The sequence below is a fragment of the Dasypus novemcinctus genome, chromosome 19 (assembly GCF_030445035.2).
Source record: "Dasypus novemcinctus isolate mDasNov1 chromosome 19, mDasNov1.1.hap2, whole genome shotgun sequence".
In the NCBI taxonomy this organism is placed as follows: domain Eukaryota; kingdom Metazoa; phylum Chordata; class Mammalia; order Cingulata; family Dasypodidae; genus Dasypus; species Dasypus novemcinctus.
In genome coordinates this window covers 76,631,941-76,920,298 of record NC_080691.1, presented here as the reverse complement: position 1 = coordinate 76,920,298, position 288,358 = coordinate 76,631,941, and the positions used below count along the sequence as shown (strand labels likewise).

The 288,358-nt window shown below is 39.3% G+C and overlaps 1 protein-coding gene and 1 pseudogene across 26 annotated transcripts; both read right to left on the bottom strand.

Annotated features, from left to right (window-relative positions):
- Positions 1-126,121: 126,121 nt before the first annotated feature.
- LOC101442497 (zinc finger protein 596-like) lies at positions 126,122-259,259 on the bottom strand. Of its 26 annotated transcripts, XM_058281954.2 has the most exons (12): positions 258,654-259,259; positions 250,490-250,534; positions 230,637-230,725; positions 225,302-225,441; positions 208,817-208,950; positions 197,584-197,784; positions 195,822-195,897; positions 134,536-134,621; positions 132,778-132,904; positions 131,634-131,723; positions 131,061-131,152; positions 126,122-130,598 (listed from the first exon to the last, which is right to left on the bottom strand). In XM_058281954.2, exons 8-12 carry the CDS (start codon positions 134,545-134,547, stop codon positions 129,396-129,398), a joined length of 1,524 nt encoding a protein of 507 aa, XP_058137937.1. In that variant the 5' UTR covers positions 134,548-134,621; positions 195,822-195,897; positions 197,584-197,784; positions 208,817-208,950; positions 225,302-225,441; positions 230,637-230,725; positions 250,490-250,534; positions 258,654-259,259; the 3' UTR covers positions 126,122-129,395. The 26 variants fall into 26 exon arrangements, with proteins under 26 accessions (XP_058137937.1, XP_058137940.1, XP_058137936.1 ...); XM_058281957.2 differs by lacking the exon at positions 208,817-208,950; XM_058281953.2 differs by lacking the exon at positions 225,302-225,441.
- Positions 259,260-276,488: 17,229 nt separating this feature from the next.
- On the bottom strand, positions 276,489-279,341 carry LOC101443836 (myotubularin-related protein 10 pseudogene; annotated as a pseudogene).
- Between the last annotated feature and the right edge of the window lie 9,017 nt (positions 279,342-288,358).

Below are 288,358 nucleotides of genomic sequence, written 5' to 3'. Positions count from 1 at the left end.
GACTTCCAGGGATAAGCCTACCTGGCATCATGGTATTACTACCAAGTACTGACTAGTAATGCAATTGGAAAAAGACCTTGAAAAAAGGGAGAAAAGGTAAAAATAAATGAATTTATGTGGCTAAGAGACTTCAAAGTAAGTTGAGAGGTCATCTCAGAGGCAATGCTCATGCATTATGTCTCAGCAGGATCTTATAGACTGCCAAAGAAGATAATGCACCAAATAGTGGGACTCCCAAGGGATCTGGAGACAACAGATGCTATGGTAAGAGCAGATATCTCTGGAGTTAGGTGCCATGCCAGAGGACCCTACTTTGAAGATTATGCTCCTGAGTGTGACATAGGATTCAATTGTGGCTTCCCTACACATGGCTCTTCTGTGCCTTCTATTTGAACCTGTAGTTTATGCTGGAGTTTGTAGGTGTATGTCAAAGAAACTTGAATCTTTGGGCTGTCCATATGCCAGCTGAGCCCGAGCTTCAGCAGAGTTGTACCACCTACTGTCCAGTTCACTGGACACACCCAGGACAACATAATTAGGAGGAGAGGATAAGCAACCACCATATCAACTGTATTAATCAGCCAAAAGGGTGGTGATGCAAAATACCAGAAATTTGTTGGTATTTATAAATGTTATTTATTTCATGTAGGATCTTACAGATACCAGGCCATAAAGCATAAGTTACTTCCCTCACTAAAGTCTATTTTCACTTGTTGGAGGAAGATGGCTGCCGATGTCTCCAAGGGTTCAGGTTTCCTGTGCTCCTCCTTCCAAGGTCTTGCTTCTCTGTAGTTTCAGGGCTCCTCTCTTGCTGGGGTTTGCTTCTCTTTCCTCTGTGAGCTTAATTCCCAGGGCTCCAGCTTAAGTCTTTAGCCTCAAACTCCAACATCCAAACTCCCAATATCACAATCCCTCAAACACTGTCATTTACCATTTCTTTTATCTGTGACTCCCCTTCCACCAATGGATGGGGACTCAATGCCCTAATGACCCTAATGACATGCCCAATGAAAGCCCTAAACATAAATTAATCACACACGGGTAGAGACCAGATTACAAACATAATCCAATATCTATTTTTGAAATTCATAACCATATCAAATGGCTATACTCCACCCTTTGAATTCTAAAATAAATAAAAGATATTACAATATTAAAAAAACTTAAAACATTGTAGATCCCCCCAGGGCCCACTGGATGGAACGTGAGAGAGTCTGGGCTATGATGTGGACCATTGACTATGGGGTGCAGTGATGCTCAGAGATGAACTTACCAGGTGCAATGGATGTGTCATGATGATGGGAGAGAGTGTTGCTGTGGGGGGAGTGGGGGGCGGGGGCGGTGGGGTTGAATGGGACCTCATTTTTTTTTAATGTAATTTAAAAAAAAATAATAAATAAATAATTTTTTTAAAAAAACTTAAAAGAGTAAAAATGCAAGTACTAAATCATATCACAATCAATTTAAAGAAATACAATTTATGTTCAAGCAAAGTCCTGTCTGCTATAGACCTCTGAAACTTACAAAACAGTTTACCTGTTTTCAGTACACAGACAGACAAAGGATAAACATTTTCATTATAATAACAAGAAACTGGGAGGGAAACATGAGTCATGGGTCCTCTACAATTCAGTAAAACTGCAGGACATCCTCCATTCAATTTCAGTCTCAGAGTCGTTCTTAAGATGATGGTTTCTTCTCCTTGATGCCTTATGGGAACCCACCCTTCCCACACACATGCCCAATGGCCATTTTCTTGGTTCCATCCTCATCAATCATCTGGATGTTGAACAAGCTCCAGACCTCACCCTCCAAGAGTGTTGGGGTGATTGACACACCTTACTCAAACATTGGGTTTAGAATCTTAACCCCCCTAGTACAGTGATGTGAAGACAAAATTCCCCCTAACTTTTGGCATAGAGGCTCAACCCACTAAGAGCAAGGAGTTGACTATATGGCTTTCCCTAACCTTTGGCATAAAGGCTCAACCCTCAGAGCAATGAGTTGAACATCTTGCCTTCCCTAATCTTTTGCAAGCAGGCTTAACCCTCTCAGATCAATGACTTGACCACCTGACCTTCCCTGATCCATGGCGAACAGGCCCACCTCTCTCAGTCCTGTGGGGTACTGACCTTAAACACCATAATCCTTGGGGAAAGTGCTCCACCCTCTCTGTATACCATGGGGTGGTAAAACTCACCCTGAACATTGGGTAGGAACATCCATTCTCTTCAACTGCTGGGGCAAACTCACACTCTCTGGACACATGGATGGTGTTCCACACTTGGCCCAAGGTGATGTCTTAAATCCAGATTTCAGCTTACATGGTTTTCCTCTTAAAGTTGTTTTTTCCTTCAATCTTTCCTTTTCATGTCCCTTTTAGTCCAAGCTGACAGTGATTTTGTTCATACAGCTCTCTCAAAAACCATGTTGGTATAGAATGCAAGAAGCAGGGGTCCAAGCCATCAGACAATAAGACATTCCACAAGTCTTTCCATGATAACTGCATCTTGAATCCTGATTTACAAGTTCCAAGTTTATTTAAGACCTCCAATGGGGCACTTTCATCTGGGTGCTTGATTTCCAGAGGCTTGGAATTTCCAGAATCAGTTTCTGTTTTCTTTTTGCACGACAGTTCAGTCCTCAGTATATCTCTCTCATTTAGCATTTTGTTATAAGCTGCAAGGGGAAGCCAAGCTGCATGTTCTGGAAATTTCTTCAGCTAAATTCCCAGGCTCACCATTTTCAAATTCTGTCTTCCATAAAACACCAGGAGTTAATCTTGCCAGCATCAAAAAAAGTCTTTTTAGCATCCATATTGCTATCAAAAGCCTCTTCAAAGCACTGCAGGTCTTTTTTTCCAAGTGTCTCCCAATTCCTCCAAAAAATACCTCTTATCTGTTTATAAAACAGTTCCAGTATTTTGGTAATTGCAAAAGCACTCCCGCACCCATGGCACCAAATTCTGTATTAGTCAGCCAAAGAGGTTGTGATGTAAAATACCAGAAATTGGTTGGATTTTATAGTGTATTTATTTGGGGTAGAGGTTTATAGATACCAGGCCATAAGAAATACCCCCACCAAAGTCTGTTTTCACTGGTTGGAGCAAGTTGATTGCTGATGTCTGCAAGTGTTCATTCTTCCTAGGTTCCTCCCTTTCAGGATCTTGCTTCTCTCTGGGTTCAGGTTTCCTCTCTTCCCAGGGCTTGCTTCTTCCTGGACTCAGGTTTGCACTCTTTCTGGGTCTTGCTTCTCTTTCCTCTGTGAGCTTAATTCACAGGGTTCCAGCTTAAGACTTCAGCATCAAACTAATACATCCCAACTTCAAAATCAAAAACCCTCAAACTCTGTCCTTTGACATATCTTTTATCTGTGAGTCCCCACCCACCAAGGGGTGGGGACACAATGCCCTAATTATGTGGTCCAATCAAAGTCCTAATCATAACTTATTCATGCCCCAGTACAAACCAGATTACAAACATAATCCAGTATCTATTTCTGGAATTCATAACCATATCAAACTCCTACACCAAGGAACCAAAAGAGTCCACAACTGCAAGAGAGTCACATCCATCTGACTTTTGGGATCAAAGCCCTCTCTCAATTAGAGGTGGAGTGGGTATCACCAACCCAGAATCTTAAGGATTGGGGAGAATATATGGACTAGAGTGGACTTACTGATATTGTACATTAAACTTGGTGATTCTAGCAATGAAAGAAACTCTATCATAGATGTGGAAGTAGTGGTGACTGGAGGTGCTGAGGGCAAGGAGAGGGAAAACAGAATTAATATAGGTATTTTCAAGAGTTGGAGTTGTCCTGAATGACATTGCAATATCAGATAAAGGCTATTAGATATTTTACCATAACCTATAGAATAGTGTGTGAGAGAGTATAAAGTAAAATGTAAGCTATAATCCATGCTTACTGGCTATGCTTCAAAATGTGTTCAATTGCAATGGATGTACCATAAAAATGAAAGAAATTTTTAATGTGGGGAAAAGTGGGAGGTATGGGGAGTGGTGCACATGGGAAACCCTTATATTTTTATATAATATTTTCTTAAATCTAAGCATATTTTTTAAAATAAAAAATGTTTTTTAAAAAGTGAAAAAAGAAAATTCAAAAAATTAAAAGAAATGAAAATATTTAAAATGAAATAAAAATAATAAAAAATATTTAATTTTTTTGACAATTTCCCTTTCAGCGATGTAAAAGCTGTTGTCCTGATTGTACAGTGTCATTTTCTTCCATTTATTCCCCCAGTGTCTTACTGTTTTCATTTTGTCTTCAAAGGAGCTTTATGTTATGGAAAAGTCATGTACTGAATACAGGGGACCCCATAAACACAACACCCTCTCCCTTTTCCTCCTTCCCCTATTAATAATATTTTATATGTGGGTGGTGTATTTGTTACTGCTGATGTACAAATATTGAAACATAACTACTAGCCATGGTCAATAGTTTAAATTAAGTTGTACCTTTTGGACCATATACTTTTACTAATTTTGATGAAATTTAACATGGCCTGGATTCATCATAGCAAGATGATATAGAATGCTTCTATTGCCCCTAAAATTGTCCCTGTTCCCTCTATTTAATTCCTCACTCCCTTTCCCCTTGGGACCAATGGCGTCCACCAGACTTCTTTCATTACAGGTCAAGATTCATAGTTACATGCAACAACACTGAGTGCTTGACACATTGGTCTATCTTCCCCTGTTAGGTGAAGCCCATGCTCTTGAGTGAACCCATCCCTCTATTTGAGAAGATAACAGGCCTTCCCATGATGGAGGTCCACCAAATTCCCACTTCTTATATGACTTTCCACCCAATGATATAACACACTATGACAAAATGAACACTCACCCCTCCCAGAAGACTGCCCCAGGTGTTCCCTGTTCCAAATGCCCCCCACATCCAACACCCTGAAAAAGTAACCCACACTTGCCATATTGCCAAAAGAGGATTCCCAACATTGTACATTCAACCAAGTACCTGCCAATCCCCAATGATTGTCTCCCTCTCCCAGTCAACTGCTCCCTCTCCCAACCTTAACCCAGTTCCACGGACTGTCCTATCCACCCTTCCCACACTACCCCCCATGACAAACCAGCACCACCCAACCCTATAATATCACTGCACCACTCTCATGCCCTTCCACTATGCAACTACACCCTTCTATCTTATAATATATTTTGTTCATATTGGCATTGGCTCACAACTTTCTTCTCCCTTTCTATTTCCTGAAAACCTATCTTCCAGACTCTAGATCTGTGTGTCTTCTCAGTTTGCTTAATTCATATCATTGAGGCCATGTAATAATTGTCCTTCAGTATCTGCCTTGCTGCAATCAACATGAAGTCCTCAAGATTCATCCATGATATCCCTTGTGTTAGTACTGTATTTCTTCTGATAGTTGAGTAATATTCTGTTGTATGTATACACCAAAATATATTTATCCATTCATCTATGGAAGTACATTTCCATTGATTTCAACTTTGGGCAATAGTGAATAATGACACTATGAACATCAGTATAAATATATATCTGTTCATGTCCTTGCTTTCAGTTCCCCTGTGTTTATACCTGGCAGTGGAATTGCTAGATCATGTGGCAGTTCTATAGATAGTTTTCTGAGGAACTACCAACCAGTCCTCCATAATGGCTGGCTCATTCTACATTCCCACCAGCATTGGTTGAGTGTCCCCATTCGCCCACACACTCTCCAGCTGTTGTAAACCTTAGGTTTTTTAAAAGCCACCAGTCTAATGGGTATAAGATGATACCTTACTATAGTCTTGATTTGCATTTTCCTAATAACAAGTGATGTTGAGAATCTTTTCATGTGCTTTTTAGCCATTTGTATTTCTACTTTGGAGAAGTGTCTATTCAAATTCCATACCCATGTTTTAAGTGTTTTTTTTGTGTGCTGTTGTTTTTTTTGTTTTGTTTTGTTTTTGGTCTTGTTATGTTCCAGGTGTGGGATTTCTTTGTATATAGGATATTAGGCCCTTATCAGATATACGGCTACCAAATATTTTCTTCCAAATTGCTGAATGCTTTTTCACTCTCTTGACACACTCGTTTGAGGTGCAAATCTTTTTAATTTTGAGGAGATTGCATTTAACTAATTTTTCTTTAGTTGTCCATGCTTTGGTTGTGAAGTTCATGAAACCATTTCCCTACACAAGATCCTGTAGATGCTTCTCTAAATCATTTTTCAAGGTCTTTATTGTCTTTGCTCTTATATTTAGATCTTTAATCCATCTTGAGTTAATTTTTGTATAAGGTGTGAGATGGTGTTCCTCTCTCATTCTTTTGGATATGAATATCCAGTTCTCTAAACACCATTTGTTGAAGAGGCCATTTCTCCCAGTTGAGTGGGCTTGGTGGCCTTGTCAAATATCAGATGACTGTATATGCAAGTATCTACATCAGAACTCTCAATTCAGTTCCATTCAATATGTCTATCCTTCTGCCCATAACATGGAGGTTTGGTTGGTTGTTTTTTTTTTATTTGTCACAAATTTTTAATTATTTAATGGTTACAAAAGGAAGGGGAAAGAATTCAACATGGTTTCCTTAGGCTAAACATGCAGCAGCAAGGTATTATCTATTTATTTAATATAATTATTATTTATTTTAAAAAATATTCAGATTAGTAAAATGTTACATAAAAAATATGAGATTTCCATATGCCCCACTCCCACAATTCCCATTTTCCCCAACATTAATACCTTCTTTCTTTACTGAGGTACATTCATTGCAATTGATGAACACATTTTGGAGCATTGACATTAAGCATGGATTATAGTTCACATTACAGTTTACACTCGTGCCCACTCAAAATCATTGGTTATGGCAGGATATATAATGACCTGTATCTCTCATTGCAATGTCATTCAGGTCAATTCCAAGTCCTGAAAATGCCCCCATATTACACCTATTTTTTAATTGACTTTGTAATAATATTACATTAAAAATATATATATATGAGGTCCCATTCAACCCCACCACCCCCACCCCACCTCTCCCCCCCCCCCCAGCAACACTCATTCCCATCATCATGACACATCCATTGCATTTGGTAAGTACATCTTTGGGCACCTCTGCACCTCATGGTCAATGGTCCACATCATGGCCCATACTCTCCCCCATTCCACCCAGTGGGCCCTGTCAGGATTTACAATGTCCGGTGATTGCCCCTGGAGCACCATCCAGGGCAGCTCCATGTCCCAAAGATGCCTCCACCTCTCATCTCTTCCTGCCTTTCCCCATACCCATCAGCCACATGTCCACTTTTCCCAATCCAATGCCACCTTTTCTATGTGGACATTGGATTGGTTGTGTCCATTGCACCTCTATGTCAAGAGGAGGCTCGGATTCCACATGGATGCTGGATGCAATCCTCTCACTTTCAGTTGTAAGCACTCTAGGCTCCATGGTGTGGTGGTTGTCCTTCTTCAACTCCATCTTAGCTGAGTGTGGTGAGTCCAATAAATCAGATTGTAGGTGCTGGAGTCTGTTGAGGCTCAGGACCTGGCTATCACATTGTCAGTCCAGAGATTCAAATCCCCTAAATATATCTTAAACCCCAACACTAACTGCAACTCCAGCACATTAGCATGAAAGTCTTATGAAGAGAGATCCCATCTGAGTCCAGATTCATAACACATAAACACCATTTCCAAAGAGGGGCCATCTGACCTGGTAGTTAACCCCATCGGCCATGACCATAACTCCCATGGGTCTCTTTAGCCCTCAAAGGAACCAGTACCTGTGGGTTGTATATGCTTTATCTGTCTCTCAGACTCTGCTCAGTTGTGCATAAGGGCAATCCTTCTGCCAGCCTCCAGACTCTTTTTTAGAGACTCATAGCGATATAAACTCATTTCTCCTTTCCATTTCCCCCTTACATTAGGTCAAACAGCATTTTAAAGTCATGTTATTTTATGTAGACAGAGATATTCTGCTGATCCGCATTGAACCTTCCGTATAAGGTCATTTTCCAGTTGCATCATCAGTTGGTAGTTGATAGTGGTCCCTCGGTGCCAGGGAGGCTCATCCCCGGGTGTCATGTCCCACGCTGGGGGGAAGGCATTGCATTTGCATGCTGAGTTTGGCTTTGAGACTGGCCACATTTGAGTAACATGAAGGCTGACAGGAGGAAATTCCCGGGCACAATGCTGCTCTAGGCCTTGTTCTTATTTTAGGCTTATCAGCTCACAAGCATAGTCATTAGCGTCAGGGGCTCACTGTTGAACCCTCCCTCCCTCCCAGTCCCCGCCGCTGCACCTGGGAGACTGTCGCTGCTCCCCTAGGGACCACGACAGAGCACCACTGGCCAGGAACCCAGTACCTCCCCTGCTGTGGTTTTTAATTGTTGCCACTATGAGTATATCCAAATATTACCATGCACCCTGGACATATGTTCTGTACAGCTCCCTGTCAGCCATATATCACCTGTCAATGGTATCCTATACCAGTATTCCTCCATTGCCATTGTTGAACCACTCTGTGATCCAGAACTCCCTGAAATTTGAAGCCCAATATAATGTCAGGGTCCCTTACTAGGAAATGGCATATAGTGATGGGTTTAAAGGTTAGATAAAGAATACGTGTTGACTTGGAAAAAATTCTACATCCTATCTTTTTCTTTTTTTCTTTTTTCTTTTCCCCTAATTATTGAGCTTCTCTTCACAGGAGCCCTAGACCACAGCAATGCATATGTATAATATACAGCACTCCCATACATCCACCACAAAACCTTTTCCCTGGTGGTAAGTATGAACACAAAGAAGAGATAAAAGGGGGGCAAGGGGTTGCCTTTGGTTGGGGCTTTGTGGGTTTGAGGGTGGCTGGGGAGGGACGGATGGGTAACATTGCCCAAAAGTGGGGGGAGGGAGGGGTAGCATACGAACACAGGAGAGGGTCAGGTGTTGGTGGAGAGTAAAATGCTGAGAAAATCATATCAAAATATAATAAAGAGGGTTACCTGTTTAGAATGCTCGGAGGGGAGGATCTGATGCAGGACGGGCTCCTGGGGAATGTCTAAATGCTCATTCTGCCAGAGTGGGTGACACCATGGGGTAGAAACCCAAGTAGTGAGAGTGGGGGTGGACCCACATCCTGGGGAGGACTAATGCGATCAAATAGAGGGAACTGTATCCCTCGAGAGAAAGGGTGGCTCCCAGGGCATTGGGGCAGTTGAGCAAGTTAGGCCCTGAACACTATTCCATCTATATCTGGAAGTGGCTCCTCAGGAAACGGAGGTTGGCTGTCACTGTGGGCACCAAGGTGGAAGGGAAAATGGACGTTAAATGTGTGGAACCAAGGTAAATGGGGGGTAAGAGAGGAGTTTCGTGAGAGTACACGAGGATGGATATAAAACATGTAATATTACACCATAACATATAGGAGATGACACACTGATAATGTAAACCATAATGTAAAACATAGGATAACTAAGAATTTTAAAAACTGTGTATCCTAAAGTATGCACCACAATGTAAGCACAGATGTCACCTTGTTTGAAAGCTATTGTCTCAGACTCTGTACATCACTTTAAGTAAATATGATGTGAATAGGGTGTAAGAGTATTACACCTCTTTTTACCTATCACTGATTTCAGCACCTTCAATGGCTACTGTCTCCACATCAATGATATAATTTCTTCCATTGCTAGAATCACAGTAAGTCTATAGTAGAATACAAATATGTCCACTCTAGTCCATATTTTATTTCTCAACCTGAGGATTCTGAGATGGTGATACTCCACCTCTAATTGAGATGGGGCTTTGATCCCATATGGTTGATGGGTGGGAATCTCTTACTTGCACTAGAAGACACTCTTGGTTCCTTGTGTTGGTTGTCCATCCTAACCTCATTGTTTGTTGTCCTGGATGAGTCTAATGAACTGGAGAGTAGATATTGCAACTCTTTTGAGGCTCAGGTTCCAGCTGGCACATGGACAGACCAGAGATTCAAGTCTCTTGGACATACACCTGCCAAATCCAGCTCCAACTAATAGGTTCAAATAAAAAGGACAGAGGAGACATATGTAGAAAAGTCACATCTGAGTCCAAATATATTACACTCAGGTGCACAAACTCCAAAGTATGGCCCACTGGCAAGACACCCAACTCCAGAGCTATATGCCATGACTATAGGACCCAGGTATCTCTAGAGTCATCAGGAGCCCTGTCACCTGGGACAGCATCTACCTTGACTGTCTATGATATCCTGCTGATATTTGCATTAGTTTTACTTCTCTGATGACCTCTCAAATCACCCTGAAGTCTTCTAGCAATTTAAAATCATTCATCTTTACTCTTTCTCCCTTCTACTCAAGGTCTCTCTCCAGGTGCATCATGAGTCAGTGCTTTGTAGTAATCCCTCAGTGCCAGGGAGGCTCATACCCAGGAGTCAAGTCCCATGCTTGCAGTGCATTTACGTATTGAGTTTGGCTTAGAGAGAGGCCACACATGAGCAAAACGGAATAGAATAAATGGAAGAGGTGTTATTTAGGGGTCAATGGAATTGTTTTACATGATCATGCAATGATGGATACAGGTCATGTGAAATTTCATCAGAAATTTATGAGTGTATGGACTAAAATGTAAACCATGCAGGTTTGACCACTGTAGCTTTATTGTGTTTTAAAGACAGGTTATTTGATTCCTCCAATTTCTTTTTTTTTTTTTCAATAGGTATTTGGCTATTTGGGGCCTCTTGCCCTTCCAAATAAATTTTGTAGTTAGTTTTTCTAATACAGTAAAAAAATGCTCTGTTGGTTTTTATAAGAATTGCATTAAATATGTAGATCATTTTGGGTAGGATAGATATCTTAAGGATGTTTAGTCTTCCTATCCATAAACAGGTGTATTATTCTATTTGTTTTAGTCTTGATTTCCTTGAACAGTGTTGTGTAGTTTTCTGCATATGTCATTTTATCTTTTTAAAATATGTTTTTATTTATTTTTAAAAGATTTTACATTAAAGAATATAGGAGATTCCCATTAGCCCCACTCCCCACACACCCTTCAATGACTTGTTTTCTTCACTAAACATAAAGTCCTCAAGATTCATTCATTTTATCCCATGTGTTTGCACTGTATTCCTTCTTATAGCTGAGTAGTATTCCATTATATGTATATACCACATTTTCTTTATCCATTCAACTGTTAATGGGCATTTAGGTTGATCCCAACTTTTGGCCTTAGTGAATAATGCCACTATGAACATTGGTGTGCATATATCAGTTTGCATTCCTTGTTTTCAGTAATTCTGGATGTATACCAAGCAGTGGAATTGCTGGGTCATATTGCAAATCTATAGCTAGTTTTTGAGGAACCACCAAACTTTCCTCCAGAACGGCTGGATCCTTCTGCATGCTCAGCAACAGTGGACGAGTGTTCCCATTCTTCCACTTCCTCTCCAACACTTGTAGTCACTGTTTTTTTCTTAATACTGCCAGTCTTATGGGAGTAAGATGGTATCCCATTGTAGTTTTGATTTGCATTTCCCTAATAACTACTGTTTTGAGCATCTTTTCATGTCTTCTTAGGCTATTTGTATTTCTCCTTTGGAGAAGGATCTGTTCAAGTCTCTTGCCTATTTTTTAAATGTGTTGTTTGTCTTTTTATTTTTGAGATATAAGATTTCTTTATATATGCAGGATATTAGTCTCCTACCAGATATATGGTTACCAAATATTTTCTCCTGTTGTACAGGCTTTCTTTTCACTTTCTTTTCATACTCTTTTGAGGTGCAAAAGGCTTTAATTTTGAGGAGGTCCCATTTATCTAATTGTGGTTTTGCTGCTCATGCTTTGAGTGTGAAGGTCATGAATCCATTTCCTATTAAAAGATAGTGTAGATGCTTCCCTACATTGTTTTCCAAAGTCTTGGTTCTTAAATTAAGGTCTTTGATCTATCTTGAGATGATTTTTGTATAAGATGTGACCTTGCAATCTGCTTTCATTCTTTTGTATATGGATATCCAGTTCTCCAAGCACCATTTGTTGAAGAGGTCTATCTCGCCCAGTTCAGCCAGGTTTGTTGGCCTTGCCAAATATCAGATGATGGTATATATGAGAATCTATATCAGAACTGTTGATTCAATTCCATTCATCAGTATGTCTATCCTTGTGCCAATACCATGCTGTTTTCACCACTGTAGCTTTGTGGTATGTTTTGAAATCAGATAGAGTTTTTCACCCAATTTCGTTTTTCTTTTTCAATATGTCTGGCTATTAGAGGTCTCTTTCCTTTCCAAATAAGTTTCAGAGTTTATTTTTCTAGTTCATTACAAAATGCTGTGTTGATTTTTATTGGGATTGCACTGATTCTGTAGATTAGTTTGTGTAGGATAGACATCTTAATGATATTTAGTCTTCCTATCGATGAACTGGAAGTATTTTTGCATTTATTTAGGTCTTCTTTGATTACCATGAACAGTGTTGTGTAGTTTTCTGTGCAAAAGTCTTTACATCTTTAGTTAAATTTATTCCTAGGTATTTGATTTACTATTGTAAATGGTAATTCTTTCTTGATTTCCTCCTCAGATTGCTCATTATTGGTGTACAGAAATACTGATTTTTGCACATTGACCTTATAACCAGATAGTTTACTGAACTCATTTGTAAGTTTAGAAGCTTTCTTGTAGAATTCTTGGGCATTCTATGTATAGGATCATGTCTTCTGCAAATAGTGAAATTTTTACTTCTTTCTTTCCAATTTGGATGCCTTTTATAGCTGGTTCCTGCCTCAATGGTCAAGTAGATACTTCTAAAACACTGTTAAATAGAAGGAATGTTAGCGGGCATCCTCGTCTTGCTCTTGATCTTAGAGGGAAAGATTTTAGGATTTCACCTTTGTAAATGATGTTAACTGCAGGTTTTTCATATATACCCTTTATCATGTTCAGAAAGTTTCCTTCTATTCTGATCTTTTGCAGTTTTTATCAAGAAAGGGTGCTGTATTTTGTCAAATGCTTTTTCTGCATCTATAGATATGATAGTGTGATTTTCTTCCTTCAAGCTGTTCATGTGGTGTATTACATTAACTGATTTTCTTATGTTGAACCTTCCTTGCATACAAGGAATGAAACCCACTTGGTCATATTGTATAATTCATTTAATGTGTTGTTGAATATGATTAGCAAGTATTTCTCTGAAAATTTTCACATCTAGTTTCATTAGAGATTGGTCTGTAATTTTCCTCTTGTGGTGTCTTTGTTTGGTTTTGGTATTAGGGTAATATTGGCATCATAGAATGAGTTAGGCAATGTTCCTTCTATTTCCATTTTTTGGAATAGTTTAAGCAAGACTTGTGTTAGTTCTTTCCAGAATGTTTGGTAGAATTCTCCTGTTAAGCAATCTGGCCCAGGGCTCTTCTTAGTTGGGAGATATTCAGTGACTGATTCTTTCTCTTTGTGATTTGTTTGCTGAGGTCATCAATTTCTTCTTTCATCAATGTAGGCTGCTTATGTGTTTCTAGAAATTTGTCCCTTTCCTCTAAATTGTCCTAGTTTTTGGAATACGGTTTTTCAAAGTATCCTTTTATGGTAGTCTTTATTTCTGTAGGGTCAGTGGTGATATCCCCCTTCTCATTTCTTATTTTTTGCATTTGCATCTTCTCTTGTTTTTCTTTGTTAGTCTAGCTAAGGATTTGTCAATTTTATTGATCTTCTCAAAGAACCAGCTTTTTGTTTTGTTTATTTTTTCTAGTGCTTTCTTATTTTCTATTTCATTTAGTTCTGCTCTGATCTTTGTTATTTCTTTCATTCTTCTTCCTTTGGATTAATTTGTTGGTTTTTTTTTTTTACTAATTCCTCCAAGTTTGCAGTTAGCTCTTCAATTTTAGCAATTTCTTCTTTTTTGATGAATGAATTCTTGTCTATTAATTTTCCTCTCAGTACAACTTTTGCTGCAACCCATAAGTTTTGATATGTTGTATTTTTATTTTCATTAGTTTCAATGTAGTTATTGATTTCTTTTAAGATTTCCTCCTTGACCCACTGTTTGTCTAAGAGTGTTTTGTTTAACTTCCATATCTTGGTGCCTAATCTGTGTCTCTGTTCCTTGCAGTTTTCCAGCTTCATTCCACCAAGATCAGAGAAATTATTTTGTATGATTTCAATCTTTCCAATTCATTGAGAGTTTCTCTGTGGCCTAGCATGTGGTCTATATTGGAGAGTGTTCCATGTGCACTTGAGAAGAATGTATATCCTGATGTATTTGGGTTTAATGTACTGTATATTTCTATTATACAGCTCCTCTAAAATATTTTTCAAAGTCTGTGTTTCTTTATCAATTCTCCATCGAGATGTCCTGTCCAATGGTGATAGGGGTGTATTAAAGTCCCCCACTATAACTGTAGAGTAGTCTATTCCTTCGCTTATTTTTTCCAGTGTTTGCCTCACATATTTGGAGGCACCCCAGTTAGGAGCATAAATGTTTATGGTTGTTATTTCTTTTTGAAAGATTAGTCCTTTTACTAATATGTAGTGTCCATCTTCGTCTCTCACAATAGTGTTGCATTCAAAGTCTATTTTGTCCAATATTAGTATAGCTACTCCTGGCCTTTTTGGTTATTGTTTGCCTAAAAAATTGTTTTCCAGCCATTCACTTTCAAACTCCTTGAATCCCTGGGTCTAAGATGTGTTTCTTGTAGACAGCATATAGGTGGGTTGTATTTCCTTATCCATTCTGCCAATCTGTGTATCTTTACAGGTGAGTTCAATCCATTGCCTTTCAGCGTTATTACTTTCAATGAATTACTTAAATTAACCATATTTTCCTTGGATTTGTGTATGTCATATGTTGTGTTTCTTCTATTTTTGTCTTTTTAGTTGTTCTTACCCTCTTCTCCAACTCAGTCTCTCACGTTTTTTTTTTCTTTCCTCCTGCAAACTCTCTTTAGTATATCTGGAAGGGTAGCCTTCTTGTTGGCCTACATTCTTAGTTTCTGTTTATCTGTGAATTTTTACAACTTTCCATTATTTTTGAATGCCAGTTTTGCTGAATAGAGTATTTTTGGCTGGATTTATTTTCTTTTTGTACCTTGACTATGTCATATCACTGCCTTCTTACCTCCATGATTTCAGATGATAAATCAGCCTTTAATCTTATTGAACTTCCCTTGTATGTGATCGTTGTCTTTTATCTTGCTGCTTGCAGTATCTTCTCTTTGTCTCGAGTGTTGGAAATTTGACAAGTATATGTCTGGGGGTAGGCCTCTTGGGATTTATGCTGATTAGGGTTCATTGTGCTTCCATGACATGTACATCCATCTCCCTCAATAATTTTGGGAAGTTTTCAGCTGTTATTTCTTCCAACACACCTTCTGTCCCCTTGCCCTTCTCTCCTCCTTTTGGGATGCCTATAATGCTTATGTTGGTGTATTCTGTCTTGTCATTCAGGTCCTTATTTCCTTGCTGGATTTTTTTCTATCTTTTATTAATCAGTTCTATCTGTTAGATTTCAGTTGTTCTGTCTTTCACATCACTAATTCTTTCCTCTGCCTCTTCAAATCTGCCATTATTTACTGAAAGGATATTTTTGTTTTCTTAGATTGTGCCATTCATACTATCATATACATTTGCATATGTTTAGATTTTTTCTGTATGCTTTCCATGTTTTTTCTTAATATCCTTAATCTCTTCACTGCATTATATTGGTCCATGATATATTTTTGGAGAGCTTTGATTTGATGTTCAATGTTCTGCTCCTCTTCCTGGTTTTAAATTGTTCATTGGATTGGGCCATATTTTCCTGATTATTGGTATGGTTTGTAGTTTTTTGCTGCTGTCTGTTCATCATTTATCTTTATGGGTTTGTTCAAGGGATTAGCTTCTCCATCTAGTCTCGGGGTTTATTTAGGTGCTGTTTTTATGTGTGAGTTAGTTATTCTCTTTGACCATTAGTTCTTCTATTCTGTTTACTTGTTGACTAAGGAAAGTCTTAGGGCTTGGGAAAGTAAAAGAGGTAATAAAAGAAAGTGTAATAGTAGTATTGATAGTAAATTTTAGAAGAACCATGTGAGACCTAGGAGAATGGATATTAAACTCATGTAAGCTGTGTAGAGTTATAACAGTAAAAAAGTGGAGTATTTACAATGAGATGATAGACAATATGGAGTCGAAAATAGTACAAATTAAAAGGTCAGTGTGGTCAAGAGAGAAGGAAAGAGGAAAGAATGGACAATAACATAAAAAATGAATAAAAGATAGAAAACAGAATAGAGGTTTTAGAAATAAAAATCATAAAATTTGGGGGATAAAAAATAATGATGGGGACCTGGGGGCAAGATGGTGGCTGAGTAAGCTTACCTGATGGTCTCCCCTGCAAAGAAGTGGCTGGGCAGCATTGGAGGTTCTCCAGGACCAGGCTGTTTCAGGACTTTTGCAGGGCAGGAAGTGTCTGGACATCGATTTGATGGGAAGGTAACAGAGAGGATTAGTCTATAAGATATAAGATATAATTGAAACTCTGTTGCACAGAGGTGAGAGCTGCATGGGGGATGCTCCCTCCTGGGGGGGGGGGTGGAGCTGTGGTACCGGCACTGCAGTCTTGCTTTTTGGAGGCTCTGTGGTACTGGGGAATTCGCAAGCCCTGGGCAGGCTGTTAGGGGGTTGACAGGATGGGATGCCTTTGTTGACCGATTTGGGGAGATAAACGGGGGTTTTGTTGTGAAGCATGGAATTTTTGATTGCGGACACAAGTAATAGCGCTTCTGCCTGGAGCCCCACCCCCACAAGCCCGGCTGCTGATCTGCAGTGGACTTAGATTGCTGGCAATAAAGGGACATAATCGGGAGGCTGTTACAGGGTGTGGCGGGGGGGGACACGTCTGGAAGGCAGTTGGGGAATATTTTGTGAAGCTTTGGAATTCCAGTGTTGGACTCTGTTGTCGGTGTTTCCAGCTGGAGCCCCACCCCCGGGCCTGGCTCCTGATCTGCGTCATTAAATTGGCTGCAGTGTAGAGGGGCCCTCAGGTGGCAGTTCTGGGGGCTTACAGGGTGGGAGATGTCCTGAAGCCAAATTGATGATACATCCACAGAATAGACCCCAGTGAGTGAGTGAATTGCAGGGTTCAGACATAAGATAGAGTTTGCAGATCTGACTTCCCCCATAGGGCTGGCACCCAGCTGTGGGGATCCCTGAAGGCTGTGTTACACTGTGGTGCTCCCAGGCTCCCTGTTGACCAGATTTGAGGTTGCCAGATCTGAGTCCCCTAAACCCTGGTGGCCCACAACCCAGAGACTCACACCTCTTGAGTCTTCAATATCTCAGACTTTCCATCCCTGAATCCATCATGCCCTAAGGTCCATCTGAGGTCCTTGAACGCCCTAGCCCTCAACGTTTGTGTTGTTTCTTTTTTGTTTCATTTTGTTTTGTTTTTATTTTCATTTTATCTTATTTTTTTAATGTCCTGATAGCTAACATTGCATTATCCCCTAGTCTTTTCTCCCAGTGTATCCCCCAAAGTCTTTTTTCTTTTCTTCAGTTATTTAGGGTTTTTTGTTGTTGTTGCTGTTGTTGCTGTTGTGGTTGGTGTATATTTTTTTTTCTTTCCCCTACCTTTTCCCCACCCCCTTTTTCTTTCTTCCTTTCATCTCTTTTTTTATTTTTTTTCTGTTTTTTTCCTCCCTCTTGTCCCTCATTTTCTTCTTATTTTATTTTATCTTAATTATACAATAGGTGCTGCAGGGAACACCTCACATTTGCAGGGTTTTCTCATCCTCCACTGCCTCATTTCTGTGCGAATTGATTTTGGCTACCTACACTATCCACTTTCCCCCACATCTTGATATCCTCCATCATCTACTGTCTCTCCTATATTCCACCTCCCTTTCTTTGATCCCCAAATTGTCTAACTCTTCATTTCTAATACCTTTGTTTTGTTTTCTGTCTTTTATCCACTCTCGAAACTATTACCTTTCTTTTCTCTTTCCCTCTCTCACGAAAACACTAGCTTTTTAATTCATACAATATTCCTCCCATATTCAGTTGACTGCCTCATTATAGGTACTCTACCTACTGCTATAATTCTACACAACTAACATGAATCTAATATCCATCCTCCCAGATCTCATATTGTTGCTCTGTTAACATTTTATCACCAATACTACTTTACACTTTTTCCTTGCTTACACAATTGCCTTTCCCTGGCCCTAATACTGTCCTTTAAAATGAACTCAACCAGCAATAAGAAATTAGAATAAGAAGAAAAAAGTGACAAATAGAAGATATAACACTTACACAAAAACAACAGCTAATTAATTCCCAAGACTAGACAAAGAAGCTAAGGAACTGATTAAACCCATCAAGATAAAATGATACCAGACAGCAACAAAAATCTACAAATCAAACCAGTAATTAGGAAAACATGGCTGAATCCAATCAACAAACTAAAAATCAGGAAGGGGAGCAGAACTTCGCACAAGAAATGAAAGATCTCAGAAGATTTATCACCGACAAATTTAATGAAGTAAAGGAAGAGGCTAACAACATGAAGACAACACTTGGAGGGGAAATTGCAGACATACCCAAAAAGGTAACAGATATGATGGGAATGAACACCACAGTTCAAGAAATCAAAAATACACTTGCAGCAAATATCAGCAGACTAGAAGAGGCAGAGCAGAGAATTAGTGATGTGGAAGACAGTACATCAGAAATCAAACAGACAGTAAAATTGGTCGATAAAAAGATAGAAAAAATCCAGTGAGGACTTAGGGACCTGAATGATAATGCAAAATGCTCAAACATACATATTATAGTCATTCCAGAAGGAGAAGAGAAGAGAAAGGGGTCAGAAGGAGTGTTGCAGGAAATAATGGCTGAAAACTTCCCAAATCTACTGAAAGAGACAGAAGTACATATCCAAGAAGCACAGCACACTCCAATAGTCATAAAGCCCAACAAGCCCAACCCAAGACATATACTTGTCAAATTATCCAATGCTCAAGACAAAGAGAAAATTCTAAAACTAGCAAGAGAAAAGAAAACCATCACATACAAGGGAAGCTCCATAAGACTAAGTGCTGATTTCTCATCTGAAACCATGGAGGCAAGAAGGCAGTGGTATGATATAGTCAAGGTACTAAAGGAAAAAAATTTCCAACCAAGAATACTCTATCCAGCTAAACTAGCATTCAAAAATGATGGAGAGTTCAAAATATACACAGATAAACAGAAACTGAAAGAGTATGCCAACAAGAAACCTCCCCTTCAAGAAATTCTCAAGGGAGTTCTGCAGAAAGAAAGGAAAAAACAAGACAGGCAAAGCTGGAGGAGAGTGAAAGAGCAACAAAAAAGACAAATATAGAAGGAAAAAAAATGCAAACAAAATATGACAAACACAAATACAATAAAATATGGCTAACACAAATAATTCCTTGAAAGTAATAACGCTGAATGTCAACAGATTAAACTCACCTATCAAAAGATTCAGACTGGGACATTGGATAAGGAAATATGACCCATCTATTTGCTGTCTACAAGAGACACATCTTAGACCCAGAGACTCATGGAGGTTGAAAGTGAATGGCTGGAAAACAATCATACAAGCAAACAATAACCAAAAAAAGGCAGAAGTAGCTATATTAATATCAGACAAAATAGACTTTAAATGAGAAACAATTGTGAGAAGCAAAGAAGGATACTACATTTTAGTGAAAGGGACAATCTGTCAAGAAGACCGATCATAAATATTTATGCTCTTAACAAGGGTGCCTCTAAATACATGAGGCAAACGCTGGAAAAACTAAGGAAAGAATAGATGCATTTACAATTATAGTGGGGGATTTTAATTCACCACTATCAACTCTGGACAGAACATCTCAGAAGAGAATCACTAAAGAAACAAAACATTTGAACTGTATATTAGAGGAGCTGGATCTAATAGACATATACAGATCATTACACCCAAACACATCAGGATACACATTTTTCTCAAGTGCACATAGATAATTCTCCAAGATAGACCATATGCTAGGCCGCAAAGACAGGCTTAATGAATTCAGAATGATCAAAATCATACAAAATAATATCTCTGACCACAGTGGAGTGAAGCTGGGAATTTGCAAGGGACAGAGGCCCAGATTTCACACCATGATTTGGAAATTAAACAGCACACTCTTAGAAAAACAGTGGGTCAAAGAGGAAATCTCAAAAGAAATCAACGACTACCTTGAAACAAATGATAATGAAAACACAACATACCAAAATTTATGGGATGCAGCAAAAGCAGTACTGAGAGGGAAGTTTATAGCCATAAATTCATATATCAAAAAAGAAGAAAGAGCAAAAATTGAAGAACTAACTGCACATTTGGAGGAATTAGGAAAAAAACATCAAAGTAAACCAACAGGAAAAAGAAGGAAGGAAATAACAAAGATAAGAGCAGAACTAAATGAAATAGAAAATAAGAAAGCACTCAAAAAGATAAACAAGACCAAGAGCTGGTTTTTTTGAGAAGATCAACAAGATTGACAAACCTTTAGTGAGACTAACAAAGAAAAAAAGAGAGAAGATGCAAATACACAAAATAAGAAATGAGAAAGGAGATATCACCACTGACCCCACAGAAATAAAGACAATCATAAGAGGATACTTTGAAAAACTCTATTCCAACAAAAATGACAATTCAGAGGAAATGGACAAATTCCTAGAAACACATAAGCAGCCCATATTGATGAAAGAAGAAATCGATGATCTCAACAAACCAATCACAAGTAAAGAGATAGAATCCATCATTAAAAACCTCCCAACTAAGAAGAGCCCAGGGCCAGAAGGTTTCACAGGTGAATTCTACAAAACATTCCGGAAAGAACGAACACCAATCCTGCTGAAACTATTCCAAAAATTGAAACAGAAGGAACATTGCCTAACTCCTTCTATGAGGCCAACATTACCCTAGTACCAGGCAAACAAAGACACCACAAGAAAGGAAAATTACAGACCAATTTCTCTAATGAACCTAGACGCAAAAAATACTTAACAAAATACTTGCTAATTGTATTCAACAACACATTAAACGATTTATACACCACGACCAAGTGGGATTCATTCTAGTTATGCAAGGATGGTTCAACATAAGAAAATCAATCAATGTAATACACCATATAAACAGATTGAAGGAAAAAAATCATATGATTTTGTCTATAGATGCAGAAAAAGCATTTGACAAAATACAGCACATTTTCTTGATAAAAACACTCCAAAAGATTGGAAATTTTTTGAACATGATAAAAAGTATATATGAAAAATCTACAGCCAACATTGTCCACAATGGAGAAATCCTAAAATCCTTCCCTCTAAAGTCAGGAACAACACAAGGATGCCCATTGTCTCCACTCCTATTTAACATTGTCTTAGAAGTACTTGCTCGAGCACTGAGGCAATAACCAGATATAAAAGGCATTCAAATTGGAAAGGAAGAAGTCAAAATTTCATTATTTGCAGATGACATGATCCTATACATAGAAAACACTGAGAGATCTACAACAAATCTTCTAGAAATCATAAATGAGTTCAGTAATGTCGCAGGTTATAAGATCAATGTGCAAAATGAGTAGCATTTCTGTACACCAGTAATGAGCAAGATCAGGAGGAAAGCAAGAAACAAATACCATTTACAATAGTAAATTAAAAAAATCAAACACTTAGGAATAAATTTAACTAAAGATGTAAAAAACTTATACACTGAGAATTATACAAGACTGTTCAAGTAAATTAAAGAAGACCTAAATAAATGGAAGAATATTCCTTGTTCATGGATAGGAAGACTAAATATTATTAAGATGTCTATCCTACCAAAACTGATCTACACATTCAATGCAATCCCAATAAAAATCAACACAGCCTTCTTTAAGGAACTAGAAAAAGTAACTATGAAATTTATTTGGAAAGGAAAGAGACCCCGAATAGCCAAAGACATATTGAAAAAGAAAAATGAAATTGGAGGAATCACACTACCTGACTTCAAAACATACTACAAAGGTACAGTAGTGAAAACAGCATGGTGTTAGCATAAGGAGAGACACACAGACCAATGGAATCGAATTGAAAGTTCTGATATAGAACCTCATATATATAGCCTTATAATATTTGATAAAGCCACCAAACCCTCTGAACTGGGAGAGAATGGCCTATTCAACAAATGGTGCCAAGAGAACTGGATATCTGTATGTAGAAGAATGAAAGAGGATTACCATCTCACAGCTTATACAAAGATCTACTCAAGATGGATCAAAGACCTAAATATAAGAGCCAAGACCATAAAGACCTTGGAAAGCAGTGTAGGGAAACATCTACGGGACCTTATAATGAGAAATGGCTTCATGAATGTGACACCAAAAGCATGAGCAGCAAAAGAACTAATAGATAAATGGGACTTCTTCAAGATTAAAGCCTTCTGCACCTCAAAGGAGTTTGTCAAGAAAGTAAAAAAGAACCCACACAGTGGGAGAAAATATTTGGCAACCATATATCTGATAAGACACTTATAACTTGCATATATAAAGAACTCCTATATCTTGAAAATAAAAAGGTAAACAACCCATTTAAAAAATGGGAAAAAGATTTAAACAGACACTTCTCCAAAGAAGAAATACAAATGGCTAAAAAGCATATGAAAAAATGCTCCAAATCTTTAGCTATCAGGGAAATGCAAATCAAAACTACAATGAGATACCATCTTGCTCCCATAAGCTTGGCAGCTATGAAAAAAACAGGAGAATACAAATGCTGGAGAAGTTGTGAAGAAATGGGAACACTCATCCACTGCTGGTGGGAAGGATCCAACCATTCTGGAGGACAGTTTGGTGGTTTCTCAAAAAACTAACCATGGATTTGTCATATGACCCAGCAATACCACTGCTGGGTATATACTCAGTAGAACTGAAAACAAGGACACAAACCGATATATACACACCAATGTTCATAGCAGCATTGTTCACTATCGCCAAAAGTTGGAATCAACCCAAATGCCCATCAACAGATGAGTGGATCAATAAAATGTGGTATATACATACAATGGAATGTATATACCTCTGTATATACCACTCGGCTGTAAGAACAAATACACTACAAACACACGTGATAACATGGATAAATCTTAAGAACCTTATGCTGAGTGAAGCAACCCAGGCATTGAAGGACAAATACTACATGACCTCAATGATATGAAATAAGCAAGCTGCCTCAGAGAGCTAGAGACTGGAAGATAGGCTTACAGGAAATCGGGGGGTGGAGGAAGGATGTGAGCTGACATCTGCAGGGGTGGAATCTATGATGAACTGGCAGTAAGTATGAGCACAAAGAAGAGATAAAATGGGGGCAAGGGGTTGCTTTTGGGTGGGGCTTTGCGGGTTTGAGGGGGGCTGGGGAAGGGCGGATGGGTAATAGTGCCCAAAAATGGGAGGGAGGGAGGGGCAAAATACGAACTTAAGAGAGTGTCAGGTGTTGGTTGAGAGTAGAAAAAAATATCAAAATATAAGTAAGAGGGTTACCTGTTTAGGATGCTCAGAGGGGATGGTCTGACATGGGACTGACTCCAGGGGAATGTCTGAATGTGCATTTTGCCAGGGTGGGTTGTACCATTGGATAGAGACCCAAGTAGTGAGAGTGGGGGTGGACCCACATCATGGGGAGGACTAATGCCATCAAAAAAGAGGGAACTGTATCTCTCGAGAGAAAGGATGGCTCCCAGGGCATTAGGGCAGTTGAGCAAGTCAGGCCCTGAACACTGTTGCAAGTATCTCTGGACATGGCTCCTCGGGAAATGGAGATTGGCTGTTGCTGTGGGCCCCAAGGGGAAGGGATGGAACCAAGGTAAATGTGGGGGTAAGAGAGGAGTTTCATGAGAGTACACAAGGATGAATACAAAACATGTAATATTACACCATAAACATATAGGGGATGACAGACTAATAATGTAAACCATAATGTAAAACATAGGATAACTAAAAATTTAGAAAACTGTATATCTTAAAGTATGGACCACAATGTAAGCACAGATGTCACCTTGTTTGGAAGTTATTGTCTCAGAGTCTGTACATCAGTTTAAGTAAATATGATATGAATAAGTTATAAGAATATCACTGTGGAAGGGAAAAGGTTTTATTGTGGATGTGTGGGAGTACTGTATATTGTATATAAGAATTACTGTGATCTAGGGCTCTTGTGAAGAGAAGCTCAATAATTAGGGAAAAAAGAAAAGAAAAGATAGGATGTAGAATTTTTCCAAATCAATACGTATTCTATATCTCACCTTTAAACCCATCGCTATATTCCATTTTACTAGTAAGGGTTCCTGTCATTATATTGGGCTTCACTTTTCAGGAAGTTTTAGTTCACAGAGTGGTTCAACAATGGCGGCAGAGGAATACTGGTATGGGATGTTATTGACAGGTGATATATGGTTGAAAGGGAGTTATACAGGGCATATGTCCAGGGTGCATGGTAATGTTTGGATATACTCATAGTGGCAACAATTAAAAACAGCTGGGGGGATACTGGGTTCCTGGCCAGTGGTGCTCTGTTGTGGTCCCTAGGGGAGCAGCGGCAGTCCCCAAGGTGCAAAGGTAAGGGCCAGGAAGGAATGAGGGTCCAACAGTGAGCCCCTGATACTAATGACTATGCTTGTGAGCCTATATGCCCGAAATAAGAACAAGGCCTAGACCAGCACTATGCCTAGGAGTTTCCTCCTGACAGCCATCATGTTACTCAAATGTGGCCAGTCTCGAAACCAAACTTAGCATGTAAATGCAATGGCTTCCCCCCAGCGTGGGACATGACACCCGTGGATGAGCCTCCCTGGCACCCAGAGGTCACTACCAAGTACCAGCTGATGATGCAACTAGAAAATGACCTTGAATTAAAGGTTCAACGTGTACCAAGAGAATATCCCTGTCTACATATAATAACAGGAGTTTAAAATGCTGTTTGACCTAATGTAAGGGGGAAAGGAATGGGAGGAAGAGATGAGATGTGGAGGCGTTTTCGGGACTTGGAGTTGTCCTGGGTGGTGCTTCAGGGACAATTACCAGACATTGTAGATCCTCCCAGAGCCCACTGGATGGAACGTGGGAGAGTATGGGCTATGATGTGGACCATTGACCATGAGGTGCAGCGATGCCCAGAGATATACTTACCAAATGAAATGGATATGTCATGATGATGGGAAAGAGTGTTGCTGTGGGGGGGAGTGGGGGGGTGTGGGCGGTGGGGTTGAATGAGACCTCATATTTTTTGAATGTAATATTTTTTAAAAATGAATAAAAAATTACTTAAAAAAATAATGATGGAAGATAGAAAGATGTAAAGGAATGGGGAGAGCATTTGTAGCCAAAATCAGTGCAGACAGGAAAAAGGAAATGAAGGATGAGGAAGTACAACAAATAAGCAACACTACCTGCAGCACTTAACAGAAAGAAAAGAAAAAAGGGGGAAGATAAAAAGGAAAAAGAGAGAAAAAAATGGTTCTGAGGGGATAAATAGGAAGGAAAGACAAGAAAACAAACCAAATAAACCAGACAAGGCCTTAAGCAAGGAATCCTCTTTGCAAATGAATAAACTGCTTAGGGGTCTATTCTTCCTCCTTTCTCCCTTCCTCCCTTCCCTCTCTCCCAGGGCACCAGGAAAGTCATGTGAGAGATCCTCTCTGAGAATTTAATGTGACCCTGATGAACCAACTCATCACACAAAATAATGACTCTCAGATTCTTTGAGACAGAGCACCCACACCTTGCCAAGAACCCTAAACAGCTATGTGGAGCTTGCTCATTTTCTGACTCCATCTTCTCCCAGACCAAGATTTCCTACCCCAGAGCATTTAGGTAAATTGGGTTCTTTCAGCAGATTCACCTCTCCTCTCTTCCTAGCCTCTCCCTAGCCAGAAGGTATGCTCCTACAAGGTAGGAAAAAGGGGGGATCAAAAAATTGAACCTGGACTTCTCAGGCCCCTCTGTACCCCACACCAAAACCCTCCCCCTCTCAGACTTTGTCTGGGACCAGAGGGATATGGGAATGTTGCAGTTTGGGGAGGACTGGGTTAGGGGAATGTGGGTTTGGGGGAATGTAGGCTCAGGGGAATGCAGGTTTGGGGAATGTGGGTTATGGGGAATATGGGGTTCAGGGAACATGAGATTCAGGGAACACAGCTTTTGGGATCACATGTTTGGGGAACACGGAAATCAGGAATGCTGTCATGAGACCCATGGTGTTCAGGGAATGCTGAGGCTATCAGCCCTAGTGGAAGGGTTTTGCCTTATCAGAGCTTCCAGCTCTAGTGTCAGAAATCCATGGTTTTACCTTGAGCAAACACTCCTTTTGTCAACCTCTCTCCAGATTGATGTCCAGAAACATCCTGCTTTCTGGTTTCCCAAAACTGCTCACCTGGGCAAAATTCTGTCCCCACTCAGCTGGTTTTTTGCAGGAGAGGTGACGAGGATGCACTCACTTGGATGCCATCTTGCCTTTTCTTCCATTCATTTTTTTAAAAATTTATTTATTTTTTTATTGACTTTGTAATAATATTACATTAAAAATATATATGTGAGGTCCCATTCAACCCCACCCCCCCACCCCACCTCTCCCCCCCCCCCCCCAGCAACACTCATTCCCATCATCATGACACATCCATTGGATTTGGTAAGTACATCTTTGGGCACCTCTGCACCTCATAGTCAATGGTCCACATCATGGCCCATACTCTCCTCCATTCCATCCAGTAGGCCCTGTGAGGATTCATTTTAAGAATACATTTTGGAGCATTGCTACACAACATGAATTATCATTTACATTGTAGTTTACACTCTCTCCTAGTCCATTCAGTGGGTTATGGCAGGATATATAATGTCCTACTTCTGTCCCTACAATATCATTCAGGATAGCCACAAGTCCCAAAAATTCCCCCATATCACACCTCCTTTCCCTCTCCCTGCATTCAGTAACTCTTTTGGCCACTCTCTCCACATGCGTGATATAATTTCTTCCATTGATGGAGTCCCATTAATTCTATAGTAGACTACCAATAAATCCACCCTAGTAAATATTTTATTCCCTAATCCTAAGAATGCTGGGATTGTGAAGCCCACTCCACATCTCAATAGAGAGGGAGTTTTGATTATACTTGGCTGATGGATGGGACTCTCCTGACTGTATCTGTAGACTCTCTTGGTTCCTTGGTGTGGTGATTGTCCATTCCCACCTCCCTGTTAGCTGACCTGGGTAAGTCCAACAAACTGGAGAGTGGGTGCTGCAACACCACTAAGGCTCAGGGCACAGGTAGCACATGGACGGAGCAGAGATTGAAGTCTCCTGGGCATACACCTATGCCAGCACCAACCATAGGTTCAATAAAAGGTATAGAAAAGGCACGTGTAGAGAAGTCACATCTAAGTCCATCTCCATCACACTAATGAGAAAAAATTCTGAAGTAGGGCAATGGACCAAACTCCAGAGCCATCTGTCATGATCATAGGACTTGGGTGTCTCCACAGCCCTCAGAAGCACCACTATCTGAGGTAATATCTACTTTCGCTGTCTATGAGATCCTGCTGAGTCATGCATAAACGCAACACCTCTGATGACCTCCCAAATCATTTTGAAGTCTCTTAGCCATATTAAGTCAATTGTCTTTAGTATTTCCTCATTTTATTCAAGGTCTTTTCCAGTTTCATCATCAGCCAATGCTTGGTAGTAATCCCTCAGTGCCAAGGAGGTTCATCCTCAGGAGTCATGCCCCATGATGAGGAAAAGGTAATGCATTTATATGCTGAGTTTGGCTTTCAGAGTGGCCACGTTTGAGCAACATGTAGGCTCTCAGGAGGTAACTCTTAGGCAACCTGCAACATTAAGCCATTTGAAATTTCAAGTACAACAGGCTCATAAGCATAGTCATAAGTGTCAAGGGCCCAATATTGGACCACCCTTCTTCACTGGTCATTTCCCCTGCAATTAGGGGATTGCTGCTGTTCCATTGGAGAATGCAGCTGAGCTCTCCAGGATGGGAACCCAGGACTCCCTCAGTTATGTGAATCTCTATGCACTTTGTCAATTCCCAACGTATATCTGAACATATCTATATACCCTATATGTATGCCCAGGTGAACTCTCTCCCATGTAACTCCCATCAATGATGCCCCATGCCAAAACTACTCCCCTGCCTTAGTCGAATCCCTTTGTGGTCCAAAACTTCTTCAAAAATGAAGCTTAGTATATTATCAAATTCAATTAAAAGGAAAATGAAATAGAAATGATAGGTTTAAACATCAGAAATAAAATACATACTAATTTAGAAAAACTAAAATAAAGTTTAAAAACTGGTATATTAAAAATAAAAAATATTATTAATTTTTTTGATGTTTTGCCTTTCATCACTGTAATAGTTGTTGTCCTGTATATACAGTGAAAATCTCTTCAATTTCTTCCTCAGGGTCTTACTTTTTTTAAAAAAAATTATGTCTTCAAGGAAGTTTTTGGTCTCAGTAAAATCACATATAGAATTTAGGGGACTCCCATATACCCAATATCTTCCCCTTTTTTCCCCTTCCCCACCAATGATTTTTTACATGTGCATGTTACAGTTGCTACAACTGTTGTACAAATATTGAAACATAGCTACTAATCATGGTCAGTATTTTACATTTTAGACCATACACTTTTATAAATTTTTGGTGGAATTTAACATGGCCTGTATTCATCATTACACGATCATGCAGAGCACTTCCATTGCCCCACAATTACCCCCTCTTCTTTCTATTCTATTCTTCCCTTCCCCTTACCTCAGGTCCCACAGTGACAACCAAGTTTCACTGCTTGAAGATAAAGATCCATAGATACTTGCAAAAATGTTGAGGGCTTGACACACTAGTCTGTCCTGCCCCATTAGGAGACACCCATGCACTCAAGAAAACCCTTCCCTCTGTTTGAGAACACTGGGCCTCCCCAGGATGGGAATGAAAAATACTTCTCATTCATTGTATGGTTCTTCACTCACTGGTATAACAAACTATTACAAGATGAGCCCTCATACACTCCCTAGAAGCCTGCCCAGGTGCACCCTGTGCCAAATGCACCCCATTCAACACCCTAAACAAGTAATCCTTTCTTATACTGTCAAGAGTTTTCTCAACATTATAGTTTCAACCACACACCTGCAAAACCTCCGTGTTCACCTGCTTCCTCCCCAAACCTCCTCCCACTTCCATGGGCCATCCAATCCATGCTCCCAACCCAAGGCCCATCAAGCCTGCACCACCAACCCAGTAGTATCCTTCTACCCCATCACATCCCTTCGCTGCTCTATTTACCTCCAACTTATCATAGACTTTTCCCATGTGGGCATTGGCTCACAACCTTCCTCTCCCCCCTATTTCCTGTAAGCCTATCTTCCAGACTCTAGTTCTCTGAGATGGCTCAAGTTGCTTAATTCATATCAGAGATGTGATGTAGTATTTGTCCTTCAATGCCTGGCTTGCTTTACTCAACATAAGGTCCTCAAGATTATAAGTGTTATCCTTTGTGTTAGTACTGTATTCGTTCTTACAGCTGAGTAATACTCCATTGTATGTATATACTCCATTTTGTTTATCCATTCATCTGTTGATGGGCATTTGGGTTGATTCCAACATTTAGCAATGGTAAAAAATGCTGCTATGAACATTGGTGTGCATATATCGGTTCATGTCTTTTTTTTTTTCTTTTTTTTCCAGCTTTTCTGGGTAAATGCCCAGCAGCAGATTTGCTGGGTCATATGGGAAATCTATAGTTAGTTTTTTGAGAAATGACCAAACTGTCCTCCACAATGACTGTATCCTTCTACATTTCCACCAGCAGATGATGAGGGTTCCCATTCCTCCACATCCTCTCCAACACTTGTGGTCCTCTTTTTTAAATAACTGCCCGTCCACTCGGTGTAAGATTGTTATCTCATAGTTTTGATTTTCATTTCCCTAATAGCTAGTGGTGTGGAGCATCTTTTCATGTATCTTTGGCATTTGTATTTCTTCTTTGGAGGAGTGTCTGTTCAAATCTCTTGCCCATTTTTTAAGCGGGTTGTTTTTCCATTTTCAAGATATGGGATTTCTGCATATATGCTGGATATTAAGCTCCTATCAAATATATGGTTAGCAAATATTTTCTTCCATTGGGTAGGCTGTCTTTACACTCTCTTGACAAACTCCTTTGAGGTTCAAAAGGTTTAATTTTGTGGCAGTCTCATTTATGTATGTTTTCCTTCACTGCTCGTGCTTTGTGTGTGAAACTCATGAAGCCATTTCCCATTACAAGGTCCTGTAGATGCTTTCCTACATTGTCTTCCAAGGTCTTTATAATCTTGGCTCTCATATTTAGATCTTTGCTCCATCTTGAGTTGATTTTTGTATATGGTTCTTCTCATTCTTTTGCATATGAATATCCAGTTTTCTAAGCACCGTTTGTTTAAGGGGACATTCTCTCCCAGTTGAGTGGGCTTGGTGGCTTTGTTGAATATCATATGACTGTATATGCAAGGATCTATATCAGAACTCTCAATTCAGTTCCATTGGTCAGTATGTCTATCCATGTGCCAATACAATAACGTTTTTTTCTTCTTCCCATCTCTCTGCCCCTCCCCCACTCTACTGTTTTTGCTCTCTGTGTCCATTTGCTGTGTGATCTTCTGTATCCATTTCTTTTTGTTTCTCTTTTTCACTTTTTCTCCTCTAGGATTCACCAGGATTTGATCCTGAGCACTTCTGATTGGAGAGAAGTTCTCTGTCAGCTGTACACCTCAGTTCCCAGTTTCTACTGCACTTACCTTGACTCTCCCCTACATCTCTCTTTTGTTTTATCATCATCTTGCTGCATGGCTCACTTGTATGGGCACAGGTTCACCATGCAGGCACTGGTTCACTGCACAGGCACACTTTCTCTTCTTTTTCATCAGGAGGCCTCAGAGATCAAACCCAGGCCCTCCCATACAGTAGGCAGAAGCCCTGTCACTTAAGCCACATCCACTTCCCACCATAATGTTTTGACCATTGTAGATTTGTAGTGTGGTTAAAAGTCAGGTAGTGTGATTCCTCCAAATTAATTTTTCTTTTTCAATATGTCTTTGACTATTTTAAACCTCTATCCCTTCCAAATACATTTCATAGTTACTTTTTCCAGTTCAGTAAAAAATGCTGTCTTGATCTTTATTGGGATTGCATTAAATCTGTACATTAGTTTGGGTAGGATAGAAATTATAATGATATTTAGTCTTCCAATCCATGAACAGGAAATATTATTTCATTTATTTAAGTCTTCTTTGATTTCCTTTAGCAGTGTTGTGTAGTTTTCTGTGAATAAGTCATTTACATCTTTACTTATATTTATTCCTAGGAATTTGATCCTTATATTTGCTTTTGTAAATTGGATTTTTAAAATTTCCTCCTCGTAGTACTCATTACTGGTGTACAGAAATTCTGCTGATTTTTGCACATTGTTATAAAGTGTGATTTTAGTTAACTCATTTATAAGCTCTAGAAACTTTGTTGTAGATTTCTCAGGGCTTTCTATGTATAGGATCAAGTTGTCTGAAAATAGTGAACCTCTCTTCCAATTTGGATGCCTTTTATATCTTTTTCTTGCCTCAGTCCTCAAGCAAGTACTTCTAACACAATATTAAATAGAAGTGGTGAAAGTGGGTATCCTTGTCTTCTTCAAGATATTAGAGGAAAAGATTTAAGAATTTCTCCATTGAATATGATGTTAGCCATGGCTTTTTCATATATACCCTTTATTGTGTTAAGGGAATTTGCTTCTATTGCTATTTTTGTATTTTTATCAGGAAACTCTACTGCATTTTGTTGAATGCCTGTTTTGATTCTATAGAGAAGGTCACGTGTTTTATTCCTTTATTTCTGTTTATGAGGTGTCTAATAGTCATTGATTTTCTTGTGTTGACTCATCCCTGCATACCAGAGATTAAACCTACTTTGTCATGTGTATAACACATATGATGTATTTTTTAATACAATTAGCAAGTATTTTGTTGAGGATTATAGCCTCTAGATTCACTAGAGTGATTGGTATATAGTTTTATTTCTTTGTGGTATATTTGTTTGGTTTTGGCTATTAGGGTGATGTTGGCATCATAGAATGAATTAGGTAATGTTCCCTCCACCTCTACTTTTTAGAAGAGTTTAAGCAGGATTGGTTTAGTTCTTCCAGAATGTTTGGTAGAATTCACCTGTGAAACTGGCTAGTACTGGGCTTTCCTTAGTTTGTATGTTTTTAATGTCTAATTCTACCTAATTACTTGTAATTGGTCTATTTAGTTCATCAATTTCTTCTTTTGACAATGTAGGCTGCTTGTGTGTTCCTAGGAATTTGTCCATTTCTTCTATATTATCCTTTTAGTAGGCATATTAATTTTTCAAAGTATCCTCATATGATAATCTTTATCTCTGTGGTGTCAGTGATGATATCCCCATCCCCTGTTCTGATTTTATGTATTTGCCTGTGCATTAGTCAGTGAAAGGGGTGCTGATGCATAATGCCAGAAATGTATTGGCTTTTAAAAAGGGTATTTATTTGAGGTAGAAGCTTACTGTTACCTGGCCATAAAGCATGTTACTTCCCTCACCAAAATCTATTGGCACATGTTGGGGCAAGATGACTGCCAATGTCTGCCAGGGTTCAGGCTTCCTGGATTCCTCTTTTCCCAGGGCCTGCTCCTCTCTGGGCTCAGCTTTTCTGTATCTCCACAAAGGCAGCTGTAGACTGTCAAGTGAATGGATTGTTTCTCTTCCCAGGGCCTTTTATTTTTCCTCATGACCAAGCTCCTCTGTGTGCTAACTTCCCAGGGCTTCAGCTTAACATTCCAGCATCAAATCTCCAACTCTGTCCTCTGCCATGTCTTTTATCTGTGAGTCTTCACCCACCAAGGTGAGGGAACTCATCATCCTACTGACAAGGCCCATTCAAAGCCCAAATTTTAATTTAATCATGCCCAGGTACAGACCAGTTTGCAAACATAATCCAGTATCTCTTTTTGGAATTCATGAACCATATCAAACTGCTACAGTGTATTTTCTCTTTTTTTGTTAGTCTAAGTGTTTGTCAGTTATGTTAATCTTCTCAAAGAACCAGCTTTTGAATTTATTTTTTGTAGTGCTTTTTCATTTTCAATTTCATTTAGCTCTGTTCTAATCCTTGTTCTTTTATTCTTTCTACTTCCTTTGTGGTTAGTTTGTTGTTCTTTTTCTAATTCCTCCAGGTGTGCACTTAGGTCCTTGATGTTAGCTCTTTCTTCTTTTTTAATATAGGCATTTATGGCTATGAATTTCCCTCTCAGTACAACTTTTGCTGCATCCAATAGATTTTGATATGTTGTGTTGTCATTTTCATTTGTTTCAAGGTAGTTTCTGGTTTCTTTTGAGATTCCCTCCAAGACTCACAGTCTAAGTGTGTGTTTTTTAACTTCTATATATTTGTGCCTAATCTGGTTCTCTGGACTTCACTGATTTCCAGCATCATTCCATTATGGTTAGAGAAATTACTATGAATAATTTGAATCTTTCTGAATTCACTGAGTTGTTCTGTGGCCTTGTATGTGGTCTATCCTGGAGTATGATCATGTGCAACCAAAAAGAATGTATATCCACTGTATTTGGATGTAATGTTCTGTGTATGTATTTTAAGCTCCTCTAATGTATTTCTCAGTGTCTTTGTTTCTTTATTGATTCTGTAAAGATGTTCTTCTAATGGTGATCATGGTGTATTAACCTCCCCCCCCCCCAACAATTGCAGAGGCATCTACTTTTCCACTTATCTTTTCCAGTGTTTGCCTAAAATACATTGAAGTGGCATGGTTAGGTGTATAAATGTTTATGATAGTTCTTTCTTCTCAATGGATTATTCTGTTTATTAATGTATAGTGTCCTTCTTTCTCTCTTACAATAGTTTTGCATTTAAAGTCTATTGTTTCCAATATTAGTAGTATAGCTACTCCCACTCTATTGGTTATTGTTTTCTTGTAAAATTGTTTTTCAACCACTCATTTTTCAGTCTCCTTGCATCTCTGGGTCTAAAGTGAGTTTCTTGTAGACAGCATATAAGTGAATCTTATTTCCTTATCCATTCTGCTTGTCTGTGTCTCTTGACTGGTGAGTTTAATCCATTAACAGTGAGTGTTTTTACTCTCAAGGAATTACTTACATTTGTCATATTTTCTTTGGGTTTTTATATGTCATATGTTGTTTTTATTTCTTTTTTTCCATTTTTAGTTTTTCTTACACACTCTCTTGTGTTTCCCTTCAACCTGCCAAACTACCTTTAGTATTTCTTAAATGGCATGTTTCTTATTGTCATCCTCTCTTCATTACTGTTTATCTTTGGATATTTTGAACTCTTCCTAATTTTTGAATGCCAGCTCTGTTGGACAGAGAATTCTTGGCTGTAAGTCTTTTTTCTTTTATCATCTTAACTATATCATACCACTGCCTTCTTGCCTCCATGGTTTCAGATGAGAAGTTAGAACATAATCATATTGAGATTTTCTTGTGTGTAATGGTTCTCTTTTCTCTTGCAGCTTTCAGTATTTTATATTTATCTTGAGTGTTGGACAATTTGATGAGTATATGTCTTGGAGTAGGTCTGTTAGGATTTATACTCTTTGGGTTGTACTGTGCTTTCTGGACATGTTCATCCATCTCCCTCAATAGGGTTGATAAGTTTTCAGCCATTATTTCCTCCAACACTCCTTCTGTCCCCTTTCCCTTCTCTAATCCCTCTGGGATGATTATAATGCATATTTCTGTGCATTTCATATTGTCATTCAAATCCCTAAGTCCCTGCTGGATTTTTCCTATCTTTTTTCTATATGTTCTACTATCTATTTAACTTCAGATGTGGTGTCTCCACCTTGTTGATTATTTCCTCTGATTGTTCAAATCTGCTGTTAGGTGCTGACAGTGTATGTTTTATTTCCTCAAATGTGCCATTCATTAACTTGATATCTGTTATCTTTTTATGTATATTTACAGTTTCTCCAGTATGCTGTCCTAGTGTCTTCTTAATATCCTTAATATCTTCCTTCATTAAGTTGATTCAGGATATTTGTTTGGATATCTCTGATTAGTTGCTCCATGTTCTGCATTTTCTCCTGATCTTTAGTTTGTTCTTTGGACTGGAACATGTCTTCCTGCTTCTAAATATGGCTTGTAATTTTTTGTCACTGTCTAGGCATCTGTTTATCTTGATGGGTTTATTCAGTTGATTAGTTTCACTCCCTATTCGGTTTTATTTTGTTTTTGTTCTGTGTGGTGTGGTTTCACTTTGACACTTTGTTCCTCTTATTCTCTTCCCTTGAAAAAATATTAGGACCAGATAAAAAGAAAGAGATAGAAAGATAAAAAGGATAATAGTAGTAATTATAGTAAATATTAGGAGAGGAATTGTACAAGAAATAGAAAATTGAAAAATTAACATGAGTGCAAAGTACAGAGGAATAACGTTAGAAAAGTGGAATAAACACCATGAAACAAGTAATAGAATAGTCATACATATATATATGTATTAAAAGGCTGGAGGAATAAGAAGAGGTGATAAGAAAAAACAAAAGAGAATTAAAAATGTAAAAAAGAAAGAAAGTAGAAAAAAAAAGAAGATAGAGAGAAATAAAAATAAGAAAAATTAAGACCAAACAAAAATATGTGGAATGAGAGAACAACAGAAAAAAGAAGATATAAAGATGAAGGAGAAAAAAGAAATAATAAAGGTAGAGAAAACCAGTACACACACAAAATAAACAATCAGAGAAAGAAAGGAGGGGGAAACACAACAAACAAGTAACAAGGCAGCAGTTACATGTTTTTAAAGTAGAGGAAAAAAATTTAAAAATAAAAATTTAACACTGAAAACACTCTTCTCACTTAGACCCCTAAGGTTCTTCTCAGGTTGCTGGTGTTCATCAATCAATCACCCTGCAGCCTGCCCTCTGCAGGTTTTCAACCGGGGTTTTGTGAGTAGGGAACATAAACTAGGTTTTAGTGAGTAAGGAAAATAAAAAATGAAACTTTTTTTAAAAAATAAGAGATCTAAGAAAAGCTAATATGAAGAGAATGTCTATATGCTCCCTGTGATAAAATTTCAGCTGGTTACATGGTAACCTGGTGGATCACTTCTCAAAGAACTGGGAATCAAACCAAAGACCTCATATATGCTAGCCAGGAATTCTTCCATTGAACTAATCTGTGTCCTTAGGTTAGTGAGACTTTCAGAATGCTGTCACTTTTCCCTCAGGCAGGTAAAATTATCTGCAGTCTGCTGGAGTCCTGCTGATCAGTTGCCTGGCTCTGCCTCCTCTCTGATATAATTCCTCTTTTTGCCTGGGTGGCTGGGCAGGACAGCCTGCCAGAGGTGATCCCCGTCCCCTCTTCCTGTTGAGTCTGGGTCATTTCTGATATCCGATGGGGCCCAGGTGGCTACACTCACCTCAAAGAAACCACTCTCCACCTTCCCAGACCCCTCCAGTGGCTCCACTTAAGCTATTAACCCTGAGGGCAGTGTGTATGTGCCACTTCCAACCACAGGAGTGAGTAACCCATGATTTTCCTCTGACTTCCCTATCTGTCCAGGATCTTCCTAGGTGACTCAGAGTACCATCCCATTCTATATATATCCAAAGGAGCTGGCCAAGAGGAAGACATCTGCTCTCCTCTCAGTTAGATACACTTCATCAGGTATTTTACCCTCACTACATATCTTGGGGATGGAGAGGGGCCTCTTCCCAGCAGCCGGGAGATTTAATAACTCACAGCTTGTTGTTTCAGCTTCTTCTCTCTGTCCCTCATTCTCCTGGGAAGTGTCCTGGTCTGCTGTACCCCAAAGCAGGTTCCCAAGACAGCCTCTCTCTCTTTCTCCATTGTTTTATTGAGAGCTGAGCTTATATGTCTAACTCATTGGACATGTTTTGACAATCCTCTGAGAGTTATTATTTCTGCACATTTTCTCTGAACTTATTTTCTGTTTTAATTTCTTAACAGCAAATATTCCAGTGGATGTGAAAGTGTATCTCATTGTGGTATTGATTTCCATTTCCCTGATGGCTAATTTGTTTGATCATCTTTTCACATGCTTCCTGGCCATTTCTCTTTCCCCCCATTTTTAAACTTTATTTTTAATGCAGTTTTAGATTACAGAAAACATACATCAAAAATCTAAAACTTATGTGAAAACAAGGTTAATAGAAAAAAAAGAAAGGAGGTAGACCCTGAGGAAAAATGGAAGAAATCACCTTGCCACTGTACATACAGGGCAACACCTATAGCAGTGATGAAAGGCAAAATGTCAGAAACAAAGCTTTTTCATTTTTTCATTTTTTTGATACCCCAATTTATTTTTCCTTTAATTTGTCTAAATTACTATGTATTCTATATCTAACCTTTAAACCCACCACTATATTCCATTTTACTATTAATGGATCCTGGCAATACATTGGGCTTCCTTTTTGAAGAAGTTTTGGACTACAGAGAGGTTCAACTATGGCAGAGGAGGAACACTGGTGTGGGGTGTTATTGATAGGGGCACACAGTTGGGAGGGAGTTCTCCAGGGTATGTATACAGGATACATAGAAATGTCTGGATATTTTCATAGTGGTTTAAGTTGGAAACTACAAATGAGAGGGTGCTGAGTTTCTGGCCAGGGGAGCTCTAGCACATTCCCCAATGGAACAGCAACAATTCCCCAAGTGCAATGGTAAAGACCAACAAAGATGGATGGTCCAAGGATGAGTCCTTGATACTGATGACTCTGATTATGAGCCTGTGTGCCTGAAATATGAACTAGGCCTAGAGCTGCAGGGTGCCTAAGAGTTACCTCCTGAGAGCCTCCATGTTGCTCAAATGTGGCCACTGTCTAAGCTAAACTCAGCATGTAGATGCATTGCCTTCCCCCCAGCATGAGACATGACTCCTGGGAAAGAGCCTCCCTAGCTCCAAGGGATTACTACCAAGCACCAGCTGTTAATGTAACTAGAAAAAGACCTTGAATAAAGAGGTCAACTCAGACCAGTAGAATATCTCAGCCTACATGTAATATCAGGTGTTAAAAACTGCTTTTTGACTTTGGATAAAAGGGGAAATGAAAAGGACAAGTGAGTTTATATAGCTATAAGTCTCCAAAAAGGAGTCAGCATGTCATCAAAGGGGTGATGCTTATGCACGCCTCGGTAGGGTACGAGACACAGCCAAGGTAGATAGCTCTGGAGTTCAGGGCCATGTCAGTTGGCCATATTCTGGAGTTTGAGTTCCTAAGTGTGATGGAGTTGGACTCAGATATGACCTTTCTACACATGCCTCTTCTGTTACTTTTACTGGACCTGTGGTTGGCATTTGGGTTGGTGTATACTCAGGAGATTCAGGAGACCTGAATCTCTAAACTGTCCATGTGGCAGCCAGGCCCTGGGACTCAGCAGACTTGCAACACCTACCCTCTAGTTTCTTGGACTTACCCTGGCCAGCTGACAGAGAGGTGAAGAGGGTCAACCACTGTACCAAGGAGCCAAGAGTGCCTACAGCTGCAAGCAGGAGAATTGCATCTATCATCCATGTGTAATCTGAGCCTCCTCTTGATGTAGAGGGGGACTGGACATAACCATCCCAGGGTCCACAGGATGGAGGAATAGAGTATGGATTACGTGGACTTACTGGTGTTCTGCTGGGGAGCTATTGTGATTAGTAAGGGAATAAATTGTAGTAGTGATCTGGAGAGGGTGGCCATGGCGGCTGCAGATGGTAGGGAGATGGAAGAAGAGATATGGTGTGGGGGCATTTTCAGGATTTGGAGTTGTCCTAGGTGGTGCTGCAAGGATGGATGCTGGATGTTCTGTGTCCTGTCGTGGCCCACTGTGTGGACTGGGGGAGAATGTGGACTACAATATGGACCACTGTCCATGTGGTGCAGCAGTGCTCCAGAATGTATTCACCAGGTGCAGTGGATGTGCTGCAATGATGGAAGAGGTTGTTCATGTGGAAGGGGTGGTGTGGGTGGGCTGGGGGGTATATGGGGACCTTATATTTTTTATTGTAATATTTAAAAGAAAATAAAGAAGAAAAAATATCTAAGGGATTCCTATACACTTCACCTTCTCTCCCTCTCACAGTTTACTCCATTAATAACATCTCACATTAGTGTGGTACATTTGTTACAATTGACAAATATTGAAGCATTGCTACTAATCATGGTGTGGCAGTTTGAGATTATTTATAAATTCCAAAAAGATAAAAAGATTATGTTTGTAAACTAATCTATTCTTCTGGGTGTGATACCCTTTTAATTTTATTAGATTCAGCTGAGATGTCTTTGATTAAAGATTAGGGCTTTGATTTAATCATATCAGTAAGTTTTGAGTCAGGTTGTGTCCCTTTCCCCTATATAAACACATAAATGGGCACACTCTCAAGAATACACACTAGAAGAGAGAGCGCTTTATCATGCTTTATTCTGGGTCCCTGAAGAGAGATGAGCCATTTGCCTTATAGTTTATAGTTGATATAGAAAGCCTGGAAAAACACAAGCCCTAACCAGGAGAGAGAAAGGACTGGAAGCCATAGGGCAAGGACAGTTCAGGCAGATATCTGTGACCATCTTGCTTCTACATGTGGCAACTGACTTTAGTGAGAGAGCAGCCTTGAGTTGGACTCTTTATGGCCATGTAAGTGTGAACTTTTAACCCAAATAAATACTCTTCATGAAAGTCAACAGATTTCTGATACTTTGCATCAGCACCCCTTTGGCAGACTGATACACATGGCTTAAAGTTTACATTATGGTTTACACTTCACATCATACAATTTTATGAGATTTGAAAAATGTATAATAACCTCTATCCATCATTGCAATATGAGGCAGAGCAATTCCAATACCCTAAAAATGCCCTGTGTTCCACATATGCATCCATTCCCCAACCCCCATAACCTCTCATAATCACTATCATTTTATCAATATTATAAATTTCTTATTACTGCAATAGTAATAAGTCTAATTTATTCCATGTTTGTATTCCTCACCTGTGTTTATTCATTCCTCTATACTGAGGATTTGGGGATGGTGATATTTGCTCTGCTTCAGATTGAGGGAGATCTTAGATCAAATGAGGCACATGAAAGGAATTATTTTGCTTGCAGTTGTAAATATTTGCTGTTTGCGATGAGGGTGGTCCATCATCCTCATTTTGATGATTGTTCTGGGCATGTCTGATGAACTGGAGGGTAGTGCTGGCTGCAACTCTGGTGGGATTTAGGGCACAACCAAAATATGAACAGAATGAAGATTTGTCTCTGGGACATACATATTTAATTGGTATAGAGCTAATTATTAGTTTAAATAAAAGTGGTAGAATAATCATGTGCAAGGAAAATATAAATTAGTCTAACTCTGTTACCTTGGGAAAAGGAGTTGATTTCATTTGGTTGTGTGCCTTGCCCTGGCCATTTCTATATCTTCTTTGGAGAAAAGTCTGTTCAAATCTTTTGACTATATTTAATGATTTTTTTTGGTCTTTTTGTTGTCAAATTGAAGGATTTCTTTTAAATATTTTATATTTATTTTGTATGGGATGTTTAGTTTGTAAATATTTTCTCTCATGTGTAGATTGGTTATCATTCATAAAGTCCTTTAATTGGCATGACTTTTTAAATTTTGATGATATTCTATTTATCTAATTTTTCTTTTGTTTCTTGTGCTTTGGGTGGAAATCTTGACTAAGACAAGGTCCTAAACATGCTTCCCTACATTTCCTTCTAGGAGTTTCATAGTTCTAGGTATTATATGAAGGTATTTGATCCATTTTGAGTTGCTACACCATGAGGCAGGGGTCCTCTTTGAATTTTCCTATGGAGATATAGTTTTTCAAGAACAATTTGTTGAAGAGACTGTATTAGTCAGCCAAAGGGGTGCTGATGCAAAGTACTAAAATCTGTTGACTTTTATAAAGGGTATTTATTTGGGGGTAGAACCATACAGTCACAAAGCCATAAAGAGTAAATTACTTCCTACACCAAAGTCTTTGTCACATGTTGGAGGAAGATGGTTGCTGGTCTCTTTGAGGGTTCAGACTTCCTCTTCATCTTAAGGCTCTGTATTCTCAGGCTTTTCCAATCTCAGTTGTAGGTTAGCATAAGTCTCATCTCTCTCTCCAGGGCTCATTTATTTCTGGGATTTCTCATATGTTCAGGGCTCTGGTCTCTTCAGCTACAAACTCTCAAATGAACAGCTCAGCTTTCTCCCTAGGGCTCCAGCGTCCAAAATTAAACCCTCTGTGTTCTCTTTCTCCAGGTATATTCTTCCTTGTCTTTGATTGAGCATATGATTTTATAGCCCACAAAAATGGGGCAAGGACTCCAACTGAGTCACCCTAATGATGATAAAAGCCCTAACCTTGAGTTCACAGAACAAAAGTGAAAACTATGAATATAATACAACGTTATATACCCAGAGGAACAGACCAGTTTACAAACACAATCCAATATCTATTTTTGGACTACATAAGGAATACCAAACGTTCCTTTCCAATTGAGAGGTATTTTCTACCTTGTCAAAATTTAGTTAGTTTCCATCTTTTGGCAATTGTGAATAATGCCACTATGAACCTGGGTGTGCAAATATGTTTGTGTCCCCACTTTCAATTTTACTTCATTACATTCTTAGAAGAGGGATTGCTAGGTCATTTATCAGTTCTATACTTATCTTCCTGAGGAACTTCTAAACTGCACAATTCTACATTCCCACCAACAGCAAAGGAGTATTAATATTTCTTCATGTCCTCTACAGCATTTGTCATTTTTCTGTTATTAAATAATGGCCATTCTATAATCTGACATGACATGTCATTATAATTTTGATTTGTGTTTTCTTACTTGTAGTGATATTGATTTTTTTTCATGTGCTTTTTGACCATATGTATTTCCTCTTTGGAAAACATGTCTTCAAGTCTTTTGGCCATTTTTTAAATTAGTTGACTTGCTTTGTTATTGTGGCTTTGTATGATCTCATTATATAACATGGAAATCAAACCTTATGGGGTATGTGGTTTCCAAATATTTTGTCCCTTTGAGTAAGCCACATTTTCATCCCTTTAACAAAGTATTTTGAAGTACAAAAGTGTTTAATTTTGAGGAAATCCCATTTATCTTTTTTCCTTTTATTATTCATGCTCTAAGTGTAAGGTTTAAGAAATCCTCACCTAACAACAGATCATGAAGATGTTTCCCTAAATTTTCTTCTAGGATCTTTAACATTCTAGCTTTGGTCTTTAGTTCTTCAATCCATTGTGGGATAATTTTTATATAGGGCATGAGATATGGGCCCCCTTTCTTTCTTTTGTATATGGATATTCAGTACAATTTGTTGACTAGATCAGTCTGACCCAGATGGGTGTGTTTGATAGTCTTGTCCAAAATTACCTGAATATAGATATGAGGGTCTATTTCTGAACACTCAATTTGGCTCCATTGGTCTGTATGCTTACCTTTACACCATTTCCATGATGATTTATCACTGTAAATAGGTAATATGATTTAATGTCAGGAAGTTACAATTCTCCAACTTCATTCTTTTTAAAACTGTTTCTAGAATTTTAAGGTCCTTTAAGTTTCAGAATAAATTTGATAATTAGATTTCCATTTTAAAAAATGCTGTTGGAATATTTATTAGGATTGCATTGAATCTCTAAATCAATTTGGGAAGAATTGGCATATATTTAGTCTTCCAGTCCATGAACATGGAATTTCCTTCTGTTTTACTTCATCTTTAATTTCTTTTAAGAGTGTATTGTAGTTTGTTAAATAAAGGTCTATTACCATCTTGGTTAAGTTTATTTCTAAATATTGGATCCTGTTAGTCACTATTGTAAATGAATTTTTTTTCTGAACTTCCCTTGAGATTGCCTATTAGTAGTGTATAGAAGCAATACTGATTTTTGAATATTAATCATGTATTCTGCCACTGTGCTGAACTCATTTATTAGCTCTAATTCTTTGTTGTGGATTTTTCAGGACTTTCTAGGTATAAGAACATATAATTTGTGAGTAGTGGAAGCTTTACTTCTTCCTTTCTAATTTGGATGATTTTGGGTTTTTTTCTTCCCTAATTGCTGTAGCTAGAACCTCTAACACTATATTGAATAGCAGTGATGGCAGTGGGTATCCTTGTCTTTCTTCAAATCTCAACAGGAATTCTTTCATTCTTTCACCATGGAGTACAATGTTAGCTGTGGGTTATTAATGTTTAGCCTTTATCACACTGAAAAAGTTTCCTTCTATCCCTGTTTTTAAAGTTTTTAACAAGAAAGGAGGCTGTATTTTGTCAAATGGCTTTTCTGCATCAATCAATATGATCATGTGATTTTTCGTCTTTGTTTATTAATGTGGTGTTTTACACTAATTTTCTTCTGTTGAAGAAAATCTATGTATGCCTGGGAGAAAACCAACTCAATATTGATGAATAATTATATTAATGTGCTGTTGGATTTGATTAGCAAATATTTTGCTGAAGATTTTTGCATTCATTTTCATTAAGGATATGCATCTGTAATTTTCTTTTTTTAACTAATCAGTTCAGTTTATACATATTAATGCCAAATACCATTGATTGTATGCCTTTAGTGATTGTATGCTTTATTAATTCTCTTTTTTTGTAATATCTTTATCTGGCTTTGGCATTAGGTTGATATAGTCTTCATATAATGAGTTTGGGAATATTTTATGAATCCCAAAAGAGAAAGATAATGTTTGTAAACTAATCTGTTCCTCTGGGTGTGATACCGTTTGGTTGCATTGAATTCAGCTGAGGGACCTTTGATTAAATTACTTGATAAAATCACTTTAGGGCTTTTGATTGGACTACATGAGTGAGGCATGACTCAAGTATCTGTCCCCTTGCTTGGTCTGACTCACTGAGACAGAATAAACAGACCTCTGTGAATTTTGATCCTAACATTTGACAAAAAGGAGAGGCTCAAACAGATGAAGCTCTGGGGAGAGATGAGCAATTTGCCTGATAGCTTGGAGCTGAATTCAGGAAAAAAGCAGAGCAGCCATACCTAAGATGCCCAATAAGAGAAAATTCTTATGCTTGGGTGCTCTCAGGTGAACTTTGGAGATGGTACAGACTGGAGGGGAATGCAAAGAGCAGGCAGAGATCACCTGCCATTTTGTTTCAACACTTGAAAGCCTACTTGGATGAGAAAGCACCTCTTATGGAGCCTTGAGTTGAACTTTTCACAGCTTTGGAACAGTGAGGTTTTAAATACCACATAAATACCATATAAAATCCAACTCATTTCTGATACTTTGCATCAGGAGCCCTTTGGTAAACTAAAACAGTAGCATTCCATCTTGTTCAAGTTTTTGGAAGACTTGGAGTATGATTTTTATTGTCTTCTTTGAATGATTGGTAGAATTCACCTCTGAAGCTATCTGGTAGCATCTTATATTTTTATTAGTTTTTTTAATGACTGCTTCAATCTCTTTACTTGTCTTTGTTTATTGAGAGCTTCTATATTTTCTGAGGTCAGTGTAGTTTTTAAATGTATTTCTTGGAATTTGTCCATTTCACCTATGTTGCCTGATTTGTTGGGGTACAGTTGGTCATAGTATCCTTTTGAGATTCCATTTATTTTGGCAGAGTCAGCAGTAAGGTCCCACATATTTTTTTTAGACAATGGCAATTTGCATATAATTTATTTTCTCTTTCTGCCTATTGTTTAATATATTGAAATATATCACTCATACATAAACATACATAACAATAAATGTATAATAGTTGTGAACTTACAAAGCAAACATATATGACATCAAACATCTCACCTTACTATCAATAATTTGCATTGTTTTTAAACTTTTTAAAATAAAGATTACAGAGCATTGTCAAAATATTACTACTAAACAAAGCATTTCCCCTAACCAATCTGATTATTATTTTTATATCATTTATATATGAACATACATAAATAATTAAATGTATAGTAAAAGTTGTGAAATTACAAAGCAAACATGCATAACAACATACATGGGTCCCATACATCAACCCTCCACCAACACCTTGCATTGTCATGAAATATTTGTTACAAACTATGAAAAAACACTGTCAAAATCTTGCTAATAATCACAGTTCTTTTCTTACATTTGGTGTATTTTTCCCCCAACCCACCCTATTATTAGTTTTAAATATATTTTTATTACAGAAGTTGTAAACTTATAAAACAATCATGCACATGTGCAGAATTCCCAAACAACACCCCTCCATCAACACAACACAATGTAGTGTGTCATTTGCTACAGATAAAATAATATCATCTGATTGTTACCAGGAACATAGTGTATATTTGGCTCACATTTTCCATATTGCCTCAGTATCAACAGAGTACATCTTTTGCATAGATGCAAGAATATTATTACTACTAACCACAGACCATAGGTCACTCCAGCTGTATTTTTCCCATGATTCTCCACATTCCCAATGCCGGGAAGTAGTGATATACATTTGTTCTAGCTAACAAAGGACACTCTTGCATCTGTACCATCAACCACAATACTCATCCCACTCTTTTTTTTTTATTGACTTTGTAATAATATTACATTAAAAATATATATGTGAGGTCCCATTCAACCCCACCCCCCTACCCCCCCTACCCCCCCCAACAACACTCGTTCCCATCATCATGACACATCCATTGCATTTGGTAAGTACATCTTTGGGCACCTCTGCACCTCATAGACAATGGTTCACATCATGGCCCATACTCTCCTCCATTCCATCCAGTGGGCCCTGTGAGGATTTACAATGTCCGGTGATTACCTCTGAAGCACCATCCAGGGCAGCTCCATGTCCCAAAGATGCCCCCACCTCTCATCTCTTCCTGCCTTTCCCCATACCCATCGTCCACCATGTCCACTTTTCCCAATCCAATGCCACCTCTTCCATGTGGACATTGTCATCCCACTCTTGGTTTACTGTGCTATCCAGTACCTAGATTATCCTCAAGCATTCTGTCAATTGGCATTTATATAACTAGACTACCATTTTCAGTCACATGCCCATTTATAAACTAGCTGTTACTCACTGTGTGTTACCATCCTCTCTATAAATTTCCACAATTTTATATTAAAGCTAATTACAACTTTTACATACATTAAACATCAGTAGTCCACTCAGTCCTTCTCTTATCTCCTTTAAGAATCCACCACCTACCACCTGGTCTTAGAGATACTTTCAATAATTTCTTCTAGAACTTTTATGGTTCTTGCTTTTATTTTTAGTTTTTTGATCCATTTTGAGTTAATTTTTGGACAAGGTGTGAGATGGGGTCCTCTTTCCTTTTTTCAACCATGGATATCCAATTCTTTCAGCACCATTTGTTGAATGGATTGTTCTGCCTGAGCTGTGTGAGTTTGACAGGCTAGTGAAAAATCACTTGATCATACCTGTGAGGGTCTGTTTCTGAACCATAAATTTGGTTCCATTGGTCTATTGTATCTTTCTTTAGGCCAGTACCATGTTGTTTTTACCACTATAGGTAGGTATTATGATTTAAAGTCTGGTGATGAGGGTTCACTTTTCCTTTTTAATGATGTTTCTGGCTATTCAGGACTCCTTACCCTTCCAAATAAATTTAATGATCATGCTTTCAATTTTTTCTTTAATGCTGATGGAATTTTTATTGGGATTGTATTAAATCTGTATATCAATTTGAGCAGAATTGACATTTTTTTTTTCAGAATTGACATCTTAATGATATTTAGTCTTCCAATCCATGAGCATGGAATGTTCTTCCAGTTATTTAGGGCTTTTTGATTTGTTTTAGCATTTAGTTGCAGTTTTCTGAATACAAGTGCTTTACATCATGGGTTAAGTTTATACCTGACTATTTGAGTTTTATCTGTCATATTTTATTTTCACCACTCTTTTTACACTGTTACTTTCATTGATATAATCTTCATTTCTAGGCTCTCTTCCAGGCCCCTCTCTCCTGTCTTTTGTTTTCAGACTCTAGCACACACTTTAGTATTTCCTGAAAATCTGGTCTTTTGGTTAGAAATCCTCTCAGTCTCTGTTTATCTGTGAATATTCTAATTTCACCCTCATTTTTGAAGGACAGTATTACTGGACATAAGATTCTTGGCTGGAAGTTTTTCAATTGTAGTATCTTAAATATATCAGACTACTCTCTTCTTGCCTCCATGGTTTCTGGTGAGAAATCAGCACTTAATCTTACTGGATACTTCTTATATGTTATGCATTGCTTTTCTCTTGCTGCTCTCAGAAATCTCTCCTTGTCTTTGGCTTTTGACATTCTGACGAGTATGTGTCTTGGAGTTGGTGATTTGGATTTTTTTCAGATGGGAGTCGGTTGTGCTTCTTGGACAGGGATATCTATGTCCTTTAATAGGGTTGGGATATTTTCTATCATTATTTCCTTAAATATTCCTTCTGCCCCTTTTTCCTTCTCTTCTTCTTTTGGGACACCCATGGCATGTATGTTTGCATGCTCTTTGCTGTCATTTAGTTCCCTGAAACCTTGTCAATTTTTTCCATTCTTTTCTTCATCTCTCCTTTTGTATATTCACTTTTAGAGGCCATTTCTTCAAGCTCACCATTTCTTTTTTCTGCCTCCTCAAATCTGCTATTATATGATTCCAATGCTTTTTTAAAATTTAATTGATTGCACCTTTCATTCCCATAAGATCTGCTATTTTTCTATGTATGCTTTCAATTCTTCTTTGTGTTCATCCAATGCCTTCTTAATATGCTTAATCATTTTAGCCATCTCATGGAATTTATTAAGGAGATTTGTTTGAACATCTGTAATTATTTGTCTCAACTCCTTTATGTCATCTGGAGGCTTATCTTTTTCCTTTAACTGGGCCATAGTTTCCTGTTTCTTGGTGTGGTTTTTAATTTTTTTGTTGGTGTCTTGGCATTTGGTTTACTAGAGTATTTTTTCTGGTACAGTTTTTCTCTCTAGTTTAAGGCTTCCTATTATTTTTCCCTTGCTGGTTATGCAGTAGTAGCCAAGCATGTAGTTGGTGATGTAAGCTGTGGAGACTCGAGTTGCCTTTATTTCACCAGGGACCAATGAAGCTTCTTCTAACTTTCCCTTTTGCCAGGGGTAGGGTCAGAGTCACAGCTATGTAGAATAACCCATATGCAGGCCTAGACTGTAGGTACTGAGAGACTGGTGGAGCATAACATCCCTTTCTCCCCTACCTGGGACAGGGATGGAGCTGCAGGTTGGGCAGCAATCTATGCAGTGTGGGTCCTAAAATAACTGCAGTTGTCCTGGTAGATTTCTGATTTTCAGTCTATACCAGCCAAAGTTCCCTGCAGTTATCTGTACAGGCTGGTGCAGGGCTCCTCAGCCTCCTCCCTGCCAGAGGTGGGGCTGAAGCCTAGACAGGCTGCAGGCTGATCTGCATGAAAGAAACTGTCAGCCCGGCTTCCCCTCAGGCTGGGGTCAGAGTCGGAATGGTGGCTACAGGCCTCTTTCTGACTTGGGCTGGTTCTCATCCCAGCTGTTCCCAGGTTTATCTCTTGGACAGCCAAGTCTCCCAATCAGTAGCTGAAATGAGCAGCCAACCATCTCCTCCTCCCATTTCTGGGAAAAGGAGCTTCCAATTCCCATCACAGAGTTGCTCCTGAGATTCCTTGTGCTGCCAGAATACGACAATCACTGGCCTCCGTGGCTTTGCTTGTAATTTCCTGTAGAGACTGGTGTAGGCCCCCACAGCTTCCTCCCTGCTGGAGGTGGCACTGGGGCCTAGGCAGGACCTGCAATATGATCTGGATGGGAAGAAACTGGTCCCCACCAGCACCAGGATTTTCAGTCCACCCTGCTTCCCCTCTGCCAGGCGTGGAGTTAAGATGGCAGCTCCCAGCCTCTTTCTGATCTGGACAGGCTCAAACCTTAGCTCTTCTCAGTATAATACTGTAGCCCCCTGAATTTCCTCATCATAGCGAAATTGGTGCCCAACTGTCTCTTCCTCCCCTATTTTGGGGAAGTGGAGCTTTCAATTTCAGCCACAGAACAGCTCCTCAGGTGGCTTGTGCTTCCAGTGGAGGATGGGCTCTGGCTTCCGTGGTGTGGCGCGCCCTACTTATGAGTCTTCTCTGCAGATGGGCAGTCTCCTCCTTCCATTCCCCCAAGGACATTGCAGGATGCTCTTCTGGCCTCCTGGAGTCCCCAAACAGGTGCTTCAGCTAGCTCCAGAGAGCTCTAGTGTTTGCTAACTGCCCTGTAGCAGGAGCTGACTCTAGGAGCTCCTTACTCTGCTGCCATCTTGCTGGTTTCCCTATCATTTTTTATTTTATTTATTTGTATATTCTCTTCTTTTCTTTCTCAGTCTAACTAAAGGACTGCCAATTTTTCTTTTATCTTATCAAAAAAATCAAATTTTGATTTTGCTGATTCTACTTTTTCCAAGCACTAGAAATGTTATGCAGAAATAGAAACACTCCATCACTGTCAGTGGGAATGTAAAATGGTACAGCCTCTTTGGAAAACAGTTCTGTAGTTCCTCAGGAAGTTTAATATTGAATGGTCATATGATCAGAAATCCTCCCATTACAAATATATTCAAAATACTTAAAGCATGCACATAGCCATGCTTCCAGATGTTCATAGCAGCATTATTCACAATTGCTAAAAATGGAAACAACCCAGGTGTCCATCAAATGATGAATGGATAAACAAAATGTAGTTTATCCATATAGTGAAATAATACACTTTTGTAAAAGGAAATGAATTTGGTAAGTATATGACCACATGGATGAAGCTTGAGGAAATTATGTTGAGTGAAATAAGTCCAGGCACAAAAGAACAGATATTGTATGTCTCACTAATATGAACTAAATATGAAGAATAAATGCAAGGAGTTAAAATCTAGAGTATAGGTTACTAGGAGTTAGGGAGTGAGATGGGAAGGGTTACTGATACTTAATGTATGTAGATTTTTAATTAGGATGATTTTAAATGTGTGGAAATGGGTAGAGTTGATGGTAAGACATTATAGTAAGTATATTAACAATGCTTCTTTATAATTGTGACTGTGGCTGAAAGGGGTAGTCTAGGAACACAAATGTCAATAGAAAGAAAGCTAGAAGATGATCCAAGGACAGTCAGTTCATGGTGGGTGAGGATTGTGGTTAATAGTACAAATAAAAGAATATTCTTCCATGAATTAGAACAAATATATATCACTATTACAAGGTTTTAAGAATATGGTGATAGATGGAAAAATATGATTAATGTAATGTACAGACTACAGTTAACAGTAATACTGTAACATTCTTACATCAGTGTCAAAGATATTACTATATCAGTGTTACAGGTCAATAATAGGGGTATATGATAATTTGAGATTATTTTTGAATCCCCAAAAAAGAAAGTTTGTGTTCTTAAAATAATCCAACCCTCTGGATGTAATGACCTTTTATTATGTCAAACTCAGCTGAGAGGACTTTAATTTGATTACATGTTAAGGTTAGAAAATATTTTATTTGACCACATCAGTAAAGCATGACTAAGGTTGAGTCCCTGATCCCTTGGTGTGTCTGCAATAAATGAACATACACAGAAAGACAGACACATTGTCACTTTTTTCTTTCATGTAAAAAAATTATTGAAGTATATCACTTACACATGAACATACATAAGTGTATAGTATATTTGTGAACTCACAAAACAAACATATATAGCATCATACAGGACTCTCATAACTCACCCTACCACCAATATCTTGCATTGTTGTTAAACATTTTAAACTAGTGATTAAAAAGCATTGTCAACATATTACTACTAACCAAAGTATTTTATTCAACCCAGCCTATTATTATTATCTTTATATCATTTATATATGAATATATATAAACAGTAAGTGTGTAGTAAAAGTTGTGGACTTACAAAGCAAGCATGAATAACGTTATACAGGGGTCCCATACATCAACTTTCCACCAACACTTTGCATTGTTATGAGACATTTGTTACAGATTATGAAAGAATATTGTCAAAATCTTACTACTAATTATAGTCCTTATCTTACATTTGGTGTATTTTCCCTCAACCCACCCTATTATTTCTTTTAAAGATTTATTTTATTTATTTTTTCCCCTTTCCCCCCCTTTGTCTGCTCCCTGTGTCCATTCACCATTTGTTCTTCTGTATCCACTCACATTCTTGTCAGTGGCATCGGGAATCTATGTCTCTATTTGTTGCATCATCTTGTTTCATCAGCTCTCCTAGTGAGCGATGCCACTCTTGGACAGGCTGTACTTTTTTTGCATGGGGTGGCTCTCCTACACTAGTTCACCCCTATGTACTCCTTGTGTGTGGGGTTCCCCTACATGGGGGACACCCCTGTGTGGCAGGGCACTCCTTGTGCACATCAGCACTGTGCATGTGCCAGCTCACCACATGGAACAGGAGGCCCTGGGTGTGAACCCTACTCTATCAGTTGAGCCACATCCGCTTCCCTTAAATATATTTTTTATGACAGAAATTGTAAACTTATAAAACAATCAGGCACATGGGCAAAATTCCCAAACAACATCCATCCAGCAAAACAACACACGGTGGTAGAATATTTGTTACAGATAAAATAATGTCATCTGATTTTTACTGAATCCATAGTGTACATTTGGCACACATTCTCCATACTTTCCCATTATCAACACAGTACATCCTTGGCATAGATGCAAGCATATTACATTATTACTGCTAACCACAGTCCATAGGTCACTCCAGTTGTATTTTCCCCATGCTTCTCCACATACCCACCACACTGAAGTAGTGGTGTACATTTGCTTTAGCTCAGATAGGGCACTCTTGCATCTATATAATCAACCACAATTCTCCTCCACCTCTTGGCTATTAAATTCCTAGGTTATTCTTTAGCATTCTGTCAATTGGCCTTTACATTCCTAGATTACCATTTTCAGCCACATCTCCATTTATAAACTAGCTGTTACCCACTATTTGTTACCATTCACTCTATGTATTTCCACACTTTTACATTAAAGCTATTTAAAATTTCTACATATATTAAATTTTAGTAGTCCATCTCAGACCTACTCTTATCTCCTTTAAGAATCCACCACTTACGGGGGGAGGAGACAAGATGGTCGCTGAGTGAACTTGCCTTTGTGGTCTGTCCCGGGAAGAGACGGCTGGGCGCGGCGGCAGGTTCTCCAAGGCGAGGCTTTTTTGGGATTTTTGCAGGGCAGAAGTGTCGGGACATCGATTGGGTGGAAAGGTAACGGAGCGGATTGGTCTAGTAGATATAATTTGGGTTCTATTGCCTGCAGGTGAGACCCGTGCACGGGCTCCTCCCTGTTGGGGGTGGGGGGAACCGCGGTCCTGTCCTGGGGTTCCGCTTTTGGATGGCTCTGAAGGGCTAAGGAGTTCGGGAGCTCTGGGTGAGCTGTTGACAGGTTGATGTGACAGATCGCCTTTGTGGATCGATTTCGGAAGATAGATGGTGTTTTGTTGTGAAGTGGGAGAAACTTTTGAGTGCGAATATAAACAATAACACTTCCGCCTGAAGCCCCGCACCCAAAAGCCCGGCCACCGTTCTCCAACCCAAATAGGCTGTAGGCAATAAAGAGAAGTAATTGGAAAATTGTTCTAGGCTGCGGCAAGGGGGGGGGGACACATCTGGAAGCCGATTAGGGAATATTCTGCGAAGCTTGAGAATTCTGGTATTGGAATCTGTTTTCCGCGTCACTGGCCGGGCTTCGGATCTGTACTAGCAAAGTGGCTGCGGTGTAGAGGCGCCCTCTAGTGGCAGAGGTTTGGAATAACAGGACGGGAGCTGTCCAAAAGCTGAACTGAAGGATAACATACTAATGAGCCCAGCAAAGTGAATTGCAGGGTTCAGTCACAATATAGAGTTTGCGGATCTGACTTCCCCCATAGGGTTGGCACCCAGCTGTGGGGATCCCTGAGGGCTGTGTTACACTGCGGGGCTCCCAGGCTTCCTGTTGACCAGACTGGAGGCTGCCAGGTCTGAATTCCCTAAATTCTGGTGGCCCACACTACAGAGACTCACACCTCTTGAGTCCTCAATATCTCAGACTTTCCATCCCTGAATCCATCATGCACTGAGGTCCATCTGAGGTCCTTAAATGCCCTAGCCGTCAACGTTGGCGTTTTTTCTTTATCGTTTCATTTTGTTTTGTTTTTATTTTCATTTTGACTTATTCTTTACTTTTTTCAATTTCCTGATTGCTAACACTGCATTATCCCCTAGTCTTCTCTCACAGCGTATCCCCCAAAGTCTTTTTTTTACTCAGTTATTTAAGGGTTTTTTTCTGTGGTAGGTGCTGTGCAGTGGGTGTTTTAATTCTGGTTCGTGTATATCTGTTTTTTTTTTTCTCTTTCCGCTACCTGTTCCCCACCCCTTGCCCACCCTCTTTTCCTTTCTTCCTCTCGTCCCTTCCTCCCCGCCCTTTTTTTCCCCCTTTTTTTTCTGTTGTCTCTCTCCCTCTTGTCCCTCATATTCTACTTAGTTTATTTTAACTCAATTATACAATAGGTGCGGCAGGAAACACCTCACATTCGCTGGGTTTTCTCATCCTTCACTGCCTCAATTCTGTGTGAACTGATTTAGGCTACCTACACTATCCTCTTTGCCCTACATCTTGATATCTGCCACCATCTACTGGCTCTCCTATATTCCACCTCCCACCTCCCTTTCTTCGATCCACGAAGGGTCTAAGTCTTAATTTCTAATACCTATGTTTTGTTTTCTGTCTGTTATCCACTCTTGAAACTATTACCTTTCTTTTCTCTTTCCCTCTCTCATGAAATCAATAGCTTTTTAGCTCATACCATATTCCTCCCATATTCAATCATCTACCTCATAATAGGGACTCTACCTACTGCTATAACTCTACACAATTTACATGAATCTAACCTCCATCCTCCCAGATCTCATATTCTTGCTTTGTTAACATATATCACCAATACTACTTTACACTTTTCCCTTGCTTACACAATTGCCTTTCCCCAACACTAATACTTTCCTTAAAAGTGAACTTAACCAACAACAAGTAACTAGAATAAGAAGAAAAAAGTGACAAAGAGAAGATATAACACCTATGCAAAAATAACAGCTAATTAACCTCCAAGAGCAGACAAAGAAGCTAAGGAACTGATTAAATCCGTCAAAATAAAGAGATGACCAGAAAGCAACAAAAATCTACAAACCAAACCAGTAATCAGGAAAACATGGCTGAATCCAATCAACAAACCAATAATCACGAAGGGGAGCAAAACTTGACACAAGCAAAGAAAGATCTCAGAAATTTATCACCGACAAATTTGACGAAGTAATGAAAGAGGTTAACAACATGAAGACATCACTTGGAGGGGAAATTGCAGACATACGCAAAAACATAACAGATATGATGGGAATGAACACCACAGTTCAAGAAATCAAAAATACACTTGCAGCAAATATCAGCAGACTAGAAGAGACAGAGCAGAGAATTAGTGATGTGGAAGACAGTACATCAGAAATCAAACAGATAGTAGAAGGGGTCAATAAGAAGATAGAAAAAATCCAATTAGGATTTAGGGACCTGAATGACAATGCAAAACGCTCAAACATACGTATTATAGGCATTCCAGAAGGTGAAGAGAAGGGAAAGGGGTCAGAAGGAGTGTTGCAGGAAATAATGGCTGAAAACTTCCCAAATCTACTGAAAGAGACAGACGTACATATCCAAGAAGCACAGCGCACTCCACAAGTCATAAACCCCAACAGGCCCACCCCAAGACATATACTTGTCAAATTATCCAATGCTCAAGACAAAGAGAAAATCCTAAAAGCAGCAAGAGAAAAGAAAACCATCACATACAAGGGAAACTCAATTAGATTAAGTGCTGATTTCTCTTCTGAAACCATGGAGGCAAGAAGCCAGTGGTATGATATAGTCAAGGTACTAAAGGAAAAAAATTTCCAACCAAGAATACTCTATCCAGCTAAACTAGCATTCAAACATGATGGAGAGTTCAAAATATTCGCAGACAAACAGAAACTGAAAGAGTATTCCAACAAGAAACCTCCCCTTCAAGAAATTCTAAAGGGAGTTCTGCAGGAAGAAAGGAAAAAACAGGAAAGGCAGAGTTGGAGGAGAGTATAAGACCAACAACAACAACAAAAAAGACAAAAAAAATATACAAAAAAATATGACAAACACAAATCCAATCAAAATATGGCTAACACAATTCCTTGATAGTAATAACACTGAATGTCAACGGATTAAACTCACCTATCAAAAGATTCAGACTGGGACATTGGATAAGGAAATATGACCCATCCATATGCTGTCTACAAGAGACACATCTTAGACACAGAGACACATGGAGATTGAAAGTGAATGGCTGGAAAACAATCATACAAGCTAACAATAACCAAAAAAAGGCAGGAGTAGCTATATTAATATCAGACAAAATAGACTTTAAATGTGAAACAATTGTGAGAGACAAAGAAGGATACTACATTTTAGTGAAAGGGAAAATCTGTCAAGAAGATCGAACAATCATAAATATCTATGCCCCTAACAAGGGTGCCTCTAAATACGTCAGGCAAACACTGGAAAAACTAAGTGAAAGAATAGATACATCTACAATTATAGTGGGGGATTTTAATACACCACTATCAACTCTGGACAGAACATCTCAAAGGAGAATCACCAAAGAAACAAAACATCTGAATAGTATATTAGAGGAGCTGGATCTAATAGACATATATAGATCGCTACACCCAAACACAGCAGGATATACATTTTTCTCAAGCACACATGGATCATTCTCCAAGATAGATCATATGCTAGGCCACAAAGAAAGCCTGAACGAATTCAGAAAGATTGAAATCATACAAAACATTATCTCTGACCACAGTGGAGTCAAGCTGGAGATTTGCAAGGGACAGAAGCCCAGATTTCACACCACGATTTGGAAATTAAACAGCACACTCTTAGAAAAACAGTGGGTCAAAGAGGACATCTCAAAAGAAATCAATGACTATCTTGAAACAAATGATAATGATAACTCAACATACCAAAATTTATGGGATGCAGCAAAAGCAGTACTGAGAGGGAAGTTTATAGCCATAAATTCATATATCAAAAAAGAAGAAAGAGCAAAAATTGAAGAACTAACTGCACATTTGAAGGAATTAGAAAAACAACAACAAAGTAACCCAACAGGAAGAAGAAGGAAGGAAATAACAAAGATAAGAGCAGAACTAAATGAAATAGAAAATAAGAAAGCACTTGAACAGATAAACAAGACCAAGAGCTGGTTTTTTGAGAAGATTAACAAAATTGACAAACCTTTAGCAACACTAACAAAGAAAAAAAGAGAGAAGATGCAAATACACAAAATAAGAAATGAGAAAGGCGATATCACCACTGACCCCACAGAAATAAAGACTATCATAAGAGGATATTTTGAAAAACTATATTCCAACAAAAATGACAATCTAGAGGAAATGGACAAATTCCTAGAAACACATAAGCAGCCCATATTGACAAAAGAAGAAATTGATGATCTTAACAAACCAATCACAAGCAGAGAGATAGAATCAGTTATTAAAAATCTCCCAACTAAGAAGAGCCCAGGGCCAGATGGCTTCACAGGTGAATTCTACAAAACATTCCGGAAAGAACTGACACCCAATCCTGCTGAAACTATTCCAAAAAATTGAAACAGAAAGAACACTACCCAACTCCTTCTATGATGCCAACATTACCCTAGTACCAAAGCCAAACAAAGACATCACAAGAAAGGAAAATTACAGACCAATTTCTCTAATGAACCTAGACGCAAAAATACTTAACAAAATACTTGCTAATCGTATTCAACAACACATTAAACGTATTATACACCACGACCAAGTGGGATTCATCCCAGGTATGAAAGGATGGTTCAACATAAGAAAATCAATCAACGTAATACACCATATAAACAGATTGAAGGAAAAAAATCACATGATTATATCTATTGATGCAGAAAAAGCATTTGACAAAATACAGCACCCTTTCTTGATAAAAACACTCCAAAAGATTGGAATACAAGGAAATTTTTTGAACATGATAAAGAGTATATATGAAAAACCTAAAGCCAACATTGTTTACAATGGAGAAATCCTAGACTCCTTCCCTCTAAACTCAGGAACAAGACAAGGATGCCCACTGTCTCTGCTCCTATTTAACATTGACTTAGAAGTACTTGCTCGAGCACTGAGGCAAGAACCAGAAATAAAAGGCATTCACATTGGAAAGGAAGAAGTCAAAATTTCATTATTTGCAGATGACATGATCCTATACATAGAAAACCCTGAGAGATCTACAACGAAGATTCTAGAACTCATAAATGAGTTTAGTAAAGTTGCAGGTTATAAGATCAATGCGCAAAAATCAGTAGCATTTCTGTACACCAATAATGAGCAAGATCAGGAGGAAATCAAGAAACAAATACCATTCACAATAGTAAATAAAAAAATCAAATACTTAGGAATAAATTTAACTAAAGAGGTAAAGAACTTATACACTGAGAACTATACAAGATTGTTCAAGGAAATCAAAGAAGACCTGAATAAATGGAAGACTATTCCTTGTTCATGGATAGGAAGACTGAACATTATTAAGATGTCTATCCTACCAAAACTGATCTACACATTCAATGCAATCCCAATAAAAATCAAGGCAGCCTTCTTTAAGGAACTAGAAAAACTAACTATGAAATTTATTTGGAAAGTAAAGAGACCCCGAATAGCCAAAGACATACTGAAAAAGAAAAACAAAATTGGAGGAATCACACTACCTGACTTCAAAATATACTACAAAGCTACGGTGGTGAAAACAGCATGGTATTGGCATAAGGAGAGACACATAGACCAATGGAATCGAATTGAAAGCTCTGATATAGAACCTCACATATACAGCCACATAATATTCGATAAAGCCACCAAACCCTCTCAACTGGGAGAGAGTGGCCTATTCAACAAATGGTGTCTGGAGAACTGGATAGCCATATGTAGAAGAATGAAAGAGGATTACCATCTCACACCTTATACAAAGATCAACTCAAGATGGATCAAAGACCTAAACATAAGAGCCAAGGCCATAAAAACCTTAGAAAGCAGTGTAGGGAAACATCTACAGGACCTTGTAATAGGAAATGGATTTATGAATATCTCACCAAAAGCACGAGCAGCAAAAGAACTAATAGATAAATGGGACTTCCTCAAAATTAAAGCCTTTTGCACCTCAAAGGAGTTTGTCAAGAAAGTAAAAAGGGAGCCCACACAGTGGGAGAAAATATTTGGCAATCATATATCTGATAAGAAACTTATAACTTGCATATATAAAGAACTCCTATATCTTGAAAATAAAAAGATAAACAACCCATTTAAAAAATGGGAAAAAGACTTAAACAGACACTTCTCTAAAGAAGAAATACAAATGGCAAAAAAGCACATGAAAAAATGTTCCAAATCTCTAGCTATCAGGGAAATGCAAATCAAAACTACAATGAGATACCATCTTACACCCATAAGATTGGCAGCTATGAAAAAAACAGAAGAATACAAGTGCTGGAGAGGATGTGAAGGAAGGGGAACACTCATCCACTGCTGGTGGGAATGCAGAAGGATCCAACCATTCTGGAGGACAGTATGGCGGTTTCTCAAAAAACTAGCCATAGATTTGCCATATGACCCAGCAATACCACTGCTGGGTATATACCCAGCAGAACTGAAAACAAGGACGCAAACCGATATATGTACACCAATGTTCATAGCAGCATTGTTCACTATTGCCAAAAGTTGGAATCAACCCAAATGCCCATCAACAGATGAGTGGATCAATAAAATGTGGTATATACACACAATGGAATACTACTCGGCTGTAAGAACAAACACACTACAAACACATGTGATAACATGGATGAATCTTGAGAACCTTATGTTGAGTGAAGCAACCCAGACATTGAAGGACAAATACTACATGACCTCAATGATATGAAATAAACAAGCTGCCCTAGATAGCAAGAGACTGAACGATAGGCCTACAGGAAATCGGAGGGTGGAGGAAGGATATGAGCTGATGTCTGCAGGGGTGGAATTTAAGACGAGATGGTGGTAAGTATGAACACAAAGAAGAGATAAAAGGGGGGCAAGGGGTTGCCTTTGGTTGGGGCTTTGCGGGTTTGAGGGTGGCTGGGGAGGGACGGATGGGTAACATTGCCCAAAAGTGGGGGGAGGGAGGGGTAGCATACGAACACAGGAGAGGGTCAGGTGTTGGTGGAGAGTAAAATGCCGAGAAAATCATATCAAAATATAATAAAGAGGGTTACCTGTTTAGAATGCTCGGAGGGGAGGGTCTGATGCAGGACGGGCTCCTGGGGAATGTCTAAATGCTCATTCTGCCAGAGTGGGTGACACCATGGGGTAGAAACCCAAGTAGTGAGAGTGGGGGTGGACCCACATCCTGGGGAGGACTAATGCGATCAAATAGAGGGAACTGTATCCCTCGAGAGAAAGTGTGGCTCCCAGGGCATTGGGGCAGTTGAGCAAGTTAGGCCCTGAACACTATTCCATCTATCTCTGGAGGTGGCTCCTCAGGAAACGGAGGTTGGCTGTCACTGTGGGCACCAAGGTGGAAGGGAAAATGGACGTTAAATGTGTGGAACCAAGGTAAATGGGGGGTAAGAGAGGAGTTTCTTGAGAGTACACAAGGATGGATATAAAACATGTAATATTACACCATAACATATAGGAGATGACAGACTGATAATGTAAACCATAATGTAAAACATAGGATAACTAAGAATGTAAAGAACTGTGTATTCTAATGTATGCACCATAATGTAAGCACAGATGTCACCTTGTTAGAAAGCTAATGTCTCAGACTCTGTACATCACGTTAAGTAAATATGATGTTAATAGGGTGTAAGAGTATCGCTGTGGAAGGAAAAAGGTTTTGTGGTGGATGTATGGGAGTGCTGTATATTATATATATGCATTGCTGTGGTCTAGGACTCCTGTGAAGAGAAGCTGAATAATTAGGGGGGAAAAAAAGAAAAAGAAAAAGATAGGATGTAGAATTTTTTCAAGTCAACATTCTTTATCTAAGTTCTTTATCTAACTTTATCCAAGTTCTTTATTGAACCTTTAAACCCATCGCTATATGCCATTCCCTAGTAAGGGACCATGACATTATATTGGGCTTCAAATTTTGGGGAGTTCTGTTTCACAGAGTGTTTCAACAATGGCAATGGAGGGATACTGGTATGGGATACCAATGACAGGTGATATATGGCTGACAGGGAGCTGTACAGAACATATGTCCAGGGTGCATGGTAATGTTTGGATATACTCATAGTGGCAACAATGAAAAACCACAGCAGGGGGGGTACTGGGTTCCTGGCCAGTGGTGCTCTGTCGTGGTCCCTAGGGGAGCAGCGACAGCCTCCCAGGTACAGCAGCAGGGACCGGGAGGGAGTGAGGGTTCAACAGTGAGCCCCTGATGCTAATGACTATGCTTGTGAGCTGATAAGCCTAAAATAAGAACAAGGCCTAGAGCAACATTGTGCCTGGGAATTTCCTCCTGTCAGCCTTCATGTTACTCAAATGTGGCCAGTCTCGAAGCCAAACTCAGCATGTAAATGCAATGCCTTCCCCCCAGCGTGGGACATGACACCCGGTGATGAGCCTCCCTGGCACCAAGGGACGACTATCAACTACCAACTGATGATGCAACTGGAAAATGACCTTATATGGAAGGTTCAATGCGGATCAGCAGAATATCCCTGTCTACATAAAATAACATGACTTTAAAATGCTGTTTGACCTAAAGTAAGGGGGAAATGGAAAGGAGAAATGAGTTTATATGGCTACAAGTTTCTAAAAAAGAGTCTGGAGGCTGGCAGAAGGATTGCCCTCATGCACAACTGAGCAGAGTCAGAGAGACAGATAAAGCAGATACAACCCCCAGATATTGGTTCCTTTGAGGCCTAAAGAGACCCATGGGAGTTATGGTCATGGCCGATGGGGTTAACTACCAGGTCAGATGGCCCCTCTTTGGAAATGGTGTTTATGTGTGATGAATCTAGACTCAGATGGGATCTTCCTTCATAAGACTTTCATGCTAATGTGCTGGAGGTGCAGTTAATGTTGGGGTTTAAGATATATTTAGGGGATTTGAATCTCTGGACTGACAATGTGATAGCCAGGTCCTGAGCCTCAACAGACTCCAGCACCTACAATCTGATTTATTGGACTTACCACACTCAGCTAAGATGGAGTTGAAGAAGGACAACCACCACACCATGGAGCCTAGAGTGATTACAACTGAAAGTGGGAGGATTGCATCCAGCATCCATGTGGAATCTGAGCCTCCTCTTGACATAGAGGTGCAATGGACACAACCAATCCAATGTCCACATAGAAGAGGTGGCATTGGATTGGGAAAAGTGGACATGGTGGCTGATGGGTATGGGGTAAGGCAGGAAGAGATGAGAGGTGGAGGCGTCTTTGGGACATGGAGCTGCCCTGGATGGTGCTTCAGATGCAATCACCGGACATTGTAAATCCTCACAGGGCCCACTGGATGGAGTGGAGGAGAATATGGGCCATGATGTGGACCATTGACTATGAGGTGCAGAGGTGCCCAAAGATGTACTTACCAAATCCAATGGATGTGTCATGATGATGGGAACGAGTGTTGCTGGGGGGGGGGGAGAGGTGGGGTGGGGGTGGTGGGGTTGAATGGGACCTCACATATATATTTTTAATGTAATATTATTACAAAGTCAATAAAAAAAAAAAAGAATCCACCACTTACCACCAAGGCTTGAAGATATTTTCCTACAATTTCTTCTAGGAGCTTTATTGTTCTTACTTTTTATATATAGGTTTTTTGTCCATTTTTGAGTTAATTTTTGGATAAAGTGTGAGATAAGGGTTTTCTTTCCTTCTTTTGACTATGGACATCTAGTCCTTTCTGCATCATATGTTGAATGGACTGTTAAGCCTGAGCTGTGTGAGTTTTACAGGTTAGTCAGAAAACAATCATACATGTAAGGGTCTGTTTCTGAAATGAAAATTCGGTTCCTTTGGTCTATGTGTCTGTCTTTATGCCAGTACCTTGTTGTTTTTACCACTATAGCTATGTAATATAAGTTAAAGTCTGGAGATGAGAATTCACTCTTCCTTTTTAAGATATTTCTGGCTATTCAGGATGACTTACCCTTTCAAATAAATTTGATGATCATGTTTTCACTTTTTGAAGAAAATGTTGATGGAATTTCTATCGGGATTGCACTTTGTATGTTCACTGAATGTCTATATCAATTTAAGGAGAATTGATGTTTTATGATATTTAGTCTTCCAACCCATGAACATGGAATGCTCCTCCAGTTATTTAGAACTTTTTAAAATTTCTTCTAACATTGAGTTGCAGTTTTCTGAATACAAATGTTTTGTGTCATTGGTTAAGTTTATTCCTATTTGAGTTTTATCTGTCATATTTTATTTTCTCCACTCTTTTGACACTTTTGATTACTTCTATTGATATAATCTTCATTTCTAGACTGTCTTCCAGGACTTTCTCACCTGTCTTTTCTTTTCAGCCTCTGGCACATCCTTTAGCCTCTCGTGAAATTGTGGTCTTTTTCTCAGAAATTCTCTCGGTTCCTGTTTATCTGTGAATATTCTAATTTCGCCTTCATTTTTGGAAGACAATCTTGCCAGATATGATTCTCAGCTGGAAGTTTTTCTGTTGTAGTATCTTAAATATATCATACCACTGTCTTCTTGCCTCCATGGTTTCTGGTGAGAAATCAGCACTTAATCTTATTGGGCATACCTTATATGTTATGCATTGCTTTTCTCTTGCTGTTCTCAGAATTCTTTGTCTTTGGCCTTTGACATTCTGATGAGTATGTGTCTTGGAGTTGGTCTGTTTGGATTTTTTTCAGATGGGAATATGATGTGCTTCTTGGACATGGATATCTATGTCTTTCAATACGGTTGGGACATTTTCGACCATTATTTCTTCAAATATTCGTTCTTCCCCTTTCCCCTTCCTTTCTCCCAAGACACCCATGACACATATGTCTGCACATCTTTTGCTATCTTTAAGTCCCCTGAAACCTTGTTCAGTATTCTCCATTCTTTACCTCATCTGTTCTTTTGTATGTTCACTTTCAGAGACCATTTCTTCAAGCCCACCAATCCTTTCTTCTGCCTCCTCAAATCTGCTCTTATATGATTCCTTTTTTAAAATTCCATTTATTGTGCCTTACATTTCCATAAGTATCTGCTATTTTCTATGTATGCTTTCAAATTCTTCTTTGTGCTCATCCATTATCTTCTTAATATCCCTAATCTCTTTAGCCATCTCATTGAATTTATTAAGGAGGTTTGTTTGAATAACTATGATTAGTTGTCACAACTCCTTTATGTCATCTAGAGGCTTATTGTGTTCCTTTAATTTGGCCATATCTTCCTTTTTCTTGGTGTGGATTGTAATGTCTTGTTGGTGTCTTGGCATTTGGCTTAGTAGAGTATTTATTCTGGATGCAGTTCTTCTCTTTAGTTTAAGAATTCCTTACTTTTCTCTCTTGCTGTTTGTGCAGTTGGTGCTATAAGATGTGGAGGATCAAGCTGTCCTCATTGTCCCAGGGACCAATGAAGCTACTACCACCTTTCTCCTTTGCCAGTGGTAGGACAGAGTGACAGCTGTGTGGAATAATTCAAGTTGTGCAGGCCTAGACTGCATTTGCCCAGAGAGACTGATGAGACTTCATGCCCCTTTCTCCCCTGACAGGGCAAGGATGGAGCTGTAGGTGTGGGCAGCAATTTATGCAGTGTGGGTCCCAAGATGACTGCAGTTGCCCCCGTAAACTTTTGATTATTCAGTCTGTGCCAGCCAAAGGTAACTATGGTTACCTTGATAGGCTGTTGCAGGGCCCACCAGCCTCATTCATGCCAGAGGCAGGGCTGAAACCTAGGGCAAAGTTGCAGGCCAATCTAGGTGAAAGAAACCAGTTCCTAATGTCACTGATGTTTGTTCCTGGCTCCCCCTCAGTCTGGGGGTGGGGTCAAAATGATGGCCACTGACCTCTTTCCAACTTGGACAGACTCACACCCTAGCTGTTCCTATGGTTATACCTTAGCCAATTGAGTATACTAATCAGTAGCCAAAATCAGAATCCAACCATCTCCTCCTCCCCTGTTTTTGGGAAATGCAGCCTCCAATTCCAGCCACAGAATAGTTCCTGGGGTAGCTTGCACTGCCAAAGTATGACAATCACTGAACTCTGCATCTTGACTGGTAATTTCCCAGAGAGACTTGTGCAGGTCTCCCAGGTGCCTCTCTGCCAGAGGTGGGGCTGGGGCTAATGCTAAACTTGCAATCTCATCCAAATGGAAAGAAGCTGGTCCCCACCAGCACTGTGACTGTCACTCCACTCTACTTCCCCTCATGCCAGGTGCAGACTTAAGATGGTGGCTACTGCACTCTTTCTGACTTGTACAGCCTCAAATTTTAGCTGTTCTCAGGATTATTCTTTAGCCCACTGAATTTACTCATCGGAAACTGAACTTGGTGCCCAACTGTTTCTTCCTCCCCTGTTTTTGGAAAGTGGATCTTTCAATGCCAGCTGCGGAACAGCTTCTGAGTAGGTTTGTGCCTCCATATAGAATGGGCACTAGTCTCTTGGTCATGGGACACTCTACTTATGAATCTTCTCTACAGATGGGCATTCTTCTCCTTCCATTCCTTCAAGATTGTGCCAGGATGCTCTTCTGATATTCTGGAGTCCCCTAACAAGTGCTTCAGCTAGCTCTGGCTGTTCACTAGCTGCCCTGTAGCATGAACTGACACTTGGAGTTTCTTTACTCAGCTGCCATCTTGCTAGTTGTTCTCACACTGTCACTTTTGATCCAGCCATATGAAAGAAAGAAGAAGGTTCAAATAGATAATGCCCCAGGGAGCAATTAACCATTTTACCTGACAGCTTACAGCTGACAGTAGGAAGAGAGCCCAGACAGATATGGGAAGTCCTGAGAGATAAGCCCTAAACCAGGAGAGAGAGGGCTTTACTTAATCATGAAGCCTCAAGAGGCTGGGCCCACAGAGCCTCAAAAAGGAAGAGAAGCCCAGAATGATAGGCAGAAATGAGCCAGAGATCAGCGACCTTCTTGCTTCAACACACGGCAACTGACTTTGACAAGAAAGCAACCTTGTTTTGGACTTTTTATGCCCTTGTAACTGTAAACTTTTCCCCCAAATAAATACCTTTTAAAAAGTCAACAGATTTCAGATACTTTGCATCTATTGGAAATCAGTAAGTCATGCCAGCTAATGGGCTAAACTCACCTGAGAAGGTTAAATCTGAGAGCAGAGTGAGAAAACCATATTTAGAGTGGTGGAAGCCATCAGCATAGCTGTGATCTCAGTTTTTAGATTAGATAAAAAGAGAGGGGAGAGCATGCTTATGTGCCAAGGGGAAGCCAGAGAGAGGGAGAGGAGATACCTGAGGGGACTGAGTAAGTTTATTGAGGTAAGATAAGCAACATAGTCAAGGCCAACTGAAATAGACCTAATATTTTCTCATTATAGTTTCTTGCCCATCACTTGGTATATTTCTCTAAGACACAATATTTAAGATAGATTCAGTAAGGTAGATGGAAACATCTTCCTACCCATTTCAGTATTCCCTAACACAGTAGGTTAGAACAAAGAAGGGTTAATGTGCCCAGAAACATGCCTTGCACATCCTGCTGCTTCTATCCTCCCTTCACGCCTTTCCACATAGAGATTTTGAAAAGAAAATCCCAACTTATGATATCCTACCAAAGCCCCATGTCATCTGCCTTCTTCCCAGCTCTCCAATTGCATCCCAAACAAACTTTTCCACTCTTTCTTCTGTTCCTTTAACTGAAGACCTGCTTTCCATATTTTAGGCATTTCTCCTTCCTGTGACTGCTACCATGAAAGTTCTTCTCTTAACTCTTTGCATGTCTGCCTCCTTCTTATTCTTCAGGGCTAAGCCGAAGGTCACATCGCCTCTTCTCTTGAAAGATCTTTCTAAACACCCCAAGCTCAATTTGTGATCATAATAGTCTTTTTAAGATTTATATCTTTCTTCTTTAGTGTGGTTATGTTTTTTAACTATTTTTAGAGACGTTCTGATTTACATTTACTGAAAAATTTACACCAAAATATAGAGAATTCCCATTTAACAACCCCTGTAGCCACTCATGTTTTGTACTCCTTTGTTTCATACTGTACCTGTTAATATTTACAATGCTAACTCTATGATTTCTACCCTGAAGATGTCTTTTCAGCTGGATTTGAACCAGCTATTGATAAGACAGACTTTCTTGATCTTCAGTGCTCCTATCAGTAAGTTTTTCCCAAGGCAAATGCACTGTGCAGGGTTTTCCCTGTCTTTCTGGGCCTCTGTTTTGTGCTGTGCTTTTTTACGACAAAAAAACAGTTTTATTTTTATATGTTTAGGTTTGACATACTGAAAATTCTTTCGTTGTTAGAAGGTGAAAATATACCACTTAAGACTTTGTGCTGTGCTTTTCTTGACAGTTGTTTGGAGGTTCCACTGTCTACAGGAGATTGGTTCTCCTCTCTTTTCCCAGGATATAGACCTCTTTTGCCTGGGTACTTGAAGAAGGGTGGCCTTTTTTCAAGACTGTCCACCACTATAGTTTTTACACTCCTTCCATTGTCTCATGCTGCTTTTGCCTGGAGTATAAATTCTGGTAGGAATGTCATCCCATGAATGTTTCCCAATTTGAACTTTCCCAGCCAAAACAGGGCCTGGGACCCACAAAGGAGTTGCCAACTGGCTCAAGTGTACCCTGTGGAACATGACAAGAAGGGTACCAAAAGGTTATTCAAAAGTTCTACAAAGCTGAGTTTCCTGGTCTGCCCTTCAGCTATCTGTCTTCTGCAACCCTTAGGAAGCACTGCATCTTTAAATCAATACTGTCTCTGCTCCTTCCCAGTGAGGGCTGAAATTTTGACTGCCACCACCTATGTCAAGAGAAGGTTGAAACAATAGCTGCCCTCCAAGCCAGTATTCAGTGACCTGAATTTAATGATCACTGATCAGCTTTGCCCACACCTGTTCTTGGGGAATAAAATTTTTAAAAAAACTTTGAAGCATACCATTCATATATGAACATACATAAAAAATAAGTGTATAGTAAAAGTTTTGAACTTACAAAACAAACATGCTCAATATCATACAGAGATCACAGACATCACCCCACCACCAACACCTTGCATTTTTGTAAAAAATGTGGTACAAATTATTAAAGAATGTCATCAAAATCTTACTACTGTAGTCCACAACTTAAACTTGGTGTATTTTGGGAATAGGATTTTTATGTCCTTTTCTGTCAGTGACAGCAAGCTAGGGATATGACCTAATTGGAGCATGCCATGAAATGGAAAGGTAGGTGCCAGTAGCCACCATGTGAAAACAGCAATTACATTTGTATACCATTGTTTATCTGACTGTCTCTCTCACTCTTCTCTGGATACTTTACCATGTTCTTCTGACCTCTGGGCTTTCAGATTAGTTGTTTCAGACATTTCCTACCTGTTTTATAGTTGTTGTGGAAGGACTGAGTACTGGAGCTCCCAACTCTGACACCATACCCAATGTCTTATTTTGTTTTCACTTCTGTGTACCCATCTTCAGTTCTAATAGTCTCCTGAATGACTAGCCTCATATTAATCACAAGATCAATCTTGGTGGCCTGATTTTGGGTAAACTTCATTCTAGAGTGAGAACAGATAGAAGAAACCATGAACCAGGGGAGTGTGTCATGGGCAATGGAAGCCCAACCTCATTGATCTCAGGATGAAACAAGCTAGCCAACTCTCTGTAACTCACGTGGGATTCCTAAAGTCCCATCAATTGCCACTCTTCCTTCAGATGACATAGACAGCAAGCCATATGTACCCCAAATGTGGTTCATTTATTCTAACCAAGATGATAGTGTAAGGGCAAACCTCCATGTTATCCCCCAAAGCCATTAGTCCTGTTTTTCTCATGAACCCCTTGTAAAAAAAAGTATGCAAGAACAATGAAAATATTGGCCAAAAATCAACCCACTCCATTCCATTCTTCACAAGTCACCATGGTAGCAGACCCAAATCAGTGTAACAAGCTCAGGCCCAACAAAACTTTGTAATAAATGAAAATTTTATTACTTACCTCAATGGGTCCAAAGAGCAAAAGAAAAGAATCCATTATAACCTGTCTTCCAGAATGGTCAATTGCTCAAGCCATGGGTATAGTTGGCTGCTCTGCATGATCCACTTATCAGAGAGAAGAGGCTTTGTACTATTTCAGTATACATATGTCCCAGTAAGAAGGGACCTATCAATCTTATCACCTCTCCTCTTACTTCACAATCTGGAAATAACACTGAAAAAAATGTCCAATTTGCTTTAATAACAGTAAGCCTCATTAAAAGAGTAATGGAACCCTCAAGGATTTGAAGGAATTAAGAGTATTATTATCCCTAATAAAGGATGGGATGCTTGCATAGGTCTCCTTTCACATGAGGGGATGAAGCAAACTTTCAGATCAGACTTGAAGAATGAGAAGGAGGCAGCCATGCAAAGTGATAAGGAAAGAATATTCTTCAAAGTAGTCACAGGATGGGCAAATCCCTACAAGGTGGAAAGCAGTTCCCCATTTCAAGGAATAGAAAGGCATGAAGGAAAGTGGTTGTGGATGCAATTGGATGTTAGGTGGAAAGTAGATCATATGGGACATTGATAGAACACCAAATATTTGGTTATTTTCAGAATCTCTATATGGAGAAGGGTTCAGTGGAATATTATGATGGGGTGGGAAAAGCATAAAGCAGCAGGATGAGCAAAGCATGTTTGTGGGCAAGGGAACCACTATTATGGTATAATCTACTATGGTAAGGTATACACAAATGGGTAAGAAGATGTTTCTACTCAACTTACTGAAACTATCTTAAATATTGTTTCTTAGGGAAATTTATAATTAATGGACAAGAGACTAGAAAAAGGAATTATTGTTAACCTATTGTGGTTGGCCTTAACTATGTCACTTCTCACCCTGCCCCTACAACCTTGATCAATTTCCTCAGATGTCTTCCTCTGCCCCTCTCTGGATTCCTGTTGGCACATAAGCATGCTCTCCCCTTTCTTTATGTACCATCCGACACTAAGATGAGAGCTTCCCTGAAGGTCCCTGCCACTCTAAGTACTGCCCTTTCACTCTCCTCTCACAGCTAAGCTTCTTAGATGAGTCTTTGGTCATTATCTGGCACCATTTACTGATTTCCAATTCACCAACTGTGATCTTGTCACACCTCAGGCATCTGTTCCACTAAAACTGTTCTTCTAAGGTTTCCATTTACATTCAAGTTCTCCAATGCAATGGACACATTCCTTTCTTGTCTTTTTTATATTTTCTTACTGATTTCTCATCATTGTTTATAGCTTTGATTATATTATACCCTACCACCCCTTTGGCTTACTAATATCAACTTTAAGGGTTTCCTTCCTACCCTTCTGTTTCTTCCTTTTTTAGTGTAGTCTTTCCCTATTAGTCCTTTTCATGTTGATGTTCCCTAAGGTTCAATTTCTTGCCCATATACCCCTTACTCTACATACTCTCTCAGTGACCACATACAAACTACGGCTTCGATTGAATCAATATGCAAGTGACCCCCAGCTGTTCACATCTAGCCAAGAATTCTCTCCTAACCCACATATCTAAATTTCCAATTGAACTTTCATGGGTATCTTAAGATAAATCTTCCCCCAAAGTTCTATTCATTCTTCCCTGTCAAGATGAAAGCCACTCCAATTCTCTCAGCCAGAGGTAGAATGATTCCTTAATGTGTCCTGTTCTCTCAATCTTTGACATGATTAGGGATGAAGGTTTGTCAACTTTAATTCTAAGTATGTTTTCTTAATTTCACTCCTCCTTCCTGTTCCTCTTGTCACACACTTAGCTCATCTTCATTACATATAGCCTGTATCCTTGACACAATTTAAGCATGAGTTCTCTTGCCTCCTGCCTAGCCTTTCTCCAATTTATCTTCATTACTCTTGCTTGGATATTCATAAAGAGCAAACTAGATAGTATAATGCCCTTATCTAAAATCTTTCAATGGTTTGTGTAGTTTGCAGTATATTGTTCAAGTTTTTCAACATTTTATGTAAGAAATATCATGGCCTGGCCACATCCCAACCAGGCTCACAACCCCACCAACTTATACAGAACTATATTACAATAGAGGTCAGCATATTTGAAACAGACTTCTGAGGGAAACTTTTCAAGTTTTTAATAAAATTTTAGTAGAATAAATTTGTGTTTTCAAAAAGGAGGAAATGGGCAGAGCAAGATGGTGTCTGTGTGAGTGTACTATGGTCATCTCTCCTGCAAAGGACCAACTGAGTGGGAATGGAATCCTGCCAGAGCTGGCAGTGTTGGAAGCTTACAAAGCAGGGTGTGTCTGGACATCGATCTGGAGAGATTGCAACAAAATAGTAATTGTTCAAGGTAAAACTGTGGGTTTCTAACACTGAAGCCAGAAAGCTGTGAGAAGGCAAAACCCTTCCTCTAGGGCTGAGAGCTGCTGCATCCAGGAAAACTAGAGGTCACATGGCGGTTTTCCCAAGCTCCGTGTTCCACAAACACATGACCCCCAAGCCCATGTTCCCTGAAACTCATGTTCCCCAAATGCCACATTTCCCATAACTCACATTCCCCAGACCCACATATCCCGAGCCTGCATTCTCCTGGGCCTGTGTTCCCCAAGTCCAGCACCCCCAAAACTCTGGCATTCCCTATCCCTCTGATCTCAGACTAACTCCAGGAATGGGAGGGTTTTGGTGGGGGATTCAGAGGGGTGCAAGGAGTGCAAGTTCAATGTAATGGCCCTTTCTTTTTTGAGCTTGGAGGACCATACTGGCTGGCCTGGGAAGAAGCCTAGGAAAAGAGGAGAGGTGAATCTGCTGAAAGACCACAATTTACCTAAATGCCCTGGGATAGGAAACTTGGTCTGGGAGAAGGTGGAGTCAGAAAATTAACTAGTGCCCCCAAAGCACACTCAAGGGAGAAGGACAGTAAGATGAGCTTTGCAGGCTTCCAAAAGCATATTTAGGGTTCCTGGCAAAGTGGGGGTGCTCTCTCTCAAGAAACTAATAGCCATTATTTTCTGTGGTGTGTTTCACAAGGGTCCCATTTGTATCTCTGAGGGGAGACCTCACACAGCATTTCTGCTGCCCTGGGAGAGAGAGAAGTGAGGAAGGGAGAAAGGGGGAAAGTCAGACTCCTAAGCAGTTTATTTAATTGCAAAGAGGATTCCTTGCTTGAGGCCTTGTCTGGTCTATTTTGTTCATTTGTTTTCTTGTTTTCTTTCCTCTTTATCCCTCCATGGCCCTTTTTTCTTTTTCTTCTTCTTCTTCTTTCTTTCTTTTCTTTTTTTTTTTTTTTGCTTTCTTCCCCTCGCCTTTTCTTCTTTTTTTATATTTTATGCTGCAGGCAGTGTTTCTTATTTGCTGTGATTCCTCATCCTCAATTTCCTCTTTTCTGTGTCTACTGATTTTGGCTACCAATGCTATCCCCTTTCCTATACATCTTTCTATCCTCCAGCATCTACTGTTTCCCTTAGATGTCACCACACTTTTCTTAACCCCCAATTTTTCTGACTTTTTATTTCTAAAACTGCTGTTTTCTACCTTATTCACTCTTTATATTATAGTCTTATCTTTTCTCTTTCCCTCTCATCTGACCACACTGGCCTTTCAATTCATACTACATTCTTCCCCATAGTTAGTATACCACCTCACTGTAGGTACTCCATTTTCTCAATGTTATAACTCTACACAGCTTACATGAGTTTAATATACATTCTTCTAGATCTCACAAGGCTTTTCTGGTAACATATACTATCAATATTGCTATTATGCCTTTTCTTTTCTTACTCTTTTTCCTTTCACTGTCCCTAATGTTTTTCTTCAAGGGAACTTAGACAACAAGGAAATAGAATAAGAAGAACAAAGTGTCAAAGAGAAGACTTAACATGCACACAAAGCAACACATAAATAAGCCCCAGACTAGACAGAGAAGCTAATCAACTAAATAAACCCATCAAGACAAAATGTTGACCAGAGAGCAACCAAAAATTACAAACCATACCAATAAACAGGAAAACATGGCCCAATCTAATGAACAAACTAAAAATCAGGAAGATGAGCAGAACATCAAACAATTAATCAAAACTTTCAAAAAATATATATCACAGAACAAATTAATGAAGTGAAGGAAAAGATTAAGAATATTAAGAAAATATTTGGAGAACATACAGACGAAATTTTAATCATACACAAAAAGATAATGGATATGATGGTGATGAATAGCACAATCCCATAAATAAAAAAATATACTCTCAGCAAATAACAGCACATTTGAAGAGGCAGAGGAAAGAATCAGTGATGTGGAAGACTGTACACTTGAAATCAAACACTTAGTAGAATTTATCAATAAAAAGATTTTTTAAAAATCCAACAGTGACTTAGGGACCTGAATGACAACACGAAATGCACAAACATATGCATTTTAGGTATCCCAAAAGGAAAAGAGAAGGGTAAGGGGACAGAAGTGGTGTTGAAAGAAATAATGGCTGAAAATTTCCCAAATCTGTTGAGGAATATGGATGTACATGCCCAGGAAGCACAATGCACCCAAAACAGCATAACTCCCAAAAGGCCTACCTCAAGATATATACTTGTCAAATTATCCAAAGCTCAAGAAAAAGAGAAAATTCTAAAGAAGCAAGAGAAAAGAGAACAATCACATACAAGGGAGATTCCATAAAATTAAGTGCTGATTTCTCATCTGAAACCATGGAGGCAAGAAGGCAGTGGTATGGCATAGTCAAGGTGTACAAAAAGAAAAGAATTTCCAACTAAGAATATTCTACCCAGCAAAGGTAGCATTCAAAAATGATGGAAATTTCAAAATACTCACAGATAAACAAAAACTAAGAGAGTATGCCAACAAGAAACCTGCCCTTCAAGAAATTCTAAAGGTAGTTCTGCAGGAGGAAAAAAAAAACAAGCAGGAGAGACAGAGTTGGAGAAGAGTGGAAGAACAACTAAAAAGATGAAAAGAGAAAAAAATCAAATAAAGTATGACAAATATAAATTCAAGAAAATATGACTAATATATATAATTCCTGAAAGTAATAACACTGAATGAATGTCAGTGGAATAAACTCACCTGTTAAGAGACACAGACTGGAAGAATGGATAAGAAAGTATGACCCATCTATATGCTGTCTACAAGAAACCCATCTGAGATGCAGGAATTCAAGGAGGTTTAAAATGAATGGCTGGAAAACAATCTTACAGGCAAACAATACCCAAAAAAAGGCAGGAGTAGCTATATTAATATCAGACAAAATGGATTTCATGTAAAACTGTTGTTTGTTTCACTACATATTAGTGAAAGGGGTAAACTTTCAAGAAGAAAGAACAAGAATAAACATTTATGCCCCTAACAAGGGAGCCTCCAAATATGTGAGGCAAACACTGGAAAAACTAAGTGAAGGAATAGATACCTATAGAGTTATTGTGGGGGGCTTTAATACACCACTATCACCACTGGACAGAACATCTCAACACAGAATCAATAAAGAAACAAAGATTTTGAGCAGTATATTAGAGGATCTGGAGATAATAGACAAATACAGAACATCACACCCAAATATATCAGGATATACATTCTTCTCAAGCACACATAGATCTTTCTCCAAGATAGATCACATGCTAGACCACAAAGAAATTCTCAAAGAATTCAGAAAAATTGAAACCACACAAAATAATTTCTCGAATGAAAGTGGAATGAAACTGGAAATCTGCAAGGGCCAGAAATGCAGATTTGGTACCAAGATGTGGAAGGGAAACAACACACTATTAGGAAAACAGAAGGTCAAGAAGGGAATCTGAAAAGAAATCAATAATTACCTTGAAAGTAATGAAAATGATAACAGAAAATATCAAAACTCATGGGATGCAGCAAAAGCTGCACTGAGAGGGAAATTCATAGCCATAAATTCATACATCAAAAAAAGAAGAAAGTGCTACCATTGAAGAACTAACTGCACACTTGGAGGAATTATTTACAAAGCAACACACTAACCTAAAGGAAAAAGAAAGAAATAATAAAGATCAGATGAGAACTAAATGACATAGAAAATAAGAAAACTCTAGAAAAAATAAACAAAACAAAGAGCTGATTCACAGAGAAGATCAATAAAAATGGACAAACCCTTAGGTAGAATAACAAAGAAAAAAGAGAGAAAATGCAAATACACAAAATAAGAATTGAGAAAGGGAATATCACCACTGACCTCAAAGAACTAAAGACTCTCATAAGAGGATACATTGAAAAACTATATTCCAACAAGGACAATTCAAAGGAAATGGACAAATCCCTAGAAAAACATAAGCAACCTACAATTACAAAAGAAGAAATTGATGATGTCAACAAAATAATCACAAGTAAACAGATGGAATCAGTCATTGAAAATCTCCCAACTAAGAAGAGCCCCGGGCCAGAAGCCTTCATGGGTGAATTCTACCAAACATTCTGAAAAGAACACCAATCTTGTTTAAGTCTTCCAAAAAATAAAAATGGAGCATTGCCTAACTCATTCTATGATGCCAACATTACCCTTATAACAAAGCCATACAGAGACACCACAAGAAAAGAAAATTGCAGGCCTATCTCTCTAATGAAACTAGATGTGAAAATCCTCAATAAAATACTTGCTATGTATATTCAACAACACATTAAATGAATTATACAACATGACCAAGTGGGCTTAATTCCTGATCATATCTATAGATAAAGAAAAAGCATTTGTCAAAATAAAGCACTGTTTCTTCATAAAAACACTGCAAAAGATAGGAATAGAAGGAAACTTTCTGAACATGAAAAAAAGGATATATATGAAAAGCCCACAGCTAACATCATTTAAAATGGTGAAATCTTAACATCTTTCCCTTTAACATCAGGAACACTATCCCCCCTTCTATTTAACATTGTGTAGAAGTGCTTGCTCAACCACTGAGGCAAGAACCAGATATAAAAGACATACAATTTGGAAAGGAAGAGGTAAAAATTTCACTATTTGCAGATGACAGGAACCTATACATAGCCCTGAGAAGTCTACAACAAGACTTTTAGAACTTATAATAAGTTCAGTATAGTCCCTGCTTACAAGACCAAAGTGCAAAAATCAAGAGTATTTCTCTACACCAATAATGAGCAATCTGAGTAGGAAATCAAGAAACAAATACCATTTAGAATAGTAAATAAAAAATCAATTATCAAGGATTAAATTTAACTAAAGAGGAAAAAGACTTATACACAGAAAACTACAAAACACTATTCAAGGAAATCAAAGAAGACCTAAATAAATGGAAGAATATTCCCTGTTCATGGATAGGAAGACTTAAATTTATTAAGATGTGTATCCTGGGAAGCAGATTTGTCCCAACAGATAGGGTGTCTGCCTACCACATGGGAGGTCCAAGGTTCAAGCCCATGGCCTCCTGACCCATGTGATGAGCTGGCACATGTGCAGTGCTGATGCATGCAAGGAGTGCCGTGCCATGTGAGGAACACTACATGCAAAGAGTGCACCCCATAAGGAGAGCCATCCAGTGTGAAACAGTACAGCCTGCCCAGGAATGGCACAACACACATGGAGAGCTGACACATCAAGATGATGTAACAAAACAGTACACAGATTCTGGGTGCTGCTGACAAGAATACAAGCAGACACAGAAGAACACTTAGTGAATGGACACAGAGAACAGACAACTGTGGGGACAGGGAAGGGGAGAGAAATAAATAAAAAAAACAATTCTTTAAAAAAAAAAAAAAAAACCTGTTCCCAGGTTCATATCAAATTGGAAAAAAAAAAGACGTCTATCCCATGAAAACTGATCTACAGATTCAATCCAATCCTGATAAAAATCAACAAAGAATTTTAAAAAAAACTAGAAAACTATCTATGGAAATTATTTGGAAAGGAAAGAGGCCCTAAATAGCCAAAGACATATTGAAAAAGAAAAATGAAATTGGAAGAATCTCACTACCTGACTTCAAAACATACTACAAATCTACAGTAGTGAAAACAGCATGGTATTAGTACAAGGATAGACATATCAACAATGTAACTGAATTGAGAGTTTTGATATAGATCCTCATATATACAGTCATCTGATCTTCAACAAGGCCACCAAACCCACTCAACTGAGAGAGAATTGTCTCTTCAAAAATTCTGCCTGGACCCTTCAAGCAATGAAGATTGATTGTCACTGTGGTCCCTGAGAGGAAGGGGAAAGAGGTATTGAATAGATGGAATCAATGTAACTGTGGGGCAATGGAAGTGTTCCACAAGATTATGCAATGATGGATGTATTAAATTAAACCAAAAATGAACAGGGATCTATAGGTTAAAATGTAAATCATAATGTAAAATGTAAGATAACTAAAATTTTAGAAAATTGTATAGCCTAAAATATAAACCATAATGTAAACCCAAGCGTAACTTTGTTTGAAAGCTTTGTCTCAAAATATGTACATCAGTTGCAGTAAATATAATAGGAACATGTAAAAAGATTACTGCTGGGGAAGGAACAAAGTGTCTTATGTTGGATAAGTGGGAGTACCGTATATTGTATATATGAATTACTGTGATCTAAAACTTTTGTGAAGACAAACTTAATAATTAGAAAAAAAGAAAGGACATGGACACTGAGGAAGAGATGGGAGAAGGTGCCTTGCCAATGTGCATACAGGGCAACACGTATGCAGTGTTGGGAGGCAAAACATCAAAAACAAAACTTTTTCTTTGTTTAATTTTTTGATATCCGAATTTATTTTTACTTTAATTTTTCTAAATTAGTATGTATTCTATACCAAACCTTTAAACCCATCATTATATTCCATTTTACTATTAATGAAACCTGGCAATATATTAGGCTTCATTTTCAAAGAAGTTTTGGAACACAGAAATGTCCAACAATGGTAGGGGAGGAATACTGGTGTGGGATGTTATTGATAGGGGGCATATGGTTGGGAGGGAGTCCTCCAGGGCATATATATGCAGGGTACATAAAAATGTTTGGATATTTTCATAGTGGTTTTAGTTAAAAATGACAACTGAGGGAGTGCTGAATTCCTAACCAGGGGAACTCTATCACATTCCCTAATGGAAGAGCAACAATCCCCCAAGTGCAATGGCAAAGACCAAAAAAGAAGGATGGCTCAATGATGAGCCCTTGATACTAATGACTATACTTGTAACCCTGTGCACCTGAAATAAGAACTAGACCTGGAGCTGCAGGGTGCCTAAGAGTTACCTCCTGAGAGCCTCCATATTGCTCAAATGTGGCCAGTCTTAAAGCCAAACTCAGCGTGTAAATGCATTGCTTTCCCCCCAGCATAGGACATGACTCCTGGGGATAAGCCTGCATGGCACTGAGGGATTACTACCAAGTACAAGCTGATGTTGTGGCTGGAGAATGACTTTGAATAAAAGGGTCAACTCAGACCAGCAGAATATCTCAGCCTACATGTAATATCAGGATTTAAAAATGCTTTTGACCTTGAATAAAAGGGGGAAATGGAAAGGACAAATGAGTTTATATGGCAATGAGTCTCCAAAAAAGAGCCAGGAGGTCATCAGAGGGGTCATCCTTATGCATACCTCAGCAGAGTCCCAGAGACAGCTAAAGTAGATACAACCCCAGGTATTGGTTCTTCTGAGGGCTACAGAGACCCACAGGTTCTACGGTCATGGCAGATGGACTTCAGTGCCATGTCAATTGGCCCTACTTTGGAGTTTGTGTTCCTGAGTGTGATGGAGTTGGACTCAGATATGATCTTTGTTCACAAGTCTCTCCTGTTACTTTTATTGGACCTGTGGTTGGTGCTGGGGTTTAGTATATACTCAGGGCACCTGAATCTCTGGACTGTCCATGTGATAGCCAGGCCCTGAGCCTCAACAGACTTGCAACTCCTACACCCTGGTTTATTGGACTTACCCCAGGCAGCTAACACGGAGGTGAAGAAGGTCAACCACCATACCAGGGAGCCAAGACTGCCTACAACTGAAAGCAGGAGAATTGCATCCATCATACATGAGGAATCTAAGCCCCCTCTTGATATACATGTGGAGTGGACATGACCTTTCCAGGGTCCACAGGATGGGGGAATAGAGTATTGATTAGAGTGGACTTACTGATATTCTATTCATGAACTATTGTGATTAGTAATCAAAGAAAATGTAGCTTTGATGTGAAGAAAGTGGCCATGGTAGCTGCTGAGGGTAGGGAGTGGGAAGAAGAGATGTGATGTGGGGGCATTTTCAGGACTTGGAGTTGTCCTGGGTGGTACTGCAGGGACAGTTACTGGACATTGTATGTCCTGCCATGGCCCACTGGGTGGACTGGGGGAAAGTGTAAATTATAATGTGGACCATTGACCATGTGGTGCAGCAGTGCTCAGAGATGTACTCAACAAGTGAATGTCCCATGATGATATAGGAGGTTGTTGTTATGGGAGGAGGTGGTTGAGGGTGGTGGGAGGTATATGGGGACCTCATATTTTTTTAATGTAACATTAAAAAATAAAGAGAAAAAAATAAAAAAATAAAAATACATAAATTGATTTAAAAAAATTCTGCCTGGAGAATTGGATATTTATATGCAAAAGAACAAAATAGGATTGCTATTTCACACATTATACAAAAATCAACTCAATATGGATCAAAGACCTAAATACAAGAGCCAAGACCATAAATACCTTGGAAAACAATGTAGGATAGCATCCAAAGGATCTTGTAATAGGAAATGTCTTTAGGAACTTCACGAGCAGCAAAAGAACAAATGGATAAATGGGACTTCCTCAAAATTGAAGCCTTTTACACCTCAAAGATTTTGCCAAGAAAGTGAAAAGACAGCCAACCCAATGGGAGAAAATATTTGGCAAACATATACCTTATAGGACAATAATATCCTGCATATATGAGGAATTCCTATATCTCAAAAATAAAAAGACAAACAACCCATTTTAAAAATGGCCAAGAGATTTGAAAAAATGCTTCTCCAAAGAAGAAAAACAAATGGCCAAAAAGTACATGAAAAAATGCTCAAAATCACTAGCTATTAGGGAAATTCAAATCAAAACTCCAATGAGATACCATCTTACTCCCATAAGACTGGCAGCTATTAAAAAAAACAGAAGACTACAAGTGTTGGAGAGGATGTGGAGGAATGGGAACACAAATCCAGTGCTGGTGGGAATGCAGAAGGATCCAGTCATCCTGGAGGACAGTTTGGTGGTTTCTTAAAAAGCTAGCTACAGATTTTCCATATGACCCAGGAATTCCACCACCGAGTTTATACCCAGAAGAACTGAAAACAAGGACACAAACCGATATACGCACACCAATGTTCATAGTGGCATTATTCACTATTGCCAAAATATGGAATCAACCCAAATGCTCATCAACAGATGAATAGGTAAATACAATGTGGTATATACATACAATGGAATAGTACTCAGCTATAAGAAGGAATACAGTACAAACACATGGGATAACATGGTTGAATCTTGAGGACCTTATGTTGAGTGAAGCAAGCCAGGCATTGAAGGACAAATACTACATGACCTCTCTGATATGAAATAAGCAAATCAAGCTGTCTCAGAGAGCTAACAACTGGATGATAGGCTTACAGGAAGTTGGAGGAGAAAGGAAGGCTGTGAGCTGACACCTAAATGGGTAAAACCTATGATAAGCTGTAGGTAAGTATTTGTACAGGAAGGGATAAGATGGAGGGAAGGGATAAGATGGGGGGCAATAGAAATACCTAGGGTGGGGTTTTGCAGGCTTGTGCGGTCTAGGGTTGGGAGCATAGGTCAAATGGTCCAAGCAGTTGGGGGGAGGGCTGTGGTGAACTGTCGAAAATGGGAGATTGTCGGGTATGTGACTGAAATTATAATATTGAGAAAACTCTTTAGAAAATATTATTGGGAAGGATTATCTGTTTAAGGTGCTTAAAGGGGGCAACTGGCACAGGGGCAGGCTTCTAGGGAGTGTGTGAGTTCTCATCTTGTCATAGTGTGTTATATCATTGGATGTAGACCCATACAATGAGTGGGAAGGCATACCCACATACTGGCCGGCCTGACGCTCTCCAACAGAGGGAATTGTGTCTCCCGAGAGAATTGGTGGCTCCCAATCCGGGATAGCCGTCTAGTATGTAAAGCTCTCATCATTTTTGCAAGTATCTGTGAATATGGTTCTTCATGTAGTGAAGACTGATAGTCACTGTGGGTCCTCAGGGGTGGGGGAAAGAGGAATAGAATAGATGGAAGCAGGATATCTGGGGGGCAATGGAAGTGTTCCACAATATCATACAATGATGGATATAGGACATGTTAAATTACAATAAACATGATCACTGTGGAAGGGAAAAGGTTTTCTGGTGGATGTGTGGGAGTGCTGTATATTATATATATACATTGCTGTGGTCTAGGACTCCTGTGAAGAAAAGCTGAATAATTAGGGGGGGGGGGGGAAAAAGAAAAAAATAGGATGTGGAATTTTTTCAAGTCAACATTCTTTATCTAAGTTCTTTATCTAACTTTATCCAAGTTCTTTATCTATCCTTTAAACTCATCGCTATATGCCATTCCCTAGTAAGGGACCATGACATTATATTGGGCTTCAAATTTCGGGGAGTTCTGGATCACAGAGTGTTTCAACAATGGCAATGGAGGGATACTGGTATGGGATACCAATGACAGGTGATATATGACTGACAGGGAGCTGTACAGAACATATGTCCAGGGTGCATGGTAATGTTTGGATATACTCATAGTGGCAACAATTAAAAACCACAGTAGGGGGGGTACTGGGTTCCTGGCCAGTGGTGCTCTGTCGTGGTCCCTAGGGGAGCAGCGACAGTCTCCCAGGTACAGTGGTGGGGACCGGGAGGGAGTGAGGGTTCAACAGTGAGCCCCTGATACTAATGACTATGCTTGTGAGCTGATAAACCCAAAATAATAACAAGGCCTAGAGCAACTTTGTGCCTGGGAATTTCCTTCTGTCAGCCTTCATGTTACTCAAATGTGGCCAGTCTCGAAGCCAAACTCAGCATGTAAATGCAATGCCTTCCCCCCAGCGTGGGACATGACACCCGGGGATGAGCCTCCCTGGCAACGAGGGACCACTATCAACTACCAACTGATGATGCAACTGGAAAATGACCTTATACGGAAGGTTCAATGCGGATCAGCAGAATATCCATGTCTACATAAAATACCATGACTTTAAAATGCTGTTTGACCTAAAGTAAGGGGGAAATGGAAAGGAGAAATGAGTTTATATGGCTACGAGTTTCTAAAAAAGAGTCTGGAGGCTGGCAGAAGGTTTGCCCTCATGCACAACTGAGCAGAGTCAGAGAGACAGATAAAGCAGATACAACCCCCAGATATTGGTTCCTTTGAGGGCTAAAGAGACCCATGGGAGTTATGGTCATGGCCGATGGGGTTAACTACCAGGGCAGATGGCCCCTCTTTGGAAATGGTGTTTATGTGTGATGAATCTGGACTCAGATGGGATCTCCCTTCATAAGACTTTCATGCTAATGTGCTGGAGGTGCAGTTAATGTTGGGGTTTAAGATATATTTAGGGGATTTGAATCTCTGGACTGACAATGTGATAGCCAGATCCTGAGCCTCAACAGACTCCAGCACCTACAATCTGATTTATTGGACTCACCACACTCAGCTAAGATGGAGGTGAAGAAGGACAACCACCACACCATGGAGCCTAGAGTGATTACAACTGAAAATGGGAGGATTGCATCCAGCATCCAGGTGGAATCTGAGCCTCCTCTTGACATAAAGGTGCAATGGACACAACCAATCCAGTGTCCACATAGAAGAGGTGGCATTGGATTGGGAAAAGTGGACATAATGGACAAAGGGTATGGGGAAAGGCAGGAAGAGATGAGAGGTGGAGGCGTCTTCGGGACATGGAGCTGCCCTGGATGGTGCTTCAGAGGTAATCACCGGACATTGTAAATCCTCACAGGGCCTACATGATGGAATAGAGGAGAGTATGGGCCATGATGTGAACCAATGTATATGAGGTGCAGAGGTGCCCAAAGATGTACTTACCAAATCCAATGGATGTGTCATGATGATGGGAACGAGTGTTGTTGGGGGGGGGAGAAGGGGGGTGGGGGGGTGGGGTTGAATGGGACCTCACATATATATTTTTAATGTAATATTATTACAAAGTCAATAAAAAATAAAAAAATTTAAAAAAAAATAAATTACAATAAACATGTATAAAAGCTATAGGTTAAAATGTAAATGATAATGTAAACATACAGTTACTAAAACTTTAAAAAATTGTACAGTCTGAAATATAAACCATAATGTAAACAAAAATGGAACAATGTTTGAGAGCTAAGTTTCAATATCTGTACATCAGTTGCAGCAAATATAACATGAATATGTAAAAAGATCTTTGCTGGGGAGGTGGGAAGGGTTTGATGTTGGATATATGGGAAACCCTTATATTGTATATGTGACTTTACTGTGATTTAAAACATTTTTGAAGACAAAATTAAAAATTAGGAAAAAAGGAAAGGATGTAGGTACTGAGGAAGAAATAAAAGAAATTGCCTTGTCACTGTACATACATCACTATTACATTGATGAAAGGCAAAATGTCAAAAGCAAAGTTGTATGATATTTTTCATTTTTTACTACCCCAATTTATTTTTACTTTATTTTAGTTTTTCTAAATTAGAATGTATTCTATTTCTATTACTACTATTACATTTTCCTATTAATTGAATTCTGCAATATATTAGGCTTCATTTTTTAAAAAAGTTTTGGACTACAGATGGGTTCAACTATGGCAGGGGAGGAATGCTCGTGTTGCATGTTATTGATGGGGGACACATGGTTGGGAGGGAGCTCTCCAGAGCATGCATGTAGGGTATATAAAAATGTTCAGATATATGTTGGGTATTTCATAGTAGTTATAGTTACAAATGACAACTGAGGGAGTGCTGAGTTCCTAGGCGGGGGGGCTCTCTCACATTCCACAATGGAACAGCAACCATCCCATAAGTGCAATGGCAAAGACCAGTGAAGAAGGATGGTCCAATGATGAGCCCTTGATACTGATGACTAGGCTTATGAGACTGTGTGCATGAAATTTGAACTAGGCCTAGAGTTGCAGGGTGCGTAAGAGTTATATCCTGAGAGCCTTCCATGTTGCTCTAAAGTAGCCAATCTCTAAATCAAGCTCAGCATATAAATGCATGACCTTCCCCCCCAGCTTGGGACATGACTCCCGGGGATAAGCCTCCCTGGCACAAAGGTATTACTAACAATCACTAACTTGTGATGCAACTAGAAAGAGACCTTAAATAAAAGGTGTAAATGGTAAACACAAATGAGTTTATATGGCTAAGAGTCTTCAAAAAAGAATCAGAAAAGTGGACATGGTGGACGATGGGTATGGGGAAGGGCAGGAAGAGATGAGAGGTGGGGGCGTATTTGGGACGTGGAGCTGCCCTGGATGGCGCCTCGGGGGTGATCACCGGACATCGTGGATCCTCACAGGGCCCACTGGATGGAATGGAGGAGAGTATGGGCCATGATGTGGACCATTGTCTATGAGGTGCAGAGGTGCCCAAAGATGTACTTACCAAATCCAATGGATGTGTCATGATGATGGGAACGAGTGTTGTTGGGGGGGGAGAGGGGGGGTGGGGGGGTGGGGTTGAATGGGACCTCACATATATATTTTTAATGTAATATTATTACAAAGTCAATTAAAAAAAAAAGCCTTTGTCAACACACAAAAAAAAAAAAAGAATCAGGAGGTCATCAGTAGGGTTACACTCATGCACACCTCATCAGGATCACAGAAATAGCCAAAGTATATACAATCCCAGTTACTGGTGCTCTTAAGTGCAACAGAAACACACAGGTTCTACAGTCATGATGATTAACTCTGGATTTCAGTGCCTTTTCAGTGGGCCCTGCCTGGGAATTTGTGTTCCTGAGTGTGATGGAGTTGGCCTCAGATGTGAACTTTCTACACATGCCTCTTCTATCACTTTTACTGAACCTGTGGTTGGTGCTGTGGTTGGTGTATACCCAGGACAATTCAGTCTCTGGACTGGCCATGTGCCAGCTGGGCCCTGAGCCTCAGCAGTGTTGCAGCTCCCACTCTCCAGTTTGTTGGACTTGCACAGGTCAGCTAACAGAGTTGAAGATGGTGAACCACCACACCATGGAACTCAGAGTGTCTGCAACTCCAAGAAGTAGAATTATATTCATCAACCATGGATCTAAGCCCCCTCTTGATACAGAGGTAGAGCAGACACCACAAACCCAGGGTCCACAGTATGAAGGAATAAAATATGGATTAGAGTGAGCTTAATGGTATTCTACTATAGAACTATTTTGACAGTAATGGAAGAAACTGTAGCATTGATCTGGAGAAAGTGGCCAAGGAACTTACTGAGGGCAGGATGAGGGAAGTAGAGATGAGATGGGGGAACATTTTCAGGACTTGGAATTGTCTTAAATGATATTGCAGGGACAGATGCTAGATATTATATATCCTGCCATAACCCACTGAATGTACTGGGGGAGAGTGTAAACTGCAATGTAAACCATAATCCATGTAGAGCAGGAGCACTCCAAAATGTACTCACTAAATGCAGTGAATGTGCCACAATGATAAAACTGATTGTTGTTGTGTGAGAAATGGGGGGTTGGGTGGTGGGGAATGTTGGAATCTCTTCAATTTTTAATGTTACATTTTTGTGATTACGTATCTTTTTTAAAAAGGGAATTCATTAAAATAAAAAATAAAAATTTGAAAAAATTTAAAAAGGGAGAAAATGGATTTTAAAACATTAATGGGCATTAAGACTATCCAAGAAAGGAATGGAGAAGGGAAAATGTGAGTATGTGAGTACTAAACTCTTCTTTTTCACTGAAAACATATTAACATCTCTAGAAATTCATTTTGAGAAATGCTACTAAAGGCATTTGCAACAACTAGTAACATTCTCTAGAACATGCTATGTTCCCTTGATTTTCCATTTCTGAGATGTCTTCCATTCATTTATTTTTGCCTTTCAAAAATACTCATTGTACATCAACTGTATATACTAATACTAATATAGGTGGGGCATTCAGATAGAGAACATGCTCTATGTGACCCTAATTAGTAAACATATGATTAAAAAGAACAGGCTAAATTATGTGAAATTAGAATGTGAAATCGGAGGAACTGAGTTGAAGAAGATCAGGAGACAGTAAATTTGCCTCCTTTTTTGTACAGGGCTATCTCTAAGAGAAGTGTCAGTTTTACTTCAGGTACTTGGAGACATAAATGTTAAGTGTGCATATCTTTATAGTTTTTATATTTTCTTGGTGTATTTATTCTTTTGTTATTAATGCCCGTTTTTCTCTAGTAAAATTTCTTGTTGTATCATCTATTTCGCCTATTAATACAACTACTCCAGTTCTCTAATGGTTATTCTTTGAATGGCATGTCTTTGCCATTATTTCATTTTTGCCCTATTTCTGGCTTTGAATCTAAGGTGGATCTCTTGTATACAGAACATAGTTGGATATTGAAATTTTTTTCAACCTGACAATCTCTAAATTTTATTGGACAGGCAGTTCCCTTTTAATGCCATTATTGGCATGCCTTGGTTTATATAACCCAAACTGCTAGTTTATTTTCTGTGCCTCCTTTTGTTTATTCTTATGTTCCTATTGAATGTCTTTGCTTTTGTAAGTTATTTTTAATGTGCCATTTAACTTGATTTGTTTACTTTTAACTTTTCCTTTAGTTATTCTTTAAAGATTCTAATAGAAAGCTTGGAATGAATCTTATTTTTTGACAATCTACTTCAGCTCAATGCAAATACTATTCCAGAAATATAGAAATTTTGCTCCAATGTACCCCTATTTTTCCCCTTTTCTTTAAGCAGTTATGATATATATATATATGTTAAAAATGGAACATGTCATCTTTTACTTACTGCTTTACACAATTTTATATCTTATAAAGAAAATAAGACTAAAAATGAGAAAAAGTATATATAGAGTGGCTTTTATATTACTGCACATATTTTTAATTTCTGGTGTTTTTCATTGCTCCCCTATGGAGTACTTTTCAGTCTGAAGTAATTGCTTTCAGATTTTTCATAAGGCATGTATAGGAGATTGAGTTATTTATACACATAACTGCCAAGTTCTTATTTTTAATCAGTGCTCCCATGGATGTGAATCTACTTTTAAATAGGACCCTTCGAAGATGTATTGTCAAGTAAGGTGTGGACTCATTTGAGAATACAACTTTCTAAGTTCCTTTTTAGATGTGACCCAAATGAGTCAGGGAGGGCCTCAGTACTTATTACTCTGTCCTTTATAAGCAGAATGAATTTGTCTAACAGCAACAGGAGAAAGTCACACAGAGAGATCTAGGATATAACTACTTGAAATACCATCATCACCAGAGGACTGACTCCAGGAGAAAGCACAACCTTGCTGATATCTTGATTTTGGAGTGCAAGCCTCTGATCTTGTGAAGCAATATTTTTCATCATTTAAGCTAAACACTGTATGATATTTATCATAGGAGCCTTGCACATCAAGACAGCACATTTGTTAGCAATACATTTTCTTATTCTTTATTTGGATTTTTTTTCACTTTCACTTTCTTTACTTTCATTTTGCTAGCTAAGGAAATAGACGCTGCTGCCCAATGGATGCCAGATGGCTTTAGCTTGGCTTTTCCATCAGTGAACCAGCATCTGATGGACATCCTTGAGTTGGAGCACTCTGGTTTCCAATGCAGGGAGGGGAGGGCCTTCATTTCAACTTGCAACAGGACCATTGTTGAGGGATGCTTCTGCCACCACTTTGTGCAAACATATCATTCTTTGGAGGCCTGGAAAATCATAGTCTTGAATTTATCATTTCCATTTAATGACACTCTACCATTGGGTACAGCCTAGATAAGTTTTCAGATTACCCAGCACCCAGGATATAATGGGGATTTCTAGACTCAGGAGGACCTGAGAGCTCATGGTAATCTTTATTCTTTCCATTTCCACCAAGGCTCAATAGCACAATTGAAGTTGCCTTTTGAAGGACTAGTTCTGGGTTGTGTCTGGCTACCTTGTTGCCTAAAAACACATAACTTTGCCTTCCATATAACTCATAGAGGAGCCAGTATTACATAAAATGTGGAATATGCCAGCACCAATAAGAAATATCCTAATAATACCTGTCCTTTTTAGAGGTGGATGACTTTAGGGACAATAGTTTCTTTTGCACTGGGTTAGGGATCCAGTGCTTGCTTGGCCCAATATATTACTGAAGAAAGTGACTTGCTGACCCACCAACATGAAATCATAAATATAATGGAGCACTTGGAGTTCTTTGAGAAGGGGAAGCTTACTCAAAGTCTATTGTCCCCATTGGTGGCAGATAGTGGGTGAATTTAAATACACATGTGGGGGAAGCAGGTGTAGTTCAAATGATAGGGCCTCCACCTACCATATTGGAGGACCCAGGTTCAATCCCTGCGGCCTCCTGGTGAAAAGGAAGAAGACAAAGCATACCTGCATGGTAAGCTAATGTCCATGTGGTGAGCTGAGTGTCCACATGGTGAGCTGAGTGCCCATGTGGCAAGTTGAGTACACATGCAGTAAGCCAAGTGCCTGCACAGTGAGTCAGTGCTCATGCAAGTGAGTCATGCAGCAAGATGATGATGCAACAAAAGAGAGATGAAGAGGAGAGCCCAGGTGAAGTACAGCAGAGACCATGAACTGAGGTGGCACAATTGTCAGGGAAACTCTGTCCACATCAGAGGTCCCCAGGATTGAATCCTGGTGAATCCTAGAGAAGAAAGATATGAAGAGAAGACAAAAAGAGAAATAGATACAGAAGATCACACAGAAAGTAGACACACACAGCAAAAACAGAAGGGCTGGAGCAGGGGAGGGGAAGAAATAAATGCTCATGTGGCAGTTGTGTGAAGGTAGCTATAGGAGTTGCCATTGGGGGAAAAAAAATTATCCTGCTACTCCTTTCAGAGTGGGAAGAGAAAATAGGCATTCACCAGGTCAACTGCATGCCAAACATCAGTGGAGGACAAGCTGGTTTCCAAGAAAGTCACATTATCTGGAGCAGCAGGTGCTAAAGGCAGAACTTATGCATTCAAGTGTGAATAGTCTGTATTTGTCACCATGCTCATTTGCCTGTTCAATTGGCCATACCAGGCTATTAAAGGTGGAGATGGTGGAGCAGAGGACAGCTGAAAACAAATCTTTTATGGGTTCCTTTTCTCTAACAGTAAAGCAGTATTGCCACTGTTGGATAATGCAAGGAGGTGGAAGCACTAGGGGTACTTAATCTCTCTGCCCCAACATTGATGGCCAGAATTTGTTGAGATTGGGGAGTTTATACTTGTAGTCACCATTGGGGTGTGCAATCAATCGTTCAGGATATCAATTGCTACAATGTATTCCCTGACAGGAACCATGTTCACAGAAATGTCCAAAGACCGAGTGGACAAACATCTAGGGGAGAATCACCTCCCATCCCCATACACTTGGGTAATGCCCAAAACATTGCAACACCTCCCCTTTGCATCTACTGAATGATAGAGACCTGCATTCTATTAACACCTTGTTCTATGTCCCCAAATTGTATATGCACTGGGCATATGGACTAGGGTCACTGGAAGATAGATGGGGGCTTTTGGCCCCACTCCTTAGACTTGCAATTCTGTCATATCTTGGCAAAGATGTCTCTCATAGGGGCCAGACTCCTCGGATTGAAGGTGGAGTCAGGAGCTCTCCAAGTTTCTTCTTCTCCTCTGTTACCCATATCTAACAATTGAGGGAGGGGATATTGGGGAACGAAGGTTATCCCTATTGAGTCCATGGCCTTCCTTCTAGTTTACATTTTTCCCAAAATTCTTCACTGGACATCCTGTCCTATATTGTCTTGTGGAATTCCATGCTTTAATAACCAAAATAGCATAGATTTTTGAGAGGGTCCCCAAGGAAGGGGAGACTGCTGAAGCATCCTGTAGCCCTCAGCACTTGCTGGGTTAACAGGAAAGTGCCTACTGCCCATCCCTGGTTCCTTTGTCAATTGCTTTAGAGGCCACCCTTAATTTGGCACACAGAGGGTATTCAATAATGCCTCCCAGTGTAATCCCAGGGTTGAGGAGAAAAACCAGCTTCGGCCCCACTTTGGAGGATACTTTCTACTAAAATCATCAGCGCCCTATCATAAATGTGGAAACTAGGAAAGGACAAAATCCCTTTTGTGGGTGTGGAATATCCATGTCCAAAACTCTCTTGACTGAGCATAACTATAGCTTCTTACTCTTTACTCCAAGGCCTAGTTGGAGTTCAGAGGGAGGTTACCTGAGTGGTATATGCTCTTTTCACTCCCTGAAGGGTTCCATTAAATAAGACTGCAGCTGCACCATCAATTTCTCCTTCCCCATCCACCACACCTCCCTTAACACCAACTGGTGAAAGTTTATTGGAGGACAGGCTTGAGTGTGTTTCTGTCAAGATGTCTCCATTCAGTCTGATTGATCATGGTAGTAGTGGTACCCTTACTGTAAAATTGGAACAACAAAGATGGAAGATCCTCTCTATGCTTCTGCCCATACCTATCTTTCATATCCTATATCTCCTATGTAAAATCCCATAATTTCATTTTATCCTTGTGATGGTTAGGATGATTGTGTCAACTCCACCAGGTAATTGTGACCAATTGTTAGGTCAAGCAAAAACTGGGCTATCTGTAATACAAGGGAATTTATGGGCTTTTGTCACCATTGACTTTACTGCAGTGATAAATCATAGATAACTGATTACAATTACATCAACAAGGTTCGGATTTGAAACAGAAAGCTCCCGAGTCTGGCCAGGCATCAATAAACCATTTTTCCTTCTCGGAAAAAAAAAATGACATCAATGAGGAATATTGTCATCAGCAATGAGTGGTGCTTTATCCAATCTGTTAAACTCTTTAAAGGAGAAGTGATTCCAGTATGGAGAATTTCCCAACTCATCTTTGGAGAGCCAATGTCTCCCATAACTTGTCAAGAATCTTCGTTGGATTTTCATCAGAGCCCCTGGGTACAGCCTGCCTGTGGAACCTGGACTTGTGCATCCCCATGGCTGCATGAGAGACTTATAAAATCTATTGATACTATTGATAGATATCTTTTGTTAATTCTTTTTTTCTAGAGACCCCTGACTAATGCAGCTTGATACTGGGAGTGGTTCTTGAGGAACAAAGTCTTAAACATGGGGTACCTAAGGAGGTTCTGGGTGTTTTGCAATTGGCTGTCCACTTTAATTGAACTCAAGGGTACTGACAACTCCCTTTCCAATAATGAAGAAGCTGCTAACAGTCCATGGCATAAGCTGGCAATCGAGATACACAAAATATAATGACTGGATTCCCCTACTTCCATGCTTATAAGAAGCAAGGATCTGGGTGAGAGTGTTTTCAACAACTTAACAGAGTTTTGTTGTGTCAAATGGTATAATGTTGGCTGGCTTATCCTAGACACTCTGGATACTGTTACAAAAGAAAGAGATGAGTTAAAGGCTTCAAATTTGAAACTTAAACACTGCATGAATGATGCAAAAGTTTCTATGTGTGTTCTGAGAGAAAATCTTGTCTTCTGTAGCCACAGTTTTGAAATATCTGAGAGCCAAACTCAGACTCTTATTGTATGAGTAGCAGAGTTCCAAAGGAAACTAAAATCTCAACCCCACAGGGTTTTTCAGTTAAAGTGAAGGAATTCATTGGAAAAGAGTGGAATCAAGAGAATTGGGATGGAGACATGTGGAATGATGGTAATATTGATGGAGACATTGGAACCCTGAATTCTACTGAGACTTAACCAGATAAGCCTGTTATGGCCTGTCCTGTGGAGTCCACACCTGGTTGACCTTGTATCATCCAGCCTCCATCCTGCCCCAGGGAGTCTGAAACAACTTCCAGCCCTGAGGTGGGTACCAACCATACTGAAACCTTCCCTGCCCAGGCTCAGGTCTGCCCCAGGGTTTCTGGACATTTCCCCAGCCCTGAGGCACATACCAGCCAAACTCCAGCATGCACTGCTGAGCCTCCAGTTTGCCCTTAGGAAACTGCCTTCCAACCCCTGCCTGAAGAGATTAATCCTGTCTCACCAGAAGAAAATGCAAGGGAATGTCCTGAGGTCAGTAGCTTGAAAAGGCATTTCTAATCCTTCTCCTTACTTACCACCACCACCTCTCTTGTCTTCGAAGCCTACTTCTAAACTAAAATCATAACAATCCCACAAAGCTGAAATACAGAATGTGACCCATGAGGAAATAATGTATACTCAGAAAGAACTGCATGAGTTTTCCAACTTATATAGACTGAAATCAGGGAAATATGTGTGGGAATGGATACTAAGTGTATGTGATAATGGTGGAAGGAATATAAAGTTGGAACTGGCTGAATTTAATGATATGGGCCTGCTTAGCAGAAATTCTGGATTCAACACTATAGCACTAAGGGTTAGAAAGGGTTCTAACAGTTTGGGTTGCTGACTGAAACATGGACCAAAAGATGGCCTAGGATGTCTGAGGTTAATATTCCCAGTTTGCCCTGGTATACAATAGAAGATGGAATTCAAAGGCTTAGGGAGATTGGAATGCTAAAATGGATTTGCCATTTGAGAGCTGCCCAACCACCCCAGGAATGTCTAGGGGACACACCTTTAACCAGGACTGTGAGAAATAAATTTATAAACTAACTCCATCATCCTTGAATAGCACTGTGTTTCCTCTTCTCTGTAGTCCAGATATTACTGTAGGGAGGGCTGTGATGGAATTAGAATCCTTAAACATTATGAGAATGATAGGATGTCAGTCCAGTAAAAGTCAAGTGTCTGCAGTTAACCACCAAAGTCAAGGTGGGCATGGCCACCACAATGAAAGGCAGATTCAAAAAAGCCCTCAGAATATTCTGAGTTGTGCAGAGCTATGGTGTTGGCTAATACATCATGGAATACCTAGCAGGTAAAAAAATGGGCAGTCTACTAAATTTCTTCTGGATCTGTATAAACAGAAGAGTTCTAGGTCAAGTGAACAAAATCCTAACTCATGTTATAGATGCAGAGAATCATGGCCCCTTAATCACTTCCCAGACTTGAGACAGTTTACAGACCCAGAGCCCCTTGAATGAGGAGAATGCCAGTTCTCCTTGAGGGAGGATCCTGTTAAACTGCCCAAAATTTATACTGTTCATCTTCATCCACCTTTCCCCAAGGAGATCTATGGACATTTACCAGAGTAACTGTGCACTGGGGAAAAAGAAATTATCAGACATTTTAGGGATTAATAGACACTGGCTCAGAAGGGACATTAATTCCAGGAGACCCAAAACATCACTCTGGTCCACCAGTCAGAGTAGGGGCTTATGGAGGTCAGGTGAATAATGGATTAGCTCAGATCTGTCTCACAATTGTTCCAGTGGGTCTCCAAACCCATTCTGTGCTTATTTCCCCAGTTCTAGAATGCATAATTGGAATAGACATACTCAGTAATTAGCAGAATTCCAACATTGGACTCTTAAGTTGTGGACTGAGGGCTACAAAGGTTGTAAAGGCCAAGTGGAAGCCAGTATAACTGCCCCTCCCTAGCAAAAAAGTAAACAAAAAGCAGTATTGGATTCCTGGAGGGATTGCAGAAATTAGTGCCACCATTAAGGATTTGAAGGATGCAGGGGTGGTGATTCTCACCACATCCCCATTCAACTCACTTATTTGGCCTGTACAGAAAACAGTTGGATCTTGGAGGATGACAGTAGATTATTGTAAACTTAACCAGGTGGTGGCTCCAATACAGTTGCTGTCCAAGATGAGATATCATAGCTTGAGCAAATCAACATATCCCCTGGTACCTAGTAAGCAGCTGTTGATTTGGTGAATACTTTTTTCTCAATTGCTATTTGTAAGGACCAACAGAAACAGTTTGCTTTAAGCTGTAATGGCCAGTAGTATACCTTTAATGTGCTGCCTCAGGGGTATATGAACTCTCCAGCCCCATTTCATAATATTTTCTGCAGGGATCTTAATCTCTCCATCCCACAAGATGTACCACTGGTCCATTATATTGAAGATACAATTTTGATAGGACCTAGTGAACAAGAAGTAGCAAAGACCCTAGACTTATTGGTAAGGAATTTGTCTGTGAGAGGATGAGAGAGAAATCTAACTAAACTACAAGTGCTTTCCACCTCAGGGAAATTTCTAGATGTCCAGTGGTGTGGGACATATCGAGATATCCCTTCTAAAATGAAGGCTAAGCTGTTGCATCTGGCATATTCTAAAACCAAAAAAAGAGGCACAATGTTTAGTTGATCTCCTTGCATTTTGGAGACAACACATGCCTCATTTGGGTGTCCACATAGTGGGTGAACAGAAAAGCTGCTAGTTTTGATTGGGGACCAGAAGAGGCTCTGAATGAGGTCCAGGCTACTGTTCAAGCTGCACTACCACTTGAGCCATATGATCCAGCAGATGCAATGGTTCTGGAAGTTTCAGTGCAAACAGAGATGCTGTCTGGAGTGTTTGGCAGACCCCTTTAAGGCAATCACAGCTCAGACCCCTAGGATTTTGGAGCAAAGCCCTGACATCCTCTGCAGATAGCTACTTCCCTTTGGAGAAACATCTTTTGGCCTGCTACTGGGCCTTAGTAGAGGCTGAATGGTTAACCATGGGCATTCAAATTACCATGAGACCTGAGTTGCCTCTCATGAGCTGGATATTGTCTGACCAACCAAACCATAAATTTGGGCATTCACAGCAGCACTTCATAATAAAGTGGAAATGGTATATACAAAATAGGGCTCGAGTGGGTCCTGAAGGCACAAGTAAGTTACATAAGGAAGTAGCCCAAATGCCCATGGTTACCACCCCTTCTGTTACCTTCTCTTTCCCAGCCCATAGATTTGGCCTCTTAAGGAGTCTCCTAAAATCAATTGACTGAGGAAGAGAAAAGTCAGGCCTGGTTTTCAGATGGTTCTGCATGATATGCAGATTCCACCCTTAGTGGACAGCTGCAGCACTGCACCCCTTTCTGGGACATCCCAGAAGTACAGGGATGAGGGCAAATCCTCCCAGTGTGTGGAACTTTGAGCAGTGCACCTGGTTGTTCATTTTGCTTGGAAGAAGAAATGGTCAGAGGTGTGTTTGTACATTGATTCATGTGCTGTAACCAATGGTTTGGCTGGATGGTCAGGGAACTGGAAGGAACATGATTGGAAAATTGGTGACAAAGAGGACTGGGGAAAAGGCATGGGGAGAGACCTTTCTGAGTGGGTAAAAAATATGAAAATATTTATGTCACACTTGAATGCTCACCAGAAGGTGACTTCAGCAGAAGAGGATTTTAATAAACAAGTGGATAAGATGACCCACTCTGCGGCTACTGCTCAGTTTCTTTTCAAGTCCTCTCCTGTCATTGTCCAGTGGGCTCATGATCAAAGTGGCCGTGGAAGTAGGAACAGAGGTTCTGCATGGGCTCAGTAACATGGACTACCCATTACCAAGGCTGACTTGGCTACAGCCACTGCTGGGTTCCCAATCTGCCAGCAGCAGAGACAGACCCACACTCAGCCCCTGATATAACTCAATTTCTCAAGGTGACCAGACTGCTACCTGGGGGCAGGTTGATTACATTGGACCACTTCCACCATGGAAGGGGCAGCAATTTGTTTTAACAGGAATAGACACATACTCTGGATATGGGTTTGCATTTCCTTCATGCAATGCTTCTTCCAAAACTACCATCTGTGGACTTATCAGGTGCCTTATCTACTACCATGGCATCCCACACAGCATTGCTTCTGATCAAGGAATCCATTTCACAGCAAATGATGTGCAGAAATGGGCACATGCCTGTGGAATTAACTGGTCTTACCATGTTCCCCTGAAGCAGCTGGATTGATAGAACAGTGGAATGGCCTTTTGAAGACTCAATTATGGTACCAACTATGTGGTATTGACCTTGCATACATTAACCTTGCAGGGCTGGGTCAATGTTCTTCTAAATCACATCTACTCTATGGTGCTGTTTCTCCCCTAACCAGTATTCATGGGTCCAGGAATCAAGGAATCAAGGAAATGGGAGTGGAATCATTCACTATTACCCCAAGTGACCCATAAGGAAATTTTTGCTTCCTGTCTTTGCAACCTGAAACTCTGTGGTCTACAGGTTTTAATCCCAAAAGGAGTGCTGTCACCAGTAAACACAACAATGATTCCATTGAGCTGAAAGATAAAACTGCCATCTGTCCACTTTAAGCTCCTCTTACCTCTGAATCAATAGTCAAAGAAGGGAATTACTGTACTGGCTGATGTGATTGATCCTATCAAGGGGAAATAGACTTGGATCTACATAATGGGGGTAAAGAAGTGTTTGCCTGGAATACAGGAGGTTATCTACAGCATCTCATAGTACTGCCTTGTCCTATGATTAAAGCCAATGGAAAACTTCAACAACCCAATCCAAGCAAGACTAGCAATGGCCCAGAATCTTCAGGAATGAACGTTGGGTCCCCCACAATGCAAAGAACCATGGCTGTGTGAAGTGCTTGCTGAGGGTAATGGAAACATGGAGTGGTTAGTGGAAGAATGTTGTGATAAATATGAACCTAAACCATGTGACCAATTACAGTAATGAGTGCTCTAATGGTCATGATTATTTCTTCCTTGTTTCATTGTGATGGTGATTGTATATGTACACAAAATGAATTTGTCTTCTTCCCCAAACTTTCCCCTTATCATATAACAAGTTGTATCAGTTTCATGTCAGAATATTTAAGATATCAAGTTTGAGAGTGAATATTACCCAAGAACTTGCATCTTCTTCTGTATGGATTTAATGTGTTTCCAATTGTTTTCAGGAGAGTTGAACATTGTTAGGCAGAAATATATATATGCAAGTCTGTTATTGTTTTTACTTAGACTATGGTTTAGGGTACTGTGTATGTTTGCTGAGTTGACAAGGGGTAGACTGTCATGGTTTGACTAATTTGTCAACTCAGCCAGGTAATTGTGACCACTTGTTTGATCAAGCACTGGGCTAACTGTAATACAAAGGCATTTATGGACTTTAGTCACCATTGACTTTACTGCAGCAGCAAATCATAGATAGCAGATTACAATTATATCGATCAGAGAGATTACCATCTGCAATGAGTGACACTTTATCCAATCAGTTGAATACCTTAAAAGGGGAAGTGATTCCAGCATTGAGACAGAATTTCCCATTTCATCTTTGGATAACCAACATCTCCCAGAACTCATCAAGAACCTTCATTGGACTTTCATTGGAGCCCTTGTTGGCAGCCTGCCTCCAGAATCTGGACTTGTGCATCCCCATAGCTGCATGAGAGACTCATAAAATTGCATACTATTGACAGATATCTCTTGTTGGTTCTGTTTACCTTGAGATCCCTGACTAATACACTCCTCCTGGTCCCCATCTTCTGTTCTAATGTTCTGCTGAATAATGACCTGCCTCATACTAACCACAAGATAGATTGATCTAGGTGGCCTAATTGAAACTCTGTTTTCTTCCAGAATGAGATCACACTTAAGAAGCTGTATGCTAGGGGTGTGTATGCCTGTTAGCAGAAGACCCAACCTATTCATCTCATTGTGTAAATAGTTATCCAGCACCCTGAAATTCTTTGCGAGGTTCTCAAAATCCCATTTACTGCCACCCTTGCTCCCTAGGATGGAAAATGCATGCTCTAGGTCCCACACTTTTGGCCATTATCTCTACCCTTTCTTGTAGATCAGGGGTGAACCTCCACTTTAAACATAAAAACATCTGTCCTGTTTTGTTCAAAATGTTCCTGTAGGAAAGGAATGCAAGAATAATGAAAATCAACTCACTCCATTCCATACTTCCCCAAGCACTCTGTTAGCAGCATCAAAATCTGTGAAGAAATTTTCTCTGTGGCAAGTAATAGGAATATAGGCTTAGGCACAAAAACTTTTTAATGAACAATTTATTCCTTGCAGAGAACAAATTGTAAAAAAAAGCAGAGGAGGGAAGCAGACTTGGCCCAGTGGTTAGGGCATCCATCTACCACATGGGAGGTCCACAGTTCAAATCCTGGGCCTCCTTGACCTGTGTGGAGCTGGCCCACACACAGTGCTGATGCACGCAAGGAGTGCCGTGCCACGCAGGGGTGTCCTCGCACAGGGGAGCCGCACATGCAAGGAGTGTGCCCTATAAGGAGAGCCGCCCAGTGCGAAAGAAAGTTCAACCTGCCCAGGAATGGCACAGCACACACGGAGAGCTGACACAAGAAGATGATGCAACATAAAGAAACACAGATTCCTGTGCTGCTGACAACAGCAGAAGCTGACAAAGAAGAACACGCAGCAAATAGACACAGAGAAGAGACAACTGGGGCAGTGGGGGAGGGGGAGAGAAATAAATACATCTTTAAAAAAAAAAGCAGAGGAAAAGATTCCGTCATGGTCACTCTTCTAGAGAGGTCAACTACTCTGACCTGTGTTGGAAGTTGGCAGCCTGTACTCCCCACTTCTTATGTAGAGGAGAAACTCTGTGCTATTTGAGTGTTCACTATTCATACACCCCAATCTGTGCGGGAGCTCCCACTAAGGGTTCTCATAAGCAGCTGGGACTGAATGTTTCCACTTTCTGGATTTTATATCAACTGGGCTCTGGTCAGATCTTTCAATTAGACCTAACATATGCACAAGACTGTGGAATGGAAACATAATGAGACATCAGCAAACAAATAGAGGTGGGAGCAGACAAGAGCCGGGAAATGGCCCCTAGGTTTGTCCTTGACTCCCCTAGCATATTATATTCTTTAGTGTGCCTGCTGTAGGCAACAGTTATTTTACTTTGGGCTACTATTTAACATCCTGAAATAGTGTTGTTGCCCATAGTAACATTAAATTTTGGTGGGCTCAAAAGAAAATCCTCAGAATCAAATCACATCATTTGGTTACTGTAATCATTAGGAATCTCTCCCAGGGAGGTCCTGGTGACATTTAGTGTTTCAGTACAAAGGACATATTTCTCCCCCAAGGTTGAGGCATTTTGTATGAGGTGCTCTTGGACTTCAAAAGACATCTGCCATGGCCAATGGACTCTATCCTACTTGTCTACAGAATGATTTCCTTGAGGTAATATATCCAGTAGACCAGTGTAGTCCACAAAGTTGACAGCTTGACTGGAATGATGTGGAATGATGGCAAAATGCTGTTAGAACTGACAGATTTGCTTAGGTTGGTGGCTTCAGAAAAAGACTGTATCACTGGCCCATTTGATGAGAGGATTGTCCTTCACTGCGAGAGAAAGAGACAATATCATTTAACACCCTCCACTATTTCCCATCATATGTTGTAGGGTCATGTTTCTCTTCCACTGGGTGCAGTGTTCAATGTCCAAATAGCTTTAATTACACAGGAGTTCAACAGAAATAAGTTGTTCCTTCTGGTGGCATTTGTGTAGTTGTTACCTGAGTCATCCATTTCAATGTTCTATCACCTGGTTTGCTTAGAGGTCACAGGGAGAATGAAAGGCCAATATCATGCAATGGGAGAACAACCATTGCTGGGCAAGTGTGCTGTAAATGAGATGCAGTGATCTGATTGGAGTCTTGTACATCAGATCATATAGCTTACTGTTTCTTCAAGGCCACAACAGTGGTCTCAGCATAGATATGATGTATATGAATTGCTGTCCCATATCTAGAATATGTGTCTAAAGACATGGGAGGTCCACGGTTCAAACCCCGGGCCTCCTTGACCCGTGTGGAGCTGGCCCATGTGCAGTGCTGATGCATGCAAGGAGTGCCCTGCCACCCAGGGGTGTCCCAGCGTAGGGGAGCCCCATGCACAAGGAGTGCACCCCATAAGGAGAGCCGCCCAGTGCAAAAAAAAAAGTGCAGCCTGCCCAGGAATGGCACCACACACACGGAGAGCTGACACAGCAAGATGACGCAACAAAAAGAAACACAGATTCCCATGCTGCTGACAACAACAGAAGTGGACAAAGAAGACACAGCAAATAGACAGCAAACAGACAACCAGGGTGGGGGGGGGAAGGGGAGAGAAATAACTAAAATAAATAAATCTTTAAAAATAAATAAAGTGGTGAGACACCACTGAAACACATGATTAATGATAGCATTCCAATGTGTTTAAGTTAATTGTCCAAAATTCAAGGGCTGGTACACTCCAATAGCACTTTCTTGCAACAGACTCCCATCTGATTAGGTAGGCATTCAGAGCCCTATACTTCCATAAGCCTAAAAAGTTCCATTAGCCCTCATGATAGAGCATGTTCCTGACAAAGTGCTCAATTCTGGAGCCAACATGAGGTAGGAATGTGTGGTGGGGTAGGTCAAAAGGGGTTTGAGGGCCTTCCAGGGACTAAGCCAGGCTGGGCAGGGTAGTGAAGCACTGAGAGCCCAAGGGAACACAACCCAGAGGAAGACATATTTGGTGGGGGTGTCAGAAGCCAATCAGAGGTGGGTTCTAGGTCTCTAGTCAGCAAGAAAGATAGTTGGACACCGCAAAGTCCAGCTGATTTTCTGGCCAATGCCCTGGCCCTCAGTGTGGAGCCAGGTGGGAGGTACCACCATGGCAGGGGTATACAGAGGGCTGGTGGTGGTGAGGATGGTCCCATGGCCCAAAGTCCTGCACTGGGGGTCCTCTGTAACTGGGCAAGGCTCTGTAGGGCCCACTGAACAGCATGACTCTTGAGAGTCCAGAGAGCAGCAGTCAGAACCTAAGGCTATAATAGCCTGAAGACAACTGATCTCCTCTGATCTCAGAAGGTAGGCAGGACAGTGCCTTCTTCTCTGGGGCCCAGCCCAACCATGAGACCCTGGCTCATTAGTCCCTCTCCATCCCAAGGTCTCTTCCTTGTCCATCACTTTCATTTAAGAGAGCCTAGATTCAAGGTCTGTGGCATCCACCCCATTTGGCCATATCCCTGGGCTTCCATCCCTTCGGATCAGAGGACCCAGGCTGGATGGAGATGTGCCCTGTACTGGGATCCACTCTAGGGGATGAGAGGAAGGCAGGCTGAGTAGATTGTTCTCATAGAACTTAGAGTTGTGTGGGTGGAGACCAATGGGACACAGAGCAGAGTGTCTCTCTAGAGTAGGGGAGGTTTGTGGAGGGAGGGCATGCTAGCAGGGAAGAATGAAGAAGTGCTCCTCCATCCAAGGAAGGAGCTTAGTGGAAACATCCCCCAAATGGCTGGAAGTGCCTCAACCTATGCTTTAGCAAAATATTGGAAAGAGCACAGAAATTGTTCCATCTCCCCTGGGTGGACATTCAGGATATCTGAGAACATCAAGGTCAGAATACAGTGTGACATCAAGATCTATCTGGGGTAGTGCCAGGTGCAGGAGGGAATATGGTGGTATGGACTTGTGGGGTGTGGGGTGGCAGCATCAGTCCTACTGTAATCCCCTGGGCCAAATATCTGTGCCATAAGGCTTTTTAGAGAAAGCCAGCTCACAGATAGCAAAGGCGCAGGAGATGTGTGTGGAGGTCAGTATCCAGGACAGAGTGCTAATAGTATTCCTGGAGGTGCAAAACAGAGTGCAGGACAGTAGGTTGAAAAAATGGATGAATGTGGTTAAATGGTAATTATTATTTTTCAGTTTGGCAAGAGAGGGTGTCTCAATTTTCTTTATCCAATCTAGAGTTTGTGGTTGTTTTCATCTTTCCTTCAGTTTCTACCATAGTTTTTTAAAAGGGTTGTAGGCTGTAACATTACAAATCATGTAGTCACACATTAGAATTCTTGGGCAGAAAGGAAGTTAGTACATTAAAGTCCTAAGCAATATCTTACAGTCAGCTCTCTCTCCCTCTCATTTCTGTTTCTTCTTATATCAGGAAGGGCTCCAGTGATTTTCATTGTTATCCAAACCATGCTTGCACAAACTGCTGATTTGGGAATCTACTTTAAACTCCATGGTCAGTAGCCAATAGCAGCTGATAATTCCAGATGGGATATAAGAAACTTTTCTCCAACCACTCTGCTTCTCACCTTGTGCTACTTGTGCTACTGTTTAGTCTTTCACTACTTATTTCTTGAGCCATCTCATCTGCACTCTGCCAAAGGACATACTCATTTTTAACTAAAGAACCTACCTCCAGGATGTCACACTATGGTGATCTGAAAAGAGCCAAGCATTCACTCGCCAAATTATGACACTGAGCTATAAAACATGATCAATGAAACCATTTGAGATCTCTGAGAAGACACCAAAGGCATATACTAATCTTAGTACCAGTTATGCTACTAAGACTAGAAATCTGTGGCATCTGATCTGAGTTTTCACCCATTCTTTTCCCCACCCCAGCTTGGTCACTGTGGAGGTTCTTCCAAGGCAGGTTAGGCATTGAAACCAAGAGCATCTATCACAGCCAAAAAGGGCTCATTAAATATGGAGCAATGTGCATATCCGTTGTCTGCAGTATAATCAGTTAAAGTGAAAATCTCAGAGAAAAGAAGCTGGGGAGAGCTCAGGTCTCTACTAGCCTAGGGACATGTTTCAGGGGAATCACATGCCCAGCTGACCACCCATACAGGAATAACAGAGTGCAGACAGGACCCCAGTCATCCATAAGCTCCTAGCTGATCCTAATGCTGTACATATGCATATAGGAGCACTGAAAGGGCCCAGAAGGAAAAGCCAGAACAAACACAAAAATGGGATGAATTTTCAATAATCCTGTACCCACACAGACCTATGAGCAGAGTATTGAAGCCTTAGTGGCCCAATGTTGCTGAACACAACCTCTGTCCAGTTACTAGCTGACAATCTACAGAGACAGAGGTGCAACCCAGAGGAAGCCAGCAACAATTATATATTATATGCATATAAAATGTCACATGATTTGCATTTATGCGTGTATCTACATATGCATTGTATGCACACACATATAGAAAGCAGAGAAATATATTACTGTATAGTATAGGGGAGAAAGAATTCATAGATTTAGTCCAAGTAGGACTGAAATAAAAATATGAATAAGAAACCAAGAGTAGAAGCAACACTAACCACCATCACAATTAAAATTAGTATCCAGAAATGCTAAAATATATTGTCATCTAAAATGTACAGTTTTCAGAAGAGGAAAGTGATTTATAAATGGGGAAAGCAATGAATAGGAGTGGTCCACAACTATCTTCAGAAGTTTGATAAACAGAAAAAGATAACAAACAGCTTGTATTAGTCAGCCAACGGGGTGCTGATGCAAAGTACCAGAAATTTGTTGGTTTTTATAAATGTTATTTATTTGGGGTAGAAGCTTACATTCACAAGGTTATAAAATGTCCAGTGAAAAGTTACTTCCTCACCCAAAGTTAGCTTCCACATGTTGAAATATGATGATGGACAATGTCTGTGAGGGTTCAGTCTTCCTTGATACCTGTTAAGACTCTACAGGTCCAGATTCTTCTGATCTCATCTGTAGGCTGGCATAATGCTCATCTCTTTTCCCAGGGCTTGCTTCTTTCTGGGTTAAAGTTGCTCTGCTCTCTCCACAAGGCCAGCTGTACAGTATCAGGTGAATGTCTCATCAATCTCCCAACGGCTCCAGCATCAAAAGTCAAACTCTCTCCTTTTCCCTGTCATTTTCTCTGTAGTCCCCACCCACCAAGGACATGGCTGACTCAAAGCCTTAATCATAATTTAATCAAATAAAACTGAAACCTCTGAATCTAATAAAATCTAATATAACCAGAGGAATAGACCAGTCTGCAAACACAATCCAAAACATGTTTTTGGAACTTATAAACAATACCAAACTGCCACATAGCTATTATAAATACATTTCAAGAACTAAAGTAGATAATATTTCACGAATGCAAAGAAAGTATGACTAAAATGAAGCAACAAGTGGGAATTCTCAAGAGAAAGATAGAAAATATTTTCAAAAGAACCACATGAAAAGTTTAGTGTTAGTGAAACTATACTTCATGAAAAATTCTGTAGAGGAGCTCAACAGATGATTCAAGATGGAAAAACAATGGTTATTGAATTTATAAATATAATCCACTCTTCAGAACCCAACAAAAAATTCCTGAGGAAAAATTTATTAACTTTCGTCATCTGTGAAACATCAAATTTACCAATTTCTGTGGAAGAGGACTCCCAGAAGAAGAGGACAGAAAGAGGAAGAAAAATATTTGAAGAAGTAAAGACCAAAAATTACCCAGATTTAATGATAAAAAATATACATATCAAGGAAGCTCAAAAACCACACTAGGATGAATACAAAGAAACCCACACACCATGAAATATGAAAATCAAATACAAGGAGAAAATCTTGAAAGAAGCAAGATAAAATTATATCATAACATAGAGAGGAATATCAATAAAATTAATCTATTGTGGACACAAAGCAGTGGAAGTGCATGGTCATAGCAGTGTAAGGAAAATACTGTCAACCATATCTATATCTGGCAAAATGAAAGGGAAAGACAATTCAAGATAGACAAATACCAAATATTTAATTGGTTGGCTTAAATAACAAGAATTAAGTAATGAGATGTCAGCAAAGCTATGGTGTCTCCTGGAGCCATTCTGGCGAGAGAAGTACTTCATCAGTTGATGATGTCTTAGATCTCTGCTTTATGACTTTCTCCCATTTCTGTTTGCCAAATCAGTTCTGCTTTAAAGGATCTAGTAATAATGATTAAGGCTCACCCTGATTCATTTTGGTCACACCTAAATAGGAACTTAGAAAAACCTATTCTAAATGAGTCCACACATTAACTGATAATACATATATGTTTAAAGTGTCCTATTTACAAATAGGTTCAGACCCAAAGTAACACAGATAAAGAAAAAGAATGTGGTAGTTCTGGGGACAAGTAATTGAAATTATCATACATGTCTTATGAGAAATCTGAAAACAATTACTTCAATTCTTTTTAAGATTTATTTTATTTCTCTCCCTTCTTCCCCCCACCCCCACCCCCGCCACCATTGTCTGTTCTCTTATGTCCATTTGCTGTGTGTTCTTTTGCATCCACTTGTATTATCGGGTGGCCCTGGGAAACTGAGTCTCTTTTTTGTTGCATCATCTTGCTGTATCAGCTCTCCATGTATGCAGCACTACTCCTGGTGGGCTGCACTTTTTTCATACAGGGCAGCTCTCCTTGTAGGGTGAATTCCTTATGCATGGGGCTCCCCTACACGGAGCCACCCCTGTGTGGCATGGCACTCCTTGCACATGGCAGCACTGCACATGGACCAGCTTACCACATGGGTCAGGAGATCGTGGGTATAGAACCCTCGACCCTCCATATGTTAGGCAGATGCTCTATCAGTTGAGCCACATCTGCTTCCCTGAACTGAGTCTTGATTTTGTTAGAAAGATTTTTTAAATAACACTTTTTAAAATTAAAGTTAATAGAACACATAAAACATTACATTAAAAAAAATAAAAGGTTTCCATATACCCCCCACCCCCCCACCCCCATCATTTTTGTAAACTGTATTTTTTGAAAGATACATACATCACAAAAAAGGTTACATTATAAACAACATGAGGTTCCCATATACCCCCATCCCCCAACCCACTCCTTCCACACCAACAACCTCCCCCATCCTTGTGAACTGAAAAGAACTTAATCCATTTGGTAAGCAATAAAGATCACAATAAATGATAAATACTTGCATTAATTTTAAAGCCTCCCTACACCTTTTCTCATTTCATTGTCTTAATTTCTTTAAAAGATGTAAAATTGCATATATCAGACATTATAACATTACATGATACAGTTATAACATATATATCACAATAGTATAAAAAGGGAGAAGAAACGAAGATACATTGGAGCAAAGTTTCTATATTTTTGTAATAACGTTAGCATTGATCTGAAGTAGATTGTCGTAAAATACAGTGTACACCAATCTCTCCATTAGAATCCGTAAATAACAAAAGGAAAATTTAAAAATAAGTCAATTTAAATGGCACACTAAAAATAATTTACACAAATTAAGCAGGCAAGATGACTAGAAGAATAAGAGAGAAGACATGGAAAAACTAGTAATGTGGGATATCTAAATCCAGACTTGCCAATAACTCCATTGAATACGAATTACCTAAATAGCACAACCACAGTTAGAGATTGTCAGACTCATTGAAATTGCAAGATCTAACGATGTACTGTCTATAAGAGACCCACCTTAGATTCAGACACAAATAAGGTGAAAATAAAATGATGGGAAAAGACATACAATTCAAATAGTAACCATTAGAGAACTGGAGTAGTTATATTTGTATCAAAAAATAATCTTTACAACAGGATATATTACTAGAGACAATGAGGGATATTTCATAATAAAAGAACTAAAACCTCAATAAAATACAACTGTAACTATATGTACACTTAACACTTAAGCCTCAAAATACCTAAAATAGAACTCTGAAACCTATCTAAGACATATCCCCATAAAAAATGAGGGTGAAATATTCATGTCTCCTGATCTCCCGCAACTTAGTTCCCCCTTGCTGTATACTGCCAAGTGCACAGCATTTACCCTGAATGTTTTGATCATATATTTACTAATTTGATTTTAGAGCATGTTCTCTCTATGAATGTCCAACCTATACTACTTTTAGAATATACAGTTGATATACAATGAGTGTTTTTGAATGAAAAATCAAGAGTAAAGAATGAATTGATGGTACCACAGAGGTGGAGAATCAAGGAGCAAAGCATATACCAGGAAGTTTTATAAGTTGTCCCAGATGCATTCAGTAGCATTTTCCATATTGATTTCATAGAGATATTAATGGGTTTTCAGTGAAAAACAGGAGTTCAGTACTCAAAATTTACATACTGTGTTCCTTTCTGGGATATTTGCAATGACCATTAGAATGTTTAAAACAATTTACCCACTTTCACAATCTTAAATTTACTTGACCAAAATTTTATTACTAAATTGAGAATTGTCTCTCAGAACCATGTTTAGAATATGTGGACTTCTAATGTAAGTTAGCTCTGATGAGTTGTAGGGGGTGTGCCTGGAGAGGTGAATTATGTTCAGGCCATGAAATTTCTGGTATGAAATACTAAGGAATTTGAATTTTATCATGCAGACTACATAAGCCATTGAAAGATTTTAGATAAAGGACTTATATTTTCTAATTTGTATTTTATAAATAACATTGCACAGAGGATAGAGTTGACAGAAGCTAGTCAAGAAGCAGAGGAACTAGTAGGAAGTGTGTGCCATAGATAGAGGCTTTAAGTAATGAAAACATAGACTAAGTTTATGACAAGTGAGCGCAGAGATGAGGCATGAAATTAAGAAAATATATTTAGGAAGTAGCATCAGCACATCTTCAGTACTAATTACTTCAAAGAATGAGAGAGCAAGACACATCAAGGAAACCTTCCATCTTCTGACTTAGAGCATTGGTAGTGACCTTCATCCTGATAGGGAACAAGAGCAAGAACACTGAGGAAGTTTTAGTTTCAGGTATTCAAACTGTCCAAATGGAAATTCAGATGTGAGACTGAGGAGACCATTCTTCCAATATGTGACAATTGGGGTTCATTTGCATATTGATTTCAGTAGAAGCCATAATTTGGTTGTGGCCACTCAGAGATAGTATGTAGAGTGAGTGATATATGGGCAGGATACTGAACCCTGGGGAACATCATAGTGAAAAGGATAATGGCGGAAGGCTACACTGAGAAGGAAGAAGCCAGGGGGTAGGATGGAAATAAAAGGATGATATGGGTAAGAGAAGGTGGTGAATGGAAAAATATAATAATAGATATAAACAACAAGGATAAATAAGGAAAATATCAAGAGTATTAAAGAAAAGAATGTGTCCATTGCATTTAGAACTTGAAGTAAATGGTAACCCTAGGAGAGCAGTTTCAGTGGAGAAGATTGTTGAAGTGTGACAAGATCACAGTTGATTGAAGGGGAAATAGTAAATGGTGCCAGCTAATGCCTTAAGACTTACCTAAGAAGCTTAGCTCTAAGAGTGTGGCATTTGAGAATATTTCTCAATTCCAAAAAGAGAATATGATTGTAAATTGGTCCGTTCCTCTGAGCATGATACCTATCAATTGCATTAGATTAAGATAAGATGACATGCAGCTATCCAGGAAAGACTTGTGGAAAGTTTTACCGTCTGTTGGCTTGGGCCTCTGCTTCCTGCATGCTAAACCAATAAGTTTTTGCCAAAGCTGTATAAAGAAAACCACTGAAAGCTTGGGTTAAATGGGACTTGGATGGGAGGTATGTCAGGGAAATGCCTTTTAAAAAGAAAACCATGGAAGCTGAGGTCTGGAATTAAGATATCTTCTTGGACCAAGAGAGGAGCCTGACCCATGTTTACAGAGAGGGTGTTTGCTTCAGCATTTGAAGAGGGTTGATTTTCCAGCCTGATGCTCAGGGAGAGTTTTGCTCTCCCAGGCTACAGAGAGGGTGTAGTACATTCCCCAAAGGTTGGGGAAAATGAGGTGAAAACCCCAGAGTTCTGAGAGGGGTGGACCTTTTCAACATAGGTGGGGAAGAGTGAGATTATATCCCATTGTTTTGAGGATGTATCTGTCTGCCAGGGAGTAGGGAAGGCCAGGTCACCAACTGGCTATACTGAAAGGGTTGGGTTTGTACATCAGAGATTAGGGATAATGTTGTTTCCACCTCACTGTACTAAGGGGGTTGAGACTCTACCCAAGATTGAGTAAATTGTGGCCATCATCCCAAAGTCCTTGGAAGGTAAGTTCTGCAAATTGATTGGCACCCAGTTGCTTGAGAAGAGCAAAGCCAAGAAAAATGGCCATTGGGCAAGTCTGTGGAAAGTGTGGGCCCCCATAAAGATCCAGGGAGAAGAAACCATCATTTTAAGAAAGACTGTCAGATCATGAAATCTAATAGAATATGCCCTGCAGGTTTCCAGAACTGTAGGGGACTAGTGACACTTGCTTCCCTCCCAAATTCTACTTGTGGTAACGCAAAGGTTTATCTCTTTGTATATTGGAAGCATATTAGCTATTTTGTAAATTTCACAGGCTAGTCAGAGAGAACTTTGCCCCAAGACAATCTGTATACTATCAACTGATTGTGATGTGATTTTGTACTTCACATTCCTAACTGAAAAGATTTAAGGTTTTCTGAATATTGTAATGTCTTTTTGGAATTCAGAGAGTGGAGTGTAACCATTTGAGAATATTTATGAATTCCAGAAAGATTGTTTGTTAACTGGTCTGTTCTTATGGGCATGATATCCATTGATTTTATTAGATTAAGCTGAGATGGCTTTGATTAAATTATTTAAGATTAGGGCTTTGATTTGGCCATATCACTAGGGAGACTCAGTTTGAGTGCTTCCCCATTTTTTGGCTATATAAATGGATACTCGAGAAGTCACACAGGAGGAATAGAGAGGTCCATAGACATGGAGGAGAGAAATTGTTAGCTTTGATCCTGTGGCCCTGGGAAAAGACATAAGCCTTTTGCCAGATAGTTTACAGCTCACTTTGTGCAGAGAACAGAGCAGCTGTGCCTGGAAAGAAGTGAGCGCTCCAGTGTACAGCTGAGATCAGAAGAAGCTGGAATCATAGAGTCTTACAAGGAATGAGGAATACCGAACCCTCAAAGATATCGACAATTTGCTTCAATATATGGCAAATGACATTGGGTGAGAAAGTGCCCATTATAGTAATTTAAGTTAGACTTATTAGGGCTTTGTAACTGTAAACTCTTACCTGAAATAAATAACTTTTATAAAAGCCAACAGATTTCTGATAGTTTGCATCAGCACCCTTACGGCCTTCTAAGACAGAGAGGAAGCAGTACTTAGAGAGATGTGGGCTTTCAGGAAGCTGTTATCTCAGTTTTGGATGAAATAAAAGAGAGGAGAGTATGATTATGTGCCAGGGGAAAGCCAGGAGGGGGTGATGGAGATATCTGATGAGATTGAGCTAGTCTGTTGGGGCAAAAAAAGAAGCAACATAATCAAGACCAACTTAAAAAGGCCTGGTAATATTTTCAAATTCTAGTATCTTGCCCATCAATTGGTATATTTCTCTAAAACACAATATTGAAGACAGATTCAGTAAGGTAGAAACACTTTTTTTTGCCCATTTGAGTATTCCCTACCAGTGTAGTTAGAACAAACAGGGGTTAACATGCCCGAAATCATGCCTTGCTCATCCTGCTACTTCTGTCCTGCCGCCACCCCTCTACATATAGTTTTTGCAAATAAAACCCAAACTCATGCTGTCTTATCAAAGCCCCTGTTGCTGCCTCCCTTCACCCCTCCTCCTAGCCTTTGTTATCTCCCTTTTCCAGCCGTTGCTATCCTTCACCGCCTACCTCATAGCTGCCTGCACAGTTCCACCTATCCACTACCGCCCCGTAGCTAACCCGCCCCAATTCCTACCCCTCCCTTGACCCGACCTTATATAATCAAGTGTATTTCCGCAATAAAGTGGACTAGCTCATTCTCACAGGCTGTCTCCGTGGTTTTTACCACGCGTCCCCCACGCCTGGAGAACCTAGGCCTACGCGCTGGCCTAGGGGCTCACCGCCGAGCCGTGGAAGCCCGCCCGGTCCTTGTGGGTTGCTAACTTAGAATAGCAGCCCACAGCAGGGGTTGCTAACTTAAAATAGCAGCTCACAGCAGGGGGCTCGTCCGGGATCCTTTCCTTCCACCGCCCTCCGGCCCCTCTCTGCTGCTGCTGCTGTCTACAGGCGACCATTTCAGCTCTCCAGGTAGGGACCCCATCGCCGTCTTTTCTTCTCCCACTATGGGCGCCTCTCTCTCCTCACACCATACCCCTCAGGTTCGGCTTTTAGCCGCCCTGCTTGATACCAATGGAGTCCGCGTTTCCCTGAAACAGCTCCAAAAATACTGGGACCTGCTACTCCCTTTTAATCCGTGGCTTGCCACCTGCCAGCTCTGGAGCCCAGACACATACTCTCGACTCATAGATCGAGTCACCTCCGCCATAGAGCATGAAAAGCGGTCTTTTCCGCACGGCCTGCTGCCTGCTCTAGTAGCCATATGCGCCTGTCTCCTTGGTGCGCCGTCAGAAGCTATCCGAGACAAATCGGTTAAGCAACCCAATGACTATGAGCCCGATGATCCTGGCGACACAAATTCTCTGTCTGACCAGCTCGCCGCCACTCTCGAGCGCGAACCTCCCCGCCCGCGCTCCCCACGGCCCGCAGAAGCCGCTTCAGTAGCTCCTCAAAATAGCGGACTTTCTCCTTCTTCTTCCACCTCTGCCCAAAATGGCGCACTTCCGGCTTCTTCTTCACCTATGTCCGAGCCCGCCGGCGGGAACAAAGGCGCTTCCTCTCACCTTTACCCGCCCCTCCCTGTCTCGTCATCTTCCGGCCCTGCCCCGGAAATAATGCAGTCTCCATCTTGGCCGGCTCCCGGAAATGACGTGACTTCGCCGCCATCTTGGCCGGCGCCCAAAAATGACGTAACTACACCGCCATCTTGGCAGGCGCCTAGAAGTGACGTAGCCGCTCCGCCATCTTGTCCAGCGCCCAAAAATATCCCGCCGCCAGTTTGTTGCTGCCTTGACGCTGCTAAGCCATCATTCTCTCATCTGTTTCCCGCTACCGTTCATCCCTCGCCACCACCGTATGGCAGCAGCTCCCCACGTACCGAAGCACATTCTCCCGCCCCCCAGCTATACCCGCTCAACCCGCTGCCCACACAGCAACGCCCTCAGACTTGGCTTCCCTTCACAGTAGAAGAAGTTAAAACTCTTCGTAAAGCCGTCAAAGAAGACGGCATTGATAGCCCATATGTTCAACAACTGATAGAAGAGTTGGGGGTTCAGCTTGTTCTTCCTTATGATTGGATTTCTCTAGCCCGCTCCATCCTTCAGCCAGGCCAGTTCCTTGAATGGTGCGCTCACTATCAAGTAGCTGTTGATCAACAAGTAGTGGAAAATGTTCGAGCGGGTGTCCAAGATCCAGCTGATGCCTACACAGGGGTTAACAACTATGCTGACCCTCGTTCCTATGTGAACATAGACCCAGGGTTTTGGCACCGAGTGAAAGTTCTCGTTCAGCGGTCATTCTCTTTAATTTCCACCAAACAATCCACCAAGTTTGCGCAAATGCTTCAAGACTCGCAAGAAACCTTTCCGGCATTTGTCGCCCGCGTTATCGAAGCATGCCAACGTAAAATTACTAACGAAGATGCTCAGTTTGTGTTAGCAAAAGAACTCATTCTCGATGGGTGCCTCGCACCCTTCCGAGCTGTCATCCTTCCTATCCGCGACAAGCCGATGCACGAATGGGTCCTAGCTTGTCGAGACATTGACCCACAGACTAAAGCACTTACTGCTGCCTTCGCTTCCGCCATGGCTGTCTCATCTGCCTCCACTTCTGCCTGCTTCCGATGCGGTCAGCCCGGTCATTTTGTTTGCGAGTGCCCTCAACCAGCAGCTTCCCGCCCTGCCGTAGCACTGCACAGACCAAGGGCCCCCCCACACCATGCCCGCGCTGTGGCAAGGGGTATCACTGGGCCCGCGATTGCCGCTCATCGCAACGTATCTCCCAGCCTTTAAACTTCCAGCGGGGCAGGCCTCAGCCCCTCCCCCAAGAGGCCCTCCAGAGAGCTCCAAAACCTTAATGTGGACAATGCCTATCAAACGTCACCAAAAACCTTCCTTAGGGCTTAAAATAGACGGACAATGGCTTGAAGGGCTCTTAGACTCTGGTGCTGAAATCTCTTGTATTTCCTTTGAAATCGCCGCCTTCAATCATTGGCCCCTCGAAACTGGCCCTCAAGTCATCGGCGCCACGGGAGCTGCTACTTCTTGGAAAACATCTCAGCCTCTGCATTGGAGCGACCGAGAGGGTAACGAAGGCCAAATTCGTCCACTCGTCCTTTCTTCAGTCCAAACCATCCTGTGGGGAAGAGATGTACTCAGCCAGCTAAAAGCTCGAATCACCACAGAAGCCTTCATAGCTGCGCCGCCCCCCCCCCCTTATAGGGGCCACTGCTCCTGTTTCAAGACCTGACCCTATCCCTCTGGAATGGGACACAGAGGAGCCCATCTGGGTCGAGCAGTGGCCCTTGCCAACTCATAAACTGCAAGCTCTCTCTGCCCTCATCGAAGAACAGCTACAAGCAGGGCATATTGAGCCGTCTACCAGTCCCTACAATTCGCCAGTCTTCGTCATCGACAAAAAGAACACAAGTAAGTTTCGCCTCCTCCACGACCTTCGAGAAATTAACAAGCATATTAAGCCAATGCGATCACCTCAGCCTGGCTGCCCGCATCCCACTGCAGTCCCTCAGCATTTTTATGCAGCCACCATTGACATCAAAGATTGCTTTTTCTCCATTCCTCTTCACCCGCGAGACTGTCCACGATTTGCGTTTACAGTCCCGCGTACCAACAATCAAGGAGCAGCACTCCGATTCCAATGGCGAGTACTACCACAAGGCATGTGGAACAGTCCAACTATATGTCAGCTCTATGTCAATCATGCCATTGAGCCGCTATGCTCTAAGTTCCATCCAGAGCACACATACATCATCCACTATATGGATGACCTTCTTTTAGCAGCAAGTTCTAACACACTTCTCAATGATTTACTCTCTGCAGTTACGACGAACCTTTCAAGTCTTGGATTAATAGTGCAACCTGACAAAGTCAACCCCCAGCCACCTTTCCAGTTCTTAGGCTTTCATTTTCATCAATATATTCGGCCCACCAGCCCACAAATCCATGTTTCTGATCACATGATGCTGACTGAGCTCCAACGGCTTTGCGGACAAATCAATTGGCTTCGATCAGCACTCCCCATCACAACAGCGCAAATGCAACCCCTTTTCGAGCTCCTGCAGATTAAGTGCAGTCCATCCGCTGCAGTCGTTCGCCCCATCACCATCACCCCAGCTGCCAAAGAAGCCATCCAACAAGTAAATGCTGCACTCCAGCAATGCCGCCTAGAGCGATTCTCTCCCGATCTCCCAATCCTTGCCTTAGTTTTGCCAACACCAGTCACCCCAACGGGTCTCCTATGGCAAGATGGTCCTCTTCTTTTTCTACACACGTCAAAAAGTAAACTCCCAAAAATCTGCCCATTTACAAGGGCTTGGATCACATTAGCCACTGACTTAGTACTTCTCTCCATACAAACGTACGGCGTCCCGCCACACACCATTGTTTGGCCCTTTGATGCAAAAGAAGTTACTTCCCTTATCATAAATAATGCTCAAATGCAGAGCCTGATAGAGTTCTTTCGTGGCTCCTTCGACAACCACTATCCTCATCATCCACTGCTGCAAGGTGTATCTCAATTAGCATTTTTCAACCCGTTCCGTCCGCTGCCCGCAAGAAAGCCAATCCCCTTTGCCATCACTGCTTTCACTGATGCCTCAAAAAGAGGCTTCGCTGCTGTCATATATGTGCCAGGAAAGCTTGAGCCACGACAGTTAATGTTTGCCAATCACCTTTCTGTTCAAGTGGGTGAACTCTTAGCTGTCGCTGCAGTCCTCAATCTTTACCCAGACCAGCCTCTCAACATCTTTACAGACAGCTTGTACACCTTACAGATATGTCGCAGCCTCCCACTTGCTACCTTTCTACCCAGCAACTCATCTATAGACCAAGCACTCGCCTTTGTACAGCGACTGCTTGAAGAAAGGCAACAACCCTGGTTCATTGCTCATATCAGAAGTCACTCTGGCCTGCCAGGACCGCTAGCTCAAGGAAATGCCCTCGCCGACGCTTTAGCATCCGGCCGCCATGTATGCCCAGTTGCCATTCAAGAAAACCTCACTGACAAAACAAGACTGGGAGACTTTGTCAACCAAGCTAAGCTCCTACACTCTCAGTTCCACTTCTCAGCGCGATCCATTCAAAAGCTCTTCCCAGACCTCCCCATTGAAACATGTAAACATCTTGTGCGTTCCTGCCAAACGTGTGCACCTTTGCTGCCTCTTGGACCCTTGCAGCCTCGCGGAGCTAATCCCCGCGGCCTACGGCCTAACTCCCGCTGGCAACTTGACGTCACACACGTTAGCGCCTTTGGACGCCTTAAGTATCTTCATGTTGCCGTTGATACTTTCTCGCACCTGTGCTATGCCGTGCCCCTCACAGGAGAGAGCGCTAAACATTGCATCAAAGCACTCCGACAAGCCATTCTATTCATGGGAATTCCCTGGGATCTCAAAACCGACAATGGACCAGCCTATCGCAGTGCCACCTTTGCCAGCTTCGTACAAATGTACCGCATCACACACCATTTCAGCATCCCCTATAACCCACAGGGGCAAGGAATTGTTGAGCGCACTCACCAACAGCTCAAGCTACTCATTCAAAAAGAAAAAGTTTCCTCTCCCCATAAAGCCCCTGCCGACATCATCACTGCCTGCCTTATTCATCACAATCTCCTGACCTTCGATGACAAAGGACTCTCCCCAACTCATAAACACTGGGGACCCATGTGGCAACCCTCGCAAGTCCCTCTCGTTCACTGGAAAGACCCTGCCACAAATCTTTGGCAAGACCCGGCTCCCTTGCTAGCACAGGGGAGAGGTTTTGCCTGTATCTTCCCAGACTCAGAGCCACAACCACTCTGAGTCCCTGGACGCTATATTAGGCCTGCCACTGACCCTAAAGTTCCCCCTAATGATAAGCACCCTATACCCTCCGTGAGAGACAACATTGACAGCGGAGGCCCAGATGTCGCCCCATTCGCTCAAATTCAGCACCAGCCAGCCTCTCCCTAAAGTGCCTATACCTAAGCAAGTGCTCTTTGCTGATTGCCCCCCCCCCGTGAGGGCTCTCTTTTTCTTCTTTTGTCATTACAGATTTCCCGAAGACCTCAACTCTGCACACTCTACAAGAAGCGCTCCTAACGCCCCAACAACCCATCGCTGACAAGCGTCTGACCTCCGCCAAACGTGCCTTATAGCTCATCAAGAAACCTCCCGGCGCAGATGCTCCTCGCACTCCCCTCGCACCCACTCCTACTCTACTTCTTCCTTGTTATTTGCACCTTTCTAACAATCTTTTCAGCTGTCTGTCTCGCAGCCACAGCCCCGACAGATTGGAACCTTCGTCAACGCCTTCTCCTCGCTGTCGGCTGGCTGCTTCTGATTGGCATCTTCACCTCCCTTGTTGTCCTCCTCCCATGACTACTATGCGCCCCCAAGTACATTCATCTGAGCCTGCTACTCCAGTCCCCTCTTCAAACTAATCAATGCCTCATACACCTCCCTAAACACATCTTATCCCAACCTCACTCGGAGCTGTTGGCTCTGCCTCTCCCCCTCCCTTCCTCTCTATGAACCTGTCGCCACCAACCTCTCCTTCAGCAAATCCTCCAAACATAATCCTGCCGAATGCAATTGGAACGCCTCTTCTGTCCCCCTAAACTTTCAGTCTGTTTCCTCCACAGGACACTGTGTTCACTCTCGTCGGGGCCCTCACCCCTCCTTAGTGTTTGCTCTAATTACTCCTCTCCCGACACTACTACCAGATTCTTAATTCCTCATAACACCTCTCAATGGCTTTGTACCTCCACTGGACTAACCCCTTGCCTCAACGTCACCACCCTCGATGCTAATAATGAAACTTGTGTGCTTATCTTTCTCGCCCCTCGAGTCCTCTACCACTCTGACACTGACTTTTTCCGCCGTTTGCTGTGCAAACAAACCTCTCTCCACCTACAAAAAAGAGAACCAATCACTGCAGCCCTAACTGTTGCTTCCCTTCTGGGTCTCGCAGGGGCAGGCACCGGCATCACTGCCCTCGCCACACAGTCTTCTGCCCTCTCCTCTCTCAGACAGGCCGTAGATGAAGACATAACCTATCTTCGCGAAGCTGTCAAATATCTAAAAGACTCTCTTAACTCTCTCTCCGAAGTAGTCCTGCAAAACCGTCGTGGCCTCGACCTCCTCCTTCTCAAAGAAGGAGGTCTTTGCGCCGCTCTTGGAGAAGAATGCTGCATATACGCCAACTCCACCGGCCTAGTCTAAGACAATCTAAAAAAAGTCGAAGAGGGACTAGAAAAGCACCGCAAAGAACGAGAAAACGCAAACTATTCTTCTAATCTTTTTCATGCCCTCCTCCCCTACCTCCTTCCATTTCTAGGCCCGCTCATTGTCGTCATTTTGATTCTCACTGTGGGCCCCTGGGGCATCAAGAGAGTGCTCAGCATTGCCAAAGATCAAGCCAAGGCTGTATCCCATGCAGTATTCAGCTCTTTCGTGCAAATCCATTACCAACGTCTTGCTACCTCTAATTCCACTCCTCAATCTCGACCACGTCCTCACCCCCTTTCCCACTGTACTTCCCGCCTGTGAAGCTGTTTGCTGTGAAGCTCTCTGACTTTAGCCGCCGGCACGGGTTTGTTTCCCTCGGCGTAAAGGGCTTGGGTGCACCCTCCGCCCCCCTTTATTGCTATACGTCTGAGAGTCCTTCGCGGTTAAGCCAGCCACAGCGCTATCCACCCCCAAAAAAGCGTGCACAACATCATGTTAGATATTTCGTCTAGCACCGGCATGCACCGACCCTAAGGGCTATGCATACATTCTGGCCAAATGATATGTCATTTGCCCATCGCCAGTCAATTCTACCCCTTTTCTCTCTCACCCTCCTCAGCCCATCCCTCTACTCTCTCACACCCCTTTTTTTTATAAAACAAAAGGAGCAATTGTTGCTGCCTCCCTTCACCCCTCCTCCTAGCCTTTGTTATCTCCCTTTTCCAGCCGTTGCTATCCTTCACCGCCTACCTCATAGCTGCCTGCACAGTTCCGCCTATCCACTACCGCCCCGTAGCTAACCCGCCCCAATTCCTACCCCTCCCTTGACCCGACCTTATATAATCAAGTGTATTTCTGCAATAAAGTAGACTAGCTCATTCTCACAGGCTGTCTCCGTGGTTTTTACCGCGCATCCCCCATGCCTGGAGAACCTAGGCCTACGCGATGGCCTAGGGGCTCACCGCCGAGCTGTGGAAGCCCGCCCGGTCCTCGTGGGTTGCTAACTTAGAATAGCAGCCCACAGCAGGGGTTGCTAACTTAAAATAGCAGCTCACAGCAAGCCCCATTTGAATGGCCTTCTTCCCAGGTATCCAATTGCATCCCTAATGAACTTTCTTCACTCTCTTCTGTTCCTTGAACTTGGGAATGGTTTTTCCAATTTTAGGCATTTATCCTTCCTGTGACTGCTGTTGGGATAGCTCTTTCCTTACCACTTTGCATTGCTGACTACTTTTCATTCTTCAGAGCTAAGCTTGACAGTCACTTCATTTCCTTATGTAAATGGAAATCTCTGTAAACATCCCATACTTTATTAGTGATCATAATAATTTTTAGATTTATTCCTTTTTCCTTATCATGGTTGTTTTAAAAACTTTATTTTTAGAAAAGTTTACATATATATATAGAAAATTATACCAAATATAGGGAATTCCCATATACCACCCACCAAACCCACACATGGTTATTCCTTTTATTGACATCTTAGAATAGTGTGGTCCATTTATTACAATTGTTGAGCCAACATTGAAGCATTTCTACTAATCAAAGTATAAAACTCTAATTCCTTCAGCTCCTTGAGTGGAACAATGGCTATCTTTTCTGGCATTTAATTAGATATACTGGTAAAGCATTGTCAGGTTGACCAAGATTTACCTTACCAGTTATTCAATGTTCATAAATATTTAATTCTATATTGTGAATGGTGCACAAGCAAAGGTAAGAAGACTTACTGTAGTCTTCCCTCTGGAGTGTATATTTAACACTCAAACAGCACAGTTTCTCTTCTCTCTGATGAGAGGTGGGGAATGTAGAGCAGCCATCTATCAATACTTGACTGAGCTGATGGCCTCCCTGGAATACTGACCATGACTGGATATTTTCCCCTGCTCTTTCGACCATTTGTGCTAAACAATAAACTATTTACTAAAAGGTTTTTGTAACTGAGTCTGTCTCCCCAAGATGCACTATAGAGCAATTTATACCACTGATTTTTGTGCTGCAAGCAGAGTGGCTTTTGAATTATGGAATAGAGTCAAGGGATATTTGACAATATTTTCATCTTTCATGCCTTTTGAATTGTGGCCTTGAGCAAAATGGGATTTATGGATTTGCGGACTAAACTTAAGGTTTGCTCCTTTTCTACTGGGTAGAGGAAGTGATCCACAGTTGGATTACCTGTGGCATACTGTCTACATCCTTTGAAGGAAGGGTGGCAATAAATGGGACATTGAGAATCCCCTGATGAATTCCAGGGGGCATGGCTTGCTGGTCTCATCCTGAAACTGATCAAGTTGAGCCTTCCAATGCATGGCATACATGCCCATGGCTTCTCATATCTCTTCTCATTCTGGAAACAGGATTACCTACAATCAGGCCACCATGACTAATCTTGTGGTTAATGTGAAGTCAGTCATTATTCAGGAAATTATTACAAGTTAAGATAGTGACAAAATTATGAGACATTGAGAAAGAGGGTAGAGTAGGGAGCTCCAATACAAAAACCCATCCACCACAAGTATAAAACAGGCAAGGGTTGTCTGAAACATCTATTTTGAAAGTCCAGACTAGAAGAATATTGTACAGCAATCAGAGAAGAGAAGGAAGAAGAGGCCAATAAACTATGATAAAGATTTGCAATTATCTCCAAATGGCAGCTACTGGTGCCCACCCAAATGTATCACAGTAGGCCTCAATGGTACCCCTGAGAGAAAGGGATGTAAAAATCCTATTGCCCAGGAAAAGGAGAGGCACAGCTGCTCACTAATCACAGCTTTGAATTTTTGAACTCACATCACTGGATACTGACTCAGAAAAGTTATTGTTTCAATCTGCTCTAAGCACAGGTGGTAGCAGCCAGTATTTCAACCTGTCCTGGACAGCAGCAGAGGCAGTGATTATTTAAAGATGCAGTCCTTGAGGGGTGTGGGGGACAGGAAGCTGAAGTGCTGCATTTGTTTGGCAGGCTAAGAAAGTACAGCTTTAGGGAGTCATTCATTGAAGATTTGATGTCCTTTACGTCCTCCTCCACAGGACACATTGAAGACAGTCACCTACTCCTTCACTGGTTCCTGGCCCTTTTATGGCTGGGAAAGAATCAGGGAAAAGCATCACCACAGTGACATTCCTACCAGAATTTGCATGCTAGAGAAAAGCAGCATGAGACAATGAAAGTGGTGTAGAAAACTATAGAGGAAGACAGTCTCAAAGAAAGATATTCCAGCTTCAATTATTTGGGAGAGGGAGTTCTGTATCCTACTACAAAGCATACAACCAAAATCCTGTTAACAGTGGAACTACAAAACAACTAACAAACCAAAGCACAGGACAAGACAGAGGCTGAGAAAGAGTGAAAACCCTGCACACTGCATCTGCCTTGAGCAGACCTTTCTGATAGGAGAGCTAAAATTAGAGAAAATCTTTGTCCTCTTACCAGCTGGTTAGAAGATTAGAAATAAAATACACCCAAGGGCATAAATCCTAGAGTTAACATTTTAAATATTAACACAGAGTGTGAAATAAGAGTATAATACAAACAGGCCTATATTATCAGTAGTGCTTCTAACTGCAAATGGAATTCTTCAGTCAAATGGTAGACATACAAAATAGATTTAAGAGCATGATTCAACTATGTGCTGACTGCAAGAAACAATCATAAATTCAAAACACAAGTTGAGGGTGAAGGGATGGGAAAAATATAGATGCAAGTTGTAACCAAAAGAGAGCTGAGGTGGCTATATTAATACTGGACGTAACAGTCTTTAAAACAAAAGCATTTATGAGGGACAAAGATGGTCATTTCATACTAAGGGGACAATTCAATAGGCAGGTGTAACAATTATGAATATATGTGCACCTAAAAGCCCAAAAATTTATGAAGCAAATACTGACATATTTGAAGAGAAAAACTGACAGTTCTACATTAATAGTAGGAGAATTTACCACATCACTATCAAGGGATAGAACACATACTGAGAAGAATAAGGAAATACTGGTCTTGAATGATATGCTCAACCAACTAGAACTAACAGACATATATAGAACTGTACCTGACAAAAAAATACATCTTCTCCTAAACTGCACGATTTATTCTCTAGGATACATTATACGTTGGTTAACAGAACAAGTAGCAATAAATAAAAAGTATTGAAATCATATACTCTATATTCTCCAACTACAATGGAATGAAGCTAGAAATCAATATCAGAATAAGAAATAGGAAATTCGCAAATATATGGAAATTAAGCAATAAAATCTTAAATTATCAATGGGATAAAGAGGAAATCAGAGCCATAATCAGAAAACAAATTAAGGTGAATGAAATGAAAAACACACCTTAGCAAAACTTTTGGGATGCAGTGAATGCAGTGCTGAGAGAAAAAAATTTATAATTCAATTTGCTTTTATTAAAATTAAAGAAACTTCAAATCAGTGAGCTAACATCAAAACTGGAAGGATGAGAAGGTAATCAGACTAAATCAATAGCAAGCAGAAAGAAGGATATGACAAAGATAAGAGCAGAGATAAAAGAAATAGAAAATAAGAAAACAGTAAAGCACTCATAAAATCATATGATTCTTTGTAAAGATAAAAAAAACATTTGGCTAGACTGACAAAAGAGGCAAATAATGAAAACAGAAATGAAAAGGAGAGTTCATTACCATACTTACTCAAATATCATAGGGCCATAGATGAATCCTGTGAATAGATGTGTCTCAATTTAATATGCAGTATATATAATGAAATCTTTCAAGACAGCAAGACCAACACCACAATTCAAAAACTGGGTAAAAGACTTTAACATATATCTCTCCAAAGAAGACATAGAAACAGAAAGCACATGAAAAGATGCTCAACATCATTAGCCATTAGGGAAATGCAAATCAAAACAAGCTATTCTTTCACACTCATTAGAAATGATGCTATTAAAAAAATTAAAAAGTTTTGGAGAGGATATGCAGAAAGAGGAACACTCATTCATTGCTGGTGGCAATAAGAAATGGTGCATCCAATGCAGAAAACACTTTGATGGTTCCTAAGAAAACTACGTATCGACCTAGCATATGAGTTGATAATCCAAACACTAAGTAAATACCAAAAAAGAATTAAAAGCAGCAGCTCAAACAGGTATTTGCACACTGATGTTCATAGTGGCATTATGCACAATTGTTAAGACATAGAAGCAACTCATGCCCATCAACAAATGAATGCATAATAAAACACGTTTTATATACACACTGGAATACTGCCAAGCATTGAAAAAGGAATGAAGTTCTATAAATGCAATGTGTATGCACCCAAGATAACATATTGAGAGAAATAAGGTAGATTCAAAAGTGAAAATACTGTGTGAACAAAATTATATGAAATAATTATCACAGTCATAGATGCAAAATATATAACATAGTCTACCAGGGGACAGGGTAGGGATAGTTAATCCATAATTAATGCTTATGATTTATGGAGTATCTATACAAATAGATCCTGCACCACTGTACATCCCAGTCATGACTAAAATTGTATGCTCTCCGTCACAACAAATTCTGTCCATTGCATTTGGGGGTGTGACAGACTAAGTACCCCAAATGTGCTCAAACCTCCTTACACTGTCACTTGACTTTCTGATGGACTAAAGAGTTACATAACTTGCAAAAGATTTTGTGGGTGAGCCAGCACTATACCTTCAAAAGGCAATGCTGTGTGCTCTTCAGTCTTGTTGTAAATAGGGTACCAAGAGAATTTAGGTATTCCTGAGCCTAGAAAACTTCATCTTATGCTGGGTAATGGGTAACAAGAACACATACCCATGCATTGTCCAATGACAGGGTATCACCAAATAGAAATTGGTAAATTGATGAACTTTATTATTTTATACATTTATAAACTTATTTACATATTTGAAATTGATAAGGGAGTAAATTCAGGACAATGCTTGTCATGTCCCCCAGGATGTGACACACTTGCATGAGTGGGTGGTGAGACACCCATTACCAATAATCCAGATGCATTACTAAAGGTCTTATCTGCCCTGCATTGGCATCCTGGCGACACCTGTGGTTGAGTGCTTGTTCACTGATGGATCAGACAAACTGAATCCATCTGGCATTATATCTATATATAATGGAAGTGATGAGAGAAAACATTTTTGGGGGGCATCTCTAGAGTAGAACATTCTGTCTGTTAATATTACATAAAAGAGGTGAAAAGGTAGATAAAAGAAATACTTATAGTGGCTCCAATTTTAGTAGGAAAACATTCCGCACTTTCATTTAAAAATTTTTTTTAACTTTTTGATTCTCTCAATTATAATTGCATTTAAATTTTTTCATTTAATTGCCTTATTTTTAAGATACATAGATCACAAAAAGTTAGCTTAAAAAATATGAAGTTCCCATATACACCCCTCCCCACCCCACCCCACTCCTCCCACATCAACGTTTTTCATCATTGTGGTACATTCATTGCATTTGGTGAATACATTTTGGGGCACTGCTGCATCAAATGCATTGTAGGTTGACACTGTAAGTTGGATTCTCCCCCAATCCATTCAGTCAGTTATGGCTGGATATATAATGTCCTGCATTTGTCCCTGCAATATCATTTAAGGACAACTCCAAGTCCCCCAAAACACCCCCACATCACATCTCTTCTTCCCTTTCCCTACCCTCAGCAGCTACCATGGCCTATTTCTCCACATCAATGCTACAATTTCTTCCATTAATAGTCACAATAGTTCTATAATGGAATACCAGTAAGTCCATTCTAACCATATTTTATTCCAACATCCTGTGGTCCATGGGATGGTGATGTCCACTCCACCTCTAGATAAAGAGGGGGCTTAGATCTCACATGGTTGATGGATGCAATTCTTCTGCTTGCAGTTGTAGCCTCTCTTGGTTCCCTGGTGTGGTGGTTGACCATTTTCACCTCCCTGCTGACCTGGGTGTCCAATGAACCAGATGGTAGGAGTTGCAACTCTGCTGAGGCTTAGGGCCCAGTTGGCACATGGACATTCTAGAGATTCAAGTCTCCTGATATACACCAACACCAGTGCCAACCATAGGTTCAGTTAAAGTGACAGAAGGGGCATTTGTGGAAAGGTCACATCTGAGTCCAACCCCATCACACTCAGGAATACAAATTCGGAAGTAGGGCCCACTGCCAAGGTACTGAACTCAAGAGCCATCTGCCATGACCTTGGAACCTATGTGTTTCCATAGCCCTCAGGAGCAACAGTACATGTTGTTACATCTACTTTGGCTGTCTCTGAGATCCTGCTAAGCATGACCCCTCTGATGACCTTGACTCTTTTATGAAAGGTCTTATCCATATAAACTCAATTGTCTCTACCCTTTCCCCTTTTACTCAAGGTCTTTTTCTAGATGTGTTACCAGCTAGTGATTGTTAGTAATCCCTTGGCACCAGGGAGGCTCATCCCTGGGAATCATGTACCATGCTGGGGCTAAGGTAATACAATTACATCCTGAGTTTGGCTTAGAGAGTGGTCACATTTAAGCAACATGGAGGCTCTCAGGAGGAAAGTCTTGGGCACCCTGCAGCTCTAGGCCTATTTCAAATTTCAGGCACACAGGTTCATAAGCATATTCATCAGTATCAAGAGTTAATTATTGGACCATCTTCCTTCACTGGTCTTTGCCCTAGCACTTGGGGAATTGTTGCTGTTTCTTTGGGGAATGTGAAAGATCTCCCCTGGCTAGGAACTTAGCACTCCCTCAGTTGTCATTGTAACTGCAACCACTATGAAAATAACCAATGAATATACAAATATTTTTATATACCCTATATATATGCCCTAGAGAACTCCCTCCCAAAGATGTGTCCCCCATCAATAATACCCCACATCCATGTTCCTCTCCTGCCAGAGTTGAATCCCACTGTGGTCCAAAATTTCTTCAAAAATGAAGCCTAATATATCAGCAGTCTTTTAAAAGTATGTATAAAATTAGGTGTAAGTTTTCCATATTTGCATGCCCTAGATATTAATTTTTAAATAATTAATGTCAAGGACATGATTTCCAAATGTCAACCAGCATAATAGTATTGCTTCTTGGACGAGCTGGCTTGGGAATCTAGTAGATAATTTATTAACAATGTGATTATTGCAGTGCACTTTGACTGATACTTCCTCCTGAAAAATTAGAGACAGTGAATGACCTGGACTTCTGCTTGGCCCAATGTACTGGAGTGTGCATGCTTCTCACAACAAAGGATAAATATTCTAGTCACTTAGGTGAAATATTGTTTCCTCTAAGTCCAGGAAGAAAGTGACCTTATCTGTTCCTACCCTTCAGATAATCACTGACCCAAGAGAGGGAACCAGAGAAATAAATTCATATATCTTAGAAGACACCAAAATCACGGACTTCACATTTTCTCTGTCCTCAAACCAGTAACATTTCCATCACTGAGATATATAAAATCAGCCCTCAGATACCCTAATATTTGTTGAAATCCATCAGACTATAACACTTACATAGAAATGTAATTACTGATGCACACAACCAACCCAATCTCCATATAAATGATTTTCCATTTTTCATTGAAGAAATTCTTCACCATGAATTTAATGGAAACCCCTCAAATTTCATTTTCCCAATAAAGTCTTCTCCTTATTCCACGGCTTTGTGGTTTTTCTTAAACTGTGTTTCCATTAGCACACCAGAGTTTGGGTTTGACTGAATTTTTATTTTTTTATTTTTTAAAAATTTATTTCTCTCCCCTCCCACCCTGCCCACCCCAGTTGTCTGTTCTCTGTGTCTATTTGCTGCGTCGTCTTCTTTGTCCACTTCTGTTGTTGTCAGCGGCACAGGAATCTGTGTTTCTCTTTGTTGCATCATCTTGTGTCAGCTCTCCATGTGGGCGGTGCCATTCCTGGGCAGACTGAACTTTCTTTTTTTTTTTTTTTTTAAAGATTTATTTATTTATTTAATTTCCCCCCTCCCCTGGTTGTCTGTTCTCGGTGTCTATTTGCTGCGTCTTGTTTCTTTGTCCGCTTCTGTTGTCGTCAGCGGCACGGAAGTGTGGGCGGCGCCATTCCTGGGCAGGCTGCACTTTCTTTTCACGCTTGGCGGCTTTCCTCATGGGCGCACTCCTTACGCGTGGGGCTCCCCCACATGGGGGACACCCTTGCGTGGCACAGCACTCCTTGCGCGCATCAGCACTGCGCATGGCCAGCTCCACACGGGTCAAGGAGGCCCGGGGTTTGAACCGCGGACCTCCCATATGGTAGACGGACGCCCTAACCACTGGGCCAAAGTCCGTTTCCCATCCTGGGCAGACTGAACTTTCTTTTGCACTGGGCGGCTCTCCTTAAGGAGTACACTCCTTGTGCATGGGGCTCCCCTATGCGGGGGACATCCCTGCATGGCATGGCACACCTTGCATGCATCAGCACTGCACATGGGCTAGCTCCACATGGGTCAAGGAGGCCTGGGGTTTCAACCACAGACCCCCCCATGTGGTAGATGGATGCCCTAACCACTGGGCCAAGTCCGCTTCCTGGCTTGATTGAATTATAGTGCACAGATCAGAGACATAGAATTTCACTCTTGCAGAGTTCATTAATTTCATTGAAAGGATTAAATGATAACTAAGGCAATGCTACACTGAATACAGCTATGGAAACTCTTACATTGAGTTCATGAGTTGGAGTGTTAGATGAGGATTCTCCAATTACATTATATTTACATTATGAGTTTACTCATGTGGAACACCTACTAAAGGATTTGCTACTTAGATGACATGTGTATTAGTCAAAGAGGTGCTGATGCAAAATACCAGAAATTAGTTGGTTTGTAAACAGGGTATTTATTTGGGGTAGGACCTCACAGATACCAGGCCATAAAGTATAAGTTACTTCCCTCACCAAAGTCTATTTTCACATGTTGAAGCAAGATGGCAGTCAACTGCTGTGAGGGTTCAGGCTTCCTGAGTTACTCCCTTCCAAGGATGTGCTTCTTTCTCAGTTCAAGTTTCCTTTCTTCCTGGGACCTGCTTCTCTTTACTCTGTCCTTACTTCCTGGGGCTCCAGATTAAGATTTCAGCATCAAACTCCAACATCAAAATCCCTCAAACCTGTCCTTTGCAATGCCTTTTATCTGTGAGTCACCACAGACCAAGGGGTAAGGATTCAATGCCCTAATGACATGGCCCAACAAAACCCTAGTCATAATTAAATCATGCCCAGGTACAGACCACAGTACAAACATAATCCAATATCTATTTTTTGAATTCACAAACATATCAAACTGTTATACTCCACCCTCAGAATTACAAAAAGACATTACAATATTTGAAAAAACATTAAATCAGTAATAATGCAAGTACTAAATCAAATCACAATCAATTTAAAGAAATAGTTTGTCTTGGGGCAAACTCCTCTCTGTCTATAGCAGAGAGGCTATAGACCTCTGAAACTTACAAAACAATTCATCTGTTTCCATTTCACAAATGGACAAAGGGTAAATATTTTCATTACAATAAGGAATAATTGGGAGGGAAACATGAGTCATGGGTCTCTATAGTTCAATAAACTTGCAGGGTATCCTCCATTCAATTTCAGTCTGAGAGACATTCTTAAGATAATCGTTTCTTCTGCTTGGTGCCTTATGGAGACCCACCCTTTCCTCCAGCTTGCCAAATGGCCATTTTCTTGGTTCCACCCTCATCAAGCATCTGGATGTCAACCAAGCTCCACAACTCTTCCTTCAAGACTGTTGGGGTGATTGCCACACCTTACCCAAACATTGGGTTAGTCTTAGCCCTATTAAAATGATGTGAAGACAACATACCCCTAGCCTTTGGCAAACAGGCTTAACCCTCTCAGAGCAATGAGCTGGCCACCTGGGCTTCCCTAACCTTTGGTGGACAGGTCCATGCCCCTCAGAACTGTGGGGTGCTAATGCCGTATCTTTCGGGAATGTGCTCCACCCTCTCTGTAGCCTGGGGCAGCAAAACTCTCCCAGAACATCGGGTGGGAACATCCACCCTCTTCAACTGCTAGGGAAAACTCATCTTCTCTGTACAAATGGGTGGGGTTACTCTCTTTGCCCAAGGTGAAGTCTTAATTCCAGATCTCAGGTTCCATGGTTTTCCTTTTAAAGATGTTTCTTCTTCAATCTCTCCTTTCCATGTCTTTTTTTATTCCAGGCTGACAGTGGTTTTGTTCTTACAACTCTCTTAAAACCTTGTTGGTTTATTATGAAGGAAGCAAGGTACCAAGCCATCAGATAGTAAGACTTTCCACAAGTCTTTCCTAGATAACTACATATTCAATCTTGAATTATCAGTTCCAAGTTTAATTAAGTACTCCAATGGGACACTTTCATCTGGGAACTTGATTTCCAGAGAATTGGAATTCCCATAATCAGTTTCTGTTTTCTTTCTGCCTGACAGTTCAGTCTTCAGAATATCTCTCTCATGTAGCATTTTGCTAAAAGCTGCAAAGAGAAGCCAAGATGCATTCTCAGGGTTTCCTTTTGAAAGTTCTTCAGCTAAATGCCTAGGTTCACCATTTTCAAAATTTTCCTTCAATAAAACACCAGAAGTTAATCTTGCTAAATTCTCTGCAACTTAAAATAGGGATTAACTTTCTTCCAGTTTTCAGTAATAGTTTCATCATTTACTTCTAAGGCATCATAAAGTTTCTTTACCATCCATACTGTGGTCAACATTCTCTTTAAAGTTCTGTAGGTCTTTTGATACAAGGGTCTAATAATTCCTCCAAAAAATACCCCTTACCCATTTGTAAAACCATTCCAGGATTCTGGTAATTGCGAAATCACTTCCCTACTATTCAGTACCAAATTTTGTATTATTCAGCCAAAGGGGTGCTGATGCATAGTACCAGAACTTGGTTGTTTTTTATAAAGGTAATTACTTGGGGTAGAAACTTACAGGTACCAGGCCATAAAGCATAAATTATTTCCCTCACCAAAAACTATTTTCATGTGTTGGAGAAAGATTGTTGCCAATGGCTGCAAGGTTCAGGATTCCTGAGTTCCTCCCTTTCAGGGTCTTGCTTTTTTCTTGGTTCAAGGTTCCCTTCTTCCTGGGGCTTGCTCTCTTTCCTCTGTGTGCTTACTTCCCTGGGCTCCAGGTTAAGACTTCAGAACCAAACTCCAACATCAAAACTCCAACACTGAAACACTTCACTCTGTCCTTTGCCATATCTTTTATCTCTGAGTCCCCACCCACCAAGGGTTGGGAGCACAACACCCTAATGACTTGGCATGATCAAAGCCTAGTCACAACTTAATCATGTCCAGGTATAGTCTAGATTACAAACATAGTTTTCTTCACTCTGTGAATTCACTGGTATATTTAAATTTTAAATCTATGGCTGAAGTACCTTTCCTATCCAAGAGGTTTACCTTATGAGTTATTTCAATTCACTTAAGGTCAGAATATTGACTAAAGCCTTTCTCAAATTGTACACACTCACAGGAATTTTGAGTTTGAATAATCTTATGTTGTCTAAGGTTAGAAAAATTATTTTCCATTATAGAAGACATTATGGTTCTGTCCAAAATGAATTCTCTCTTGTTGCTGGAGGGCTGAACTACTAGTGATGGGGTTTCTCTACAGTGGGAGTTCTTTCAGGCTGTTAAGTGGAAGAGCAAAGAAAAAAGGATTTCACAAAATTATGGCATTCATGGTGTTAGATACCAGTGTGATTCCTCTTATGTTATTTTAGAGAAGTCAATGAAGGTTTTCTGAGTTAGATGATATTTCTGGGCTTTCTCAACAAAATGACTTCTCTCAGGTCACTTAAGGGAAGAACAATGAAAGGTTTTCCACACAGATGGCATATATAGGGTTTATGTGCAATGTGAAAACTCTCATATCATCTAAAATTAGAATATTGATGAAAGGCTTCCTCACTTAGATAATATTAATGGGGTTTCTCTCCAGTGTGAGTTCTCTCAGGTTTTTTAAGGGCAGAGGATTGAATGCAGGCTTTCCCACAAAGATGGCATTCATAGGGTTTCTCTCCAGTGTGAGTTCTCTCATGTTGTTTAAGATAAAGAATATCATAAGAATGCTTTCTCACAAAGGTGACATTAACGGGGCTTCTCTCCAGTGTGAGTGTTCCCATGAACTTTAAGTCTAGAATATCGACTGAAAGCTTTCCCACATAAATGACATTCATAGGGTTTCTCTCCAGTGTGACTTCTCTCATGTATTTTAAGCGCAGAAGAGTGACTGAAGGCTTTCTCACAAAGATGGCATTCATACGGTTTCTCTCCAGTGTGAGTTCTCTCATGTTTTTTAAGGGCAGAGGATTGAATGAATGCTTTCCCACAATGGTGGCATTCATAGGGTTTCTCTCCAGTGTGAGTTCTCTCATGTATTTTAAGGGAAGAGGATTCAATGAAGGCTTTCCCACAACGGTGGCATTCATAGGGTTTCTCTCCAGTGTGAGTTCTCTCATGCATTTTGAGGGCAGAGGTTTGACCAAAGGCTTTGCCACAAAAATGGCATTCATATGGTTTCTTTCCAGTGTGAGTTCTCTCATGTTTTTTAAGAGCAGAAGATTGAATGAAGGCTTTCCCACAATGATGGCATTTATAGGGTTTCTCTCCAGTGTGAGTTCTCTCATGCATTTTAAGGGCAGAGGATTGACTGAAGGCTTTGCCACAAAAATGGCACTCATATGGTTTCTTTCCAGTATGAATTCTCTCATGTGTTTTAAGGGCAGAGGAGTGAATGAAGGCTTTCCCACAATGATGGCATTCATACGGTTTCTCTCCAGTGTGAGTTTTCCCATGAACTTTAAGTTTAGAATATCGACTGAAAGCTTTCCCACATAAATGACATTCATAGGGTTTCTCTCCAGTGTGAATTATCTCATGCTGTTTAAGAGAAGAATATTGAGCAAATGCTTTCCCACACAGGTGACATTCATGGGGTTTCTCTCCAGTATGACTTCTCCCATGATATTTAAGGGCAGTAGAGTGACTGAAGGTTTTCCCACATACATGACATTTGTGGAGTTTCTCTCCAGTGTGACTTCCCTTGTATTGTATGAGGTCAGAGGGTTGCAAACAGCTTTTAGTAATTTGTTGGCATTCATGTGATTTACATTTAGAGTGAATATGCTTATGTTGATTAAAAGAAAAGCCACTAAAGACTGTTGGAAGAGGCTTTCTGAAAAATGGTTTCTTTGGCATGTGAATTAATGTATGTTTCGTCACTATGGATGCATGAGAGGAATCTTCTTGCAAATAATTACTTCTGAAGGAATTCTTTTGTGTATGAGATCTCTGCAGTGGGGAAAGAGATTAGAGATTATAAAACATTTATCCATTTACATCAATTACTTCATTTCTCTTCATATGAAATCTAGACTAACCCACTAGTGATAGTATCCAATTAAAATATTTTCCATGTTAGTTCTACAGAAAAAATATTCTACTCCATACAAACAGATTTACTCTATTATACAAATCTAATTGCAGAACTACATCATCAATTTTGAGCTTCACAATGTTTCCAAGATTATATAGGTGAAAACTGTTTATGCAAAAATTAATTTTTTATATAAACTCAAGTTAATTTTGTGTTTAGTTTAATTTTTCACTAAATTAAAATAGCACAGATTTTTCCTGGAATAATCCCAAATTAATCCCAAAATTAATTACAATTTTGTGACTTTACTGAATGCCTAGTTTATTCTATTCCTGGTTATCTATTTGGATTACTAGGGTTCACACAATGAAGCTTACCAATGACATGGTTTTTGAAGTGTCTTTCATACAAATAGGTTGGTTGGATATCATTTCTACCATTTCACATGTTTTAAAGGCACCTTTCCTCCCTATAGTAATAAAAAGAGAATAAATTGTTAGAATAGCATTGGGGGGGGGGGGAATTTTGTAACATTCCAAATATTCCTTTCAGTATGTTTCCAACATTCACAATTATCTGGGAATGAATACTCTAGGCATAAGAAAACATTATAGGACAGTACAATCAGAAAAGTATTTCAGGCATGGAATATGAAAAGAGAAGCTGAGATTAAAGGAAGTAAAAATAGAAGGGAAATTTTCCAAAGACATGTCCAAGACAAGGTCTTGTGTTACATTAGCAAATGAATATCCTTATCCCCATGCCAATGACATTTGAATAGCACTTGAGAAGTATATGGAATAAATACATTTGACTAAAATTTCCAAAATATCCTCAGCCACATTTCAGAAATCATAACTCACTCAAGGAATCCTGAAGTCAATGTATTCAAGCTCATACTCAGTATAGCGTGACACCCCTCTTCTGATGCACAGGTTCTTAAAGCTCACCTGGACGCTGGAATTGAGGAAATCCTATTCCTTCTGTGCACACTTCTTGTTCCAACTGAGAAAGCACATTGGATTTGCAAACTTGAGATCCTGTTTGTGTGAAAAAAATGTTACCTAGACTTTGAATTGTGATAGTAACACAGCATGACTATGATGTACATGGTAGGTTACCAAAGAATGAGGAGGTCAGCATTGAAGGTCAGCAGTGCAGAAATACCTTGAAATTAGTTCATTGATAGTATTTGATTATTGCTACCCATGCAGCAAAGACAGACTCACAATCCTGTATTCCAAATGGAGAGAAATCTTTCCATAGTGATTACGTTCAGAAATGATCCAATAAAAAAAGAATGATTTAAATTCTATGTGGAAAAGGATATATGCAATGTTTTTCCTACTGTGTTCTGGAGCCTCAGCATAGCCCTTGGAGCAAAGTACTTATTTCAGCACATTCAATTATTTATCTATACAAAATATACTCATTACATTCTCAGCATAGCCCTGAGTGTTGGAAATGGAGATTCAAGAAACGCATTAAGTTGTGGTCAAGATTAAATTCTACTGGGGTGAATTAAATAAAAATAAAAAATAAAATATTATAAAATAGTAAAAATCATGTAAAACATAAGTATGAGTGATATGGTATATATAAGACTTTTTACAAAATATAAATACAAATGTACTAGAGAGAAGGAAACAAAACAGCAGCTACATACAGCAGGGGAGTTACAGAGAAATCAAGAAGTGATGAGTTTTGCTTGTTTGTTATTATTTTGGAATAATGAAACTGCTCTAAGCATGAAGTGATGAATGTACAAATATGTGATTATACTGGACAACAGCACACTTTGGATGGATTTAACTTTTATTACTATGTATCAATATAATCAATTTGTTGAATAAAATAAGGAAAGAAATTTCATTTAAGCAGCTGTATGTTTTATAAAAATTATAAATCTATTAAAATTACAAATTTAAAAATATAAATATATAAGAAAAATACAGCTTATACAACAATATGAAGAAGCTGATTTAGATATTTGAATAAATAAATGGAAAATGATGTATGAAACATATAGGAAGACAGGTTAGATAGGTGGCAGAGAGAGACAGATATAGATGGTAGAAAAATTTTGAGTCTCACCCACTGAGAACAGGTGATTGATATTTTCCTGCATCACTTCTCTGAACAGCTCTCTCTGTGATGTGTCTAACAGATCCCATTCTTCCTGGGTGAAGTGTACAGCCACATCTTTGAAGGTCACTAATTCCTAAAACAGAGAATTCTTACCAATGTCCTAAATGTGATGTTCAAAATAACAGCACTGAAGAAGCAGAGACTGTGTATTTAAAACTCAATATACGTTTAAAGTTCCAAAAAAAATAATTATCAATCCTGAACTACATTCTGCCTTTCAGATACACTTACAGACACAAATATATTCTTACTAAAGAAAATCACATGACATGGGGTTTGATATACATCTGGAAATTTCCCAATAAACTTGTAATTATGCTTTCTTGCTGTTGATTATAATGCTTTCATTCAAGCATTTGTAACTAAATCAATCTTTCCCACCAGTTTTAAGTAAATTTATAGATTTATTGTAAGGTAAGCAATAATCATGTATATCAATTTTTAAAAATGAGTATGATTAGATTATTCCTCTCTATAGATAAGCTAATTTTTCTCATTTATAAAAACATTTAAGAACATGGTATCCATTTTGACAAATACAATCATTTAATGTGTGAATTACTTTCTATCTAAACTCAATTTATAGGTCTACTTTTTATAAAAATAGCAAGGAACTTAAAAGAAATAACCAGAATTCTACAAAACTGAATAGGTTTCACACAGAACTCAGGATCAGTAAGGTCTCCTTCCCCCCAACTCTACATAGTTCATGTATTTATTATAATTTGTAAGTACAGCTGGTCCAGGGTCACAAACCAGGGACTCCTGAGTGGGTACTACTGGTATGTGGTCTTAGAATAACCATTCCTGTGGTAGGATACATCTCAATCTCAAATACTTCTGGGGCCTGCAATTACCAGTTTTCTTTGTTTCTCTTGATCTTCATCTACTCTGCTAAATATTAAAATAATCTTGTTAATTACTTCTTGTCCCTCCAAATCTTCAAATATTCTCCTAGAGACTTTATTATAGCTATAATACAGCTCCTAAATGCACAACCACAATGAAGAAAAAATAATTCCTATACATTGTATCCATTTATAAAATATGAGTAAATTTTACTTAAAAAATTAAAGTTCGGAAATTCGAACAACTGTGTTAAGGGGAATATTAGTTTTCATTTTAAAATGTATTTCAAATTGTGCAAATATATTCCATCAAAACTTTAAGAAAATTAAAATTGGGTAAAATAAATAAATGATTCATCATTCTTTTAATTTACTAACCTTCTCATGTTTCTGGCAGATATGCTCACCCATATACCCCAGTACCTGTAACACTGGTTGACTCAATGTACCAGCTGAAAATTAGCCTCCCTTCTGATTATAAACTTCTGTTCTTACTCATCTCTATCACTTCTATTCACCACACGCCTAGGCCAATCTCAGGCACTAATATGATTCATTAAATCATTGTTTGTCCAATGAGGCCATGGTTTGGGTGTGAAAAAGTAAACATCTGTCATCTTTTCAGAGAAACACAGTCTTGATGGGAGCTGGAACCAACTCTTGTAATAGCTGGAAAGAGATTATCTATTGATCAAACTCTAACTTGCCACGATTTTTTAAGAGTCCAGTATAAATTTAATTTAAACTCACATACTTGGATAGCTACTGAAATCATGAGGAATATCAACACCAATACAAGTAATTCCCAACTCCAGACAAAAGAAGTGCAATTTCAGTTGAAGAATTTTATACTCACCTGTGATTGCATTTTCAGTACCTCAGCTGGCACCTATCTTCCTCTGGATTTTTATTCAGAACCAGAGAAAGAGAAGGTGAGCAAACCTGAAAATAGAGAAAGAAGTCCTAAGATTCAAATCTTGACTAAAATTTTCCAGTTCACCTGTCAAATGCCAAACCCTTAACCTAGTAGTAACCATAGCCCAAACAACATCAGGAACATGTAGAGTGCTTCAAAAGCAATAAAGTGAGGGCTCTCCTGTCCCAGGGTCAAAAGGTGGAGGTCTTGTCTTCTCTGGCTAATAAAGATATGATTAACTTCACTGTACACATAAAAGCATGAAAACCCTTGAATTGTATTTAGTAAGTATCCCATGATAGTCAGAGACTTTTAATTCATCCCTAATTCCAAAGCATAGCAATCCCTGACCAAAATTACACCTGGAATTAGGTCCTCACCACCAGAGGAAGCAGACTGGAATTTCTCACTTATAATTATTCTTGGCTTTTGCACTAGCATTGGTTCTCTCAAAAGCATTTCTGTGCGCTGGACTTTCACTCCACACTAAAGAGAATCAGATAGACCAAGCCTATTGTTTCTTGGCATTAACTAGAGTAGAAACTAGAAAACTTCCCAGCTCATTTGCAGAGATCTCAACTCAATGATTAACTTTGTTTTTCAAAACAGGCCATATAAAAGCTGTAAGAAAATTCCACAAAATGGAGGCAGATTTGAGATTGGTTAGGTTCTTGTCTGCAACCAGCCAATGAATCAACTTTTCCTTCTTTAATAGTTTGGTTTCTCTCTCTATTCTGCCACACCCCACAAAGAGCCTGGGGAGCATTCTGGTTATCTTCAATTTGGCAACAAAAATGTTTCGGTGTTCTTGTGAGAATGATGCTGCTCAGGAGAGTCCTGGATCCTGAGGTAAAACATTTACGGTCTCGGGCTTTGTGGCCATAAGAGTGCATTACTCCAAATGTTGGAAGAGGAGTCTCTTGCCCTAGGCATCGAGGATTCCTAAAGTGGCAGACTGCGAAGAAAAGTAAGTCCTCTTTCATATTATGTGTGAAAGTTGTACTGACCTTTTTCTCAGCAGCACAGAAGCCCCTGCTGAAGCTGTAAGTTAGTTTGTCATGTTAGGTATTTGGGCTTGGAATAGGAAAGGGAGCGGCCCCTGGCATAAGGAGGTGTTGCTGAGATTGGTTGCCTAGGCTTTGCTTTCTTGATACTTGTTTAGCCAAATAACTGAAATAATAACTAGAATTCTAAGTTGAGAGAAAAGAGCAACCCACTAGGTTGCATTATTAAACATTGGATTCGTGACAATTTGGTATGAAACTGTGACAAAAAAGAGAATGATCCATCTTTGTAAGGAATTTGGCCTCAATATGCATTAGAGGATAAACAGAAATGATGAGCACAAGGTTCCACAGAGTATAACACTGCTTTGCAATTGGATCTATTCTGTAGAAGGTTAAGCAAATGGGATGAAATCCCTTATATTCAATGTTTTTTGGAGTTAGCACACAATGACAACCTTCACAAAGAATGTTTTGGACACAGTGTACTCCCACTAGTCATGTCTTGGGTTCCTAACATAAAAAAGGCAAAAACAGAGAGGGCCTACCACTCCAGTCAGCTAAGGAGTTAATCAATCCTCTGAACTAGAGCAGTAGTTAAATAGCTGTAAAAATGGGTGAATAAAATAAAAACCTGCATTGATTCCAACCTCATTGATGATGTTTTAGGTACTATCATTATTTCAAATGCCTTAAGATTTGAGGCTGTCATGGTTCCTATATCTTCTCTACCCCATATCAGGGGAATAGAAATTAATCTGAATTACCACTAGATTCCCCAGAAATATCCTGCCCACCCCACATCGAGAGTGGTGTAACCTTAGGCATGGTGTCTCTATCTTTGGAAACAAATTCAGGACTAGTTTACTATTTGACAATACCCCCAGGAATAGATGAACAAGGACAACCAATGAATTATCTATATATGCACACACAATTTTCAACATCGGAGCAATATAATTGGAAATGTTAACAATATAAATCCAAGTTACAGAGAAGATCCCAGAAAGATGGAAAAATCTCTTCAAATCTATATATGGAACCCAAATCCAAATTGGACAGATATCCATTCTTTACTGAATATAATTTTTAAAAATTAATTTACTGAAGTATATCGCTCATACATAAACACACAAATTATAATTATATAATAATAGCTGTGAACTCACAAAACATATATGAAATCACACAGGACTCACATAACTGACCCTACTACCAATAACTTGAATTGTTGTTAAATCTTTTTAACTAATGATTAAAGAGCATTGTCAAAATATTACTACTAACCAAAGTATTTCCCCCAACCAACCGTAGTATTATCTTTATATCATTTATATATGAACATACATAAACAAGTGTATAGTAAAAATTGTGAACTTACAAAGCAAACATGCATAACATCATAGAGGTACCATACATCAATCTTCCAATAACACCTTGCATTGTCATGAGATGTTTTTCACAAATTATGAAAGAATATTAAAATCTTACTACTAATCATAATCCTTATCTTATATTTAGTGTGTTTTCTCCCAACTCACCCTATTATTTTTAATTTTTTTATGAAAGAAGTTGTAAACTTATAAAACAAACTTGTACATGTGGAGAATTCTGAAACAGTACCCCTCCATCAACATGCCACATGGTGGTGGAACTTTTGCTACAGATAAAATATCTGATAGTTACCATGTCTACAGTGTACATTTGGCTCACATTTTCCATAATGCCTCATTATCAATGCAGTACATCTTTCACATAGATGAAAGAATATTATATTATTACTGTTAACCACAGTCCATAGGTCACTCCAGCTGTATTTTTCCCACTCTCCACATTTCCAACACCCTGCATTAATGATGTACATTTGCTCTAACTCACAAAGGACACTCTTGCTTCCATACCATCAACAATTCACATCCACCTCTTCGTTTACTGTGCTATTTAATTCCTAGATTATTCTCTAGCATTCTGTCAATTAGCATTTACATCCCTAGACCAACATTTTCAGCCACATCCCCATGTATAAACTAGCTGTTAATCACTATGTGTCACCATCCACTCTATATTAATTTCCACACTTTTACAGTAAAGCTAATTAAAACTTCTACATACATTAAACATCAGTAGTTCATCTCAGTCCTCCTCTTATCTCCTTTAGGAATCCACCTACCACCAGGTCTTGGAGATATTTTCCTCCAACTTTTTTCTAGAAATGTTATGGTTCTTGCTTATATTTTTAGGTGTTTAATACATTTTTAATTAATTTTTGGATAAGGTGTGAAATAGGTGTCCCCCTTCCTTCTTTTGGCTATGGATATACAATTCTTTCAGCAGCAAGGAAGTGGATTAGCCCAGTGATTAGGGCGTCTGTCTACCACACGGGAGGTCCGCAGTTCAAACCCTGGGCCTCCTTGACCTGTGTGGAGCTGGCCCATGTGCAGTGCTGATGCACACAAGGAGTGTCCTGCCACGCAGGGGTGTTCCCCGTGTAGGGGAGCCCCATGCGCAAGGAGTGTGTCCCATAAGGAGAGCCGCCCAGCACGAAAGAAAGTGCAGCCTGCCTAAGAATGGAGTCGCCCACACAGAGAGCTGACACAACAAGATGATGCAACAAAAAGAAACACAGATTCCCAAGCCGCTGACAACAACAGAAGCAGACAAAGACGAAGACACAGCACATAGACACAGAGAACAGACAACCGGGGTGGGGGAGTGGGGGGGAAGAGGAGAGAAATAAATAAATCTTTTGAAAAAAACAATTACTTCAGCAGCATTTGTTGAATGGACTGTTCTGCCCGGTTATGTGGGTTTGACAGGCTAGTCAGAAATCACTTCACCATACTTGTCAAGGCCTGTTTCTGAACCATGAAATTTAGTTCCATTGGTCTATTTGTCTGTCCTTATGCCAGTACCACACTGTTTTTTACCACTCTAGCTAGGTAATATGGTTTAAAGTCTGGAGATGAGGATTTGCTTTTCCTTTTTATGGTGTTTCTGGTTATTCAAGACCCCTTACTCTTCAAAGTAAATTTGATGATTGTGTCTTCCTTTTTTTTTTAAATGCTGGTGGAATTTTTTCAGGGTTGCATAGAATCTGTATATCAATTTAAGTAGAATTGACATCTTAATGGTATTTAGTCTTTAAATCCATGAGCATGGAACATTCTTCAAGTTATTTAGGCATTTTTGAATTTAACACAGAGTTGCAGTTTTCTGAATACAAATGGTCTACACCATTGGTTAAGCTTGTTGCTGAGTATTTGAGTTTTATTCTGTAATATTTTATTTTCACCACTCTTTTTACAAATTTGATAACATTTCTTATTTATCTTCATTTCTAGACTCTCTTCCAGGCCTCTCTCTCCTATCTTGTCAGGCTCTAGCACACCCTTTATATTTTCTGAAAATCTGGTCTTTTTTTTAAGAAATTCTCTCAGATTTTGTTTATCTGTGAATATTCTAATCTCACCCTCATTTTTGAAAGACAGTCTTGCTGGACATAAGATTCTTGGCTGGCAGATTTTCTCTTGTAATATCTTAAATATATCAAACTACTGTCTTCTTGCCTCCATGGTTTCTGACAATAATCTGATTAGATATCCCTTAAATATGATGCATTGTTTGCTCTTGCTGTTCTCAGAATTCTAACTTTGTCTTTGGCATTTGACATTCTGATGTATCTCAGAGGTGATCTATTTGGATTTTTTTGGGAGTATGTTGTACTTCTTGAACAAGGATATCTATGTTCTTCAATAGGGTTGAGAAATTTTCTATCATTATTTCTTCAAATATTCCTTCTGTCCTTTACCCTTCTCTTCTTCTTGGACATCCATAACATGGATGTTTGCATGTCTTTTACTGTCTTTTAGTTCCCGGAGAACTTGTTCAATTTTTCCCATTATTTTCTTCATCTGTTCTTTTTTTTTTTTTTTTTAAAGATTTATTTATTTCTCTCCTCTTCCCCTCCACCCCCCCGCCCCCGGCTGTCTGTTCTCTGTGTCTATTTGCTGCATCTTCTCTGTCTGCTTGTGTTGTTGTGAGCCACACAGGAATCTATGTTTCTTTTTCTGCGTCATCTTGTCATGTTATTTCTCTGTGTGGGCGGCGCCATTTTTAGGCAGGCTGCACTTTCTTTGGTGCTAGGTGACTCTCCCCATGGGGCACACTCCTTGCGTGTGGGGTTCCCCTATGCAGGGGACATCCCTGTGTGGCACGGCACACTCTGCACACATCAGCACTGCGCATGGGCCTCATCTGTTCTTTTGTAAATTCACTTTCAGAGGCCATTTCTTCAAGCTCACCAATCCTTTCAACTGTCTCCTCAAATCTGCTATTGTATGAGTCCAATGGTTTCTTCTTATTTCAATTATTGCACCTTCCATTCCCATAAGATCTGCTGTTTTTCTAAGTATGCATTCAAAATTCTTCTTTGTGCTTATCCAGTGTCTTCTTCATATCCTTAATCTCTTTAGCCATCTCATTGAATTTATTAAGGAGATTTGTTTGAACATCTATAATTAGTTGTCTCAACTCCTTTGTCATCTGGAGGCTTATCTTGTTCCTTTAACTGAGCTATAGGTTCCTGTTTCTTGGTGTGGATTGTAATTTTTTGTTGGTGTCTTGGCATCTGGCTTACTTGAATATTTATTCTGGGTTTTCCTCTTTAGTGTAGGGTTTCCTGCCCTTTCTGCCTTGCTGGTTGTTCAGCATGAGCCCACTTTGTAATTGGTGGCATAAGCTGTAGAGGCTCAAGCTGCTCTCAATGTACCAGGGACCAATGAAACTTCTAACTTTCTCCTTTGACAGGTGTAGGCACAAAGTCACAGCTGTTGGAATAATCCAAGCCATACGGCCCTAGACAGTAGTTGCCCAGAGAGACTGATGAGACTTCATGCCTCTTTCTCACCTGCCTGGGCTGCGGATGGAGCTGCAGGTATGGGCAGCAATCTATGCAATGAAGGTCCAAGATGACCACAGTTGCTCTGATAGAATTCTGATTTTCAGTCTCTGCCAGCCAAATGTATCTACAGTTACCTGGATAGGCTGATGCTAGACCCACCAGTCTACTCCCTTATGTAGGTGGGGCTGAAGCCTAGTCTATAGCTGCAGGACAGTCTGGCTGAAAGAAACTTGTTCCTGACATCACTGTGATTCTTAGTCAGCAGGGTTTCCCCTCAGGCTGGGTGAAGAGTCAAAATAGCGGCCACTAGCCTCCTTCCAGTTGGGCAGATTCACATCCCAGCTGTTTCCAGAGTTATATCTTAGCCAGTCAAGTCTACCAATCAGTAGCCAAAATCAGCAATCAACCATCTCCTACTCTCCTGTTTTTGGGAAATAAAAGTTCCAATTCTAGCCACAGAATAGCTCCTGAGGCAGATCATGCCACCAGAGTGGGACAATCACCAGCCTCTGTGACTTGGCTGGTAATTTCCCACAGAGTATGTCAAAGGTCCCCAGAGCTTCCTCCCTGCTGGAGGTGGCACTTGGCCCTAGGATAGAGCTGCAATCTGATATGGATGAAAACTGTTCCCCATCAGAATTGTTATTGTCACTTCACCCCACTTCCCCTTGTGCCTGGTTCAGTTAAGATGGTGGCTACCAGCCTCTTGCTGACTTGGACAGGTTCAAACTTAAGCTGTTCTCAGGATTATACTTTATTCTGCTGAATTACTCATCAGTAGCTGAAGCTGATGCCCAACCATCTCTTCATCCCCTATTTTTGGGAAGTGAGCTTTCAATTCCAGCCATGGAACAACTCCTGAGATGGCTTGTGCTTCCAATGGAGGATGGGCACTGGCCTTCATAGTGTGGCACACTCTACTTATGAGTCTTCTCTGTAGATGAGCAGTCTCCTCCTTCCATTCCTTAAATGATGTTGGAAGATGCTGTTCTGGCCTCCTGAAGTCCCAAAACTGGTGCTACAACTAGCTCCAGATAGCTCTGGGTGTTTACTACCTGTCCTGTAGGCAGAGCTGACTCTAGGAGACACTTACTCTGCCCTCATTTGCTGGTTGTCTACTGAATGTAATTCTAACCTCAGAGGAAAAGCAAATTATACTAGAAAAGGCTGAAGATCATGATTTTCTAGGCAGTAGTAACCATCACAATACTTCATTTCTTGTGGAGTCTAACAATTCCAATAGCTGACTCCGAATGGAAACCAAATTAACAAGAGGACAGAACCAGACCAGATCATTACAAAGCTTGCATAATTCATGGTGTCCTCAAGCTACACAATTTAAGTAAAATTCAAGAAATTGTCCAAAAGCCAGATGAGTACCCATCCCTTTCCTCAAGAGACTCTTTGAGCCATATCAGCAGTTTACTGATTCTAGTCCTAGAAGATCTTTTTAACTGGCACAATTTAACCAGCCTTTTATCTGCCAAAGTTCTCCTGATACACATTGCAAACTGAAAATATAAAGAGGACTAGGTCTGATAGAGATTGCTTTGAGAGTGCCTTATACTGGAAAGAGGCCGAAGTAAAGCATCATTAAAAAAACAATTACTTACAGGGTAACTTGAATTCTAATATTTTAGGATCAGTCCTGAGCAAAACCGTCCAAAAAACTGGAAATCAGTGAAATATAAGACTCTGGGGCACCCAGGAAAATCTTTTGGTGCATGTAAGTGTCCTCATTGCCAAAAAGAAGGGCATTAAAAGTGGGAATTTCCAAGACCCACATAGAAAGGAGCACTGAAGTCTCACCATCTTGCAGCTCAATGCCTACAGCAAACATGGGATGAAGACAGTGACATGGAATGATGTGACCCAGGGTTTTTTTTCCACCAGTCAAGAAACAATCCTCATCATGCACAAAGAACCTCTGGTCTCTCTCCAATTGTAAAAGAAACCAGTAAATTTTCTGGTGGATACAGAAACAACTTTTTCAATTTTGAATAAAAGTTTACACATAAGTCAAGAGTCTATTCCTGTTATTGGAGTGTCAGGAATTATCAGTGATAGGTCTTCCCCCAGGTTCTCCAATGTCCGATGGCTTCACAGGTGAATACTATCAAGCATTTTGAGAGGAATGATCACCAATCCCTGTTTAACCTCTTCCCAAAAATTGAAATGGGAAAATTTCCCAAATATTTTTTGAAAGCACATCACCTTAAAACCAAAACCATATAAAATATAAGAGATAAAGAAGGCCATTATATATTAATAAAAGGGACACTTCACTAGGAAGAAATGTCATAAATATCACTGCACCCAACCAGGAAAAGAAAATTACAGACCAATCCCTGTAAAGAAAATTGATGCAAATAATCTCAATAAAATCTTTGCAAATAGAATCCAACAGCATTTCAAAAGATTTATACACCATGTCCAAGTGGCTTTTATTCCTGGGATGCACGGGTGGTTCAACATAAGAAAATGAATTAATGTAATACAACGCTTTAACAAACTCAAGGGAAGAAAAATCACAGGATCATCTTGATTGATGCAGAAAAGATATCCAACAAAATCCACCAATCTTTTTTCTTTTTCAAACTATTTTGTTTTACTTTTTAAAAAACTTTAGATGATATAAATGTTACACAAAAATATAAGTGATTCCCATATCTCCCACTCCCTTACCATCTCACACTTTCCCACATTAGCAACATCCTTGCGAGAAAATCACATCTAGTGGCCATGTGGAATTGCAAACTCCTCTCAAACAGAGGTGAAGAGGGCATCACCATACCAGAATCTTCAGGAATGGGGAATAAAATATGGACATGAACAGACTTACTGGTATTCTGCTATAGGCATGTGATTCTAACACTGGAAGAAATCATATCATTGATGTGGAGACAGTGGTCACTGGAGATGAAGACAGGGCGAGGGAAAACAGGTGAAAAATATGGGGGCATTTTTGGAATTTGGAATTGTCCTGAATGACATGGCAATGACAGATATAGGGCATTAGATATCTTGCCATAACCTACAAAATTGTGTGGGAGTACAAACTACAATATAAACCATAATCCATGCTTAGTGGCAATGATGCAAATTGTGTTCATCAATTGCAATGAATGTGCCACACTAATGAAAGAAGTTAATGTGGGGAAAAGTGGGAGGTGTGGACAGTGGGGCATATGTGAAACCTTATATTTCTTATGTAACATTTTATGTAATCTAAGTATCTTTAAAAAATATATTTTAAAAAACCAACATACTTCATAGTGTGATATATCTGTTACAATTGATGAGCACATATTGAAACATTGCTATTAACCATAGACTATAGTGTCCACTATACTTTATACTTTGTCTCACATAATTATGTAGACTATGACAAAATATACAATATCCTGTGTATCCATCACTGCAATGTCATTCAGGACAACTCCAATGTCCCAAAATTGCCCCCATATTACAACTATTCTTCCCTATGCTACCCTCAGAAACTCTGATGGCCTCTGCCTTTACATAAATGATAAGAATTCTGCCATTGCTAGAATAATTTGTCTATAGTAGAATTATAAGTCTACTTTAGTCCACTGTTCATTCCCCAATCTTGAGGATCTGGGGATGCTGATGCAATTCTGCTTCTAATTGAAAGGGAGCTAAAATCCCATGGGGATAGATGGAACTGTCTTGCTTACAATTTCAGACACTTTGTTCCTTGGGACGGACATTGTCCATCATTATCTCCACGTTAGCTGTCCTGGATGAGTCCAGTGAAATAGAGGGTATGTGTTGCAACACTGCTGAAATTCAGGGATCAACTGGTATCTGAGTGGACCAAATATAAGTCTCTGGAACATATATTTATCAAGTATAGAGCTAATTATAGCTTCAAATAAAAAAGGAAAAAGTATAGAGAATGTATAAAAGAATCTAGACTTTCTTGATAAAAATCACTATAAAAGATAGGAATAGAAGGAAAATTCCTCAATATAATAAAGGTCATAGAGGAAAAAACCACAACAAATATACTCAATGGGGAAACGTTGAAACCTTTCCTTATAAGGTCAGGAACAAGACAAGCATACCTACAATCAGCATTGTTATTCAACATTGCGCTAGCAGTGCTGGGTAGAGTAATTAGACAGAAAAAGAAAAGACAACCAAATAGGAAAAGAAGAAGGAAAACTCTATTTGTGGATGACATAATCCTATATTGTGAAAATTCTTAATGTCAATGACACAGCTACTTGAGCTAATAAATGAATTCAGCAAAGTGGCAGGATAAAGATCAACTTGGAAAAATCAATAATGTTTCTGTACACCAGTACTGAACAACTTGAGGAAGAAATCCTCGAAAAACTCTACTTACAATAACAACAAGAAGACTCAAACACATATGAATCAATTTAACTAAAGAAATACAGAAAAGTATAAAAAATTGCTAATAGAAATCAATGAAGACCAAAACAAATGGTAAGACATACTGTGTTCAAGGGTTGGAAGACAAAATATCATGAAGATATCACTCCTACCTGTATTAGTGAGGCAAAGGGGTGCTGATGCAAAATACCAGAAATTGGTTGGTTTTTATAAAGGGTATTTATTTGGAGTAGGAGCTTACAGATACCAGGCACTAAAGCATAAGTTACTTCCCTCACCAGTCTATTTTCACATGTTGGAGCAAGATGGCTGCTGAGGTCAGTGAGGGTTCCTCCCTTTCAGGGTCTTGCTTCTCTCTGGGTGCAAGATTCCTGTCTTCCCAGGGCTTGCTGATTTTTCCTGTGTGCTTTCTTCCCGGATCTCCAGCTTAAGTCCTCAGTATCAAACTCCAACATCAAAAACCTCAACTCTGTCCTCTGCCATGTCTTTTGTCTGTGAGTCCCCACCCACCAAGGGGTGGGGACCTAATGCCCTACTGGCACAAGAGGTTTACCTGATTAATCAAGTAAATCTCTGAATTCAATATAATCAAATATACCCAGAAGAAAAGATCAGTATACAAACATAATCCGATATTTCTTTCCGGAATTCATTAATAATATGAAACTACTACACTCCACCCTCTGAATTCCAAAAGGACATTACAATATTTAAAATAAAACTTTAAATCGGTTACAATGCAAATACCAAATCATATCACAATCAATTTAAAGAAATACAGTTTTGGGGGGCCCAAATCCTGTCTGCTACGAACCTCTGAAACTTAAAAAACAATTCATGTAATACTGAAGATGGTGGCTGAGTGAGCTTACCTGATAATATCTTCTGCAAAGAAGCTGCTGGGCAGCATTGGAGGTTCTTTGGGACAAGGCTGTTTTAGGATTTTTGCAGGACAGGAGTTGTCTGGACATCGATTTGGTGGGAAGGTAACAGAGAAAATACGTCTATAAAATGTAATCAAGACTCTTCACACGGAACTCCAGGCTGCGCGCGGAATGCTGCCTCCTAGGGTGGGCGGAGCCGTGGCACCGGAAACCGCCGCGGCATTTTTCTTTTTTTTTCTCTTGGAGGCTCTGCAGTACTGGGGAATTCATAAGCCCTGAGCGGCCTATTGGGGGTTTAATAGGACAGGAGGCGCTTGCAGACCGATTTGGGGAGCCAAACGGGAGTTTTATTGTGAAGTGGGGGAATTTTTGATTGCGGACACAAACAATAGTGCTTCTGCCTAGAACCCCACCCCCCCAAAACCTGGCTGCCGATCTACACTGGACCTAAATTGATAGCAATAAAGAGACGCCACCAGGGTCTGGCAGAGTGGGGGACGTTTGGAAGCTGATTAGGGGAATATTTTGCAAAGCGTGGGAATTTCGGGTTTGGACTCTGTTATTAGCGTTTCTGGCTGGAGCCCCACCCCCGGACCTGGCTATTGATCTGCATCATTAAATTGGCTGCAGTGTAGAGGCACCCCCAGGTGGCCGTTCTGGGGGATCACAGGGTGGGAGGGGTCCTGAAGTCGAATTGGTGATACATCCACAGAATAGACCCCAGTGAGAGTGAATTGTGGGGTACAGACACACAGGATAGAGCATGCAGATATCACCTCATCCATAGGTCTGGCACCGAGCTGTGGGGATCACTGAAGGCTGTGATGCACTGTGGTGCTCCCAGGCTCCCTGTTAACTGGACTTGAAGTTGCCAGGTCTGAGTCCCCTAAACCCTGGTGGCCGACACCCCAGAGACTCACACCTCTTGAGTCTTCAATATCTCAGACTTTCCATCCATGAATCCATCACGCCCTGAGGTCCATCTGAGGTCCTTGAATGTCCTAGCCCTCAACATTTGCATTTTTTCTTTTTTGTTTTGTTTTTATTTTTATTCTATTTTATTTTTTATTTTTAATGTCCTGATTGCTAACATTGCATTACCCCTAGTCTTTTCTCCCAGTGTATCCCCCAAAGTCTTTCTTTTTTCACTTATTTAGGGTTTTTTTTTTTTTTATTGTTATTGTGGCTGTAGTGGTAGGTGTATATCTTTTTTTGCTTTTCCCTACCTGTTCCCAGCCCTTTACCCTCCCCCTCTTTCTTTCCTTCTTTCATCTCCTTTTTTTTTCTTTCTCTCTCTCTTGTCCCTCATTTTCTTCTTATTTTATCTTATCTTAACTATACAATAGGTGCTGCAGGGAACACCTCACATTTGCTGGGTTTCCTCATCCTCTACTGCCTCTTTTCTGTGTGAATAGAATTTGGCTACCTACACTATCCCCTTTCCCCTATATCTTGATATCCTCCAGCATCTATGGTCTCTCCTATATTCCACCTCACTTTCTTTGATCCACAAAGTGTCTAACTCTTAATTTCGAATACCTTTGTTTTGTTTTCTGTCTGTTATCCACTCTTGAAATTATTGCCTTTCTTTTCTCTTTCCCTCTCTAATGAAAACATCAACTTTTAAATTCATACCGTGTTCCTCCCATATTGAGACGACTACCTCATCATAGATACTCTACTTACTGCTATAACTCTACACAACTTACATGAATCTAATATCCATCCTCCCAGATGTCATATTGTTGCTCTGTTAACATATATCACCAATACTACTTTACATTTTTTCCTTGTTTACACAACTGCCTTTCCCCGGCCCTAATACTTTCCTTTAAAGTGAACTCAACCAGCAATAAGAAATTAGAATAAGAAGAACAAAGTAACAAAGAGAAGATATAACACTTACGCAAAAACAACAGCTAACTGATCTCTAAGACTAGACAAAGGAGCTAAGGAACTGATTAAACCCGTCAAGATAAAATGATGACCAGACAGCAACAAAAATCTACAAACCAAACCAGTAATCAGGAAAACATGGCTAAATCCAATGAACAAACAAAAAATCAGGAAGGGGAGCAAAACTTCGCACAAGTAATGAAAGATCTCAGAACATTTACCACCGACAAATTTAACGAAGTAAAGGAAGAGGCTAACAACATGAAGACAACACTTGGAGGGGAAATTGCAGATATACGTAAAAAGGTAACAGATATGATGGGAATGAACACCACAGTTCAAGAAATCAAAAATACACTTGCAGCAAATATCAGTAGACTAGAAGAGGCAGAGCAGAGAATGAGTGGTGTGGAAGACAGTACATCAGAAATCAAAAAGATAGTAGAATCGGTTGATAAAAAGATAGAAAATATCCAGGTAGGACTTAAGGACCTGAATGATAATGCAAAACGCCCAAACATACGTATTATAGGCATTCCAGAAGGAGAAGAGAAGGGAAAGGGGTCAGAAGGAGTGTTGCAGGAAATAATGGCTGAAAACTTCCCAAATCTACTGAAAAAGACAGATGTACATATCCAAGAAGCACAGTGAACCCCACTCGTCAAAAACCCCAACAGGCCCAACCCAAGACATATACTTGTCAAATTATCCAACACTCAAGACAAAGACAAAATTCTAAAAGTAGCAAGAGAAAAGAAAACCATCACATAAAAGGGAAGCCACATAAGACTAAGTGCTGTTTTCTCATCTGAAACCATGGAGGCAAGAAGGCAGTGGTATGATACAGTCAAGGAACTAAAGGAAAAAAATTTCCAACCAAGAATACTCTATCCAGCTAAACTAGCATTCAAATATGATGGAGAGTTCAAAATATTCACAGATAAACAGAAACTGAAAGAGTATGCCAACAAGAAACCTCCCCTTCAAGAAATTCTAAAGGGAGTTCTGCAGGAAGAAAGGAAAAAACAGGACAGGGAGAGTTGGAGGACAGTGTAAGAGCAACAAAAAAGACAAAGAGAGAAGGAAAAACAAAAAAAAACAAAGAAAATATGACAAACACAAGTCCACTCAAAATATGGCTACTACAAATAATTCCTTGAAAGTAATAACACTGAATGTAAATGGATTAAACTCACCTATCAAAAGATTCAGACTGGGACATTGGATAAGGAAATATGACCCATCTATATGGTGTCTACAAGAGACACATCTTAGACCCAGAGACTCATGGAGGTTGAAAGTGAATGGCTGGAAAACAATCATACAAGCACACAAAAACCAAAAAAAGGCAGGAGTAGCTATATTCATATCAGACAAAATGGACTTTAAATGTGAAACAATTGTGAGAGACAAAGAAGGATACTACATTTTAGTGAAAGGGACAATCTGTCAAGAAGACTGAACAATCATAAATATTTATGCTCCTAACAAGGGCGCCTCTAAATACATGAGGCAAACGCTGGAAAAACTAAGTGAAAGAATAGATGCATCTACGATTATAGTGGGGGATTTTAATACACCACTATCAACTCTGGACAGAACATCTCAAAAGAGAATCACTAAAGAAACAAAACATTTGAACAGTATATTAGAGGAGCTGGATCTAATAGACATATATAGATCATTACACCCAAACAAAGCAGGATATACACTTTTCTCAAGCCCACATGGATCATTCTCCAAGATAGACCATATGCTAGGCCACAAAGAAATGCTTAATGAATTAAGATCAAAATCATACAAAACAATATCTCTGACCACAGTGGAGTGAAGCTGGAAATTTGCAAGGGACAGAGGCCCAGATTTCAAACCACGATTTGGAAATTAAACAGCACACTCTTAGAAAAACAGTGGGTCAAAGAGGAAATCTCAAAAGAAATCAATGACTACCTTTAAACGAATGATAATGATAACACAACATACCAAAATTTATGGGATGTAGCAAAAGCAGTACTGAGAGGGAAATTTATAGCCATAAATTCATATATCAAAAAAGAAGAAAGAGCAAAAATTGAAGAACTGCACATTTGAAGGAATTAGAAAAACAACAACAAAGTAACACAACGGGAAGAAGAAGGAAGGAAAGAACATAGATAAGAGCAGAACTAAATGAAATAGAAAATAAGAAAGCACTTGAAAAGGTAAACAAGATCAAGAGTTGGTTTTTTGAGATCAACAAAATCGACAAACCTTTAGCGAGACTAACAAAGAAAAAAAGAGAGAAGATGCAAATAACAAAATAAGAAATGAGAAAGGCGATATCACCACTGACCCCACAGAAATAAAGACTATCATAAGAGGATACTTTGAAAAACTATATTCCAACAAAAATGACAATCCAGGGGAAATGGACAAATTCCTAGAACACATAAGTAGCCCGTATTGACAAAAGAAGTAATTGATGATCTTAACAAACCAATCACAAGTAAAGAGATAGAATCAGTCATTAAAAACCTCCCAACTAAGAAGAGCCCAGGGCCAGACGGCTTCACAGGTGAATTCTACAAAACATTCTGGAAAGAACTAACACCAATCCTGTTGAAACTATTCCAAAAAATCGAAATAGAAGGAACATTATGTAACTCCTTCCATGGTGGCAACATTACCCTAGTACCAAACCCAAACAAAGACACCACAAGAAAAGAAAATTACGGACCAATTTCTCTAATGAACCTAGACGCAAAAATACTTAACAAAATACTTGCTAATCTTATTCAACAACACATTAAATGAATTATACACCACGACCAATGGGATTTATTCCAGGTATGCAAGGATGGTTCAGCATAAGAAAATCAATAATGTAATACACCATATAAACAGACTGAAGGAAAAAAATCACATGATTATATCTATTGATGCAGAAAAAGCGTTTGACAAAATACGGCACCCTTTCTTGATAAAAACATTGCAAAAGATCGGAATACAAGGAAATTTTTTGAACATAATAAAGAGTATATATGAAAAACCTACAGCCAACATTGTTTACAATGGAGAAATCCTAAAATCCTTCCCTCTAAAATCAGGAACAAGACAAGAATGCCCATTGTCCCTCCTTTTATTCAACATTGTCTTAGAAGTACTTGCCTGAGCACTGAGGCAAGAATCAGATATAAAAGGCATTCAAATTGGAAAGGAAGAAGTCAAAATTTCATTATTTGCAGATGACATGATCCTATACATAGAAAACCTTGAGAGATCAACAACACAGCTTCTAGAACTCATAAATGAGTTTAGTAAAGTCACAGGTTATAAGATCAATACGCAAAAATCAGTAGCATTTCTGTACACCAATAATGAGCAAGCTCAGGAGGAAATCAAGAAACAAATACCATTCACAATTGGAAATAAAAAAACAAGTATTTAGGTATAAATTTAAACAAAGATGTAAAAAACTTATACACTGAGAACCACAGAAGACTGTTCAAGGAAATTAAAGAAGACCTAAATAAATGGAAGAATATTCCTTGTTCATGGAGAAGAAGACTGAATATTATTATGATGTCTATCCTACCAAAACTGATCTACACATTCAATGCAATCCCAATAAAAATCAACACAGCCTTCTTTAACTAGAAAAACTCACTATCAAATTTATTTGGAAAGGAAAGAGGCCCCGAATAGCCAAAGACATACTGAAAAAGAAAAATGAAATTGGAGGATTCACACTACCCGACTTCAAAACATACTACAAAGCTACAGTAGTGAAAACAGCATGGTATTGGCATAAGGAGAGACACACAGAAAGTGGAATCGAACTGAAAGTTCTGATATAGAACCTCATATATGTAGCCATATAATATTCGATAAAGCCACCAAACCCTCTCAACTGGGAGAGAATGGCCTATTCAACAAATGGTGCCTGGAGAACTGGATATCCATATGTAGAAGAATGAAAGAGGATTACCATCTCACACCTTATACAAAGATCAACTCAAGATGGATCAAAGACCTAAATATAAGAGCCAAGACCATAAAGACCTTGTAAAGCAGTGTACGGAAACATCTACAGGACCTTGTAATAGGAAATATCTTCATGATTTTCACACCAAAAGCACGAGCAGCAAAAAACAAATAGATAAATGGGGCTTCTTCAAAATTAAAACCTTCTGCACCTCAAAGGAGTTTGTCAAGAAAGTAGAAAGGGAACCCACACAATGGGAGAAAATATTTGGCAACCATATATCTGATAAGAGACTTATAACTTGCATATATAAATAACTCCTATATCTTGAAAATAAAAAGATAAACAACCCATTTAAAAAATGGGAAAAATATTTAAACAGACACTTCTCCAAAGAAGAAATACAAATGGCTAAAAAGCACATGAAAAAATGCTCCAAATCTCTAGCTATCAGGGAAATGCAAATCAAAACTATAATGAGATATCATCTTACTCCCATAAGATTGGCAGCTAGGAAAAAAACGGAAGAATACAAATGCTGGAGAGGATGTGAAGAAAGGGGAACACTCATCCACTGCTGGTGGGAATGCAGAAGGATCCAACCATTCTGGAGGACAGTTTGGCAGTTTCTCAAAAAACTAACCATAGATTTGCCATATGACCAAGCACTACCACTGCTGGGTATATACCCAGCAGAACGGAAAACAAGGTCACAAACTGATATGTGTACACCACTGTTCATAGCAGCATTGTTCACTATCACCAAAAGTTGGAATCAACCGAAATGCCCATCAACAGATGAGTGGATAAATAAAATGTGGTATATACATACAATGGAATACTACTCGGCTGTAAGAACAAATACACTACAAACACACGTGATAACATGGATGAATCTTGAGAACCTTATGTTGAGTGAAGCAACCCAGGCACTGAAGGACAAACACTACATGACCTCAATGATATGAAATAAGCAAGCTGCCTCAGAGAGCTAGAGACTGGAATATAGGCTTACAGGAAATCAGGGGGTGGAGGAAGGATTTGAGCCAACATCTGCAGGGGTGGAATCTATGATGAGCTGGCGGTAAGTATGAGCACAAAGAAGAGATAAAATGGGGGCAAGGGGTTGCCTTTGGGTGGGGATTTGTGGGTTTGAGGGTGGCTGGGGATGGGCGGATGGATAATAGTGCCCAAAAAATTGGGGGGAGGGAGGGGCAGCATACAAACATAAGAGAATGTCAGGTGTTGGTTGAGAGTAAAATGCTGAGAAAATCATATCAAAATATAATTAGGAGGGTTACCTTTTTAGGATGCTTGGAGGGGATGGTCTGATGCGGGATGGACTCCTGGGGAATGTCTGAATGCTCATTTTGCCAGGGTGGGTTGTACCATTGGGTAGAGACCCAAGTAGTGACAGTTGGGGTGGACTCACATCCTGGGGAGGACTAATGCCATCAAAAACAGGGAAATGTATCTCTTGAGAGAAACGGTGGCTCCCAGGGCTTTAGGGCAGTTGAGCAAGTCAGGTCCTGAACACTGTTGCAAGTATCTCTGGACGTGGCTCCTCAGGAAATGGAGATTGGCTGTCGCTGTGGACCCCAAAGGGAGGGGAAAATGGATGTTGAATGGATGGAACCAAGGTAAATATGGGGGTAAGAGAGGTGTTTCACGAGAGTACACAAGGATGGATATAAAACATGTAATATTACACCAAAAACATATAGGGTATGACAGACTAATAATGTAAACCATAATGTAAAACATAGGATAACTAAAAATTTAGAAAACTGTATATCCTAAAGTATGGACCACAATGTAAGCACAGATGTCACCTTGTTTGAAAGCTATTGTCTCAGAGTCTGTACATCAGTTTAAGTAAATATGATATCAATAAGTTATAAGATTATCACTGTGGAAGAGAAAAGGTTCTATGGTGGATGTGTGGGAGTACTGTATATTGTATATATGAATCAATGCTACCTAGGGCTCTTGTGAAGAGAAGCTCAATAATTAGGAAAAAAGAAAAGAAAAAGATAGGATGTAGAATTTTTCCAAATCAATACATATTCTAGATCTAACCTTTAAACTCATCGCTATATTCCATTTTACTAGTAAGGGAACCTGACATTATATTGGGCTTCACTTTTCAGGAAGGTTTGGATCACAGAGTGGTTCAACAATGGCAGTGGAGGAATACTGGTATGGGATGTTATGGACAGGCGATGTATGGTTGACAGGGAGTTATACAGGGCATATGTCCAGGGTACATGGTAATGTCTGGATATACTCATAGTGGAAACAATTAAAAACAACAGCTGGGGGGGGTACTGGGTTCCTGGCCGGGGGTGCTCTGGCGTGGTCCCTAGGGGAGCATCGGCAGTCCCCCAGGTACAACGGGAAGAACCAGGAAGGAATGAGGGCCCAACAGTGAGCCCCTGATACTAATGACTATGCTTGTGGGCCTATACGCCTGAAATAAGAACAAGGCCTAGAGCAGCACTGTGCCTAGGAGTTTCCTCCTGACAGCCTTCATGTTACTCAAATGTGGCCAGTCTCAAAGCCAAACTCATCACGTAAATGCAATGCATTCCCCCCAGCATGGGACATGACACCCATGGATGAGCCTCCCTGGCACCGAGGGATCACTACCAAGTACCAACTGATGATGCAGCTAGAAAATGACCTTGAATTAAAGGTTCAACGCGGACGAGCAGAATGTCCCTGTCTACATATAATAACAGGACTTTAAAATGCTGTTTGACCTAATGTAAGGGGGAAATGGAAAGGACAAATGAGTTTATATGGCTATGAGTCTCTAAAAAAGAGTCTGGAGGTTGTCAAAAGGATTGCCCTTATGCATACCTGAGCAGAGTCTCAGAGACAGATAAAGTAGATACAACCCCAGGTATTGGTTCTTTTGAGGGCTAAAGAGACCCACGGGTTCTATGGTCATGGCAGATGGGGTTCACTGCCATGTCAGTTGGCCCTTCTTTGGAGCTGGTGTTTCTGCGTGATGGAACTGGACTCAGATGGGATCTCTTTTCAAGGGACTTTCATGCTACTTTACTGGAATTGTAGTTGGTGCTGGGGTTTAAGATATATCTAGGGGATTTGAATCTCTGGACTGATAATATGATAGCCAGGCCCTGAGCCTCAACAGACTTCAACTCCTACACTCTGATTTATTGGACTTACCCCACTCAGCTACCATGGAGTTGAAGAATGTCAACCACCACACCATGGAGCCTAGAGTGCCTACAACTGAAAGCAGGAGGATTGCATCCAGTATCCATGTGGAATCTAAGTCCCCTCTTGACATAGAAGTGCAATGGACACAACCAATCCAATGTCCACAGAGAAAATGTGGCATTGGTGTGGGAAAAGTAGCCATGGTGGCTGCTGGGTGCAGGGAATGGGAGGAAGAGATGAGATGTGGAGGCGTTTTTGGGACTTGGAGTTATCCTGGGTGGTGCTTCAGGGACAATTACGGGAAATTGTAGGTCCTCCCAGGGCCCACTGGATGGAACGTGGGAAAGTATGGGCTATGATGTAGACTATTGACCATGAGGTGCAGCGATGCCCAGAGATGTACTTACCAAATGCAATGGATGTGTCATGATGATGGGAGAGAGTGTTGCTGTGTGGTGAATGGGGGGTGGGGGTGGTGGGGTTGATTGGTACTTCATATTTTTTGAATGTAATTTTTTAAAAAAAATGAATAAAAAATAAAAATAAAATAAAAAAACAACAAAACAATTCATCTACTTCCAATACACAGATGGACAAAGGATAAACATTTCCATTATAGTAAGGAGAAATTGGGAGGGAAACATGAGTCACAGTTTCTCTACAGATCTGTTAGCCTGCAGGAAAACCTGTGTTTGATTTTACATTCTGGGAGTCATTCTTAAGAATTGGTCTGTTCTCCTTGGGGTCATATGGGAACTCACCCTTTCCACAAGCTTGCTCAATAGCCATTTTCTTGGTTCTACCCTCATCAAGCATCTGGGTGTTGACCAAGCTAGAGACCTCTCCCTCCAAGAGTGTTGGGGTGATTGCCACACCTTACACAATCTTTGGGTTAGTGTCTTAACCCCCCTAGCACAGTGATATGAAGACAACATTCCCACTAAACTTTGTCATACAGGCTCAATGCTCTCAGAGTAATGTAGTGACCACCTGGTCTTTCCTAACTTTTGGGGGATAGGTCCACCCCTCTTAGAAATGTGGGGTGCTGACCTTAACTGCCTTAATACTTGGGTAATATGCTTCACCATCTCTGTACCCTGGGGCAGCAAAACTCTCCTAGAACTTTGGACAGGAACATCCACCCACTTCAACTGCAGGGGAAAACTCACCCTCTCTGTACATATCGTTGGGGCTCCTCTCTTGGCCCAAGGTGATGTCTTAATTTCAGATCTCAGCTTCCATAGTTTTCCTCTTAAAGCTGTTTCTCCTTCAATCTCTTCTTTCCTTTTTTTTTTTCATTCCAAGCTGACAGTGGTTTTGTTCATAGAGCTCTCTCAAAATCCTTGTTGGTTTACCATGCAGGAAGCAGGGGTCCAAGCGATCAGATAGTAAAACTTTACACAAGTCTTTCCTAGATAACTGCATCTTCAATCTTGATTTACCAGTTCTGAGTTTAATTAAGTCCTCCAATGGAGCACTTTCATCTGGGAGCTTGATTTCCAGAGACTTGGAATGTCCAGAATTAGTTTCTGTTTTCTTTTTGCCTGATACTTCAGTGTTCAGCATCTCTTTCTCATCTAGCATTTTGCTATAAGCTGCAAGCAGAAACCAAGCTGTATTTTCCAGGTTTACTTTGGAAAGTTTTTCAGCTAAATGCCCAGGCTCACCATTTTCAAATTCTACCTTCCATAAAACACCAGGAGTTAATCTTGCTAAGTTCTCTGTAACTTTAAATCACAGATCACCTTCCCTCCAATTTCCAAGAATAGTTTCATCATTAACTTCTAAGGCATCATAAAAAGTCTCTTTAGCCTCCATCTCACAATAATTTCTTTTTAAGACCTTATCAAAAATAACTTTAGGCTCCATAGTGCTACCAAGAGTCTCTGCAAAGCAATTTAGGCCTTTTCCATCAAGCATTTCTCAATTCTTCAAAAAAAAAAAAAAATCCCTTACTCATTTCTAAAACCGTTCCAGCCTTTCAGTAATTGCAAAAGCACTTCCCCCGTCTGTATTAGTCAGCCAAGGTGTGCTGATGCAATTGGTTGCTTTTTATAAAGGGTATTTATTTGGGGTAGGAGCTTACAGATACCAGGCCATAAAGTATAAGTTACTTCCCCTACCAGTCTATTTTCATGTGTTGGTTCAAGATGGCTGATGTCTGTGAGGGTTCAGGCTTCCTGGGTTCCTCCTTTTCAGGTTGTCTTCTCTCTGGGTTCAGTGTTCCCAGGGCTTGCTTCTGTTTCCTCTGTGTACTTACTACTGGGATTCCAGCTTAAGGCTTCAGCATCAAACTCCTACATCAAAAACCTTCAACTCTGTCCTTTGCCATGTCTTACGCAATGTCCTACTGGCACAAGAGGTTTACCTGATTACTTAATGAGGTAAACCACTGAATCCAATATAATCTAATATGCTCAGAGGTAAAGATCAGTTTACAAAAACATAATCCAATATTTCTTTTTGGAATTCATCAATAATATCAAACTGCTACACTACCCAAACTGATGATAGATTCCAAGCAATACCAATCAAATTTCCAATAGCCTACTATAAAGAAATATAAAAGGAAATTGCCAATTTATTTAGAATGGAAAATGCACCCAAATAGGCAAATGCACTCCAAAAAAGAAGAGCAACGTGTGAGGAATTTCACTGCCTGACCCTGAAACTATGAAAATACTACAGTGCTCAAACAGGATGGTATTGATATATAGACACACTGATCAGTAGAACAGAATTAAGAGATGAGAAATAAACCCTCTAATCTATGCCCATCTAGATTTTGACAACCTGCTAAATCCATATTAACAGAACAGTTTTTCCAACAAATGGTTCTGTGGTAATAGGATATTTATAATCAAAAGAATGAATGAAGACTGATTTTCTCCTTCTCTATAAAAGAATCAACTCAAAATGGATAAAGGATCTAAATATAAAAGCAAGAACCATAAAACTAGAAGAAAATACAAGGGAACATCTTACAGACCTTGTGGTATGCAGTGGTTTCTTGAACCATATATCAAAGCATGAGCAACTAAAGAGAAAATAGAAAAATGGAGCTCCTCAAAATTAATCACTTTGCACATCAAAGGACTTTGTCAAAAGGATGGAAAAGCAGCTGGCTCAATGAGAATAAATATTTCAAAATCACATGTCCAATAAGGGTTCAATATCCATGGTATATAATGGATATGTATATGTACATATTCATTATATATAATGATACAACTCAATAAAGAAGGTCAAACTACTCAAATAAAAAATGGGCAAAAGTCAGTATAATGTAAATGTTGGAGATGTGTAGAGAGAGGAAAGCTTATTCACTGTTGGTGGGAATGTAGTAAGGCACAGCCACTGTGGAGGACAGTCTCGCAGTTCCTAAGGAAGTTAAGTATAGACTTGCCATGGGGACCCAGCAATATCACTACTAGGTATATACCAAGAACTGAGAACAGTGACATGAATAGATATCTGCAAACTCATTTTCATATCAGCATTACTCCCAATAGCCAAAAGTTGGAAACAAAACAGATGAATCGATAAAACAAATTATGGTGTGTACAAACAATGGAATACTATGCAGTGGTAAGAAGAAAAAAAAGTCGTGAAATATATGGCAACGTGATGAACCTGTAGAACATTATGTTGACTGAAGCAAGTCAGACACAAAAGGACAAATACTGTATGAGTGCACTATTATGAACTAAATAGATTATGTGAAATATATTTTAAATGAAATATGAATATAGGTAGAATTGCATATAGAAGTTCATTTTTCTTTGAAGCTGAACAAACATACATTAATATTACAAAATGTTAATATCAGACAAAAAGGAAACATTGTAGTGAATGGAGGAGACCAGACAGAGTGCTGCATATTATATGATTCTATTTGTGTAGAGTGTTAAGTATAGATCAGATTATTGAGATGAAATTAGATCAGTGGTTGTGTTGGGCTGGGGAAGGAATGTTAGGGGTATGGAGTATTTCTTTTTTGGAGTAATGAAATTATTCTGAAATTTTTAAGGTGATGAATGTACAACATTGAGATTATGCTAAAGGTGAATAAAGAATTTGTATAGATCATATGGTATAGGAATATATCTCAATAAAATTGCTTAATAAACAAATAAATAATTCTGTTTGAATATCCAGAAACAGCAGTTATGTACAACAGGAAAACAGATAAAGAGGTGAGGAATTTTCTTGTTGGTCTGTTTTTTATTATTGAAATAATGAAAATGCTCAAATAATGAAGTGATGAATGCACAGTTATGTGATTACACCAAATAACATTAATTGTACACTTTGGATGAATTGTATGCTTTGTTCATATAGATGAATAAAATTGATGTTAAAATTTTTAAAAAATTAAAAATTTAAAAATAGGCAAAAGACTTGAATAGACATTTGTCCAAAGAAATACAGGGAAGTGGGTGTGGCTCAAGTGATAAGGCCTCTGCTTACCATATGGGAGGGTTCAATCCTTGTGGCCTCCTAGTGAAAAGAAGAGAAAGCATGCCTACATAGTAAGCCAGTGTCCACATGATCTAAGTACTTGCATGGTGAGACAAGCGCCCATGCAGTGAGCCAAATGCTCTTGTGGCAAGCCAAGAGCCCACATGGTGAGCTGAGTACCCATGCAAATGCCTGCTTGGTGAGCCAATTCCCCACATGGTGAGCTGAGTGCTCGCATCGTGAGCTGAGAGCCTGCATGAGTGCCCATGTGGTGAGCCAAGTGCCCATGTGAGTGTCTAGGTGGTGAGCCAGTTCCCACTCCATGAGCCAGTACCTGCATGGTGAGCCAAGTGTCTGTGGCGAGTGAAGTGTCCACTTGAGTGCCCACGTGGTAAGCCAGTTCCTGTGCAGCAAGCCAGTGCCTATGTGGTGAACCGAGTGCCCTTGCAGCAAGCCAAGGGCCCAGATGATGAGCCAGTGTCCATGCAATTGTCATGCAGCAAGATGATGATACAACAAAAGAGAGATGAAGGAGAGAGTCAAGGTGAAGCAGAGCAGAGACCAGGACCTGAGGTGATGCAATTGACAGGGAACCTCTCTCTACATTAGAGGTAACCAGGAATGAATCTCAGTGAATCCTAGAGGAGAAAGATGAGAAGACAAAAATGAGAAATGGATACAGAAGATCACACAGTGAATGGACAGACAGCAAAAACAACAGGGTGGAGGAGGAGAGGGAGAAAAAAACAAATACAAATAGCAAAAATGATGAAAAAACATTCAACATTATTAGCGATTAGGGAAATGGAAATCAAAACTACAATAAGATATCACTTTACACTATTAGAATGGCCATTATTAAAAAGACAGAAACTAAAATATTGGAGATAATGTGGACAGAAATGAACACTTATTCACTGTAGGTGGGAATGTAGAATGGTACAGCCACTGTGGAGTACTGTTTTGCAATTCCTTAAGAAATTGAATATAGATTTGCCCTGTGACCTGGCACTATTACTAGGAATATACCCAGAAAAACTGAGAGCAAGAATATGAACAGACATCTGCACAAGGATGTTCATTGTGGCATTATTTGCAATTGCCAAAATATTGAAACAACCCAGGTTGCCAAAAACTAATGAAAACAATAAACAGTTCTGTGTACACACGAATATTATGCAGGTTTAAGAAGAAATGACTTCATGAAGCATATGAAGACATGGAAAACCTGGAGAACATTATGCTGAGTGAAGCAAGCCAGATACGAAAGGACAAATACTGTATGACTGTGGTATTATGAACTAAATATATAGTATAATCTCTTGGAGTTAATAATTTGAATAAGTGTCACCAGAAAATAGAATGAGGTTGCAGAATGGAAAGCTGAGCTTTAATTTGTGCCGAATTAGTAAAATGATGTACAATGATCTTTGGAAATGAATAGAAAAGGTGGAAGTACAACATAATGCCTGTAACTAGCAAACTTTTATATGGGTATGACGAGTTTAAAGGGAAAGTATAAAGGGTTATTTAAATTACTAAAAAGAGACCTAAAAAAATGTAACAGACTGTACAGCACAGTAAAACCTCACCTGAAATATGAATAAGGGTAATATTGCAGTTAAGACCATTTTTCTTTGAAACTGAATAAATTTATGCTCCTACTATAAGATGTTAATATCAAAAAAACATTATGCTAGGCAGCGGATTTGGCCCAGTGGTTAGGGCGTCCATCTACCACATGGTAGGCCCGCGGTTCAAACCCCGGGCCTCCTTGACCCGTATGGAGCTGGCCCATGTGCAGTGCTGATGCCCACAAGGAGTGCCATGCCATGCAGGGGTGTCCCCCGCTAGGGGAACCCCACGCACAAGGAGTGTGCCCTATAAGGAGAGTTGCACAGTGTGAAAGAAAGTGCAGTCTGCCCAGGAATGGTGCCACACACACGGAGAGCTGACATAAGATGACGCAACAAAAAGAAACACAGATTCCTGTGCCGCTGACAACAGAAGTGGATAAAGAAGATGTAGCAAATAGACACAGAGAACAGACAACTGGGGTGGGGGGGAGGGGAGAGAAATAAATAAATCTTTTTAAAAAATTATGCTAATTAAATCACACAAAAGGTACTACATATTGTATGCTTCCTTTATATAAAATGTAAATGTAAATACATTTATAAAGCTATCAGTAACTTACCACTATCATAAGCCAGATGTCCCCTTCCATCTTCAATTGGTACAATCACCTAGGAGCTTTTTTTTTTGTTCTTTCTATAGGAACTGAAGATGTAATTATAGAGTGGAATAAAAATTTTTTTTCTCTGAAGTCCTAAATGATAGTTATCACAGTAAAATCCTTATTAACTCTGAAATGACTGTTGTGTAAAGCAATTCTACAAAACTGAATGGCATTTGACACTCTATCAGTTTCTCAAGGAGGTGCATGCACTATAATAGAAGCTGAGTGCTGTACTCTGATTCCTCATGATTCTAATATTTTCACTCTCAACATACATGAATAAACAAATTCAAGTTACATCAATTCATTTTCTATGATTTATTTAGTTGGCTTCCATCTGGTATTGGGTCAAGACTACATATTATTCAAATAGGTCGAGTGATTATTCTACTATAAATTATAAGCATTTTATTTCTAAAGGTACTACATCCTTATGTAGTTGTTTAATGAAACAATTTTTAAACATGTTTTTCATCTAGACTACTTCTGAAACCCACCTTGAACTCTTGAATACCAATCATTACTTACACATCACTGGGGTAAACCCTTCCATCAAGATAATTTTTTTTTTTAAGATTTATTTTATTTAAATCCCCCCCCCCCCCCCCGGTAGTCTGTTCTCTGTGTCTATTGCTGCATCTTGTTTCTTTGTCCACTTCTGTTGTCATCAGCGGTACGGGAAGTGTAGGCGGTGCCATTCCTGGGCAGACTGCACTTTCTTTCGCGCTGGGCGGCTCTCCTTACAGGTGCACTCCTTGTGCGTGGGGCTCCCCTACGTGGGGGACACCCCTGCATGGCAGGGCACTCCTTGTACGCATCAGCACTGCGCATGGGCCAGCTCCATACGGGTCAAGGAGGCCCGGGGTTTGAACCGCGGACCTCCCATGTGGTAGACGGACACCCTAACCACTGGGCCAAGTCCGTTTCCCCCATCAAGATAATTCATAGCTACACTCATCTCAGTAGGAAGTAGGCAGATAGCATGATGACCGATCACAAAAATTAAATCCATGATTGAAAGTAAATGTTTAATCAGGGGGATTTTGTAGCATGAGTAGAATAATTTGTATGTGCAACTTATCAAGCTCCTTAGGGAAGACAAAGTTTCTGTAGAAAAGCACATAGTCCTGCCTAGTCTGATATTAACCAGATCTTTTTGTTCTTCTTTGTAAAGAAAAATGTATTATGTAAACATGTAATGCTTCACTCATTCTTTTATCATTTTCACTGTGAGACTAAAAAGCACCAGGTACAATATGCATATTTTTAACCGAACATTTTTATTGATACATATTAATAAAGAATTCATCTGGGGTGTAAACTCAGTGGTATTTGATATAATCACTTAGTTGTGTATTTATCACTTCAATCATTTTTAGAGCATTTTCATTTTTCCAATAATAAACCAGAGGAACAAGCAAATAAATAACTCATCACCCCTAAATCTCTATGCTTCCCCTGCCATACAAACCTATTGTTTCTCTCTCTAGATTATTTGTATTTATATTTTGTAAAAACTGTCTTATATATGCAATATTACCCATATTTGTTTTTTACAAGAGATTTCACTGTTACCTAGTCCAATGTTACATTTTTAGCTTTCCTTCTAGCAATACAGATGTCCTTTGAGTTTCCCTTTTAATCACTGTCATACCCATTTAATCACTCTAATTATTATAAAAATGCTATGATGTGCTTTCACCATTTCTACTCATTTCCAAAGATTTACAAATTTTACCAATTCTGCACAGATTTACCCTAAACCTCAGTTTTCCATTCTCTACCACCATTATATTTCCTGGTAAAATTATAATTATTAACCCTGTGAGTTTGCACAGGGTTATATTTAATTTATATCAGGGCAATCATACAATGTTTGCCCTTTTGAGTCTGGCTTGCTTCACTCAACATAATGTCCTACATGTTCATCCAAGTTGTCATATGGTTCATAACTTCTTATGGCTGCATTATATTGTATCATGTGTCCACACCACAGCTTATTTATCTATTCATCAGTTGACAGACACCTGGGATGTTTCCATCTTTAGGCAATTGTGAATAATGCTACTATGAATGTTGGTTGGCAGATTTCTGTTCATATTACTGCTCTCATTTCTTCTGAGTAAATACCAATTAGTGGTATTGCTGGGCCCCATGGCAAATTTATATCCAACTTCCTCAGGATCTGCCAAACAGTCCTCCAAAGTCCTCCACAATGGCTGTATTATTCTACATTCCAACCAACGTTGAATAACTGTTCCTATCTCTCCACATCCTCCCAAATACTTGTAGTTTTCCAACTTTCTATTAATGACCAGCCTAATAGATGTGAAACATTTCAATGTAGTTTTGATTTACATTTCCCAAATCACTAGTGAGGCTTAAAATTCTTTTTTTGTGTTTTTTTCACCATTTGTTTTTCATCTTTGGACAAATGTCTATTAAAGTCTTTTGCCCATTTTTAAATTGAGTAGTTTGTTTTTTCAGTGTGGGGGTTTGCATATTAAACACTTACCAGATAAGTGATTCCCCAATTTCTCCATTCAGTTTGGTACATTTTCACCCTTTTGACAAAGTCTTCTGAGATGCAAAAGATTTTAATTTTGAGGAGGTACCATTTACCTATTTTTTCTTTCATTCCTTGTACATTGGATGTTAAGTTTAAGAACACTACCACCTATCAGAAGAACATGAAGATTTTTCCTAAATTTTCTTCTAAGAGTTTTATGGTTGTCAGTTTTTTATTTAGGTCCTTGATCCATTTTGAGTTAATTTTTGTACAAGGCATGAGGAAGGGGTTCTCTTTCTTTTGGATATGGATATCCAGTTCTCCCAGCACCATTAGTTGAATAGACTGATCTAGCCCCGATGGATGTGCTTGACAACCTTGCCAAAGATCTCGACTGTATACATAAGTTTTATTTCTGAGTTCTCAATTAGTTTTCATTTGTTAATGTGTCCCTCTGTGTGCCAGTTTTACCACTGTAGATAAGTAATATGCTTTAAAGTCAGGAAGTGAGTTACACAACTCTGATCTTCTTTTTAAAGATGTTTCTAGGTTTTTATGATCACTTACCATTCCAAATATGCTTTTTTAAAAGATTTATTTATTTCTCTCCCTTTCTCCCCCTCTCCCCAGTTGTCTGTTCTCTGTGTCTATTTGCTGCGTGTTCTTTGTCCGCTAATGTTGTCAGCAGCACGGGAATTTGTTTCTTTTTTTGTTGCGTCGTCTTGTTGTGTCAGCTCTCCCGGTATGCGGCACCGTTCTTGGGCAGGCTGAACTTTCTTTTGCGCTGGGCAGCTCTCCTTATGGGGCACACTCCTTATGCGTGGGGCTCCCCTGCGCGGGGACACCACTGTGTGACACGGCAATCCTTGTGCGCGTCAGCACTGCACATGGGCCAGCTCCACACGGGTCAAGGAGGCTCGGGGTTTGAAACGCGGACCTCCCATTTTGTAAATGGACACCCTAACCACTGGGCCAAGTCCACTTCCCCCAAATGTTTTTGATAATTGGCTCTTCCTTTTCTGCAATAATGAATATTGTGATTTTTATTGGATTGCCTGGAATTTGTAAATCAGTTGGGGTAGAACTGACATCTTAATGATATTGTCTTCCAATCCATAAACACAGAATTTCCATCTATTTATTTGTCATCTTCATTTTCTTTTAGCAAAGTTTTGCAGTCTTCTAAATACAGATCCTTCATGTCCTTGGTTAAGTTTATTCATATTTGATTCTTTTGTTCACTACTGTAAATGGATGGTTTTATTCTGACTTCCTCCACAGATGGCTCATCAGTAGTGTATAGAAATTTTATTGATTTTTGCATATTAATCTTGTATCCCACCAGTTTGCTGAATTCATCTACTAGTTCTAGTAGGTTTGTTGTGGATTTTTCAGGATTTTCTTTATGTAAGGTCACATCATCAGTGAATAGTGAAAGTTTTACTCCTTCCTATCCTATTTGGGAGACTTTTATTCCTTTCATGTAGTCTAATTATTTAAACTAGAACTTCTAACAAAATATTGGATAACAGTGGTGACACTGCGTATCCTTATCTTCTCCCTGATCTCAGTGGGAATACTTTCAAACATTCACTATTGAGGACAATGCTAGGTGGACGTTTTTTATATATGCACTTTACCATATTGAGAAAACTTCTATTCCTTTCAGATTTTTTTTTTTATCAAGAAAGGACGCTGTATTTTGTCAAAAGCATTTTCTGCATCAATCAAGATCACGTGCTTCAATTTATTAATGTGGTTTATACACTGATTTTCTTGTGTTGAAGCACCTTTGCATACCTGGCATAGAATCCACTTGATCATTTTGTATAATTATTTTAGTGTACTTTTGGATAGAGTTTTTAAGTATTTGCAAGATGAAAGGAATTCTGCATCTATATTCATTAGGGATATTGGTAATTTTTCTTTATTGATAGTACTTTATTTGGCTTTGGTATCAGGGTGATGTTGACTTAATATAATGAGTTTTCTAGTGTCCTTTCCTTTTCAAATTTTTGGAAGAGCTTGAGCGAGATTGGTACTAGATCGTCTTTGATTGGTAGAATTCACCTGTGAAACTATCTGGTCCTGGGCTTTTCATCTCTGGAAGGTTTTTGAAGATTTTCAATCTCTTCACTTTTGATTGGTTCGAAGCCTTCTATTTCTTCTAGAGTGAGTGTAGGTTGTTCATATATTTTTAGGAATTTGTCCCTCTTGTCTACATTGTGTAGTTTTTTTGGCACAATTTTTTCATATTGTCCTCCTATGATTTATTTCTGCTGGGGCCTTGGTAATGTTCCTGCTCTCATTTCTCTCTCATTTCTGCTTTTACTATTTTTTCTCTTCTCTTTTTCTGTCAGTCTAGCTAATATTTTTTTAAATTTTGCTGATGTCTTCTCCAAGAAAAATCTTCTGATTTTGCTGATTCTCTTTATTATTTTTTTGTTCTTGATTTTATTTATTTCTTTGCTGATCTTTACTATTTCTTCCCTTCATCTTCGTTTTGAATTAGTTTGATCTTTTCTAGTTCTTCATGTGTGCACTTAGATCTTCAAGTTTAACACTTTCTTCTTTGTAGTAGCCCAAAATACTGCTGAAGCAAAGTACCAGAAATCTGGTGGCTTTTATAAAGGGTTTTTATGTGGGGTAGAATCTTAGAGTCACAAGGCCATAAAAAGTAGGTTATTTTCCTCACCAAAGTCTGATGCCATGTGTTGGAGCTAGAGGGCTGCCAGTTTCTGTGAGGGTTCAGCCTACCTCTTCCTCTTCTTAAGGCTCCATTGTCACAGCTTCTTTTGATCTCAGCTGTAGGGGGGCATAAGTCTCATCTATCTTCCCAGGGCTCCCATTTCTTTCCAGGTTCAGTTGCTCTGTTCTCTTCTGCTTCAAACTATCAGGTTAATCTCTCTTGCCGGTGCCTCTACTGTGTCTTTGAAGTTCTCTCTTTCCCTCTGTGCTCTTCTCTGTGTAACTCCCTGAGCAAATGGCCATATATATAGCCCACAAAGGGGAGGGCAGGTACTCAAACCAAATCACAATAATGACATGGTTGAAACGAAGTCCTAATCTTAACATAATCTAATCAAAACCATCTCAGCTGAATCTACTACAATCAATGTGTATCAAAGCCAGTGGAACAACCCAATGTACAAATATAATCTAATTTCTTTTTGGAATTCATAAATAATATAAACTGCCACATTCTTTTTTAATGTAAGCATTGAGCACTATAAATTTCCTGCTCAGCACTGCCTTTGTGCTTCTCATAAGTTTTGATATGGTATGTTCTCATTTTCATTCTTAAGGTATTTACTGAATACTCCTGCAATTTTTTCTTTGATCCACTATTTAAGGGGGTGGCTTATTCATATTTTTATGGATTTTCCAATTTTCCATCCATTACTGATTTCCAACTTCATTCCATTATGATCAGATAAAGTGCTTTTGCATAATTTCAATAATTGTAAAATTACTGAATCCTATCTTCTGACCCAACTTATGGTCTCTCCTGAAGAAGGATTCATGAGCATCTGAAAAGAACATATACCTTGTTTTTTGGACTGCAATGCTCTATAAATGCCTATTAGGTTCTAGTACATCTATCCTACTGTTCAAGCTCCCTGTTTCTTTATCCTCTTTACAGATGTATTTCAGTTTCCAACTATTGTTGAAGAGACAACTATTTCTCCGATCATTTTTGCCAGTATCTGCTTCATGTATCTTGGGGGACCCAGATGAAGTTGAATAAATATTTAGTATAATTACTTCTTCTTGATTAATCACTTCTTTTATTAATATGTAATGACCTTCTTCATCCTTTACAGAGATTTGCACTTAAAATCTATTTTGTCTAATATTGGTATCTCTACTCCAGCTCTTTTTTGGTTACTATTTGCATGGAATATCTTTTGCCAACTTTTTGCTTCTAACCTTTGTTGGTCCTTCCATCTGATGATGTCTCTTGTAGACAGCATTTAGATTACTCATTTTTAACAATCTATTTTATCAGTGTATGTCTTTCAATTTTGGAGTTCAAGCCATTAACATTTAATATTATTAATATAAAGGCTTTACTGATTTTATCCATTTTATCCTTTGGTTTTCTGTTGTCATATCTTACTATTGTCTGTCTTTTTACCCTTTAATTTATCCTTTCTAATATTCTTCACTTCTACTCTCTTTTAAAGTATCTTGCCCTTGTTTATTCCTTTCAGATGGCAGCACTACTTTGTTCTCCTTGTAATTTCGGTTTTTTGACAACATCCTCTCTCAATTTTTGTTCATCTGTGAAGACTTTAAACTCATGCTCATTTTTGAAGAACAGCTTTTCCAGAAACACATTCTTGTATGGCAGTCTATCTCTTAAGAGTACCTGAAATACATCATACCACATTCTTCTTGCTTCCATGGCTTCTGATGAGAGGTTGGTGCTTAATCTTATTGATGTTCCCTTGTATATGATGTATTCCTTTTCCCTTACTGCTTTCATACTCCTCTCATTATCTCTGGTATTTGTCATTCTAAATAGCACATATCTCAGAGTAGGACAATGTGATTCTATTCTGTTTGGGATACATTTTCCTTCTTGGATTTTGAGACTTATGTCTATCATAAGGGTTGGGATGTTTTCTGCCATTATTTCCTCAAATATTCTTTCTGCCCCTCTTCTATTCTTTTTTCTTTCTGGGACACTGAAAATACATATGATTGCATATTTCATGTTGTCATTCAGTGCTCTGACTCAGTTCCATTTTTTTCCATTCTTCTCTCTTTCTGTTCCCCTGTATTTTCCAGTCTGGGTATTCTCTTCTTGAAATCACGAATTATGTCTTAGAACAATTGAAGTCTGTTGTTATGGGCCCCTAATATATTTTTAACTTCATCCATTGGATTCTTCATTTCCATAAGCTCTGTTACTTTTCTTTGAAGGCTTTCAAAATCTTCTTTATGTTCACCCAGTGTCTTCTTAATATGCTGTATCTCTTTAGTCATATTTTCCTTCAATCACTTGAATTGATTCAGGAGATATGTCTGATTATCACTGATTAGTCATCTTAAATCCTGTATATCATCAGAATATTTGGATTGTTCCTTTAAGGTTTGCCATCTCTTCCAGTTTCCTAACACAACTTGTCATTTTTGGCTGATGTTGGTGAATTTATCCTTATGGTCAATTTCTTTCCCTTTTCGAGCATTTTTTTTCACACCTCTTTGATTTTTCATTCAACTTATTCTGAGTCTTTAAAATAGAACCAGCTTCTGTTACTAAAATCAGACCGGGGATTCACTAATGGGGCACAGATTTTTATCCCAAAAATTGAGGTTAAAGAGAGACTTAAATGTAGTTTTTCTCCTTGCAATTTCCTTGCCACCAGCAGATGGTACTCATCAGTGAAATTTTCCTGAAAGATATTTCTTTTAACCTTCACTTTCCCATGTTTCTGGTCTGGCCAGAACTGAGATTTAAAGCAAAGCCTGCTATCTGAACTTATTAAAGAGAAACAACTCTCTACTCCCTTGATGCTCTCCCAGTCTTTCCTTGTTGACAGCTGACAGGGAGGAAGATGTCCATTCCTTCTCATTTGGCTTCAGTGAGCCAGGAATTTTATCCAGGCTTAATGTCTTGTTCTCTTGATGCTCTCCCAGTCTTTCCTTGTGACAGCTGACAGGGAGGAAGATGTCCGTTCCTTCTCATTTGGCTTCAGTGAGCCAGCAATTTTATCCAGGCTTAATGTCTTATGGGTGGGGGATGGGGCCCTCTCCAGCCACTGTGGGGTTTTGGTAAATCACATTTGTTTTGAATTCATCTCTCTGTCACTCACCCACCTGGCATATTTACAGCACCATTCTGGTCTGCTAACTCAAAAATTAGGTCCCTCAACCAGCTTTTGGAGGCTTCTCGGTTGTTTTGTGAGACAGTTGAGCCCTGCCTGTCTACTGGGATGCCATTTTCCTGGAACTCTGCAAAATATGTATCTTGATGTTAAGCAAAGCATAACACTAGAGAAACTCCCCAGCCCCTCTCAGAGATCTCATCTCAGTGATTAACTTTATTTCAAATCTGTTTAAAGTTGTAGGAAAACTGCTAAATTGAGAGGCAGATTTGAGATTAATTAGATCTCCAGGCATAAATTGGCCAATAAAGCCACTTTTACCTCCTGGCTTACTTCAGTGTGCATATTCTGACGTGCCAAGAACCATGACTTTGATTGTTCTGATCACTCATTCCCAGACAATATTCTTCATAGTAGTAATAATCTCTGTTTTCATCAATGTGGATATGTTGGATGCCAACTCTGAACTAGGCCTGTCCAAAAGCATGGAGTCCAACTAGCACATAAAATAGAGTGTCTCTGGGGTTTAAGAGCCACTTCAGAGGAGACAATATAAAGGAAAAAATGCAAGGTTATGTGGCATACATAATCTGGATTTAGTTCATTTTTGGAGGTAGAAAATCATAGAAATACCAATATTGTGAATGAAGAATAACTCCAAAGTTTCTTTACTGAGCCACTGTGGGACAGGTAATTTTATTCAATCTGTTTTGGATTATTAAAGAAGAGCAATATTTTCAAAAGGTGATGAGTCAAAGTTACTGGTGATTAAACAATGAGAATCTCATTGCAGAATATATTCTCAAGTGTGGAACTCAAATGTGATATTTTGATAGATTTTTTTATAAACATAGATGATAAATGAGGTCAAAGGAATGAAAGATATTGCCTAGGCAGAAAGACAGAAGTAAAGGAAGGGCTGGGACTTTGTTCTGAGAAGCTCAACATATAATGTTTCATAAATAGCTGGAAAATATATAGAATTTAGGGCCAGGAAAAATCCAAGACTGTTATCTAGGAAGCAGGACAGGAATGGATGATGGGAGGAAATCAGAGAATTTGCTGAGGTATCTTGTAACGTGAAGAGGCATCTGTGGTTTCACTGAGATGCAGGTAAACAGCCTATCAAGGGTAATGTATGTAAGAGTGGAAGTTGTAAGCCATATCAGAGTTCATTGAAGAGTGAGCAGGAGGTGAGGATAAACCCACTATTGCAGCTCATTCAAAAAAATTATCAAATTTTTCAAATTGACAAGAGAATTGAATAACTGGGGAAGTGAAAATCACATAATAAAATTTAAATATTTTAAGATAGTATTTTGATAGAATCAAGATATGAAAACTGACAACATTTACAAATGGTAATAGGGGAAGGCTAAGTCACATCTCATAATTTGGAGAACTCCCCAGAATACAAAAAATAAGAAAGGACCTTGATAGCTACTCAATTCTGAGCCAAGTTACACAGAAAAGTCATAATTGGCTCTTCTCCCAAAGTTCAGCTTCTTTTTCTACGTCACAATGTTACCTCAATTTGTATTACCCTTGTATAGGGAAAACACATAATAAATTCAATAAATGGTCCAATCCCTGATTGCAGAGACTGTTGATAGTAATTAAATCAAGGTTTCATTCAAAGAGATGTGTTCTGTTCATCTTGGTTGCACTTAAAAGATAATGGAAAAATTAAAATCCTCTTATGATGTTAGAAAATGAAGAGATGGACCACTGAGAATGATGACTGGAAGTTTGTTTTATTAATTAATTCAATAAATACTTAACAGTTCATTCTTTGTAACAGGACATATTCAAAGCCCTGGAAATACAACAGGGAACCAGATATACTGGTTCTGTTTTGGGTAAAGAACTTGAATTCTCTGGAGGAAGGCTGTATTAAAAAATAAAGAATGAAGAAATAGGAAAACTTGTGATAGAAATTAATGTGAAAAAATCAAACAGGTTAGTGAGAAGGAGCATGTGGGGGGTAGTATTAGCACAGAGGCCACATAGAAAGCACTAGGAAATTTTATTCTTACTAACTCTCCTAGATAAAATGAGAAGCTGGTTTTATTAATTTGATTTGTAGGGCAAAAATTAATATTTAAATACCTAACATAGTTATTATGCATTATTATTTTCTTACTATGAATTTAAATTTATATTTGAATGGAATTGAAGGATTTTACTTTTACTGATTTCCTAATTTAGTGGATTGTTAAAATATGAATATGGCTTTGCAAATCTCACTATAAAATCACTGTGAAATATATAGACCTATACTGATATATATGAAAATAAAATGTTTTATTAAAAATATGCAGTTGTGCTTAAGAATATTCATACATTTAATGTAGAAGTTTCTCATATTGCATTACAGACTCTAAGAGAATAGATCTCAAAAGCCTGCACACTAATCTCTCCTGGGACTTTCTCTTCTTCTTGGGAAGTTACATTTCTTGTTTTGGATTCTCATTCTCTTCTCCTTTTGGGACACCAAAAATACATATGCTTGTGTATTTCACACTATCGTTGAATTCCCTGAGACCCTTTACATTTTTTCCATACATTTGTCTTTCTGTTTTTTCTGTCTTTTCAAGATAAGATTCTCTGTCTTCCAATACATTAACTATGTTCTCAACCACTTCAAATCTGCTATAATATGCCACTAATGATTGTTTTGTTTTTGTTTTTAGGTACTGGGGCTGGGGAATGAATGTGGGACATCATATGTGGGAAGCTGGTATTCAACCACTGAGCCACATCAGCTCCCACTTCTACTGTACTTTTAATATCATCCATTGTGTCTTCTTTCCTATAAGCTCTGTTACTTTCTTTTGTGGGCTTTCAAAATGTTCTTCATGCTCACATAGTGTCATCATAATATGCTTTATCTCTTTAGTCATATTTTCCCTCAATTAATTAAGATTTGTGTAAATAGCATTGATTAGTTGTTTTTACTCCTGTGTCTCATCTGGAATCTCGGTTTGTTCCTTTGGTGAGGCCATATCTTCCTTTGTCATAGTATGGCTTGTAATTTTTGTTGGTATGCAGGCAACTAATTTTGTTTGCTTTTTACTCTGTTGATCAATTTCTCTCTCATATCTAGTGGTTTTATTTCTCAGCTCTTCTTTGAGTTTTGGTTCTTTTTTTGAAACCTTAAGATTGTCCTACATTATTAAAACAGGGGCTGGGAACCACTAACTGAGTATAGAACAGATCTAAGATGCCTGGGCAATAAAAGAGAGAGACAAGCCCTGTCTTCATTCACTTTTCCTCCTTTCCACCAGATGTCACCATTTGATGGACTTTTCCACTGAGATGAATCCATTTCCACTGACTGGAGCTTCTGAGCCAGAGATTCAAACCTGACTTAAGCTGGTTAAATTGAATGAAGAGAAAGCACACTATGCCCTCTGATGTTCAATCACTTTCCTCAGCAGTAATATGTTCTTTCCCCTACCATTTGGTTTGTGAGGCACAGGTTTTACCAAGATTGTTTGCCTAAAGGGTGGGAAGATGGGTACCACTCCCAGCCATGAGGCCAACAATTCAGTTTTCCTTTAAGCTTCTTAGTATCTCCATCCCTAGACCCCCTTGGATGTTGTGTGCAGCAGTTTCTGGATCTGTAGGACCCCCAAAGCAGCTCCCTGGGATGGTTTCTTCGCTTTCTCCCTCTTTTGTAAGAGAGTTGCACTCTGTCTGAACTACTTTGATGCCATCATCCCAGAAGTCTCACCACTGATTCTTGGTCTTAGGTTTCACTTTTGCCCAAAACTCTAATTTCTCTTAATTTCACACCTTTGGAAATTACTGAGTTTTACAAGCATTCTTGTTGCTCTTTATTGTATTTAAACAGAGCATATCCACCTTCATGTTTATGAGAATTGTATATAAAAGAGACCCTTTAATAATATTTACTCTCATAAATATGGATTTTTTATCATGCCCCAACCCATAAGGACTAGAGGCCTGACTGAAGTCAGATACTCTCATAGGGCCCAGGAATGACAGATTATCATACAGTCCCAGTATCCGTTATGGGACCATTTGTTATGGGACTCATTTGTACCTGAATTTCCACCACCTAAAAATGTTCCACATTTTTTAGGATATAAGGGATGGATTTTTAATTATCCTCCAGGAATCTCCTTCAGTAAATTTAAATAATTGCTCCAGGGCCATTTACATAAAGTATGTACCATTAAGAAGGGAGAAAAGCAACTCCACTTGGTAAATGATAGTCACATTAGAAAATAATGATGGACCAAAAACCCTATACCACCATGACAAAACCAGACAATATTTGCAATATTATTATTGGTAATATAATTATAGGTAATAATTCATGCCAAGCGGGAGCAGGGAGGCAGCACAAAACAAGGATAAGCCTCCTAGGTGCAAAGGAACACTATTCTGTTGGCTTTGGGGTTTATTATTGGTTCGAGAGCTTTCTTTGGTTTAAGTGAAAGGAGTGCTGAGAAAGAGAACTGATGAATATGTGAAGTTTTAATTAACTTGACTATAAAAAGTGTGGAAATGGATAGAGTTGATGTTACCACATTATAATGAGTTGCAGCTGGTATATAAATGGGGTTGTGGCTGAAAAGGGTAGTCTAGGGATGTGAATGTCAATTGAAAGAAGACTAGAGAATAATCTCAGGACTGAGTAACATAATGAACCCATAAATGGATGAGAACTGTGGTTAATGTAAGAATGTAAGAATGTCCTGTGAAATAGAACAGATGTATGTCATTATTGCAAGGTAGTAGGAATGTGGAGAAGCATAGGAAGATACAATTAATGCAACCTATGGCCTATAGTTTACAGCAATACTGTAATATTCTTGCATCAATACCAAAGATGTAGAGTGTTAATAATAGTGGAGTATGGAAAAACTAAGCCAAATGTATGCTAGGGATTATAGTTAGTGTTAATAGTTTCATATCCAAATGAATCTCTGATGTGAAGAGAAAATGTAGCCATTTCACGAAAGTCCCAGAGATTTTAATTACACTATAATAATTCAGGTAACCTGATTCTGCTAAGTTCATAGTTTCCCAAAGTCTTTCCCCTGCTTTGAATTTTACCTCAAAATAAATTATTCTTTGTTTAAAATACTGTATAATACAACCATTTACAGAGTGACAGGAGCTTGTCCTATTTATTCTAGGTTTTAATATGTAGAAAAAGTTTCTATATACTTTCAGTCTTTTGTGTACATCATGTTTCAGTTATATGCATTCATTCTAAAATTTCTTTCTACTAACAAATACTTAAAATATCAACATTTCCTTACTCCCAGAGAAAATCTGCCAAGCTTAATAAATTGAAAATATTTAAGTCACAATTTTAGTTAAATTATTTCATTATATGAATGCTTATCCAAATATTATTTATTGCTAAATTTAGCTGTGTACATATTTCTAGCTAGTACAATGATTTTCCTTGCATAATTTTGTAATTTGTTTCATTTTCTTTGAATCTAGCATTTACAGTTTCCTCCTTCACCTGGCATTATGAACAATGCTGCTATTAATATTTGAGTAAATGTATCTATCCCAGACTCTGCTTTCAATTCTTCGGTATACATCTAGACTTGGGATTGCTGTGTCAGTTAGCATTTCTACATTCAACTCCTTTAAGAACCACCACACTGTTTTCACACAGCAGTTGCATTGTGTCATGATACCACCAATATTGTACCTGTTTCCAATCTCTGCATCCTTATCAGTTCTTGCTACATTTCATTTTTAAATAGTCATTCTAGGGGATGTGAGGTTGTAATTTACCGTGGCTTTGGGCTACATTTCCCCAATTGTCAATGATATTGAATACTTTAATTTATGCTCATTGGTCATATATACAGCTTCTATGGATAAATATCCAAGTACTTTTCCCATTTTGATAGAGAGCTCTTGGGAAAATCTTCTCATTTCTTCACGTGCATATTTTTCCACTAGTCTCTTTGTGATGACCCTGGGATTAAAATATACCTTCCTAAAGCTAGAACAATCTCACATTTTTTATTTCAATGCAAATTCAATATCATATGCATGCTATATTCCTATACCCCTATATCCCTCCACAGTTATGCAGTTATAGTCACAAATAACGTAATTATATATAAGTAAAAAACCATTTATCATTTACTTTTCATGTATTTGCATTTTAGATCACGTAGTATGTAAAATGTGGAATTATAACCTCCCCCAAAAATAGTAATGGCATTTATTTTCACTCATCTAATTTCCTCTATTGGAAATCTTTATTTTCTCATGATTCTTTAATCTATGGTCCACTGTCCTTCCCTTTCAACCTGAATAAATTTTTTTAAAATTTTATTTTATTTACTTTGTAATAATATTACATTAAAAATATATATATATGAGGTCCCATTGAACCCTACCTCCCCCACCCCACCTCTCCCCCGCCTCAGCAACACTCCCTCCCATCATCATGACACAGCCATTGCATTTGGCAAGTATATCTCTGGGCACCCCCGCACCCCATGGTCAACGGTTCACACGATGGCCCACACTCTCCCCCATTCCATCCAGTGGGCCCTGTGAGGATTTACAATGTCCAAACCTGAAGAAATTTATTTTGCTTTTCTTGAAGGGGATGTTTAGTGGTCACAGACTCACACAACTTTTATTTATGTGGGAATGACTTAACTCTTACTTGTTTTGTCCAATTTCAATTTTTAAAATTCAATTTATATTTTACTAGAGAAGTTGTGGGATGAGTGAACAATCATGCAAAAAATGCAGAGCTCCCATGTATCACCCTACAATTAACACCTTGTATTCCTGAGGCAGAACTGTTACAATTCTTCAAAGAGCATAATGAAATTTGTATTAACTATAGTTTATTATTTACAATAGTGCTCACAGAATCTATTGTACAGTTCTATGTATTTTAATTTTTATTCCAATAGCATATATAGAAGCTATTATTTCCCATTTAATACCATACAAATATGTAACTCAGGTGCTGTTCATTACAATCACAATATTGTAATACCATCACCATATTCCATTACAAAAATATTACACTCAATCCAAATAGAAACACTGTACAACTTGAGACTTAACTCATTCCCTATCTTGTTTCTATGGTAAACTATATTCTAGATTCAGATTTTATGAGTTTTCTTGTTCCAATTATTTCATATCAACGAGATCATACAATATTTGTCCTTTTGTGTCTGATTTATTTCACTCAGACTAATGTCTTAAGTATTCATTGTAAATCCATTCTTTTTTGTGGTTGATATTCTGTTTTATGTACTTATTGCATTATTTTATCCATTCATTAGTTGATGGACACTTGGATTGCTTCCATCTTTTGACACTTGATGATAATGCTGCTATGATGCTTGGTGTGCAAAATCATTGCTTTCCATTTTTAAATTATACTTAGTCATGGTATTGCTGGATCATATGGTAATTCTATACTTAACTTTCTGTAAACTGCCAATATTTATTCCATACCACCTGCGCCATTTGACATTCCCACCAATGAATGAGTGTACCTATTTTTCCATATCCTTTCCAACCCTTATAATTATACATTTTTTAAATAGAAGTCATTCTAGTCAGTGTGAAATGGTATTATATTGTGGCTTTAATTTGCATTACCATAATTATTAATGATGTTGAGCAAGTTTTCATGGCCTTTTTGTTCATTTGTATATCCTTGTTGCAGAAATGCCTGTTATGATACATTTTCCATATTTAAACAGGTAGTTTCTCTTTTTATTAAAAAGTTTAAGGATTTTTTTAATATACTCTGGACATTAAAGCTTTATTGGAAATTCCAATTATTTTCTCCCATTGGGTAAGTTGTCTTTACACTTTCATAATATACTTTGACCCAGAAGGTTTTTTAAATTTTTATGAGGTCACATGTATCTATTTTTTCTTTTATTGCTCATGTGTTGGATGTAAAGTCTAAAAAACTATTGCCTAATGCAATCTCTTTGAGATGTCTCCCCACATTTTCTTCCAGACATTTCAAAGTTCTGGCTCATATTTAGGACTCTGATCCATTTTGAGTTGATTTCTGTGTAAGGTACAAGGAATGGGTCCTCCAATCTTTTGCAAATGGAAATCCAGTTTGCCAAACACCATTTGTTGAAGAGACTTTTCTTTCCCCAAAGATGAACTTGGTCCTTTTATCAAAAATCAGTTATCCATCAATGTAAGGGTTGATTTCTGAGCCCTCAATTGAATCCCATTGGTATTTATGTCTGGCCTTATGCCAGTACCATTCTTGTGCTTTGTAAGATTTTTATTTGAAAGTATGAGTGCAATGAACTTCATTCTTCTTTTTCAGGATAGCTTTGGATATCAGGAAATACATATCCTTCCATATACGTTTGCCGATTGGCTTTTCCATTTCTGCAAAGGTTGGTATAATTTTTTAAAGATTTATTTTATTTATTTCTCCTCTCCTCATTGTTTTTATGCTTGCTGTCTGCTCTCTGTTCATTGTATGCTCATCTTATTTTGGAGGCACTAGCAACTGAACCTGGGACTTCTCATGTAGGAGAGAGGAAACAATCACTTGTGACACCTACACTCCATGCTTGTTTTGTCTCTCATTGTGTTTCCTCGTTGGGTCTCTTTGTTGCATCACCTCATTACATCATTTTGTGTCAGTTCACTGCAACAGTCTCATCAGCTTGCTCTCTATGTCATCTTCTTTAGGAGGCACTGGGAACCAAACCCAGACCCTCCCTTGTGGTACATGAGTACCCAACTGCTTAAACCATGTTCACTTCCATTGATGTAATTTTGGTATGGATTATATTGAATCTATAAGTTTCTTTGGTAGAAATGGCATCTTAAAAACCAGAAGGCCAATTCATGTACATGTAATAGCATTCTATTAATTTGGGTCTTCTTTGATTTCTTTTAGCAATGTTTGGTCGATTTCTGACTGTAAGTACTTTTTATCTCTGGTTAGATATATTCCTAGATATTTGATTCCTTTAGGTACTATTATAAATGGCATGTTTCTTGACTTCCTCCTCAGACTGATAAATATTTGTGTTTTTAAACACTATTATTGGTTTCTCAGTTCTCATAATATATTCCACAACTTTGCTGAATACATTTTTAGCTCTAGTAGTTTTTGCTATAAAATTTTCAGGATTTTCCTCATATAAGAACATAACATATGAAAATAAAGAAGATTAAACTTCTTCCTTTCAAATATAGATGTCTTTTTAAAAAATTTTTTCTTTTTCTTTTTTGCCTAATTACTCTGGTAAGAACTAGAAGTGCAATGTTGAATGCCAGTAGCATCAGTGGATATGTTTGTCTTTTTCCTGACTGGAGAGGGAAAGATTTTAGTCTTTGATCATTAGGTAGGATGTTAGCTGTGTGCTTTTCATATATGTCCTTTATAATATTAAGGAAGTTTCCTTTCTCTTCCTAGTTTTCTAAGCATTTTCTTGAAGAAGCAGGGCTGGAATTTTCAACTGCCTTTTCTGCATTGAGATGATCATGTGGAATTTTTTGGCTTTGTTCTATTAATGTGCTGTATTACATTAATTGATTTCTTATGTTCCATGGTCCTTGCATATCTTGGATAAATCCACCTTGGTCATGGTGTATAAATCTATTAATGTTCTGTTGGATTTCAGTGGGTAGTATTTCTGTTGATAATTTTTACAACAAAATTCATAAGATTTATTGGTCAGTAATTTTCTTTTAATGTGTTAGGTTTTACCTTGCCTTGGTATGAGGGTGATGCCAACCTCAGAATGAATTAGGGAGTTTTGGCTCCTCTTCAAATTTTTGAAAGAGTCTGAGTAGGATTGGTATTAATTCCTCTTTGAATATTAGTTAAAATTTTCATGTGAAGCAATGTGGGTCTTGGCTTTTCTTTGTTGGGAGGTACAGCAGTTTGACATTGTTTATGAATTCCAAAAAGAGATACTGGATTATGTTTGTAAACTGTTCTGTTACTCTGAACATATTATCTTTGATTGGATTCAGGTTTCATTTTTACTTGATTAAATAATGATTAAGGCTTTGATTGGGCTACATCAGTAAACTGTTGAATTCCTTACTCCTTGCATTTGATGACTACACAGAGAAAATGGCATGGCATGGCGAAAGTTAGAGTTTTGATCCTGGAGCACAGGAAGTAAGCATACAGAGGAGCAGATACATGAGGAAAAAAAGAAGGCTCCATTAGACATGGCAGAGACCCCAGGAAGAGAGATGAGACAGTCACCTGACAGTTTACAGCTGGCCTTGTGAGAGAGCAGAGCAGCTGACCACACAGAGAAATGAGCCCTGGGAGAGCGACAAGACTTGTCCCAGTCTGCAGCTGACATTGGAAGAAGCAGGGACCACAGAGACTTAAGAGAAAAGGAAGACTGTGAGGGTTCCCTCACAGATAACATCCACCATCTTGCCTTGACATGTGGCTCTCGGTAAGAAAGTACCTCTTAAGGTAACTTCAGTCAGTCTCTTTAGGGATTTGTGGCTGTAAGCTTCTACAAAAATAAATAAGCTTTATTAAAAACCAATGAAAATAAATAAACTTTATAAAAACCAAACTTCCCAAACCAATTGAGAAGCGGCTGTGGCTTAATCGACTGGGCTCCTGTCTACCATATGGGAGGTCCTAGGTTTGCATCCCAGGGCCTCCTTGTGAAGGCAAGCTGGCCTGTGCCCACAGAAAGCTGACAGTCTGCACCCATGAAAAGCTGATGGCCTGCACCCATAGAGAGCTGATGGCCCATACCCATGGAGAGCAGATAGCCCTTGCCCACAGAGAGCTGCTGAAGCAAGATGATGCAACAAAAGGGAGACAAACAGACACAGAAGAATGTGTAGTGAATGGACACAGAGAGCAGACCACAAGCAAGCCACGAGGGGTGGAAAATAAATAAATAAATGATAAATCTTTTATTTAAAAAACACAACCAATTTCTGGTATTTTGCATCAGAAACCCTTTGGCTGACAAATATAGAATTTGGTACCAAGGAGTGGAGAAGAGCTTTTGCAATTACCAAAATGCCGGAATGGTTTTATAAATGGGTAAGGGGTATTTGTTGGTGAAATTGTGAGATGCTTGGTAGAAAAGACTTACAGTGCTTTGAAGAGACTGTTGTTAGTATTATAATATGGATACTAAACAGACTTTTATGTGGACTTAGAAGTAATTGTTGAAACTATTATTGCAAACTGGAAGACCAGTGATCTGTGTTTTAAAATTACAGAGAACTTAACAAGATTGACTCCTTATATTTTATGGAAGACAATTTGAAAATGGTAAGACTGGGCATTTAGCTGAAGAACTTCCCAAAGTAAACTCAGAGAATGTGGCTGGACTTCTACTTGCAGCTTAAAACAAAATGCTAGATGAGAGAGATAAGTTGAGAACTGAACTGTTGGGCACAAAGAAAACAGAAAACAGATACCAGAAATTCCAAACCACTGGAAATCAAATCCCCAGATATAGTGCCCCATTTGACTTAACCAAATTTGAAATCTGTAAATCAGGATTGAAATCGCAGTATTCTATGAAAGAATTATGGAAAGTCTTACTATCTGATGTCTTGGACCCATGCTTCATGCATACTAAACCAACAAGCTTCTTCAGCAAGCCATATGAACAAAACCACTGTCAGCTTTGACTAAAAGGGACATGGAGAGGAGTGAATGAAGGGGAAATGACCTAAAGAGGAAAACCATGGAAGCTGAGATATGGAATTAAGACATCTCCTTAGGCCAAGAGAGGAATCCCAACCATGTTACAGAAAGGGTGAGTTTGCCCCAGCAGGTGAAGAGGATGGATGTTCCTGCCTGCTGTTCAGAGAGATTTTGCTGCTGCAGGGTATAGAGAAGGTAGAGCAAATTCCCCAAGGATTAGAGAAGTTAAGGTCACCACCTCATAGGTTTGAGAGGGGTGGGCAGACCCTGTTGATTAGGCAAAGCCAGATCACCAATTTATTGCTCTGAGATGGATGGGCCTTCCATACCAAAGGTTAGGGAGAATGTTGTTTTCACTTCACTGTACTAGGGTTAAGACTTCAAACTAATGATTGGGTGAAGTATAGTCATCACCCGAACACTCTTGGAAGATGAGGTCTGGAGCTGGATCACCACCCAGATGTTTGATGAAGGTGGAAATGGCAATTGGGCAAGCCTGTGAAAAGGATAGACTCAATGAAATCCCAGGGAGAAGAAATTATAATCTTAAGAACTGACATTTGTACTTTGAAATCTAATGGAGTATGCCCCACAGGTTTTCAGAACTGTAGGAGACCAGAGGCTCCAGTTTCATTGCCAAATTTTTCTTATGTTAATGTAAATGTTTATCCAAGTCTGTCCCTTTGCGTATTAGAAGCAGATGAATTCTTTTGTGAGTCTTACAGGTCTACAGTCAGAGGGGACTTTGCCCCCAAACAAGCAGCAATACAATAAACAGATGCGATGTGATTCTGTACATAGAATTGCAACTCACATGAGGTTTTTTGAATATTGTAATATCTTTTTGGAATTCTGAGGGTAGAATATAGCAGTTTGATATCATTTATGAATTCCAAAGGGAGATATTGGATTATGTTTGTGAAATGATCTGTTTCCCTTGGCATATTAGATTGGATTGGATTCAGAGGCTTCACTTTTACTTGATTAAATAATGATTTAGGCTTGATTGGGCCACATCAATAGGATATTGAGTGGGTGGGGAGTCACAGAGAAAATGACATGGCTGAGGAGGAAGTTAGAGTTTTGATCCTAGATCATGGGAAGTAAGCATACAGAGAAGAGATTGGAAGAAGCTGGGACCAAGGAGCCTTGATGGGAAGACTGAACCCTTGCAGACATCATCCCCATCTTGTTTCAACACATGGCAAGACTCTGTGTGAGAAAAAATCTCTTATGGTACCTTATGTTGGACTCTTTAGGGCCTTGTAAGCTTCTTCCTCAAATAAATACCCTTTATAAAATCCAACTGATTTCTGGTATTTTGCATCAGCACCCATTTGGCTAAGACAGGAGGATTTTATAACTGATTTAGTTTCTCTACTACTTATTGGTTTGATGAGATCTCCTGTTTCATTTGGATTCACCACAGGGAATTTATGTGTTTCTAGGAATAATTTGGTCACTCCTTATAGAATATTTAATATTTTGGCCTACATACACTTCTTCATAGTATCCTCTTATAGTCCTTTTTATTTCAATAAAGTCAGAAATATAGCCTCCTTGTCATTTCTTATTTTAGTCATTTGTGACCTCTCTCCTTTGTTCTTCATAAATATAACTGAAGCTTTGCCAATTTGAACTATCTTTTAAATGAACCAACTTATGGTTTTGATTATTCTCTCTTTTGATTTTTTTCCATTCTCTATTTTATCTCTGTTCTAATATTTGTTAGTTCCTTCTCTCTGTTCACTAGGGTCTTAATTTGTTCTTATTTATCTAGTTGTTTTTTTTTTTTTTCAGTGTCTCTGATATGGAATCTTTCTTCCTTTATAATAAAACATTGAACATTTATGACTATAATTTTACTTCTCAGCACTGTACTTCTTGCAACCCATGCATTTTGATATGTCGTATTTCCATTTTCATTCTCCTTAAGTTATTTCCTAATTTCCATTGTGGGCCTCTCTTTAACTCATTGATTAGTTAAGAGTATGTTCTTTAATTTTGACATATTTTTCTATTTTCTAATTGTACTTACGGTATTCCTTCCTACCTTCATTCCATGATGGCTTAAGAGACATTGAATAGCTTCAATTTTTTTATTGCGTCTTGTTTTGTGAGCCTTCATATGTTTGTTGATATAGAATAATCCATGTACACCTGAGAAAAACGTGCATTGTTTTTGTGTGACGTGTTCTATACACATCTGTCATGTCTAGTTTGCTTGCAGAGGTTCCTAACTAGGGGTCCACAGACTCATAAAAGGTCCATGAAAGATTTCAAAGAAAGATTTTAAGGGGTCTCTTAGCCTGAATAGAACATTTTAATTTATAGACATGCTGCTATATTCTAAGAAGGGGTCACCTGACTGGCAGAGTTACATGGAGCATAAAAAATGTTCAGAATCCCTGGTTTAGAGTATTTTTCAAGTTTTTTTTATTTCCTTACTCATTTTCTATCTGATGTTCTATCCATGACTGAAAGTGGTGTAATAAAGTCTCTTCCTATTAATGTAGAATAATCATTTTCTTCCTTCCACTCTGTCAATATTTGCTTCATATATTTTGAGGTTCAGCTTTTATAACTGTTATATTTTCTTGCTGAGTTGATTCTTTTACCAATATTTAGTGACAGATATTGCCCCTTAACACTCTGTTACATTAAAGTCTATTTTATCTGATATTAGTCTCATTTCCCCACTCTCTCTGGTTTGTACATTCATGGCATATTTTATCAACCTTTCAATTTCAATCTATATATGACCTTGAAAGAAAGGTGTGTCTTTTGTAGAGAACATATATTTTGGGTCATGCTTTCTGTCCATTATGTAAATTTCTGCTTTGACTTCAGAATAAAATCCATTCTCATTTACAGTTACTACTGATAATGGAGGAATACTTTTGCCATTTTTAACTGAGACTTTGTGTTATAACATTTTGTGACCATTCGTTCATTAATGCCTACTTCCATATTTATCTGATTTTTCATATTGCACAATTTTGAGTCCCTTCTCATTTCTATCTGGATATATTTTTCATATATTCCCTTGTGGTTATATATAGCAATGATATTTTATTTGCTATTTTATTATTGTTGTTATTATTAGGTTCCAGGCCCTGAAGCTCTTTATGTACCAATGGTCTTCCCATTCATGTCCTATAAGAACTATGAAGTTTGACCCCTAAGATATTTTATCAATTTAGAAATATCTGCATACAAGTTCAAAAGAATAGTATAGAAATCATTGAGTACTGGTTATAATATACAAATCATAGACAACAGGCCAATTCTAAGAAAAGGAAAGGGCATTGTTCACAATTTTCCAATTTTTCTAAAAATTATCAAACATCCACACATCACTGACAGATTCCTGGAAGGAATAATCCTAACCACAGCAGAAACCTCACATGATAAATTGAGAAAATAACCAATTTTATGGATAAATTTTTTATCTTCAATATTAGATAATCTAATGTTATTAAAATAACTAAAAATAGATGCCATAATTTAGACTTATTTAGACAAATTTAGACAAATTAGATATAAAACATGAAAATGATTTTGATATAATGGAAAAGGGAAAGCTTTGAAACAATCTAAAAGACCCCTACACTGCATTGGAAAAAAAAACATTGTGAGGAGCAGGTACAGCTTAAGTGATTGAGTACCTACTCCCCATATGGTAGGTTGCAATCAAGAAGAAACAATCAACAAATCAACAAATGAAAAATCCAACTCAGGATAGCTGATGAGGCTGAGTGGTAGAGTGCCAGCTTCCCACACATGGCATCTCAGTTTCAGTCCCTGGCCCTGGTATCTCTCTCTCTCTCCATATATATATTTCCATCATCAACAATCTCAGTTCAGGTTTCTGTGAAAGTGTTTGAGTCAATGAACATTGATGGCTTTTATTTAATCATCCTTGCAACTGACACAGGTAGCCCCCATTTGCATCCAAATTAATCCCCAGCATTCTTTGGATGGTCACTAACTTCCTCACAACTCTTCAATTACTTCACTCATAAGTGGTTTCCATCAAAATTAATCCCCAAACTTGTGCTTTAATAAATAACAAATATATAAATCATTGTCTATCATTCTATAAATAATGTTTCTGACCCTCATCATATGCTAAACTCTGATGTTGAAAGATATGACAGACAAGACAACTGACCATTTTGGTTTCAGTTTCTGGTGGAGGAGGCAGTCAAGAAAAGTATATTATTAGTGTGACAGACTTTGGTAAAAACACAGAGGTTTTGGTAAGCTTTGGATAGGCACCAAAATTGGACTTGAATATTAAAGGAATTCTTCAAATTTGTTCATACTTGGGGCAGTATTTGAAATAAGGTCATCGAGGATGTTATTGAAAGGTGTTTCCTCAATAAGAGACTTCATTGACAAGTGGTCAGGGGGTGTAGTCTCAGTAGATGGACACCCACACAACAACCAAAACATATTGAATTCCCATCCTGGGGAGTACTGCTGCATTCTCTCATAAGGGTGGAAAGAATCTCTAGAGTACATGGGCAGGGCCTAGTGAAGGAAATATTCAAAACAAAATGGTTACACTGTTGAAATCCATTAAACATTTAAAGAATTAGAACCAATCCTCAAACTCATAAAAAAAAAAAAATAGAAGAGAAGTGAAGGGAAGGGAATACATTTTAACCAACTATATGATTCCAGGCTTGTCCTTATATGAAAGCCAGACAAGGACACCAAAACCACAGACAATTATTCTTCATGAATACAGATGCCAAAATCCACAACAAAATATTAGGAAGTCAAATCTAGCAAAATGTTAATAGGATTATACAACATGGTCAGAATGCGTCAGCATACAGCAATCAAACAATGTAATAAACTACATTACATTGAAAAAACGAGATAATCTAATTTGATGCAGAAAAACCATTTGATAAAATGCAACATCATTTCATGATAAACACAATCAACGCACTAAAAATGGAAGGGAAATTTCCTCAACCTGATAAAGGGATTCATGAAAAATCCACAGCTAGCATCATGAACAATGGAGAACGCCTGAAACTTTCCTTCTAATATCAGGAACAAGGAAAGGAAGCTTACTTTCACTTTCTGCTATTAAACATTTTGTTTGTTTTCCTGTCAGAGAAATTTGGACATAAAAAAAAGAGTGCTATTTGGAAAATAAGTAAAATTATCTCTATTCTGAGATGACAAGATATTATTATCTAGGAAAACCTATAGCAGGCACACAAACCCATGTCTATTTACACTCATGTGCACACAGACATCCTAACTAATAGAGCTAGTAAATAAATGCAGTAAAGTTACAGGTTAAGGATTAACATGCATAAGTCAGTTGTATTTAGGGAAACAAAGTATGCAGAATCAAAAAAATTTAAGTAAAATTTAATTTTCAATGGGATCAAATAATAATAAAACTGCTATGAACAATTTTAACAAAGGTATACAAGATTTTATAACGATATCTATAAAATAAGGAAAGAAACTAAAGAAGATATAAATAAATGGAAAGACATCCCTCCCATTTAATGGAATGGCAGAATTAATATAGTCAAGGTGGAAATTCTCCCCAAAATATTTAGATAAAATCTAATACCTATCGAAATCCCACAGCCCATTTTTCAAAAGAAATGTAAGAGATGATGCTTGAAAAAAGACCCTGTAATTACCTGAATAGATAAAATTATACTGAAAAAGAAAACAAGTATTCAATTCTATATGTCCAAGCATAATACAAATGTAAAATTATTAAAATAGTTGTATCAGCATAAAGATAAACATCTGTAACAATGGAATGGTATTGATACTTCAGAAATAAACCCATATATCTATGGTCAATTAATTTTCAACATACAAGATTTCAAGGTCTAGCACTCAGGAAAGAACAGTGTCTTCCCTATGTGGTGGTGGGACACCTAGATATACACATGCAAAGCATGAAATATTTTTTGGAAAGCATGAATTTTAATACTTACCTTACAGTATTTACATACAATTAAGTCATTTAGAGAGGTAAATGTTACCACAAAACAGTAAAACTCTTATAAGAAAATCAGGGATAATTCATTATTTTGGATGTCGAAATTGATGCTTAGATATAACATTAAAATCAGTAGAAACAAAAGAAAAATAGACAAATTGTATTTCACAAAAATTTAAAACTTTTTCATCAAAAGACACTCTCCAGAAAGTGAAAAGATAACCTACAGAAAGGGAGAAAATACTTTCCAATCGTATATGTGAAAAAAGCTTAATATCTAGAATGTGTATTCTAAAAATCCCTTATCGTTTAATATAAAGACAAAAAATTCATGTTTAGTCATTAGGGATATGTAAATCAACACCACAATGTGACATCACTTACCCCTTCTGGGTTGGCTATACTTTTTTGAAAATCTAAAACAAATAGTGAAGATGTGGAGAAATTGGAATCCTTTTATATAGATGTTATATATGTACAATGGAGCAACCACTGTGGAAATTTATATGCTCTTCCTTAATAACATCATTTTTACGCATTTCCTCAGTAAGATATCTCAGTATTAGCTGATGAACTAGTAATTCTTTTCCTTGATATATACCCCCAAATTGAAGAAAGATATTCCAGTAACTTTAGACAAATTTTCATAGCAGCATTACTTACAATAACTAACAGGTGGAAACAAGTCAAATATCTATCACCTAATGAATGTATAACCAAAATGTGTTATATCCATACATTAGAATTTTGTTCAGCTACAAAATGAAATAAAGTAATGGTACAAGCTATACCATGGAAAAATCTTGAAAACATGCGAAGTGTTTTCAAAACTTAAGCCAGATACAAAAGGTCACATTTTTAGAAGATTCCATTTATATGCAATATCCAGAAAAGGTAAATCAATAGAGAAAGAAGATTAATGGCTGACCAGGATTAAGGGGAGTGGGGAATGTGGATAAACTCCTTTTGTTTATATGAGCTTTCCTTTGGAATTAAAAAAAATGATCTGAAATTAGATAAAGCTGATGCACAACATGGTAAATGTACTGAATGCTACTGACAATACTTTTAAAAAGGTTAATTTTATATTGTGATTTTTGCCTCAAAAAAAGTACAGAAAATGTCAAGTACAGAAAGCAAATGAGATTTCATTCAAAGAAATCATTTTCTCTAGAATGAAATCATATATTTTAATGTTTAAACATGAATATAAACATTAATAGTTCTAAATTTTAATAAACATCTATTTCCTCATATTTGTTTTTCATGCATAAATTATACCACCTTCATAGGAAAATAAAATGAAAATGTCAAATTAAAAGGAAACCCTTGATTTCCTCTCAAATATTTGTACAATTCAAAAGTAAATGAAATGGCAACAAAATTATGTCCTGTACTGTTATGTGCTTTTTTACATAGTTAATTCAATTTTTACATGAAAATTTTTACATAAATTGGCTTCCAGTATTCTTTCAGTTTATTACTAAGATTTTTATCCTATTCTAGACAGTACTATGTGGCTGCCACCCTAACATTTCCACTATCTAGCCATCATCCCAGTAACCTGTTGAATTTTTGTCACATCATTATGTCTGTTAAAATGCTCATATTTAATCATCTTCCAATTATTTTTATTTCCAAATTAATATCACAGAATTAAAGCTTCTTATCAATCAAGATCCATTTGTCAGGATCTTTTTTTTTTAAAGATTTATTTATTTATTTAATACCCCCGCAGTTGTCTGTTCTTTGTGTCTATTTGCCACGTCTTGTTTTTTTGTCCACTTCTATTGTCATCAGCAGCACGGGAAGTGTGGGCGGCGCCATTCCTGGGCAGGCTGCACTTTCTTTTACGCTGGGTGGCTCTCCATACGGGGTGCACTCCTTGCGCGTGGGGCTCCCCTATGCGGGGGACACCCCTTCGTGTCAGGGCACTCCTTACGCGCATCAGCACTGCACATGGGCCAGCTGCACATGCGTCAAGGAGGCCGGGGGTTTGAACTGTGGACCTCCCATGTGGTAGAGGGACGCCCTAACCACTGGGCCAAGTCCGTTTCCCACGTCAGGATCTTTAATGAATCTCGAGGACCTGGAATATTTATTAGTACACATAATGCAACCAAAAGAAATTATGAATGAAGAGATAAATGAATCTTTATAATTGTTTCTTCACATTAGCCATACATATAGAAAATCATGTCGTAGCTATAATTTTGAACTTATCTGGTAAATCCAATGAAAACGAACAGTGTGAATCCCACAGAATGAAGCATTGACTAGTTTCATTATCTGTGTTATCATCGTGTGATGCCCTGGAATATAGTCCTTATGTGGTTTGACTGTTTTAAAAGGGTATACAAAATTAGAGGTTATATTCACTTTAAGAAGAAGAAACTGGACAGGGCAAGAATTTGGGAAGAGAGGAAAATGCTGTTTTCTTTTGGAACCTGTCTCAGAACCTAGCTGACCTCACTATTTCTTCCAATTTTGGGGTTCTGATAGTTCTCCAAACAATAGATGTGAGCAGGACACATTTACTTGCATTTTATAAGTCTTGACTATATTTAGATGCTTTTTTACTGTATCCACTTTTTATTGTATCCACTTTCAGTCAACATTCTCATTTCCTATTTTTTACTATTTGTATCCTTTTACATTTTGTTTTGAATCTATTTCTTTACTTTTAACTGTGCTGCCTAAGATCCAAGGTATTTTCAGGTCAACACTGTAAGTAACAGACCTATATGACCATTAAACTTAAATTATTTAAATTTAAATAACACTAAAAGTTCAGTGCTTTAGTAGCACTAATCAAATTTCACATGCCTGATAGCTATATGTGGCAAGTGGCTTCTGTAATGGACTGTGCAGACATAGAACTCTACCTTCATTGAAGGAAGAACTATTACGGATATTGAACTTAATCTTAGATATTTCTTCTATTTTTTCCATTTATACATAATTTATTCTTTGCATCACTATAACTCACTTCTATGTCTACAACACAACAAAGTTTAATTTTATTTCTTTTAATTATTCTTGGTGCTTATATCATTTAATTATTTTAGTTTATGCAAGTGTTTTATACAATACAAGACCACTAATTATCTCAAGGATATTGGTTTATATTTATCACTGGTAAATTTATGTAATATATTTAAATATTATTATTATTCATGATTTTTTATTTGTGGCAAGGTTGTAAGAATTTTCCCCCTCAATTTGAAATTCATACATTATATTTTCCATAGTCTCATTATTTTCTGATGTTAATTCCTTTTGAATGGGGAATATTGGTTATGCTTTTCAAATTTTTTTTGTTTTCCTCCAAAATATTGTATGAAACATTTGTATGGTCAGTCCATAAGCTGTTTTGTTTAAAGGCGGATTTTTTTTCAGACTGTGGTATTTTAATATATGCTTTGTTAAATAAATGTGGAAATTCTACTTTCTTTAGAGAAAATAGTAAGGATTTTTATTGTCATAACAAGGAGATATAAGCCTATCAGCTAATATATGTTACATAGGTCTGAGTCCCTCATTCTAAGCCCCATGTCAAAAAACCAAAGCTCTGTCTCTGTAAGTGCTCCTTTTCCAAATCCTGAATCATATGAACAATCAATCATAACTCAACAGAAGTTTCTTCTGTAGATTAGTATATCTAAGTCAAGGCTAAGCTAAGTAAGGAAACCTATTTTGTACCAATCAATAAAAATAATTTTCTTTAAGATGCCCTTGTCCTATTTATAGAGCCTTTTCTTACTCTCACTCTTCTATCCTCCCTTCCAATTTATGGGTTGTATATTGTACAATCCACAAAATGCTTAAACAATTATTAGATTCATTAAATTAATTTCCTTTGGATTTGGGGGAATTTTTTAGGAGTTTTGGCTATGAGGACAGAATTCAATGGTGACTGCTAATGACTCTGGAGACAAGAAGACAAAAGTGTCTGCTGGATTCTTTGTGTTATCCTTTCTCCCTGACATCTCCAAGGTACAAGGATGTGTCCCTCATGGATCAATGCTCCATTTTATTGAGTTGAGTTCTCTGGTCTCATTAGCTGTCATTCAAAATATTATTAGGCTAATCTTACTGATGAGAAAGTTCAAATTTTGACACTGAGTCTCTGTTTGGTGTAGAAGTGTTTCATTTTGCTAATGCTTGCTTCTTTGTTCTGTGCACAATGTAAGAAGAGAAACGATAAAAATGGATCCTCATATTTATCGTTTTTTTTTTTAGATTTATTTATTTCTCTCCCCTCCCCCCCCAAAACCCCGGTTGTCTGTTCTCTGTGTTTATTTGCCGCGTCTTCTTTGTCCGCTTCTGTTGTTGGCAGTGGCATGGGAATCTGTGTTTCTTTTTGTTGTGTCATCTTGTTGTGTCAGCTCTCCGTGTGTGCAGCGCCATTCCTGGGCAGGTTGAACTTTTTTTCGCGCTGGGCAGCTGTCCATAGAGGTCGCACTCCTTGCACAGGGGGCTCCCCTACCCAGGGACACCCCTGAATGGCACGGCACTCCTTGCGCTCATCAGCACTGCGCATGGGCCAGCACCACACAGGTCAAGGAGGCCCGGGGGCACTGGATGGAAAGTGGGAGAGTATGGGCTATGATGTGGACCATTGACCATGAGGTGCAGCGATGCCCAGAGATATACTTACCAAATGCAATGGATATGTCATGATGATGGGAGAGAGTGTTGCTGGGGGGGGAGTGGTGGGGTGGGGGTAGTGGGGTTGAATGGGACCTCATATTTTTTTAATGTAATATTTCTATAAAATGAATTTTTTAAAAATTAAAAAAAAAACGAGGCCCGGGGTTTGAACCGCGGACCTCCCATGTAGTAGACGGACGCCCTAACCACTGGGTCAAGTCCGTCGCCCCTCATATTTATCTACAACTATTATTCTCTACACTACGGCACTCTGGCATACATGGGGCTGGAGACTGCATCAATCTAACAAAATGGCAAAATCTTACCAAAGACAACCCAGAATTTGGGTGCCAATTTTGGGAAATATCCAAGTAGAAAAATAACTCATCACTCTAGAAAAGGGGTTCCCAAACTAAACAGCTGGATGGAATGCCTACTTTAATTAGTACTCAAAATTTACTAAAATAATGGAAGACTCAAAAATACTTTCATTAAAGAACTTGCAAAAGACAAACAAGAAATTGTAAGCTCATGGAAATTCTGGTTTCCTTATTTTTATGTTTTTGTTTCTGAAGAATAACTAAATTAATTTTATTTGAAGATATAACCTACTTGTGTCTGTCTGTATGTTTCACACATGACATTTTCTTTATCTCAGAATGGCACTGTTAAAATAATAAATGCATAACAAAGCCAAGAAATGTTAACTCAAGAACACAGAGGAAATTCCAAATCTATTCTGTATTAGAGCCCTCATCTTGATCCAGTTGTCTGTATTTATTTAAATTTTGTTAAAGCTATATCAGAAGCTGCCAAGTTACTTAAAGTCTCAGAAAACTTAACTCAGTGCACACCTAATATTTTTCATCCATAAAAATCACATCTTATGAGATCATTCTAGTTCACCTTTTAAAATTCACCTAAAATGATACAATGTTCTTAACCCTACTACTCTGTTACTTTTATCTGATGAGGGTGATCCCTACCACAGTAAACTGTTGACTTCAAAATTAACTCCATACATGCTCTTATTTCAATTCAGATGTCATTCTATTTGTTAATGTGTCTTGTGCTAGAAATTTCAATGGTACATTCCAGAAAGGCTATGTGGTTACCCCATTCTGATTGAATTAGGTAGTCTTCCACAATTTTCTTCTGCCAAAGAGGATGATTTCTATGGATTTACAATGCCTAAATTCTATCTAAAGCAAATTATGTTAACATCTATAGTGATAACAGAAATGCTTTTCTTACAATTTATTATTTCAGGATGCTGTGTAAACAAAGAGGGTTCTTCACTTCTGGCATGCCAGTTGAAAACTGTGCAGTGCATTTGAAAATTGTGGACAAGTAAATAATTTGTTCTCTCATTTTATTCCCATCTATGGTTGCCATCACTAAGAAGCTCACACATAAAGACTGATGCTGAATATTTTTTTAAATGCTCTTGCATATTTTCATGTGACAGCAGCCACTACTAAAGCACCTGTAAAAATAAACTTAAATTAAAAACTGACTAAATTAACTGAAGAATCTGGCCTTCCCCAAGCCAAAAAAATTTACCTTTGGCCCTTGTTACTCATCGCATTTCCTTTGGGAAATCAAAACTCTCCCATGAAATTGTTACTAGCAGATATGTTTCTGAGAATAAAACTGAGAAATGATCACTGCTTGCCAAGTAGAATAGGACCCAATTCGGAAATCCTTAATGCATTATTAAGTCAAATTATCTTCAACAAGTACAGGACACTTTTCCTGTCCCACATGACAGATACTCCTTAATCATAATCTGACACTAGGATAATGGATACACTGGAAATGACACAGGCTAAGGACAGTCCTAGATCCTCATTAAAATGAATCATGCCAGGGAAGCGGACTTGGCCCAGTGGTTAGGGCGTCCGTCTACCACGTGGGAGGCCCGCGGTTCAAACCCCGGGACTCCTTGACCCGTGTGGAGCTGGCCCACTTGTAGTGCTGATGCGCTCAAGGAGTGCCGTGCCACATAAGGGTGTCCCCACATAGGGAGCCCCACGCGCAAGGAGTGCGTCCCGTAAGGAGAGCCGTCCAGCGTGAAAGAAAGCACAGCCTGCCCAGGAATGGAGCCACACAAACGAGGAGAGCTGACACAAGATGACGCAACAAAAAGGTACACAGATTCCCAGTGCTGCTGACAACAGAAGGGGACAAAGAAGAACAGGCGGCAAATGGACACAGAGAGTAGACAACCAGGGGGTTTGGGAAGGGAAGGGGAGAGAAATAAATAAATAAATCTTTAAAAAATAAATAAATAAAATAAAATGAACCTTGCTAAGGAATCCTAACATTTGACACTGCAACTTATTTACAGGGTATTGATCCATAGGATTGTATTATTCAACTAAAAATAATTCCATTAGACTCCTGGCCTTATTCTTACTCTGGAGATTTAAAAATTAAACTAGCCAAGAAGTGAATCAAGACGATGTCATGTGGTAGACTACTTATTCCCAAGGTGACAATTCAAGTCATCACATAAACAAATACATTGCATTTACCTTACTAATAATTATAATGCATATAATCTTCTTACTTCCCTATGCTTTGTCCTTGTTCTGTCCTGCAAAGACAATGCCATTGTCTGTGCTTCTCCCAGGACATTTCAAAGGGAGGTAACTTCATAGACTGTTGGATTTGTAACAATAAACCCTTATCTATGTACATTGCAAGGGACCCCATTGTTCTACTCATAACAAATTTCTTTCTTTCCCAAATGCTTCAATCTCTTTGAATCAATCTGTACCATTAGTTTCATGTAAATATGAATTCTAGAGGCAAGGTCTCTTTACTCTGCTTTAAGCTTTCTGATCTGTAACACTGCAACCTAGAATTAAGAATTATGAAAAGTTTATGGTTACTGGATTGTGATAAAGGTAACTTTTTCTTATTTTTTCAGCATATTATAGAATAGCCAAAAGTTGATACCTGACATACTGAAACTGGCTAGACTGAAAGCACCATTCTTCGTGGTTATTTCAAACTAGGCTCACTCTTGTGTGTACTTAACTGTTGTGATGGTTATTTCAGTCTGACCTTACCTTTTTTTAATGGATATTTCAAAACTAGACTTATCTTGTGTATAGTTGCTATTGTGGTGGTTATTCTAGACTAACTTTATATTTGTTTATGGTTATTTGAATACCATGCTCACCCCAGTGAATAATTACTATTTTGATGGTCATTCTAGCCTGATCTTACCTTTTTTAAGGTTATTTCAATACTAGGCTCACTCTTGTGTATAGTTACTATTGTCGTGGCTATTGCAAACTGACCTTAGCTTTGTTTATGGTTATTTCAACTCTAGGTTCACGCTTGAGTATATTTAGTATTGTGATGATAACCATACCACCCTTCCCTGTTTGAATCCATAAAAACCCTAAACTTTTAAAATGAGGGAGGGAGAGATTTTGGTGCCCTTGGGCCAATGACCTCTTTGCTAGACCAGCAAATAACTCTTTCTCTTGGAATGCCAGTGGCTCAGGAATTGGTCTTTAAAGTGCACTGGGAAGAAAGAACCTACTTTTGCTTAGTATTAATCATACTCTAAATAAAACCAATCTAAAGAATTATACAAATATCATAGAAGAGCTTGCAAAACTTACTATGATAGTACACTTGATTCCATGAACTACAAGTTACCATAACAGTGCATGTCCATTTTCACCTTTGACACTAGATCTGCAAGAGATTCACAACACAAATAAAGTTTAGTCAACTCTTCATTTGTACACAGAGCCTTGGATCATAAGGACAAATGATAGTATTCCTTGTAATGGACCTATAAACAACATCACCTTGTCTATATTTACATTTTTCAGTCAGGTGATATTTTTTGTGTAAATCTTATTGTCTAGGCAGTAAATCCCATTAATAGCTGGTAAATGTCTGGGCAATGTGCTCTTGGTCTCACAGCCCCTCAGGGGTTTATTTAAAATCAATCTGAAACGTCTCACTGGACTATTCCTCTCAACCCAGAGTCACAAGCAAAACAGGATTTACCCAGGGAGTTAATGATTCTGGGTTTGCCTCTTTGGGCAGATTGTTGATACTGTGACTTGAGGATAACACAAATGAAAACAGGATTAGGTATCTATTAATCACAATATGAGGAATTACTGAATCTACAGATAGAGCAATAGCTGCATAGAATATCCTTAGATTTACTAGTTAAACTTGTTTCAGACAATATCATCACCAAACTTGATTACTTGTTAAGTGATCAAGGAGACATTTTTGCCATTGCCAACACAACCTGTTGCACTTGGGGAAACACTTCTGGGGAAGTTGAGACACAATTGCATGAAATAATTAAACAGGTCACATGGTTTAAACAGGTAAGTCCTTCCTCAGGCCCTTATTTGATCACTTTGATTTCAGCAGCTTCAAGTCATGGGGGCCTGGGCTCAGCAGATACTATGAGGTGGGTATTTATGCATTTTTATCACCCATAAGTACTCATCATAGTCTCCCTGGTGTACTTTTTTCTCTCGGGAGTTTGGAATGCGTGTCCCCAGCCACTTGTGCCCAAGAAAATGATTTATGTCTGGGATGACATAGAAAGGATGATCAAGAAAAAACTGACAACAACATGACCTCCTTTGAGCCCAACATGAAAACAACCTGCAAGTACTTCTCCAAGACCTTAGGTAGTAACAGAAAATGGGCTCAACACCATAAATTCTGACAGCAAACGGAAGCTTAATGAAGTTCTTAACTGTTGTAAATGTTCCTTTTTCCAGAACCTGAAACAGAGCAACCTGTCATAACTTACCAGCTTCTGTCCTCTCTTCCTTCTCCAGGAAATCTGGACCTCTTCCACTTGCATTTGTGCAAAATTTTCTTCCCAGTTTCTCTGATTTATTTAAATTCTCATTTTCACTCAGCACCCCATTTTCCTTACACTTTTAATTTATGGGATATTTTTCCTGTAAGTATTTTCTGCCTCAAGTTTCTTTCCTGCTAGGTTATCCTGCCTCTGGGAGTCAAATGGGGTCACTGCAGAAAGGAGGGTCCCTCCAGAAAAATCTTTTCTGCATTTAGGTGGTCCCAATGACAGTAACTGGACTGAGTGCACCCCTCAGTCTCTGCCGTCTGCTGTTGTTTTACTCCCTGCCCCCCAAATGGAGGCCCTTTTGTTTTCAGCATTCCTCAGCACTCTTTTCTACACTGAGTCTCTATTGGCTTAGGTCTCCAGGATGGAAATGTGTTGGGTTCCAACTCATTTCTGTGAGTTACACTAAAATCAGTTTCTGTTAGGAGAGGGATCCAGGCTGCTTGCCACCTCCACAGATCTCCAAGCTTTGCATGGGTCCCACTGAGAGGGAAGAGAAGAGGACCGGCAAGTCCTGGATAGAAGTTTCCTACCTGATATTTTTGTCTTTCATCAATTGAGCATTTATAGAGTCCTTCTCCAGTCTCTACCATCCTCCACAATTCCAGAATCTCTCTTAGATTCCAGATTAATTCCAGAATATCTTGGGAATCTTTTTTTCACGGAATGTCTTTGTCGCCGTGTTGATGACGTCACCTCTCCACCATTGATTTTTTTTTTTACCTTTATTTCAACTTCAAAAAATGAAACAGACAAAAGATAACCTAGCAAATTATGGAAGCATTACTCTATAAAATTCTTTCCAGGCATATTTATCTTATTTTATCATGAAAAGTAATTCAATTGATTCTCCAGTATTCAGAAAGAAACATAAATGAAGGACAGATTGGTTAAATGAGTTGATCACGGTCTCCTAGTTAATGAAGAAATGAGGAAAAAGTTTAATTATATTCATATCTCATAAAATAAACCCCATATATATTTTTCCTTTAGCATTCATATAGTACCTTCTTTGCTGTATCTACAAAAATAGTACAATATTCCTGGCAACTACAGTCTATAACTTTCATTAGCTGATTTTCTAACATGTATCAGCATATTCTTAATACCTTGTAGTAGAACATTCTTGTAACCACAGTCCTCATCTGTCACCAAAATAATACACGAAATGTTATACAGCCCCTAGATCATCTTCTAGCTGTTTTTCAATTAATATTAACCTCCTCAGACTACCCCTTTTCAACCATAATCCATTTACAAATCAGCAGTGTGTTATACTCATTACAATGTACTCCACTAAACTCTATTCATTAAAATATATTTACATTCTATCTTATTAAATATTTGTCATATCCTCAAATCCTCAGTATGATCTCCCCCCTATGTAACCAACGTTCTGTCACCTAGTAATATATATATATTCTATAGTTTAATTCCATAACCTTACTAATCATATTTAGTAGAAATCAGTGAAAACATGCAATATTCATCCTTTTCGATCTGTCATTTCACTCAACATAATATCTTCAAAGTTCATCCATGTTGCCATATGTTTACCCATTCATTAGGTGATGGATACTAAGATTGCTTCCATTTTTTAGCAATTGTGAAAAATGCCACTGTGAACATCAGTGTACAAATATCTGTCAGCATCCATGCTTTCAGGCCTTCTGAATATATTTCTAGTAGCAGGATTGCTGGATCATATGGCAATTCTATATATAGCTTCTGATGTCCTCCACGGAGGTTGCACCATTTGACATTCCCACCAGCAATAAAGAGGTCTTCCTATTTCTCCACATTCTCTACGGCACCCATAGTTTCCTGGATTTTTTAAAATAACTGCCATTCTGTAAGGCATGAAATGGAATCTCGTGGTAGTTTTGATTTGGTGTATTTTCGTGGTGTATTTTCCTAATAGCTAGTGATGTTGAGCATATTTTCATGTGCTTTAGGCCATTTGTATTTCCTCCTTGGCAAAGTATCTATTCAATTATTTTCCCATTTTTAAATTAGGTTGCTTGTCTTTCTGTTTTTGAACTATGGGCCATCTTTATATAACATGGAAATAAAACCTGTGTTGGATATGCGGTTTCTGAAGATTTTCTCCCTTCTCAGAAAGGTCATTAGCAGCGTATAGAAATGCTATTAGTTTTTTGCATATTAATATTCTATCATGTCACTCTGCTCAATTTTTCTGTTGTTCTGGAAGTCCTGTTGTGGATTTGTTAGGATTTTCTATGAATAGGATCATATTTGCAAAGAGCAAAAGTTTTACTTCTTCCTTTCCTATTTGGGTGTCTTTTATTTCTGTTTCTTGCTTAATTGTTCTAGCTAGTGCTTCTAGCACAATACTGAATAACAGTGGTGATAGTGGGCATCCATTTCTTTTTCCGAATCTCAGTTGGAAAGCTTTCAGTCTTTCACTACTGAGTACAAGGTTAGTTGTGGGTTATTCATATATGCAGTTTATCATATGGAGAAAATTTCCTTCTATTCCTATCTTTCAGAGTGTTTTTAAAAAGAAAGGATGTGGTATTTTGTCAAATGCTTTTCTGCATCAACTGAGAGGATCCTGATTTTTCATCTTCAATTTATTTTTGTGAAGTATTACATTGATTCATCATCTTATGTTGAACCACACTCATATATGTGGTATAAAATGCATTTGATCATAGTAAATAATTTTTTAATGTGTTTTTGGATTAGGTTACCAAGTATTTTGCTCAGGATATTTCCATCTATATTCATTAGAGATATTGGTCTAGAATTTTCTTTTTCATAATATCCCTATTTATTTTATTTTAGTACCAAGATGGTATTGTTTTCTTAGAAAGAGTTGGGTAGTCGTCTTCTCGTCCAATTTTTGTAAAAGTCTGTGCAAGATTTGTATTAGATCATCTTTAAATAATTGGTAGAATTCACCTGTGAAGCCATGTGGTCATGGGATTTTCATTTTGGGGAGCTTTTTGATGATTGTTTCGATTTCATTACATGTGGTTGGTTTGTTGAGGTCTTTTATTTATTCTAGGGTCACTGTGGGTTGTTCATGTGTTTCTAGGAATTTCTCTATTTCATCAACATTGTCAAGTTTGTTAGATGTGTTTGTTAAGAGCTACTCCTAGATCTTTTTTATTTCTGTGTGTCGGTGGTAGTATCCCCCTACTCATTTCTGATTTTATTAGCTTCTTTTTTTCTTTGTTAATCTAGCTAAGGATTTTTTTTTTTTTATTTTGTTGATTTTCTCAAAGAAACAACTTTTGGCTCTGTTGATTCTCTCTTTTTATTTCTCCATTTCATTTATTTATATTTTAATCCTTCTTGTTTGTTTCTCCTTATTTTGTGATTGGCTTGCTGTTCTTTTTCTATTTCATTCAGGTATTCAGTAAGGTCGTTGATTTTTATTTCTTCTGTAATGTAAGCATTGTGAGCTACAAATTTCCCTCTCAGAAGTACTTTTGCTGTATCCCATGCACTTGTTTTTTTTAGATACCAGGTACTGGGGATTTAAATGGGAACCTCATATGTGGGAAGCTGGTGCTCAACCACTCTGCAACATTGACTTACCTGAGTTGTTTTTTGCTTGTTTTTGCTTTCTCAGGAGGCACTACTGGATACTGAACCCAAGACCTCCCATTTGGGAGGCAGGCACTCAACCTCTTAAGCCATAGCCACTCCCCTCCCATGAGTTTTGATATGTTTTCTCATTTTTAATCATCTTGAAATATTCACTCATTTCTCAAGCAATTTATCACTTTTACTATTAATTATTTAAGAGCATATATTTGTGAAATTTTCCTTTTTCTGCTTGTTATTGTTTTCCAGCTTTATTCTTTTATGATTAGAGAGTGCTTTCTATAATTCAAACTTTTAGTATATTTTCAGATCTGATTTATGTCTCAACATAAGTCTGTACTGAGGAAAGATTCATGAGCACTGGAGGAAATGAATATCTTGTTGTTTGGGGGTATACTATTGCATAAATGTCAGTTAGGTCTACCTCATTAACATTATTGAAGCTCTCTATTTCCTTATTTGTCCTCTGTCTAGTTGTTCTACCTAATGCTGGGAGTAGTACTCTGAAGTCTCCAATTATTTTAGTAGACTTCTATTTCTCCCTTCATTTTTTGCCAGGATGCGCCTCACGTATTTTGAGAAATCTAATTTAGGTGAATAATATTTATTATGATTTATTCTTTGTGAATTGTCACTTTTATTAATATAGAGCAACCATCTTAAACTATTATAACAGTTTTACATTTAAATTTATTTTGACTAATATTGATTACTACTCAATATCAGTACAAATCTATTTCGCCTGATATTGATTACCAGTCAATACCAATATCACTACACCAGATCTTTTTTTTATTAGTTGTACGTGAAATATTTTTCTCCCACCTTTCACTTTCATCCTGATTGTGTCCTTGTGTGTAAGGTGAGTCTCTCGTAGACAAAAATTACATGTCTCTTATTTCTTTCTTTTTTTAAAAAAGATTTATTTATTTATTTCTCTCCCCTCCTACCCCACCCTGGTTGTCTGTTCTCTGTGTCTATTTGCTGCATCTTCTTTGTCTGCTTCTGTTTTTGTCAGCGGCATGGGAATCTGTGTTTCTTTTTGTTGTGTCATCTTGTTGTGTCAGCTCTCCGTGTGTGCGGCACTATTCCTGGGCAGGCTGCACTTTCTTTCACGATGGGCGACTCTCCTTACGGGGTGCACTCCTTGTGTGTGGGGCTCCCCTATGCGGGGACACCCCTGCATGGCAGGGCACTCCTTGAGCGCATCAGCACTGTGCATGGGCCAGCTCCACACAGGTCAAGGAGGCCCAGGGTTTGAACTGCGGACCTCCCATGTGGTAGACGGACACCCTAACCACTGGGCCAAGTCCGCCGCCTGACTCTTATTTCTCAGGACATTCTGTCATTCTACATCTTTTGATTAGGGAATTCAATCCATTAACATTCAATGTTACTAATGTAAATGTACTTTGTCCATTTTATCCCTTGAATTTCCATTGCCATATCTTACTATTTTCTGTATTTTAACCCTTCTAGTTATCCTTACTTATAATGTTCATTTCTATACTCTTCTCCAAGCCTTTTGTCCTTGTCTTTTCCAAGTGGTCTATAACTCATACTTTAGCATTTCTTGTAGGTCTGATCGCTTGGTGATAAACTCATTCAGTTTTTGTCTGTGAAGGCTTTAAACTCACCTTCATCTTCTGAAGGATAGATTTTCTGGATAAAGAATTCTTGGTTGGCAATATTTTATTCTTTCAGTATTTAAATATATATTTACCACTGATGAGAGATCAACACTTAAGACTTATTGAGGTTCCCTTGTAAGTTATAGAGTTCTTTTCTCTTGCTGCTCTCAGAAACCTATCATTATCTCTGGTATTCTGGATAAATAATATCTCAGATTTATTCTGTTTAGGGTATGCCGTTCTTGAATGTTGATGTGCTGGTCTTCCATAAGGTCTGGAAAATTTTCAGTCATTGTTTCCTCAAATGTTCTTTCTACCCCTTGTCCATTCTCTTCTCCTCTTCAAATACCTATAATGATATGATTTTGTTTGACTCTATCATTCAATTCCCTGAGACCCAGTTCAATTTTTTACTTTCTTCTGACTTTCACTTCTCTCTTTTCAAGTTCATATGCTCTGCCTTCCAATTCACTAATTCTGTCCTCAACCATTTCAAATCTGCTATTAAATGACTCTAAGATATTTTTTTAACCCCCTTGTGGCTTTTTCTTTTTTTCCATGCTATCACCTCTCTGTCCAGTCATAGTATGTTCTTCTGTATATGTATTTATTTATTTTATTTCCCCTCCCTCCTTGCGGTTGCTTGCTGTCTGCTCTCCTTGTCCATTTGCTGCAGGCTCTTCTGTATTCTCCCTTGTCTCCCTTGTTTTTTTGTTGTCACCTTGCTGAGTCAGCACTCTATGGCATCTGTGGGTCAGGTGGTGCTCTGCAGGGTGTGGGCAAGCCTGCCTTCACAAAGAGACCCCAGGACATGAACCTAGGTCCTCCCATGTGGTAGATGGGAGTTCATCTGATTAAGGCACAGCCCTTCCCTCTAATGTATTTTTAATCAAATCCCTTGTGTCTCTCATTTCCATAAGCACTGTTACTTTTCTTTGGAGGCCTTCAAATTGTTCTTTATGTTCACATAGTGTCATCTTCATATCCTTTTTCTCTTTAGTCATATACTCACTCAACTACTTGAACTGATTAAGGAGGCTTGTGTAAACATCACTGATTAGTTGTTTTTACTCCTATGTCTCATATAGAGTCTTGGTTGTTCCTCTAACTGGACCATAACTTCCTGTTTCTTAGTATGGCTTGTAATTTTTAGTTGACTTGTAGGCATCTGATTTTGTTGGCTTTTTACTCTGTTGATCAATTTCTCCCTCTTGCCCAGTGGTTTTATTTCTCAGCTGTACAATGAGATTTGGTTCAATTTTTTTGAAGCTTTAAGATTTCTCAGTTTAAGTTATCAAAACAGGGGCAAGGAGCCACTAATGGAGTGTAGACCAGTTCTAAGGCACCTGGGGGAAAGGGAGAGACAAGTATTGTCTTGCTTCACCTTCCCTGCTGTCTGTCCACCAGATGGCATCCTTTGGAAAATCTTTCCACTGAGATGAATCCTTCAATTTCCACTGACCTGAGCTTGTAAGACGAAGATTAAAAATCAGTTTATGCTGATTACATTAATGGAGAAACCATACTCAGTCCTCTATTGCATAATCCTTCTTCCTTGGGAGGAATGTGTCCTTCCCCCTCATTTGGCTTCTCAACCACAGGTTTTACTGAGGCTGTTTGCCTCAAGTGTGGGATGATGTCTGACATTCTCAGCCATGGGGTAAGCAGCTCACAGTTTTCCTTTTGGTCTCCTATTCGATCCATCCCCAGGCCCTCCTGGATGTTGTGTGTAGCACACTCTGTTTAGTGAGTCCCCAAAGCAGTTTCCTGTGATGACCTCTATGCTTTCTCCTTATTTCATAAGGGAGCTGCACCCTAACCTACTCTGATGCCATCATCTGAGCAGACTTACCACTGACTGTGTTGCTGGTGTTTCACTTTTGCATAAAAGTAATTTCTTTTAATACCAGACCATTGGCAAGGTTTACATCACATACTAATTTTTACAAGCATTTCTGCTGCCCTTTTCTGTATTTAAAGGGTACATGTTCATCTTTATGTTTAAGAAGATTCTGTATATAAGAGACCCTTCAATAATATCTTTTTTCATAAATATGGATTTTCTATCATTTCCCCAACCCATAAAGACTGGAGCCCAGATTGAGGGAAGATACTCTCCTGGGACCCATTAATGACAGATTATCATACAGTCCCAGCCTCTATGATCAGGCCATTTTTTATGGGACTCACTTTAATCTAAATTTCCACCCCCTAAGAATGTTCTACATTTTTTCAGGATATAATGGATGAAGGATTCATCTTCCCCCATTAATATCAAGTAAATTAAAATTACTGCTCCAGGGACATTTACACAAGGTATGTACCATCAAGAATGGAGATAAACAACTCCATTTGGTAAATGACAGTTACATTAGAAAATAATAAGGGAGGAAAAACCCTATCCCACCATGATGAAACCAAATAAAATTATCCATATTATTATTTTTAATATAATTTTTGCTAATAATTCATGCCAAGGTGAGGATGGGGAAGGAGCATAAAACAAGAAAAAACCTATTGGGTGCACATCTACACCATTCTGTTGGCTTTTGTTTTTTTTATTATTGGTCTGGGTGAATTCATTGATTTGCAATTCAGACTCAAACCTTCCAAATAAGCCACACTTTCAACCAAAAACGGCAAATTCTGAGGTCCACATTCCATCAAATTTCTCTAATACAAACCCTGCTACCCAAAACCTTGCTGTCTTGTTAATCACCAACTGAACCAACAAACTGAGGCAAAAGCCTCTTACTAATTGGAAAAACAAAAATCCCTGCCCCAGCCTTGTAGGAAGAACTGTAACAAAGAGTTCAGGCTGATACCAGCAAAATCTGCTGATCTTCAACACATAACCACAATGTTATGAAGCAGGCTAGTAAGACAGGGAATCAATAAACGGATCTGGAACTTGGCAGAGTCCACATGGACATCAATAACCCCAAAGACTGCTGCTTGAAGAACCTCCTCAAGATGCTGCCATTTAAAACAAAGACTTCTTCTGGAAGCCAGGAGAAGCCCCAGATATTCCCCAAGGACATTATCATTGTGGCCTCATGATGGATTGATGAGTGGGTTTATCAATCAAAACACAAAGAGCTATAACTCCTCCTATGCCATTAGCAAAGGGGTGGAATAATTAATGGTTCAAAAAGCAGACAAGGTATGATATACTCCCAATCTGAACCTTTTTCACTCTCTGACACTACCATTTCAGCATTTCAGTCACTGCAGCAAGCACTGTGCAATCTCCCTTCCCTTGGGATTCTAAAGACTCCCTGCCCCTCCAGCTGTTTGTGAATGAAAAGGGAGGGAATGCATGTGAGGTATTAACACAAAGACATGCTGATCATTATCACCCCATAGGCTATTACAGACAGAACTTGGGCAGTAACTCTGGTCTTCCCTCCTGCCTATGTTCAGTTACTGCCACTGGCCTTTAACCCAGGCAGTCTCTGAAGTAACTTTAGACTCAGCTCTCACAATTTTTGTGCCTCATATTGTGGAGACTGCTAAGCAGTCACTATACCCAGCATTTTTCTGCAAGCTGCGTAGAATACCTACAACACTCCCTGTTAAGCAACGCTGATATTTCAATCAAGCATGTTAAGACTATCAACCCTGCCACTTTCCTCCCTGACTCACCAGCCAAAGATGATGCTTAGCTCCATAACTGTGTCACTCTTTTCAACTCAGAACTCAGTCCAAGACCAGACCTCAGTGAAAACCCTCTGAAAGATCCTGAATGAATTGAGTTCACAAAAGATTCAGCTATCATGATGAAAAGGGACATCTAATTGCAGGGTATGGAATAACAACCTCTTCTGAAATTGTTGAACATGGTCCCCTCCCTCAAGCTTCCTGAGCTTAAGACAGAACACTCAGCAGTCATACTGGCCTACTGCTTAGCAAAAGATAAAGCAGTTACCATTTATGCTGACAGTCCTTATGCCTTTGAAGCAGGCCATGAATTTGGCATGCTCAGGAAGTACCAAGTTTCCCTTAAGTCCACCGGACAGCCCATTAGAAACAAGATTTAGGCAAGTGAATTTCTCCAAAGTCTCTTGCTCCCCAAGGCATTAGCAGAAAGTGAAAACTGTAGGATCAAACAGAGATGATTCAAAAGAAGCCCAAGGAAAAGTGCTACCAGATATTGCAGCTTGTCATGGTGCAGGTATGGACCACCTATTGAGTGACTAGAACCTGCTAAGGCAGTCTGCCTTCCCTCCCTGTACCATGCCGATGGTCCCCCAAGGGCCATCCTTAAATGACTTTGAAAAAGCCTGGTAGACTATGCTCACCCAAGATCTCAAATATCTGGATGGTCAAGGAGGACATAAAAATCCCCAGACTGGACTTTGAGTCAGTCCCAATGGTCTACGCACCCTCCCAGTGTCCTCACTCATTCGATGACGACACACACCTTCACTCTCAAGCCCACTGGGCTCCCTAGTAAGCTTGAAAATCTTGAAAGAAAGTATTTGTGGGCAAATTTTAAATCTGCAGCTCAAGAAACATCTGCAAACTATAGCCTCTCTCCTCAATACAACCCTTTCAGCCTGCCCCTGGGAAGTTCCCACTGCCTCAAGGGCCTTTCGTGATCTGGTAGATCGACTTCATCCAGCTCCCTGTCTAGGATATACATATTGACTCAGCATGACATGTATTTTCTCTCAGTGGACAGAGGCTTTTCTGTAAGACAAGAAACTGGCACATCCATAGCCAAACTTTTGTTGGGAATTTTCTTGAGAAATCCATAGTGACCATGGCACCCACTATATAAGGAAATCCTCTCTAAATTTCTAACAACTTCATATATCCTACATTGTCTCCACTGTGCTTATCACCCCCAGTCCCAAGGGCTAATTAAAAGCACCAATGGCCTAATCAAAACACAACTAGGGAAACTTACTAAGCAATTTTCCTCCCCTGGGTTGAAGTTCTCCCCTAGTCTTCATAAACTTATAGGGATGTCCTTTCAGTCCTCTCCAATTTCCCGGGAAAAGACAGTTACTGGAACACCTATACTGAAAAAGTTTAGGATAAGAAATGAGGGAAGACCGAGTCACAGCTGGGACCCAGTAGAGAACATGGCTGGGAAACCCCATGCAGAAACCCCCTGAGGGAAGCTGCTACTAAGAACAAAGCTCAAAATAACTCACTGAGATGCTAGCCATGGAGTTCCATTTGGAATTCTTTCTGGCATGATGGGAAGCCCTGGATAAATCCTAATAGGTCCCCAATGGTCCTAAATAATCCCAAACAAAATGCTTCATCATCGGTGCCCTGTAAACTAATGGGTGGGGACCAAAAGGCAACCAATCAGAAGAGCAAACAGCTTAGGTCCCTTCCCAACAATAGGAAAGAGGAGGAGGAAAGAACAGTCAATAAAGGCAGGCCCCTAACCCCAAATGCTCTCTCTTTGCTGGAGGAGCCCACATCCACATCTGGATGTGTATTTCTTTTCTCTCATTGTTCAATAAACTCTTTTATTGGCCTTACAAAACTGGCAGGCTCTTACATTCTTTTATGTAACAGGGCCAAGAACCTAGAGGAACCCCACAGCACCATACTTCAATAACCTTACTACCCTAGTCACAAACTGCTGAAGTTAGCTCCTCACTGGCTATCTACTGCTAAAATTCTTAGAAAGTCTTTCTGAACCCCACAAAACTGTTTCAGATTCTCACTCTATAGATCTCCCCAATTCTCCATCTCCTGTGCAACCAGGGAATTGGGTGTACTGGAAATGAAATCTTCAAAAATTGAATTTGAGCTCTGGTAAAAAGGACACTTTCAAGTACTACTTACCACCCTCTCTGTTGGAAACGTTTCAGGGAATGACTCCTGTATTCACGTACTGCACCTCAAACCACCTCCATCACCAGAGCGGAGCACTGAAGGCATTGGAGACCTGACACTGTGACTACACAGGGTACAAAGACAGCAGGCCACTGAGGCATAGAACTCTCCAATCTCTGGATGTGGGCTTAGTACACTCAAAATTCCTTTTGTTTCTTTTCTTAACTAATGCATAGTTCTCCCCTGAGAACAAGAACACCCTGACTGGTCCCCTAGGGTCCCTCATTAACTCTTGTTTTTGCTGTGGTTAATTCCACTGCCTTCATCTAGATTGTAGCAAATATTATCTTCCTTAGCCTCATTGTCAAACTAAAATGACCCTAATCTTTTGCTTAGTCCCTCATGGACCAAAGACTTTTCTGTCTACCCTCAAGTTTTGCCTTGCTTTCTCACTGACCCAGAGCCTGGTGAACAATGAACAATGGGCTCTGTAATACACCTCAACTTCTACCCTTATTACTTTACCTCTCCCACATGAAATCGGAAGGCTATCATTTTAATTCTTGATGGAACAGGTCTGAGGCTTGGACTTTTAGTCCCTTAAATAAATTTCAAATACCAAGAACATGTCATTTGTAATCTCACTGCCACCCTTGAAGCCATAGATCAAGAAATAGGGCAAGACCTGCAAGGACAAATTATCATTCTCAATTTCCTCACAGCAATAACTATGGACAACTGGTTAGCTTTAGACTACCTTATGGCAGAAGAAGGAGGCATCTCTGCTGTTTCCAGCACCTCCTGTTGTACGTGGAGCTATACAATGCCAGGCAAGTGGAGACCAACATGCAGGAAATCGTCAAACAAGACAAATGGCTTCACAGCATAAACCTGCAACCAAAAGACATATGAGAATCAATTAAGGGGCTTCTACCTAACACCTCTTGATTGTATTCCCTAATCTTGGCACTAAAATGCTTGTCATCATCCTTCTTCTTGGACCTGCTTTCATCTACATCATTACCAACTTCATTGGTACCTCAAAGCCACCACTCTGACTCCTGTCCTCTGTACCTTTACAAGTCTGTAAGGCCCCAAACTAGTCATGCATAATGTTGGGTAGTCAAAGGACTCCCTTAACCAAAATGAGAGAATGGAATTGGAATAAATTATTTTACTAACCATCTTGGTTTCCTTGCACTTCCATTTTATTCAGGGTTGATAAAGAAGAAATAGAGGTTCACTGAAGCAGGCTGACATACCAATAATACATTTCAGTGCTAATAAAACTCCTACCCCAGCCTGGGAGGAAGAACTGTAACAAAAAGTTCAGGCTGACACCAGAAAAGTCTGCAGATATTCCTCTATGGCAACAATATTACACCAACATCCTGCTTGCTAATTAAAGAACTGGGCCTCAAGGATGCCCTGCCCAAACAGTCTACAGCCCCATTGTTCATGTTGTTCACAGAGTGCTCATAGTAATCATACTTCATGTCCTTTTTATCCATCCCCATTCCCCCACAACTTTCCTTCATTTCAAGCAGCCATATAAAATGTTCCTTGAGATCCACCTCTTTGAGTAGAAACCTTTCTTTGGTGCTTCTCCTACATTAATGGAAATTTAGCTCAATAAACATGTTCTGCATCTCTTTTTAAAGTCTGTTTATTTTACTTCCAGCATAACATTCCTAACCAGTTATCAGGGGTCCCAACTATACTGGAGCTGGGATAGTCTCACCACCCATGAAAGACCAAAGATACCCTCAAATTTTCAGGGACTAATTACATTATCAAGTCCCATTTTAAAAAGTGAGACCCACCAGACTGAGTGATTTTCCAGACTGTCCAGTTTGCTTACTCTGTGACCCAACCTTACTTGATGATACCTGTAAAACTGTAATTTAATATATACCCCTCATACTTGTAATACTTATTTTTACTATGTAAAGTGCATTAGGGGCCTATTACAAGAAATCCACAGTGTCTCCAAGATTATGATTCCCACTAATATCACCTCTCTTTCCTAACAGGTGGTGTTACTTGTTAGGCTTTTCTCCTTGGTAAAATAGAATTCTGCAGGCCTCTAATGTGCTATCTATTCATTCCCCTCCACTCCTTCCTTCTCCCCTTCTTATTATTCATCATCCATATTCTCATTTCTGTCTCTCTACCCTAAGAGTACTTGCCCCTATTGCCCTCCAAAAGACTACATGGAAATTTAAATCCAAATACATCCCCCAATCCCCTTGCATATTTACACAGATTTCCAGTCTGTATACATATTCACTGAGCTAGTCACTCATGCACTGACAAATCACAACTGCTCGATTTGCCATCATCCTGCTTTGAAACCTTTATCAAGCTCATATATGGCCTAGAGACGTAAAATATTGAGATTTTAAAATCTCTTTCAAACTGCCATCACCACTGAATCTGGGTGCCCTTTCCTTCACTAAACTGGCAATTGTTCTAATGTTTCAACAATACATAGCACATCTAAGTAACCTATGGACAACTTCTGACCCTCACTCTATGACCAACAAAATCACTCTCTTCCCCACTCTTCATCATTAGCAATACCCCTTTGCCCAAGGTTATGTACAATTTTCCAATCTAAAGATAATGCCATAGGACCATAATTATACCCCAAGAAACATGTATCTTAATCTCTACTACTATGCTTTCATTACCCTCAAACAACCACAGATTTTGCAGCCTCCCTTGGACTTCCAAGTCATGTAAACGTTAATCATTCTCCCCCCACCCCAGCCAAATGTTATTGACATGCCACAGTCATACCTATAATGTTGGTATTTGCAACCCATTTGAAATTTGCTGGAATGGCTTCAGGAACTGTGATGGTTAGGCTTTTTTCGGAACTCGGTCAGATAATTGTGCCCAATTGTTTGGTCAAGCAAGCACTGGGCTAACTGTAATACAAGGGCATTTATGGACTTTAGTCACCATTGACTTTACTGCAGTGGTAAATCATAGACAGCTAGCTGGTTATAACTACATCAGTCAGGGAGATTGCCATCAGCAGTGAATAATGCTTAACCCAATCAGCTGAATCCTTTAAAAGGGAAAATGATGCCAGCATTGAGAGAGAATTTCCCGGCTTGTCTTTGGGCATCCAACATCTCCCAGAACTCGTCAAGAATCTTCACTGGACTTTCATCAGAGGTCCTGGTTTCAGCCTGCCTGTGGAACCTGAACTTGTGCATCCCCATGGCTGCATGAGACTCTGATAAATTTCTTAATATCAACAGATATCGCTGATTCTGTTTCCCTAGAGAACCCTGACTAATTCAGGGACCACTGCTCTAACCCAACAATCAAAAATCATTGACACCCAAATATGGATGTCTACAACTCTAGTATTTCAAATCTCTAAAAGATAACAAATATTAGGCCTGCTTATCCAAGGCCAGATAACCCTTGCAAAAATAGCTTTTGAATATAGAGTGGCCCTTGATTGTTGTGGGAAACTGGCTTACCTATTTCTTATCATAAATGTTATACCCATTCTAGTGTAGATGTTGCCGTTGTTCCCTATTACTGTAGATGATGTTACAGTTTTTAATTTTTTTATTTTTTATTGACTTTGTAATAATATTACATTAAAAATATATATGTGAGGTCCCATTCAACCCCACCCCCCCACCCCCCCTCTCCCCCCTCCCCCAACAACACTCGTTCCCATCATCATGACACATCCATTGGATTTGGTAAGTACATCTTTGGGCACCTCTGCACCTCATATACATTGGTTCACATCATGGCCCATACTCTCCTCTATTCCATCATGTAGGCCCTGTGAGGATTTACAATGTCCGGTGATTACCTCTGAAGCACCATCCAGGGCAGCTCCATGTCCCGAAGACGCCTCCACCTCTCATCTCTTCCTGCCTTTCCCCATACCCTTTGTCCATTATGTCCACTTTTCCCAATCCAATGCCACCTCTTCTATGTGGACACTGGATTGGTTCTGTCCATTGCACCTTTATGTCAAGAGGAGGCTCAGATTCCACCTGGATGCTGGATGCAATCCTCCCATTATCAGTTGTAATCACTCTAGGCTCCATGGTGTGGTGGTTGTCCTTCACCTCCATCTTAGCTGAGTGTGGTAAGTCCAATAAATCAGATTGTAGGTGCTGGAGTCTGTTGAGGCTCAGGATCTGGCTATCACATTGTCAGTCCAGAGATTCAAATCCCCTAAATATATCTTAAACCCCAACATTAACTGCACCTCCAGCACATTAGCATGAAAGTCTTATGAAGGGAGATCCCATCTGAGTCCAGATTCATCACACATAAACTCCATTTCCAAAGAGGGGCCATCTGCCCTGGTAGTTAACCCCATCGGCCATGACCATAACTCCCATGGGTCTCTTTAGCCCTCAAAGGAACCAATATCTGGGGGTTGTATCTGCTTTATCTGTCTCTCTGACTCTGCTCAGTTGTGCATGAGGGCAAACCTTCTGCCAGCCTCCAGACTCTTTTTTAGAAACTCGTAGCCATATAAACTCATTTCTCCTTTCCATTTCCCCCTTACTTTAGGTCAAACAGCATTTTAAAGTCATGGTATTTTATGTAGACATGGATATTCTGCTGATCCGCATTGAACCTTCCGTATAAGGTCATTTTCCAGTTGCATCATCAGTTGGTAGTTGATAGTGGTCCCTCGTTGCCAGGGAGGCTCATCCCCGGGTGTCATGTCCCACGCTGGGGGGAAGGCATTGCATTTACATGCTGAGTTTGGCTTCGAGACTGGCCACATTTGAGTAACATGAAGGCTGACAGAAGGAAATTCCCAGGCACAAAGTTGCTCTAGGCCTTGTTATTATTTTGGGTTTATCAGCTCACAAGCATAGTCATTAGTATCGGGGGCTCACTGTTGAACCCTCACTCCCTCCCGGTCCCCACCACTGTACCTGGGAGACTGTCGCTGCTCCCCTAGGGACCACGACAGAGCACCACTGGCCGGGAACCCAGTACCCCCCCTACTGTGATTTTTAATTGTTGCCACTATGAGTATATCCAAACATTACCATGCACCCTGGACATATGTTCTGTACAGCTCCCTGTCAGTCATATATCATCTGTCATTGGTATCCCATACCAGTATCCCTCCATTGCCATTGTTGAAACACTCTGTGATCCAGAACTCCCCGAAATTTGAAGCCCAATATAATGTCATGGTCCCTTACTAGGGAATGGCATATAGCGATGAGTTTAAAGGATAGATAAAGAACTTGGATAAAGTTAGATAAAGAACTTAGATAAAGAATGTTGACTTGAAAAAATTCCACATCCTATTTTTTCCCCCCCCCCCCCCCCCCCTAATTATTCAGCTTTTCTTCACAGGAGTCCTAGACCACAGCAATGTATATATATAATATACAGCACTCCCACACATCCACCAGAAAACCTTTTCCCTTCCACAGTGATACTCTTACGCCCTATTCATGTCATATTTACTTAAAGTGATGTACAGAGTCTGAGACATTAGCTTTCTAACAAGGTGACATCTGTATTTACATTATGGTGCATACTTTAGGATACACAGTTCTTTACATTTTTAGTTATCCTATGTTTTACATTATGGTTTACATTATCAGTCTGTCATCTCCTATATGTTATGGTGTAATATTACATGTTTTATATCCATCCTTGTGTACTCTCAAGAAACTCCTCTCTTACCCCCCATTTACTTTAGTTCCACACATTTAACGTCCATTTTCCCTTCCACCTTAGTGCCCTCAGTGATAGCCAACCTCCGTTTCCTGAGGAGCCACTTCCAGAGATAGATGGAATAGTGTTCAGGGCCTAACTTGCTCAACTGCCCCAATGCCCTGGGAGCCACCCTTTCTCTCGAGGGATACAGTTCCCTCTATTGGATGGCATTAGTCCTCCCCAGGATGTGGGTCCACCCCCACTCTCACTACTTGGGTTTCTACCCCATGGTGTCACCCACTCTGGCAGAATGAGCATTTAGACATTCCCCAGGAGCCCATCCTGCATCAGACCCTCCCCTCCGAGCATTCTAAACAGGTAACCCTCTTTATTATATTTTGATATGATTTTCTCGGCATTTTACTCTCCACCAACACCTGACCCTCTCCTGGTTCGTATGCTACCCCTCCCTCCCCCCACTTTTGGGCAACGTTACCCACCCGTCCCTCCCCAGCCACCCTCAAACCCGCAAAGCCCCAAGCAAAGGCAACCCCTTGCCCCCCTTTTTAATGATGTTACAGTTTTAATAGCAAACAGCTTCTTGGTAGTTTCCAACAAATACAAGGTGGAAACTAGGGTCGAGGCTCTCGGTTCCAGAAACTATGAGTCCTCTGGTCCCAGCTTTATCTCCTCTCTTCTATCTGTCTCTCTGTCCTTTGATTCTGTAAGTTCTGTGTTGCCTTCCCTTTGAGCCAACCTATCACTGAGCTGGTTCACGGCAAGTGGTGCCCAAAGTGGGGCATGAAGGGAAGAAGGTTCACAGCAACTGGTGACAAACAGGAACCCAAAGCGTAAAAGGATCACACTAAAGTGGTTGCGACGGTGCAGAACCCTGAGTGGTTTGGAAAGCCTTCAAAGTCCTCGAGGGTTTGCTTGTTTTCCCCAGGAGACAGAGAACACCCTATGTGGGTACCAGCTCAGCAGATAAAGCCATACCATGAATCCCAAGAGACAACAAAAGTTCCTGTGAAACCCAGAACCTTCGATCATGCAGATGGAGAGACTGACACTGAAAATTACATGACTGGGTCTCATTCCAAAGACTAGAATGGATTTACAACAAAGTATCTAAACTACAGAACTTGTTCAAGTGTGGCATCATAAAGCAAATATGACTTGGGGACAGAAAGAGATTAAGAAGGAAATTGAGAGGAGGAAAACTGGAAATGTAATGTTGACTTATAAAAGGAATCAATGAAGAAATTATAGATTTCTAGACTGCTTTTGTGTTTATTCAATGTCAGTGTGTGTGTTGTAACTGTCTCAGTGTGTGATTGTTTAAAAAAAGAAAATAAAAAGGAAAAGAGAAAGGAAAAAAGAAAAATAGAAAAAGGGAAAAAGAGAAAGGAAAAAGAAAAGAGGAAGGAAAAAAGAAAGAAAAAGGAGAAAAGTGGAAGAAAAAAGAGAAGGAAAAAGAAAAAGAAAGGAAAAGGAAGAAAGGGAAATATGAAGGAAAAGGAAAAAGAAAAAGGAAGAAGGAAAAAAGAAAAAGAAGATGAAGGAAAAAGAAAAAGAAGGAAAAAAGAGAGAAAGAGAAACATGAAGGAAAAAGAAAGAAAAAGAAGAAAAAAGAGAAATGAAGAAAAAAAGAAAAAGGGAAAAAAGAAACATGAAGGAAAAAGAAATAGAAAAAGGAAAAAAGAAAAGAAAAAGGAAAAGAGAAAAAGGAAGAAAGAGAAAAAAGAAAGGAAAGATAAAATGAAAGATGTAAAAGTGAAATGAATACTGGAACAGGTAAAAGGTTTGTAGGAATGCTAACTGAAATGTCATAAGGTGATTTTTGTATTAAAATAAAACTGTTGGTTGTATAAAATCGGAAATGGCAGGACTAGTAAGGATAAAATGAAGATGTAAAAATCAGAAATGGCAGAACTAGTAAGGATAAAATGAATATTGAAAAAAGTATAAGGTTTGTGGGAATGGTAACTGAAATGTTATAAGGTGTACTTTGTCCTAAAATAGAATGGTTAGTATGGAGGTATGTGGGACAGAACTAGTATGTATAGAGCAAGCTGTTAAAACTATTGTGGTAGCATTCAGTGAGATAATGTGTTTTGTGAAAGTAAAACAAGCCTGAATGAATACAAAAAGTGCAAAAACTGTATGAAAAGGTCAGCAATGGACTTTTAAACTTCTTCAAGACTTTCTGCCCTGGCCAGATGGCACTGTATCTGGCTGCATAGAAGAAACCTGTGGCAGTGATCCTATTTAAAAACATCAGAGACAGTGGTATTTCAAGGGTATGGAAAAGGCAAACAAATGGGACAAGCTGTAAGTCCCTGCTGCTCAATCAAATTCTTAAATGTTTGGGTAAGACAAAACTATATTCTCTGTATATTGATAAATACAATATTTTCTCATGTTAATAGAGTTTTTAATGACTTAGCCTGTGAACTTGGATGTGGCCAGCACTAATATCGAGTACTGGCTTATATAGCATTGTTGGTTGGGAATCTTAAGCCCATGAGAAATGAAAGTTTATGTATTAAATGTCTGCTAGTTGGAAGTCTTATACTTTGTTGTTGCAGTTATGGATTCTGTATAAAATGCTTGAATACTAATCAGAACTTTAATGATGAAACATAATGTGTACTTAAGTGATTTGATGAATTGTTATATATAAATGTACCTTGACATCAATCTCATTTTAAGCTTGAACAATCCTGGGGCCGAATGTATTGAAAAAAAAATTTAATGAGTATTTTTCAAACCTAAAAGTGAAAGTATCATGCAGGAAGCTTTGCTAATCAGTGAAACGTCACTTGCACAGACTTTGCACAAACCAAAAGGGAGAAATGTTGTGGGAAATTGGATTACCTGTTCCTCATTGTAAACATTACATCTGTTCTATTGTAGATGTTGCAGTTGTTAGATGTTGCAGTTGTTCCCTATTACTGCAGATGATGTTGCAGTTCTAATAGCAAACAGCTGCTAGGTAGTTTCCAATAAATATGAGGTGGAAACTAGCGTCGAGGCTTTCGTTCCAGAAGCTGAGTCTCCTGGTCCCAGCTTTATCCTCTCTTGTGTCTGTCCTTTTATTCAGTAAATTCTTTGTTGCCTTCCCTTTGAGCCAACCTATTGTGAGCTGACTGCAGCACCTAAGTATTAGATAATCAAATTGGTGTTTATAAAGTTAATATTTGTTATATATGGATTAACATTGGCCAAAAGTCCACTCTAGCTAAAAGCAAGGACCATGAAATCATTGCCATAGAAAGCACAGTATAAACCATGCATTTAGCACAAATGCATGGTTTATGCTAAATATTAGCTGGAGTAGCTGAACATTAGTAGAGCAGTTAAATATGCCCCCACACCAATAACCTCTCTTATCAGGCCCTCATACTCTAAGGCCACTAGTCCCCACCCTAATCTCCTCAGGACTAAGTATCAAATAAGTCAGTACAGCCCTATTGCCCAGAACCCACAGAATAATTCAGAGTACCCAATACAGAGAGCCCTTAGTCCTAGCTAACCCTACCTTGACTGCTATAATTAACTGCCTCCCATCGCTCCCACTTGCAGTTATCCTCTTCTTATCTGCAATTATCTGTGTGGCCTTGTGGGGTAATCTCTTATTAGGAGCTATATGTAATAAAAATGTCTGCCTTTCACCTTTCCAAGTGTATTTGCATTGTTACAATCATATCTAATAACTTTATACACACCTACATGAGGCATGATACTATGGGAATCACCATGGGAATTTGAGGCATCCATTAAAGTCAGAGATTTCAATGCTCTGCAGAAGAACAATCTTCCAGGATTGGAATGTGATTTGAATCCATGAGTATATATATCAGTGTGCTCACTTGATTTGTCCACCTCAGTCCAAGAAATGAGTGAACTTTGGGGGGCAGCAGTATGCAAAAATGAACTAAATTTATAAATAATCCTCCTGTACATTCTGAAGAACCCAAAGACAAGATGAAGTATTCTATCTGCCAACAATAGAGAAACAGCAGGTGGCTATGGGGCAGATTACCTGGAGAAAGTTGCCACGTTTATGGCAAATCAAACAGATTCCAGTAAACTCTGGAGATAAATATGGGTCTTTGCAAGAATAGACATTTACTATAAAGTGGACTTTGCTCACACTGTGCTATATGCAAATCTCAACACACTATTTTGTCCTTGGCATTGTTTAGATTCATCACCAAAGCATCTTGATGTAGATTACTTTGACTTTATTTTGCTTGGATTTTGTATTCGTGTCTTCCATCAGATTTGAGAATTTTACTGCCGTGGTGTCTTAAAATATTTTTTTATGGCCATTTATCTCTTTCCTCCTTTTGAGACTCCTATTATTTACATATTGGTGCACTTGATTGTGTTCCCCAGGTTCCTCATGCTCTGTTTAGCTTTTTTTTTTTCATTCTTTTTTGTTCTGCTCCATAGCTGCACAATTTCAATTTTTGGTATTTCATTTCCATGACACTTTCTTCTGTCTCCCCCAGTGTGTCTTGAATTTCAATTCAATCTGCTATTTAATTATTCACTTCACTTATTGAACATTTGAATTCCCAAATTTCCATTTGGCTCTTCTTTGTAATTTTTATCTAAAGACTGAAATTTTGATTTCATTTGTATATTTTCTCAATTTCCTTTAGTTTTTTTTCAATCTTTTCCTTTAGCTCATTGATTCTATTTATGAAGGGTATTCTAAGATCTTTGATTAGTAATTCCAGAGACTGTATAACATCTGTAATATTTTCCAGGAAATGATTTTTCTCCTCTGACGGGTCTATACTTTCTTTCCTGTTTCTGTATATTTAATATTTTTTGTTGAGAACTGGACATTCTGGATATTATGCTGTTGGTCAATTTGGAAAACTGGTTCTCCCAGTCTTCAGTGCTTAGTCTAGGATCAAAAAAATAAAAAGTAAATAAAGAGTAAGAGAGGTGAGAACAAAATGAAAAGGAAAAGTACTAAGAATCAGATTTTTAAAATACCCACAAAAAAGGGGTTAATGAAGTGTACTGTCTCTCAAATCTCTTGTGTTCTGGTGAGAAGGTAGAAGCTGTGCTTTGAAGGACAAAACCTAGACCAGCATCATTGCTCATCCTCTAGGGATCTGCCACAATCAAAACCATGAAGCAGAGAAAGGCATAAGGCCAGCAAAAAAATAAAGGAAAATAGAAAGAAGTGCACTTTTTTCTTTATGACCATATAGATGCTGGTGTAAGGCCACAAGATGCTGCTTTTAAGGGAATGTGATGTTAACATCAGGACTGAGCACTCAAGGATCTGCCAAAATAAGCAACACAATAAGAGAAAGAAAGAACCCAGTAAGTGATAAAGTGCATTGGGTCTTTAAGTCCTGTTAGATGCTACTGTGAAGCCAGAAGTACCTTCTGCTAATAGGATTGAAGCCACATTCAGAGTTTATTCCATTATAGCATACTAGACGAGGAAATGCCCATACACAGGAGCAAAAAATTACACTAGTTCTTTATGTCCAGGTGGATGCTAGCCAGAGGCTTTCAGCACCATTGCTCCAAGGGCCAAAACTGAGTCCAGCTTACATGTGCTCATAGATCTACCAGTGTCCTCAACAGTGGTTTGTTTATGGTGTCCAGATGTCCTTGGGATTTTGAGGAACATTTTTGCTTGAGGTTTTTCATACTTTGGCAGTTTGTGATATCTCGCTGATATTTTATTAAGAGTAATCTCCAGAATGACCTCCAACTCTATCTTATCTCTTGGCCATAGTAACTCTATTTTGTTTTACTTCTGTTTCCCAACCCCAAATTGTAATTAATATAAATATACAACAGGGTAATGACTAAACTACTCATTCTCTATTAATAAATGGCATAGTTCTCAGCAATATAAACATTTAAGTGGTTAGCTCATATAATATGTATGTACATTGCAGACATCATGTGCGTGAAATGAACCAGACCCCAGTGTTCCTTATAATAATTTCTTGACATGATGTTCAAGAACAGAAAAATTAACCCGTGGTTAGGGAAATCAGAACAGTGGTTGCTTGAGAGAGGCAAGGAGAAATTAAAGGAAAATGAGGGAACCATTTGGGGTTATAAAAACGTTCTAGGTTTTGAGTCAGGCATTGGTCACATGGGTGTGTGCATTTCCCAAATCTCCTTGAATTGTCATCTTAAAAGCCATGCATATTGAGGTATGTAATCTTCACCTCACTTAAAAACATTTTAGGGAGTCAAACGGTTCAGCAGGGACTATTCTATTGTGACTCCCAATAAAGTGATAGACACCCCACAGAAATTAAAAGGAAATGGTATATGGGAACCTCGTATTTTTAAATGTAGCATTTTTTAAAAATGGAGGAAAAAAAAAAAAAAAGGAAATAGTAGTGTGTAATGGGTCAAACACCCCTCACAGACAAAGTGTAGTGGTATGGCCCATCTCCCAACAACAATGGGGCCCAGAGGGAGAGGACAATGGAGCCCTCCTGTGCTACATGCAGGTATGTGAGGATTACACATCAAGCTAACCCAGGGTTCAGCACAGAACACACCATCCTCTTGCCAGGCATATACACCTTTAGGAAGCTAAAACTGGAGGACTAGGCTGGAATTTTAATTTTCAGAATCTTTGGAACTTGTGGTTACAGGGTGTTGGCCCACATCTCCCTCCCTTCCCAGAGAGTGCTAACTTACCTTACCAACCTGGTTTGTGCACACCACCAGTGGAGGAGCTTCACGAACCTAACTCATCTGCAATGACCACCCCTCAAACTGGATCCCTGGGGCACCTACATCCTCTGGTCTTTTCTCACTTTCTCTGCTTCCTCACTCTCACTGACATGGTGGTCCCGAGTGAGATATATGGTAGAGGGGTAACTGCTCAGCTAATTTGGCCCAAGATAAACTTTCAATTTATTCTTTCTGTCACAGTCACTGAAAAGGAAAACTGTATGCAAGAAATGTATGACATTGGACTTCTTGAATTCATGTTTAGCAGGACAGACACCCACCCTGGAGGGCCAAGGACACCAGTGGCAAACAGGTGAAAAATATCAGAAAACATGGCAGCAGAAGTACAGTTGCATGGGGCTGACAGGGCTGAGCCTGGGGACTATCCAACGAAAGTGGTTGCTCATTCCTATACATGAAGAGAAACCCCGTTCTCCTCGCTGGGCCTCTCACTAAACTAGGCTTTCCATCCCTTCCTCTGAGTCTCCATCAAGACTCTGGTGGAGGACCAAGGATATCCCTGATTCTTGAGTGACACCTGTCTGGGACATTGATGCCTTTGCTGTATCTCCTGCTGTCTCTTGTCCCACCCATTCAGCAGCTGGTCCCACCCAAGGACTCCATCCTGCCTGCCCACAGCTTCCCAACACTCATCCAGGTTTCCCCTAGTTTGCAAAGGGGCAGCATTGGGTCAAAATCAGGATAGCAAGACTGGACTCAAAGTTCAGAGCTAAAAATGTCCAGGGGCAAGGGAAAGGTGGGAGGGAAACAGGAAAGCTAGTCAGGTACAGGGTGGGGACATGCGCATAGCGGTCCACAGGAAGCTGTGGACTGAGCATCTGAGTAAGCTGGGCCTTCCTCTTTGTGTCCTTCATCCTTCCAAGCATAATGCACAGAATGTGTTCAGGAAGCCAGTCAGAGGACACTCTGAGTAGTAGAGGCAGAAGGAGCAGGAAAGCATCCAGGTGGATATAAACAAATGTGGTAAACACTGGGAAAAAGATTCTACAGAAAGGACAAGGTGCACTTCACTGGGCAAAGCTTTTTGTAGACATACATGAGGTAGGTTATCAGTAGCAGGAGACTGAATAGTGGACTTCCAAGTCTCATAAATGCAACAAGAGCTGAGGTGCAGCATCACCTCGATACAGGGCACAATAGGTCACCTGTCCATGACTGAAGTGCCCACCAGCAGCTAACATGCAACTGTATAAGGAATGATAAACTCTGCCAGCTTAAGTACCTCATGCCAGAATTGCACGTGATTTTATAAATAAGTGTAGGCTGAACTGGCTCGCTGCTATGCAATAACACATCTGAGAAGTAAAAAGTGAGATCTGTACAAAGACAACTAGTACTAGTCTCCATGTATGGTCTGATTTCTCATGTTAGGACTGAGGATCCCCTCACAGCTCCAAACCTCAAAGTAAATAAAACAGAAACATAACACATGGAAGAGTTTGACCTCAAGGATCAAACATCCCTGTTTCTCTTCTTCATCTCCCTTACTCAATACCTTCACAGTTGACAGAGTTTGGAGTGGGAGACTATTCAATGAACCAAGAATTTGAAAGAAGTAAAAACTTTTTAGAAGAATTTCAGAGGAATCAGAAAACAAAGGGCTGAGAAGAAAGGGGGCAGGTCTAGGAGCAAATAGTTATGAAGTGCAGGTGTGAGAAATGGAGGAAGGCCCAGGACCTCCTGGATATTTGGTGAGGTCTACAGGGCCCCAAAGGTCCCAGTGGCCCACATGGCCTGGTGGGGTTTTTTGTTTTGTTTTGTTTTGTTTTTGCCATTCAGTACTCATCACCTTTCTTCCGTTTCAGCCCCCAACTTCCTGGAAATCTTGCAGGGCTCTTTGACCTAGCTGGAGTCCGAGTTTTAGCAGAGTGCCTTCACACACCAGGAGTCCTGCCGACACTTCTGATTGTGATGAGATGCTGCCCCGGGTTAGAACAAGGCCTTGAGGTATCTGTGTGCGTTGGAGGTTTGTGTGTGGGGCCATGGGTCAGCTCCACTGGACCACAGCAGGAGTGCAGGAAGCATCCTAAAGGCCCACCCTTCCTTCTAGGGTCTGTGCCTCTCAGCAGTCCCAAGAACCCTCCTGTGAGAAGGGGAGCTTAAGGATGGAGCTGGTTTGGTTATGTTGATTTTCTCTCAGGAGCTCCCAATACTCAGTCCAGTGGGCAGTATTTCCAGCCAACTCCACCATCTTTTGCTGAGGCTGAAGGCTGAGATTCACTCCCCAGCCTCTGAACCTGTCTCCCACACCCCTATCCATGGAGCACTGAGGACTGCTAAGTGTCAGTTGTCCTGAGAAAAAGAAAATGGGAAATCTGAAGAGAACTTCAGGACCGTGAATCTTTTTACAAGTGATAAAGGGCCAGGAGAATGAAGGACTTGAGCTATTGTGGGGATAGGGAAGGGTCCTGCTGATCTGGGAAAGGGTGACCACTGCTTGTTGAGGTGGGGCAGGAAGCTTTGACCTCCAATGGTGAGGCAGGCAAAGGACATACTCCCCAAGCCTGGCTGAACAGGGGATACTTGGCATGATGCCCAGGACAGGACAGTCTCCTGGACAGGCCCACACTGACTAAGATGTCCCATTTCAATGTACTGACCATTTCCTCTTCCTGTCTCTAGGTGACACAGGAGACTAGTTTCTGTTTGGTTAGTCCCACTCCCAACCTCAGCCTAAACCTACTTGTCCTGCCCATATGTGGTTTTTGATGACCCCACAGCCACAGGCTAAGACCTCAGCACTGGGCCTGAAACTGAGGACCCAGAAAAGGTCAGCCAAGCCCTGGCCTCTGTCAAGTGTCCCACCCCTGCCTTTTGCCTTCACCTGGGGTGCGGCCCACATCCTGGTTCCAACCTTTCTGGTCCGCATCCAATGAGGCTGCTCCTCTCCATGACCAAACCAAGAGGCCCATGCTGGTGCTGCCCTAATGTGAACTTGCTTGACCCAGGGGGCCACATCCATGCTAGGTCAGACTCCTTTGCCCACTTTGATCCCCACTGTTGTGGTAATCTGTGCATAGGGTTTGGGTTATCCCTAGCATGTGCCAGTTTTGGCCCAGGTACCACATTCCACCACCTTGTGCATCATGTGTTGGGGTTCCCATGTCACCTGGGGTTCCTTGAGCCTTGGCAGGTAGGTGGTGGTCTCGGATATGGGGCAAGGGTGATCTGGGTGCACGATGTGGGAGGGAGGGGTAAGGAAGCCTGGGGGATAGGACCAAGTGGAGGACTCATGGTGGTCTGTGACCTGTGTGCCAGGCCTGTGGCTGTCAGCTCCACCTCCCCTGGCTCCAGCCTGAGAACAGAACATTGACATCCACTGTTAGATTGGGAATTTGATGCAAATTATACAGAGAAGCACTTGGAGAAGCCATGGAAGGTCATCCTCAAGATTAGAGTTAAGTGTAGTGATGGAAATCTGGGGCTTCAGCCATGACTCCAGGTACTAGAATGAGAAGTTAGACCCTGAGCAAGAAAGGCCCAAAGAAAAGGAAAAGAAGTAAAATTCCAGAGAAGATGAAATATCTTGATGAGAATGAAAGGAGGACTGCAAAGGTGGAGAGCAGCAGCCAGTTGTGTTGCTCCTGACAGGGCTGGAGAGGAGTTCAAGTATGTGCCTTTCTTCTCCCCTAGGAAACTGATTATTTTGTATCTAAAAGTAAACCAGGAACTTTGACTGTCTCAGGTCTGTGTGCTTATTAGTTTCCTTTTCCAAGCCAACTCTTTAGGTGGGGACTTACGAGAACAGAAAATCTGGAGTGACAAAAGTCTCTGGAAGAAGATTTTTGTCTCATAGCTTTATTTTTTCCTTAGAAACAAGGTGGTGTTTAAATTCCTGGCTGTTGCCACTTTGGGATGAGAATCTAACTGCTTCATTGCCCTCATTAGCTTGACTGCCTTACAGGGAAATAAGAAAAGGAGCCTGACTCAGAGAGAGACCACCTAATTTGATCCTGGCAAGAAGGCAGAGGCTAATCAGAACCAGTCAGTCTCAAGCAGGCTATTGCCAGGATTTCACATAGATGTTCCTAGAGCATCAGATCTTGTCATTTTAACATGAAGTTTGACATAATGCACTTTAGCTTTTAGGAAGAAGCAAGGGAATGAAGACAATAGGCATTTTATTTTCTCTTTTAGGGCCTCACTAAGTGTCCCCCTGCATCATAGGCTCCTGCTATCACCCTTTTACTTTTTAACAAACCACAAGCTAAGAATATTCATGTATTTTTAAACGCTTGTTAAACAAAGAGCATGCCACAGAAGTACACTGTTTATAGTCACAAATGCCCACATTATTTCCTATCTGGCCTTTAGAGAAAAAAAATTGCCATCCCCTTGTCTAGAAATTTGGATTAATCTGTCTTTACCACTGAAAATTCAACAGCTTTAGTGAAGTATTCCCAGTTTAATCAGACTCTTAAGAGACAGACTTGTGAATCAGAATGCAGGTGATTCCCTTTCTGAAAAAGCTTTGTCTCACTTATGCTCAGGTCATTTCTGCCTTGTGTTAAGTCCACTTAAAGGTCCAAAAGATAGCTCTGAACTTACTGAGATACATTGGTAATGAAGGGAATTGGATATTCTTCCCCACAGAAACAGAGTCAGATGTGTTTAAATTCCTGGCTGTTGCCACTGTGGGATAAGTAAAGTATCTGTCATGATCACAGGAAGAGATCACCATCTTCGAGGAATGATGTTTGGCTAGAATTCTAGAGTAATAAATTTTTGTCTTTTGGTTCTCCCACTCCATTACATGTCACACACAATTCACAATTACAACATAAGTGGGGACATTTGTACTTACCATGAAGGGTGCCTCTTTCCAGTGACCCAAACTTCCTATGTTTATGGTACATCTCACAGAATGCAGAGAAGCTGAGGCAGTAGTGCACATATGCATGGCATCAGAAGCAGGTTGGCAGTTCTAGAATTGCTTATTCAGACCTACAAAACACATGAGCCATCCTGGATTTCCCAAAGGAAAGCTTTGGAATGCTCTTGTGTCTGGTTCTCAATGTGTAGATGTTTCCTGTCTGACTTTCAAATAGTCAGATAGACAAGTCCAATGACAAGTATGTCTTTGACAAGTCTGAATTTGTTTTGGAGCATCTCAAATTAACAGGAAGTGGGGAGGTGCTATTTTATGGCAATAATTTGAAACAGAAGTGCTGTTTTTTGTCATTGATTCCCTCCGTCCTGGGAGAGTCATTACCATGGTAAACAAGTAGGACTTGTGTGGTTATTTCTAGGTGTACAGAGGAATGGCTAACACTGGATACAATACAGTAATTAGATGAATATGTATACAGAATTAACACAATTGCTCATAATTGTTAACTTAACCAACTTGGTGACAAATATACCCAAGGCACCTCCAATATACCTGAGGAACTGATGATGTCATACTTTCTTGGCTGTACTCTGGTCACCTCAGCTGTATTTAGTGTTCCTTTACTCTGTGCTTCCTCTCTCATATTAGGGGTCTTTCTCATTATACACTGAGCCTAACCTTCTAACCAATTGTTCATCCTCTTCCTTTTATGTCCGAGTTCCTCTCAAGTGAGTGACAATAGCTGGAGAAGGGAAGGGACCAGGTGAAATCCTCCATTTCTGCCTATACTTTGGGTCCATTAGACTCACAAAGACATTACGGATCTTGACCAACTCTTAACTGGAAATGTTTTCATGCAAGTTCACTCCAAGGATCATTTATAGAAATGTTCTTGAAGTTTTAAAATATTACTTATAAAATTCAAGAACCACGCTCAACATCTCCCACTCAACTTCAGCCTTGTCTTTTTCAACTCATTTGACAGGAATCTAGGATTCTTTGCTGTTTTCTGAGTGGCATTTTGAATTTGAAATCTTTTCTTTCTTTTTTCCATTTCAGGAAGATTTCAAACTGCTCTGTGATAATGGTATTATACAAGTTAGACAAGAAGTTACTTCATACAGGTTTTAAAATGATGAAGAAAATAAGAAACCTCATAACAGACTAAACAAGAGTTAATTCTATTTATTTTATGCCTAAACAGAAAACATCCCTCGTAGTGAATGATGTACTCCGTTCCTTCTGACCGTGTTGTCAGTGTTGGTTCCTCTGCTCTGCAAGAGTTGTCCCAGCTACCTTTTTCATGTGCTTGGCAGCCAGGCACACCTCTCTCTGTACCTGCTCATGATAAAGTTGTATCCTCTTCTTTAGGGTTGGTTAAGAGGTATGGATCTTTAATCTTGACATGGATGTCAGTGGTTTGGAATGTAGTCACTTCCTTCACCTGCATCTGGGTGGTCACCCCCATACCTCTCAGCTGTTTGACCTGAGAACCTTACTTTGTGAGGAGCCTGAGTCCTGTCTGCCAAGGCTCAGAGCATCCGTCTGGCTTTTCCTTGGTGACTGCAGTGGAGCTGCTCCCCACCACAAATCCTGGAGACCTCTCTGCTTTTCCCAGCCATTGCTGCAAGCATGTTCCCTTCACCTGTAACAGAATTCTTGTCACTGTTTTCCACTGGCAACTTTATTGACATTTTAACCAGGAAGGCCTATATCACCTTGGGTATCTAAAACTTGCTGAAGTGTTTTAAGTGAGACATGAAAAACAGAGAATGTTGTCCTGGCTTACTTTTTTGAGATACCTGGGCTGAGGGGATTGAAACTGGACCTCATACTGAGCCACACTGACTCCCCTGAGTTTTTCTTCATTTATTTGCTTATTGTTTGATTTCGTCTTTTAGGATGCACCAGGGTTCAAACCCAGGACCTCCCATGTGGAAAGGAGACACTCAACTGTTGAGCCACATGCACTCCCCTTCCTTACATTTGCTCCTTTGGTTTTTTTTTTTAAGATTTATTTATTTTCTCCTCCCCCCGGTTGTCTGCTCTCTGTGTCCATTTGCTATGTGTTCTTCTGGGTGTGCTTATATTCTTGTCAGTGATAGTGGGAATCTCTCTTTTTGTTGCATCATCTTGCTGTGTTAGCTTTCCGTGTGTATGGTCCCACTCCTGGGCAGGCTGCACTTTTTCGGACAGGGTGGCTCTCCTGATGGGGTGCACTCCATGCACATGGGGCTCCCCTATGTGGGGTACACACCTGTATGGCATAGCACTCCTTGTGCACAAGCATCTTCTTCATATAGTTATAACAAAGAAGTATACTTTGAGGAATAAAGGGGTTGAAGCAATCATTTCTACTCTCCTGCTAATGTTCTTTCAATTGTCTAGACGGAGGGTTGATGCAGAAGGCAGGAGGAGGTGGAGAGGGCCAGCATGCTTGTGTGTGGAACATGAGGCCTCTGCTGGATTAGCTATGTTCCCAGCATCGCAGCTGCATGTGTGAGCCAGAAGGGAGTGCCTGCAGCCTGATAAAAATATCACGGAGAAGCATAAACTGGGGTAGTAGAGGTGGCTGACGTTCAAAGCCAGTGAGGCTCTGGAACAAATTCACAGGTTCTTTCCAGGAGGCAACAAGGGGGGTCAAGCACCCCATGAGTGAGGTGCCATTTACCCAAAGGGAAGTGCACTGCTTGTCAAATGAAATATTATTCCTGACCAGTGGGAAGTTTATTTAGGATTTTAAAAATTAAAAGAGTTGTATTCACACAACATAAAATTCTTCCAGAGTGTAAAATTAATGGCTCTCAGTATAATCACAGAGTTGTACAAACTGATTTTTTAAAATCAAACTTTAGAAAGGATTCAAGTACAGGAGAGAGAACTTTTTCCATGAGGATTTGAGAGTAAGTTGAGGACCAATGCCATACCAGCTTCAAATACCTTAGTATATATTTTCTAATACTAGGAAATTTGCTGGCATAACCCCAAAACAGCCATCCAAATCAAGAAATTAACACTGATGCACTGCCACCATCCAGTCTTCATGCCCCACTCAGGGCTCACCATTTGCCTCAGGGTGTCCTTCCTCACGGGGAAGTGCAATTCTAAAGTACCATTGCCTTTGGTCTCCTTGAGGCTTAGTCAGTTCCTCCGGCTCACTTAGCCCTGCTGACGGTCCATTACATGCTAGGTGTTATGGGGCCGGTCTGCCACTCTTTCCTGGGGTGTCACAGTGAGTTCCTCTGGCTGAATGAACCTTTGCAATGTGGTGCTGTGTCCTCCTCACTGTGTCCAGGACCACTGTTTTGATTGGTTCTCTGGGAGGCAAGGCTATCCTTTGTCAGTGACCCAGCTTGGCTGCCTAGCAGGCTTCTCCACTGAGAAGTCCCTCCTCTGGCCTAATAAAAGTGTCCCTATCCCATGCCTCAGGAAACGCCTCTCTATTGGCATCTTTACATGCATTAGCATAGACACCTGGGGTGCAATTTAGGTCCAGGAGTAGGAGATCATTATTTAGATGCTGCCAGTGACTTGGCTAGTGGAGCCAGACCAGATAGCTTCTCTCTTACTGGGGAGAGGCCCTGACATTCTGTGAGCATCTCCTTTATGCCACAGAAAAGATGATCTAGAGGAGTGCTGTGAAATAAATGTGAGTCACAGGTGCCACTGCAAATTTTATAGAAGCCATATTCAAAAAGTAAGAAGACAAAGGTGAAATTTATTCTTACGTATATATTTGACCTGATACATCCAAAATAATTTTATTCTTCCTGATATACTTGAAACACAATGTACGAAATACTATCATTTCAGGAGGCAGTCAGCATAGTAAGATTATTAATGGGAACTCTACATTCTTTTATTCATACTATGTCTTCTACATGTACAATGAATGATATATAAAAAATGTTGAAATAACATTTTATATGTATTGTGCAAAATACAATATATTTTTAAGATGAATTTCACTACTTTTTAAAATTTTTCTCATTATTCCAGCATGACATGATAAAGGTTCAATTCTTCAATAATATATAGCAATTTTAAACATTTATGACTATATTTTAAAAATTAAAATTGAAAGAATAACAGGAAAAACTAGATAGGTCTTGTTTTTAATATTTATGGCTATAATTTAAAAACTAAAAAGTGATAGAATGATAGGAAATTAGATAGGTGTAGTTTTCAACAAAAATTTCCAGTAATTGACAGATCAAGGAAACAAATTAATAAATATCTAGAAAATTGAAACACATTGAAAATCTTTTCCACAGACAAATAAGAGTTTTGTGTCCTGCAAGGAAAGACTATACATTTTTTTGCATGTTTTCACAGAATATTTACCAAAAATCCCTAAACTCTCATGTACTGGCCCATGAAGAAATCCTTGAAAAAAATTTAAAAATTGATATTATGTGGGTCATGTTCTCTAGCCTTAACACAATTAATTAATTAAGTAATTAGCAAATTAAGTAATTAGCAAAAAGAACAAAAATCTCTGCATATTTTAGAATTTAAATAACACCCTGATAAATAACTCATGGGTTATAAATGAAATAACATAGAGTTAGAACTGAATGATAACAATTCTCTTACAAAGTAAAATCTGTATGAGGCAGGAAAGTGCTTTATGGTGCAACATTTACACCATTATAAATCTACACTTATCTGCTTCACTGTTTTACCCTTACTGTCACGCTGGCTAGGTCATACCCCAGGGCACTTCTCTTTTGTCCTCTCTGTGGGAGTCACTGGGTCCACACCACATGCCTCATCTTTACACCATCAACTACACATATGCACACACATACCATTTTTATCCACATCTGTTTCCCACACACAGTTATGCTCCCATTTCATTTGTAAATGTAGAAAAATAAAACAGATCACACAAAAACAGCCATAGACCAAACAAATACCTATATTCTGTAATGGTTGGCAGTTTGACCTATGTCCTTGTGATGTAACTCCACATCCAACACTTCATATTCCAAAGCCAATGAAAATGTCAGCACACTGGGCTGAAGTATCTGTGACCTGTGACTTCATCCATAACATCTACTTCTGTTCCCTGTTTCCCTCTCACACACATACATGCCCACAATGACAATTCAAGTTCCTCTCATTTTATTTTTCCTCTCTTCCCCATAAAACATTGTTGAGTTTGAGCACCATCCTTGGGCTCCCTATAAAGGCTTAACATGAGTTAAGCAATTCTGAGCATTGCTCCAAACTTGAACTTGGAGGGCCATAAGCCTGCATCTGCCCACCCACCCCTGTTTTTACATCACAGGACTTTTCTCCTCACCTGAAACCATGAGTAGCCCTGAGGGTGCCATGTTGATGGACTTCAGAATTTGACTACAAAGACAGGGTGGTAACTCTTTGGACTTCTCTCTGCAAGGAATATAGAAAGTATACTTAGCATTTAAGAAGGATTTTTGTTCCAGGGAAATAGCTCAAAAGTAGGCTGTGAAGGCTGCAAAGCATCCTACAAGCATGATTATTGGGGTTTCCCTTTAATCTGCAGAACCTCAGAAGCCATCAGTTCCTCAGCGTCTGTTTGAGTCCTAGTGAGTATACAGCATGCATAAAATATATAGGAAAGCTTCATGTGGCTTCTTGTGTCATGATTTGCAGCAAAAACATGTCTCCCCTATCCTTACATACCCCTGGCCACACTGGACCATCCTGTCAGTGGGCTCCTTTACAAGTGGGTGGAGTGATCTGTACTGGACCTCATGACCTCATCAAGGGAGGAAGAGGGAGAAGAGTATGGAGCGTGGTCCCAGCTGGAGCTTTATTTCCTCTAAAAATCTAATGAAGAAATGAGGTCCACTGTAATCACATGAACCTGCAAATGCAGAGTTTGGAAGCTTAGGAAGGACTCCACCTGCCACTGCAGCTTTGAAGATGGAGAGAAATGTGGAAAGCATATAGAAACAAATAAATTATGCTAACCTTCTGACTAAGCTTAGAAGTGGACTCTCCCTAGAACCTTTGGAGAAGAATGCAGCCCTTGGAACACTATGATTTCTTCCTGGTGAGACCCTGAGCAGAAGACTCAGCTAAGCTCATCTAGATTTCTGACCCACAGAAACTGCTGCATGATAAATGAGTGTTTTTTAACACCATTATATTTGTGGTAACTTGCTATTTGGCAACCAAATACTAATACAAGCTAATTGATGGACATTTGATGAATGAAGCTTTAAAAAAAATAGACTGAAATCTTCATACATGTGAAATTGCTCTCTATAAATATGTACTTTTATTAGAGAAATTGTGGGTTTACAACACCATCATGCATAAAATACAGCATTCTCACACACTACCCTATTATTAACACTTTGCATTAATATATTTGTTACAATTGATGATGGCAAATTTCTATAATTATACTATTAACTATGATTTAACATAGGATTCACTGTGTGTATAGTTCAGTTTCATGGACTTTGAAAATATTTTATTCTTTTACCATCTATAAAAGCTAAAATTTCCCTTTTTAGCCATATTCAGATATATATATTCTAATTGTTTCCAAAAAAGTATGATCATACACTATACTTTGTGTCTGTCACATTTGACTCAACAAGATATCTTCAAGGTTCATCCATGCTGTCTCGTATATCAGAACTTTTTTCATATTTATGGCCCTATTCATATTTTCATCCTAACTGGTCAGTTTCCGAACATCCATTCAATTTAATACTCCATAACAAATAAAGAGGCCAACAGATATATTCCCAGTAAGTCAGTGTGACAGTGACCACTAGAAGGAGTTACCTTATGAAGTCCAACAGAAACTTTTCTGCTAAGATGTGCCCATGGTTAGCAGCATCATACCCCAAAGGCTTCTACTGAGTGGATCTTTTTTGCATTGGCATTGTGTCAGGTGATCTAGACTCCCCATTCTCTAAAAATGGAGACTAACCAACTATTATAATTTTGGCTCAAAGAATTAGGCTGTGAGTGGTTGTCTAAGACTCCTCTCTGTTTAGTCAAAAGTGAGCATATATGACGACATTTGCAAAGAATCAGTTAGATATTTAAGACCCCTATCCAACTAAACTGAGAGTGGTCCAGGGTCCAGGCTGCTGGGTTGGGGAGAATACAAGCAGCCCAGTGAATCATGAGAAGGAGACCCCAAAATGGGTGCTTCTAAGTCCAGGGCTTAAGGGACCTCCAAGATAGATCACAGATCATGGTATGTGGTTCTCCCTGTTTTGAGACTGTTCATATCTTCTCCCCAAATTCTGCCCATATATTACAGCTACCTGTGCTACAGTTGATGATAGTACATTTTTAAAAATTGTCCTATTAATTAAAGTATGCGTTTTAAATTAGGGCTCATTGTTCGATAGTGTCATTCCATGGATTTTTTTAAAAATATATTGTTGCTATATGCACAATCAACCATTTCCCCTTCTAATTGTATTAGATATATAGTTCAGTGATCTTTATTTTCTTTTATTTTAAATTGTATTACATGGATAGAGAGGAAAAGATATTCAGGATAGAGAATAGGGGTGCAGTATTCAAACACTGATATGTGAAAGAAGTGTTTATAAAAGAAGCTTTTTCAATATAAATATAATGTACATGTGTATGTTGAGGTAAATATTGTATGTCACAGACATTAAACAGTTCACTTAATACTATGTTGTGGGAAGATTCTTGTTACTTGATATTCTATGATTGCACATTTTCATCTTGGGGGTAGACTAGTTTTTATATTTTTATTTTTTATTAGAGAAGTTTTGAGCTTACAAAACAATCATGAATAATGTACAGAATTCCCACACATCATCCCTCCATCAACACTTTACACTTTTGTAGAACATTTGCTACACATTCTAAAAGATCATGATCAGACTATTACCACTCACTATGGCCCATAGCATACCACTTGGTATATTTTTCTATGCCCCCTATTATTAACACACCATATTAGTACTGTAAATTTTTTATAGTTCATGAGAGAACACCCTCATATTTGTACTGTTAATCATAGTCCATATTCCATCACAGGAATCACTGTGTTATACAGTCTCAAGCCTTATACATTCTATCTAAGTAGATGCTCAGTGGCCCTCACTGTCATCACAGAGTTGTGAAGTCATTGATCCAGTAAACCTTTGAACAATTTCCTTAGTCCAAAAGAAAATTTCACATAACCCGTTCTATTGACTCTTAGCATTGATATAGTGCCTTCTTTGACTTTGATATAGGATTATGACATTGCTGTTAACTATAGTCCTTAAGATACATTAATTGTATTTTTCCATGCATCACTAAATTCTTACTACTTTGTAATAGTGATGTACATTTGTTCTTTTCATAGAAGACCATCCTTATATATGTACTTTTAACCACAATTCTCACCATCTCTGGGTTCTCTGTGTTATTTGGTCTCCAGATTATTCTTACAATTGACAACCCTTTCAGCCACTAAAAGCACTATATGTATTTCCATCAACTCTTCCCATGTTGATGGAGTTTTTTTCTTAAACTGTGTACTTAAAAGTGGCCATTATAATGGAGATCTTTCTGCCCTTGTGATTTTGAAGGAAAAACAGGTCTGGGTAGCTTTGGTTCACATTTGTACAGCACACCTGGGCACACCTATTGTGAGGGAATATGTTTACTTAACATCTGCTTGAGTTAGGAATGAGTCTGAAAAAGTCATAGCTCCCCAGAGCTTATGATCTACACGAAATATAAACAGGGATCATTAAAGTGGAAGGAAGATATATAACTGCACATATAGGCAGAGATGAGCACAGAAAATACATTATCATGGTCTAATTTTGTGAATTAGTTCAGTAGTCATGATAAAGAAGGGAGATAAGAATACTACAATTTTGCAAAGCAGTGTAACTCAAATAAATGCTAATTGTAAGTAAAGTAATAATATTTTCTACTAATTATATCATGACATTATTTTTTTGAGGTACTGGGGTTTAGGACAGAACCCAGACCTTGTATGTGGGAAGCCAGTGCTCAACCACTTGAACTACATCTGCTCCCCTGTCATTACATTAGTTTAAATATCCTATAATACAAGAATAGTATTTAACTAATCTGAATTTAGAAGAGAATATAGTATTTTCCAGATATATAAAACAGTTTCAGTAAACACACAAACTTATCTATGATCAGATGAACTCATGACCTCATCCATTTGCTTTGGGTATAAAATCCAAATTCATAGACTAGTGAAAGAAGTCATTTACTTTCTTCACAGACTCCAATTGATTCTGATATAAAGCCAAATTTAATTACCACTGTATTACAATACTTGTTTAATCTAAACCTCCTTGCTACTTTACAACTGTGAATTAACCCTTTAATAATTGGAAAATGTTTCCTACTCTCAAGTATTTTGCTGAGTTCAAAAATTAATTTTATACTCACAAAATATACTCCACTGTTTTCATATGTATGTCATACTTAGTTATTTAATAATTCTTTAGTTTTCCCTCTCATTCTGTGTTTACAACCATTTTTGTCCAAAATCAGTGACAGCAACAAGGATTTGGAAAAAAATGGAAATTCCATCCTTTCTTAAACTATTCTGGAATCGTGATCCATAAATTAATGGAAAATTAAACATGCATTTAGGAAGGGCAGAAAATAAGTTGCAGAGGAAGTAGATCTCAGAATAATATCCAAGTTCTCTTTCCTAAAAGGATGGCAAACACTGAGTTCATAATCAAAGCCCCTTTTGTAAAAGTGTGATAACATGTTGAACAGCCTGGAGCAGGAGACTCTTTTTGCCTTTATCCTGAGTATATAAAACAACTAGAAGGGAGAACTGGGGATGTGCTGCAGGAAAAAGGAGAAACTACACATCAGTATTGGTTGGTGAGAATTAAAGACTAAATTAAAAATATACATTTTATATTCCTATAAAATTTAAGAGCTGTTTCAAGTATATAGAATAAAGACAGTTTTCCTACACTAAGGCTAAAAAGTACACCTTGTTGCAGAAACAGTGCAATGTGTTTTTGTTTGTTTGTTTTTAGTGCGATGCTGTTTGACTCAGCAATTCTACTACGATTTATTCACCATGGGGCATATTGCAAATTTTCAAGAATTCATAGAATAACCTGCTTTAAAAAAGCATTTTTGTAATACTGTTGTATTGCAAAATCTGACAAAATAACCAAGGCTTTAAAAAATAGAGAAAGAAATTCTTTAAATACTATGCAACAGTGGATATTACAAAATTATAGTCACTCACACCAACATGGAATAATCTTGTAAATCTAATTTTGAAGAATAATAAAGCACAGAAGACATGAATCATGATTAAGTATATGAATACAGTGGAAAATCTATAAAAGTGTCAAAATACATTTTTGGGACTTAAAAATATTCTTAACATTCCTAAGGTCTTGACCTTCCTCAGAGCCTAGAATGAGACCAGGGGAGGGGGAAAGCGATGAATGGTTGTGGATTCACCATGAATCCAATAAATTAGTGAAGTGAAAAAATAAAACCCTCACAAAAATTGCACAGCCCAGGTGAGAATGGGGGCACCTCTGCATATGCTTCCCTTCTACAATATCTCAAAAATAACAGGATAGCAGAGAAATTAATAAGGAAATATTGTCTGCCAACGGCTAAGTGCCTACAACTCACACTCCCACAATGGCCTTGAGGAAAGAAGGGTGGAGTCTCTTTGTCCTGCCTGTATCTTAGCTATTGAAGGACCACACTGTTGGGAAGGGAAGATAAGGAAACAGAGAGGGGAAAGTGGGGTGGCATGGGGTGGGAGGAAGTCACTGTGTGTCACAAGCTGGATTAGCCACAGCCAAGGACATTCCCCTGGGGAAGAGGAGAGGTGGGGTAGGTGTTTCAGGCAATGGTTCTCCAGAAAAGGAGAAGGCTTAGTGTCCCATAAACATGGAGAGGAGCAGCCAGAGCAGCTTCCTGATGGTCTCGGGGTACCCATCTGCCCTGCAGTCCTCTGATTATCCCCAGCCTAGGACAGCCCTTATTTCTACCTTGGAGAACTATGGGAGGTGACGACAGAGGTTCTTTGTTCTCCCTTGCACAGTTCCTTGGGGTATAACATGCCCAGCTCTGGGGAAGAGGGTAGGGCACAGGTTTCAGTGTGGAGAGTGGCCAGAGCCCCTTACATTCATTCACCTCTGCATCCTAGAGCAGCTGCCAGATATGTATGCTCAGAGCTGTACCAGGTCAAGTCTACAGATGCCCAGGCATGGGTCCCAGGTTCCTGAGGTCAGGGACAGGCTACCTGGATTGTTTGCGTGAAGGGGGAGGAAATAGATGATAGAAGCCAATGTGAGTCTTGGAAGTGCTAATAGGGTACTTCACCACCAGATCTGAAAGTGTTCAGCCTGAGACAGCCTCCCAGCAAACCACAGAGATCAAGTCTCTACTTTCCACATGGAAATGGGGAAAAAATTAGACCACATAATTTTATTTTTGTTAAATAGATATTTTTTAGTTTAGAGGAAATTCTGTGCAACCTGTTTTGTAGGAGAGCCTTGTTGCCCCTTCCCCTCCTCCACTTTCATGCACAGGGTGGGAGAGGGAATATCTGAGCATGAAAATAAGTGAGAGATCCAAAATCTCCATAAGCATCAAACCCAGGAGGGGAGGAATTAGGTTTATGACTACCAACTTCTGTTTTTGCCATCCTGCTATCATCCACTCTTCCAAATAAGGGCCTACAGGGGAAGCCAAAAAAGCACCCCAACAATCACATAAGATGCCTGTCAGTTAGATTCCCCCCAGCTTCACTGCCAACAACCTCCATTGGAACACCCCTGAGCCACTGTACTGTTCACTATAAACCTTTCCCTTGGTTCTGCCTACTTTGGGGTCTCTGCCAAAAATAAGAGATGGCTACTGACACCTGGCTATACCCAGCCTTTATACACAGCCTCTAGGCTCATTTGAATTATCTGTATTTCTCCAGAATCAACTCCACACTCCTAGAAACAGAAGAAAAGTTGGAGAAAGGCAAGAATAGGAGCAGGGCCCCACAGGAAACACAACAGGCCAGTTTCTGCAGCCCTGTATGTGGGAGCAAGGCCACCTGGCAGTGAGAGGTTCCCTGGTGTCCCAGGCAGTTTCATTCAACTTTGGTAGTTGAAACCACTTGTATACTTAGGAGACAATGCTGTCAAAGGCCTTGAAGGTGAGGTTATCATCTGAGGGTGAACCCCACTGAGGCTCCATCACAGTTGTTGCCTGAAGTCTACTGCCTGAAGCCCCTCAATCCCAGCAGTGTGAAAATGCTGTTTAGGTCCAATTTATAGCTCTTTGTGTCCAGGACCTGCACATCTCACTCATCATCTTTTCAGGCTCTTTGTACCCTGTTTCTTTGTCCTCCACAGAAAGTTCAGGGAGAGCAGCACCTGGGATGGAAAGTCTTTGCCATTCTAGGAGGCTAAGGATGGCACTGCCAGCAGTCAGGACTTCCTGCTTTGATTTGTGCCGGTGTTGAGGTTGCTGTTCCCTGAGGGAATTGGTGTGTTCTTCCTCTTTCCATTTATTGTGTTTTCCTTTTGTTGCTCCTGCTTTTGATATCAAATCCATTACTAAATATAAGGGCATTTAGGTTTATTCCTACATTTTTCTATAAGTGTTTTTTGGATATAGGCCATATATTTTGGTCAATGATTCATTATGATTTAATTTTTGATCATGGCATAAAGTCAGACTCCATCTTCATTTTTATAATTGGAAATGTAGTTCTCCGATAACAATTTCTGGAAAAGACTGTTCTTTACCCATTGAGTGGACTTGACACACTTTTCAAATATCCATTACCCCATAGTACATGAATTTATTTCTAAATTATCAATTCTATTCCCTTAGCCTATATATCTGTCCATAGGCAAATACAATACTGTTTGGATTAGTGTAGATTAATAGTAACTTTTGAAATACAGAATTGTTAATCCTCCAACTTGATTCTTCTTTGGCAAAATTGTCTTGGCTACACAGAACATTTCACAATTTCAAATAAGTTTGAAGATCTGATTTTACAATTCCAAAAAAAGGCATTTGTAATTTTGATAGATATTATACTGAATCCATAACATTTCTTTGGGTAGTAAGGACATCATAAAGTACAAAGTTTCCTATCCTTGACCACAGTTTGCACTTACACTTGTTTAGGTCTTTAATTTTATTCAAGAATATTTTGTAGTATCTAGAATGCAAATCTTTAATTTCCTTTGTGAAATGTATTGCCAAGATTTTATTCTTGCAATTGATATTGTACATGGAACTGCTTTATTAACTTCCTTTTTGTACTGTTCATTGTAGGTTGATAGATACTGATTTCTGATTTTGCTGCCATCTCCCAGACACAATCACCAGCACAAGGAATCAAAGACAGCACACAACACAGTTCACAGCAACCCATCAGGCTCCCTGGAATGGTTCCCACAGAGACAAAGAGGGGAGACTGTGAACCCATAAGCCCTGAATCATGGCCTAATGGCCTCACAGCCCCCACAACATCAGCACCAGGGATGGCATCTGAAAAAGAACCATTTTTCCCCAGGTTAAGTTTAAAGAGAATTCTGTTCTCCTATGGCAGGTGCCACAGGTAGAAGACCAGGGAAATTTTCCCTGCGGTGGAGCCTGAGCCTCTTGCTCTAGCAACAGCTAGGGCCAGCAAGGGCCAATGGGAACTTCTTCAATGTTAAATGCAGTTATATGTGTGTCAAGGTTGCCAGAAGGTACCTCAATGAACCTCAAAACAAATAACTAGAGGAGGTAATCCTCAGAAAACCAAGGTAAGCTCACTATACTTACCATGGAGGATGAAGGCCAAGAGCTCATGGAGCTCGCAGAGATGACAAAGGGTACTGGTGCTAAACACAAACAACCATGAGTAAGACCTGAACACCCAATATATGATCCTGAGACATGGGTCACAATAGGCTGGGGGACTTGCATAGGGCAGAATGGAGGTGTGCAGATGCCATGGTAGGGTCTCAAAGGAGTTCCAATGAGCAGGATTCAAGCTCCTTCGTGGCCTACAAAATCATTACCACTAAACTAACAAAAGATCTTCTGCTTTAAGAGACTTCCAGGAGACAGGTGGGAGTCAAGATGATAGCCACTAGCCCTCATCACCAGGCTGAGAGGACAGGAGAGGGAAAGAGTGACCCAGGGGAAACAACCAGTGCAGTCTCTGGATTTCCACCCAGGTGGTTTATGAAGAGGCTGTTAGCAGTGAGGGTATGCAGGTTCCTCCTGTGGATGACCAGTCTGCTCCTGGGAGCTGCCTAAAGCTCAAGCAGGTTTGTTAGTTTAGTAGCAATATCTTTAAAGATCCTGGAGGTCCCTGATAACCTTAGGAGGCACTGGTACTTCCTATGTTGTAGGTGGGGTCCAAGTGGTTGAGTCACATCCTCTTTCCAACAGGCCAGATGGCCTTTTTACTTGCACCACATGGGCATCCCACTATGGCAGTCTGCACGCCTCCATCCTCCACTGAAGAAAGTCCTCCTAGCCTGGTGTGCTGCACATGAACAGCAGCTGGTAGCACTTAGGTCCCATTCACAGCCAAGTGTATCAAGCATGATGCAGATCTCCTGCATCATCTCTGGGCACTCCAGGAAGTTCATGATATTCTTCCCCCATTTAAAGTTCTGTTAGCATGGCTGGACCTCCTGAGAACGTGCTTGTTATTTACTCTACCACTGTTCTTCCTTCCTGCTGGCACACCCCAAGCATGTATTACTTCAAATTAACTTCATGAAATGCCTCATAATGTCCTTTGGCAAGGTTGAAATTACCATCAGCATCCAGAAGCAGGTTTCTTTCTTTAAGTACTTGTGTGCAATACAATTTTGGTGGGAATACTGCAAAGCAGATACTGCCTGGCAGAATTTGGCTTCTTATTCCTCTTCAGAGCTTTGAGCCACCAGATATTCAAAGAGATCTCCTCCACTAGCATACTCCATTATGACATAGTGTTTTGTCATTCCTGATGACTTCAAATAACTTGACTATATTGGGATGTTTGCAGGCTGTCAGTATGCTCACCTCTCAGAAGAACATGTGGAGTGTGGCAGAGTTATGTTCATTTTTGAGAATAATATCCATGGCTACCTCGTGGTCAGTGAGGATGTCTATGCTAATTTCACAATGGAAAAGCCACCCTTAACAGTGGTTCTGAGGAATCAATTCTTGCCAATGTGGGTCTTCTTCTCAGCAATCTTTTCTTGAAATTGTACATTTTAAGGTGTTAACACTGAATTTATTCCCTGAGTTGTTTCTTCCTTAAATTTGCAGCCAGCTAGGGATTTGACAGAATGCCAGGAGCTAACAAAAACAAATCAATGCAAAAAACCTCCTTCTACAGTCTTTGGAAACTGACTTTGCTTTGGCTGCTGTTCTCCTTCAGAGTTTTACCTTCCCATCAAGAAGATCACTGAGAGGAAAATGTGAAGTGGAAAGCCAAATGGTGGCAGAGTAAGGAGTTCCAAGCATCAGCTTATCCTACAGGACACTTAATAATCATGTAGAGCTATCTAAAGCACCTGTTTGGGGGCCCCAGGAGACAAGAAGAGTATCCTGCAACAACCTTGAAAGTATAGAAGGAGGAGACTGCACATCTGCAGAGATTTTTAAGTAGAGCCCTCCACAATGGAGAGGCCAGTACCCATGGCACAAGCCAGCTCAGAAGCTATTTCATAGCTGGAGATGGAAACTCCATTTCCCAAAAATTGTGGAGGAAGACACAGTGTGGCACTGACCTCAGCTACTGTTTAGTAAATTTGGCAGGCAAAAGTATAACCCTGAGAACAGCTAAACTTTGAACATGTCCAATTCAGAAAGAAGGTGTAACCACCATTTTAACTTTCCCTTAGAATGAGGGAAAACAGGGATGATTAAAAATCAGTGATGGTAGGAACTGGCTTTTTCCACACATGTCAGATTGCAGGTCTAGCATAAACCCTAACCCCACCTCAAGCAGGGAGGAAGCTAGGGGACCTGTACTACCTCTCTGGGAAACTGCAAGCAACACTGCTGAGACTGGTGCCCATCCTACACTAGTGGTACAAGCTACCTCAAGAGCTATTCCATGGCTTGAGTTAGAAGCTCCATTTCCCATAAACTAGGGAGGAAGTCATGGTCATCCACCAATTTCAGCTACTTATTGGTGGACTTGGCTGGCTTAAAGTATAATCCTAGGAACAAATAGGGTTTAAAACTGTCCAAGTTGGAAAGAGGCCAGAAGCTGCCATTTTGACTCTGCCCATGGCATGAAGGGAAGTTGGTTCACTAAAAATTACAGTGAAGTGGGGAACTCACTTCTTTCCACCAAAATTGGATGGCATCCCTAGCCTAGGCTCCAGCCCCACCTCCAGCAGGTGGGACCAGTAGCAGGCTCTCCAGGCAACTTCAGGTGCTTTCAGCCAACAATCAATAGTCAAGACACCTAAGGCTGTATTACCACATCCCAATTAAAAGGGAGAGAAGATGGGCTTCCTGACCCTCTCTTTGCAACGGCAGGCATTTTCAGTTTACATGAACTGGTTTGTTGAGTGCCTTCAGGTCCATCTGAATCTCTGTCCCCCATACAATAGGAGGGGCTGGGTTCCCTCAGTCTCTCAGGACAACTGAAGGTGCTTTTGACTGACACAGCCTGGACTGCTGGGTACTTGTGTATCTACCCCCAAGCCCAATAGGAAAGGAGGGGACTAGTGTTTCCACATACTTTCCAGGCAATGGCAGGCACTTTCAGTGTACATAGACTGGACTGTTGGATGCCTATGGATCTACTCCCACACGCAATAGGATAGGAGGGGTCTGGTGTCTCCACAGTCTCTCTGGGAAATGGTGGGTACATTTGGCCTGCAGGGACTGAACTGTTGGGTGCCTGTGAATCCAACCCCACGCCCTAATAGGATAGACAAGGGCTGGTATTTCCTCAGGTTCTCCAGGCAATGATAGGTACTCTTGGCCTAAAGGGACTAAACTATTGGGCACTCCTATCTCCATACCCACTACCCAACAGGATAGGAGGGAGCACATTCCTTCAGCCACTTTGGGCAACAGTGGTTACTTTGGGCCTACAGGGACTGAAGTGTTGAGCATTGGTGGTTTAATTCCCACCACCTAAATGGCAGAAGGGACAGTATTTCCTCAGCCTCTCAGGGCAACTGCAGGTATATGTCCATCCCCACCTCTGGCATGGAGGGAGACTGTTGCTACATAAGTTTACCTGGGTCATTTTGGACCAACACAGCACAGATTGCTGCCCACAACTGCAGTTCCATCTCTGCCTCAGATACGAGAGGAAGGGGTGTGAACCTTTATCAGTTTCACTAGGCAACCACAGTCTTGTCCTGCACACTTTGGATTATTACACACAGCTACAGTTCTGTCCCTACCGCTGGCAAATGAGAAAAGTGGAAGAAGCTTCATCAATTCCTGGGGCAAGGTGGGAAACTTCAGCCTCCATACCTTACAGCACCAACTAAATCCTCAGTTCCTCCTACACAATCAGAAAGGGAGAAAAGACAAAAAAGCCCTAAAGTAAAAGGAGAAACTGCACCCAGAATAAATACTTTAGTAAGTCGGATGTGAAGATACAAACAAAAAATTACAATCCATACCAAGAAACAGATAGATATGGCCCAGTTAAAGAAAAAGGTAAACCTGCATATGACATAAAGGAGTTGAGACTACTAATCAATTAAATAAATCTCCTTAATAAATTCAATGAGATGGCTAGATTAAGGATACTAAGACACTGGGTGAGCACAAAGAATCATTTAAAGCATACCTAGAAAAATAGCAGACTGTATGGGAATGAAAGTTGCAATAAATGAAATTTTAAAATATGTTGGAATAATATAATAGTAGATATGAGGAGACAGAAGGATTCATGAGCTTGAAGAAACAGCCTCAGAAAGCAAACAAACAAAAGAACAGATGAAAAAAGAATGGAAAAAATTGAAAAGGGTCTCAGGAAACTAAATAACAGCAAAAGACATGCAAATATATGTGTCATAGGTGCCCCAGAAGAAAAGGGAAAAGGGGCAGAAGGAAGGTTTGAAGAAATAATGGTTGAAAATGTCCCAACCCTATTGAAGGATCTGGATATCCATGTCCAAGAAGCACACCATACACATGTCTGAATAAATCCAAATATACCAACTCTGAGACACATACAAATCAGAATGTCAAATGCCAAAGAGAAGGAGAGAATTCTGACATCAGCAAGAGAAAAGCAATGCCTAACATATAAGGGATATCCAATAAGATTAAGTCCAATTTCTCATCAGAAACCACAGAAGCAAAAAGGCAGTGTTATGATATATTTAAGCTATTGTAAGAGAAAAATTGTCAGCCAAAAATGTTGTAGCCAACAAGATTATCTTTCAAAACTGAGGGCAAATTTAGAATATTCACAGATAAACAGAAAATGAGAGCATTTATAACAAAAGACCAGTTTTTCAGGAAATACTAATGGGAGTATTACAGACTGAAAAGAAAGGCAGGAGAAAGGGGCTTAGAAGAGTCTAGAAATGATGATTGTATCAGTAAGAGTAATTAAAAGTGTCAAGAGTGGTGAAAACAAAATGACAGGTACAACCCAAAGGTCAAAATGGATGAAATAAGAACTGCCTTTACAGTAATAACATTGAATGTTAATGGATTAAACTCCCCAATCAAAAGACACAAACTCATGGAATGGATAAGAAAATTTGAGCCCTCAATATGCTGTCTGCAAGGGACTCACCTTAGACTGAAAGCGAATAGATTGAAAGGGAAGATTCGAAAAAGATATTCCACGCATAGTGTAACCAGAAAAAAGCTGGGGTAGTTATAATGATATTGGATGAAACAGACTTTAAAGGAAAACTATTAGAGACAAGGCAGGACATTACCTATTAATAAAAGGGATGATTCACCAAGAAGAAATAACAATCATAAAATGTATATGCACCTAACCAGGATGCCCCAAGATATACGAGGCAAACACTGACAAAACAGAAGTGAGAAACAGACATCTTTATAATAATAGTTGCAGATTTCAATACACCACTCTCAGCATTGGATAAAATATCTGAGAAGAAGATCAATAAGCAGAGAGCTTGCATAATATGATAAATGGACTAAAATTAATAGACATACACAGAACAATGCACCCAAAAACTGCAGGATATAAATTATATTCAAGTACTCATGGGTCTTTCTCCAGGATAAACCATATGTTAGGTCACAAGGCAGATCTCATTTGAATGTATGTGTATAAGAAAAGGAGATCTCAATAAACAAGATCAAAACTATACAAAGCACTTTCTCTGATCATAATGGAGTATAGGTGGAAATCAACAAGAGGCAATAAAAGGGAAAATTTACATTCATATGGAGATTAAATAACACACTCTTAAATAATCAGTGGGTCAAAGAAGAAATTTCAAGAGAAATCAATAAACATCTGAAGATGAATGACAATGAGAACACTACATATCAGAACCTATGGGAAGCAGCAAAGGCAGTGCTGAGGGAAAAATTGATAGCCTTCAATATGTACATTAGGGAAGCAGACTTGGCCCAGTAGTTAGGGCATCCGTCTATCACATGGGAAGTCCACGGTTCAAACCCCGAGCCTCCTTGACCCATGTGGAGCTGGCCCATGTGCAGTGCTGATGCATGGTAGGAGTTCCGTGCCATGCAGGGGTGTCCCCGCATAGGTGAGCCCCACGAGCAAGGAGTACGCCCCATAAGGAGAGCCGCCCAGCGCGAAAGAAAGTGCAGCCTGCCCAGGAATGGTGCCGCACACACAGAGAGCGGACACAAGATGATGCAACAAAAAGAAACACAGGTTCCTGTGCCGCTGACAACAACAGAAGCGGACAAAGAAGATGACGCAGTGAATAGACACAGAGAACAGACAACTGGGGCAGGGGGAAGGGGAGAGAAATAAATAAATAAATCTTTTAAAAAAAAATGTACATTAAAAAAGAAGAGCTAAAATCAATGACCTAACTACACAGCTGGGGAATAAGAAAAAAGAAATAGCAGACTAATCCCTCTCAAAGCAAGTAGAAGGAATGAAATGACAAAGATCAGAGCAGAAATAAGTGAAATTCAGAACAAACAAACAAACAAACAAAAAACTAGTAGAATTAACAAAACCAAGAGTTGGTTAATCAAGATTAACAAAATTAACAAATCTTTAGCTAGACTAAGAAAAAAAAGAGAAGATGCCAATAAATGAAATAAAAAAATGAAATGGGAACATTACTACTGAACACACAGAATTAAGAAAGATAATAATAGGATATTATAAACAACTTTATGCAAAAATCTAGACAATGTCGATGAAGTGGAAAAATTCCTAGGAATGTACAAACAACCTACACTGACCCAAGAAGAAATAGAAGACCTCAACAAACCAATTACAAATAAAGAGATTGAAAGAGTCATCAAACAGCCCCGAAAATTAAAAGCCCAGGCCCAGAAAATTTCACAGGCGAGTTGTACCAAGCATTCAAAGAAGATTTAGTTACAATCTTAGTCAATCTCTTCCAAAAATTGAACAAGAAGAAATGCTATCAAACTCATTCTGTGAAGCTAAGATCATCCTAATAACAAAGGCAGATAGAGATTACAAAAAAGAAAATTACATGCCCATTTCTCTAATGAATAGAGAAGCAAAATTCCTCAATAAAAGATTTGCTAATCAAATCCAACAAAACATTAAAAGAATCATTTATCACAATCAATTGGGTTTTATACCAGGCATGCAAGAATGGTTCAACACAAGAAAATAAATTGGCATAATATCCCACATTAATAAATCAAAGAAAAATTACATTATCTTATCAATTGATGAAGAAAAGGTATTTGACAAATATAGCATCCTTTCTTAATAAAAATATAACAAGAAATAGGAATTGAAGGAAAGTTTCTCAACATTATAAAGGCCATATAAGAAAAATCCAGAGTTAATATTTTATTCAATCGTTAAAGACTGAAAGCTTTCCTGTTCAGATCAAGGATAAGACAAGGATGCCCACTGTTACAACTGGTGTTCAGTATAGTGCTAAATGTTCTAGCTAGAGCAAACAGGAAGAAAAAAAAATAAAAGATATCAAAATCAAAAAGGAAGAAGTAAAACTTTCACTAGTCTCAGGTGATATGGTCCTAAATCTAGAAAGTACCAAAAAATCTACAACAAAGTGGCCAAAGCAAATAAGTGATTTCAGTGGAGTGTCAGGATACAAGATCAATATTCAAATACCAGTGGTATGTCTATACAATTTTAATTTGCAATCTGAGGAAGAAGTCAAGAAAATTATTCCCTTTATAACAGCAAGTAAAAGAATCAAATATATGGGAATAAGGTTAACCAAGAATATAAAGCACTTGTATTCAGAAAACTACAACACATTGCTAGAAGAAATTTTAAAAGATATGAACATTCCATGCTCATGGAATGGAAGAATAAATATCATTAAGATACCAATTCTACCAAACTGATATATACAGTTTCAGTGCAATCCCAATAAAAATTCCACTAGCAAGTTTAAACAAGTGTAAAACAAAACTATCTTGAAGGGTAAGAGGACTTGAACAGCCAGAAACATCATAAAGAGGGAAAGTGAGGTTGGGGGCTCTAAATTCTAGAATTTAAATATTACCTAGCTACAGTGGTTAAAAAAACAACAGTATGGTATTGGTATAAAGATAGACATGTAGACCAATGGAACAAAACTGATGGTTCAGAAAGAGACCCTCACATCTATGGCCAAGTGATTTTTGACAAGCCTGTCAAACCTACCCAACTAGGGCAAAACAGTCTATTCAACTAATGGTCCTGAGAGAACTGGACATCCTTAGCCAAAAGAAAGAAAAAAGACACCTATTTCACAGCTTATGCAAAAATTAACTAAAATGGATCAAAGACCTAAATATAAAAGCAAGTACCATAAAGCTCCTAGAAGAAAATGTAGGGAAATTTCAAGACCTGGTGGTTGGTGGTGGGTTCTTAAACCTTACACTGAAAGTACAAGCAATGAAAGAAAATATGGATAAATGGGACTGCCTGAAACTTTAAACACTTCAGTGATTCAAAGGACTTCATCAAGAAGGGGAAAAAGCAGTCCATTAAATGGGAGAGAATATTTGGAAACCAAATATCCAATAAGGGTTTGATTTCCATTCTATATAAAGAGATGACACAACTCAACAATAAAAGAGCAAGTAATCCAATTTAAAAAGGGGCAAAAGATTTAAATAGACAGTTCTCCAAAGAGGAAATACAAATGGCCAAAAAGCATACGAAACAATGTTCTATATCACTAGCTATCAGGGAAATGCAAATCAAAACAATGAGATATCATCTAATACCACAGAGAATGGCCATTACTGAAAAAACAGACAACAATAAGCATTGGACAGGATGTGGAGAAATAAAAACACACTTCACTGTTGGTGGGATTGTAAAATTGGGCAGCCTATGTGGAAAATAGTTTGGCAGTTCCTCCAGAAGCAAAATATAGAACTATCATATGATCCAGCAATTCCTCAACTATGAATATATTCAGAAAAACTAAAAACCATGACACAAACAGATATCTGCATACCAACGTTCATAATGGCATTATTCACAATAGGCAAGAGATGGAAACACAAATATCCATGAACCAATGAATGGGTAAACAAAATGTGGTATATACATACAATGAAATACTATGCTGGAGTAAGAAGAAATGAAATTGGGACACATATGATAACATGGATGAATCTTGAGGACATTATGCTAAATGAAGTAAGCCGACAGAAAAGGCCAAATATTCCATGGTCTCATTAATGGGAACAAAATATGAAGAATACATGTATGAAGTTAAAACCTAGAGTACAGGTTATTAGGAGATAAAGAGGAAGATTGAGAACTACTTATGATTAATGTATGTAGAAGTTTTAATTAACTTGACTGTAAAAGTGTGGAAATGGATAGAGTTGATGGTAACACATTTTAGTGAGTAGCAGCTGGTTTATAATTTGGATTGTTGTTTGAAAATGGTAGTCTGGGGAAGTAAATGTCAATTGAAAGCAAGCTAGAGAATAATATAGAGACTGAAAAAAAAAAAAAAAGTGAACCCAGAGGTGGGTGAGAATTGTTGTTGATGGTACAAACTTAAGAGTGTCCTTCTGTGAGCTAGAGCAGATACAAATCACTATTGCTGGGTGAAGGGACTGTGGAGAAACATAGGAAAAATACAATTGTGTGACCTCTTGGCTGTGGGTAACACTAATACTATAATATTCTTACATCCATGCCACAGATGTACTATGTTGATAATGAGTGGGTATGGGTAAATGTATCATAAATATACTATGGACCATGGTTGGTGGTAATAGTCTGATGATATATTCTCGTAATCTGTAAAAAATATTCCACCACGGTACAGTGTGTTTGTGAAGGGATGCTGTATGGGAATTCTATACATGTGTATGATGGTTTGTAAGTTCACAACTTCTGTAATAAAAAATTTTTTTCAAAAATTAGATGGGTTGGGGGAAAAACACCAAATGTAAGATAGGGACTATAGTTAGTGGTAATACTTTGACAATGCTCTTGCATAGTTTGTAACAAATGTTTCACCAACAATGCAAGGTGTTGGTGAAGGGATGATATTTGGGTCTCTGTATGATGTTATGCATGTTTATTTTATAAGTTCACAATCTTTACTATATACTTATCATTATTCATGTTCATGTATGAATGATGTACTTCAATAAAATATATATTTTTTAAAAAGTGAAATGGAGGTTCCTCTCTGTATTTTCTGAATCTGCCTTGGCCTGGACTTGTGCTCACTTATGGTCTTATGAATTTCCCCATTTACAATAATCCATATATCCCTACTGTACCCTGTGAATTAACATTTCCCCCTCTATATATTCAAACTCTTTTGTATTTCTTAAAACCTGTAATCCTTTGCCTAGACCACTTTGACTTAATTGTTTATTACCCTGTATTAGCTGACTGCAATCTGCTTCTGATTGCAGGGAAATTTATAGGAGACCATGCCAGAGTTTAGTTTCCTGGTCAGTTTTTCAGGCTGCCAACCAGTGGACTGGTGCTGACATACAAGTGCCCAAATACGTACAAAGGGGTTACTCTGTTCTCTCTGGAACAGGGCCAGGGATTCACAATGGGAGTACAGGCGAGCTCCTTATCACACCAGGAACTTCATGGGGGAGAGGCCAGCAAGGTGCCATGGGTTACAAACAAGCTTAAACCTGTACTTTCTTGACTCAGGATTCACCCTGCTACTGTAGCACTTTAACCCATTACCAGATATTTGAGAAAGATGGTGTTTCTGAGCTCAAAATTCTATGAGGGAATGGCACCCTGGAGCATAAATGCTCCAAAATGTGTTCATCAATTGCAATGAATGTACCACACTAATGAAAGAAGTTGTTAATGTGGAGAAAGTGGGAGGTGTGGGGAGTGGGGCATATGAGAATTCCCTATATTTCTAAGTAACATTTTATGTAATCTATGTATCTTTTAAAAATAAATAAAAAGCAAAAAAGTCAATGTCTTTAAGCCCCTTCACTCAATGCTTAGTCTGACAAGATTTCTTTGAAATCATGTGCCAAGCAGTATCTCTCAGTCTCTTTGAACAGCGTTCCCTGCTTTCATGTACATTGCTTTCTTTTTTCCAGACAAAAAATACTCTTCTTAATTAACTTATGAATTTGATAAAAGTGAATAAACTCACATAATATGCATTTTCATTCAAATGAATAAAGAATAATAAAAGCTAACTCAGAAGCATCACTTACTTCATACTAGTCCCTATTCTAGGCATTATATAAATACATATATGAGTGTTCTCAACAGGTCAATCAGGTAATTAGTTTGCTTTTATTTCAGGTGAATAATCTGAGACACATAGAGGTAAAACGCAGAGCTGGGATTAAAACCCAGCCTTTTTCCATATGGAGTGCTAACACATGAAGGAATGATGATGGTTCATAAAGGAATGATGGCCCATACAGGAGTGCTGGTTGGAGCAGAGAGCTGGCAGAGCAAGATGTTGCAACAGAAAGAGACACTGAGGAAAGACAATAAGTGATGATGCAGACCAGGGAGCTGAGGTGGCACAAGAGATTGAGTACCTCTCAGTCACTCCAGAAGGTCCCAGGATAGGTTCCCAGTGCTGCCTAAAGAGAAGGCAAAAAGACACAGAAGAATACACAGTGAATGGAAATAGAGAGCAGAGAGAGTACAAAACAATGAGGGGGGATAAATAAATAAATATTAAATTTTTTTTTTAAAAATCCAGCCTTTCTGACTTCACAGTCAATGATCTAACCACTACATTATGCTGCCTCTTTGAGATCAAAATAAAATATAAATTGAACTCTTGAGAAATAATACAAATTAACCATTTTGACTGCTTATTTCCTATACATCAAGGGCACAAACATTCGTCCAAAAGAGGAATGTTAATATGCTATGTGGATATCCAGTCCAAAATTTCTTCCACCCAAATATAGTAACTGTTACTTTCTGTCCAGATTTAAACTTATTCTCAATCTTAAATTTCACTTAAATATAAGCTCTATCCAGGATGCTTCTAAACCTTAGGTAACCACATGAAGTCTTTTTCCTTGTCCAAAAGTACGAACAACTATTTAAAAATGGTTCATATATAATGGCAAAGTGAAGGAAGTTGAGGAGTAACTCAAAGCTGCTCTAAAGTATGATATACCAGTTCCCCATGGAACATCTATTACCAGATAACTGAGACAAGGCTAAGTCTCATGGAAATGGCAGGGAGATCTTCTCTATGGAATCTATTCTAGAGAATGCATAAATAATCATCATGAGATAAAGTACCTCTAATTAGGACCCAGCAGGTTTAAAGGGTCTGGGAGATAACTCTGTATAGAATTAGGCAGGATTCACACTGGAGCAACCCCTAGAACATCTGACTTGGAGACTAACTGATGAAAGAAACAAATATGCAACAAAAAACCTTAAGAGATATTTCTGAGCCCTGGAAACACAAGAGGCCTGTAGTCAGAAATAGCTCTTGCCACACAAAGTGAGCACCAAGGGCAGAGAGTCTTGGAGACACTGATGCACAAACTCCTATCAGCTAGTGACCTTCCTGGGAGGTCACCTAAACATCAAAATTGATGAGAAAAAGCTTAGGCTGTGGGCAGCATCCTTCCTTATACCCAGTGTTATCACTCCTGACCTTTCTTTAATTAGAGAGAAGGAAAAGTGTTGACTAGAAATCCCACAGCTAGTAGCCGAGACAAGAAATCAAGAAACTCCACACCATCTGATAATACTGGGCCCTTGAAAGTATGGTTGAAACTTAAGTAACAAAGTGATTCCTATTTGAGTTTAGCTCAGGGCAAGGATTACAGATGTAGTGACCATATCTTGTTTTGTGCCTGTTACTCAGGCATCCAGACATCACTTTCTTTCAGTCTCAAAAGTGGCACAGTTTGTCTGCTAAATGCAACTGTCAGACTTCAGGCTCCAGGCAAGATGGAGATGCTACACTGCTTGCTAGTCCTCCCTCTTAACAACAAAAAATGCTTGGACATAATACAATAAACATAGGAAGATAGGGATGGGTGGAAAGAAAAAAGCAAGTTAGCTAAGGACCTAAGGTCTTGAGGAAAAATGTAGTGGCGAGTTCCCTGTGTTTTCCATATATCCAAATAGGGTACAAGAGAACACGATACAAAACCAAATGCTGCAGACAGAGGCTTGCCCTTCTAATCAAAGGATGAGGAAAAGGCACAACAAAAACTTTTCTGCTAATACCCACCCAAGCTCCAAAAGAAAAACTGCCCAAGTTGTCAGTCAGGCTTAACAGACAGCTGAATATCCACCCCACCTGGCAGCAACAAGCCAGAGTGAGGGGATGCCAATTGGCAAGGCAAGGTGGGGACAGCTGTTGATTCATTTTTGCTGAGGTAGTGCCCTAGTGGAGCCCAGTATAGATTTTAAACATCCACCTCTATCTGGACTGCATCCTTTACTTCAACAGGGTAACTGCCTGCAAAGGAGAAGGCTAAGTAGGATCCAGAGTCTCATAACAGTATTGTGTGATGCACAATAAAATACCACTGTCCATGCCAAGAATAAGGAAATTTTCAGCTTGAATGAGAAAAAAAATCAACAGATGCCAACAGAAGTTGGGATTATCTCAGAAGGATTTAGTGAGAGAGACATATAAAAAAGAAAGGAAGGTAAGGAAAAGAAGGGGAAGAAGGAAGTAAATAGGAAGAGGAAAGGGAGGAGGGGAGAGGAGGAAGAAAGGAAGAAAGAAGGGTGGGAGGGAGGGATGTAAGGAGGGAAGAAAGAAAACACTGTAAGATATACAAGTTGAGCAACTTGCCTTCCACTCATACCTTTTAATGGCCCCATCTCACTATGAAGAACCCAAGGCCTAAGTGAATTCCCCCTCCCCACCTCACCCCAGTCCCACCTTCCCCCACTCCCAATTTCAGCCTCATCACTGAATAACCACTCAATTGCTCTCTAGCCCCTTTAGTCCCCTGATTATTTCTAGATTACACCAGAAACTCATTCCCACATGAAAAGTTTTGATGGGATGCTCTTCCCCAGAAATCTGCATGACACACTTATTCTTCCTTCAAGTATTGCTCAAGTGACCCTTCTTAGTGATGCTCTCCATGACAACTTTTAAAATTACATTCTCCTCCCCAACACTCCCCACACCCACTATTTTGCTCTCATCTTATTTCCATAACACTCTCTACTATCTCATGTGCTCCAGGGTGAATCCAGCCTGTTAATAAGTAGATTAATAATCTACTTATATATATTATATATATATCCCACCACCATCTAGAATATAAGCTCCTTTAGCACTGTATTATTTTCAATTTTATTATTGCTCTATTTTCACAAGAGGAATTATGCTTGGCACAAAACAGGCCATCCACAAACACTTGTTAAATAAATGAACATCCCTACAATGCCAAGATTGTCTCTGTCATATAGCGTGACCCCAAAGGCAATACACCAAGGTGCACTTAAGAATCACATTAACATAGTTTTAAAATATTTATTGAGCACTTAATATAGGTCAGTGTAGCACTATGATAATGTTAATGAATTGCAAAGATAGATATTGGATTATGTCATTAGGAAACAAGGTATAATTAATTTAAATATATCTTAATTATTTGGGGTGACATTTTCACCAAATTTCTTAGAGACAGAGATATTAATTAGCAATAGTGATAGCAATTGAAGAAGCTAGCTGCTATTTTTATATGCTATCTCATTGAATCCTTTGATGGTGGTGTAGCCTCCTTTTCCAGAAATATCTCAATTTGAAGTGGATTATTAAATGGTTCTGAGAGCTGATGGCTCTCATCCATCTGAGATTTTTAGCACAAAAACTTCCAGAAATGTACTTTTAATATTTTAATGGGCACGTGCATCACCTAGGGAATCTTGTACAAATGTCTATTATGATTCAGAAGGTCTGGGGTGAGGCATTTCTAACAGACTCTCACTTGTAAAGGCTGCTGGTATATGGTACACATTTTGATAGACACACAGGTTCTATGGTCATGGCAGTAGGCTGTACTTTGGAATTTGTGCTACTGAGTGTGATGGAGTTGTACTCAGATGTTATCACTCTACACATGCCTCTTCTGTCACTTTTACCGAATGTGTGGTTGGTCCTCGGTTTTGTTTATATTCAGGACACTTGAATCTCTGGATTGGTCATGTGCCAGCTGGGCCCTGAGCCTCAAGACAGTTCTAACACCTACTCTCCAGTTCATTGGAATTATCCAGGTCAGCTAACAGGGAGATGAAGAAGGTCAAACACCACACCAGGGAACTGAGAGTGTCTACAACTGCAAACAGGAGAATTACATCCATAAGCCATGTAGAATCTAAGCCCCCTCTCAATTTAGAGGTAGAGGGGACATCACTGTCCCAGGGTTCACAGGATGAATAAAATATGGATTAGTGTGGACTTACTGGTATTCTACTATAGAACTATTATGACTCTAGCAATGAAAGAAATTCTATCATTGATGTGGAGACAGTGGCCACAGTAGTTGCTGAGGGCAGGAAGAGGGAAGAAAAGGTGTGACGTGGGGGCATTTTGGGGAGTTGGAGTTATCCTAAGTGACATAAAGGGACAGATGCAGGGCATTATATATTCTCCCATAATCCACTGAATGGACTGGGGGAGAGTATAAACTACAATATAAACTATAATCCATGCAGTGTAGCGGTGCTCCAACATGTATTCACAAAATGCAATGAATGTGCCACAATGATGAAAGAGGTTGTTGATGTGGGAGGAGTTGGGAGGGCCTTGGGCATATGGGAACTTCTTATATTTTTTTAATGTAACATTTTTTTGTGATCTATGTATGTCTTAAAAAAAGAATATTAAATTTTAAAAATTTATTTTAAAAAGGTCATTTTAAAATTCTAGAGAGGGATAGCCTGCTCCATTTGTCCTTCCTTAGAATCCTTCAAAACTATCTCCAGTTATCAACAGAACAAGCCTTTCACCCAAGAGCTATAAAACAGTCTATGCTTCTGTGAGATACAAATACTGAAACATTTATTTAAAGGTTGTCAGTACATTATATTATTTGCAAGGAATGTTCATCTGTGCATTCAAGCAAGCACAAGATGACCAATGCACATACACTGCAGAAACAAAATGCACATACATTGCAGCTTGGTGCAAACATCACCTCTAGATGAGAGGTTTTGTTGATAGACCTCAGAGCAAGGCCTACCTGGGAGTGGGAACACAGGTGGCACACAGTTGTTTTCTGAGCTAGAGCATGCCCTATCCACAACAGAGCAAAGCAACTGCCTAGAGAGGCCTGTTCCAAAACTGTTAGGCCTCAAAGCAAGACCTTTATGGATAACCAGAGATGGCAAGAAGAAAACTTCAATACGAGAGTTAGGCAAACTCACATTTATTACATACCTCTGCAGATGTAATAAATGTTAGTTTGCCTAACTCTCGTGTTGAAGTTTTCTTCATGCCATCTCTGGTTATCCATAAAGGCCATACTTTGGGGCCTAACAAATTGGTAACTATGAAGGGACTACATAAATAATAACCAGAGAATGCTTCCAAGGTGAGCTGTGGAAGTGGTTGTCTGCACCAAGGCATCCCCCACTCCAGTGGCTGCTCGGGATTTTCCGGAGGACTCCGGGGTTACCCAGGGCAGAGCCCCTTTCCAGCTGCCAAAGGAACCAAGGCTCACAAAGTTAGGATGGAGGACCGGGTCATCTCCTTCCCCTGGCGGGTGAGTTCGTTCCTTTATTCATTACTCTTTTTCTTTTAGCTAACTGCAAGTTAGCATTTAGTTTACCTTCACTAAGGTAGTGGAGGTTTGGTTACAGTGGGAGAGGTCTTGGTGGGTTTGAGTCCCACTCCCTCACTCCCTTAAAGGGGAAACCTGCTGTTTGGCTTTGGCTAATTGTGAGTTAGCACTTGGTTTACCTTCTCTAAGGTAGCGAAGGTTTGGTGGTAGTGGGAGAGGTTTCGTGGGTTTGAGTCCCACTCCCTCATTCCCTTTAAAGGGAAGCCTACTGCCTTTTGTGCTTTACTTTTGGCTGTTCTCTCTCTCTCTCTTTCTGCCACCATGGGGAATGAGTGCTAACCACTAGGATGCATCCTGAAAAATTGGTCTAAATTTGGGGGCTCTGGGTTACAAAAAATAAATTACTTTTTGTAGTGAATCTTGGCCTAGATATAGATTAGATGACAGAGAAATTTGGACAGAAAATGGGTCTTTGAATTTAATACTATACTGCAATTGGATTTGTTTTGTAAACAGCAAGAGAAATGGGCAGAAATCCCATATGTTCAAATTTTCTTGGAGTTGTGGAAAGATAAGGAAACCAGAAGGAGTTGTGGGTTAATGTTGTGTGGGCCCCCTTCAGCCCCAGTTACAAAAACAGTTGAGGTCCTGGGATCCTCTCTCTTAAAACCCATTGAACTCCTCAACTTAAGTACCTCACCCCCTCATTATTCTAGACCACCTCTGCCTCCTCCCCAACCAGGACCACTGCCAAAACCCACTCTTCTCTTAGAGATATCAGGCCCCCTTTCCCTCCCACAAGGGCCTTTCGTTCAACCTCCCTCCCATACTCTGAGTGGAACTATTTTCAGTCATGGTAGCCCCCCCCACCCCCACCCAAAGGAGACTGTAGGTCAGTTCCTGCTCTGGCAAGTTCCAAATGGAATTGATGATCAGGGATGACCCGGAGACTTTCTTTTTGTCCACACTCCTTTCACCACCTCTGATTTATTTAATTGGAAAACTAACACTCGAGCTTATCCTGCAGATCCTGAGAAAGTAACAACCCTGTTTGTTTCCATTTCCACACAAAATGTGGCTAATATACAAGCCCTTATAAACATCCTCCTCACCCTTGAGGAAAGACTTCTGGTCCTTGAAAAAGTGCAACAAGAAGCCAAGGCATTGCAGCAGGTGGTATCTCAAAACCTTATTTACAGCTCCCCAAATGAAGCAGTCCCTGAAGCTGATCCTCATTGGAATCTGCATTCTTGCTGGGCTGTGGAGGTGCTCCAAAGCAAAATTAATCACTAAATTATAGGAGGTCCAACAAAAACGGTACACAGCTTTGGTTGGTGGGGACACAGAGCCATTCCAGTGGCCTCTGAATGTAAGCAAGCCTTTCACCAACTGAAGAGGGAGTTAATGAGTGCCCCTGCTCTGGAATTACTAGATCTCAGAAAACCCTTTAATTTATTTGCCCATGAAAAACAAGCTATAGCCCTTGGAGTATATTAACCCAGAAATTGGGAAATGAGCATCACCCGGTAGCATACTTCTCAAAATTACTAAACAATACTGCAAAAAAGTGGCCAGCATGTTTAAGAGCTGTTACTGCAACCTGTGTCTTACTACAGGAAGCCAAAAAATTTACATTAGAAGAGCCCCTTACCATTTAAACTCCCCATCAAATACTCACACTGCTTGAAGGAAAAAGAAATCTTTGGCTAACCCAAGGGAGGCTTGGAAAATATCAAGCAGCACTCCTAAACAACTCAGAAATTAAAAGTCTGTGCAACCTTAAATCCAGCTTCTCTACTCCCATCAAGTACTGAAGAAATACCTACTCATAAATGAACTTTTAAAACAGTAAAAGTACCTACAGAAGTAGCTGTAATGCCCTGCCAGGGACATCATAAGGAAGACTCCTATGTAAGCCCTATGAACAAGCAGCAAAAGAGGCTGCAAGAAAAGGCTACCCTCCTAATCAAGTACCTGTACTCATTAAACCTTAGATTCCTCAGATTCCTCAACATATAGAGGAAGTTTTCTGTCTGCTCTATACCCCTGCAGACCTAAACACACAAGAGAATGGGGTTTTCAAGAAAATTCAGAAAAAAACAGAAAAAGGGGTAAGTGGCTGAAAATCAGCCAAATACAATTCTATCTGCCTGAGAACCTAGATTATACCCTAGTCTCTTGTTATCACCAAGACACACAATTGCCACAACAAGCACTACTGAGCTTTCTTCATCGACTGGTAGTGGGACCTCACCTTGCTCGAACTTTGCAAAAAGTCTCTAGCCAGTCTTTCTTGCCAGAAAAATAACCCAAAGGGAATAACGTGGACTTCTTTTGAAACACAAAGTCAAGGTCTTGCCCCAGCAGAAGATTGGCACATAGACTTCACAGTAATGCCAAAAACCACAGGAAATTTTAAGTATCTTTTGGTATTTGTAGAGCCTTTTCAGGATGGGTGGAAGCCTTTCCCTACCGCACAGAACAGCATTCCACGGTAACTAAATTCCTCCTCCAGGAAATCATCCCGAGGTTTGGACTGCCCCCAACAATTCAGTCAGATTGATGTGGGCTCCCGAGTCCGCCGACCATCAATAAACCATTTTTCCTTTTCAAAATCATTCCTGAGTCCTGGCCTTTCTATACACAAATAATTGAACCTCTCTCAAATTCTACAAGATAATGGACCTGTTTTTATTTCATGCTGCGTGCATCACCAAGTCCAAATATTAAGTCCTCCATTACTGAGGCTCTGGGGAGGGGAATGGCCATCTCAGGCCAGGGGAGGGGTCCCCAGCACAGGCTGGAAAACTGCCTGGTACACTGCGAGGAAGAAGGGGTGCAGGAGCAGGGTTCTGGCTCATGAGGCGGATGCACAGTCAAGGCTGCCGGGCCTGTGTCCCGAAAGCTGCAGGGAGTAGGGAAGGCACACACCTAGGCTTCCCGCCCGATACGTGGGGCCCCACATGGCACCTACCACTTGGGCGATCATGAGGCGGCGGAGCATGCTGCCCAGGAAGTCAGGGTCGGCTTGGTGGTGGGCTAAGAAGGGCGGCTGGAGCTCGAGATCACGTAGGTGTCTGAAGCTTTGCCCTGGAAGCCTCCAACTCCTCACAGCTTCACTTGCTGCCTCTCGGCTCGGGCCACCTCGCACCGCAGGCTCCCGGTGCCAGGAGCGGGCGGGCTCAGCGGGGCCCTGGCACCGCCGTTACAGCCTGACTGACCCCCGCTGCCGCCCCGCTACCGGCGCTTCTTCTTCGCCAGCCGACTGCCGCCTAGGACCTCAACTTGGTCCGCCCTAACAGGAATCGCGCCGCCTCAGCTGCGGAAGGGAAGGAGGCAGGGGCGGGCGGGTCAGCCGGAAGGGGAGGTGCCAGCGCCCGTCCGCTGACCGCGCGGCAGCGTCGGAAACTTGGAGAGGTGGGGGGGGCGGGGCGGGGCGGGGCCGGGCCGGGCCCTCAGGGTGTGAAGGGAAGGGGGCAGGGAACATCCTTTTGTCCCCACCCCTGTCCCCTCTCACCTGCCCTGCCTGCCAGGCAGGGCCTGGGTTGCTCCTCCACTTCTGCTGGTTCCTGCATGAGTTAGCAGGAGTGAGGGGGCTGGGAAGGAATGGGTTCTGAGTTGGGGGAGCTGGAGGTGAACCTAGGGGATACAGAACTGGTTGCTCAGCTTGCTGACGCTATTTCTTCTGTGGAGATCCAAGAACAGCTGGGCTCCTTCACTGCGAACCTTGTAACAAATCAGTTCTGAGGTTGAACCTGGGCAGGAGTAGGAAAGGGATGAGGTGTAAGGATGAGAGTGAGTAGCTTAGAACAGGGTGTGCATGACAGACACACTGTAAGTAGTAGGATAACATCCAAATTACTGAATCTGCCAGCATGACTGAGGAGGGGCACTGACACCTAGTGACGTTTAGTAGTAATGTTAGTTTCCTCTTTTAGCTAAAAAGGTTTTATTATCTCTGGCTAAGCACCAAGTCAAGTTAAACACAAATTTTATGCTGAAGGGCATTAATTAGGGACAAATTTGCAAAAAAAAAAAAGTGTGAAGGCTATTTTAAGCTTAATAAAACACTGGCTTTCTAAGAATTGTTTCTTTGATATTGAGTCCTTGCACACCTCAAAGACAAAAGTTTCCCAAGCTTTAGGCTCTGAACAAGGCTCTTGAAGAAGTCTTTATTATTATTCCCTGTAGCATTTTAATATTATTGATGAATTCCAAAAAAAAGTATTGGATTATGCTTGTAATCTGATCAGTACCTGGGCATGACTGAGTTACAATTAGGGCACTAAAGGGGTGGGGACTCACAGATAAAAGGCATGGCAAAAAACAGAGTTGAGGGTTTCTGATGTTGGAGTTTTAATGTTGAAGTTTGATGCTGAAGACTTAAGCCCTGGGAAGTCAGTACACAAAGGAAAGAGTAGCCAGCCCGAGAAAGGAAACTTGAACCCAGAGAAAAGCAAGCCCCAGGAACATAGGAAGCCTGAACCCTCGCAGACATCAGCAGACATCTTCCTCCAAATAGACTTTGGTGAAGGAATAAACTTATGCTTTATGACCTGGTATCTGTAAGCTCCTACCCCAAATAAATACCCTTTATAAAAACCAAAAAATTTCTGGTATTTTGCATCAGCACATCTTTTTTTTCTTTTTCTTTTTCTTTTTAATTATTTATTTATTTTTAAAAATTACATTCAAAAAATATGAGGTCCTGTTCAACCCCACCGCCCCCACCCCCCCACTCCCCCCACAGCAACACTCTCTCCCATCATCGTGACACATCCATTGCACCTGGTAAGTACATCTCTGAGTATCACTGCACCCCTAGTCAATGGTCCACATCATAGCCCACACTCTCCCACGTTCCATCCAGTGGGCCCTGGGGGGGATCTACAATGTCCCGTAATTGTCCATGAAGCAACACCCAGGACATCTTCTCGTCCCGAAAACGCCTCCACATCTCATCTCTTCCTCCCAGTCCCCAAACCCAGCAGCCACTATGTCTACCCTTCCCACACCCATTCCACATTTTCTCTGTGGACATTGGATTGGTTGTGTCCATTGCACATCTATGTCAAGTGGGGGCTTAGATTCCACATGGATACTGGATGCACTCCTCCTGCTTTCAGTTGTAGACACTCTAGGCTCCATGGTGTGGTGGTTGACCTTCTTCAACTCGATGTTAGCGCCATGCATCAGCACATCTTTGGCTAACTAATACATTCCCCTTTTACAGATGGGGGGGAAAGGATCCAGAGCAGAAGAGGCTTGCGCAAGGGCACACAAATTGGTGTTTCCTAGTATCTAGGTTCTGACATTTTTCACTATACTTTGTTGTCTAATATATAATTCAGATGGGATTGTGAACTGCAACCTAGATGTGATAAATATCATAACCAAGGAGATTTCAATTTATAGCTTTCTCACTGTTAACTTATCAAAGATGGGAAAGATAATGATGATAATTAATACTTTATTTAACCAACAAATGTTTACTGGGCACTTACCATGTACTAAGCAATATGCCAGGAACTGGAATACTCTACCAGTGAAAGGTTGACTGGCTGGGTGGTGCCTCTGGCCTCTGCTCTCTCTTCAAATTCCAGTGAAATAGCAGTTATAGGGATTTGTGTTTTTTTAAGGACATAAACCTTCCAGGGACACAGAACAGGAAAGGAGATGATGGCAACAAAATGTTGCAAGCTGGAAAGCAAAAAGCAAGTGATAACTGACTTAGCAGTTCCAAGAAAGCTAAGCCCTAAACTGCAGTGGGAGAGGATGAAATGCAATCCAGGTTATATCACAGAATAAAGGGCTCAGAAGTAGGCAACACCAAGTACATCTGGAAATTGAGGTGAAGGCAGGAGTAAAAAAACAAGAGGGGGGCAATCAGCAAGGTGGCAGCAGAGTAAGGTGCTCCTAGAGTTAGCTCATGCTACAGGGCAGTTAGTAATCAACCAGAGCTCTTTAAATCATCTGTTTGGGGACTTCAGGAGACCAGAAGAGCATCCTGCAACATCCTTGAAAGAATGAAAGCAGAAGACTGCCTATCTGCAGAGAAGACTCCTAAGTAGCACATTCCACACTCTGGAGGCTAGTGCCCATCCTCCACTGGAGGCACAAGTCACCTCAGGAGCTATTCCATGGCTGGAATTAGAAGTTCCACTTCTCAAAAGCAGGGGAGGAAGAGATGGTTGGGCACCAACTTCAGCAAATGATTAGTAAATTCAGTGGGCTATAGTATAATCCTAAGAACAGCTAATGGTTGAACATATCCAAGTCAGAAAGATGGCGAGTAGCTGCCACCTTGATTCCATGCCTGGCATGTGGGGAAGTGGGTTTGCTCAAAATCACAGTGCTGGTAGGGACTGACTTCTTTCCATCCAGATAGATTACAGCTCTATCATAAGCCCCAGCCCCATCTCCAGCAGGGAGGAAACTGAAAGGACCTGCACCAGCCTCTCCAGAAAAATAAAGGCCACTGCAAAGAGGCCAGGGATCATCCTACTCTGGCAGCACAAGCCACCTCAGGAGCTATTCTGAGGCTGGAGTTGGAAACTCCATTTCCCAAAAACAGGGGAGGATGAGACGGTTGGCCACAAACTTCAGCTAGTGTTTAGTAAACTTGGCTGGCTACTGTATAATCCTAAGAAAAACTAAAGTTTAAACCTGCCCAATTTGGATAGAAGCCAGTAGCTATCATTTTTACTCCTCCCCGAGCATAAGGGGAAGCCAGGCTGCCTGGAAATCACAGTGCTGGTAGAGGCTGATTTCCTTTACCCAGATTAGCCTACAGTCCTAGTCTAGGCTTTGGCTGCCCCCCACCCCCTCCAGGCTGTGCACCACGCTATCCAGGTAACTGTCAGTACATTTGGCAGGCACAGACTGAATAATCAGAAGTCTACCAGGGCAACTGTAGTCATCTTGGACCCACACTGCATAGATTGCTATGCACACCTGCAGCAGCATCCCCACACCAGGCTAGGGACAAAAGGGCATGGAGCTTCACCAGTCTCTCTGGATAAAAGCAGTGTAGGCCTGCATGACTTGAATTATACCACACAGCTCTGTCTCTTTCCTGAACCCTGGCAGAGGAGAAATTTGGAAGAAGTTTCATCTGTCTCTGAGGCAATAAGGGTAACTTGAGCTTTCACAGCTTATAGCACCAATTACATCCTTGTCTCCTACTACACAACTAGCAAGGGAGAAAGGGCAGGAAGCCCTAAACTAATGAGAAAGACTTCACCTATAACAAATATTCTAGTAAGCCAGAAGCCAAGACACCAACAAAAAATTACAATCCATAATGACAGGAAGATATGGCCCAGTTAAAGGAACAAGATAAGCATCCAAATGACATAAAGGAGTTGAGGCAGCTAATCATAGATGTTCAAACAAATCTCCTTAATAAATTCAATGTGGTAACTAAAGAGATTAAGGATATTAAGAAGACAATGGGGGAAGCGGACTTGGACCAGTGGTTAGGGCATCCATCTACCACATGGGAGGTCCACGGTTCAAAACCCAGGCCTCCTTGACCTGTGTGGAGCTGGCCCACATGCAGTGCTGATGCATGCAAGGAGTGTCCTGCCATGCAGGGGTGTCCCCATGTAGGGGAGCCCCACATGCAAGAAGTGCACCCCATAAGGAGTGCTGCCCAGCACAAAAGAAAGTGCAGCCTGCCCAGGAATGGTGCCACACACACAGGGAGCTGATGCAGCAAGATGATGCAACAAAAAGGAACACAGATTCCCATGCCACTGACAGCAACAGAAGCGGACAAAGAACATGCAGCAAATAGACACAGAGAACAGACAACTGGGGGAGGGGGGAAGGGAGAGAAATAAATAAATCTTTAAAAAAAAAAGACATTGGATGAGGCAACAGGAAGAATTTGAAAGCAAACAGAAAAAAAGCATATCTTATGGGAATGAAAGTTGCAATAAATGAAATAAAAAATACACTGGAATCATAGAATAGCATATTTGAGAAGTCAGAAAAAAGGAATGGTGAGTTTGAAGAAATGGCCTCTGAAATTGAACATACAAAAGAATAGATGATGAAAAGAACGGAAAAAATTGCACAGGTTATCAGGGAACTCAACAATAGCAAGAGACATGCAAATGTACATGTCATGAGTTCCCAGAAGGAGAAGAGAAAATTGCAAGAAGGAATATTTGAAGAAATAACAGTAGAAAATTTCCCAGCCCTATTGAAGGACATAGATATCCATGTCCAAGAACCACAATGAACTCCCATCTGAAAAAAATATGAATAGATCAACTCGGGAACACATACTAATAAGAATACCAAATGCCATAGACAGAGAATTCTGAGAGCATCAAAAGAAAGCAATGCATAACATATAAGGGATACCCAATAAAATGAAGTGCTGATTTCTCAAAAGAAATCATGGAGGCAAGAAGACAGTGCTATGATATATTTAAGATACTGCAAGAGAAAAACGTCCAGCCAAGAATCATATATCTGGCAAGATTGTCTTTCAAAAATGAGGAAATGTTTAGCATATTCACAGATAAACAGAAAATGAGAGAGTTTATAACCAAGAGACTACCTTTGTAGGAAATACTAAACGGTGTGCTACAACATGAAAATAAAAGACAGGTGAGAGAGGCCTGGAATAGAGTTTTTTTTTAAGATTTATTTATTTATTTATTTCTCTCTCCTTTCCCCCCACCCCAGTTGTCTGTTCTCTGTGTCTATTTGCTGTGTCTTTTTTGTCTGCTTCTGTTGTCAGCAGCATGGGAATCTGTGTTTCTTTTTGTTGCATCATTTTGTTGTGTTGGCTCTCCATGTGTGTGGCACCATTCCAGGGCAGGCTGCACTTTCTTTCGCACTGGGTGACTCTCCTTACGGGGCATACTCCTTGTGCATGGGGCTCCCCTTTGTGGGGGACACCCCTGTGTGGCAGGGCACTCCTTCCATGCATCAGCACTGCACATGGGCCAGCTCCACATGGGTCAAGGAGGCCCGGGGTTTTAACCGTGGACCTCCCATGTGGTAGATGGATGCCCTAACCACTGGGCCAAGTCTGCCACCTGGAATAGAGTCTTGAAATGAAGATTATACCAGTAAAATTACTTAAAAGTGTCAAATGAGCAGTGAAAATAAAATATGACAGATAAAACCCAAATATTCAGGAATAAACAACCATTATGCCAAGCACTTGTACTCAGAAAACTACAACTCATTGTTAAAAGAAATTTTTAAAAGTCCTAAATAATTGGAAGAGTATTCTATGCTCATGGATTAGAAGACTAAATACCACTAAGATGTCAATTCTACTGAAATTGAAATACAGATTCAATGCAGTCCTGATAAAAATTTCACCAGCATTTTAAAAATAAATAAAAAACACAATTATCAAATTTATTTGGAAGGGAAAGGCATCCTGAATAGCCAGAAACATCTTAAAATGGAAAAGTGAATTTGGAGGACTCCCATTTCCAAATGTTAAGTCACATTACCTAGCTACAGTGGTAAAACAGCATGGTACTGGCATAAAGACAGACATATAGACCAATGGAACTGAATTGATGGTTCAGAAGCAGACCCTCACATGCATGGTCAAGTGATTTTTGACTAGCCTGTCAAACCCACCCAGCTGACAAAGAACAGCCCATTCAACAAATGGTGCTGGGAGAACTGGATATACATAGCCAACGAAGGAAAGAAGACCCCTATCTCACACCTTATACAAAGGTTAACTCAAAATGAAGAAAAAACCTAAATATAAAAGCAAGTATCAAAAAGGTTCTAGAAGAAAATGAAGGAAAGTACCTTCAAGCCATGCTAGTAGGTGGTGGATTCTTAATAAGATAAGAGTAGGACTGGGAGGGACTACTGATGTTTAATGTATGAAGTTTAAATTAACTTTACTATAAAAGAGCAGAAATGTACAGTTTATGGTAACACATTATAGTAACAGCTGGTTTATAAATGGGTATGTGGCTGAAAAGGGAAGTCTAGGGATGTAAATGCCAACTGACAATGCGAAAGAACAATTGAGGGACTGAAAAGCACAGTAAACCCAGAGACGGATTAGAATTGTGGTTGATGGTACAGAAGCACGAGTGTGCTTTGTGAGTTAGGGCAAATGTACATCAATAAGGGTTGTGGGAATGTGAAGAAGCATAGGAAAAATACAACTGGAGTGCCTATGGAATGTGGTTAACATAATAATGTAATATTTTTGCATCGACGCCAAAGATGTTTTGTGTTGATAATGGAGGTGTATGGAAAATGTGTAATAAATATACACTATGGACCTGGGTATAATCAGATGATAGTATCTCATAATCTATAACAAATATTGCAGTATGAAGTAATGTGTTGATAAAGGGGTGTTGTTTGGGAATTCTGCACATGTCCAAGATTGTTTTGTAAGTTTATAACTCCTGTCATAAAAATATACTTAAAAAATAACAATAGGGTGGTTTGGGGGGAAAATACACAAAATGTAATATTAGGACTATAATTACTGGTAAGATTTTGAAAATACTCTTTAATAATTTGTAACTAATATATCAGAAAAATGCAAGGTGTTGGTGGAGGGTTGATGTATGGGACCCCTGTATGATTTTATGCATGTTTGCTTTGTAAGTTCACAACTTTTACTCATTATGGATGTTCATGTATATAAGATGTAAAAATAATAATAATAATAGGGTGACTTAGGGGAAATTTTGGTTAGTAGTAATATTTTGAGAAGGCTCTTTAATCATAGTTAAAAATGGTTAACAACAATGCAAGTTACTGATGAAAGGGTAAGGTATGAGAGCTCTGTAAGATTTTATGTATGTTTTTTAAGTTCACAAATATTATAATGCATTTAGTGCTTATTGTATGTTCATGTATGAGTGATGTACTTCAATTTTTTTAAAAAAGGTATTGATTTAAAGTTTTTCCAAAAAACAACTGGATCCCTGGAGCCCCTCCCATACTGTAGATCACCCTACTACACCCCCATCCTTGTAGATGACAGAAGTTTTATTTTACATTAGAGAGTGGTAGCTGGGGACCAGTAGCCACAGTTGAAACCAGGGGAACAATATTGAAAATGTGGATGGATTAAGTGAAGGTTTGCCTACTAAATTTTGAGACCTCAGTCTTCTTTTTCCAGAGCATGGGGGTCCAAGACCACCTCTGCATGGGAGCCTTCTCCAGGGAATGTGAGTAGCCGAAGGGGAAATGCATAAAGATCCTAACAATCAAAGTTCACCAAAATAGAACCTAGCTAGCCCACCCTACACTGAATCCCACAGTTGAGAAAACTCACCCACAGGCACAGAATTTCTAATGAGATTATTAGGATCCCAGTTTGAAATATGGCTAAAGAAAATGTTCAAAATGAAGAATCAATCATATAAAGCATTCAATACTTTCAAACACATTCCTAAACCAACAAAATTTTAAATAATAAATTATTCATATCATAAACTTCTGTTCATTAAGTATTTTAGTAAACATTTGGAAGTGCCTCAACAGAGAAACGAATTAACATACTGCTCTTTCAGGTTTAGAATAGATCTAAACATTTTTGTTTTGTTAGGTAATGTACAAATGGATTTTTTTGAATCACAAAAGTGTCTCCAGGTGCTTCAACATTTCTACAGCTGTGCCAAAATTGGCATCCTCTAAACTTTGGTAAATCTAGCCCAATGCTGTGAATGGGAATATCCAAGGTGCAGACATCAGCAAGGTGCAGCCCCAGGCTTCTCAGCAGTCCCTGCCTGAGTCCAGAAACCCTGACACCCCCACTCCCAGCAGCCCTCCCATCCCTGCCATGGTGTTTTCAGGTAGAGCTGCACCTGCCACTTTGCTGGAAAATATATTTAATGATTATTTTTAAAAACAAAAAACAGTTCATTAACACATGGGGTGCAGAAAAATTTTCTATATTTGAAATGGAATGGGAGGAAAGGTAATATGTAACACTGACGGATTGACCACATAAAATTTACAATCTTTCACATGTTTCTCCCAAGTACCTCTAGGGATACATAAAATAATTAAATGGTAATAGCAGTGTTCATAGAAAAAAAACTACAATTCTTTGTTTGAATGAGTACAATAAAAAAAAAAGAATAAAAGCAGAGAAGAAAGAGTGGTAGAAGAAGAAATGTGCAAACACAGCAACAGATGTATTCAGACTCACCAGTAATAAAATAATTTCAAAGGGAAATACTTTGGCATAACCCATGTACCAAACCCTATTAAATAATATTTCATAAGAATGAACATCTAGAGAGTGCTTGCCATAGAGACAATGTCTCATGTACTATGCTGAAAGGTAATATTGATTTCTATTGTTCTGGATCTTCCTCATTAATACAGTAACATGCTCAAATAGAATCCATCTTAAAATTAAGAGATGGCCTCACTTAGCAGTATGTTCCTTGACTGCTATTAACCAATTTTTCCCACCTCCCCTCAATGACAAATTTCCTGTGCAAATGTTTTTCTTTACCTGGAACTACTTCATTCTTTCCATTTTTTCTAATTGGGCTTCCAATCCCAAATTTTTTTCTTTTCCTGCAATTACTTCATTCCCTCCATTCTTTCTTATTGGGCTTCCAATCCCATCATTCATGTTCAACAGTGACCTCTGCCTTGCTCAGTTCAATCAACACATCTTTTTAACATTATCTATAAGTGCATTCGATAATTAGTCAAGCAAGCAAACACTGGAACTCTCCACTCTGGGAAACGCTAGATTAGCTCTCAGATTACCTCAGGTTAAATTCTTGGCTTTTATTCTATCTAAGCCTTTTTTGCACTAACTACTGAGTCCCTTAATGTCTTCTTAATGTTTTATCTCTTTTCTCATCTCATTGAATTAATCTAGGAGATATGTACACATTTGATTAGTTGGCATCTAATAAAAGAATTTTCTTCCATGGAAAAAACCAATTAGGTAATTAATGAGTTTTTAAAATAGTTACAAGATGATGATTATGCCTTAAATCATTAGCAATATCACAAGCTGCACCAGAAACAAAAGACTCATTGTTGACCAATGTTTACTGACCCCTATGAGGTTCCAGGCACAGATATTGACATACCATAAATAAATAAGGATGTCTGCACTTCTAAGAAACAAATCCATCTTAAATCTTCTGGATTATTTTAGTGACATTTTTGCTCCTATATGAACAAATTATATATTTATGTCTTAAAGCATTTTTTTGTGAATAGTGTTTTCTTTTGATTTCCTTGGCAGAGAAAGGACTGCGTAAATTCGTGAATTTAGAAACAGTGGATTTATATTACAACCTTTTTTACTTTTTTGAACAAGGCAAGGTATACACAAACAAGGAAGTAAATTGTAATTGATTGCATGATTGTACCTGATTTCACACACTCTTTCATATCTTTGCACTTTTACATGTGACTTTGCAGTTCCTCTCACTAGAGGCAAAGTATATGTTTTCACCCCATTGATGTTGGTCTTGGCCAATGCGATGTGGGAAGAAGTAAAGGGTATCCATTTTTTAAAAAAGATTTATTTATTTATTTCTCTCCCCTTCCCTCCCACCCTGGTTGTCTGTTCTCTGTGTCTATTTGCTGCCGTCTTGTTTCTTTGTCCTCTTCTGTTGTCAGTGGCACAGGAATCTGTGTTTCTTTTTGTTGTGTCATCTTGTGTTAGCTCTCCGTGTGGGCGGTGCCATTCTTAGTTAGGTTGCACTTTGTTTCGTGCTGGGTGGCTGTCCTTATGGGGTGCACTCCTTGCGTGTGGGGCTCCTCTACGCAGGGGACACAACTGCGTGGCACGGCACTCCTTGTGCACATCAGTACTGAACATGGGCCAGCTCCACATGGGTCAAGCAGGCCCGGGGTTCAAATCGCAGACCTCCCATGTGGTAGATGGATGCCCTAACCACTGGGCCAAGTCCACCGCCAAAGATATCCATTTTGAACCTAGATCTTAAGAGGTATTACAAGTTGTTACTAAGCTCTCTTGTACACTTTTATTCAGCATGAAAAATACTTGTCCTAGGAAGCCTGCTGCCTAGAGATGAACAAAAAACACTAGGTGAAGACCTGAACTGAACCTGTCTTGAAGCCTAGCCTAAATGAAATTGGGACCTCATATATGGGAAGCAGGCACTCAACCACTGAGCTACAGCTGCTCCCCAACGAGAGTTGTTTGTTTGTTTTTGCTTATTTGTTTTGTTTCTAGGAGGAACCGGAATCAAACCCAGAATCTTATACTTGGAAAGCAGGCTTTCAACGAATTTAGCAACTTCCTTTCCTCAAATGTGTACACATGGCTATGCAATTTCAAGGTGAGTAATGAGATCATTCTAGAAGTTCCACTTATGCATGTTTCAGGAAGTTCTCACTGACTGCCACAGTATACAATGCCTGAGGAGGAGATGCTCCTGAGGGCTCTAGAGACATTTAGACACTACCAGCAGGGCAGAAAACCCCAGGAAATTGGCATCCTATCAATGCATCTTACCTTGGATATATGATAACATCTCCCCAATGTATTAGAGTTAGACTTATTTACACTTTTCCTACACATGGTTCTTCTACTCCATTATCTGAACCCATAATTAGCACTATACCCATTAAATATATGTCCCAGAGACATATTTTCTGTCTGTTCATATACTGGTTGATCCCTGAATCTCAGCACAGTTGCAGACAACAGCTTCTCTCCAGTTCATTAGACTCACCCGGAAAAACTAATAAAATATAGAAAACACCAATCTTCCCAAAATTGAGAAGATCTAAAACTTCAAGCAAGACAGTCCCATCTATCTGACCCATGGGATGTAAGCTCCCTCACAATCTGAAGCAGAGTGGGCATCACCATCCCCAAATCCTCAAGAGTGAGGAATATCCAAACGTAAAGGAGGAATGAAACTATAGACTAAAGGAAACATTATTTTTCGAGTAATGGAAGAACTTGTAACATTGATATAAAAGACAATGGTCACCAGAGGTTCTGACTGGAGGGAGAGGGAAAAATATGTGTAGCATGGGGCATTTTGGGAACATTGAAATAGCTCTGAATCATATTGCAATGATGGATACAAACCATTATACATTTTGTCAAAACCTGTAAAATTGTGTGGTGCAAAGTATAAACCATAATGTAAACTATAGATTATGCTTAGTAGAAATGCTTCTTTATGTGTTCATCAATTGTAATAAATGTATCACACTAATGAAAGATGCTAATGGGGAAAGTGTGGGAAGGGTCGGGGTATATGGGAAACTCCTATATTTTTGATACATTTATGTACTCTAAATCTTCTTTAAAAATAAAGAAAAAACTTTCCAAAACTGATGAAAAATATTAATACACTGATATAAGAAAAAACAAAACAAAAAAAGCCAAAGTAGGTTAAAAATAGAGACTCATCCCTAGGTAAATCATAGCCAAAATATTGAAAGCCAAAGAAATGATAAAGTCTTGAAAGCAGATTAAAATAACTCATTACATTGAGAGGAGCATCATGATGATTAATGCCTGGCATAATCATCAATAATGGAGACCAGAAGCAAGTGGGTTTACATGTTGAAAGAGCTATAACAAAAGTAAACCCAAGAATTTTCTAAACAGCAAAAGAAGTTTACAAAAATGATGGCAAAATTAATACATGTAAGTGTTACTTGTTTCAGAAGATTGACCTAAATTACCTTAACCTAGAGTGTGCCTGATTTTAGTGACTCACTTGCAGTAGAGTACAGAAAGAAATTGATTACTTTTCAATGCAGAAATCTAGTTGACCCAAACTTAGCCAAACAAGCAAGATAACATCACCAGTGATGTCAGATTACAGCAGGTACCCCTTAATATGACGAGGACACCTCAACTCTGTTGTACTCTTCCCCAAATTCCATAAACTCAGTCTAGTAATGAGAAGCAATGTGACAAACTCAAGTTAAGGACAAAATTACTGATCATTAGTACTCTTCAATATTGTCCAGGCTATGAAAGAAAGGAAGGCTGAGAAAGTGTCACAGAGTGGAAACTAAAGAGACATGATGATTAAATGCAACATCAGATTCTGGACTGGATGCTTTAAACAAAAAAAGGACATTATCGGAAAATATTGGTGAAAACTGAATAATTCTGTAGTTTAATACATAGTATTGTAGTGATATAACAGTGTTGATTTCTCATTTTTGACAAATATCCCATCTTTGAGCTGTTAATATTAGAGTTTCCTGGTTGAAGGGAACTTGGGGTGTTATGTGAACTTTGCAATGTGAGCTATTTCTTATGTAATCTAATATGTTTCAAAATGGAAAGTTTTTGTTAAAAAATAGGGTGAAATAAACACATTCCAAGATGTTAAATACAACAGAGTGGTTTTTTGGTGAGACTTCTACAAAAAATATTAAAGGATCTCCTACACATGAAAGGAAATGACACCAACAGTAACAAGAGCACCGGATAGGGTTGATAAGTGCATAACTGTGGATTTATTGGAATGAGCCCCACAGGTACTTAACATGATAAAAAATAGTATTACAATCATGATGGGCATAAATTAAATTACAATTTTTTATGTATCACCAAGCAAATTTGGGTCACAGGGCAAACTGCACTGTCTGGAAAATTGCTCAGTCTGGTTCTCTTTTTAAAACAGAACTTGACAGTGTGATTAGTCTCTGAAAAATTGAGGGTACTTGGGGTCTTTCATGAGTGCTGAGACTTTCCTCCTCTGGTGTAGTTGGGATTCCCGACAATTGGTTAGGAATCAGGGGTGAATGATCTCCAACAGTGAACTCTTAGGTTAGGGAACTGATGTCCCCTGTAGCAGTGAGCTCCTGGGCCAGGATGATGTCATCTGGATGTGGGGCAGGGGTTTTGTTCCCAGATGGAGAGCCACTTGAATTGAGGAGGGTCATGATTTTAGCTCTATGGCATTAAAATTAGGCTGAGCTGCTTGTAGAATGTTTTCCCTGTGGATATTTTGTTTACTGCTCAGAATCTCCTTCACATTCATCACTGTTAAACAGCAAGACAAGGCACCTTCCTGCTCATCCTACTTTAACTCTAGTCACAAAAGTTTTAGGTACAAAGATTTTAATTTTCTCTCAAAATCAACTTTTCACTACTTGATATTACTTTATCAGGTAATATCAAGTAAAATCTGGTTAGCAGATTTTTGTTGAAGGATATGTTGAAGTTTTCACTTTCAGTTAGTACAGATTAATATTTTCCTTTAAAAATTTAGACACTTTTATTTTAAAATTGATTTTCATCAGAGAATAACAGTAAGATTATACATATTTAAGCTCAAGCTACAAATTTCAAAGCCATCAGATCCCAGGAGGAATTCTGGGATTATTAGCTTCACTTACAGACTGTGGTTTGTTGAGTGTTGAGCTCTCCATGGCACAGTGTACACAGCCATGTGCATTGTTTCTATCACCACAATGTCCCTTTTGCTAGCAGAGATGCCAAGCAGCTTTACAATGGGCAAGACTTAACGCTGCTATACTTGTTTTTCATATTATGCATGATAAATTGTGGCACAATAATAATGATATAACAACTGACAAGCAAAAATAAAACAAATATATTTTATATTTGATTGTCATACAAAAATAGGCACATCTATTTTTAATGCATTATTCATTTTTATAGGTACATTTTTACACAGTATCTATTTTTTAAAATATTTGTAAATTAATAAAGTAATTACTAATGGACTTGAAATGAATATGTGAGGGAAGAAAATTATAGACAAATAAATGTCAAGCAAAAAGATAATAAAGAACTTAGAATAATTTGTAATAAAAAAGCAGCTTAAAGAAAAAGGGAGATATTACACCTTCAATGGCAGGATATGCTGTTATATTACAAGAGGGTTGAATAAAATTCCCAATCAAGGTCTATTAAATATTTAGTGATGATAATCCTATTTGTATAAATTGAAAATAATCCCTACTTTACAGGTAACAAGTTGACAGAAACATTGGCTTTGTCAAGAAGATTGATTTCCTAAGACATTTTAAAAATAAAAACACCTGTTTTTTCAAACCAGAGACATTATCATACAATTTTCTATAGGCAAATATTTCAAATAGTAACAGCTTTTCTTTACATATAAAGATAAAGCATGGTGTTTTGAAAAACAATTGTTTTATAAAGGGAAATAAATTGGACATTTCATTTATTGTTTTTAAAGATTTTATTTATTTCTCTCCCCTTCCCCCCATTGTCTGCTCTATGTGTCCATCCACTGTGCATTCTTCTGCATCTGCTTGCATTATCAGGTGGCACTGGGAATCTAAGTCTCTGTTTTGTTGCATCATCTTGTTGCGTCAGCTCTGTGTATGTGGTGCCCCTCCTGGGTGGACTGTGCATTTTACATATAGGGCAGCTCTCCTTGCGGGGCACACACCTTGTATGTAGGGCACACCTATGCAGGGTCAGTCCTGCATGACATGGCACTCCTTGTACATGGCAGCAATGCACATAGGCCAGCTTACCACATGGGCCAGGAGGCCCTAGGGATTGAACCCTGGACCCTCCATATGGTAGACGGATGCTCTATCAGTTGAGCCACAACCACTTCCTTGGACACTTTATTATAAAAGTTTACAATTCTAATTATGATGGAAATTTCATAAAATCTAAATAATAAAACCAAATTTGAAAACATCTAACTTTTAAAAAGGGAGTGAGGTGGGGAAGGAATGGTGCTAAATGTTTTTGCTCTAATAAGCTTAGGCTTCACCACTCATAGCTTTGTCTAGGATCCCAAAACATTGAAAACTAGGATTTTTCAGACTAAGATTACCCCTTTATCTGCTTCTCAGTCTCAGTTAATATTTGCTGCCAAAAGCCAGGAAAGGAGTGGGAGTGGGGAGTTCTCTTCTTTATTAAAAATATGGCAGTATCCTGAGAAGTACATTTTTATCTCTCCTCTTCTGTTTCCTTAGCATTAATAATCTTGTCTAAGAGAGGAGGGAATTCTATGTGAGTGACCTGTCTTGTGGCCTTCGTTATTTCCAAGGCAAATACCAAAGGTAGTTTACCAGAGTGTAAAAATGCCAAGGGTAGTTTACTCAGGCCAGCCCAAATGCCTCCAAGCAAGTCCTGTATTTTCAGGGAGAGGGTTCCAGGTGCAAACAGCACTCTCAGCCAGAGGGGCAGCTCCTCAAAGTCTCTAAAAATAACATCTATAGTCCCTTTGTGTCTTTGGTGACTTTCAGAAGGAGAGGAATGTGGGCTTTGCTGCAAAAACTATTTCCAATATGCAGTGGGGTTTTAACAACATGTAATAGTCAGCCACAGGGGTGCTGATTCAAAGTACCAGAACTCTCTTGGCTATTATAAAGGATATATATTTGGGGTAGATGCTTACAGACACAAGGCCCTAAAAAGTCCAAGTCAAGGAACTGTAAGAGGTACTTTCTTATCCAAAGTCATTCACCACATGTTGAAGCAAGGTGGCAATTGATGTCTGTAAGGGTTCAGTCTTTCTTTTCCTCCTAAGTCTCCAAGCGCCCACCTTCTTCTGATCTCAGCTGTAGGCTGGCATAAGGCTTGTCTCTCCCTGGGGCTCATTTCTTTCTGGGCTAAGGTGCTCTGGTCTCTTCACAAGGTCAGCTGTAGACTATCAGACTCATTTCTCTTCCCGGGGCTGCAGGATCCTGTGTATCTTCTCTTTGTGGCTATTTCCATGTGAGTGTCTGTTTTATCAGCCCAAGATGGCTGGGACACAATGCTGAGTCACAGTCTAATGATATGGTTGAATCAAAGCCATAATCTTAACACAGTTAATTCAGAGATCTCAAATGAATTTAGTACAATCAAAGGGTATCATGCCCTGAAAAAGAGACTAGCTTACAAACATAATCTAGATCTCTTTCAGAATTCATAAATAATATCAAACTACCACACACCGTATTTTTTAAAACTGAAATTCTGTTTCACTCTTATTCATACCTTAATATCAACATCAAGGGCACTTCTAAGTTTAATTATATTATGTACAGCAAAGGCCTTAAGGTAATATTGCATATCACTTTAAAATTAGTCTATGAAGTAAAAGCAAACTCATGATTTTAAAAAGTGATCTAAAGTCCCAAAGAAGGTGATGGAACATAATAAAGTATGGCCTTGGAACACTGAACATGCATCAGTTGATTCCCATTTGAGAGATCAGAAAGTGAAAAGAAAAACAAGAAAACCTACTAGCCTTTTGGGGGTGGTTAGCAGTTGTTTATGGAAAAGTACTATAAACTAACTTGTTCATTTCCTGCTGTCTGCTTTTCTGGGTTGCTGATCTGAGCAAGGATCAAGTAACTGTTAGTAGGTCATAGGAAAAATGGATGCAGAAAAAATAAAGGCAGCAACAAAATCTGATTAGCTCCACCACAGTTAAATAGGAGGATGTCTGCCTGCAAATCATCTAAAAATAAGACCCAATGGCAAAGAGACATAAAAAACAAAATTTATGTCTATTTAAAAAATGTGAAGGAAGCATGATTCAACACATTTATAAATAGTCAAAATTTCTTTTTTCAACTATTATTCTACATATAAAATTATTAGAGCTTCAAATGCCTAAGTTAGCAATTATAATTTAGAGGGAAAAAATACAGTTTCCCTCAAAATGTTCAAAATATGCTACAGTTACTCCTCATTTACTAGTGTGTCAGTAGATAGACATAATTTTGATCCCACTTAAAAATTTGCTTGCTGTGTTCTTAGAGTGCATAATTTGCATACACTCTCTGCAGGAGAAATGGAAATACAGATAAGAGATACTCTGGTGTCTCCAAGGTCTTGCATGGCCTGCTTGCCTGCTCATTAAGAATTACATGCTGCTCTGCTCCTATTCTGTGCTTCATGCTGCAAAGAGACAACCCTGTAGAGCTGGAGCATCCTACCCAGCAGGTAGACTTCATCCACTAGCAAAGAGAGTCTGTAGAAGGCAGTGATGACGCTACCAACTTTGATCCATGTTTTGGGAACCTAGTGGAAGTGGCCGTTTCCATAGTTTTACACGTGCTCCAGAAAGTCAGGGCAAAAGAACACAGAACACCATGTAGGTAGACCAGCTTGGAAAACCATTCCCTAAAACACTACTCTAAGCTGCCATCCTGTCTCTCCATCTGCTGAAGAGGGTCTGGTTTCAATTTAATTTTAATTCTCCTTGGAAGCAGTTCTTTAAGAATAAGTCCATTCTTAAAGGAGGACAGCAGTCCTCTTAGCATGGACCTGCAGCTTTTCTTGTCCATTTAAAAGATTTCACAGAGCCTTTCTGTAAATAAGGCATGCTCTTCCCAATATAAAATGGGTTTTGGAAAAGAGTGCAATCCTTTGCTGCTGAAGAGACCAGTTCCAAATGGAATGGAATTTTAAGCCCTTTTCATCACTCAATTGGATATTTTCATTTATAGAAAACTCTTTTACTTTACCCACTGGCAATAACAATTGAAACGGAATCCACTTAAGAGTGAAATATGGGTACTCTCAGTGTAGGTCAACTAAGGAAGTTTCAGAGAACTTGAACACCACTGGATAGTTTTCTAACAGTTGCCATGTGGCATCCAAGAATAGCAAAAATAAGGGAAACTCTTTCCAATCTCTGTAATTGGTTACATCTGTCCAGGAACTGATTGCCAACCATGAGCCACTCCTGTATCAGACTCTGAAATACAGTAATTGTCCTAAAATTGGCTTCCAGCAGCACTTGAGTAAGAGAAGCTTTGAAACAACTCAAATCTCTTCCGTCCTCCTCTTGGAGGATTACAGAAAGATGTTTCCTTTCCAGTATGTATACAAGTTCTACTAAATGGTTAAGGAATGCCTTTACATATTATAACCCCTGAGTACTTTCCAATGAAGATAGCCATTTCTCTTTAAAAGGGTCATTAACACATGGTTGCTTAAGTTTTACATACACCATCTATATTTCTTGGATATTAGGTAAAGTCTTATTCAAATCCAATTTGAAAAATCACTTCTCTGTTGATGACTTTTAGTTCTTCCATTACAGAACATTGACCGATTTTTCTGTTTCAACAAATCTTTTATGAGGGCCATTCTCACCAAGGCACAGCCATTAGGGTGAATCCAGCACAGAAGAGGCACGCTTCTTCCAACAAAAGAATTGGAAAAGATCTTCATGTCTTGGTCAGCTACAGAACTTGGCACTACAAAGTATTCTGGAAGGGAAATGGATATCATGTAACCTACATTCATGGAAAATCTATCCACCAAGCAGCATCTAACCTCTTGATTTCTCTGCCCCAATCTGAATAGGTTTCAAACAGATGAGTTTTGGGTTCTTGCCACCACTGTCTCCACCACCTCCTTCTCCATCTCCTGATGGGAGCAATTTAGATTTTTTTCTTTTAGATAGATAGATAGATAGATAGATAGATAGATAGATAGATAGATAGATAGATAATAGATAATTTTAGGAGCATTTATTTTTTAAAGATACATAAATCACAAAAAATGTTATATTAAAAAATATGAGATTCCCACATACCTCAAACCACAACCCTCACTCCTCCCACATCAACAACCTCCTTCATCATTGCATGACATCCATTGCATTTGGTGAATACATCTTGGAGCACTGCAGTACCACATGGATTATAGTTCACATTGTAGTTTACACTCTCCCCCAGTCCATTCAGTGGGTTATGACAGGATATATAATGTCCAGCATCAGTTCCTGCAATATCATTTAGGACAACTCCAAGTCCTGAAAAAGCCCCCACATCACATCTCTTCTTCCCTCTCCCTGCCCTCAGCAACTACCGTGGCCACTTTCTCCACATCAGTGCTACAGTTTCTTCCATTAATAGTCACAATAATTTTATAGTAGAATACCAGTAAGTCTACTCTAATCCATATTTTATTCCTCCATCTTGTGGACCCTGGGATGGTAATGTTCACTCCACCTCTATATTGAGAGGGGGGCTTGGATCCCACATGGTTGATGATGCTATTCTCCTGCTTGATGGTGCTCTTGGTTCCTTGTTATGGTAGTTAACCATCATCACCTCCACATTTTCTGATGTTAGTCATTTAGTTTTTTAGTTGAATTGGGGTATTTTTAGCCAACATATTCAAATGGATTATCTGCAGATCTGTTGAGTGGGGATAATGAGCAATTGCAAGGCATAACATTTTGGCAATTTTAAATCTGAATCATCAAAGTGAAATCTAACAATCCTGCAATCTCTGCAATAAACAATTAAGACTGTTGGATTAAATTTCAGTTTCCACTTGGAACCTAGGATTTTCTGCTTCCTTTTGTGGTCATTTACTGTGACAAATTGCTTAATGCATCTTAAAGGGACATTATTTCACCAAGAAGGTTTTTATAATGGAATTTCTGTAATGGCTTTGGATCATTTGTAATAAAGGAAATTTTGAAGTTGCTGCATATCAGCTTTCTCCACAAATCACTTTGACTTGTAACTGTTGCAATGCATGTATGTACAAATTGACTTCATTTACCATTTCTCCTGGCAAAAGGAATGGCTCTAGTTTTTTAAGCCTTGGTTTTGAATTAAACATATCATCAATCTTGGGGGGGGGCGGCACCAGGAGATAGGATCTGTACTTGGGTGTCTGGCCACCTTGAGGAAGAACCTGATGCCACCATCTCTTCAACTGAGAACCATCACTATCCAGCTGCATTCCTGAACCTCCAAACTCTTCAGAGCTTAAATCTCAGGGTGCTCCACCAAGTCACCATCTGTGGCAGGACCAGGTGAACTGACATGTGGGGATGAGACTGATTGTCCACCAGAGAGGGGAGTAGCCAGGGCAGAATCAAGGCTACATGGGTGCCAGGGCCCATCCCTGGAAGGGGTCCACCACCCTGCCAAAGACACTTCTCATGCAGGGCCAGTGGTCAGTTTCTACTGAACTCTAACTGCTTGTAGAATTTGAAGGCATTAGACCAAGAGTCTGACTTGCAAATATCTATTAAATTAAGGGGCTTTGTGGGTGCACAACTAGCAAAGCTGATGCTGGTATAATTTGCCCAAAGAGCCAGGACCCAATTAGCACAATTAAAACCACAATTATTGGTACCTGGATGTAAAAGCTGCCAACAGTCCAAGGTTTTGTTCAAGAAAGATGATGGATAAGAAGGACTCTATTGCAAATAGTTTTCATTTTTTAAAGATTCATTTTATTATTTATTTCTTCCTATCCCCTTGTTGTTTGCACTTGCTGTATCTGCTCATTTTCCTTGTTTCTTTAGGAGGCATTGTGAACTGAACCCAGGGCTTTTGATATGGGAGGGAGGCACCTAATTATTTGAGCCATCTCTGTTCTCTGCTTTGTTGTGTCTCTCATTACATTTTTATTTTTGTGTCTCTTGTTGCATCATCTTGTTGCATCTGCATGCAATGCCTGCCCATTATGTAAGCTTGCTGTCTTGCTCATCTTCTTTAGGAGGCACTGAGCACATCTGCTCCCTGTTGTTGTTGTTGTTTTTTCTCTCACTATGGCTTTCTTCTTGAGTCCTTTGCTGCATCAGTTTGCTGCACCTGCCAGTCATGCCAGATGACTGTCTTCTTTAGAAGGCACCAGGAATTGAACCAAGGGTCTCCCAAGTGGTGGGTGAGAGCCCAATCACTTGAGCCACATACACTTCCCACAAATAGGTTTTAAATCATAAGGCCTGGTTTGGGTGCACATTGCTAATAAAGTGTTACATTGTTCAGTAAATCACTTGTGACTGAAGTTGGAAATCCAGCATTATCCTGTAGTCAGCCCTCTGAACTTATCCAATTCTTATGGGTCATTTGCCTCAATTGTTGATTCAGTTGGAGATAAGACAAGCTAGAAAGGTCTTTGAGCTACAGGGCTCCTATTAGCCAAAGTTTATGGTATGTAGTCCTCAGCATTTTTTGCTGAGAATGGCTTATTTGGAAGGTTTGACCTTATGGATTGCAAATCAATGAAACCACCTAGACACCTCTCCCAAAAGAGCCTAAGAAATGGTGTAGACCTACATCTAATAGGTCTGTCCTTGTTTTATGTTGCTCCCCTTCATCTTGGCATGAATTATTACCAATAATAATATTACAAATAATAATATTGGTAATATTTTCTGGTTTAACTATGCTGTGATAGGGTTTTTGCTCCCTCATTATTTTCTAATTTGACTATTGCTTACCAAGTGGATTTGCTATCTCCCATATTGGTGGTACACAAATTAATGTAAATGGTCACAGAGCAATATAAATTTAAATTAAATTTAAAGAGATTTGGGGGAAGATTAACCATCCATCTCTTATATACTGAAAAATGTGAAACATTATTAGGTGGTGGGAATTTAGGTTTAAATGTATCCAATAACAAATGATCACATGTAACAGATGATGGAACTGAATGATAATCTTTCAATAAAGGAGAGTATTTGTCTCAATCTGGACTCTAGTACTGATAGGTTGGGGGCAAGATAGAAAATCCATATTAATGAGAAAAAATATCATAGAAGGGTCTCAAGAATACAGAATTCTCATTAATATGAATATGACACATGGTTTCTTTTAAATATAGAAAAGGACAATGGGAAGGTTTATAAAATTCAGTATGTGAAATAGATATCCTCAAAGGTCTGAAATAAAGAGAAATTAGAGTTTTGGGCAAAAGCAAAAACCAACAACAAGAAACAATGGTGCCCTCTTGACATAGAAGTGCAATGGACACAACCAATCCAATGTCCACAGAGAAAATGTGGCATTGGTGTGGGAAAAGTGGCCATGGTGGCTGCTGGGTGCGGGGAATGGGAGGAAGAGATGAGATGTGGAGGCGTTTTTGGGACTTGGAGTTGTCCTGGGTGGTGCTTCATGGACAATTATGGGACATTGTAGATCCCCCCAGGGCCCACTAGATGGAATGTGGGAGAGTATGGACTATGATGTGGACCACTGACCATGAGGTGCAGTGATGCCCAGAGATGTACTTACCAAATGCAATGGATGTGTCATGATGATGGGAGAGAGTGTTGCTGTGGGGGAAGTGGGGGGTGGGGGCAGTGGGGTTGAATGGGACTTCAAATTTTTTTAATGTAATATTTTTAAAAAATGAATAAAATAAATAAAAAATAAAAAAAGAATCAATGGTGAGAGTTCTGAGAAGATAGCATTGGATTAGCTCAGACAGGGTGCAGCTCTCTTACAGAATAGAGAGAAAGCAAATAAGTCATACCAGGGAGATGCTTTGGGGATGTGCAGACCAGGAAAGTACCGCACATATCATTCAGGTGGGACTGGAAATGCAGAGACTAAGAGGCCCAAAGGAAAACTGTGTGCTGCTGGCCCCATGATTGGGAATGGCACCAATCTCCCCACCCTCAAGGAAAACAACCACAGTAAACCCTGCAGCTGAGAAGCTAATGGATAGGAAAAATGATATATTCCTCCTGGAGTAGAGGGAGGGTGTAATGGAGGGCTGAGAGTGATTTCTCTTCACTGAGTTAAACCAGTATAAGTTGGTTTTGAATTGCTGTCTGAGAAGACAGTGGAAATCAAAGGATTCATCACACTGAAGGGATACAAGATAATGGAATAGGGAATGGCTGGCTGCACTCTTTCTCTAGAAGCTGTGGGAAGGTAGAGAGGTTTGCCAAGCATAAGCCAATGCTGGGTATTAGGAAAGGGTACTTGGAGAGGAAGAGGTCCTAGCTGGGTACCATGGAAAATGGGAGCTACCCCACCAGCCCGGTAGAAGATGGGAGCCAGCCCAAGAGGAGAAGAAAACCACCCAGCCATGCATTCTCCTGAAGGAGCATGGAGATGCTGAGGAGCAATCACACCAGCATGCCAGTACCCCACCTACATAGGGCTGGGGAGAAACCAGTGAGCAACAGGAATAACTGAGGGAACCTTGGTCAGATGTTTTCCCCTCTCTCTTTTTTCCTATTTCCTTCTTTTCTTAACTTCATCCAGGTGCTGGTGGAGAGGCTGGATATGGAGTGGTTGATTGGAAGGTACCAGTAGCTGGAGAGAAGTAGACTAGTTATTCATTGATGATCTGAGAAGGAGGTCCAATTTTGTGTGTGGGGGGGTGAGTTGTTGGTCAGAACAGGCAGCCTGAGAGCAGGGTCTAGTTTATACTAGTGGTCTGAGACAGAGACCCAGATTTTGTTTCCTTTTATTTCATTTGGCTTGTTTACTTTTACTTCTCCTCTTCTTAATTTCATTCCTTCTTGTTTCTCTTCTTTTCTTTCCTCTCTTCCCGTTTCCTTAGACTTTCCCTCTATCTTTGTTTTCTTTTTTGCTCCCTTTTAAGCTTTTCTTTATTATTATTATTATTTTACTCCCTTTTTTCTCTTTTCTAACTCTTTTTAAGTTTCCTTTTTTGTTCTTTCATTTTTCCCTCATCTTTTCTTCCTTCCTTTTGGCATTTCCATGTTTGTCTTTCTAATCCCTCACATATACAGCCTCTTATTTATTTTATTTTTTCCTTTTTCTTTTGTTTTTGTCATTTAACTTTTTTATTCCCATATGGTATTTTTATTCCCAATATGGTATCAGAAGTTCTAGCTAGGGCAATTAGACAAGGAAAAAAATAAAGACATGCACATAGAGAAAAAGGAATTAATATCTCACTGTGGATGACATGATTCTGTATTTAGAAAATTGTGAAGCATCCACAACAAAGCTATTTGAGTTAATAAATGAGTTCAGCAAAGTGGCAAGACATAAGATCAACATGCAAATATCAGTAATGATTTTTTACACTACTACTGAACAGTCTAAGGAAGAAATCATGGGAAAAATTCCATTTATAATACTAATAAATATTCAAATACCTAGGAATTACTTTAACCAAAGAAATACAGGACCTATATGCAGAAAACTATTTAAAAATGCTAACAGAAATTTTAGAAGACCTGAACAAATGGAAAAGCATTCTATGTTCATAGATTGGAAGAACAAAGATTGCAAACATGCATATCCTACCCAAAATGATTTATAGATTCAATGCAATACTAATCAAAATTCCAATAGCTTACTTTACAGACCTGGAAAAGGCAATTACCAAATGAATTTGGAAGGAAAATGATACTTGAATAGCCAAAAACATACTTAAAAAGAAGAGTGAAGTAGGAGGAATTTCTCTGCTAGACCTTGAAACATATTACAAAGCTGCAGTGGACAAAAGAGCATGGCACAGGCATAAAGATAGACACATCAATCAGTGGCATAGAGTTGAGAGTCAAGAAATAAACCTTCATCTCTATGGCTAACTAGTTTTTTACAAACCCACCAACTCCACATTAATGGGACAAAACAGTCTCTTCAAAACATTGTGCTGGGAGAACTGGATATCTATAACCAAAAGAAAGAAAGAGGACCTCAATCTCACCCTCTATACAATAATCAACTCAAACTCTATCAAAGACCTAAATACAACAGCCATGACCATAAAACTATGAGAAGAAAATGTAGGGAAACACCTTCAAAACTTGTAGTAGGTGGTTTTTTTGTATCTTACAAACAAAACATGCTCAACAAAAGAAAAAATAAATAAGACCTCCTGAAAATTAAACCCTTTTACCCCTCACAAGACTTTGTCAACTGGCCAAAAGGCAGCCAACTCAATGAAAGAAAATATTTGGAAATCTCATGTCCAATTAGGGCTTAATATTCAGGATATAAAAAGAGATGTTACAAATCATCTATAACAACTCAAATGACCCAATTAAAAATGGGCAAGAGAATTGAATAGACATTTGTCAAAAGAAAAAGTACAAATGGCAAAAAAAAAAAGGAAAAAATACTCAATATCACTAATGATTAGGGAAATGTAAATCAAAACTACAATGAGATATCATTTCACATCTAACAATGGCCTTTATTAAAAGGACAGAGAACTACAAGTGCTGGAGAGGAAGAGGAGAGACAGGAACACTTATTCACTGTTGGAGGGAATGTTGAATGGTACAGTCACCGTGAAGGACTGTTTGGCAGTTCCTAAAGAAGTTGAATATGAACTTGTCATTTTACCCTGCAGTACTACTTATAGAAAACTGAGAGCAGTGACATGAGCAGATATCTGCACACCAATGTTTATGACATTATTTTGACTTCCAAAATTTGGAAACAACCCAGGTGTCCATCAACTAAAGAATGGATAAACAACTGTGGTGTAGTCACATGATGGAATATTATGCAGTTGTAAGAAGAAATGAAATTGTAAAGCACATGACAACATGGATTAACCTAGAGAACATTATGTTGAGTGAAGCAAGCAAATATAAAAGAACAAATATTCTATGATTGCATTATTATGAACCAAATACATTGTGTAACATATTTTATGATTCCAAGAAAATGTATATGTATCCAATACATTTAATGAGAAACATAGGTTGTTATCCAACTGTGTTTTCTTTTTATTTTTTAATTATTATTTATATATTTAATTATTAAATGTGCATTAAAAGTTTAAAACAATTAACATGACAACAAAACATATCAAAACCTATGAGATGCAGTGAAAGCAGTGCTGGGAAGGAAATTCATAGCCATAAATGTATACATTAGAAAAGAAGAAAAAGCTAAAATCAAAGATCTAAATTCACACCTGGAGGAAATAAAAGAAAGAACAACAAACTAAGCCCAAAGCAAGTAGAAAGAATAAAATAACAAAGTTGAGAGCAGAGATAAATGAAATTGAAAATAAGAATGCACTAAAAAACATAAACTAAACCAAACCAAGTTCCTTGTGGAGACTAAAAAAAAATTGACAAAGCCTGAGCTAGACTAACAAAGAAAAAAAGAGAGAAGATGCAAATATATAAAATAAGAAATAAGGAGGGGATATCAATACTAACTCCACAGAGATAAAGAGTATCATAAGAGGATACTCTGAAAATTTTGTGAAAAAAGATGGATAATTTAGAGGAAATGGACAAATTCCTAGAAACACACAAGCAGCCTACATTGAAGAAAGAAGAAATTGATAACCCTACAGACAAATCACAAGTAACAAAAGAGAATTTGTCATTAAAAACCTCCCAAGAAAGAAGAACCCAGGACAAGATGACTTCACAGGTAAATTCTACAAACCATTCCAGAAAGAACTATCACCATTTCTTCTTAAACTCTTCCAAAATATAGAACCTGAGGGACATTGTGTAAGTCATTCTATTTTGCCAGTATCACACTAATACCAAAGCCAAAGGCATAATGAGAAGGGAAAACTATAGATCAATCTCATTAATGAACTTAGACGCTAAAATCCTCAACAGAATACTCTAATTGTATTCAATAGCACATCAAATGAATGATACACCATGACCAATTGGGTGTCACTCTTGGTAAACTAAGATGGTTCAACATAAATAAATAAATAAATAAATAAATAAATAAATAAATAAATAAATTTGATGCACCATATAAATATATCAAAAGAAAAAACATGTGATCAATGCTATAGATGCAGAAAAAGCATTCATCAAAATTCATAAATCTTTCATAATAGAAACACCACAAAAGATAGGAATAGAAGGAAACTTCCTTAACATGATAAAGTATATTTGAAAAACCAACAACTAACATCATATTGAACCGTGAAATCTTAAAACTTTCCCTCAAAAATCTGGAACAAAACAAGGATGCCCACATTCACTGCTCTTATTTAACATTGTACTAGAAATACTCAGCCAAGCACACAGACAAGGAAAAGATATAAAAGGCATCCTAATTGTAAAGGAAAAAAATAAAAATTTCACTATTTACAGATGACAAGATCCTATACATAAAAAACCCTAAGAAATCTACAACAAAGCTTCTAGAGCTTTTAAATGAGTTTGTTACATTGGCAGTTCATAAGATGAATGTGTAAAAATCAGTAGCATCACTGTACACAATAATGAGCAATCTGAAGAAAAATCAAGAAAAAAAATCCAATTTACAATAACTAAGATAATCAAATAGTTATGAATAAATTTATTTAAAGAGGTAAATGACTTGTACTCAGAAAACTACACAACACAAAGGAAATCAAAGAAGATCTAAATAATTGGAAGGTTATTCCTTGTTCATAGGAAGACTAAACATCATGATGTCTATCCTACCCAAACTGATTTAAATATTAACACAATCCCAATAAAAATTATGACAGCAGTTTTTACTTAATTGGAAAACCAAGCTATAAAATTTATCTGGAAGTGCAAGGGGTCCTGAATAGCTAAAGATATACTGAAAAAGAAAAATCATATCAGAGGAATCACACTACCTGAGTATAAAACATACTACAAAGCTGTAGTGGTCAAAACTTCATGGTATTGTCACAAGGATAGACATACTGACCAATGGAAATGAATTGAGAGTTCTGGTATAGATCCTCACATATATAGTCAACTGACATTCAACAAAACCACCAAGCCCATTCAACTGGGTGAGAATGGCCTCTTCATCAAATGGTGCTTGGAGAACTGGGACATTCATATCCAAAAGAATGGGAGAGGAACACCTTGTTACAGTTTATATCAAAATTAACTCATTTGATCAAAGATCTAAATGTTAGAGCCAAGATCATAAAGATCTACAGTATCTTATATTAGGAAATAGTTTCATGAATTTTACAACCAAAGCACAAGCAACAAAACAACAAAATAGATAAATGGTACTGCCTCAAAATAAAAATGTTTGCACCTCAAAGGAGTGTGCCAAGAAAATGAAAAGGCAGCCTACTCAATGGGAGAAAATATTTGGTAACCATGTATCTGAAAGAGGCCTAATTCCAGCATATATAAAGAAATTTCACAGCTCAAAAAAACATTTAAAATGCACAGACAAAAAAAATTTAATGGGTAAGTTATTTGAATAGATACTTCTCTAAAAAATAATAATAATAAATAAATATTAAAAAAAAGAAATAAAAATTTCTAAATGTATATGAAAAGATGCTCAACATCATTAGCTATTAGGGAGATGCAAATTAAGATTCCAAAGAGATATCATCTTACACCAAATAGACTGTCAGCTATTAGAAAACAGACTACAAGTGTTGGAGAGGATATGGAGGAATAGGAATCCTTATCCATTGCTGGTGGAATGTAGAATGGTGCAGTCACTGTGGAGTATAGTTTAGCATTTCTTCAGAAAGATAGGTATAGAACTACCATCAAATCCATTAATCCCACTGCTGGGAATATATCCAGAATAATTGAAAGCAAGGACATAAATAGATATACGCACACCAATGTTCATTGCAGCATTATTCACTATTGCCAAAAGTTGGAAACCACCCAGATTTCTATAAACAGACAAATGGATAAACAAATTGTGGTATATACATACAATGGAATATTACTTAGTTTTAAGAAGAAACACACTATTAAAAAATGCAATAACATAGAAGAATCTTGAAGCCCTTATGTTAAGGAAAGCAAGCCAAGCACTTAAGGACAAATATTACATCATCTCACTGATGCAAATTAAGCAAATTGAGCAGATTCACAGAGCTAGAGTCTGGAAGATAGGTTTAGAGGAGACAGAAAAGCAGAATAAGTTTGTGAGCCAAAGCCCATATGGACAAAATCTATGATAAAGCAGAATAGTGTAGTTGTGCAGTGGGTTTGCATGACTAGTGATACAGTGATGCAATTGGGTTTGTCACAGTTGGTTTGTGAGGTGGGAGTATGGACAGGGTGTGTTTGGTTGTCCATAGAACTGGGGGAA

Coding starts and splice junctions, on each gene's coding strand:
- LOC101442497 (XM_058281954.2), bottom strand. Junction 131,724..132,777: donor CAATCACCTGTTCTCAGTGG/GTGAGACTCAAA, acceptor TCACACAAACAG/GATCTCAAGTTTGCAAATCC. Junction 130,599..131,060: donor CTTCAAAAACCATGTCATTG/GTAAGCTTCATT, acceptor TCCCCACTGCAG/AGATCTCATACACAAAAGAA.